At 42.7% G+C, this 288,358-nt stretch overlaps 3 protein-coding genes and 1 non-coding gene across 11 annotated transcripts; 1 reads left to right on the top strand and 3 right to left on the bottom strand.

Moving 5' to 3' along the window:
• Positions 1–7,907: 7,907 nt before the first annotated feature.
• Positions 7,908–7,979, bottom strand: trnac-gca (transfer RNA cysteine (anticodon GCA)). The gene has a single exon. It is a non-coding gene; the product is annotated as a tRNA-Cys (tRNA).
• A 60,510-nt stretch (positions 7,980–68,489) lies between these two features.
• Positions 68,490–106,902, top strand: tbx21 (T-box transcription factor 21). 2 transcript variants are annotated; one of them, XM_072249055.1, is made up of 6 exons: positions 68,490–69,177; positions 90,834–90,988; positions 99,608–99,729; positions 101,664–101,822; positions 103,171–103,232; positions 104,600–106,902. In XM_072249055.1, exons 1-6 carry the CDS (start codon positions 68,651–68,653, stop codon positions 105,291–105,293), a joined length of 1,719 nt encoding a protein of 572 aa, XP_072105156.1. In that variant the 5' UTR covers positions 68,490–68,650; the 3' UTR covers positions 105,294–106,902. The 2 variants fall into 2 exon arrangements, with proteins under 2 accessions (XP_072105156.1, XP_072105157.1); XM_072249056.1 differs by lacking the exon at positions 68,490–69,177 and adding an exon at positions 80,170–80,193.
• Positions 106,903–115,596: 8,694 nt separating this feature from the next.
• LOC140191360 (oxysterol-binding protein-related protein 6-like) lies at positions 115,597–241,303 on the bottom strand. Of its 7 annotated transcripts, none has more exons than XM_072248698.1 (24): positions 241,273–241,303; positions 194,366–194,574; positions 192,797–192,919; positions 191,124–191,177; positions 190,931–191,044; positions 189,724–189,861; positions 183,249–183,375; positions 182,129–182,232; positions 173,954–174,037; positions 169,380–169,530; positions 167,696–167,832; positions 166,047–166,154; positions 156,383–156,517; positions 154,706–154,802; positions 152,615–152,695; positions 143,224–143,477; positions 141,578–141,715; positions 138,701–138,764; positions 134,434–134,512; positions 132,512–132,656; positions 130,956–131,100; positions 129,635–129,761; positions 124,881–125,003; positions 115,597–122,080 (listed from the first exon to the last, which is right to left on the bottom strand). In XM_072248698.1, the coding sequence occupies exons 2-24, from the start codon at positions 194,462–194,464 to the stop codon at positions 121,972–121,974; spliced, it is 2,736 nt and encodes a 911-aa protein (XP_072104799.1). In that variant the 5' UTR covers positions 194,465–194,574; positions 241,273–241,303; the 3' UTR covers positions 115,597–121,971. The 7 variants fall into 7 exon arrangements, 6 of the variants coding, with proteins under 6 accessions (XP_072104799.1, XP_072104797.1, XP_072104800.1 ...); XM_072248696.1 differs by lacking the exon at positions 241,273–241,303 and adding an exon at positions 240,981–241,085; XM_072248699.1 differs by lacking the exon at positions 241,273–241,303 and adding an exon at positions 240,981–241,085 and having other exon boundaries at positions 156,383–156,508.
• A 13,731-nt stretch (positions 241,304–255,034) lies between these two features.
• Positions 255,035–269,380, bottom strand: mrpl10 (mitochondrial ribosomal protein L10). The gene is made up of 5 exons (XM_072249219.1): positions 269,277–269,380; positions 264,475–264,644; positions 262,542–262,706; positions 256,738–256,882; positions 255,035–255,606 (listed from the first exon to the last, which is right to left on the bottom strand). The coding sequence occupies exons 1-5, from the start codon at positions 269,311–269,313 to the stop codon at positions 255,344–255,346; spliced, it is 780 nt and encodes a 259-aa protein (XP_072105320.1). The 5' UTR covers positions 269,314–269,380; the 3' UTR covers positions 255,035–255,343.
• Positions 269,381–288,358: the final 18,978 nt, after the last annotated feature.

The raw sequence follows: 288,358 nt of genomic DNA, 5'->3' as shown, positions 1-288,358 counted from the left end.
ATGTAACAGGATGGATTCAGAAAATAACAGGAATGCATGGTACAGAAGGAGAATACTGTGTGCACGTTGGCCAGAAGAAGTCTTGAGGTTAACCCCACTCCTCTGCTTTTGGTCCACAACCCTGCAAGTTCAACCATTCAGACAATGCTCTCTTCTCACAGCTACCATTGGGAAGGAGGTACAGTAGCCTTAGGTCCCACACCACCAGGTTCGGGAACAGTTATTACCCTTCAACCATCAGACTCCAGAACCAGTGTGGATAACTTCACTCACCACAACACTGAACTGATCACTGAACTCAACGGATGGATTCACTCTCAAGGACTATACAACTCATGTTCTCAGATTGATTTATTTATTTACTTACTTACTTACTATAATCATTATTTTTTGATTTTTTTTTCCATTCACACAGCTTGCCTTTTCTCGCACGTTGGTTGTTTGTCAGTCTTTGTGTGTAATTTTTTATTGATTCTATTGCACTTCTCTGTACTACTGCGAATGCCTGCAAGAAAATGAATCTCTGGGTAGCATATGGTGATATATATATATATATACACTTTGATAATAAATTTACCTTGAACTTCGAACTTTGAAGTTTCAGATCTTCATCCAGCCACTTTCCGGTATAATGAGGGATTCAACCTTCACCTCCTTTCAGACAGCTGTTAAAAGGGGGTTAGAGAACAAGTGGGTCTGTGAAGTAAGGGCAGGGTAGTGGAATTAATCGGAGAGCCCGCTCACTGAGAAAGGATTATGTGCATACCCTCTGCAATACACGTTGATGGTGCATGCCCTGTATGATTGGCATGTTGAATCAGCAATTGAATTATTTGCAATGCAGGTCAGTGATTACAAGGGCCAGTGCTGAAAGTCGATGTCAGTGCTCAGACTTGCCTGCAACACACACTAGAAAGCCTATAGCTGGGAGTGTTAACTGCTCAGCGTGAAGTGTGCTGGCCTGACTTATTTTTAACATTTGATCTCTCCACAGGCTTTAGTTCCTGAGGGGGCTGCACTGTCTCCCGTCACGTGTCTGTTGCTGGAAAAAGGGTCAATTGCTTTAACCCTCCTTGTACCAAAGCTCCTGCAGCTCTTGGTTTATACAGGGAAATATTTTCCATTTTCTCTTAGCAGTTTTTCTGATCTCCTCTACCCACCTGCAAACCACATGTTCACCAGTGACACAGACCATAAAATGGAGGCTGCGTGGGAGTTATGTTCAGTAGGACTTAGGGATAGGAAATCATTCTGTGCTGCTCGTACTAAACATGTGACGTGCTGGCTGCAGATTGTACTCAGCTTCTGAAACTGCATTCCACTGCAGTTTAGGAGCAGATTACAAGATGTAGTTAAGCTATTTCTAAGGACAGAATTTTTTTCAGCTTTTATTAATGTATTTTCAGTTGTTGATTAAAGCTTTATTTGAGAGGTGTATTAGCTACAAGATGGCACAGTGGTTCAAAATTCAAGATTCAAGATTGTTTATTGTCATTTTTCAGTACACGAGTGTAAAGGAGAACAAAATAATTGCTAATTAGGATCCAAGGCAGCATAAAAAAAAACACAATAAACATAAAGAACACAATAAAAAACAAAAAAAACTATAAATACCAATATAAATATATTTGTGTGTGTGTAACGTAATATAAATATAAAATATAAGTAATAAAATTTTTGACCTTTGACCTTGGGCACTCTCCCTGTGATCATATGGGTTTTCTTTGCAAGCTCTGGTTTCCTGCCACATGCCAACGATGTGTTGCTGTTAACTGTTTACTGCAATTGTTCCTAGGGTAGGTAGGTAGGAGAATCATGCTGGACTTGTTGAATTGGTTTTATTATTGCCATGTGTACCAAGATACGGTGAAGAGCTTGTCTTGCATATTGTTCATACAGATTCGTTCATTACCTGGTGCATTGAGGTGATACAAGGTAAAATAATACCAAGGTGAGAGAGAATGGGTTGCAGGAAGTGAGAGAATAGACTGATAGGATTGTTCTTGGAGTTAGCATAGATTCATTGGGCTGAATAGGCTTTGTCTATATCTTTCAGGAAAAAAAAGAATTTGAAATAATTACAAGTACAGACTAGTTCATTTATTTTGGCAAAGCCTTCATTTTCATTAATAGTGAGTGCTTCAGTCTTTCTATAAATAGTCCTTAAGTTTATAAGTTAAAAAAAAACCTCTCATTCATGGACTCTGCCTACGCTTTCTGCTGCCTCAGGAAAGCAACCGACAATCAAAGACCCTCCCTTCTTAAAGAGTGGAGTGATATTTCCAATTTTCCATTCCTCCAGACCATTCCAGAATCTAGTGATTCTTCAAAGATTATTACTAATCCCTCCACAATCACTTCAGCCACCTTTTTCAGAACCCTGGTGTGTAGTCCATCGGGTCCAGCTGACTTACCTATCTTCAGAACCTTCAGCTTCCCAACCACTTTCTCCTTAGTAATAGCAACTACACTTACTGCACCCCCCCCCAACTCGACTTTCGAGCATACGGCTAGTGTCGTCCACAGTAAAGACTAATACAAAATACTTATTAAGTTTGTCCGCCATTTCTTTACCCCAATTGCTACCTCTCCAGTGTCAATTTCCAGTGGTCCAATATCCATTCTCACCTCTTTTTTATTCTTTATACTGGAAAAACTTTTGGTATCCTCTTTTATATTATTGGCTAGCTTATCTTTGTATATCATCTTTTCTCTCCTTATGACTTATTTAGTTGTCTTTTGGTGGTTTTGAAAAGCTTCCCAATTCCCTAACTTCCCCCTTAATTTTTGCTATATTACAATGCCCTCACTTTTCCTTTTATGCTATCTTTGACTTCCCTTGTCAGACATAGTTGCTTCATCCTCCCTTTAGAATGCTTCTTCACCTTTGGGATTTATCTTTACTGTGCTTTCCGAATTGCCCCCAGAAGCTCCAGCCATCGCTGTTCTGCCATCATCCCTACTAGTGTCCCCTTCCAATCAACTTTGGCCAGCTCTGTCCTCATGCCTCTGTTACGCCAGTTACTCCACTGTCATACTGATACATCAGATTTTAACTCCTCCCCCCCCAAACTGCAAGGTGAATTCTATCATATTTTGAACACTGTCTCCCAAGAATTCCTTTACCTTAAGCTCCCCAAATCAAACGGGGCTCATTACACAAGACCCAATCCAGAATTGCCTTTCCCCTAGTGGGCTCAACCACAAGCTGTCCTAAGTAGCCATCTCATAGGCATTCTACAAATTCCCTCTGTTGGGATAAAGCATTAACCTGATTTTCCCAATCTACCTGCATATTGAAATCCCCCAATATTATCATAATATTACCCTTTTACATGAGTTTTCTATCTCCTGTTGTAACTTGTAACCCACATCCTGGCTACTGTTCAGAGGCCTGTGTATAACTCCCATCAGGGTCTTTCCACCCTTGCAGTTTCTTAACCCTACCTTCAAGGATTCTATATCTTCCCATCCTATGTCACCTCATACTAAGGATTTGATTTCATTTTTTCCCAACAGAACCACCCCCCCACACACACACACACACCCCTACCTGCCTGTCCTTTCAATACAATTTGTATTTTTGGATGTTAAGCTCCCAACTATGATTTTCTTTCAGCCACGACTCAGTGATGCCCACAATGTCATATCTGCCAATCTCTAACTGTGCTACAAGATTATATACCTTATTCCATATGCTGCATACATTCAAATATGACACCTTCAGTCCAGTATTCAGCAGCCTTTTTGATTTTAGCCCCCAGTTACACTTTAACTCATCTCACTGACTGCAATTTTGCCCTATCATCTGCCTGTTCTTCCTCACAGTCTCACTACACACTGCCTCTGCTTGTATACCAACTGCCCCATCCTCAGCCCTATCACACTGGCTCCCATCCCCTTGGCAAATTAGTTTAAACCCTCCCCAACAGCTCTCACAAACCTGCCTGCAAGGATATTGGTTCCCCTCAGGTTTGGATGTAACCCATTCTTTTTGCAAAGGTCACACCTTCCTGTAATGACAGAGTCATCGAACTTCACAAAGTCCTGTTGCTGCTTGGACCTTTGTGCTGGCACTTGTTTGTCCATCAGCTGCTTGGTCTGGTATCCAAAAACGCTGTCCTGTTTCCACTGAAGCATCTTCATTTTGAACTTTCAGACTTCCTCGTAAACATCTGTGATGCAGAGTTTTGTTTCCTCCAACTTTTTTATGAGTTGGTCAAAAACACACCCCACGTTGTGGAAAAAGCACAGATAAATTTCAGTAGCTCAAATTTTTTCTTCATCCTCAAAAACCCTCTTCAGTGCCACAGGGCAGTCTCAAGAGACCTGAAGTATGACGTAAGAGCTGGCCAGCTTTGCAGGAGACGATCGACAGCTGGATGAAGAGAGAGCCATCGTGTGCAAACATGACGCAGAATTTCACGCCGCTCAATGGCAACAAAGGCAAAAAATGAACACAGTTCCTCTCTTTGGGAAGCAGATATTGAGAAGTGGCTGTAGACCTTTAGAACAATTGTCTCAATATCCACTGACAGCTGATCACAGACGTGCTTGCAGGCGTTATGAGCTGTGTGAGCTGGGCAGTTAGCTTTCAGAATGCCATTGTTGGCACTGCTCAACTGAGTGGTGTTTTCCAAAGTTTACATTGGCATTATCTGCTGCATAGGCTGCGACGTGTCTAATATCCCGTTCATACTTTTCCAGACAGCTCATCAGAGCTTGATGTGTGCCATTTGCAGTTTCATCACTGTCTTCATAAAAGTCAAGTAACTTACACTGCACTCCATCAGACACAGAGAACTATCTCACACACACTGGAAACATTTTTCTATCTCTCTTGTTTGAGGCATCGGTGACAACTGAGAAATACACGGGCTCTGCGGGCTCACCTTCTTCGGTTGGGGCAGATCATCGACAATATCCTGCACAGTCTTTGGACCTAAAACATTCATTGTAATCATCTCAGCTTTCGTTCTACCCAAGTGCATCTTCTTCACAACATTTGAGTCCTTAAACAAAGCACCGTTGAGCTTAGCAAGACAGTCAGTGCTGTTGTAGCTGAGTCCGTGTTTAACTGTATGGTACACATACGAGGCTTCACTTGCCGCGATTTTGTCATTTTCCACAGTAGATTTGTTGGAGAATGCACCAATATTGCTTGTACCTTTAGCTAGTGTGGCCTCCTTGTGCACTTCTGTGGAAGCATACTGAGTTAGGTCATTCTCACCTCCATGGCCAATTGAGTATTCCCAGCAGCATAAAGTACAGAAGGCCTTCGTCGACGTCCAGTCACCACTGACGGGCTTAACCCACGTCTCTTTTGCTTCCCATTGCTTGTTACAGCTGCACATTCTTTTCTTTTTTGGAGGTTTATCTATATTGGCACATGCCAAATCGACCGAACAACAGCAGACGTTACTGAAACTTTTTGTTTTGGCAGGAATTGGCAAAATATAGCACACAACTGATGCGCGTAAGGGGGCCTGTGATTGGATGACAGGTGAATCACTCGTGCATGGCGTCAACCGCACATGCAACACGCACACACGCTGTTGTATCAAATGTAGGATCTGTCTGTAAGCGTGCCCTCTGGTGATTACAGAGTAGTAGCAGTCAAACACGAGACAAGGGAGGTCCCGTATGGGACAAACCGATTTAGCCCAATATATGGGATGTCCCGGCTCATACGGGACAGTTGGCAACCCTATTCTTGACCCCAGCACCTGGGAGGCAACACACCATCTTCGTGACTTTCTTGTGGCCACAGAATCCCCAGCCTGTCCCCCTAACACCTATCACTATCGCTTTGCCTAACTCTACCCTTCTCTGCTGAGCCTCAGAGCTGGTCACACTGTCCTGGCTGCTGCCGTTGTGCCCTGGTAGGTCATTTCCCCCCCCACCGCCCCCAGCAGTACCCAAAGGGGTATACTCGTTGCTGAGAGGAATAGCCACAGGGGAATCCTGCACTGACTGCTTACTCCCCTTTCTTTTCCTGGTGGCCACCTATCTACTATCTGAAGCCTTTGCTGCACGTAAAGGTCTCATCTATGAGGTTCCAGCCTCCCAGATGGTCCTGAGTACATCCAGCTCCAGCTTCAATTCCTTGACCTTGTCAGTCAGGAGCTGAAGTTGCATGCATTTCCTGAAGCTGTAGTCATCAGGGAGACTATTAGGTGCTTTGCATTTCCACATCCTACAGGAGGAGCATTCCAGTGCCTACTCTTGTTATACCTTTGGCTCGAACTTCTTAATCTTAAATTCTTCAATCAACTAAATGATTCCAAACAACCCAGCACCTTAGACTCCACCTGTTCTCACCCAAGTCTATTGAGCTAAAGCCTGACCACTCTAACACTGACCCACTTGCACCTTGTTTCTTTTTATTGGCCCTTGCTAATTTACTAATATCCCAAGCGATCTCCCACTCAGCTGACAAGTCCTGACGGGCCCCAGTCACTTTTTAAACCTAGCGCATAAAGTCCACAAGGAACTGCTTCCAATTGACTCTGCAATCTCCCACTCGGCAGATTTAAAGCAGAGGTTGATTGGTTCTTAATTAGTAAGGGTGCCAAGAGGTTACAAGGAGAAGGCAAGATAATGGGGTTGAAAAAAAATCAGCTGTGATTGAATGGTGGAGCAGATTTGATAGACTGAATGACCTAATTTTGCTCCTATGACTTACAGTCTTATGGAAGTTGACCTCAGTGTTTTACATCAGTCAGGTCTCTAGGCATGATTGACAAATAAGATATTCAAACATCTCCACTCTCCAGGAACAGAATTGTAACATTATATGGACACAATAGAGACTGCTGAAAATCTGGAACAGAACACAAAAAATGCTGGAGGAACTCAGGAAGTCAGACAGCATCTATAGAAGGAAATGAAGTCAATGTTTTTGGCTGAGACCGTTCATTTCTGAAATTGTGACCCTCTATTCTAAAATATTGTTGCTAGATTCAAAGTCAGAGTTGAGTTCACTGTCAGATGCACAAGTACATGTCTGCACAGGTGCAATGAAAACCCTACAGCAGCAGCATCATCACAGGCACACAGAATCATATAAACAACATTCATAAGAAAAACTGAAAATGATTGTAAATACAAAAATAAAAAACATATTTAGAACACCAAAAGACAAGGAGTGGAGCCAGAAGGAGGTGAGGGGCAGATCATGAGGCCAGGTCAGAAGGGAAGGACTGGAAGGTTATCCAAAATAGGGAATGGTAGAAGAAAGAAGGGGGAGGTGTTAAAAAGGGTGGAAGGGGGAATAATTACTGGAAGATAGAGAAATCGAAGTTCATACTATCAGGTTGGTGGCTACCCAGATGGATTATGAGGTGTTGCTCCTCCAACTAAACTGGTTGCTGAGCCACTCCGGAAGTTTGCTGAGTTATGAGTCTTTTTTGGTCCGACTGAGGAAGGATACCAAATTTTCTTCCATGTGGGATATTAGTGAAGTAGGTGCCTTTTTACTGATTATGATCATTATTATACTATGATAGATTTTAAATTTAGAACATAGAACAGTAAAAGGCCTTTCAGTCCATAATGTTGTGCCAAACTTATTAAGCTAATGAACCTAGTCCCTTCTGTCTAAACAAGGTCTAAATCCCTGCATTCTCTGCTTACTCACGTGTCTACCTAACAGCCTCAGAAATGCCCCCACTACCACCCTTTTATTTGATTAACAAAATTGAAATTCTCCCTCTGTCATATAGGGATTTGAAAGTGTCAGTCCTCCACTTCAATGTAGTGGTTAAAAAAATGGCTAAGCCCTGACTGATAGCCATTCTTAAGTCATAAGACGTATAAGTAGAACTATACCACTCAGCCAATCAAGTCTACTCCACCATTCCTTCACGGCTGATTTATTATCCCTCTCAACCTCATAACAAGTTGATAGGGGGCACCCGGATTTGAACCAGGGACCTCTTGATCTGCAGTCAAATGCTCTACCACTGAGCTATACCCCCATATCTCAACCCAGCAAACTGTAATCACAATTAGGGAAAAAACACAGAAAACACTTAAATACAAGGGATTTGTGGGGGATGCTAGCAATCCAGAGTACGTTCCATCACCAGCCTTTCTCTGCCCACATCACAACACCAGCACAGGGTTTGACAGAGGTATGGTTGCACCACAATCTTACACCACTCAGTGCTCCTATAACAAATCAGAAAACCTTCCCCGGCAATTGAATAACTCTTGAGACAATGCTTGTTCAGGTAAATCAAATTAAAAGAAGCGAGTGACATGGTTATTTAATTTGTGTTTTTTTTCAATTTAAACAATACACAGTGGTAACAAGAGGCAAATCTTTGATACCAACAGCTTGTTGAGATGAATAAGAAACATTAACTCTTTCAGTCTCAGCTGCTGAGTACTTCAAGCAGTTTTGGAGAATGTGCAAAGAAGTAGCAGATGGAATACAGAGTAGGGAAGTGTATGGTCATACACTTTGGTAGCAGGAATAAAGGCATAGACCATTTTCTAAGTGGGTAGCAAATTCAGAAATACAAACTGACTCGTGCAGGATTTTTTTCACGTAAAGAGTATCTGGAATGAGGTGGTGGAGGCAAAAATAGTAACAATATTTAAGAAGTATTGAGAAGGCACAGAGGAATATGGAATTAATGCAGGCAAGTGGGATTAGTATAGACAGCCATGATAGTCAGCAAAGAAGATCCTGTTTTTATTTTATGCTGCACAACTCTATGACTTTAAAACCACCAAATAGACATTGTATGATCAACATGTTATTCATATTTTTGTGTGGGGTGCCTTCTCTGTAATTATACAATCATCCTTTGTCCAGTCTTTTTTCAGTTTGACTATAAGTTGTACAATTTCTTTCCTCTTATTATGAGTCATCAATGGACCAATAGCTTTTTGGTAGAATTTCAAGGTTTTACTGATATTCCAAGTGGATATGAATAGTGCTCTTGTAGGACAACATAGAATCTGTTTAAATACACCAGCTAATTTAGTAAATGATATATGTAGCAAGCATTTTATTCTGAAAAATGCAAAGCTTACTTTTTTATCATGAACCTTTAATAATGCTAGCCCTTCGAAAATAGGAACAACTGCAAGTCCAAAATATCCACAATAAACAAATTCCTTCCAATTACTTTAATAGATTTCAAAGAAACTAGTCGAGACTGTTACAATGGAATAATCACCTTCTATTAGCTTCTGATAAAAGGCTTGCAACCGGAACCGATCTGCTAGATGTCTCCAGCATTTTCTATTTGTACCTTACATTTGATTAAACTATTTTTTGTTGTACAAAAACATATAATTTTAAGAGTAGAAAAAGATGCACATTGATTTACTGCAATGAAAATCCAATGACTTGCCATTAATGTTCTGGCAAAAGAATAAAGGATCATTGCTTCTCTTTCCATTTTATTTGGGTATTTCGAAAGAGCACGGCTTGAAATAGTCTGATAGTCAATAAAATGAAATTAAGCATTCTTCAGGAAAGCACCATGTATTTGCAATAGTGTCATAATATTTTATATTTCAGTTATCCATTCATAGTATTTATCAATGAGAGAAAGGAATTCTGAGAGGAGGCAGAACAGTTTCTAAAAAAGGAAGGGTCAAGAATTGGAAAGTAGTCAGCAGAATATAAAAAGGATTCAGATCAGATTTACTATTTTTGTTAATTTATTTATCTGAAGTAACTGCTAAGAAGACTTAAAAACATCTTCCAAACTCTATTGCCCAGACACTACCCTATTTACAGGATCAAAGTTCCAAGTAAATTTATTATCAAAGTACATATATGTCACCATATACAACCCTAAGATTCATTTTCTGGTGGGCATACTCAATAAATCCAAGAAACACAATAAAATCAATGAAAGATCATACCCAACAGAACAGGCAAAAGACATCAAACTGTACAAATATACACCACTAAACTGAAATGAGAGCACAACCAAGAAAAATGAAGATATTATCACTACAGAAGGAAAAAGGTAAACAATGGAAGAGCATACCCTCCATAGAAGACATCCCCATGATCTGAGCAGACTAGGTGTTGCCAAGGAAGCATCGACCGCCTGGCTCAGAGTTGGAGACCTCTTCCCAGAAACAGAGGAACATGAACAGGGTAGACATTGTCCCAATAGTAATATCAATGACTGGTATCATCCCAAAGTCACTACACATAGCATTAAACAATTAGGCCTACACAGCAATATCTATGTAAATCTATTCCCGTACCTCAGGTTTTACTAGCTTGAGCTGAGAATAAGTAATAATAATAATAAATCAGCAATAGATATCGAGAATATGAAATGAAGAGTCCTTGAAAGTGAGCCCATAGGTTATGGGAACAGTTCAGTGATGGGGCAAATGAGGTTGAGTGAAGTTATCCCCTCTGGTTCAAGAGCCAGGTGTTTGAAGGGTAATAACTGTTCCTGAACCCGGTGGTGTGAGTCCTGAGGCTCCTGTCCCTTCTTCTCAGTGGCAGCATGATGATGAACTGATCTGTACCCATTACAATTTGTAGGCTTTTCCGTTCAAGGACACCAGTGTTTCCATACCAGGCTGTGATGCATCCAGCTAATATACTCTCCCCAACACATCTATAGAAGTTTGGTAAAGTTTTAGATGATATGCCAATTCTTCGCAAACTTCTAAGAAAGTGGAAGCACTGCTGTGTTTTCTTCATAATTGCACTTATGTTCTGGACCCAGGACAGATCCTCTAAAATGACAACACTGAGGAGTTTAAAGTTGCTGACCCTCTCCACCTCTGATCCCCTGTTGAGGACTGGCTCATGGACCTTCAGTTTCCTCCTTTTGAAGTCAATAATCAGCTCCTTGGTCTTGCTGACATTGAATGAGAAGTTGTTGTTGTGGCATTACTCAACCAGATTTTCAATCTCCCTCCTATATCCTGATTTATCATCACCTTTGATTCAGCCAATGACAGTGGTATCATCAGCAAACTTGTATATGGCATTGGAGCTGTGCTTACCCACAGTCATAACTGTAAAGCAAGTAGAGCAGGGGGCTAAGCACACATCCTTGCGGTGCACCTGTGCTGATGGAGATTGTGGCAGAGATGCTTTTGCCAGTTTGAACTGACTGGGGTCTGCAAGTGAGGAAATCAAGGATCCAGTTGCACAAGGAGGTATTGAGGCCAAGGTCTTGAAGCTTATTGATTATTTTGAGAGGATGATAGTATTGAATGCTGAGCTGTAGTGAATGAAGAGCACCCTGATGTATGCACCTTCACTGCTCAGATGTTCTAGGTTTGAGTGAAGAGCCAATGAAATGGCATCTGCTGTTGACCCATTGTGATGGTAGGCAAATTGGAGCAGATCAAAGTTGCTTCTCGGGCAGGAGTTGATATGTTTCATCACTGATTTCTCAAAGCAGTTTATCATAGTGGACGTAAGTGCCACTGGATGACAGTCATTGTAGCAGGTTATCACGTTCTTCCTAGGCCCTGGTATAATTGAAGCAAATAGGTACCTCAGACTACCGAAGCAAGAGGTTAAAGATATTGGTGAACACTCCAGCCAGTTGATCAGCACAGGTCGTTCATGTACCCCATCTGGACCAGATGTTTTCCATGTGTTGACCCTCCTGAAGGATGTTCTCACGTTGGCTTCAGTCACTGAAATCACAGGTTCATCAGGGGCCGTGGGAGTTTGTGAAGGTGCCTCCATTTTCTGATGGCCAAAGCAAGCATAAAAGACATTGAGTTCATCTGGGAACAAAACTTTGTTGTCAGCTATATCGCTTAGTTTCACTTTGAAGAAGCTGAAAGCATTCAAGCCCTGCCACAGGCCAAGCATCCTTCAATGATTCAAGATTAGTCAGGAATTGCCACTTTGCATGCGAGATGTCTTTCTGGAGATCATACCCGGATCTTTTGTATTTTACTTGGTCGCCACACCTGAATGCCACTTATTTGCCCTCAGCAGGCTGTGGATCTCATGGTGCATCCAGGGCTTCTGCTTAGGAAGACCTTGCATGATTTTGTGGGTACGCATCCGTCTACAATTGTTTTTATAAAGTCCATGACAACCATGCTGCATTTGATAATGTCAACTGATGAGCCCTTGGACACGGCCCAGTCCACCAACTCGAAGCAATCCCTTATCCACTCCTTTGCCTCCCACGACCACCTCTTTGTTGTCCTTATCTCTGGAGCCTTGCTCCTTAGCCTCTGCCTGTATGCAGGTAGGAGAAGGGCAGCCTCTCGAAATGCGGTCTAGGCATAGAACGGTAGGTATTCCTGATCATAGTCTAGCAGTAGTTAAGTGTGTTGGGACCCCTGGTGTTGTAGGTGATATGTTGAGGGCAGAGATCTCTTCAAGCAAGCCTGATTGAAGTCCCCAACAATGATTTGGAAGGTGCTGTGGCGTGGGACCTAAGAATCCTGTACCTCCTTCCCAATGAGAAGAGAGCATGGCCTGGATGGTGGGTTTCCTTGATGATGGATGCTGCTTTCCTATGACAGAGCTCCATGTTGATGTGCTCAATGGTGGGAAGGGCATTCCTGTGATGGACTGGGCTGTATCCATAATTTTTTGTAGGTTTTTCCACTGTGCACCAATAGCAGTTTGTCAAAATTTTAAATGAAATGCCAAATCTATGTAAAATTCTAAGAATGTGGAGGTGCTGCCGTGCTTTCTTTGCTAAGGCCATTGTTTATTGGTCCTTGGGGGGGGGGGGGGTTCCTGTATACACTGTCTCTGCTGACACCTCTACTTTGACTGTTCTACTGGTTTGGAAAATTTTTAGACATAAGAAAGTGTTGGTGCCTATTTTCAGGCACCTGCCCAGAGCAAGGACTTTTAAATAGCCTCCACTGAAGCAGCCTTAACCACTTGTAGAAGCAGCCACAACCACTAGTGAAACAACAACAGCAGATAAAAATACATAGAGGCAATGTGGTTAATCGGCTGCCTTTTGAGAAATAAGGATTGCAGTGACACTTCAACAGTATCATTTCAACAATGTCCACCAACTAAATTTGCTGGGTATGGGGTACCTGTGAGCTTCAGCTTTTTTTTGGTTCAAGTGAAAGTCTGAGTTATCGTGACAGATGCAGGAGTGGAACCCAGTATGGTCTTCTGCTGCCTTAGCCCATCCACCTCAAGGCTCGACATGCTGTGCATTCAGAGATGCTCTTTTGCACATCACTGTTGCAACACGTGGTTATTTGAGTTATTGTTGCCTTCCTGTCGGCTTGAACCAGTCTGGCCATTCTCCTCTGACCTTTTTGCCTACAGAACTGGGTGTACTTGTTTTCACATCATTTTCTGTAAATGCCAGAGACTGTTGTGCGCGAAAATCCCAGGAGATCAGCAGTTTCTAAGAAACTCAAACCATACCATCTGGTACAAACAATCATTCCACAGTCAAAGTCGTTCAAATCACATTTCTTCCCCATTCTGATGTTTGGTCTGAACAACAACTGAATCTTTTGGCCATGTCTGCATGCTTTTACGCATTGAGTTGCTTCCATATGATTGGCTGGTTAGAAATCTGCATTAATGAGCAGTTGTACAGGTGTACTCAATAAAGTGACCACTGAGTGTGTATCAGAGTAATCTCTGCGGACTGTGAAGGCTGGAGCAGTGGTGAATTCCAACTGGCAGCCCCTGCAGAAGGGTTAAGGGAGATAAAACTCTCCATCCCGTTCCTCAGAAGTATGCCCATAAATTTTCAACTATCAGTTGTACAGGAATTTCCTGCACCAGGACATTAACATAGCCTCAACTACAAACCAACAAAGCAAAAGAGGAAGTAAAACAGAGAATGCAGCACTCTGTCTGCATGGTGTTTATTTTTAATCAGACTATATATTGATGACACTGTGTTAGCCAATGGGGAGGAGAGGGGGCAGTGTATGTCTCATTGGAAAGAGTCCACTATATGACAAATACAGATTTAGATTTAGATTCAGATTCAGATTTATTTATCACACGTACATCAAAACGCAGTGGAATGTGTCACTGGATTTGCATTACACAACCAACACACCCAAGGATGTGTTGAGGGCAGCCCACAAGTGTCACCACACATTCTGGCCACACATTTCAGCAGAAACATTGTCCTTGGAAAGATAGTGAAGAGTTGCCTTCTTTAAAAGCTGAAGTTCTTCAGTGCTATTGAGTAGGGAGTTGCAAGACTTACGTTCAACCTGAATGAAGAAACAGCAACATATTTCCAAATCAGCAAGCCTTGACCTTCATGATGGTGAAGTTTGTGGGTTTAGAAAGTCTTGTTAATTTGTAGGTGCCAGTCACAGCTTATCAGTGATGGAACTTAGATCATAGAACACTGCAGCACAGTACAGGCCCCTCAGCCTGCAATATTGTGCCGACTTTTTAACCTGTTTGAAGATCGATCTAACCCTTTCCTCCGACATAGCCCTCCACTTTTCTATCATGCATACGCCGTGAATGTTTAGGATGTAGAGATGGGTGTCAATCAAGTGAACTGTTTTGTGCTTGATATCGTTGAGCTTTGAGATATATCCTCTCAAATATTCTAAACATTACAATCCTAACTTGTCCTTGTTTTTGATTGGTAGCCTTTACAGGATATGGGCAGCCATGAGATGAATGATGCGATCAAATGTCCTTCATGGTTTGATAATCCACTGGCACTTGCTGCCTGTGCTCATGTTCTAAGGATGGGCACCTGGTGAGGGAACAGAGAGATAAAGACTGAAGGAAGTTGACTTCAGTGAAGATAAATAGGTGTTTCCCTGGTTGGCAGTCAGTGGTGAGCAAAGTATTGCAGGGGGTCAGTGCTGGACCCACAACTTTTCATGATGTACATTAACGATTTGGAAGAGGGAACTGAACGTACCATATCTAAGTTTGCTGATGACACCAAATTGAGTGGTAAAGCAAATTGTGCAGTGGATGCAGAGAGTCTGTAGAGAGATATAGATAGGTTAAGTGAGTGGGCAATGGCTGGAAGATGGAGTACAATGTTGGTAAATGTGAGGTCATCCACTTTGGAGGGAAAAATAGAAAATCAGATTATTATTTAAAAGGTGAAAGATTGCAGAATGCTGTTACGCAGAGGAGCCTGGGAGTGTTTGTGCATGAATCACAAAAGGTTGGTTTACAGGTGCAACAGTTTATCAAGAGAAAAATGGAATGTTGGCCTTTAATTCTTGAGGGACTGAATTTAAGAGCAGGGAGGTTATGTTGCAACTGGACAGGGTACTGGTGAATCCTCAGCTGGAGTACTAAGTGCAGTTCTGGTCTCCTTACTTGAGGAAAGATTGGTTTTGTAGGCAATGCAGAGGAGGTTCACTAGATTGATACTGGAGATGAAGGGATTAGCCCACGAGTAGAAATTGAGTTGCCTGGGACTATTCTTGCCGGAGTGTATAAGAATGAGAGGGGGTCTTCCGGAAACATTTAAAATTATGAAAGGGATAGATAAGATAGAGGCAGGAAAGTTGTTTCCATTGGTAATTGAAGGGACATAGCTTCAAGTTTTAGATAAATAGATTTAGGCTGGAGATGAGGATAAACTGCTTTTTCTAGAGAGCAATGGATCTGTGGAAGTCTCTGCCCAGGGGAGCAATAGAGGCTATTTCATTAAATATATTTAAGGCACAGTTAAGTAGATCTTTGCAGAGCAATGTAATTAAGGGCTGTGGGGAAAAAATGATAGATGGAGCTGAGTCCATGGCCAGATCAGCCATCTTGTTATTGAATGGCAGCACAGGCTCTATGGGCCTGATGACCTACTCCAGCTCCTATTTCTTATGTTCTTATAAGAACACGAGGTGAGGCGAGCTGAATTGATAAACTGGTAAACTAGTAAATTAGTTTATCATTATCACATGTACCAAGGTACAGTGAAAAACTTTGCATGCCATTGATACAGAACCACTTCATCACATCAGTGCACTGATGTCGTACAAGGACAAACAATAACCGAATGCAAAATAAAGTGCTACAATTACAGAGAAAGTGCAATGCAGGCTGACAATAGAATGTGAGGCCTTGCCAAGTAGAATATGAGTCTGGGATATGGTAGTATTGTGATTACTTTACTGGGCTATATTCCTGATGTCTACAATAATGACCCAGAACCACAAATACAAATTCTGCTACAGGACCTGCTCTTTAGATAACATAACTGGTCATTCAGTTCAAGGGCACTAAGCATGGCGATAAACACTGGGCAAGACAGTGGTGCCGACATTCATAAAATTGATAGTTAAAGATTGCTTCGTTCAAGAGGACCAACGTTGACAATGATGCCAATTGGCTGATGGTAGTAGCAGCTAGATTTATAGAACTGAACCACCAGTCTACTCCTTTAGGTTAAATTGTAGGAGTACATTAAGGCTTTTGGGTTCAAACTAGTAACTGATAAACTTAAGACTGATACATTTTGACTTCTGGCCAAGACGGCACCAAGCTGTGATGTTTGTCGAGGTCATGGCTTAGTCATTATTTAGGTTTGTAGGGATGAATTTGGGAACAGTGAGAGCTATTAAGGGGTCAGGTTAGTGTTTAGGGTCAGACGTGTGGGGGAGTCTAGGTCTCCACTCCATGCTCCGCAGTCGAAGGCCAGCGATTGCCATGGACAGATGTTGGGCCAGCAAGTGTTGTGGACGAAGACCTGTGAGGACAAGGGCTGGTAACCCCCCACCCCACCCCCAGGTTGGCAAGTTTCTCCCAGGTTGGTGGGTCCCGGGGCAGGAGGCATGATGGACCGGTGACCCCCTACGTTGGCAAGTCTGGAGTTCAAAGTCTCATCATCGGCAAGTCCTGGGGTCAATACCAAAGATTGAAAGTCAAAGACCAAAGTCAATATCCAGAAGTTGAGGTCCGATGGCTGGATCCCTGGGTCTGCAAGTCTACTGGGAGGTCCGATGTCTGCGAGTCCACAAGTCCGCTGGAGGTCCAGAGGCGGACCTGTCTTGGCACTGGAAGCCTGTCTGTCTTTGTGAGTGGGAGGGAGAAAAGTGGCTTGTTTTATTGTGTTGTTTGGTTTTGTTTCTGTTGTGTTGCTGCTTATGTTGTTCTGCTGAAAATTGTGGGCATGCTGTGTTGGCACCAGAATGTGTGGGGACACTCGCAGACTGCCCCCATCACATCCTTTGTTTGTGCTGGTTATTAACACGTACAATGTATTTCACTCTGTATAGTAAATAGACAAACCAGAATCTGATATTCTTTATTCACTCTAATTCAGCACTGAGAATAAACTTTTAGATAAAGGTCTAAGAAGTGTAAAGGTTAGCTTCATTTGTCACATTTTGTCATAATAAAGCTATTAAGAAACAATCTAGCAAAATTGGATTTCTCTGTGCAATGCTTACAGCAGTCACTTCTGAGTGAGCAGGGTATGGTTCCTCAAACCAGTTCAGGATTTGAGCAAAAGAACGTGTACACTTCTGCCCAGTACTGAGGAACAGCCAAGCTGCCTGCAAGATAATATGTTAAACCAAGGCTCCATCTACAGGTCCTCCTCAGGTTACAGACACCCATTTTATGGACACACGAGGATTTGGGAGACGGGCGGGATGGATTTGCTGGCTGCTGTGGGCATCTTCTGCTAGCCGGGAACAGGACATTTCCATACACCTTTCTCTCCCCTCCCCTCCCTGTCCTGAGACAGAACAACTGGGAGCCTGGGTCGAGCCAAGGAAAGCTGGGAGCGCTGAACAGGCTCATTGACAAACTCAGTCACTGAGTCAGTGAAGCTAGCTGGCGGTTGCACTTTCCACGCCTGCTCGCGGTGTTGTCACAGCTGCTTCTGTTCACTTCTGACTTATGAACGGTTCAGGTTACAAACGGCTGTCAAGAACATGAACCCTGTCGTAACCTGGGGACTTGCTATGCTTCCTCAGCTGCATTAACAGCACTATTTTGAAGTTGTCAGCATAAACTTAATGGGCCCAATGGCTCCCATGTTATAGGAAATCAAGTATGGAAATTCACCCTAGTGTCTAAGCCAATATCTATCCTTCAGCTAACACCAACATAGGCTATGTTATTTGTGAGAGCATGTTATCTCCAGTATTTTTGGTGTTTCAAGACCATTACAGCTTCAGTAGTACTTAATTGGTGATAAAGCCTGAAGAAATAGTAAAGAATAGCCCTCTCAGTAAGACAGAATGTTGAAATGCTATCTATCAGGAGTCCCACAGAGTGAAGGCAGCTCCTGGGTTCCTGATTACTAACCAGTGCAGCCTCTGTTAACATGCTAAAGTTGAGGAAGTATGGGATCCTGCTGGCATTTATATCCCCTTGAGGTTTATTTTGCCTTTGACTGTATGCATGTTCGTTGTGACCTTATCAAAAACTGGACCAACAATATGGGGATGAATAATATGGATCCTCAATCTGGAGGCACGCCTTAGGAAGCGGGGAAGAGATGATCACATGTACATGGGAAGCATACAGTGAACTGCGCCATTTGCGTTAGCAACCAACACATCTAAGGGTGTGCTGGGGGCAGCCCGCAAGAATCGCCACACCTTCCAGCGTCAACATAGTATGCCCACAGTGCTCAGCAGAGCAACACAGAGCACGACAAGCAGCAAAGCAACACATCAGAACAAGCGCCTTCCCTCCCTCCCACCTACCCACCCAGATGGATGGTCCTCCAACTCCAGGACAGACCTCCAGCCTCCTGTCTCCAGGCTTCAGTCATTGGGCTTCATCTTCCAGCCTTCCAATCGACATCCAGGCTTCGACCTTTGGTGTCGAGCCATGGACTAGCCACTGATGGGACCCAGAACTCTGGGCTCGCCGATGGACAGGCCCCGTGCCTCCTATTGCAAGTTGCTGACGGATTTTGTAAGTACCTATTACCACAACAATATCTGATAGACTGATTGAATTGAATTGAATGACCTTTATCGTCATTATACATAGGTACAATGAAACTGTGTTTGGCTTCCTCTCAGGCAATTAAATAAAGTGGTAGATAAAAACAAGACAGTAATAGAAAAACAGTATTAAATAGACAAGTAGCAGAAATTAAGCTGCAGCAACACCAGGATATCACAGTAATGCACAAAGTGCCGTTAGTGCAAGTATTTGAGTCCATGTGTGTGCTCACAGTTTCAGTCATTGTTCTGTGGGAGTGGTGTGATGGAGGCCACAGCTCTGGGATAGAAGCTGTTCCTCAGTCTATTTGTTCTGGCTTTTAGTGTCCTGAACCTTTTGCTGCATGGCAGTGGGTCAAACAGGGAGTGGCCGGGGTGTGTGGTGTCTCTGGTTATGCTGATTGCTTTCCTCCTGAGTCTGCTAGAATAGATGGTGTCCAGTCCTGGGAGCTCCATCCTGACAATTCGCTGGAACTCATTATTCCTGATAGAAATGAGTTTCAGTGGAAACTAAAAAGATTATTGCAAGATAGACCTACACAGTGGCAGTGGAGAGGATGTGATAGAGGAATGATGGGCACAGCCTTAGAATACAAGAATGCCCCTTCAGACTCAGACAAGGAGGAATTTCTTTAGCCAGAAGATGGTGAATCTGTGGAATTCATTGCCACAGATGATGTGGAGGCTAAGTCACTGGGTGTATTTAAAACAGAAATGTATAGGTTGTTAATTAGTAATGGCATCAAAGGTTATAGGGAGAGGGCAGGAGAACAGAGTTGAGAGAGATAATAAATCAGCCACGGTCAAATGGTAGAGACAACTCAATGGGCTGAATGGCCTAAATCTGCTCATGTGTTTTATGGTCTTATGGTCTTGATAACGTATATCCAATAGGGTGATGAGAATAAATTGCAGTGGAAATTAAAGAGTCACATCTTTTTGTCTCATAAACACAAGACTGAAGGGTAGGTATACATCACCTGTACTAGCGAGTCAAGATGAGCACATGGACAAAGAGTAGGAGAGCAGTAGAAATGACGGGTGAAGAGAGGAAGAAAACGTTTTCAAAGTAGGAGTCGGACTCCATCATTCCAGATGAAGGATCCCAACCAAAACATCGACTATCCATTTCCCTCCACAAATGCCACCTGACCCACTGAGTTTTTCAGATTTACTGTATTATGTTGCTCCAGATTCCAGCATCTGCAGTCGCTTTGTAGAATAGAGATGCTCTGGCACCCACTGGGCCCAAGGGTCCGCCTCTGTCAAGAAATATGGAAATATACAAGTTCTGACTAAAACAAGCCCAACATCACAGCTTGGTCTGGCAACTGCTCTGCATGTGACCACAAGAAAGTGCAGAGTTGTGGATACATCTCAGCACATCACGGAAACCAGCCTCCCCCCTCTGGACTCTGTACATACCGCTGCCTCAATAAAGTAGCCAGCATAATCAAAGACCTTACCCACCCCAGACATTCCCTCTTCTCCCTCTCCCATTGGGCAGAAGATACAAAAGCCTGAAAGCACACAGCACCAGGCTCAAGGACAGCTACCGTCCCTCCGTTATCAGACCCCTTAATGAACCTCTTGTATAATAAACTGGACCTTTGGCCTCACAATCTACCTTGTTGTGATCTTGCACTCCATTGCTTACCTTGCTTGCACTCTTTCGGTAGGTTTTACAATTTATTCAGCATTGATATGCAGAGCAAAGAATTAGCAAGGCTTTTCTCTTTGGAGCGAAGGAGGATGAGAAGTGACTTGATAGAGGTGTGTGTATAAGATGAAAAGAGTCATAACTAGAATGGACAGCCAGCACCTTTCTCCCCAGGGGAATATATGACTATTACAAAAGGGCATAATTTTAAGGTGATTGGAGGAAAGTACAGGGGGTATGTCAGAGATAGCTTTTCTATACAGAGACAAGTGGATAGAACACCCCGCCGGGGGTTGGTAAGGGCAGATACATTAGGGACAATTAAGAGTCTCTTAGATCGGCACATGGATGCGGGAGGAAGGGTTAGATTGATCTTGGAGCAGGCTAAAAGGTCGGCACAACATATTGGACCAAAAGGCCTGTCCTGTGTTATACTGTACAATGTTCTATGAACTCAGCAGGTCCGCAGCATCTGTGGAGGGAATTTAAACACTGACCGTTCGGGCCAAGACCCTTCATCAAGACCATCTAAATGAGCTGTGGGCGTTCAAGGTTGTAGATTCAGCCAGCCCCATCACAGGCACAAGCCTTCCCACCATCGAGGGCATCTTCAAGAAGGCGGTGTCCGTGATTAGCAAACCTTACCATCTGGGACATGCCCTCTTCTCGCTGCTATCTTCAGAGAGGAGGTAGAGCAGCCCGAACACCTACACTCAGCACTCAGGAACAGCTTCTTCCCCCTCCACCATCAGATTTCTAAATGGTCCATGAACCCACAAACACTATCTCAGTATTCCTCCTGAAACACTGGAACATCAAAATATACAGTGAAGTGTGTCTGTTGTCAACAGTCCGAGGATGTGCTGGGGGGGCAGCCCGCAAGGTGTCGCCATGCTTCTGGCGCCAATGTAGCATGACCACAACTTACTGAACCTAGCCCATATGACTTTGGAATGTAGGAGGAAACCGGAGCACCCAGAGGAAACCCACGCAGTTATTCGGAGAATGTGCAAACTCCTTACAGACAGCAGTGGGAATCAAACCCCGATCGCCAATCGCTGGCGCTGTATCTCACACACCAAAGATCAAGTGCACCTTCCAAACAGTCAGTTAAAACTGGAATTACTGGTAACCAGACTAGGCAGGAGATCTCGGTTGAGGAGCCTGGGGGCCTGTGGGGGTTGATGGAGTTAACATCGCTAGGATCTGGGGAGGGTCGGGTTTACTTTAAGAAAATCAAACAGAACCAAGCCAAGTTAATGTCTTGCCAGACAGGCCTTGTTTACAGCTTGTTAACACCTCTCTAAGATGGTAATTAACTAATTTCACAGTTCAAACTACACTGTCTGACTGCATGGAGCTGAACATTAGTTTGTGTGTGTGTGTGTGGAGTGGGGAAGGAAGAAAGGAGGAGTGGGTTGTGGTGGGGGGCACGATTGCAGGAATGTGGGAAGGGACAAATACAAACTGATTTAATTATGCAAAGGGTTTCAAAAGCAAACACTTGTTTCTGAGGGTAAAGGAACAAGAAGAGGCCTCAACTTTTTAAAAATTTTCAGCCTTTTCAGCTGAACAACTTTAGACCATAAAACCACAAGACACAGGAGAAGAATTAGGCAATTCGTCCCATCAAATCTGCTCCACTATTCCACCACGGCTGATTTATTATCCCTCTTCACCCCATTATTCTGCCTTCTCCTCATAACCTCTGACACCATTACTAATCAAGAACCTATCAACCTCTGCTTTAAATATACCCAATGACTTGGCCTCCACAGCCATCTGTGGCAATGAATTCCACAGATTCACCACACTCTGGCTAAAGAAATTCCTCCTCATCTCTGATCGAAAGGGATGTCCCTGTATTCTGAGGCTGTGCCCTTTGGTCCAAGACTCAACTACTATAGGAAACATCCTCTCCACATCCACTCTTCCTAGGCCTATCGATATTCCATAGGTTTCAATGAGATCCCCCCGCCTCATTCTTCTAAACTCCAGTGAGTACAGGTCAAGACCCATCAGGCACTTTCATTCCCGGCTGTGGCAGGCCGAACAGAGAGGGACAAACCTTCGTCTTCTGCTCAGTGTCAGGTTAGCTGACTGTTGCTGGTGGTTTGGTAGTAGGGACAGTTCCAAATGCCATGAACATTCAACTACGAAGAGAGCGGGGAAGTGGGCTCCTCTCCGAACTTCTGTCCGCTGGGGGATCATCTGAAGGGCTTTTAGGTTGTAATACCACACCACTTTGTTCACTGCCACTTATTATCAAGAATTATAAGTGATACTGATGCTTGGTATCTGGTTAGATACTGATGTTAGACGATGACATTACAAGACCCTGACTGATACTTGGATGACATTCTGGCACCCATTGACCTGACCATATGATATCGGAGCAGATCTAGGCTATTCAGTCCATCAGATCTGTTCTGCCTTTCAATTATGGTTGACTTTTTTACAAGCCCATTTTCCAGCCATAACCCTTAGCCCCTTTACCAATCAATTTGAGCCTTAAATACACCCAATTACTTGGCCTCCACAGCCTGCTGTGGCAATAAGCTTCCACCCTCCTCATCTCAGCTCTAAAGGGATATCCCTTTACTTGGACATTGTGCCCTCAGATCTTAGACTCTCCTGTTAATGGAAACACCCTTCTCTGTCCACTGTGTCCCAGGTTTAAGACAGAGAGGTCTTGAGGTGGAGGAATCGAGGGGCAGGGGTTGTTGGTAGAAAAAGCTTTTAAAATCAATGAAATTCAGTAACTGGCAGATGGATTTTCTTTCTGCCAATCTGTGAAGTGCCTTGGGAGATGTCTTGCATTACAAATGCTATGTTAGTGCAATGTGCTGTTGGGATTCACGAAGAAAAGACTGGAGGGGAAACAGCTTTTAAATGTTAGACGATGACATTACAAGACCCTGAGAAGCCTCTGACCTTTCCCAGTTCCTGCACACCTAGAGTGGAAGCTGTAGAAATCTGCTTCAAGACTGAATTTGCTATTCTTTTGTTTCATGATGGCACCCCTGTGGAATGGAATGCATCAAGTCTTTTAATGATGCAAACTCGCTAACATCCTACCTAGTTCCCAGAGCCAGCTGATTGAGTGTTAATTGGGGACAGGATGAGACTGCTGTCACAGAGAACGGGCATTAGGCCTGTTGCAAACACAAATTAAAGCAAAACTTGTTCTATCTGGGCTCTTCCAGGCATTCTCCTGAAGGGAATGTTTCAAGTATCACCACTAATTGCATACAATTCTTTTCTAAATGCACCATTCATGCCCTTTCCAGCGACTTCGTCTGCGAGCTAATTTGATACCTGCTCCCCACACTCATCTAGCTAAGGTTCTAGACCTAAATTGGTGAACAGACTAACACATAAAATGGAGGAACGCAGTAGGTCAGGCAGCATCTATGGAGAGGAATAAAACCTCACCATCAAACCTGTAGACAAAAGGGGTTTAGTTACAGTCTGACGGACTGACCTCGACCTTGCTGAGGCCAGGCGGTAACTCTCAGACACCTCCTCTAACTTGCCCTCGGAAAGGATCCTACTCTGGACCATCAGGCCTCTATCTCCCTCACCATCAGCAACTTCAGCAACTCTGGAGATCTCTCATCCACTGACACCAGCCTCATAGTTCCCTTACCCCACACTGCTTCTTTCTACCTTCTACCGAATATCCACAAACCTGACTGCCCGAAATAAGTTCAAGTTTATTGTTATCTAACAGCACATATATACAACCAAATGAAACAACATTCTCCTGGACCACGGTGCACCCACAACACACTTACCACATAAGACAAAATATTACCACAAATAAGTTAATAAAATCTTATTCAAAATGCATGATTAGCATACAGCACAGGTAAACAGCAAACAGTGACAGCTCCCTGTCCTAGTGACGAGACCGTGGTGGTGGCAGGGTATTCATTAGTCTCACAGCCTGGGGGAAGAAGCTGTCACCCAGTCCGGCAGTCCTCGGCCTGATGCTCCTGTACCTCCTTCCTGAGAGTTTTATTCCTTTCCAGAGATGCTACCTGACCTGCTGAGTTCCTCCTGCATTTTGTATGTGTTAGTCTGGATTTCCAGTATCTGCAGAATCTCTTGTGTTGATAAACAGGCTGCAGCTATGTTCACATATCTGCTCCAAGTCACCATTCTACCTATTGTCCTCTTTGGCCAGTATACTGTCTATCACCCCTCCCTCAGTCCTGGTGCAGGGTTTTGACCAAAAGTATTAACAATTCCTCCCCCCCCCCCACACACACCATAGATGCTGCTCAACCCACTGAATTTCCCCAGCAGTTTGTGCATTGCTCCCAGTTCCACATCTGCAGTCTCTGGTGCCTCATCCATGGAAGGCACTCGGCTGCAAACACGGGGAGAGAGACCTTTGATACCATGCGGACCCACGACCCCACCAAGCGAGTAACTGACCTACCATAAACTGGCAAAGCGCAATGTCCTTATACCCAGCTGATGGAAGAGATGGGTTTTCTGCTAATCTGCACATGATAAGAGTTGGGACACCTGGGAAATATAATCTGACTGAGAGGTTCAAACTGCACTAAGGCTTTCACTAAGGCTCAACTTGAAAGTGAGCTCACAAGAGAGGATAAAGTCCTGGTGAAGGGTCTCATCCCCCTCCATAGACTTGCTGAGCTCCTCCAGCATTTTCTGTGTGTTGCTCATGAATGAGTTATAAGGGCCTGGGTCATCAGGGTCAGGCATCCATGTGAGTCTGGAAGTCAAGGCCCGAAGGTCAAACCCATAATCGTAGTCTGAAGTTGCAAGCCCGATGTCTGTGAGCTTGAGAATCTGGGGACAAGGACTGGATGCCTGGGGGTGACCTGTCCTTGGGTTAGAGCCCTGTCTGGGTGTGTGAGTGAGTGGGTGTGTGTGGGAGTGATGAGAAAGGGTCTTGTTTTACTTCTGGTGGCTTGTTGTGTTTTCGCTGTTTTTGTTGTTCTGTGGAAAATTGTGGGCCTGCTGTGTTGGCACCAGAATGTGTGGCAACACTTATGGGCTGCCCCCAGCACATCGTTGGGTGTGCTGATTGTTAATGCACAGGACGTGTTTCACTGTACAGGTGGTAAATATGAATCTGAATCTGACTGAACCTACAGCCTTAGCGTATGTGTTCAAAGTTTTACATTCAAAGTAAATTTTATTATCAAAGTACATAAATGTCATAGAACATAGACTAGTACAGCACAGCACAGTACAGGCCCTTCGGCCCACAATGTTGTGCTGACCCTCAAACCCTGCCTCCCATATAACCCCCCACCTTAAATTCCTCCATATACCTGTCTAGTAGTCTCTTAAATTTCACTAGTGTATCTGCCTCCACCACTGACTCAGGCAGTGCATTCCACGCACCAACCACTCTCTGAGTAAAAAACCTTCCTCTAATATCCCCCTTGAACTTCCCACCCCTTACCTTAAAGCCATGTCCCCTTGTATTGAGCAGTGGTGCCCTGGGGAAGAGGCGCTGGCTGTCCACTCTATCTATTCCTCTTAATATCTTGTATACCTCTATCATGTCTCCTCTCATCCTCCTTCTCTCCAGAGGGTAAAGCCCTAGCTCCTTTAATCTCTGATCATAATGCATACTCTCTAAACCAGGCAGCATCCTGGCAAATCTCCTCTGTACCTTTTCCAATGCTTCCACATCCTTCCTATAGTGAGGCGACCAGAACTGGACGCAGTACTCCGTGTGGCCTAAACAGAGTTTTATAGAGCTGCATCATTACCTCTCAACTCTTAAACTCTATCCCTCGACTTATGAAAGCGAGCTCTCCATAAGCTTTCTTAACTACCTTATCTACCTGTGAGGCAACTTTCAGGGATCTGTGGACATGTACCCCGAGATCCCTCTGCTCCTCCACACCAAGTATCCTGCCATTTACTTTGTACTCTGCCTTGGAGTTTGTCCTTCCAAAGTGTATCACCTCACACTTCTCCGGGGTGAACTCCATCTACCACTTCTCAGCCCACTTCTGCATCCTATCAATGTCTCTCTGCAATCTTCGACAATCCTCTACACTATCTACAACGCTGACTCTGTGAGTGAACTCAGCAAATCTTTAGAATAGTAACTATAACAGGATCAATGAAAGACGACAACAAATTGTGCAAATGCAAATATAAATAAATAGCAATAAATAGCAAGAACATGAGATAATATGATAAAGAGTCCTTAAAGTGAGATCATTGGTTGTAGGAACTTTTCAATGATGGGGGTAAGTGAGTGTAGTTATCCCCTTTGTTCAAGAACCTGATGGTTGTGGGTTAGTAGCTATTCCTGAACCTAGTGGTGTGAGTCCTGAGGCTCTTGTATCTGCTACCTGATGGCAGCAGTGAGAAGAGAGCATGGTCTGGGTGGTAGAGGTCTCTGATGATGGATGCTGCTTTCCAATGACAGCATTTCATGTAGATGTGCTCAATGGTTGGGAGGGTTTTACCCATGATGGACTGGGCTGAATCTACTACCTTTTGTAGGGTTTTCCAATCAAGGGCATTGGTGTTTCCATACCAGGTCATGATGCAGCCAGTCAATATACTCTCCACTACACATCTATAGAAGTTTGTCAAAGTGTGTATATATGTGTGCATGTGCATCCACATATGCAGGTGCATGCGTGTGTGCATGTGTGTGTGTGTGAGAGGGAGAAACTCAGTTCTTGACTTGAACAACTTTGGCTCCAGCCCACAGTAGCCTACATCTTTGTTACCACTCCCACTCCTGACGAACAAGAAGTCAAAGTGGCTATATTTCAACTAAAGTACAGAAATGCCTCAGGAGCAGAGAGCTTCCATGCTGAAATCCAAAAGCTCGTGGATAAATGTCATCATGGATTGGTTCATTGTCCATTTAGAAATCTGGTGGCAGAGGGTTTGAAGTTGTTACTAAAACGTTGGTTGTGAGGTTCCGATCCTTCTCCCCTGAGGGTAGTAATGAGGAGAGGGCATATCCTGGATGGTAAAAGTCCTTAATGATGGGTGCCGCCATCTTGAAGGTGTCCTTGATGGTGGGAGGGAGGGGGAGAGGCTAGTGCCCATGACGGAGCTGCCTGAGTTTACAACTCTCTGCAGCTTTTTCTGACCCCCTCCATTGGTGCTTCCTTACCAGACGGTGATGCAACTAATTAGAATGCTCTTCACGGTACATCTGTAGAAATTTGCTAGTGTGTATGTATATGCGTGTTTGTGAGACTGCCTATATTTGTTTCTGTGTGTGTACGTGTTTGTGCGACTGTATGTTTGTTTCTGTGTGTTTGTTTGTGATTGTGTGTGAGAGGGCGTGCAACTGCATGCACTTTCCTTCATTGTTCGTTATTTAAAAATAGTGTCAGGACATGCAGCCACTGGGTATGACTGAAAATTAATAACTTGAGGTATTCTCACACTGAATCATGTGAGATACCCCTGGGGAGCAGAGTGAAAATATGTCCCAGCGCAAGAGTCACGTGATCTGCGTCTTCCTGGTTTATATTTAGACAGTAATAAACTCCATTCTGTTCCTTGGCAGAGAGGCTGAGAGGAGCAGCTGCCGCGGATAGGGTTATCATGCCACATCTGAAATGCCTTGACAGTGCAGACTGTCGACTGCAGGGGGACGAGGCAGGATCGCACATTTAACACATGATAGTGGAGGCCAGATGGGATGGGAGGCAGATTCCTTTACACATCCTCTAGTGGCTTATTTTCAGAAAGAACAGTGAACCAGCCATAGAGCGTCTCATTCCCCTTACCGCTAACTTCCCCTCTTTCCCAAAATGAAAAACAACATCTCAATTACTTGTAAGAAATGTGAAAAGCAGAGCTAAGATTTTTATTTGACTTGGGGGTTGATAGCGCAGAATAAGGATGGTCACTTTAAAGTTTTGTTTACTTATTCAATGATTGAGATACAGCACAGAACAGGGCCTTCCGGCCCTTCAAGTCACTCCGCGCAACACTCCCCGAATGTAACGCTAACCTAATTTACTATGACCAATTAACCTGCCAACCGGTACATTTTTGGACTGTGTGAGGAAACCAGAGCACCCGGAGGAAACCCACGCGGTCACGGGGAGAACGTACAAACTGCTCACAGACAGCGGCAGGAATCGAACCCCAGGTCACTGGTACCGTAAAGCGTTGTGCTAACCATTACGCTACTGTGCCACCCAGCGTTTGCAGTCATGGGCCAGACATTGGGTGCTCCCTAGCCACAGTGAGTCTGTATTGGCTTCCGATGGGTCTGAGTTAGGATTAGTAATTTGTGGATATGTTATGTTGGTGCGGAAGCATGGCGACACTTATGGGCTGGCCCCGACCCAAGTGATGCAGTTCACAGTATGGTATGTTTCAATGCCCGTACAACATATAAAGCTGATCATTAAACTTAGAGTTTCCTGTGTGCATTGACTTCTATTTTCTTGATATTAATATCATTTTTCTGAGACCTGAAATCAGACTATTTCAATTTTTTCTAATAAGCTGTTTTTCCTATAGAAAAGTTACCAAATTCAACCAGTGTCATGGAAAGTTATTGGAGCAAGAGGCTACTTAACCCTCATTCACGTGCTGTTTTTTTAAGAACTAGACAAGTGCCCCTCCAGTTCTTCCCCTCTGTCCTGCAAATTTATGCTTTCCAAGTACAAGTCCAAAAGAGGGTTAATTCTGCAAATCTCTTACCATAGCAGCAGATTATTCTCTTAACACATAAAGCCACATTTCCTTCAAGTTTCTCTCTTCTTGCGGCTGAGTAAAACGGAGATGGCAGTCCACAAATGCCAGCCATTCTCTGGTGCCAACCTCAGTTTGTGAAATCCAAACCTTTTTTTCTTGGCATTGTAATGTTGTAGGCACAGGCAATTGGACACATACTGCCTACTTGCTTGTCTCCCGGGTCCATATTTTGCGGGTTTGGAAAGGACTGTACTCATTTGCAGATGCATCCTTCATCAAACTGCTAGGGTACCATGGGATTGTAATTTGAAGATAGAGAAACATTTTTAAAATTTTTAATTTAATTCAATTTAGAGATACAGCTCTAAATTTAACTTAGAGATAACAGGCTCTTCCAGCCCAACAAGCCCATGCCACCCCATTGTACCCATATGTGCCCTACTAACCCGTACGCCTTTGGAATATAGGAGGGAACCAGAGCATCCAGCGGAAATGCACACAGTTACAGGAAGACTGTACAACTTCCTGTAAAATTACAGACAGTAGTGGGAATTGAATTCGGGTCACAGATGCTGTAATAGCATAATCCTAACCACTGCGCTACGGAGCCACCCCATAACTGAATGCGAACATGGATTTAAGCCTTAAACCTAACATTGCATGTAACCTCCAGGAAGTCAAATAGAACTTAAAAGGTACTCAGACAGGTGCCTTTAGATAGGAAAGCTTTAGAGGGATATGGGCCAACAGGAACAGCTTATATGGGAATGTTGGTTAGCATGGACCATTTGGGCCGAAGGGTGCTGTGCCACTCAATGCCTATGAATAAGCAATGACAGAACTTCTTGAAAAACTGCCCACTTGTGCTTCGGAGAGAGAGACAAGGCTTGGGCCATTTAAGAAAGAAAGATGTATACACTTATGCAGTGCTTTCCACATCCCTCGCAAGACATCCCAGAATGCTTTATTGCCCGTGAAGTGCTTTCAAAGTGTCGTCGCTGTTGTGACGCAGTAAATGTTGCACACAGCAAGCTCCCAAAATCTCTGGCAGATAAAGGTGACTCTCTGGAATTCTCCACACCAGAGTCTGGAGGCTTCATCAGTGGAGCTATTTAAAGAGGAGGTAGATAAAGTTTATGAAAGACTGTGGGCTATGACGAAGTGGTTAAGAAAAGGAGATAAAAGCCTAGGAAAGATCTGCATGAATAGTGGGGCAGATTAGAGGAGCCAGGCAGCCCACTCAAGGATCTTGGCCCAAAGCATCTACTGTTTATTCCCCTCCATAGATACTGCCTGACTTGATGAGTTCTTCCAGTATTTTGTGTGTGTTGCTCTGGTCTTCCAACATCTATAGAATCTCTTGTGTTTATGGCCTGCTGTTATGTTCTTCTGTTCAGGTAAAAGGTTCAAAGTAACATTATCAAAGTTACCATATACTACTTTGAGACCCACTTCAGTCAAATAAATCACTTGGTTTGCTGATTGATTGATAAATAATGGCCTGGACCCCGGGGATAAATATTTATTAGAATAATATTGTGGGATTTTTGCTCACACCCAACAGAACAAGAGAGAGCTGCATTTGTATCTCACAGTGCAGTGCTGTCTCCGTACTGCAACGGACCATCAGCCTCGATTGTGCACTCGTGCCTAAGGACCAGCTTTCTGATATAGATGCAGGAATTCACCAACCAACTATGGCTGCTAATTAAAGTGAGTGCCCGGTGATCAAGAAATGGCATTCATTTCAGAGAGGAACAAACATTTAGGAATATTGCAGGGCTGGGGCAGATTGTAAAGAATGGAGATGTGAGAGGCTGCTGAGGAGTCTAACACAAGTAGGAACTCGGGGCAACGTGCACAAAGTGCTGGAGGCAAACTCAGCAGGTCAGGCAACATCAATGGAGAGGAATAAACAGTCGACGTTTTAGGCCGAGACCCTTCATTCAGGAAAGGAAGGGGGAAGAAGCCAGAATAAGAAGGTGGGTGGGGGGGGGGGGTAAAGGAGTGCAAGCTGGCAGGTGAGGGGGCTGTGGATGGGCGGGGAGGAAGTGAGAAGCTGGGAGGGGATAGGTGGAAGAGGTAAAGGGCTGAAGAAGAAGGAAGCTGATAGGAGAGGAGAGTGGACTATTGGATAAAAGGTAGGAGCAGGGGCACCAGAGGGAAGTGACGGGCGGTGAGGAGGAAAGAAGGGGGTAGGACAACAGCCAAAATGAGGAATGGATGGACTCATTTGGGTGAACCTAACCTCCAGAATGTATATACCTCAGCTTAAAAATGGACTGACTTATCACCGAAGCGGTAATTTTATTCTTGTTCCCTTGTTTTTCAGGCCTCTCATCTATGAACACTGGACAAAGAAATGGCACGTTGTTTCATTGGATTGCCTGTTTGGGAGTATCCAAGCCAGGAGAACCACTATGACAGCAGCGCAAGGACAAAGGGCTTGCCAATGGTCAGAGAGGTGGGAAAGCATTATAGCACTTACAAATAATGTAAAGGAGCACAATGATATTTTCTAGGACAGTACCAATGGTGAGGGACAATTTATGTAGTGATTGTGGAGATGCTGGTACTCATCTCATTTATACTTTATACTTTATACTTTATTATCGCCAAACAATTGATACTAGAACGTACAATCATCACAGCGATATTTGATTCTGTGCTTCCTGCCCCCTGGATTACAAATATTAAATATTAAAAATATTAAAAACAGTACAAATTAGTAAATATTAAAACTTTAAATTATAAATCATAAATAGAAAACAGAAAAATGGAAAGTAAGGTAGTGCAAAAAAAACCGAGAGGCAGGTCCGGATATTTGGAGGGTACGGCCCAGATCTGGGTCAGGATCTGCTCAGCAGTCTTATCACAGTTGGAAAGAAGCTGTTCCCAAATCTGGCTGTACGTGTCTTCAAGCTCCTGAGCCTTCTCCCGGAGGGAAGAGGGATGAAAAGTGTGTTGGCTGGGTGGGTCGTGTCCTTGATTATCCTGGCAGCACTGCTCCGATATAATAGAAGATTCAAAATCATGAAGAGTATTCTTCAAATTCCGTATAGTTCATACAAGTGATCCATCCTGCAGTGGCTTTAATGGCCATTTGAATTACCACCTAATTTGATCCCCAATGTTGCAGACGCTTGAATGGGCCTCGTGTACAATAAAGAACTCCCAATCTCTCAATCCCTCAGTCTAGCAGGGCGGCGCGGTAGTACAGCAGCTAACATGGCGTTACTGCGCCAGCGATCACCGCTCGAGTCCCGTCACTGTCTGTAAGGGGTTTTTCCCCGTGATGGTGCAGGTTTCCTCTGGGCGCTTCAGCTTCCTCCCACATTCCGAAAGATGTACGGGTTAGGGTGAGTGAGTTGTGGCCATGCTATGTTGGTGCCAGAACCATAGCAACGCCTGCGAGCTGCTCCCAGCACATCACAAATGATGACGCATATTGCACTGTATGTTCTAATGTTTCGACATAAATGCTAGGAATAAAGCTAATCTTTATCTTCAACTCTATCTACCTCATCACCGGCACTGCATTTCTCTGAAATTAACACTAATTTCTGCATTCTGTTATTGTTCTTCCTTTTGTACATCTTCAATGTATTTATGTAGGGAACAATCAGTCTAGATAGCACACAAGCAAAGTCGTTCACTATATCTCGGTACTTGTAAAAATAGTTAACCAACTAACAATTCTCCACATTTAACAGCCAGGAGGAACTGTTGTCCAACTTAGAAAGGGGACAAATTAAGAAAGGACTGGAGAGACCGTGAGCAAATATTAACATCAGTAGCAATTATGTTTCCTTTTGTTCAATCATTAGTCCCCTGTCTCTGGAAAGACCAGCATTATTGCTCTTGAGAAGTGAAAGCCTCCCATATTCCAAAGATGTACAGTTAGGGGTAGTGAGTTTCAGGCATACTATGTGGGCGCCGGAAGTGCTGTGCTACTTGCGGGCTGCCCAGCACAATCCTAGCTGCTTTGATTGATGCACACGACACAGTTCACTGTATGTTTCAACGTACGTGTGACAAATAAAGCTCATCTTTATCCTGAACCATCCTGGTCCTTTTGGTGAAACTTTTCCCACAGGCCGTTGGTTAGGGACTCCAGAACTCTGACCCAGTGGCCACAAACACATTCAGAATGGCAGCTTGGGCTAGTCTCAATACTTGTAAGGAAACTTAGAGATGTTACCTGACCTGTCTGTGGGTAAGTTCACTAAAAAATATCAGAAGAGAAATGGATTGAGTTAGTAAAGAGAAATAATATTGTGAGGAGAGGGGAAACGATGTAACTGGCTAGATCGACCCATGCATGATAAGTGAAATGAGTTCAAGTTGTGTGTGAGTGAAAATGAAAACAAAGGCCATGTTAAATAAAATTATAGAGCATTTTACATGGAAGAAATTCATAAAGAACATCACCAGCAATATTCTGCAGATCAGGCAGCATCTGTGGAGGGAGATGAACATTTCAGCTTTAGAATCTTCATCTGCACTAATGTAGTAGGAGGCCAGTCGGCCTATCTAGTCATGCTTGCTTCCAGTGGAGTAATACCATCTGTCCAATCTTCCCTCTTAAGGTGTGTGGGTGTGCATGCACACACACCTTTCACTACAAGTGCACAAAGGAATTTAAACTGCACACAAAAGGTTGTCACTCTCTACCTCGTTGGCATGTGAAGTATATTTCACGATCGTCCGCAATCATATTTCTTTTTCTGGTTTCTGATGCAGACAACATGGAGCTTGCGATGACTTGTCTGCAGATTTTAGAACTGGCTTATTTATACTGTTTTTATTGAAGAAATTATTCAGTGTGTACGTTATTGTCACTGGGCAAAAAATTGCACAGCGTAAGATTTTTGAGCACGCTGGTCATTACAAATTAGAGGGACCACTGCATCTGTCCCATTCCCCGTCTCCTTATTTCCCTCTGTCTCTGCCACTTACTGTCTCACACATGCGCCCACCAAGTTCCCCATGATGGAAACTCAAGAGACCGCAGGTGCTTGTAAGTGGAGCAACAGATAGGAGTGATTCAGCGTGGTATGGTACTCAACTGGCATGGTACTGTAGTGATTAGCGTAACGCTTTACAGAACTAGCTCTGAGATCGGGGTCCAATTTCCACTGTCGGTATGTTCTCCCTGTGACCACGTGGGCTTCCTCCGGAGGCTCCGGTTTCCTCCTACAGTCCAAGGTTAGGGATAGTAATTTGTAGGCATGCTATGTTGACGCCAGAAGCATGGTGACACTCACAGGCTGCCCCCAGCACATCCTTGGACTACTTTGGTCATTGATGCATATAATGTATGTATCGATATACATGTGACAAATAAAGCTAATCTGGACTCAGCAGCTCAGGCAACATCTATGGAGGGAAATGGACAGTCAACATTTCAGGAAGGGCTAAGTGACTTCCTACTACTTCAGTCCAGGTAAAGCATTGGCTGTCCTTTCCCCTCCACACATGCTACCTAACCCATTGTGTTCCTCCAGCATCTCTGAAAATCCACTTTGGCTCCTTTCGCAATTAACTACCCTAAAAGGTAATGTTCAACGGCCTGTTATCTTGGGATGTGAGAGGAAACCAGAATACCTAAGGGAAAACCATGGGTTCGTGGTTCTGTCCATGCTGAGATCAGGACTGAAGCCCGCCCTCCGAAGCTGAGGCAGCAGCACTAACTACTGCGCCACTGCACCACCATAAAAACAAGTAGTTATTGTTGACCTGAGTAAGCTGGGTGCATCATCCAGTTGTCAGTAAAGCTGCTTAATAAGGAACATTAGGACATAGAACAGTACAGCACTATTCGGGTCCTTCAGCTCATGATATTGTACCGACCTTTTAACTTACTGCATGGTCAAACTAACCCTTCACATAGGCCTCCTTTTTCCCTTCATCCTTGTGCACATCTGAGAGTCTCTTAAATGTCCCTAATGTATCTGCCTCTACAACCAGACCCCGGCAATGCACACCACTCTCTGTGTAAAAACACCTTCCTCTGACATCCCCCCCTATACTCTCCTCCAATCTCTTAAAATTAAGTCCTCTCATATTAGCCGTTGTCGTCATGAGAAAAGGGTGCTGGTATCTACTCTATCTCTGCCTCCTATTATACAGTACATCTCTAATTTGGCCAAAATTTTTATATTTCAAAAATAAATTTTATTCAGAATAAAAATATATACAAAAGAATATATTGTGCAAAACTTTCTACAATCATGACCAATAGTTTCAGTAGTGCTAACTTACTTTTTAAACCATACCAGAATTGCCACGCATGTAGCCCCCTGGTGCATGCAAGAGGGGCTTCCCCTCCATGTGTGTTACCGGAAGGAGCTTAGACTGTGGTCCTACCCCACAGAGCCTTTCCACTGGCTGCAATACATCCCTCAGCACGTACTCCGGCAGCCGAGACTGCGCCAGTCGGCAGCATCCCCTTGCAGATGTCTCACTGCTGGAAAGCCAACAAGTTTCAGGCAGACCTACAGGCATCCTTTACCAAGCTAATATCTTCCAGCGGCACTTGATGTCTGTCTGTGTGTGTGCCCCCGGGAACAGCCCATAGCTCAGAGAGTCCTTTGTTACACAGCTGTTGGGGATGAACAGGGACTCTTGCGTGGGTCTTCTCACCCTCTGAGCAAGTACACAGTCCGCAAAGAGGTGGGTGTCTATCTCTTCCCCACTGCAGCCATCCCAAGGTCAGCATGCATCTGTACAGGAAGGATCTGACAGTGAGGGGCCCCTCTCACCGCCAGCCAGGCAAAGTCTTGGTGCTTGTTGGTGGGTTCTGGCAGGAAGGCGTTCTGCCAGATGGTTTGATCTGATAGAGTCCTTGTCCCACGGTGTCTGCAGGACATCCTGGACGGAGCAGTGCCTTGTGGACTTCTGCTCAAAGGTGCTTGCTTGGAAGAACTCTTCACAAAGGACAGGTAGCTGCAGTGAAGTCCAGCTGACTGGGGCGTTGTGCAGGGTTCGTATGGTGATGGCCTGGTTGCATGAGTGCTACTTCTTAAGATCTGGTATCACAGACAGCACACAAACAACTTAAATGTATCAGCTTCACAAAACGAATCACCCTCAAATCAAGTCAAAGTGAACTTGAGACAAAATGACAAGCTCTGAGAAGCTCTCCTTATTGAGTGCATTTGTGTATTTGATTTGCTGTGGCTAGACACTGCATTCAAATGGAAGTGAGTTTCCTGGCTGGTTGAGAGAAGAATAAAGTGGGCACTTTCCCCTTTGAACAGTCTAGATATTTAATTCAAGTCTTTTAAAATGTTAAAGATTTACATTACACATTTTCCCATTTACTCCCCTCCTGAGGATACTTTCAGACAAAATTAGTTGTTGAATACTTTCCAAAAATTTACACAGGAATGGAAAAGGGAAGAAGAAAACAGAATCTTTCTGAGCAATATTTAATATTTCTCAGTTAGTCTTTCATGTCCCCTTTTTCCCAGGAATTTTTGGGAATCCACTCGTTCGCGGGCCAGTCTTGGCTCAGTGAAGTCCACCTGACACTGAAGTTTATGGGAATAAACCACACTCAAAGAACTTGTGTGGGTATTTCTTGCAGAGAGTAGTGAGCCTCTGGAATTCTGCATAGGGTTGTGGAGCTCACTGGGTGAATTTAGGGAGGATGTAGATGCTGGGGAATTAATGGTTCCATGGAGCTAGTACAAAAGGGGAGCTGAGTCCTGGGCAGATTAGCCATAAACGTATTAAACAATGGAGAAGATCGAAGAGTCCAGATACCAAAAACTCATCCTCAGTCAGTGGTACTAAATGGACTGTACTGTTGTCAAAGTCAAAGTCAAAAATCAAAATAAATTTATTATCAAGATATGTATATGCTACCATATACTGTCCTGAGATTCATTTTCTTGTGGGCATTTACAAGAAAATAAAGAAATACAATAGAGTTTATGAAAAAAAATCCATAAACAGAGACTGACAAACAACCAATGTGCAAATGAAGACAAACAGTACAAATAAAAAATAAATCATACTGAGAACCTAAGAGGTAGAGCCCTTGAAAATCAGTCTGTAAGTTGTGACTCTATGTTCTATCCCGTTCCTGAAACTCTGCTTCAGGCCGTAGGTGAATTTTGTTATTTTTTTTTAACACTGTTCACTATGACTAACTTTGGCTGTGAAATGTCCTACATTACTTTAGTGCATTGCTTGCAACAGTGAGCACAATTCAAAAAGTTCTTCCGAGAATGAAAAGTGCATGGGACATCCCGAATCGGACACAAAAGGCACCAGCTAAATGTAAATGAAAGAGAGGCAAAAAAGCTGCAGGTTGTGAAAAACTGACACTGAGAGAGAAAATGCTGAAAACACTCAATAGGTCATGTGGACTTGATATGTTAACCCTCCGCATAGGCTGCCTGATTTGTTGAACAAAACAAAAGTATTTTCTTTCAAAAAATCAATTTAGGCAAAGCCAGCATGTTAGCACCTGATGTTAGAATGGACCAAAATCAAATTTATCAAGTGAAGTTTATTGTCATTTACTATATACATGTACAAATGAGTATATAACATACATGACCATAAAATATACATAGAAACAAGACAATGTTTCTCTGAACCAGGGTGTAAAGCACTGTAGTACACATAACACAGGATAATTTATGAAGGTAAGGATAAAATCTACAGATGAATCACACATAAATAACAAACTAAGGTACATTAATATTAAATATTATACTGGAACAGATTAAGCAGTGACACTTCAAATACGATGCGACAGGGAGTTCAGAAGCCTAATGGCCTGGGGGAAGAAACTGTTTGTCATCCTGACCGTTCTTGTTTTAATGCATTGTAGTCTCCTGCCTGATGGTAGAAAGTCAAAGAGGATGCTGGATGGATGGGTGGGATCCTTAATAATACTAAGGACCCTGCGTATGCAGCGTTCCTAATAAATGACCCCGACGGATGGTAGGGAGACCCCTATGATCCTCTCAGCTGTTCTCACTGTCCTTTGTAGGGAGTTCCGGACTGATGCTCGACTGCTCCCATACCAGATGCAGATGCAAATTGTCAGGATGCTCTCAATGGTGCTCCTGTAAAACACAGTTAAGGTGGGGGATGGGGGCCTCCATCTTTGGTATGATTCTTTGGTAATCCTTGTTAGCAATCAAATTCTAATCTTCTATGAGAATATGTACTTAACCTTTACCTGTTTGTGTTTCTTTTCTCCTTCCCCCTTGAACTTTAATCTTCTTTACGCTTTCCTCGCTTTATAAACTCCTATGGTCCTAAGCCTTTCGAAACCTCTGCTCTTTTCCAGTCCTGTACCTTCCTTATTTCAATTGCTCTGCTATTTGCATCTGGTCCACTCCATAAATTCTGGAACTTACCAGACAATGCTGTCTGCCTTTCTCTAATTTTTAATGTGTTCCTTAATACCAAACTCCTTGACCAATTTTATACAGTAATTCCTTGTCCGTACATCATGAAGCTTAGTATCAAAATTTCTGTGATAATTTCATTAGAATACTTAAAATAGGTCAAAGCAATATGCACTCAAGAGCCACTTTAATAGGTACTTCCTGTACTAGTAAAGTGGCCACTGAGTATATTTTCATGGTTTTTTGCTGCAGTAGCCCATCCACTTCAAGGTTTGATGTGTTGTGCATTCAGAGATGCTCTTCTGCATACCACTGTTGTAATGTGTGGTTATTTGAGTTACTGTCACCTTCCTGTCAGCTTGAACCAGTCTGGCCATTCTCCTCTGACCTCTCTCATTAACAAGGCATTTTCTCCCACAGGACTGCCTCTCACTGGATTCTTTTTGCTTTTCACCCCACTCTCTATAAACTCTAGAGACTGTTGTGCATGAAAATCCCAGGAGATCAGCAGATTTTGAGATACTCAAACCACCCTGTCTGGCACCACAATCATTCCGTGGTCAAAGTCACTTAGAACACATTTCTTCCCCATTCTGAAGTTTGGTCTGAACAACAACTGAACCTCTTGACCATGTCTGCATGCTTTTATGCACTGAGTTGCTGTCACACGATTGTCTGATTCATGAGCAGATGTATAGGTGTTCCTAACAAAGTGGCCACTGACTATATAATGTAAGTTGTTGTATTAACAAAGAATGCAAGTACACCAAAGAAGTTCATGTGTCTCATGACACAGAAAGATGGCATTCAGTTCATTAAGTGTATGCTGGCCCACAGAGTTCTCCCATGAATCTCATTCTGCCACTTACCTCTTTACAACCTATTCCCTCTCACATTGAGTTCAATTCCCCCTGATTCTCCTGCCTCCCATCTGCACCAAGAGGCAATTTAACCAATTGGGATGTCCTTGGCAATTGGGAGGAAACCAATGTAGGTGAGGTAAGCCCACAAAGTCACAGGGGGAAATGTCAAATTCTACCCAGACAGTAGCTGAAGTTGGGATTGAACTGGAGCTGTGGAGTAGCAGCTCTATTCATTGCACCACTGTGCTACCAGAGACATTCTCTCTTCTCTCCTCTTCCATCAGACAGAAGATAGAAAAGCCTGAAAGCACACACCACCAAACTTAAGGACAGCTTCTTAAGACTATTGAATGGTTCCCTAGTACAATAAGGTGGACTCTTCACCTCACAATCTCCCTCGTTATAATCTTGCACCTTATTGTTTACCTGAACTACACTTTCTCTGTAGTTCATTTATTATCAAGGTATACAACTCTGAAATTCGTCTTCTCCAGCTAACCACAAAACAAAGAAAGAAAAGAATGGCAGCAACCCCAAGATCTCCCCTCACTGCACACCAACCCCCGCACACTAAAAAAACGAGAAAGATTGGGTGAAAATAATATAAGAAACTGTAAGACTGAAAAAAGTCTATAGTCCAAGTCCATATCCAAAACACAGAAAACCTGGGTAACATTCTCCAAGCACAGTGGCAGGACTTTTCCTCTCTGGCAGCTAGTGATCCCACCAGTGATCAAAAGGCAATCTCCCCTCTCCAATAGCAGAGCAATCCCACCAGCGATCAAAAGGCAGTCTTCCCTCTCTGTATAATACACTTTATTCTACATTCCATTATTAGCTTACCTTGTGCTGCCTCAATATTGTGCAATGAACTGATTTGTCTGTACAGAATGCACAACAAGCTTTTCACTGTATCTTGGTGCATGTGACAATATATATAAAAAAAATCCTTGGCATAAACCAATTTAGCCTTATGTCTACTATGAAAGGGCTCAATTTTAATATGATCATAGGAAATTTTAGGGGAATGTCAGAGGTAGGTTTTTTACACAGAAAGTGATGGGTGTGTGGAATGTACTGCCAGGGGTAGGAGTAGAGGCAGATACATTAGAGACATTTAAGACTCATAGATAGGCACATGGATGAAAGAATAATGGAGGACTATGTGGGAGGGAAGGATTAGAGTAGGTTAAAAGGTTACACAACATCATGGGCTGAAGGGCCAGTACTGTGCTATACGGTTCTATGTTCTGTGTTGTAATTTCATTTCTAATTCACAGTGAAAACTGAACTCTCTCAACTTTGGTCTTGTCAGAAACACAGAATGTCATCTTGTGAAACTTACACACTATCGCATACACTTTAGGAAAGACATAAACACGGCGAAATTGGAAGCACTTTAAATTGGTTTCTTTCTAAGTCCCAGTTTGCAGTACAAGTCAGGAGCTGTTAGCCACAACTTCGACACCTCTGATGTGAAGAACTGAGCCCTATCTCTCTGCATGTGCAATGTTAACAAGGCTGCTTCTGACTGGGTGGCTATCGATATGTTTACAGTTATCATTAAAACATGATGCTCATCATTTGCATCAATGCATTAGTGAGTTGTGATGATTCACGGAGCCTGCAGATTGACTCAGCACTTACTGTGCACCATCACACCATGGTAGCCTAGGCCAGAACAGGAAATCAGGCAACCTGTCAGTCCTCGCTGTGAAACCCAGTGTTGCTGAAATGTGAGATTCCGCTATGAAGCTTTCTAGCAAAGCAGACCTGCAAAACATTAGCGAAGTGTGCAACCTCCAACACTGTTACGTAGAAAGACAACTAGGAAGGTTTCACTTTGGTGTGTCAACTAAGCCAGCGTAAACATCACTCTGCGTCCTGGCCTAAACTCACTTCAACTGTTGCTACTAGCACCCAGGTTCAAAGGTTACTTCCTGTTGCATCATTTCTCAACCTGATACAAGTTGAAATGGAAGACGTGAAAACTATTTAGATTGGTTAAGTAATATACTGTACCTCTTGTAGACAGGTAATCCCAGCCAGGTGGTTCTCCCATTCTGTGCTCTGATATTCAACTATGTTTCTGAGGATTCTAATCCAACATTATATTTTCTGTCACAGCAAAAGTTCATCCTGTTTATTTGTGGGTCGCTATTCTGTTCTTTATATTATAAACAGTATTAGTATCTGCCTGACCACCACAAGATGATAAAAGGCATAGATAGAGTAGGTAGTCAGAATCTTTTTTCCAGGGTGGAAATAGCTAATACAAGGGGGCATAGTTTTAAGGAGATTGGAGGAAGTATAGGGGGTATGTCAGAGGTAAGTTCTTTACACAGAGTGTGCGGGTGTGTGGAACGTCCTGCCAGAAGTGGTGGTAGAAACAGATACATTAGAGGCATTTAAGAAGTTCTTAGATTGGCACGGGGATGATAGAAAAGTGGAGGGCTATGCAGGAGGGAAGGGTTAGATTCAAGTCAAAGTAGGTTAAAAGGTCGGTATAAGATTTTGGGCTGAACGGCCTGTTCTGTGCTCTAATGTTCCATGTTCTACGTTCAGGATGTCTGCAAGCACTTTATATCTAAGGAAGCATTGTCACTATGGTAAGCACAATTTCCATATTTCCTTAAGACCTTTTGGCCCATTAATTCTATCCCAGGTCACAAAGCAATTGTATTTCCCCATTAATTGCTCCTGTACCCTGTTTTCCCCTGATTCCCATCAATTTTCCCAAGATATAACCCCTTACTTACACTTTGGGTGCAATTATTCTACTGGCATGCCTGTCTTTGAGATGTGGGAGGAAATTGGAGCACCTGGGGGAAGCCTACATAATCACAGTGAGAACATACAGACTCCACACAGATAGTACCTGAAGGCATGATTGAACCCAAAACTGGAGCTGTGGGACAGTCTCTCTAGACAGTAAGGCATAGGAGCTAATTTAGGCCATTCGGCCCATCATGTCTGCTCTGTCATTCCATCATGGATTATTTACTTTCTCTCTCAACTCCGTTCTCTTGCCTTCACACTGTAATCATTGATGCCCTTAATAATCAAAAAGCTATCGACCTCCACTTTAAATATACCAAATGACTTGGCCTTCATAACCATCTGTGACAATGAATCCACAGAATCCCTCTGGCTAAAGAAATTCCTCCTCATCTCTGATCTAAAGGGGCGTCCTTCTATTCTGAGGCTGGTCTTAGACTCTCTTGCTATTGGAAGCATCCTCTCCACGTCTATTCTATCTCACCTTTTCAATATTCTGTAGTTTCCAGAAAGTACAGGCTCAAAGCCATCAAACACTACTTATATGTTACCCCTTTCACTCTCTGGAGGATTCTTGTAAACCTCCTCTGGACCCTCTCCAATGCCACCACATCCTTTCTTAGATATTGTGTCTAAAACTGCTCACAATCCTCCAAATGCATTCTGCCCCATGCCTTATAAAGCCTCAGCATTACATTCACGCTTTTATATTATAGTCCTCTGGAAATGAATGCCAACATTGCATTTGCCTTCATTACCACTGACTCAACCTGCAAGCTAACCATTAAAAAATCCTGCACTAAAACTCCCAGGACCCTTTGCACCTCTGATTTCTGGATTTGCTCCCCATTTTAAAAATAGTTTACTCCTTTATTCCTTCAACAAAAATGCATGACTATCCATTTCCCTACACTGTATTCCATCTGTCACTTCTTTTCTCATTCTCCTAATCTGTCTAAGTACTTCTGCAAACTTCCTGCACTGCCTATCCCTTCACCTATTTTTGTAGGTACTTGCTACTGTATATTGCAATACCATAAGCAATGCAACATGATGAGTAATTTTGTGATAATGACTAGGTTTTGTGCTTTGTGGAAGTTTGTTGAGGGATAACATTAGTGCAGGACATTGGAGTGAACTTCCCAGCTCTTCAAATGAGTCATTTTTTGTCCCCTGTGTCTCTGTGAGTGGGTGATAGTGACTCTGCTTCAGTCAGTCAGAAATCAATGACCTGAAACGTTAATTCTGTTTGTTTCTCCACATTTGCAGCTTGACCTGCCCCTTTGTGTTTTCATTTTAGATCAGCCGCCTCAAAAGTTGTGTCTCACGCTTCAGAACTGAGAGGTTGAAAACACAAGAGCTTCTGCAGATGCTGGAAATCCAGCCCAACAAGCACAAAATGCTGGAGGAACTTAACAGGTCCTGATGAAGAGTCTCGGCCCAAAACGTTGAATGCTTCTTCCTCTTCATAGATGCTGCCTGACCTGTTGAGTTCCTCCAGTATTTTTTGTGTTACTCTGGATTTCAAACACCTGCAGAATCCCTTGAGTTTAAGGTCTAATCTTTCCCTTTGATATAGCCCTGAGAGGTCGAAAATCATGGATTTACCAGGCCATCTTGATTTCTGAGGTGACCATTTCAGTGGGAGACAGGAAAGAAGCACAGCTCCCTAAATCGCTGAACTTAAAAAAAAGTTAAATGTAATTACTTACTTCCTTGTATGATCTCAGGGTGTCCAAAAACTGCTTACAGCAGGTAAAATATTTCTACGTGCAGCCAATATTGTAACGTGTGAAACCTGTTAACCAATATGTACACGTCAGTCTCCCAGTGAATGTGGTCAGACAATAGCCCAGAAATTCATTGTCGGTTATACAATGTGTTAAAGGGCCACTGTGCACTGTGGGAATGATTGTTTGAGAATGGACAGACCATGGCTCCTGAGGTTAAAGGTACCGGGTGATACTCTGCACAGATCACACTCTTCCCTCTACGGTGTAGAACATGGCAATGGAATTATGTCAAGTTCATTTGGGAATTGGGAGGGAAAGAGGATGGAGTGCTTGCTCAGGATCTGAGGAATGATATCAGGTTCCAAGATAGAGACCGCAAGGTTTGTTAGGAGATAGTCGGGATAATGGGATCGGCACAGTGGGGACTTGTATAGAGCAGGCTGGAGAATTAAGCAGTGGGGTAGGCTTTCTAGCAGTGGGTGCTGACATCCTCTGGGAGAACGCCCCTCCCTTACGTCCCCACAAACTACCCTCTTGCCTGCCTTGCCAGGCCATCGAGTCCATTATGTGGGGTATAGATGGGGTAAACGCAAGCAGGCTTTTTCCACTGAGTTTGGGTGAGACTACAACTAGAGATCATCGGTTTAGGGTGAAAAATGAAATTTTTCAGGGAAATCTGAAGGGGTGCTTCTTCACTCAGAGGATGGTATGAGTGTGAAACAAGCTGCCAGAGGAAGAGGCGGATGCAGGTTCGCTTGTAACTTTTTAGAGAAGTTCGGATAGATACATGGTTGGGAGGGGATGCTGCATAACTGAGACAGGAGATTGTTGCCTAACAGTTCCTAACTAACGTCAGTCACATGCACTTGTTTGGTCGTTAGACAATACACCATACTTAGAGCAAACAGTATTTAAATAGCAACAATTGTGTTTGTATTCAAAAAGCAGTGATTTTTGTCACTGATAGTTGTTGATAAATAAACAATAAGACAATTTGGAACCGTTTTGCTCACTGTGGTTTCAAGCATTCAGACTTGGAGATGCCAGAAACAGCTGGAAGTGAAAATGAAACGATTTCACAACTTCAACAATTTAGGGACTAAAAAGAAATTGAAGGTATCAACCATCATCTTGAATGTTACAATGAAAGTTAAGATTTGGAGGATGCAATTGTCAAAAGCATTGTATGAAGGCAGTCCATTTTCAACACTAGTTGTCTACACAGTTTTATAGTACAGGTGTAGTATGGGTAGTGTTCTAATTTGTTCTGTATTTCATTTAAATACATAAATCGTAACTCATTTAAACAGTAGCTTGTCTTCTTTATACTGTCAATTTCCATCAAATTTCAGTTAATTGAGGCAACCACTTAGATGGCCAATACATAATGGTCCTAATATGTCCCATTTAACTGGAATCCAGTGTACATATATTTCTTAAGTAATTCATAGTTTTTTTAATGTATTGAACCGTACTGCTGTCGCAAAACAACAAATTTCATGACATCTGCCAGCGATATTAAACCTGATTGAGATCCGGAAGTTTTGATTAAGAGAATCACAGTTCAGGTGAAACACTTACTCCTGGCCGTTATCCTTCTTCTCACTACCATCGTCAGGCAGGAGGTACAGGAGTCTCAGGCCCACACCACCAGATAGGTTCAGGATCAGTTCTTACTCTCAGCCGTCTGGCTTCTGAACCAGTGGATAACTTCAAACACCATAACTCTGAAATGATTCTACGACCTACGGACCCACTTTGAAGGACACTTTGAAACTCATATTCTCAGTATTAATTTTGATTTACACAGTCTGTCTTCTTTTGCGCAATGGTTGTTCATCATCTTTGTCTATTTATATATTGTTTTTCAATATACTCTACTGTATTTTTTCCTGTAAATGCCTGCAAGAAAATAAATCTCAAGGTAGTATACAGTAGCCAGCTCACATGCATCTTAGACCATAAAACTATATGAATTAGGCCATTGAGTCTACTCTGCCATTCCATCATGGCTAACTTATTATCCATCTCAACCCCATTCTTTTGCCTTCTCTCCCTAACCTTTGACACCCTTACTAATCAAGAACCTCCACTTTAAATAATACCCTCCACAGCAGACTGTGGCAATGGATTCCACAGATTCACCATCCTCTGGCTAAACAAGTTCTTCCCTCATCTCTGTTCTAAAGGGATGCTCCTCTATTCTGAAGCTGTGCCCTCTTATGCCTGATGAACAACTAAAGTTCAAAGTTCAAAGTAAATTTATTATCAAAGTACACAAGTATCACCACATACTACCCGAAGATTCATTTTCTTGCCAACATTCACAGTAAATACAAAGAAACACAATAGAATCAGTGAAAAACCATACACAACCAAAACAAACAACCATGCCAGCTCAAAAGTCTGATGGTTGAGGGGCAATAACCATTCCTGAACCTGGTGGTGTGAGTCCTGAGGCTCCTGTACCTTCTTCCTGACGGCAGCAGCGAGAAGAGAGTGTGGTCTGGGTGGTGGAGGTCCTTGATGATGGATGCTGCTTTCCTGTGACACCACTCTGTGTAGATGTGCTCAGTGGTTGGGAGGGCTTCACCCTGTGATGGACTGGGCTGTATCCACTACTTTTTGTAGGCTTTTCCATTCAGGGGCATTGGTATTTCCATACCAGGCTGTGATGCAACCACTCAGTATACTCTCCACCATGCATCTATAGAAGTTTGCCAAAGTTTTAAATGCCATATGCCGAATCTTTGCAAACTCCTATGGAAGTAAAAGTGCCCTTGTGCTTTCTTTGTAATTGCACTTAACAGGCAGGGCCCAGGACAGATCCTCAGAAATAGTAACACCGAGGAATTTAAAGTTGCTGACTCTCTCCACCTCTGAGCCCCTGCTGAGGAGTGGCTCACGGACATGCAGTTTCCTCCTCCTGTCATCAATAGTCAGCTCTTTGTTTTTGCTGACATTGAGTGAGAGGTTGTCGTTATGTCACCACTCAGCCAGAGTTTCAATCTCCCTCCTATATGCTGATTCGTCACCACCTTTGATATGGCCAACAACCGTGATGTCGTTAGCAAACTTAAATCTGGTGTTTGTGCTGTACTTAGCTTCACAGTCATAAGTATAAAGTCAGTAGAGTGGGGGGGGGAGGAGGCTAAGCCCACAGCCTTGTGTAACTAGGATACGAGGTGATTCCTCCTCCTTAGAGAGACTGCAAGCCCATTGAGGTAGTGGAAGGGTGCCAGTGGAAATTCTTCCCAGTAAATGTTGGATTCTTGGGAGGAAATAAAATTTAAGATTGTGAAAGATAAATCTCATGCCAGTGTGAGGTGACAGGAAGACACCACATCATGAGAGGCACAAGGAAGTTTGCAGCTCAGGGTTAACCACTAACTGTATTAAACCAGCATGTCAGATGGGAATACTTGTGTGTGAATTTTAAAAAAATAACAGAGCACGTGTGAGGGGGAATGTGTACGAGCAAGTGACAGTTTATCTGAAATATCACATTTCAGTTCTGTAATTAAAGTTAGCTGTTAGAATCAAATTTACAGGGATGCATCTTGGTGCTTTTATATCAAAGTGCAGTTGGTGGGACACATGCGTAATCTATTCCAATTCTGATCTTCCTCACCACCGTTCAATAACCCAATGTTCACATGAGCATCTGAAGTTCTCCTCCAGCAGATTGTTTCTTGCTCTTTGCTCCTTGGTCAATGAGGCACTATGGAAAATTTAAAATCTAAATTCATAGAATTGGAAACAGGCCTAAGACATGCACTTTGGTGAAGTTGTTGCTAGTTCAAAACCAGTTGCAGGAGTCAAGTCACCTTCAGATTACCCGATGAAATGTGTTCTGCAGCCAATCACATCACAGCTAGCAGGAACCGTGGAGGGGAAGGAAAGTGACGCACAGATGCAGGAACCGAACGACTGAGCAGAGCGAAAGTACACTGCCCCTCAAGTGAAACTCTGCAGCAGCTCAGAAGCAAGACTGACATGCAAGTAGTCTTAGTTACCATGAAGGATGGCACCTCACTCAGTAACTTCCGGGCTATTTGACATTGTAGCTTCTGAAATGGGTTCAGGCAGGAAGTGAATGTTCTTTTAAACAGAAGCTCATCTTTTTAAGTGTGGTTAACGCAATAATTACAACTCTGCTTGCAACTGTGTCAAACTCACATATACTCCTCAGAGAGTGAAACACTTCTCATGAACAATTCCATTTGGGTAGCCTCCAACCCGATGGCATAAACATTGATTTCTCTAACTTTGAGTAATTTCTAACCCTCTCCCTTCTCTCTTTTACCATTACTTATTCTGGCTCCCTTCCTACCCCTTCCCTTCTCCTCATCTGCCTATCATCTCCCTCTAGTGCCCCTTCTTCTTCCCTTTCTCCCGTGGTCCACTCTCCTCTTCTATCAGATTCATTCTCCTTCAGCTCTTTACCGGATCCACCTATCGTCTCACAGCTTCTCACTTTGTCCCACCTTTTCCACTCACCTGCCCTCCTCCTCACCCAGATCCACCTATCACCTTCCAGCTTGTACTTCTTCCCCTCCTCCCACCTTCTTGTTATTCTGGCTTCTTTCCCTCTTCCATTCCAGTCCTGTTGAAGGGTCTCAGTCCAAAATGGCAACTTTTTCTTCCTCTCCATAGACGCTTTCTGACCTGCTAAGTTCCTCCTGTATTTTGTGTGTGTTTCTGTGGATTTCCAGCATCTTCAGAGTCTCTTCTGTTCATGAATAATATAATGATTGCTGTAAGTGCTACCTGTAACAGTGTTGTGCTCTGCAGATAAGATGGTGGTGGATGCTGATGCAGGTCAATCAAACCCTATTAAACTCTTGATTATTTGGTACAAGTCAAGATTATTGTCACAAGTACGTGTACGCACTGGTACAATGAAAACAGGGAAGAGTCTATGCAACATCCACACCAGGAGCACTAGACTCAATAAACAGGTACTTCCCCCAAGCCATCAGGCTGATCAACAGCTCCACCTATTAACCCACTGCACCACCATTAAATGAACATCACCTATCACTTCATGTACATACAATCCGTCTGTGTATATAACAGTTACTTGTACATTGTGTTTCATAGAACTGCCTTTACGTTTATATTTATTGTGTTTTTTTTCTTTTTTTATTATTGTGTTCTTTATGCTTATTGTGCTTTTTAAGCTGCATTGGATCATGAGTAACAATCTTTTTGTTCTCTTTACATTTGCGTACTGAAGAATGACAATAAACAATCTTGGATCTTAAACCTTGAACCTTATCTGGTATGGCAATATAAATGTGCAGGAATGATAAAAAGTTGTGAGAGCAGTGACTCCATCTAACAGGGGCACATCCATCCCCATCATTGGTATATCTACATCAGGCGTTGCCTCAAGAAGGCAGCGATATCATCAAAGGTCCCCACCATGCCTGACAGGGATGTATGGTTACGTACCGTGCAGAGGGAAAGACAGTGAAGCTGACTTTAAATAGGAAGCATGCAGAACTAAAGGAAAAACAATAAACCAGCCATTAACTAGGTCATTCAAACTGAAAGCTAACACCAACACTGCAGCTCAGAAACAGTAACTTAACATTAAATAAGTACCTCTCCTTTACAGTGTCAATCTAAACGGGAGCCTTCTTTCCCGGAACAAGGACAAAGGTAAGCAGGGAGCGTTGACGTTGCTGTGCTTTTGGTCAATAACCAGCAAGACTGAAATGAGAGGAAGGGAATTAAATACAGTCACAATTAAACACTAATTGGCTGGAACATGCATACTCACGAGGCTAATTGCTGACCCCATTTAGTAGCTTGCCTGCAAGGGCACCCAGACCCTGTGGCAGAGTCCATGGTTTTGACAATTTCATTTTCTCGTAGCTCCAATTGGGCAAGAAATAGATGTCTCATACTGCCAGGTTCAAGAGCAGCTTCAGCATTTAGTTCTTGAACCAAGTGGTAAACCCTAATCACTACAGCCTGGCAACACTGTGACACTTTGACCACTTGCATTCAAATGGACTTTGTATTTTTTAAAATCTAATTCTGATCTTTCTGGTAAAAAAATGTTCATTTATGCTTAACTATGCTTTTCTTGTGAATGTTGAGCATCTGATATATATGTCTGTGTGATGCTGTAAGTACATTTTAGCTGCACTGTGCATCCATGTACCTGTGCATACAACAATAAGCCCGCCTTTGATATTTGACATGTGGCTCTGCCATTCTGTGCTTTCAAATGCAATTCACACAGCCAACCCCAATTTGAGATCTCACCAAGTACATTCCAAAAAAGAACTCCAAATGAGCAGAATAATCCAGCGGAGCAGGCGCGATGGACCGAATGGCCTAATTCTGTTCCTAAGATTTATGGGATAATTAAGTCCCCTTCCTTTCCGGTCCTGATGAAGGGTCTTAGCCCAAAGGATCGACTGTCTAACTTGCTGAGTTCCTCCAGCACTTTGTGTGAGTTGTTCAAATCCAGTATTACATCTCTTGTCACAGGTTATTTGGGCTCACAGCCTAGAAAAGCCTCCAATGTGGCTTTTTTCTTGCATTCCTGAACTTTGACAGGATTTTCCCCATCCTTGACGCCCACCAGCGTCTCATCCTCCACTATCCACCCCTCCCAGCTCTGAAGCAGCACTTGGAAACATCTGCAGAATCACTGTTGGCATCATCACTTTCAATTGCAAATTGAGGAATTGTGCTCTGAGAAAATATGCAGACAGTGCAACTTCCAGAATAAACATTTAAGTCTCTTTCGCTTAGGTTCAAAGTCATTTGGAGACGCATGCGACATCCTGATGGGAAAGTTACATTTTCCTCACCAAAAGAACACAGCATGCAGCCACAAGCTAGGGAGAAAATTTCCTTCAAAACTCTTGAAAGAAACAGAAAATGGGTGATGTGTTTCACATGTCGCAAAACCCACAGACTAGTAGGAGAGTACTGTAGTGCCAATGGTTTATCTTAGAGGGTGTGGATTCTCGGTCAAACCAGGGATTGATGGACTTCTGGGTGCAAGAAGATATGAGAGGACTGGGCAGGAAATTGGATGAGGCACAGAATTATCGATGACATTGAAGGGCAGAAAAGACTTGAGAGGCCAAAGAACACTGAGGCTGTCTACAAGAAGGGTCAGAGCCATCTCTATTTCCTGTGGAGAGTGAGGTCCTTTAACATCTGCCGGACGATGCTGAGGATGTTCTACAAGTCTGTGGTGGCCAGTGCTATCATGTTTGCTGTTGTGTGCTGGGTCAGCAGGCTGAGGGTGGCAGACACCAACAGAATCAACAATCTCATTCGTAAGGCCAGTGATGTTGTGGGGATGGAACTGGACTCTCTGACAGTGGTGTCTGAAAAGAGGATGCTGTCCAAGTTGCATGCCATCTTGGTCAATGTCTCCCATCCACTACATAATGTACTGGTTGGGCACAGGAGTACGTTCAGCCAGAGGCTCATTCCACCGGGATGCAACACAGAGCGTCATAGGAAGTCATTCCTGCCTGTGGCCATCAAACCTTACAACTCCTCCCTTGGAGAGTCAGACACCCTGAGCCAATAGACTGGTCCTGGTCTAATTTCTGGCATAATTTACACATTACTATTTAACTACTTATGGTTTTATATTGCTATATTTATACTCTATTCTGTAACGAAAACCAATTTCCCTCAGGATCAATAAAGTATAACTATGACTATGACTATGATAGCATATCCCACATTTCTTTTTTACATAGCACACAAGATGCTGGAGGAATTCTGTGGGATAGCCAGTATCCATGGACTGTAGATATTTCAGGTCAAGACCCTTCATCAGGTTTGTCATCTTCATCAGAGTTCTGAACCAGTGGGGCGGGGGGGGGGGGGGGGTGGAATAACTTCCCTCACCTCAACTCTGAACTGATTCCACAACCTATGAACTTACTTTCAAGGACTCTACAAATCATGTTCTCGGTATTATTTTACCCAAATTCCACCAACACATCACCAAGGCCACTATGGACCAAGAAGACTCGACCTTGTACTTGTAGATACAAACAGACACCGTACTTAACCAGCCCACACCTCATCTTGACCTCTCTGACCTTATCTCCACAATGTTAATCCCAGCATACCAGCCGCTGCTGAAAATGGAGAAGCCAGTCAAGAGGACCATCACTATATGGCCTAATGAGGCAATCTCTATGCTCCAGAACCGTTTTGAATGGAGAGGCTGCCACAAATGGAGAAGGCACAGACCTTGAGGAATATGCCTCATCTGTCATCAGCTACATCTGTAATTGTGTAGACGATATTGATACCTCAAGAACAGTCATCCTACAGCCCAACTAGAAGCCCTGGCTGAGTGCTGAGATGCGTTCACTACTAAAAGCTCAGGACGCTGCCTTAAAGTTTGGTGAAAGGACAGCTCTCAGAGCAGACAGGAGAAAGCTCATCTTGATCGCCTATACTCAAAAAATTCAGGCACACCTGTCCAATGATGCCGACGTATGTGAGCATGACTGTGCAAGAGAAAACAGCGTTGACAGTACCAGAAACATTTCCCTCCTTGGTATCCAAACAACCTTTATGCATGCTTCAACACTCTCTGTAACATCAACAGACATGAGAAGGACTCTGCAGAGAGCCAGCCCCCATAAGGCGGCTGTGCCTGACAATGTCCCAGACTAAGTACTCAGGGAACGTGCACACCAGCTTACTGACATCTTCATGGACATCTTCAACACATCACTCTTCCAGGCTGTTGTCCCCAAATGCTTTAAATCAGTCACCATCACCTCTGTACCGAAGAACTCTGCACCTTCAGAACTAAACGATTACCGCCCGGTGGCATTGATGCCAATCACCATGAAGTGCTTTGAATGGCAGGTAATAGCACACATCAAAACTCCATTCCTGCCATGTTGAACACTCACCAATGTGCTTACTGACAGAACCGCTCTACAACAGATGCCATAGCATCTGTCATGCACCTAGCCTTGACACACGGAGAAAGTAAGGACACTTACATCAGAATGTGGTTTCTGGATTTCAGTTTAGAATTCAACATGATTGTCTGACAGACCTTGGTGAACAAACTTCTCCTCCTTGGTCTGACTACACCCCTGTGCAACTGGGTGTTGGGCTTCCTAACCAACAGACCTCAGACAGTCAGGATGCATAACTGCTCCTCCCTTCCCATCACCCTCAACATGGGTGTTCCCTCGGGCTGTGTGCTGAGCCTGTTGCTGCATACCCTGCTCACACATGACTGCATGGTCAAACACCCAAGTGATCACATTGACAAGTTCGCTGGTATCACCAACAATGACGAGATGGCCTGCAGAGAGGATTTGGAAAATCTCAAGTCCTGGTGCCAGGAAAAGAACCTCTTTCTCAATGTCAACAAGACTAAGAAGATGATGATCAACTTCAGGAGAACTCACACCCCTCTTTACATCGGCAGCACAGCAGTGCAAACTGCAAGTAGATTCAGATTCCTGGATCTACAGTATATCTCACACAACCTCTCACCAATGACTCTACTTTCTGAGGAGGCTGAAGAGAGCCGGACTATGTAGTCAAAACTACCCAACACATTTCCAGCACAAGCCTACCCACCATCAAGGACATATATACCTCTGACATGCCCCTATACTTTCCTCTGAACACCCGAAAGTTATGCCCCCTCATAATAGTCATTTGCACTCTGGGAAAAAGTCTCCAACTGTCCACGTGATCTATGCCTCTTATCATCGTACACCTCTATCAAGTCACCTCCCTTCCTCCTTCTCTCCCAAAAGCGAAGTCTTAGCTCACTCAACCTATCCTCATAAGACATGCTGTCCAATCTAGGCATCATCCTGGGAAATGTCCTCTGCACCTTCTCTAAGGTTTCTACGTCCTTCCTATAATGAGACTGATTTCTTCCAGCATTCTGTGTTGAGTTCTGGTTGCCTCATCAGTCTTCGTGGTCACTCAAAATCCTCAGCGTGATCACTCAAAAGCCCCAGCATTGTCACACATTCAAGTATGCAACAGTTTCAACATTGCTTAATGCCTCATCGACAGCACGGCTCTCCCAACACAAAGTGTTGGTTAAAACGGATGAGCAAGGTAGAAATACTGAGGTGGTTGATGTCATGCCTGTAATTCACATTGAAATGATCCAGGGTTAATGAGTGATAGAAAGAGGGGTTAGGGTAGAATGGGAATTCTGAATGCTAAAAGGTCTGGAGAAAGAGTTCTAGCCAAAGAAGTGTCGAGAATGGAAGAAGAACGTTGTTTTGAATGGGGCTTGAAATTCATTCAGGTTTAGACCTAGTGGAGGTGAACATAGAACATAGAAATTTACAGCACATTACTGGCCCTTCAGCCCACAATGTTGTGCCGACCATGTAACCTACTCTAGAGACTGCTTAGAATTTCCCTAGCACATAGCCCTCTATTTTTCTAAGCTCCACGTACCTATCTAAGAGTCTGTTAAAAGACCCTATTGTATCCGTCTCTACCACCTTCGCCGGCAGTGCATTCCACGCACCCACCACTCTCTGTGTGAAAAACTTACCCCTGATATCCCCTCGCTACCTATTTCCAAGCACCTTAAAACTATGCCCCCTCATGTTAGCCATTTCAGCCCTGGGAAAAAGCCTCTGGCTATGCACACAATCAATGCCTCTCAGCATCTTATACACCTCTATCAGGTCAGCTCTCATTCTCCGTCGTTCCAAAGAGAAAAGGCAAATTTATATTATATTCTGTCTTCAAATTGGACCTACCAAAATGAACCACTTCACACTTAACTGAGTTGAAGTCCATCTGTCACTTCTCAGCCCAGTTCTGCATCCTATCGATGTCCCGCTGTAACCTCTGACAGTCATTCAGACTATCCACAACACCCCCAACCTTTGTGTCATCAGCAAACTTACTAACCCATCCCTCCACTTCCTAATCCAGGTCATTTATAAAAATTACAAAGAGGAGGGGTCCCAGAACAGATCCCTGCGGAACACCACTGGTCACTGACCTCCATGCAGAATATGAACCATCTCCAACCACCCTTTGCCTTCTGTGGGCAAGCTAATTCTGGATCCACAAAGCAAGGTCTCCTTGGATCCCATGCCTCTTTACTTTCTGAAGGAGCCTTGCATGGTGTACCTTATCAAATTATTTACTGAAATCCATATACACTACATCCACTGCACTACCTTCATCAATGTGTTTTGCTACATCCTCAAAGAATTCAATCAGGCTCATAAGGCATGACCTGCCCTTGACAAAGCCATGCTGGCTATCCCTAATCAGAAGCTTAATACTTTACAGAGGTTAATAGATCAACAAGCAACCTGCTGGTGGAACTTAGGGGGTGAAACACAAGGAATTGTCACCATTTCTGGCTGAAACCCTGCATCAGGACCCAATGTGGGGAATGGTTTGAGTCAAGCACAGAATCCAATACAGTCCAGTTAAATTAAATGCCCTGTTTCCTGCTATATTCACTACGTAAATCTCTAAGCAGATGCTCTGCTGAAGGAGTTCAACAAAATCATTAATGAGGGTATTTTAACCTTGTGGTTGGTGTGAAATAGGTTTTAGCTATATCACATAAAGGCATATAGGATGAAGAACAGAGCCCTAAACTACTTGTTTATGTACTAACAGTCCCATCGGCATTTTCCTTCACACTGAATTCAATTCCAAACAACATTTTTCTGTCGTTAATTAATCACTTTTCAGCCAACAGATGTGGTGCTTGATGCTCATTAAGTCACAACAGTTAGGTTGAATAGTGATACTTGCATAAAATATCGGGTCAAATGCATTTAGGTTGAAATATCTCAAAATTCTTCACACAATGAATTAATCTGAAGAACATTGCTCTCTATTCCCTCAAGTAAGTCAACATCCTGTACTATGTTTATGTTTCCTCAGTTTCAAGGATCAACTTTATTTGCCAGAGGCATTTACGTGTATTGTATTAGGAATTTGTACGTTGGTGCAACATGCAACCAAAAAAACATTCAAAAATTATAAAAAATAAAGACTTATAAATAAAAGTTAAAATAGAGTTAGAGATTAACATAGTTACTTAAACTCATCACCCCTACTGGTAACTGACAGCCTGCTAGAATCCTTTGTCCTGGGCCAGTCTTTCAAGTTGGCCCCAGATATAACCCATCTTCGAAGATCCTTCCTCTCCCAGGGAACTTTGGAACTTCTGTTAGTGTTTCTGTAGCTCTGGGCTTTTACGTGATGGGGCTACTAGCCCCATACCCAACCCTCCTTCTTTCACATTCGGGCTTGGGACCATCCATAGCAGAGTTAGGTTGAAGTATGATAGGGAGTAAAATGCGCAAAAACTACATAAATTTCAGGTGGGAAAAGATTAAGAGCTTAAATCAATCAGGAAGTTGCAGGCAATTGATGTAGAAATTAAATTTCACCTATCAGTTGTCCAACAGTACTTTATACTCCATATCTTATTTAAATTACATAATGTATCTGAGAAAAACGATAAAAGGGAATGCATTCATGAAGTTGGAATGCCTGGATTATCAAGAATCAACTTCATTTGCCGTATACATTTACAGGTATTAGGAATTTGCTGTGGTGTGTTGGTCAGGGCATAACAAGCAACAAAAAACTATGTACAACAATTATAAAGAATAAAGAATTATATGTATAGTAAAATAATAAGAGGTCAAAGTACAGATATGGAATAAAATGTGTATAAATACATAAATACTGAAAGTAAAAGTTCAAAGTAAATTTATTTTCGAAGTATATATACGTCACTATATACTACATTGAGATTCATTTTCTTGCAGGCATTTATAGGAAAATAAAGAAACACAATAGAATTTATGAAAATCTATGCAAAGCAATGAATGGGAAACAACCAATGTGCAAAAGGCAACAAATTGTGCAAATAAAAGAATCAAATAAATAATTTGAGAATATGAATTGTCAAGTCTTTGAAAGTCAGTCTATGGGTTGTGGAACCAGTTCAATGTTGGGCTGAGTGAAGTTACCCATGTTGGTTTAAGAGCATAATGTTTGAAGTGTAATAACTGTTCCTGAACCTGGTGGTGTGGAACCTGAGGCTCCTGTACTTCCTGCCCGATGGTGGTAGCACGAAGAGAGCAAGGTCTGGATGGTGGGGGTCTTTGATGATGGATGCTGCTTTCTTGTGACACCGCTCCTTGTAAATATGCTCAATGGTGGACAGAGCTTTGGCTGTGAGGGACTTGGCTGTATCCACCACTTTCTGTAGACTTTTGTGTTCCTGGGCATTGGTGTTTCCATAAAAGCAGATATTTACAATGTAAACTGTATTACAAAAATCTTCTGTTCACTTTCCTTTGCTGTTTCAATCTTACCCTTTTCAATAGTTATGTTCTTCCAGATGAATATGTATGGTACTCCCAAAACTACATGTATTGCCTATCCCTCAATAGTGAAAGGGTGGAAATGTCTGCACCTGAATCCTAAATTCCATATTACACCACACCCACTCATGATAATGAAGGATTGTCCACTTCTGTAGTGCTTGTACCCAAACTCACAGCGTCCCAGCGTGATTCATAGGTAATGAACTATAGCCTTGAAGTATGATCTCCCCTGTAATATAGGAAAGGTAGCAGAAAATCTGTGTATAATGAATAATCTGTGTATAACATTGTTCACATTGAACCCACATTCTCATCCTGCTCCCACAAACAGCAGATTTAACATTGACTTGATGATCTCTATCAGGGCTATAGGTTGAGGGATAAACATCGGCCAGTGCTCCAGAATCCAAATCAGGTCTATTATCACTGACAAATGTCATGAAATTTGTTGTTTTTGGCAGCAGTACAGCGCAATACATTAAAAATGATTATATGTTACAAGAGCAAAGTTATAAAGTTGGAAGTATTGTAAAAACAGAGCAAAATAATGAGGTAACGTACATGGGTTCATGGACCGTTCATAAATCTGATGGTGGAGAGGGAATAGCTTAACCTGAAATGTTTAAGTGTGTGTCTTTAACCTCCTGTACCTTCTCCCTGATGGTAGCAATAAGAAGAGGGCATGTTCTGGGTGCTGGGGGACCTCTGTCATGGATGCTGCTTTATTCAGACATTGCCTTTTGAAGATTTCCACAAAAACTCTACTCTAGGGATAATTCCCCTCTCATTTTGCAATTAATGACAGTGACATTTTTAAGTGCATGTATAAGATCAAAAGTGGCTATGGCTTAGTTACTCATGAATAGATAGTACCTTGACAGAACAGAACTTCTTCAGTACAATTCTGGGATGTTGGCTTCAATTACTATATCTCAGTGCTGGGATGTTGCATTCATTTTTGTGTTCAGGACTCAGGGAAGGATTTAGCCTACAACCTTCCAACTCAAAAGCAAGTATACTGCCACAGTGCCAAGCTTAACATCAAGGCAAAGCCTTATTGTTGTCATAAAGAGATAGAGCAGAGAAATGGACACGTTAGGCCACTGCTTCTGCACCAATCATTAACAGTACATCGTTTACATTAATGTACACATATTCTCCCACATTCCCATCAACTTTCCTAGGTAGAACTTACATGTTGAATAGCAGAGTGCTGAGGAGTAAGAAAGATCAAAAGAATCTTGGAAAACAGATCCATAATTTCTTGAAAGTGACATCACAGGTCATAAAGGGAGCTTTTGACACATTGGTCTTCATAAATTAGAATACTGAGTACAGGACTTGGGATGTTATATAAGACATTGGTGAGTACTTCAAAATGTCAATAAGTTTGAACTTGCAAGGAGGTTTTGAGAACTTGAGGACCTGAGTTATAGTTAGGACTTTATCGAGGTGAATAACAGGTGATTTGGTGGAGATATACAAAATTATGAGGGGATATACATTGGATAAATGCAAACAGGCTTTTCCCACCCAGGTCAGGTGAACTAGAGATCATAGGTTAAGGCTGAAAGGGCAAATATTCAAGGCGGATCTGAGGGGGGACTTCTTCACTCAGAGGGTGGTGAGGGTGTGGAACGAGCTGCCAGCAGAAGTGGTGAACGTGGGTTTGATTGCAAAATTTAAGAAAAGTTTAGATAAGTACATAGATGAGAGGGGCATGGAGGGCTGTGGTCCAGGTGCAGGTCAATGAGACCAGGCAATATAGCAATTTGGCATGCACTAGATGGTTTGGGAATGGAAGTGGTATTGTATGAGGAATGTTTGATGGCTCTGGGCCTGTACTCACTGGAATTTAGAAGAATTAAGAGAGATCTCATTGAAACCTATCGAACATTGAAAGGCCTAGATAGAGTGGATATGGAGAGGATGTTTCTGATAAGGGGGAAGTCTAGGACCAAAGGGCACAGCCTCAGGATACAGGGACATCCATTTAGAACAGAGATGAGGAGGAATTTCTTCAGTGAGAGGGTAGTGAATCTGTGGAATTCATGTACTTAAGGCAGAGGTTAATAGGTTCTTGATTAATCAGGGCGTGAAAGGTTATGGGGAGAAGGCAGGAGAATGGGGCTGAGAGGAAAAATGGATCAGCCATGATGAAATGATGGAGCAGACTCGATGGGCCAAATGGCCCTAATTCTGCTCCTATATCTTATGGTCTAATGGTTTATTACAGTCACATGTACTGAGATATAGTGAAAAACTTTGTTTTTCTTCTCAACAAAGTAATAGAAATACTACAATCTACTAAAAGCAGCAGTAGTGCATAGCTGTTAACCTTAGCTAATAAGAGTTTTGTGTGGTGGAATAAAATACTAGTCATCAAGTGTTAACAATATGAAAATGGTATCTTTGCCTTCAATACTTTTAACATACAGCAAAAATTACTCAGCCTGTGGGTTCGATAGGGGTGTGGAGCGAGGTGTGGGGTGAGGATTCAGCATTTGATAAGTATAAATGCAAATGTCATGGTTGAACAGAATTATCTGCCATCGAGTCTCTGAATGCCAAACCGCTTCAAAGTCAAGTGAAGATTGAAATCAAACCGAGCCATTGACTTTCTGTTTCAGTATCTTACACATAACCAGTCCTTAGCATCTTCCAGCTCTGCTCAAAATTTCTGTACCAGGACCTTTGGACCTTCTCTCATCTTCAACTTTTGTTTCTCTTTCCCCCTTTCTTTCCAATTCAGGAATGCAATTCTAAAATCTTACCACCAATCCTTTTGAAAATTCTTAGTGAAATTATGTTAAGATAGATAGGGAGATTCTCCTCAAACCTTTCCCGTGAATTTTTCAGCAATAGGGTCTGAGGTGGAGTCGTTCACTTAGCCTCTTGAATTGTAGGAGTGGAGGAGTGCAGCAAGATGCAGAGATATGGAGGGAGGGAGAGAGAGAGAGAAAGAAAGAATGAAAGAGAGAGATTTCACAGCAGATTTCAAATGAGAAAATTATGAAATAGTTATTAAAGGTAGTAATTTGATGTAAGAGATATTTATATATGTGTAAGGAAATGAATAACAGTCCTGCCCCTTCTGTACTAGCTACTGTGTCACCTATCATTTTAAAAAGCACTTCAAATCGACTCTGTCAGTCTGGCGATAACAGCATCGCGTTAAGCAGGAACAGAACGGATTAATTTGTTCTGTATGGGAAGCAGCATAGACAGAAAAGCACACTTCACAGTTTTATGCAGCTTAATAAACACCTCAAATGTTTTAGGAACCCACTGTTTCCAATAACTAACACAATTACATATTTTAAATTGACTGCAATAAGATACACCTGAAAATTTTATACAACTGCAGATTCTGGAAATGCTAAAATAAAATGGAAAATGCTTGAAATACTCAGTAGGTCTAAAAGCAGCAAATTGTGATTAAGGAACAATGACCCTGATATGTAAACTCTTTCCACAGATGCTGCCTGACCTGCTGAGTATTTGGGATAGGATTCAGTATCTTTGCAGCAGACTACTCACAGAAAAAAGACACAGTAAATTGATCAGCAACTGAAAGAGGAAGATACATATTTCATTCAGGTCCCTTCAGTTAGGAAGCAGCGTCCTATGAGAGGTAAGCAGTCCCTTTAAGAGATATAACAAAAGTCCATCTATGCGTGAAAAAATTCAACCTGTACAACTTATCTAAAAAGGGTACTTTCAGAATGATGTTTTGATAGTTTTAAATGCATGGTCCAACACAGTGCAAGAAATGTCTTGAAATAAATGGCTGTTTGGGAACATAAAGGCCATACCACTTTTTAGAAAAGTTACAAACACGAGAGATTCTGCAGATGCTAGAAATCCAGCACAACACATACAAAATGCTGGAGGAACTCAGCAGGTCAGGCAGCACCTATGGAGAGCATAGATGAGTTCCTCCAGTATTTTGTGTTTGTTTTTTTAGAAAGATCATGTCTGATCTGTGAAGGAACTCCACTTACAGTACCTACATGTTCCTTTTATCATTTAGTAGTTTTGGTTCAAAAGTACTATTTAGTTGAGGTATAAAAGTATGAATTGACTGAGTAGCAATTCATATTGTGAAACAGATTTCCAAATTCCTGCCACCCTTGCAATTTCACTCCTGAATGATGTGGCTCTAATTTTTAGACCGTTTGCCTTGGATCTAGTTCCCCAACCAGTGGAAATATTTTTTTCACTCTATCCAACTGCTGAGTCCTGTTCAAAGAGTGAAAATAACAATAATTTCAGTTCTTAATCTTTAAATTCCATTCAATGCAGTTCTGTAATTTCTTCATTGTCTAACACTCCAATTGACAAGACTACACTGCACTAACTCTAAGGCCGATATCCCCTTCTTAAAGTCAAAATTGTTTATTGCCATGTGCACAAGGTGAAATGAAAAACTTGCAGCAACATCACAGGGGCATGCATCAGATACACAACATTCACAAGGTAAACATGCTATGCAAAATTATACAAGAAAGAACACAAATAGAATGAAAAAATAAAGTGATCAAAGTTTTCAGAATGTTGCTACACTGAGGTAGTGATGAAGGTTGTGTAGGTCGGTTCATATAACAGTTTGAATTGTTCAAACTGTTCTTGGACCTGGTGTTGTGAGTTCAGGCTTCTGCATCTTCTGCCCAGTGGTAGCTGCAGGCAACTGGCATGGCCTGGTTGGTAGGGATCTTTAATGGTAGATGTTAACTCCTTAATGCAGCCCCTCACATAAATATTTCCAATGATGGAGAAGGATGTGCCATGATGTTTCTATTTCTGTAGCCTCCTGTATCTTTTTATGACATCTACAGAGGGCTTTTTGAATGTATGTGTGTGTGTGTGTGTGAGACAGAGAGAGAGAGAGAGAGAGAGAAAGAAAGAGAGAATGTTAGTGTATGATATTACATTGATAATCATATAATTTTCTTAGAAATAATTAGGTGTATAAAGGAATTCACTAACATCTGGCATTATCGTCATATATCATAGAAAAAATAAGATTAATCAACAAAATGCAGTGTGTATGTGAAATTAACATGAGCCTGGGATACTGAATGGAAAATTCTGCTCATAGATTTACTGCAGATTTAACAGGGTTAATTGATAATAGTAATTGCCTTTAAAATGCAAATTAAATTGCCTTTAATATATGTTTGTCATTGGGGTTACACACACAGGCTACCTTAACCTGTATTTTCAATTTATCCCTTCACAGATACCGCTAGATTTATTGCATATTTTGAGAGTTAGCCCACTTTTTAAAGAAACTGCTATTCATATTATATACCTGTACATGCATTACATAGGACTTTAAAACATCTCCATCAATTCATCCTAAATAGCAAGGAAGATACTGGAGATCTCAAATAAAAACATGAAAGTTGGGAAATTACTCAACAAGTCAGGCAGGATCACGAAAGGAAAAAAAGTAATTTAACTCTCATAAACGTTATTGAACTAAAATTTTGAGTCTGTTTCTTGCTCCAGAAACACTGTCTGCCCTGCTGAGTAGATCCAGCAATTACACAAGAAAATCTGCAGCTGCTGGAAATCCAAAGCAACACACACGAAATGCTGGAGGAACTCAGCAGGTCGGGCAGCATCTATGGGAAAGAGTAAACAGTTGACGTTTGAGTAAACAGTCCCCGAGACCCTTGGGAATGAAGAGTCTCGGTCCAAAACATCGACTGTTTACTCCTTTCCATAGATCTCCAGCAATTATATTGCTTTTTTTATTTCATTGCATCAATCTTCCTCTCAACAACCCAATTAATGTCCACGTCATGTCTACTTTTACAGCACTGTGCTGCATGCTGTTAATTTTTATTCCAGTTAAGCAATGACTGCCGATAACTGTGCCCCATTTTATGCCCATGAGGCAGTTGATTGTGGGTTCAATTACCACTTTAGCAAGTTGAGAGTCAAAATCTTGGCTGACATTAATAATGTACTTAAGGAACGTTGCATTGTCAGAAGCTGTTTCGTGAGTGGGGTATTTAACTGACTGCTCTCTCTACTGAACATTGAAAATCCAGTGGTAATTATTTGAAGAAGGGTAGGATTTTTCCCAGTAGTTTGTCCAGCAATTGACCGTGAATCAATCTTATTACCAGTTTTTATAATGCTGTTGACATTGTAAATATATGCTGGTATTTATGTATTCGTGCACATTTTATTCCATATCTGTTACTTAAGCTCATCACCCCTACTAGAGCATAGGCCGCCAAGAGCAGCTGGCCAGAGTCTTCTGTCCTGGGCCAGTCTTTTAAGTTGTCTCCAGGTGTAGCCCATCTTTGAAGGTCCTTCCTCCCCCAGGGATAATGTTTTTGGAGCTTCTGCTGCCATTTCTGCAGCTCTGGGCTTTTATGTGATGCGGTTGCTAGCCGCATACCCAACCCTCCTCTTCACAGCTGGGCTTGGGACCATCCAGGGTGGAGTTAGGTTAAGGTACGACATGTGCAAAAAATATATCTGCAAAATTAAATGTGCAAAAAATACACATATTTTAGACAGGTAAAGATTAAATCAACCAGGAAATTGCAGGCAATTGATGTAGAAATTAAATTTCTTCCTTTTGGAGCCGGGCTTGTGACTGTCTATGATGGAATTATTCGATAACTGTATTCGTAACTTTATTTTTACAGAATCCTTTATTCTTTATAATTGTTGAACCTTGTTTTTTATTGCATGTTGTGCAAACACACCACAGCAATTTCCAACACCTGTAAAAGTATCTGGCGAATAAAGTTGATCCTTGATCCTTATTCCACTACAGATTATGACAGATCGAGAGTCACTATTCTACATGTTGGCTCCTGCACCTCTGATAATGTATCCATACAGTTCACAACACAACTGCACTGGTTGTAAAATGCTTCAGAATAACCAATAGGTGTCAGAAAGGCAATATAGGCTATATAATGCAAGTGTGCAAGTGAATGCGTGCGTTTGTTGAGAGAATGTTAGTATTGTAAATGTAATTAGTTTCCCGAGTAACAATATTAAGATGCGTAAAGGAATTCGATTAAAACATGCTCTCTGACCAACTGAGCTTCTCTAGAATTTTGTGTGCGTTACTTTGGATTTCCAGCAACCGCAGAATCTCTTGTGTTTTTGATTAATACAGTTTGGTTTACTCATGAGATCCCAATCAATTCCTGTATTTACCAATCTGCTGAAACAATCAGTTCTGATGAAAGGCTATCATCCTCAAACGTTAATCCTGTTTCTCTCTCCAGAGAGATACTGTCCAGCCTGCTGAGTACTTCCAGAACTTTCTCTTTCTTTTCTGATTTCCAGTATTTCTAGTGTCTTACTTTCGAACTGCTGTCACGGTTGTAAAATCTGGTAATGCCAAGGCGCGCCTGGCAGAGTCCTATAGAAAGCAAGGTGAATGAAATCACAAATTGCGGTTGGATGATAAGAATTGTTTAGAATTTCGGAGAGATTCCTTGAAATAACTTGGGATCTACTTTTATCCACCTGCAGTCTCATGGTCCAAACTCCCAACACCGTCCCGATACAATCCTATTAAGTCACTCGAGATATATACTTTTACTTCTCCGGTGTACAACTACCGAGTACCACGGTAATTACTCCAGAATGAATCGCCACAGGGGACATGCCTGCTGGCTCTTCTGTTGGTGAACCTGAGCTGCTTTCAACAACTGCACCAACTTACATCACTTACAGTCCCTGGCGAGGAAATGTCTATATTTATGGGATAGTGTTCAACGAGTAAACTTCTGTTTAAGGTGGAAAACAGGACAATATAATACGTAATATTTCTTTATTAAGATCAAGTGGCAAGTTTATTTGTAACTGGTGTTCACAGTTAGAAACAGTGTGAGAGAGAGAGAGAGAGGTCAGTGTTAATAACACATTGACCAAATCCAAAACAATGATTGCCCGCCAAATATGAGAATTTCGTTTAGGCGCGTTTTGCGAAGATCGATTTACTTCATAAGGTAGCTACTCTGGAATTATACATTTATTTCCAGTAAATTGCAAGTCAATGCCCAGCGAGAAGCGGAAGGTGGTGTGCAGTCATTGAAATCAGGTGTAACAGTCAACAAATTGCATTTTCTGTACTGACTGGTGTCAGACATTTCGGCGCGGCGTTAAAAGATCGATGCTTTTAAGAAGGTAGCGACATTTTAACCCTTGGTAGTTAATAATTCTACGTACTTGTTTACCTACTGCACAACATCAGGTAATAATCTGGATTTAGTGAGATAAAATAAAAATTGCGAGGTAATTTCTCTCCACGCCTTATAACCAGAATCACAGGAATATCGTATTTTACTCTAGTGTCAATTGTCCGTCTTTCCTTACTTTGGAGTTTGAAAAACAACAAAAACCATTGTTACTGTATCGGCCAACTAAATGTAAGAATGGAAATGCAGCCGTTCGTTTGCCTTAAATTTATCGCTCAGCGGTATTAAATTGAGGGGGCGCAGGATGCAGGGTGGGGGTTCACTTTCTAGATGGTGTGGAAGTGGAGTTCGGTTACTTTGTGTGTGTGAGTGCGACAGAATCCAAACAGTTGAACCATAAATCGTTGAATGAGTGGTCTATGTTAAAAAAGTAAGGGGCGTTACGTCTTATCAATAAAAATAATGATTTGATTTTATTAAAAGTATTGGACTGCAAAACCTGGAAAGTTAGCAGGGAGTACGGAAGGTCACTTTCCTCGTTAAAGTTGCTTCTTTGAGCATCCATTCTATTTGCACTACTTGTTTAATATATACTTTATATATATAATTGTAATTTATATATTTGTATATATTACATATGTAGGGCTACCACAGAGAGCAGATTTCACGACATATGTCAGTGATATTCAACCTGATTCTGAATCATCCCAAAGATACTCAAATCAACAGATCCCCAACACGAGAAAATCCTGTAGATGCTGGAAATCCAAGCAACACACACAGAATGCTGGAGGGACTAGATTAGATCCCCTACAAACTAAAAAGAAATGCTATCGAGGGGCTAGAACGGTGTTTTTAATCATAAAATTATGGATTCAATATTCTATTTCCCAGTCATATGTAATTTAAACCCTAATCCCCACCCTCGCTAGTAGACCAGTTCATATATAAACCATAGAATATATATTTATATAATTTTCAGCATAAAGTTGACACTTTTAAAAGCCAACTCAAGACCTATTTAACTTTGCTTTTAACTAACACCTTTTTGCCTTTTATTTTCACGTTTATTTTTATTTTTATTTTTTAATTTTATTTGCACTCTATCCCATTGTAAACCACTTTGAGCTACATTATATGCATGAAAAGTGTTCTATAAATAAGTTATTAATATTATTGGTTTACTATAAGTATTCATCCTCAGTATATTTCTTAGCATCTTAAGGTAATTTTTAAAAATAACCAGTCTGTTTTATAAATATGTTACCGTTTTCGTCCACTGTTTATTAAGTCATCTACCTTTATGTATGCTTGCTCTGATCAGTGTGAGTCTATTAAATCGTTGTTGTTTTAAATGGAAGTATTGTTAAATGTTGTAACTGCTATGACGTTCAAGATGGTCTCTGCGATAAGCTAATGTCTTTTTAGTTGCCTGCTTTGTGAAGTGCAACTTGGGAAGGTCTGTCACAATGGAGCAAGTTTCAGGTTGATTCTTGAATGTTCACACTTAATCAAGGGGTTAATGATATAAAGCGTGCAGGAGGACATCTGTCCGAGTCCCAGTACACAATCTCAGAAACCGTCTGCAATTCACGGCTGGCTGCGGAACCCAGATATGGCAATGCTTAGTAAGAGACATCGGGAAAGATCTGCATCCACCTTTATTCCAGTTCCACATTCACACAAAATACAACGAAAAAAATGTTTCCTCGTAGTCTTCACTTAAATCATTTTTTCTAATGGTTGAGACATAATTTGTTTAGGAAGTCGTATTATATAACTTATATAACCTTATTACTCGTTTTCTCCCCCTATTGATTAATGCGTTTTGAATAATCTACAACTATGATGTTGACGATACCGATTTAAAACCGTAATTTGTAAAGGTGATTCTTGTATGAGTTAACGGGGAAGTGGGTTTAGAAGGGATTTCATTTACCCAGATCTGCAAGCAGACAATCTCAAAATTTGTAAGTAAAATGATAAATTATTTTTTGTCCATTCTGAATCAGCTTTTCAATCTTCAATGCCAACTCTGTTTTTCTTTCCGTAGATGCTGCCTGATTTACTGAATGATTCCAGCATTTCCTGTTTTTATTTCAGATTTCCAGCAACTGCATGGTGTTTTTAAAAAATATTTTCGGGCACTTTTTGGTTGTCGATTTGTTTCCCCGCTCCCCTCCCCTGATTTAGATACCGTTTCTTCTCCAGGAAAGGATGATTCCCCGCTTTTGTATGCGAACACTGCCTTGATTTATTTTCACTGATAATGTTATCTCACTCAAAGTGTAAGATGGCATTTTCAACATTCACTCCCGTATTTTTTTTCTGAATTAAAATCCAGAAATTAAGAAATTTATTAGGGTAATTCAATTATTCGCCAGTACCCGGTGTACAAAATGGATTTAAATATTTCAGTATATAAAATCAAAAAGGATGCTCTAACGACTGCGGAATATTAGACGGAATAAGCGAAATGACTCATGCCTGTTAAAGTAAAAATTAAATCTCAAAAATTCTGGGCTGGGATTACGTTCAGAAGTTTATCTGACATGCAATCTTTTTAGTAAGAACCAATTTTTAAAGGGTAGTTGACCATTCGGCCCAAGATGTTTGCGCCGACTATTTAAAAGACTTGCCCAATTTTGTCCCGCGATACATAATCCCCATATTTTTACAACTCGGTCCTCTTCAATCACTTGTCCAATTACATACAGTGAGCTAAACCTCACTTCGCTTTTCAATGTGACACTGAGGCATTTGCGGGGTAATGCTTTATATAAAAATATTCTTAAATTCTTGCCACACATTTTTACAACTCCTGCCTTCGATACAACCGAGATTTCCTTTCGCCCATTCGTCGTGGGCGGGGTTTGGGCAAATCAGCGTCCTCTCTGCGAGTGACGCTAAACCAATGAGACGCATGCTGCTATGACTACCAAGAGCGCAGAACGAATCGTTGTAGAAAGAGCCCGGGGCAGCAGAGTGTAATCTTTAATAGGAGCTGGTACCTGATAGACTTAGACAAGAGTTTAGACACCGTGATGGACATTATCCAACGTTACAGTAGCACCAAGAAACTTTGATCAGTTATTTTTTTTAAAGTTTACATTTTTTCCTTCCCTTTCTCTGTTCAGTCCATGGGAGGATCGACTCCAGACTCCGGCTCCAACTTTCCCATCACCATGTTGAACCAGCCAGAGTCCAGCGAGAACTTCAACAAAGAAGCCGAGAGGAATAAACCGATGCAAGACTACCAAGAGCTGAGATATGGAATGCAGGACAGGTTCTATTTAATGGGAGACCAGTGTCAGAGCACCCCGGACTCTGTCCCTCTCCCATACCCGAGCCAGCACATTTCGACCACCGGAATCGCTGTAGGTAACTCCAGCAGGTATTTGACACCGGCACTGCCTAACTGTCCTTATACTGCCAATAGATCGCAGGTCCCCGGAGCGCCGAGCTACCCGACACCGGGAACAGAGGTTTACGCGACGAGCACCGATTCCTTCTCTGCTCCCTATGCTCACTCCTTCCAGCGGACTTCCCTCTGCTCTGTGCCGGGGTTGCAGGTATCTGGCAAGGTGCAGATTATGCTGTGCAACTACCAGCTCTGGACTAAATTTCACAAGCATCAGACGGAGATGATCATCACCAAACAAGGCAGGTGGGTAAACTGACGTCGGGCGCCCTCTCACCCTCAGAGCCAGACCGTTGTGGTGTCTGGGGGAAATAATAGATTAAATATCGAATTGACTAGAGAGCGTTTGAATAAAAACTGCAGATGAAATTGATTAATTAGAAATATAAGCTACTTCCAGTGAGGGAAATGCCATTTGGAGATGGCTGTTTCAAACAGACTAGATTTCAGGAAAAACTTGGAAACTGTTCACGCTGATTCCTGTAGCTTCATTGCCCCCGTACTTATTAGAAACGCTCCATCCAATTACTTTTAAGAATCACCTGAGGTTAAACGAGAACTGATCTAAACCAAAGCTCCAGTTTCAGAATTACACCGTGTGTGTGCGGTTTCCAAACATGAAAATCTCTTTCCGCTTTTACATTATAAGAGTTTTTTCTCTCTCTCTCTCTCTCTAAATTACATGTGGATAAGAAAAATCGGGTTTTAAAAGAAATATATTTTGGTTTAAAGTGTGTTCTGGCACCGCACCCGTCAGAACTTGCTAGTTTCCGGGTTGTATTTTTGGCGAGCGTTATGCACACCCTTCCTTTCAAAACTAATTTCCCTCCCCCTGCACAAGAGATTTTACACTGAGGTTTCTATTAACGCGGGACTGTATTACTTGCAGGCCACTGCGTTGCAAAGCGGGTTAACCGATGTCAAGATAACCAATAGTCTTCAACCCGTTTTCCAACGCTAGGAAATTTTTGAACCCCGCATGTTGCCCCTTAGGTTAAAGTGTGAATTTCAGGAACAGGGAACGCCATCAGAACAGCTTCACTTTAGTTAGCTGGTAAGAAAATTCAGATCAGATCAAAGTGTCAGGGGTGTGATGCAGTATGTTTGGTGAAAGAGATTGCTTTAGAATCATTCGCTCTTCCGCTTATCCTTAATAGAAAGGTTAGCTGTGAATGAAACAGATCCCTCAATAAAAAACGTTTCAGTGCTGCTTGGGATAACGTTGACCAGGACTCGGGGGTAATCGTACCGCTCTTCAAAATAGTGCCAAGGTAGTTCCATCCACCGGTGTTGGAAACGGCCCGTTTAGAGAAAACCTGGATTGAAAACTATACCTTTTCAATTTACTGCGCAAATTTAGAATGCTCAGACAGGCAGGGTTAATAACTGCACGGAGACAGTCCGCGATACGACCACCCTGCTGAAGTGACAAGTATTTTTTTTAAAAAGATTGGTGGTTTGAGTGCTTACAGCGACTCTTCCCGGCAACGTAGATCCCCCAACCTCCAGTCTGCCCTGCCTCCTCCGAGTCTGAAACATATTCAAACTTTTACAAAACCGTTTCTACGGCAGGGTGCAGGTGGCCGTTCATTCTGTTCTGATCGCTGTTTTCTCATGCGATCTGCTCGATATAAGGAGGGGAAAGTGGCCTCAGAATTCACACCTGTTACTTGGGATTACAGCGCCAGCGAATTTCTTGTGATCGAGGATAATTTTAAAGCTTAAGGGAAGTTAGTTCCAAAACTATATTTTTTTTTGCCATGATACATACGCAGTATGCACGAATCTGAAGATTTAAACAGCAAAAAAAAACTTGCTGGAAGTATGAAATACAAGTAAGAACATACTGAAAATATTCAACGGGTCAGGCAGTATCTGTGGAGAGAGAGAACGTTTCAGGTCGGTGACTTCTTATCTGCAGTAAGAGAACAGTACAAATGTCAGCCAGGGGTTTAAGGCAAATCCGTACTAGCAGTTTTAAATTCCACCGGGTTCCGCCATTGTCAGGTCGAGTGGACGTCTGAATGAACTTGAAGGTTGCAAACTGTTATTAGCCTGAGTGTGTGTTCGTACGTGTTCAGCGGTCAATCTGCACATTATGTGGTCTAGCCATGGGTTTAAGATTGACTGCCAAGAAACTATTAGATCAGTACAAGATTCAGGGGGAGCTGTGTACTGAGGAAGAGGTGGTGGAGGATACAGCAGACGCGTTTCAACAAGAGTTAGGAACATCGGCCTTAACTTGAAGGAAATAACGAGAAAATCCTACCAGCTGCATGCTTTGTCGCGTTGTATCCGGTTCGCCTGCTCCAACGTTGGTGATTGTGTTTGTCAATGGAATTGATGATAGCTAATCATAGCAGTCAGACCTGACAACCCCCAGCGGTGAAGAGTTGGGGACTGGTTCACCAATACTTGTTCAATCATGCTGTAACTGTTTATAGAGTATTGTTCAGCAGAACTATACAATTGTAAATTCACAGTACACTTTTCAAGTCTGCCAGTCTATTCTCCCAGGTATATTCAGCGAACCACGGCAAAATGATACTGTGGAAAAAAAAAAACTAGACGCTACAACTCTACAATTAAAACAGTAAGTGCTGGAAACATCCAACAGGTCAGGCAGCATCTCTGGAGAGAGAGAGAGAGATATTAACGTTCACAGGTTTGAGTCCAATCTGAAATGTCAACTCTCTTTCCACAGATGCTCTCCACTTGTTAAGTAACCGTGTCTCGCGTGCAGCAGGAATAAGAAGCATCCAGGTCTTCCAAAGCAAAAAGGGAGATGGCCACCTCAACCCAGTTCGGTTCTCTCCTCGTCAAACATCAAATGTATAGCTGGGCAGGTTAATCGGGGCTGGGAGAGAGTCCTGGTGCATTCCCCTCTCTGATAAGAAAGGAAGGAGAGTCCAATTCTTTTTGTAATTGTGTCGGTAGAATGGGTTAACTCAACGAACAAAATTGGCAGGTCATCTTCTTTATAACTAAGCTCCTAAACTGTGGCACTCAATACCTAAAACTAGAAGGGATGCAGACTCAGTCAATTTTAAACTACAGCTCAAAGCCCATTTATTTAACCTGGCATTTAACTACATCATTTTGCCTTTTATTTTCATGTTTGCGCGTTATATATTATAAGGCACTTTGAACTTCATTGTTTTTATGAAAAGTGCTCCATAAGATATTGCTATTAAATTATTAGGAAACACAGAAGATAAACTCATAGATGGTATTTGAAATCCTAGTTAGTTGTGATTTAGGAAAGGGATTCAATTGCAAGAAAGAACCCCCCCTCCCCCCCACCCCCCCGTAATACGAAAACTATCCTTTTGGGAGATGTACCTGTTAACGTGCAGAATGCATAAAATAAAAAATATACTTTTCTCCCTAAACTGATAAGGTACAGATTTTCAGGTTCCATTTCAGTGAAATAGTTACTGCTTGGCTACATTCTGAGGGATTTTTAGAGTATTTAATTACAATATTGCGTTGTTACATTCAATCAACCCAAGCAACTCAGTTTAGAGGAAAGTGCAGATGAAGTGCAGCAGAAGAATACGCTGTCTTTGTCTTTATGACAATTTCCATTTTTAAGTAAGGTTTGATTTTTTGTAAATTTCTCCATGGCAATATTTGCAGTGGAATCAACCCATTGAACAAAAACATACAAGGGCGAAGACGAGGCTGTCAAAAGTGACCACCTCCTCATTTAGAAAATGTGTGAAGTTACCCTTTCAAACACCTTTGGGAGAGAAATTAAACTGCTTGCGATTGCTATTGTCTGCCGCTTACTTTCTCCCTCTCCTTTAATCCATTTCCTCTAAGAATATATTTTCTCTTCATGCCTATTTTTGCCTTTGTGTGTCGATATTTATATATTCTCCGCACCCATGCTCCCTGACTCAGTTTCCCTCTCCACCTTTGTCTCCTTCCTCTGTTCTCTCACTTGTGTCGGTATCGCCTACATTTCCTTTCTTCCATAAGGGTGGGCTGTTTTTTTCTCTATTTTTACACCTCTCTGTCCGAAATGCGCTTTTCTTTATTTACGATCTCTCTCTCACTCCATCTCCCTCTGCATATTTCCTGTTTATTGTTTCCTCAGCTTTTCTCTAGCTGATTTTTAATGTATGAGAAATAGGGAGAGAGAGATTTATTTTTATTCTCATTCTGTGAGTTTTCCTCTCCGTACCTCTCTAGGTGCATGTGTGTTAACATACTCTGTAGGAATTCCTTGTGCTGTTTTCATTTTGCAGAGGTCTCAGCAAGTTGCATTCGCCATATGTGTGTTTAACCTAACTGTGTTCTTTCATCTTCGTTTTTACGGAAATAAATATCAGAAACCACAAGTCGGCAAAGAGACTCCACGTACAGCAGTGTAGTCAAATTGTTTCTGCAGAAAACTGCAATAACCGCCAACTACTGCGCCTCCCACTGAGTAAAAGGGGCGGGGGTAAGTGGGTTGGCGGGGGAGAACTACTTCAATTTCCAAGGGGCATTGAGCATTTGAAATAAAGCAAGGAACAGGATTAAATGGTGTGGAATTGTTTCTAAAAAGCAAATCTCCCTTCTCTCTACCACAACCAGCATCAGATCAGACCCAGTTGAAATGAGTAACCAGGAGATGATTCATTGAACTGAGATCATATTTTCTTAAAAGTGTGGGTGTTTATTTTAATTCTCCACTCTTAAAAGAAATCGCCCAATTTATTCATAGCCGCCCAAAAGTAAAAAAAAACTGTCCACAACATACTCTTTCAAAAGATAGCGCCCTTTGGTTGTTCAAATATCTCCCTGTTTGAACTGGCATTTTTGTGCATCCCAAGCAAAAATGTTTTAGTTATGTAACTTTTTAGTTCCCAATATTCTAATGTACATTTTGCTCATTTAATAAGCAAACCTGACATTTTTCCCAGAGTATTACATGCAATATTGGTGCCTTCTGGTTTAGTTTTAAACCAATTTTGCATTCGATCAGCCTAAATGATTTACCATTTCATGCTGTAGTGCACTTTTCCTGCATTTGCTCCCATTTCACACTCTGTTTTCCATTATTGGAGTGTTGTGGATGGTGTCTACTGTGTGCCCATCCTTTGCAAGTCCTGTCTGCTTCATCTGCTAAGAACCTTACACTTAAAAGGCAAAGTGGGCTGTTTGAAATCAATCCGGCTTTCTAAGAAAAGATGTGTTGGCATTGGAGAGGGTCTAGAGAATGATTCTGGGAACGAAAGGGTTAATGAATGAGGAGCATGTGACGGCTCCGGGCTTGAACTCACAGGAGTTTAGAAGAATGAGAGGGGTTCTCATTGAATATTGAAAGGCCTACATAGAGTGGATGTAGAGAGATGGTTTCCTATAGTGGGTGAGTCTAGGACCAGAAGGCACAGCATCAGAATAGAGGGACGTCCATTTAGATCGGAGGTGAGGAGGAATTTCTTTAGCTAGAGCGTGGTGTATCTGTGGAATTCATTGGCTCAGGTGGCTGTGGACACCAAGGCAATAGGTATATTTAAAGCGGAAGTTGATAGATTCTTGATTAGTCAGCACATCAAAGGTTATGGGGAGTAGGCAGGAGAATGGGGTTGAGGGTTAATAAATCAGCCATGATGGATTGATGGGCTGATTGGCCCAGTTGTGCTCCTACGTCTTATTGTTTTGTAACCAGAATAACGAAACATCTTTTATGGTTAGAGAAAACGCAGGCAGAAAATATTTCTCTCTGTGTGCTTACATGATGATGATTGAAGCCTAAACGCTTGAGATGCACATGGAGATTCCGACGGCCCAGTCTACAGTTCATTCTCAAGCCAATTTTTTACCTGTAGCTAACAAGTAGCTATCGCTATGAATAAACTTCATTCCTCCTTGAGGAGAAGAGGCTTCCCTTGTGTATTGCTTGCAGAGTTCATGTCAATTCAATGTATGATAGGAGTATTTTAAGCATTGCAAACTCTATCTTATACAGCAAGTTTGCTTCAAACATTTAATTTACTCTAAAAAGGCGTACCATGAACTATCTGATCTGCATGGTTTGGTCACGGTTCCTGTGGGTGCTTGGATCCCATGGAAAGTCTAGGAGAGGCAGTTTAGCGTGCCTGATGTTCTGGCCAATAGATAAAAGCAGGTTGTCATTGCAGTGAGTTGCATCTTGCTATGCACAAAATGGTGGCTTAAGGTATCCACAAAAGCAGTGAGTTGATGTGAAATTTCTGCTTGCCATTGAAGAGCATTATTTAATTTGATGTACTTTCCAATTACATTATGATTAACTGCCTCTTTTTCATTGAATTACATAGAATTTATGGCGTTGTAACAAGCTATTTGGGCCAGGAGGTCCTGTCCTCAATAAATTATTTGGACTGAGCAGTCCCAGCTCTGGGAAGGAGGTCACAAAGGTGTTTGAATTTTTTTACACAGTGAAAGCATAACTGGCAGCATAAAAGCATGTCTATTCAACATGTGTTTTTAAATCACATCAATTTATTTAGAGTTTAAAGGGGCGCTGCATGATCTATGATGTCTGCACCATTTAGGATCAGGAAAATCCAATATCTAAGTCATTATGAAATCATTATCATTATTAAATTTATTATCAAAGTTTAGTATATGTCACCATGTCCTCATGTTGTACACTGGGAATCAGTTCAGCATTGAGGTGAGTGAAGTTATTCACACTGGTTCAGCAGCCTGATATTTGTAGGGCATTGACTGTTCCTGAACCTGGTGGTGTGGGACCTAAGGCTCCTGTACCTTCTGCCTGATGGTAATAGTGAGAGAAGAGAGCATGGCCTGGATGGTGCAGGTCCTCGTTGATGGATGCTGCTTTTTTGTGGCAGCGCTCCTTGTAAATGTGCTCACTGGTGGGGTGGTCTTGACCTGTAATGGAATGTGCTGTGTCCACTTAAGCAATATGTTGTGAAGTATTGCTGTAGGATTTGGCTGGCTAGCAGGCCTTAACAAATGAGCCAACGTTTACACGTAGCCAATTTTTGGCCAGATTCACTGGGTGGGATATTACAGGAAGGAACTGCCCAGTAGCAGCAAAATAAAGGGTGCTGAGCGCAAATTCGCCAACTGTTGCTCTGGCTGCAATACTGTAGTTGAGCACTGGTCAGGGATGCAGTCTGTGGCTTCTTCAGGACCGCTTTCAATTATGTAATATTATGACTGATTATTAATAATGGCATTTCAGAAAATTTATTCCCTCCCGTTTTTACCAGACAGAATGATGGTGCATCTTTTACATAATGTCTGAAGTGATTATTGCAACTTATAAATTTTCAGTGATTTTTAATGAAATTTTCAATGACTTTTGCATCATACTCATGTACAGTGAAATTATATATTGTAAAGTTTTCCCATATACACTCAGTGACCACTTTGGTAGGTACCTCTTGTTCCGAATAAAGTGGCCAGCGAGTGTATGTTCATGGTCTTCTGAGGTTGTAGCCCATCCACTGCAAGGTTCAATGTGTTGTATGTTCAGAGATGCTCATCTGCACCCCACTGTTGTGACACGTGGCTATATGAGATACTGTCACCTTCCTATCAGCTTGAACAAGGCATTTTCACCCTCGGAAATGCTGCGTACTAAATGTTTTTTTTTGATTTTCACACTATTCTCTGTAAACTCTAGAGACTGTTGTGTGTGAAAATCCCAGGAGATCAGCAGTTTCAGAGACAGTCAAACCAACCCGTCTGGCACCAACAACCATTTCACAGTCAAACGTCACTTAGATTATATTTCTTCCCCATTCTTATGTTTGGTCTGAACATCAGCTGAACCTCTTGACCATGTCTGCATGCTTTTATGCATTGAGTTGCTGCCACATGATATTGACTGTTTAGATATTTGCATTAATGAGCAAGTGTACAGGTGCACCTAATAAATTGGTCACTAAGTGTATATTTGGACCTTTATTTAAAGTAAGCCTTCTTTTGTTTGCTATTGAAAATAGAGTAAATTAGATACCCAACACCGGTAAGGAGAACAAATTGTTTGCAATTGTAAATACTATCTTTAAACTATTTTCTGACTACACCTGCAAATAGAATAGGTCTACTGTGAATTTCTGCAAGAAAATGAATCTCAGGGTGATATATGGTGACCCATACATAATTTGATAATAAATTTACTTTGGGTTTTTACTTCCATCACTTTCATATCAACACTCATACAAGCAACAAATTGAAATACGCATGCATGTTCAAGAAGCTGGCCCATTGGATTTTTCGTTAACTCAGCACCTGTTAGGCCAGCCTACCCAAATATTAATTAAATGCCATTGAAGGTCTTCATGTACAGGAAGCCTGCAGCCATTTTCTCATTACAACCTATTAGTCTGTGCAGTATTGGTGTGTGTGTGGTAGGCAAGGAGCCATTTTAATTATGTGAAAATGGTTATTGTAGTATCAGACTCCGAACCACTCCTCCATGTTATATTTATAGCATCTAATGTACAGCAACCATGCTTAACATGTGTCATGTCTTGCTTATTGTATACCATTAGCTCCAGATAAATGCACACCTTAATTTGTTGGGACAACTTACACCCAGAATATACTTCTTAAAGGGGAGTAGATTTGCAATGGAAGATTTTATGCTGAAACGTGATAATTTTCACGTGTCATACCTTAGCAGGAAGTACATAGTTAACATTTTGGATAAGTCCTTTGATTTTTAAATGTTCAAGCTGCCTTTTGAGAAGCTGTCTATTTGCAGCGGTTTCTGCTTATTTCAGGATGTCTCTTCTGCACTGCCAGTTTTGTTCCACTTCTCTTTTTATCTCTTGCTACTCAAACTCTTTTGTGTGTTGTTTATGAATGAAAGTGTGAGTGAGATCATGTCTTGCTGTGTTTTTCTGGAGAAAACTTTATGATTGTTTTTCAGTTTTGAGTGTTAAAGGACATGCCTTCCCTTGGCCTCACTGAGATGTTCGCCAGCTCAGTAGTAGCGCATCTTGGTGTTCTGGGAGTAGCTGAACTCTGTGTTACCCCTGTGCTGTCAGAGGACATGTTTATAAACCTGTTCAATGAGCCACGGTACTCTTGGCCCTGGAGCATGATGAGACCCAGCTTCTTAGCAACATTTCCTCAAGCTGCAATAAATATGAAATAAATTCCACTTTAGAAAGGCAAAATTTCAAATGACAACGTATTACTATGGTGTCTTTCAGTATTTGATAACGTTTGGTTTTAGAAGCCACACATTACACAACAGTTTAGAGGGGAAGCTGGAATAGATAAAATAAACTGAGGTGTGCTCTGTGTGCTATTTCTCAAGCAAGAAAATTCCTAAATCTTGGTGAGTTTGTGCAAATTTTTTTCTTGTAATTTTAATTGTCTTTCAATCCTAATTTTATATCCATGTCCTTTAATTGTAATCGATGCTTGATATTTGTTTTCAGTGACCTACTAATGGGTGACAGGGATTATCAGCAGTCTTGTATCAGATCACTTCAATAAATGGTTCAAAATTTTAAAAAAAATACAGCATTTCATACAGGATGTAAAATTATATGTCATCTTAGGGATAGATCACTGGGCTCTGGAAATTCCCCAAGAGGGAATAGCTACCCTGCATAGTAATTTCTAAATTCAGGTTCAAATTTATTGTCATTCAATTCATGCATACCACCAAACATTCCTCCAGACCAAGGTGCATCGTACATATAACGCAAATAGTAAGATGCATTTACGACTCAAGTTAAAAGTAAACTGTATGATGCCACAGCTGCTAAATATGTGCAGGTGCCTAAAGCTAAACCTTGGATTTGTTAACACACACAAAATGCTGGAGGAACTCAGCAGGTCAGGCAGCATCTGTGGAGAGGAACAAACAGCCAAAGTTCAGACCGAGACCCTTGTGACGAGCAAATCGAAGTGCCCACCTGCAACCCTGGGGATAGTTATTACCTCACCAGCCGGAGAAGGAAAATGAGGGATCGCAGCACCCAGTTTCAACATCAGAAAATCACGGCTTAGCACAGAAGTGCTTGATCACTTTTACTTCACCTGTTCAAGCCCTGGTTTTTAGAGTGAAAAAGTCCCTTGGTCATGAAAAGTTTGAAGATATCTATTTCTTTGACAAAACTGCTGAGTACAGCTGCCACAGTGGTCAGACGATGAAACAAAAATCACCAAGCGCGCGCGCGCGCACATACACACACACACACTGTTTTATGGATGTGCATATTTATGAAACTTATTGTTTTGGATAATCATGGTTGAGGTGGTGGGTGGGTTGTCCTGAGGCCCTGATTACTATAGCTTCCTCCCTTCCCCTACCTCCCCTTCGTATTCCATGTATGCTGTGAAACAATCTTGGACAATAATGTCAAGGGAGGCCAAAGGTTCTGTGCATTCATTCCAAGTGAATGGCTTCATGATCCTTGACCTGCTGTGAAAATTACTGATAGTTTCATAGACACCTGATTTGTCAAGACCATGATGAGCTTTGGTTCATACACATAGAATGACTTCTTTGACAGACACAAGGATTGGAGAGATGCTTATAAATGTCGGCTGTGTTTCTGATAGGAGGCAGTTGGAGGGGTGGTAGGAGAGGGTGGGATGGGAAGTGAAGGGTCAGATCCAGGGAGAAAGTGCTGTACTACATATTATTCAGGTCGCTCAACCTCAACACCTCATATCCACTAACACTGGTACTTACACACTGCAATCTTCAAAACTGCAGCTATCGGCAACGTTACCACATCAGAGAAAGTCCTTCGTGTTGATAAAAGACTAAGCAACAATCTGTTAACTGTGCAAAAATAAGTTAAAAAGAGGAATGAGTTACAAAGCAATAACTTATCATGAAAAGCTGTATTTTATTTGAGAAGATAAAATGTGTGTGTGTGTGTGTGTGTGTGTGTGTGTGTGTGTGTGTATACAGTACATTTATGGTAGTTACTTGTTCACTGTGCTTTATAGGATCACTTTTATATTTATAATGTTTTTTGACTGTGTTCTTTACCTTTGTTGTGTTTTTACGCTGCCTTGGATCCTAATTAACAATCACTTTGTTCCCCTTTACACTTGGGTACTGACGAACGACAATAAACAATCTTGAATCTTTTGTAATATATAACATATTTTATGTACTGCACTGTACCACTGCCACTAAGCAACAAATTTCATGGCATGTCAGTGATAATGAACTTGATTCTGATTCTGAGCAGAAGGACCTGCTTCCATGCTGAATGACTCTGGCAGACCGACTCCTGTGGGAGGAAGGCAGAGACATCCTCATAGAGAGGCAAGGTGCTTAATTCATTTAGTTACCTGTGTTGTTAAAATAGGATTGTGAAGAATGTCACACGTTGGACAGGTGCTAATGCTTTGGGTGCTGTCTGTAGGTTTTCCATGTGACCACGTGGGTTTCCTCTGGGTGCTCCGGTTTCCTCCCAAAGACATGCAGGTTGGTAGGGCAGCACACGCAAAATGCAAATCAGGCAACAGTTGACATTTCAGACCGAGACCCTTCATCAGCAACTGTTTACTTCCCTCCATAGGTGCTGCCTTACCTGCTGATTTCCTCTCGCATTTTGTGTGTGTTGTTCAAGATTTCCAGCGTCTGCACAATCCCTTGTGTTTATAGTTTAGTGGTTTCATTAGCTTCTATATATTGCTTCAAGTGCTACAATCTAGGGTTGTGGTATTGAGAACGTGGGGGTATTAAATGGGATTAATGTAGAATTAACACAAATTGATGGACGGCACAGAGAACAAATACTTTGCGGTTCCAATGGGGTGGTGGTCAGCTGCCCGTGGAGGCACCCACTGGTTTTGGTGGCATCAGAATGAAGGGCCCAAGGCTCCACAGGTGATGGAAGTGTGAAATAAAAAGTAGAGAATGCGGGAAATACACAGCAAGTCAGGCGGTATCGGTGGAGAAAGAAACAGTCGCTTGATTCAGTTCAATAACATTTCATTTCTGATGTTATTTAGCAATGCTAGGCCTGGCCATTTGAGAGGGCTATCAGCATTTAGCCTGTGGGTCTGGAGGCCAGAGTGTGTTAGTGCACCAACCATCTGCTCCTAACGCCCCAAAATCAGAATCAGATTTATTATCGCTGTTTTATGTGATGTGACACTTGTTCTTCGGTAGCAACAATTACATTATTGAAGCTGATAGTTTTTTTTTATGACAATCCAGTAGCTTCATGGTTACCACTGTTAAGGTTAGACTTTAAATTCCAGATCAAATTACCTAGGTATTAGGTACAGGAAGTACCGAATAAAGTGGCTGCTGAGTGTACATTCATAGTCTTCTGCTGCTGTAGATTCAACGTGTTGTGCATGCAGAGGTGCTCCTGCACACCATTGTTGCAACATTTCAACATGATTATTTGAGTTACTGTCACCTCCCTGTCAGCTTGAACCCATCTGGCCATCCTCCTGACCTCTCTCGTTAACAAGGTGTTTTCACCCAGAGAACTGCCGCTCACTGGATTTTTTTTTGTCTGTTTTTTGCAGCATTCTCTGTAAACTCTAGAGACTGTTATGCATGAAAATCCCAGGAGATTAGCAATTTCTGAGATATTCAAACCATTCCATCTGGCACCAACAATCATTCCACGGTCAAAGTCACCTAGATCACATTTCTTCCCCATTCTGACATTTGGTCTGAACAACGACTGAATGTTATGCAGTGAGTTGCCGCCATATGATTGGCTGATTAGATATTTGCAACAAGTAGCTATAGAAGTGTACCTAATAAAGTGGCCATTGTGTAATTTTGTTTCCTTCTGAACCACATGGTTTTTTTCCGCATTGAGTTGCATCCTGCCTCATGTTTATTCAAATCCACCTGTTCCTATCTTGGACTTTTTATACTCTGCCAACTACTTTTCATTTAAATTTGTATCATCTGTAAGTTAAGTCCTTGCACTTGTGCCATCTTACTCCCTGTTAATTTACGAAGATAATAAGCAAAATATTTCTCAGGATTCCTCTCCACAGATCAGGAAAATCATTCATAAACACGAGATTCTGCCGATGCAGAAAATCCAGAGCAACACACAAAATGTCACAGAAACTCATCAGGTCAGGCGGCATTTATACAATTGATGATTTGGGCTGAGATCCTTCATCAGGAAAACCCTGTAAGTGGCCTACCAACTTAGAGCTGCCAGCACCGCCCATGGTTTCTGCTCTTCGAGTCCTTGAGTACTTTAATCCCTGTGGAATTAGCAGCTGTGCCTTCTACTGCCAAGGTCCCATGCCCTAGAATTCCCCCCCCCACCACCACCACGGTTTTGTCTCCTTTAAGCACCTTCTTTTAAGCAATCACTTTAGACACACTCCTGTCATTTGCATTAATATCTCAGGTTTGGTTTGCCGACTGCCAGTGTGGTGTCATGTCATTTGAGAACATTCAAGGTATATGTTAATGGTGATTATTACATTTTCTTGAAAAATACTACCTACCATCTCATACAACAGCTTCAGCTGTGACATTACAATTGATAGATAGTCTGAAAACTCCGTGGTCACAATTCTCTGATGTAATTTAGTGAATGGACTTATGTATGGAATGATCTGTGTGGATGGTAATGCAAACTAAAGCTTTTCATAGTATCCTGATACACATGATATGAATAAACCAACTACCAATTGCCATTAATCCATGCCTTCATGAAGTCACATAAGGCGATAAGACCTATTAGCAGAATTAAGCTATCTGGGCCGTTGACATTTGATCATAGCTGATTTATTTTCCTTCTCAAACCCATTCTCCTGCCTTCTCCCCATGGCATTTAACAACTTTACTCACTTACTGTTTTGGAGAGCAAGTACATGGAAATACATAGGGAGTAACACCACCGCTGATTGTTGCTTGTCTCAGACCACAGGGTTTACAGTTTTGGGATCTCCTGTGCTTCATGACTGGCCTGGAGCTATAATCCTAAACACCAGGGCTAATTGGTTGGCCTAAACCTAGTCCAGAATAAGATGTAGGAATCTGAATAAAGGTGGGCATCGTGATGAGAGCAGGCAAACGCAGAACTATGTAGGCATATGTGATGTGTTTGAGAGGCAGCTAAACAAAATGACAGAAATGCACTTAAGTGAAGAGACGCGTGCAGGGGAGAATCAGCAGGAACACAAACGTGCCCAGTTTTCATTGAAACAAGATGCATGCATTTGTCACAGATCATTATAGACAAGTCACCTATCCATCAAAAGATACCAAATTTGGTTTTACCTACAATTTGTATGGAATTCCTTATCTAAACAGAAGTAAAAATAATACATGGAAAATGGACAATTGGGGTTCATGATTGATGATAGATTGAAGCCATTGCTATAATGCTTTCAAGTAGTAAATAGATTCACGTTTTGGAACGTGTCAGAATATCAATATTCATCAATGTAGTGAAGTTATTACAAATTACTCATTGGTGCAACTGAAATTTGTATGTCCTTGTGGGGAACCTCCCTTTGCTGAAGCTGAGACTTGTAAACTCGTTGCTAGAGATAGATCTATTAGTTCAATACTCAAAGAGTGTATCTTCTGCTCTGAGGTAGGTGAAAATTAATAGTATGGATTGTGCTATTTTTCCCTCTCTGGAAGTTTGTAGCCTTTGTTTTCTATGGCTAAGATTACGCTACAAGTTATGGAGTGTGGTAACAAGACAGAGGAATGACCCAGCAAGAAATGTTTCATAAAAGATTCAGGCATCACGAAAGAAACTTTGAGGAAACCAAATGTAGAACCACAATCTGGAATTCAAATCAAATGCTATTGCTTTCTCATCTGTGGTATCAGCCTAACTTGAACACTAAGCTTTGAAATATTTTCATATTATCTTCAGTTAATTTTTAAAAATTGCTTCTCAACATTCATAATAGGTGCTATATTTGGGGGTTTGCGGAGTTGTACTGTTCCAATTTCCAGTTTTCCTTGTACAGCTTGTAAAAAGTTTATTTCTTAGATTTGTAGGCTTTTAGGTTGTTACATAACTTTGATTGGCAAGATTTCAGTGTAAAGAACAGTTAATGCCCACATATAATTTCTAATGAGACAGATATGGCAAATTAGCATCTTCAACAGCTGTAGTTGGCCTATTGACTTCCACAATATTGTTAACAAGAAGTTCCATGAATTAGATGCAGTGATGGTAAAGAAAGTGATATTTGTACATCAGAATGGTACGTGATTAAAAACGGTTACACTTCTACGTGGCCTTGTCCTTCTAGATGGTGGGAACACTGAATTAGGAAGTAATATTACAGAAGTTTTGACAATTTACTGCAATTAATCTTGTAGACTGCAGGCACCGTTTGCCACAACTTGTCAGCATCGAAGGGGAGGGGTTGCGATTTTTTCAGGTTAATGGATCTGTATGACGTTGAATGTTATTGATGTTGGTATTAGTATTGGTTTATTACTGTCTCATGTACCAAGATACAATGAAAACTTGTCCTGCATACTGTTCATACAGATTAAATTACACAGTGCATTGAACAAAATACAACAATAACAATTGCAGAGTAAAGTGTAAAAGCTACCAGATGTGCTTATAGATGGAATTTTCACTCATCTAGAAAGGTGGAGGGGATTTCTTCAGACTTGTATGCTGTAATGTGTAGAGGGCAGAAATGCCTAGCATGTCAAGAGGAGAGTCACTGGCCTGCCCTTGTAGCTAAATTGGACTGATTTAGTTAAATTTTTGGTCAATGATAACTTCAAGAATGTTGTTGTTAGGGGAGTCACTAACCATGGTGCCGGTCAATGCCAAAGAGACACAGCGATGGAATAATAATTTAAATTTCTTATTCATCAGTCCTAATATTTCCTTATTTGTCTTGCATCACTTTTTGCCCAGCTGAGCATTGAAATTCATGCTGGACTTCATACATTTTCTTTTAATTTTGATATATTCTAACATTCTAAGATGCTGCTTGGCAAAATCCGCTGAAATTGTGATCGGGGTAAGATAAAGAGCAGATGTTAATATGCAGTTGGCTTAAGTCAATGATAATTCATTCACACCAGTGTCAGGCAGCCAATTCTAAAACTTAACTTATTGACAGACTTTGTGTTCCTTGTGAGCACTATACATGATTAAAGAATTTGCAACCTGACCATTTCAGAGACTCCCTTTTCTTAACTTTCAAAGTTAATTTTCATAAAAACAGGTATATGTTTCAAAATACTCCCCATCTGCACTTCCATTTTATGGGCTGAAACATTTTCTTAGGAGCAGCATAATCGCACTAGTAAAGCTCCTCACAGCTCTAGAGACCTGGGTCCAGAGATGGGCCCCATGGCAGTGTAACAGTTAGCACGACACTATTACAGCTTGGGGCGTCGGAATTTGGATTTCAATTCTGACGCCGCCTGTAAGAAGTTTGTACATTCTCCCCAAGTGTGATTCCTCTGGGAGATCTGGTTTCCTCCCACATTCCAAAGACATACCAGTTAATAGGTTAATTGGTCAATGTAAATTGTTCTGTGCTTAGGCCAGCGGTAAATAGGTGGGTTGCTGGTTGGTACAGCTCGTTGGGTCGGTAGGGCCTGTTCTGCACTGTTTCTCAAAATAAAATAAATCATGACTTCTGATGATCTCTGTGGAAATTGCAGAGAGCTGTGGACAAAGAGCTCAGCACATGGAAACCAGCCACCCCTCCATGGATCTTCTCCATAAATCTCACTGTCTCGGCAAAACAGCCAACACAATCAACGACCCTACCCATTCCAGACTCGTTCATTCTTCAGGCAGAAGATACAAGTGTTTAAAAAGTGCATGCCACCAGGTTGAAAGACAACTTCTTAATTCGTTCTCTATTATAATAAAATGGACTCTGTTGAATTCACACTCTATCTTGTTACGATCTGGCAACTTATTTACCTGCACTGCACTTTCTCTGCAGCTGTTATTTTATTCTGCATTGTTATTGTTTTAAGTGTACTGCCTCAATGCGCTGTGTAATTAATTGATCTGTAGGAACAGTATGCAAGGTAAGATTTTCACTATATCTCAGGATATGCGGCAATAAACCCAATTCCAATTCCCAGTGACTCGCATGTCTCTGGTTTCACTCCCCCCCACCCCAATCCTTAAGACATGCAAGTTGATGGGTTAATTGGCCACTCAAAATTAACCCTACTGTGTAAGAGAGTGGAGAAATATTGGAGAAGATGACGAAAGTGTGAGAAGAATAAAGAAAGGCATTAATGTAAGAGCAAGGTAAATGGGTGTTTGGTTGCATGGATTTGAAGGGCCAAAGGACCTGCCTTTGTGCTGTATGACTGTTGTTCTATAATCATTCATATATATTTAACCATCCTAACAGAGGGTGAGAAACACCTTCCAAACTTATTTTTATTTTTAATTTTAATTTTAATTTTAATTTTTGTGGACTGCTCAAATATTTGAATGGAATTAATAACTCAGCCATAGCATCGGAATTATTAGCTCATCTAGAGTTGCTTCAGTATTTCACAGCATTGCTGCCCAAAAATGGCAAAAGATCAGATGATCTAATCCTTTAGCGCCCATTATACCGTACAATGGAAACAAGATCATCCTTGTAAGGTTCACAATAAGTAGTTCTGCTACGTATATAGTAAAGATAAAGGTGTTTTGGTTTTACTGAATTTCAGGTCCAAAACCAATGCAAAGTATTTTCTGTTGATATCATCCTCTGTAATGGTTTCATGTGCTTTTTATATAGAGAAGTACTTTTGTAGGTGCTAAGTGAACACGTTATCCAAATTTTCATCATCCTTATTTATCATTGTGGTTTGATCTGTGATTTTCAAAAATTGACTTAGAAGTGTTGACAAACTCAAAACAAATTCGGCCTGTTGGAGGTTTTACTTACTGCATTGTTGTGCACACTAATGAGTGTTATTTTGTACGTTCCATTGCTTGAATTGTGTATTCACTGCTGTTATTCCAATCAAGCTGTGAAGACTCTCCAAAGTACCTCAGAACTAAACATTCTCTTTTCACAAAACCAGGATGAACCAAGTCTTGCCTGGCTGATAGAGTATAATAGTATATATCCTTTGTAAAAGGAGAAGTGAGTCCTAAGGTATCAGAGCAGAAGAAACCTTAATTTAGCATTGCATTGTCGTTTATTAAATAAGCAGACACATTGCTTGAGCCTGTTCACTTTTCAACATTTTCTCAGGTGTCTTAACAGTCAGTTTAGTGCTTGTGATGTGTAGTCAATGCTTCAGTGAAAGAAACATGGCAAGCGATTTGATCACCATGGATCACAATGTTGTAATCAGTTAGCACAGTACAGCACAGTAATAGGCCCAAATGACATCTGTGTCAACCATGATGCCAAATCTGCCCACCTATGACCAATATCTCTCCATTCTCTCATCTTCCCTTCAGAATATTTTTTCATCTTTGGGATGTATCTATCCTGTGCATTCTGAATTTCCCCCAGAAACTCTAGCCATTGTTGTTCTGCCATCATCCCTGATAGTGTCCCCTTCCAATCAACTTTGACCAGCTTCTCTCTCATTCCTCTGTAATTCCCTTTACTGCTCTGTAATACTGATATGTCCGATTTTAACTTCTTCTCAAACTGCAGGGTGAATTCTATCATATTATGATCACTGCCTCCTCAGGTCCCTTTACTTTAAGCTCCCTAATTAAATTGTTCCATTACACAACGCCCAATCCAGAATTGCTGTCCCCTTACCCATTAGCATTCTACAAATTCCCCCTCTTGGGATCCAGCACCATCCTGATTTTTCCCAATCTACCCACAAATTGAAATCCCCCATGATTATCACATTACCCTTTTTACATTACTTTTCTATGCCCTGTTGTAATTTGTAGCCCACATCCTGGCTACTGGATGCTTGTGTATAACTCCCATCAGAGTCTTTTTACCCTTGGAGTTTGACTCTACCCACAAGGATTCTATATCTTCTGATCCTATGTCACCTCTTTCTAAGGATTTGATTTTATTTTTTAATAACAGAACCTCCTCAACCCCTCTGCGTACCTGCTTGTCCTTTCGATACAATGGATGTTAAGCTCCCAATTATGATCTTCTTTCAGCCACGACTCAGGGATGGTCCCTTTCGGGTTCAGGTCTAACCCGTCCCTTGTTTTACAGGTCAAACCTTCCCCAGAAGAGAGCCCAAAGGTTCAGAAACCTGAAACACTGTCCCCTGCACCAATTCTTCAGCCGTGCATTCACCTGCCAATTAATCCTAATCATTCCCTCAGTGGCGCGTGGCACAGGCAGCAATCCAGAGATTAATACCCTGAAGGTCCTGCTTTTCAGCTTTCTAACTAACTCCCTATATTCTTTCTTAAGGACCTTCTTGCTTTTCCTACCAAGACCTCTGACTGTTCACTCTCTCCCTTTAGAATGCCGTGGACTCGATCTGAGACGCCACTGACCCTGGCACCTGGGAAGCAACGTACCATCTGGTGTCTCTGCTTTCTGCTCCTCTAATTATGGAATCCCTTATCACTACTGCTCTCCTCTTCTCTCCCCCCCACTTCCCTTCTGAGCCACAGAGCTAGAATCAATGGGTCTTCCCTCTGGTAGGTCATCTTCCCCCTGCCCCTTACCCCAACAGTATGTAAAGTGGTTTGTTTATTATTGAGGGAAATGGCCACAGGGGTACTCTACAATAGCTGTCTATTCTCTTTCCCTCTCCTGACAGTCATCCAGGTATCTGCCACCTGCATCTTCGGTGTGACTACCTCCCTGTCGCTCTTATCTATCACCTCCTCATTTTCTCGTATGAGCTAAAGGTCATCGAGCTGCAGCTCCCGTTCCTTAACATGGTCTCTATGGAGCTGCTGCTCGATGCACTTCATGCAGGTGTAGTTATCAAAGAGACAGGAGATCTCCTAGAGTTCTCACATCTCACCCAAGGACCATACCACAAAATCAATACCCATTCTCAGTGCACTACCTACGTACTGACAAAAAAAACTTACTTGAAGCTTACTTATAAGCTCCGCCAGTCCTCACCTAAGCCTGTTGAGCCCAAGTCTGGCTGCTGTAACACCGTCCACTCACACAACATGCGCTCCGCTTACACCTCCCTTCTTATTATTGGCCCCATGCTGATTGCAGCCTGCCGAAAAGAGCCAAAAGCACCAAAGCTCCTGAATTCTCGTGCTGCGTCACCAACGAATGATCTCTCATGCTGATCCCAGCCCGCTGATTGTATTTGCTTCTACAACTCCCAAGTCCCCTCCAACCAGCAGCCCATTCCAGGCACCTAAAACTCTGTAGAAAAACTTACTTTGCACATCACCCTTAAACTTTATCCCTCTTGTGCTTCATACTATTTGACATTTCCAGACTGGCTAAAAGACGATCTATGCTTCTCATAATATTATACTCCATCACTTTTTCCCTCAGCCCCTGAGACTCCAGAGAAAACTATCCAAGCTTGTTAAACTCCTACTTATAGCTAATATTCTCTAGTCCAGTCAATATTCCAATGGATGTCCTCTGCACGTTCTCCAAAGCCTCCATGTTCTTCCTGTAATGTGACTAGAAATACACACCATACTTCAAATATGGCTTAAACAATGTTTTATGCAATTGCAACATGACTTCCTGACTTGTCTTGATTAAAGGCAAGCACATCATATTCCTTCTTTACTGATATTCTTCAATGTAGTTTAAGGCCAAGAGATCATTGTCAACCCTCGTGCTCATCTTCCCATAACACAGTGGGTTCATTACATCCACCAGAGAGCCGGCTGGGTCTTCCCTTTCCCTCTGGACAGTGCACCACTTTCTCAGTAATGCACTCCAGAGTTGGTCCAGAGTTTGTGATCAGATCATGGGAACTGGACTCAAACTCAACCTTCTCATGTGGACACTTGTTGAGCCACAGGAGTCATTGAACCATTGGGGACCATGGCGATTGAGTTAGGTGTTGTTAAGGAGACACCTGTTGCACTATATCGTTTTCAAACTGAGTTCCCTAAACAAACACTGGCACACATGATCTGACATGAGCACAGAAATGAAAGGGTTATGAAGAGTACTTGACGACTCAGTAGAGAATTGGGGTGGGGGGGGGGTCTCATTGAAACCAATCAAATGTTGAATGGCCGAGGCAGAGTGAATGTGGAGAGGATATTTCCGATAGTGGAGGAATCTAGGACCAGAGGGCACAGCCTCAGAACAGAAGGACATCACTTTAAAACAAATGAGGAGGGATTTATTTGTGGAATTCAGAGGGCTGGGGTTGCCAAGTCATTGGGTGCGTTTAAGGCAGAGGTTGATAGGTTCTTGCTTAGTAAGGGCATCAAAGATTACAAGGAGAAGGCAGGAGAATGGGGTTGAGTGGGATAATAAATCAGCCATGATGGAATGGTAGAGAAGACTGGATGAGCTGAATGGTCGAAACCCGCAGGCGTTTTCCGGTAGCTTTTCTTTAAATTATGTTTCTTTTTGTTTCTGTATTAAAACACCTACCGCTGAATGAGTAATTACTGGGTTATCAAACTGACTAAGCATTCTTTTCCATTGTTCAGTTTTCCTCTCTCGGAAGAAATGATTTGCTAGAGTGACATTTTAATAAAAGTGTGTTAAAGCTGATAAAACACTTTCGAAGCAGGTACTGTCAATATTGTGATTATCATGGGCAGCCAATTTGCATTCAACAAGGTCCCTCAAACAACAAAGATAACAGACCTGGCAACTTAGGTGTTAAGACAACAAATACTCGTCAGACAGGCATCAGCTGTAGAGAAAGAATCAGAGAGCGAGCATTTCAAATCAATAACTTTTCATCAAAGCCAATGTAGCAGAACTTGAAACGTTAACCCCAGAGATGTTGCCTGATCTCGGAATGTAAACTGTGCAGTGGGAAATCAAATGTCAAATGGTTCATTTTTCCAGTAATACTGAATACTTATATTTTTCTTTCCCTCTTCTTCCAGGCGGATGTTTCCTTTCCTGAGCTTTAACATCACGGGGCTGGATCCTTCTGCTCATTATAATATTTATGTGGATGTTGTCCTGGCAGATCAGCATCATTGGAGGTACCAGGGAGGAAAGTGGGTGCAGTGTGGCAAAGCGGAAGGCAATATGCAAGGTTAGTGTGCTACAGACAGAAGGAATGTCTATTCACGGTGATATTTACTGGAAGTACTGCATAATTCGGCTACGTGGAAGGCAAAGTACACACTGATCTTCAGTCCAGGCGTACCATATGCTGCCTTGTTATGAGTTTCTAGAAGGCAGTAGACTTTAATGCACGGAGCTCGATACATTCATAATAACGTAATATGTCTTGGTGATTTCAGTCAGTATATTTTATGCATTGATGTACATATACAATAGGAAAATTTGGATGTATACTATTTTATATTTATATCTGTGGGTAATGGTTAACTTTCAGTGTTAGTGCATGATGGCATTTGGAAGGTCATAAAAAATTCTCTGCTGTGCATTTCAAAAGCATTTCTGCTCCAACCATTGTCTCAAAAATCCAAACTAAATCCCATTCGTTGCAGTCTGCCACAGAGATCCAAAGCACCTTTCCTCAGTGGTCTGTTTTTAGGCCTTGAAGCAAAAATCTGGCTTGTGAAGGTCCTGAGGATCGGAAGGTGATACACATTTTAAGGATTTAAGCTCTACTTCAGTACAGTAACCTGTATTTAAATATAGGGTAATATTTGATGGAGGATAAAATTCTAACAAGGTTGAGGTGTTGGTAAAAGCTTAATTTAAGAGTGCAAACCATTCAGAATGAGAGTGAATTGGAGGAGCCAAAGGACTGATGCTGGTTGGATGAAGACCGTACCATTAGTATTGGAGGGATGAGGGACAGGGCCCGAGATCTGTACTGAGTTTCTACTCCAGATCACTCTGAAGCACAGGTTGAATTAGGCCATCAGCACTTCTGGGCTCAAATACCTGGCTGGTAGTCGCCTTCAGGGGAATGAATTTTGTTCATGAGAGGAAGGCAACCTCAGATTTTCTGGCATTCAGTATTTTACCGTGTGAGGTTCTCAAGGACTAGCCACACAGCGTGAATAACCCCACCTTTTAGGTTTTACACAATTTACTATATGCTTGTGATATTGGCTCCACAATTATGCACTGAGGTAATGAATATCTTGATTTTACTTTGGCTCATGTAGTTAATAAACTTTAATCATATCTGGCACATTGATAATTGGTGTAGTTTTATTTAGTGTTGCCAGTTATAAATTGTGTTTATTGTGGGTGCATCAAATAAATTTCTCCTCAGTTGTGCAGACCTGCTTCTGTTTGATATCTGACTCTCGGAATCTTGACATCAGATTGCCTGTCATTAGCTCTTCAACCACAATGTCAGATGCTGCTGATGTTCACACATCAGACGTGACAGGCAAGCTCTTTTCAGTGACCAGAAATCCTGATCCTGGTCGGCGTTTTATTCTGATTGAGATTAGGTCTAACCCATCACAGACCCAAGACTAAACCTGAGCCCCACAACACCACCACCCCGTCTCCAATCTGTATGAAGATAAAATTTTGTTTTGCAACCTTTCGCAACCCCAAAACTTCTCCGTGCAAAGCTCTTCAGAACCAGTGGAATATTTTTGGAGTCTCGGCAAATATAATGTAGGAAATACAGCAGCTAATTTAATCCAGCATACTCCCATAGACAACAATGTTCATATTATTCATAAGAACATAATATACAGGAATAGGAATCGGCCACCTGGCCCATTGAGCCTGCTCCACCATTCAATGAGATCATGGCTGATCTGTCTGTGGGCTCAGCTCCCCCGACCTGTCTTTTCCCCATAATCCTGAATTCCCCAGCTATGCAAAAATCTATATGTGTCTTAAAATTATTTAGCTAGGTAGCCTCTACAGCTTCCATGAGTATACACTTCCATAGATCACTCCTCTCTGGGAAGGTAGTTTCCCTTTATTGCTGAACTAAATCTTATTTCCATGAATCTATATTCAGCACATTAGTAATAAGTACTCTATTTGAGTGAACTCAGTTTAACATCACATTTGAAAAGTGCCTCTGACAATCCCTCGGAGGACTGAGGTATTGAGATATTTTTATGCTTACATCTCTTGCATCGGACATGAAACCACACCCTCCTGAGGTGAGAGCAGAGCACAATGAGCTATGGTTAACACATCTTACTGAGCAAATGTGTACCAAAGAAAACCAAAACTTTGCTGAACAATCAGCAAAAACGTGATCTGAACCAGTGTTTAATGCAGTCATTTGTGGTGAACATACTTGAAATTACTGAGAATGAATGGTTCACATAAAAATGATTTTTGCCAGATGACCTTGTTCTGAAGAACCACTAGTAATTTATCATTGTTGCAGCACAGAACGTGGCTGTCCAGCCCATCAAATCTATGTTAGCACCTGCTGAAGCAATCCTGCTAGTGCCATTCTCCTGCTCCGAACTCATAAAGCTTTTATTTTTCCTTACATGCCAGTCCAGTTCTCTCCTGAAAGACTTGATTGCTGTTTCTGCCTCCCTTTCCTCTTTGTACACTTTGAATCTGTTCCCTAATCACTAATAGGAACAACTTCTCTCTTTACACCCTCTTTGACCAGCCATGCTCTTTCACACTGATATCAGTTATTGATGTAACCTCATGGCTAAAATTGCTTGATGCTGGACTACACCAGACTATACCAGAAAACCAAGAAACATGAAACACCTTGCACCTTCTTGCACCTCCTCCTAAGCCTCTCTAAAGTCACCCTCATTTCTGTTAGATTATGGTTTCTCTCTTTCGCACTACCCACCTTGGCTGAACAATCATCACAATGACTTAACACAATCAGAATTAGCTTTTAAATTTCCAAATCGCCACCCTTCTTATTTTTGGGGGGAAGAGAGGCAGAGAAAAATATCTTTCCCCACGATTGCCACCAAACAACTTGGTACCAATTTGTTTTGAATGTTTATTCACTATGATTCTATTTAGTGTTTAATACTTTGCATGATATAACATTCAACTGAAGTCGGGACTGATTTGTACATCTTTTGCTTCCTGTGACTTTCCTCTCCACTTCTAGCCCTTCATAGTTTGTGCATTCCATGCCTGAAAATTAAAAAGTTCCACTATGGCCATGTTTGTACCTAAGGCAAGCACTGTAAAATCATTTGTAGAAGGGATTACAGGGATATGAAGGGACTCATTGGAAAGGTATACTGGTGTAATTGTAACATGTAATAAGAAAGGATACTGAATATGTCTTGGGATCAGTCACCTGACAGGCAATAGACTAGATTGGAATCCCCAGAATAGAAAATAGCAAATCATCCAAAAATGGACATGGATTTCAAAAGGTAACTGCCAACTTTATTTGGCCATCCTCAGTGAATTTGAGGTAGCGATGTACGTAAATGAAAGTAGATACTATTTTAGATGGATTACCAAAAGTCCTTACATAAGAAGCACATTTTAGTTTGATTCATAAAAGTTTCTGGTGTAGGAGATAGAAAACTGGTTGTCTAACAGGAAACAGCAGAGATATAACAGTTTTTTTTTCTGGTTGGCAAGATATACCAAGTGGTATTCCACAGGGATTGATGCTAGGCTCTCAATTTTAAAAAAAAATATTTATTTCAATAACTTGGGTGAATGCACCAAAGATATGGTTTTAAACACACTGATGATGCAAAGGTAGATAGGAACGTACAATCAGTACCCTGAAGTTCCAAATTCAAGTTTACTTGTCATTCAACTCTACATGAATACCCATGAGCACAGCAAAATGAAGCAGTGTTACGTCAGGGCCAAAGTGCAAAACACAGTACCAATAGTCATACACAGCACAAGGCACATATAAGATAGCAATAAACATACAGTCACACAAAAAATATAATATAGCCCAAATGGACACGGGAGGGCATCACCAATGCCACCATGGCTATTGTCTGGTGTCACCTCTCTTGAGTGGGTGCAACAGGTGACACCGTGGCACGAGGCCCAGTCCACACTACAACCGAGACCATGCAGCTCCCCCGTCATTGGTCCTCCCAATAATGCCGTGCAGCATTCCACATTACCAAGCCCCAACAGGGTCTTGTGATCACAAGTAAAACAACTAAGACAATTATTTGCTGTTAGACTGCACACTGCCTTCACGTACCAACTCCTCCGACTCTCTAGCGGGCAATAGCACGGTTTACATTAAGTCCAACTCCTCCAGCTTCTCTACCAGAGAGCATCTTGCTAACGGGGTAGACTTGCAGTATTTGAAGTTCTTCATGTCTAGCAGTGTCTTGCAAATGTAAAAAAATTTTTAAAATGAACGCTTTTGGTTAGCCCTATAGAGGCCGCTGGGCCCAAGTACGCCACCATCTTACTGGAAGTCTAGTACTGGTGAGGTTCAAGGTTAACTTTACTTCGCGGTTCGATGTGTTGTGCATTCAGAGGTGCTCTTCTGCACACCACTGTTGTAACACGTGGTTATTTGAGTTACTGTCGCCTTCCTGTCAGCTTGAACCCGTCTGTCCATTCTCCTCTGACCTCTATCATCAACAAGGTATTTTCACCCTTTCGCCTACAGAACTGCTGCTCACTGGATATTTTTTGATTTTCATACCACTCTCTGTAAACTCTAGAGGCTGCTATGCATGAAAATCCCAGGAGACCAGCAGTTCTATGATACGCATATCACCCCATCTGGCACCAACAATTATTCCATGGTCAAAGATATTTAGATCACATTTCTTCCCCATTCTGATGTTTGGTCTGAAAAACAACTGAACCTCTTGACCATGTCTGCATGCTTTTCTATATTGAGTTGCTGCCACATGATTGGCTGATGAACAAGCAGATGTACACTGAGTAAAGTGGTACACAGATACAGGGTGCTGGAGGAACTCGGCAGGTCAGGCAGCATCTATGGAGGGGAATTGTAATTCCTCAACAGATACCGCCTGATCCACTGAGTTCCTCCAGCAGTTTATTTATTACTGAAGTATAACTTCCTAACTTTTGTATTTTAGTTCCCTAATTAATGAACAGTAACTAGCTTTCCTAATTACCTGTTGTACCTACGTGGACAGAGCAGAGTGCAAAGCTTTGATCAGATGTAGCCTGTGGCATTGTTGGTTTATACTAATTTCTCAGAGCTAAGCACTTAGATTGTCCTGGATTGAGCCCTGAGGCGATCAGTAAGTGGCAAAGTGGGTAGGGTTGAGAGGTCTGAAAGCCTCTCAGAATATGGCAGACAGTGGAAAAGAAAGTAGCAGAGGGCTTGACGAAGTCCTGACGAAGGGTTCCGGCCCGAAACGTCGACCGATCTTTTCCACGGATGCTGCCCGACCTGCTGAGTTCCTCCAGCGTGTTGTGAGTGTTGCTCTCAGAATTTGTTGATGCCAGATCAGCTTCTACAGCTACCTGAAGAAGCACCAAAAGGCGTCTCCTAGGAGAGCATCATAATCGACTCTTGACATGCACTACTACTAATACTAGTCGGAGGTAGTTCAGAGCAGCAGTGAAAGGGTCAAAAATTGGTTTGATTCCTCTCTGCAAGTTGGAGGGCAATCACACCAGGTCAGGGTATGATTACGATTCCACTGTGGAAATTCTGGAGCTGCATCTTGCTATAGAGTTGGCAGCATGAGTGTAGGGGAACAGTGCCCTCATCTGAAAGCTATTTTATACACGAGGCAGAATAACCCACCTATTAAATGGTTTAGTATTAAATTCACTCCCACAACACTTACCCCACATACCCACACAACACCAGTGTGCTTTTGGTTTTCAATGTCCCTCAGACACTTAAACAGTTTCAATGACTCATGACTTTTCCAGCCATGGTTAGGTCTCTCAGTGGCTATTGCACTGTAATATTTTCCAGCCAGTTCTTTGTAGTTTTAACAGCTACTCTGATTGTTCCTCTGTACAGTAGCCACTGGATCCCTCAGCACCCTTGTCAGTAAACATCCTTGTGATTTAACCCCTTCAGGAAGGTATATGTCACAAGGCCAATGGCACCAAATTATCCTTTCCAGAGCTGCCATTTCCCAGCCATTTTAATTCCGCTCTCCATTCCCACACTGACGTATCACCTCAGCCTGCTGCAGGCTAACTGGAAAATACATCTCATATTCTGCCTGGGTAATCCACAACCCGACAGCCTGAACATTGACTTCTCCAATTCCTCTCCTGATCTACCCAGTTCCTTATATGCCCACCCCAGACCCAATTAGTCTGTTGCTTTCCGTTCCTCCACCCACTCAATCTGCCCATCACCCGCAAATTCCTTCCACTGGGTCCTCTCCCCCCATTGTTCCCACCTCCCTTATTATTTTGCATGCCTCGCCTTCCTTTCCTATAAGATTCCACCCTCAGCAGCCCTGTTTTTGCCTCTACCTAGCACTTTCCACCCTCTATTGCTATTCCCACTCTTCCCTCCTCCATCTGCCTCACATCCCTCCTCACTTGGACCCACCTATCCTTTTCTCCACGCCTGTCCTTCACATCTTTATATTGGCTAATCCCCTCTATCTTTTTGGACCATAACATAAACTGTCCATTCTCCTCGACAGGCGCTGCCTGACCTGCTGATATATCCAACAGACTGCCCTGTCTGCGAGAACACTAGAATCAACCCTGTGGAAGATTCTGCTATCCTATTTCTGAATTACGGATCCTTAGATTTTTCTTTACGCACAATCAGCATTCCGGGAACCAGGCAGGTTGTTAGGTTCAGGCATCTGACAAAGTTGTACATAGTGTATAAATAAAAATGGCTCTATTTGAAGAGGCTTTAGGGATTCTCTGTTCTTCAGACCATTGTTTTTTCTTCCAATAACAGAGTAGTTAATAATAATAGCCCATTGTTGTGGAAACTGAATGTGTGTAATGTGGTTGCTGTGTTTCTAACATTACACACACACTTCATTGGCTGAATCTCACTGAATATTGGTAGTCTTTGATGCCTGGAGAAAGCAGTGTTGCTCCCTTGACTCAAACCTTCACCCCACTGCCAGTGATCCCAAGGGGAATCTGTTGGTGTTGCCCCAGGGTTCAAAGTAGGAAGGCCATCTAGTTTCACTTTAGCTTGCTGGCAACCGCATAGGGCTCCGGTTAGTGTGACCATAGAGTGACTTGGCCTAAAGATCACTCAGCAAAGAACCATATCCTATCTTATGTTAACCAGCAGTTCATTACAAAGTGACACTGCAGCTCTATAAAACCTCTGGTTAGACCACATTTGGAGAATTGTGTTTAGTTCTGGTCGCCTCATTATAGAAAGGATGTGGAAACCTTTGAGAGGTGCAGAGAAGGTTTAACAGGATACGGCCTGGATTAGAGCAAGCTAGGGCTTTTCTCTTTGGAGCGAAGGAGGATGAGAGGTGACTCAGTAGAGGTGTACAAGATGATAAGAGGCACAGATAGAGTGGACAAGCCGGCACCTTTTTCTCAGAGCAGAAATGGCTAATATGAGACGGCATACTTTTAAGGTGATAAGAAGAAAATATGGGGGGGGGGGGGAGTGTCAGAGATACATTTTTTAACTGAGTGGTGGGTGTGTGGAAGACACTGTCAGGGGTGGTAGAAGTAGGTACATTAGAGACATTAAAGAGACTCTTGGGTACATGGATGAAAGAAAAATGGAGGCCTATGTGGGAGAGAATGGTTCAATTGATCTTGGAGTAGGTTAAAAGGTCAGCACAACATCGTGCTGTGTTTGCTGTACTGTTCTGCATTTTAAAAACATTTCTACACTAGGATATGGAGATACAATATGGCAACGAGAAAATAGCAGAAAAACTGAAATAACTTTCCAAGAGGAAAGTCACTGCTGCGATAGACTTCATTAGGTGTAGGTGCTTGTTAATTTTCAAACTAGCTAGTAGCTTTCTTGGAAGTACCATTGACTCATTTAAAACTTGGCTAATTCGAGCGTTCAGCTCCTTTCTGAGTCACTCACTTGAGAGAAGGGCGTAGTTGCATTTATATAGAATAATGTTTTAAGGATATCCCAAAATACTTTTTGTAGGCAATGTTGTAGTAAAACATGAATTAATTTGTCACCAGCAAGTTCTTACAAACAGCAATAGGGGAAACACCAGTGCCCAAGAAATGGAAAGCATATCAAAAGTAGTGGATACGGCCCAGTCCATCACAGGAAAAGCCCTCCCCACCATTCAGCACATCTACAAGGAGCTCTGCCACAAGAAAGCAGCATCTGTCAACAAGGACCCCACCATCCAGACCATGCTCTCTTTTTTTGTTGCGTCCATCAGGAAGGAAGTACAGAAGCCTTAGGTCCCACACCACCAGGTTCAGACACAGTTATTATGCTTCAACCATCAGACTCCTGAAGAAAGATGAATAACTTTACTCACCCTAACACTGAACTGAATCCACAGCCTATGGACTCTCCAAGTTTCAAGGACTCTACAACTTAAGTCCTCAGTATTATTTATTTACTCATTTTTTATTTGCAGTTTGCCTCCTTTTGCACATTGGTTGTTTGTCAGTCTTAATATGCAGTATTTTATTGATTCTATTGTATTTCTTTGCTCTACTGTGAATGCCCGCATGAAAATGAATCTCAGAGTAGTATATGGTGACATACAGTATGTACTTTGATAATAAATTTCCTTTACACTTTGGGAGCTCAAGTAATTCTTCATGGTCAGGATGGAAGTGCACTATATCTGCCTGATGAATGACCTTGTGTTCTGGGCACATATTCCTCCCAACGCAGGTAATCGGACGTACATGCACCCAGACTCTCCGAACACAGGGGCCCACTGGATGCGCCAGGAAATCTCCTTTGGTAAACTAAAGCTGACCAATAACAAAGGAGCATCCAACAACGTCACTCAGGTGAGCCTGTGATTGCAACAAATTTCTAAGTAATGCAGCTTATTTAAAAACAACAGGACTTGTCGCCCTTCCTCAAACAATTGCTGCCCCTCACGGTGAGTGGTGATATCTTTACTAATTAAAAACCTATCAACCTCTGTTTTAAAGCATACATAAGGTTACAGCATACAGTTCTGGTTGCCTCATTATAGGAAGGATGTCAAGGCTTTGGCCAGGGTGCAGAAGGGGTTCTTCAGGATGCTGCCTGGGTTAGAGGGCACGTGTGGAATAATGAAAGGTTGCAGAAACTTGGGTTGTTTTCTCTGGTGTGCTGGAGACTGAGGGGAGATCTGAGAGGTTTATAAGATTATGAGAGTCATGGATAGAGTAGTCAGACAGCATTTTTTCCCAGGGTAAATATCGGAAGGCATGCATTTAAGGTGAGAGGGGTAAGTTCAAAGGAGATGATATGGACACGTTGTGGGTGCCTGGAATACCACTGCCTGGGGTGGTGGTGGAGGGAGAAACATTAGGGACTTTTAAGAGGCGTTTAGATAATCCTGTGAACGTGAGGGCAATGGAAAGATATGGACAGAAGAGATTAACTTAGTTGGCTATTTGATTACAAATTTAATTGGTTTGGCACAACATTTTGGGCCGATGGGCCTGTTCTTGTGCTGTACTGTTCTCCGTTCTAAATACACCCGATGACTTGGCCTCCACAGCCGTCTGTGGCAATGAAATCCACAGATTAATCGCCCTCTGGCTAAAGAAATTCCTCCTCATCTCTGTTCTAAAGGGACATCCCTGTATTCTGTGCCTGAGCCCACTGGTCCCTAGACTCCCCACTATGGGAAACATCCTCTCCACATCCAGTCTATCTAGGCCTTTCAATAATCCATAGGTTCCGATGAAATTCCCCTCATTTTTCTAAACTGCAGCGAGTACAGGCCCAGAACCATCAAATGCTCCACATGTATTAGCACTTTCATTTCCGGAATCATTCTCATAAACCTCCTTTGGATCCTCTCCACTGTCAGCACATCCTTTCTTAGATAAGGGGCCCAAAACTGCTCGCAATACTCCCAAATGAAGTTTGACCAATGCCTTATAAAGACTCAGCATTTACACCCTTCTATTTATATTCTAGTTCTCTCGAAATGAATGGACGTTGAATTTCCTTCCTTACCACTGACATATTCATCCCCTGCATCACATAAAGTCACAGAGAATAGCACAAGAACAGACTCTTCAGCCTACAATGGCTGTGCCAACCACGATGCCAAATGAATCTAATCCCATCTGCCTGCACACGATCCATATCCCTCCATTCTTTGCATTCCCATTATCATGAGAGGCATTGATCGTGTGGATAGTCAGAGGCTTTTTCCCAGGGCTGAAATGGCTAATACGACAGCTCACAGTTTTAAGGTGCTTGGAAGTAGGAACAGAGGAGGTGTCAGCGGTAAGTTCTTTACGCAGAGAGTGGTGAGTGCGTGGAATGGGCTGCCAGCGGTGGTGGTGGAGGCGGATACGATAGTCTTTTAAGAGTTTCCTGGACAGGTAAATGGAGCTCAGAAAAATAGAGAGCTGTGGGTAAACCTAGGTAATTTCTAAGGTAAGGACATGTTCAGCCCAGCTTTGTGGGCCGAAGGGCCTGTATTATGCTGTAGGCTTTCTATGTTCTAGCATGTCTGCTTCCACAACCAACCCTGGCAACATGTTCCAGGCACCTACCCCTCGCAGTGTTAAAAAAGAACTTGTCCTGCACATCTCTTTTAAGCTCTCTCCTCTTCTCACCTTACAGCTGAAAGCCATGTCATCTAGTAAATGACATTTGAAGCCTGAGAAAAAGTTGGCCCTTTCGATCAACCTACCCTACCTATGCCATCTAACGGGATGGAGTTGCAAATGATGGTTTCCTCTCTTGACTGATGTACGGGATTGTTTTGCAGATGATTGTGCTGCAGTCTCTACACAAGTACCAGCCCCGGCTGCACATTGTCCAAGTGAAAGAGGATGGTGCCGAAGATCCATACCTCACGTCCAAAATGCAGGCATTCACGTTCCCTGAAACACAATTCATCGCAGTGACCGCCTACCAGAACGCAGATGTGAGTTGGCATCGATCAGTATTTCGGCCAATGAGACTTCTCTATCAGTCAGGGTACTTGGAAGGCAATGAATGGAGTGTGGTGTATGTACCTATTGGAAATGGGGGATGTATTGGGTGCTAGTATATGTTTGATAGGGCTACCTACCTCAGAGCCAATGGGAAATTTCCTGGAGCATTTGGAGTTATCAAGCACACTTCATTAGATAGCACTTTGGTTCAGAAATAGTTCAATCTTTATCCAGAGATTGGAGTAAAAATCAAGGTTGACACATCAGTATATTACAAAGGGGTGAAAATTGCTCCAGGAAGTCAGCCAGTCAGCCAGCATCTGTGGAGGGAAAGGAGTGGCCAATGTTGTGGATTGAAACCCTGCACTAGAAGTGAGCATGTAGAGGGGAGATTGCAAGTACAAAGAGATTAGAGGTAGGGGTGAGAGCAAGAGCTGGTGGAACCAGATGAGGTGGGGGGGTGGTATTGGGTAGATGGAGCCAGGTGGAGGAGAGGGAAGGGCCATTCCTGAGACAAGAGGCTGATGGGTGACAGGTGGAAATGGGTCAGGAAGAAAATAGGAGAAGGAGGAGGAGTGGGTGGATAGAGACATAGGGTGGAAAATGATACGAAGGTGGTGGGCACAGATGGGAGATGGGACCAGGAAGGTAGGCCAAGGGAGCGGAAAACCAGGTTGTTAGATGTGTGTGGGTGACAGGCAATCCCTACAGCCCTGTGGATGAGCCTAAAGTGAAGGAGAGTAGAAGAATGAGGGGAGATTTGATAGAGGTGTACAAATTTAGGGCGGCTATAGATAAGGGTAAATGCAACTGAGGTTGGGTGAGACTAGAACTAGAAGTCATGGGTTAAGGGCGAAAGGTGAAGCATTTATGGGGAATGGGCGGGGAACTTCTTTGCTCAGAGGGTGGTGAGAGTGTGGAAGCATCCGCCAGTGGAAGTGATTCAATTTCAACGTGTAAGAGAAGTCTGGATAAGAACATGGATGGGGAGGGGGGTACGGAGGGCCATGACACTATGGCAGGTTGCTGGGACTATGCAGCCTAATAGGGTTGGCATGAATTAGACAGGCTGAAAGGCCTGTTTCTGTGCTGCATTTCTCTATGAAACCTGAAGCAAGATATTAACTTTTAATTTACTTACATTTTAATAAACGTCTTAACTCATTGAGTGAAAATCCCCACAAACTCCGTAAATGAATTAAAGCTAAACAGCCTTCATTGTAGTGGGTTAGAGTTCTGAAATGTTTTCAGTCTAATGTAATTGCTGCAAGCAGACACTATAGTTGTTTCAGGGGACTTCTACCTCTGCTTAATCATTGTGGAACATTTCCCTTGCAGATCACCCAACTTAAAATAGACCACAACCCTTTTGCAAAAGGCTTCCGAGACAATTTTGACTCGTAAGTATATTTAATCAAACGACATCTACACAGGCTGTAAATTATCCTAACTGAAAGGAATGATCTTTTTTAACCACATCAACCTACTTCCAATGAGCAAGGTGCGAGGTGAATCTGTGGAATTCATTGCCACAGATTGCTGGGTGTACTTAAAGCAGAGGTTGATAGATTCTTGATTAATTAGGGCTTCAAAGGTTACATGGAGAAGGCAGGAGAAAGGGGTTGAGTGGGATAATAAATTAGCCATATTGGCAATGGCAAATTAAACTTGATGGGCCAAATGGCCCAATTCTGCTCCTATGTTTTATGGTCTAAAAGCATGGCTTGGGATTCTAATCATTGGCCTGATTCCTGGGATGGCTAGGCTGTTGTCTGAGAATTTGGGATGGCCTGGTGAGTTTTCCTTAAAGATCAAAAGAATAGGAAGAGTCCATGCAGTTTTTGAGCAGAAAGCCGACTGTGATTCCTGCCAGACTAAGTCGAAGATTGCGATCAGGTCACCCCAGAGTAGAAGAGGTAGAGGTGCCCTCACGTTCCTGAGCCCCATCTTTGCATCTCCCTTTTCACCCAATTTAAGTTGGGCTCCATTCATGTACGTTAACTGCAAGCACTGCACTATGTGACGAAATCCAGGAACTGAGATGGTTTGAGTCTGACTCAGCTCTCCTCTTCCCAGTCTTATCTGTCCTGAATACCTGCTGTGTTAAATTCATGACTGGTCTTTCCATTTGGTTATACAGAATGTGAAACCTTTTCAAATCTTAAGGGATGCAGCAACTCATTTTGATTGGTATAAGCCTAGGGAGAAGGGCTGCCAAGTGTGTATGTCTACTGATGCAGCAGGCTCATGGTCATATCCACCCAAATTACCACTAAAGAACTTGTTGCTGTATGTAGTGCAAGGATCAGTTTGTTCACTAGGATGGTACAGCTGTTAGTGCAACAACTATAGCGCCAGCAATCATCGATCGGAGTTCAATTCCTGATGCTCTCTTTGTTCCCCCTGCGACCCATGTGAGTTCCTGGAAAGGTGATTGAGGTTGAAACACAAGTTCAATTCAAATGGAGTTCCCCACTTTGGTACATGCCACTGTGATGCTGTTGATGTCAATAAGGCCTATAACCTCCCCAAGCACAACATCTAACTATCTGGGAATACTTTAGGCTTGACACAGGAATTTGGGTAATTTATGGGAATTACTGGTTTGGCCATGGGGATGGGCAAGCTCCTGGTTATTGTGGTGTCCTGGATGCACGTGGCAGCTGAACTTTCTACATATTCGTGTCAAGCAATGTTAACTCTAAAAGCTTCTTGGGCATCATTTATGTGTCAGAGTCTGATCCACCCCTCTAACTCTATTTTTCAGAATGTACACCAGCTCGGAAGGAGACCGACTAACTCCTTCTCCGCCAGACCAGCAGAATTGCCAGCAGTTGGTTCCCGCCCCACGCTACCAGCCTTTCCTACACGACCAGTACATGAATGCTCTGCCACAGGGTAGATACTACAATGGGGAACGGACTGTGTCCCACACGTCCAAACACCGGGAAGATATTACAAACCCTCATCGCTGGTTCATGTCACCAGTACAGCAGTCTAACACCAACCGGCTGGATTTCAGTACGTATGATCCTGAATACACAGGAAACGCATTTATGACTTACAGCATGAAAAGTTTCCCACTTCAAGCAAGCCCCCATGCCCTTGGTTACTACCAAGATCATCCATTCAGTTCAGGGAATACCTGGGGCACCAGGGGACCTTCTCAGTATCATCACAGCAAGCCTAGTTCTGCACTGACCTGGTACAGGCCTGTAGGTGATACCAGGCCAACGCTGTCCAATGTAGAGGACAAAAGCAAGGAAACAGAGGACTCTTCCTGGCTCGAGCCTCCCTCTGTAAAGTCAGCGGACTCCTCTGATTCAGGACTGTATGAGGTTGATTGTAAACGGAGGAAGGTGTCCCCCTATACCTCAAGCACCGAGAACTCGCCCCCCAATCAGAGCAGCGAGAAGGAAAATGGAAGTGATACCGGTTACTACAGCTTTTATGCCAACTGAATCGCTGCAGACGAGATCAATCCCATTGGTACAACTGTGCTGCAAACCAATTCTGCATCAAACCCTCTCACCTCACCACTCACCACCGGGGTTGGAGTACCCTTTGAAATCTAAAAAGTTTTCTTACAGCAGTCCTGAGAGAGAGAGAGAGAAAGAGAGAGAGGGAGGGAGAAAGCTTCATGGAACTGCAGAGTTTAAAACTGCCCTCTGGTATAAAGGGTGCTCTCTGCAGAATTTTGAGGCCATGCTGTATGAAGTGTTTGTATTGATGGACTGTTACTCCAGTTAAAGTGATATAAATGGGTGTTACAGGGAAATAAAAACATTTCATTCAAGCACAATTTTATCATTCATTGGTGGGTTCTCATGTCTGGGTATGTCGTTTTCTTATGTACAATAGGATACCAGGTAGATATCTTATAATTGCAATATACAGAGTGGAAAAAAGACAATAAAAATTACCAGTTATAGATCGTTTCAAGCATCTGGTTGCAAAACACAGAGGCAAAAGGTACATTTAATATATGCATATATCTATTTACTGTGTTTAAAGAGTTATTGTTTCACTTTAAGAATGTGCTTTTTCTAATTCAGTATTTTTCATCACACTGCCAAGGAACGGCAAGATGATGACAGCTGGCAGCTTCAACACAGCAACATTAAAGAAATTTGACCTTGCCCCTCTTTACAGAACGTATAATATTGGGACTGTGAATGTGTTGTAATTGACCTGGAAGTTGACCAAGCCTTTATTTTTGTTTTAAAAAAAAGTTTGTTTTATAATCAAATGAATTAAACGCTGAGTAAAAAAAAAAGCTGTGGTGATTATATTTGTCATTATTGGCAGTTTGCATCCCTATCATAAACTGATCTGGCAACACCACCGTAATTTTATTCATCTTGCTCCTACAGTTTCTCGTTCCCAATCACTAGTCCTCAGTCCACATTCTCCCCCTCCCTATTTGGAATGCACTGAATTCCTGGGGCAGGATTACACAGCATTCTTTTTCCAGGGGTAGTTCATTAAAATTGTGATGGACATTATTGGCAGTCTCAGTCCTTGAGCCAATGCCCGTTATGGTGGACTGCATTCCCAATGTCACTCAAGGGTGATGACCTCCTGCCTGATATGTTGTCCTCCACCGCCACTTACGGGCTAGTATCCAATTCTAAGGCTCTAACCTCTGACCTTCAGTGACTTTGACTACCAGGTTTCAAATGAAGATTATCTGCCACTCAGTTGGCAATTGAGACATGGAGAAGGAGATAGCTGTTCTATAACTGCACAAATATTATGTGGGGGCTGTATGTAAATATTTTGATGTAATTATTTTGGGACCATTTGTAAATGGCTTCAATTCTGGAAAATGTAAAGGCTTTGGAATCAACCAACATCAGTACTGACCACGTGACTTAAAATGTGAAGATGCACAATAAGTTATATTAAAAAAAAATGCTCCTCCTGTGTCAGTGTTAAGTGTGAAATCTTTCTTGAGCATGGAGTTTTATTCCTGATTACTTAATTTATTCAAAAATCCTTGGTGTACATTACTGGTTTTGTACAGGTTAATGTAGTATATATTGAATAAATGTACCTCAAATGCCCAATGGCTGTAGCTATTTCATTTTTTAATAAAAATGAAAAAAATAAATATTTTGTTATAAGTTAATTTTGCATGAAAAAGTCTTGCATTTACATATGCACAGATACTGGAGGCAGGTCTGGCAGCATCTATGGATGGGAATAAACAGTAATTTTGGGCCGAGACTCCTCAATCAGTCCTGAAATGTCAACTGTTTATTCCTTTCTTGCCTGACCTGTTGTGTTCCTCCAGCATTTTGTATGTGATGCTCTAGATTTTCAGCATCTGCAAAATCTCTTGTTTATGCATTTATATACCACTTTTAATATTAGGACATCTCAGAGCCGTTATGAAGGTTGTATAATATGTAACCACCATTAGAATTGGAGGTTCTGCACCCAATGTGGTTTCCTAGATTACATTTACAACTTCAAAATGTTGCAAAGCACTTTGCAATTGCTGAAGGATTCTTTGACTTATTATTGTTGGAGTAGGAAATGTATGCCTACATAGCCAGGTTTCACAGACACAAAGAGTGTGACCGAATTTTTGGAATTATTGTAATAATCAGTTGGGACACCAGACAGAATTCCTGAAATAGTCTTTGAGCTTTCTACCTTTAGTGAAGAGAACAGATTGCGCCTGGGTTTAATATCTCATCCTGCATATGGCGTGGCATATTCTCATACAGTCTGAGAATTTGCTACACAGAGGGACATTGCACATGAAACACAGAAAGTTAAGCTTGCAGGTACAAGTAATTGGGAAGGTAAATAGCTTTTAATGGAAAGATGATGAGATACAAAAGTTGGGAAGTCTTGCTACAACCGTTATAGGGCATTGGCAAAAGTCCAGCTGGATTACTGTGTACGGTTTGGATTATTTTATCTATTATTCAAGTTCACTTGGTTGATTCCTGAGTGAAAGGGTAGTTTCATGAGGAAACATTGAGCAGGTTAGGTCTAGAGAAGATACATGACATTGAAGGTAGTTGACAGCGTAAATGCTGTGTTGATGTTTCTCTGGAGCCTTAGAGATAGAGGAGAGGCCAAATTTTCTCTCACGCTTTGGAGACTGAGGGGAAGCCTGATTTCCTTAGAGTGTCAGAGGCTGAGGGAAAACCTGTTAAAAATTTATAAGATTATGAGAGACATTGATAGGTTGTTCAGTCAATATCTTTTTCCCAGGGTAGAAATGCCAAATGCTGTATTGTTCTCTGTTATAAATTTGCAATATAGAATTCCAAAGATTCACAACCCTCTGAGAAAAGGAACATCCATCCATCTGAAGTAGGTGACTCTTTATCTAAAACCAGAATGTCAAGTACTAGATTTCCCCCCTGGGGCAAACGTAGAACAGTGCAGGATAGCAAATATTGTAGTCCAAATCTCATTCCCTCAGTTTTGTGTTCGATTTGCTTTTCCGTAGGTTGCACTGCCACCTAGTGTTCGTGTAAGTAAACTGGAAGTTGGACTAATTGTAGGCCATTATCTCATCTGATATTTAATCTCAACGGCATTAACAATCGAAGAGATTGCCAACAGATTACACTACAGAGGATAGCAGGAGCATTCCTGCATTGACTAATCATAGACTCAGAGTGATACAGCACAGAAACAAACCCTTCAGCCCACCAAGTCCATATCAACCATCCATTTACACAAATTATAACAGTACAGGCCCCTAGGCACACAGTACCGACATACAACACTGTGCGAAAGTCTTAGGCACCCTAGCTACTATATATATATATCCGCACACAGTATGTGTCTAAGACTTTTGCACAGTACTGTAACCTAATCTAAGATGATCAATCTAACACTTCCCTCCTACATAGGCCTCCATTTTTCTATCATTCGTATTTAAGAGTTTTCTGACTTCTGGTAAGATACCGGTGCGCACTAATGCAGTGGCCACTCTGGGTCCATTCAAAATGTGTATTTCTTTGTCAGTTATGTCTTTTATGATCACAAATTGCTGCTGGATAATAAGGACATCAAGTTCTACAGGTCTACCCCCATCAGCAAGTTGCTCAATGGCGATGGAGCGGCATACTATGCTGTCATCTGGACTCGTTGCGTACCCTTATCGTGCTGAGATGGTGCACAGACCCTGTTGGACTTTGATAATGGAGAATACTGCAAGTCCAGTTCACTGGCTCATTGGTGAGGGAGCTCTGTTGTCTCAGTTGTGCAGGGTCGCCTGTTGCAACCACCCAGGGGAGGAGACAATGGAGGTGGCATGCGAGAGAGCAGAGGCCTCTGCGGGGTGCGCTGGAATTCGTCCTGTGTTGGGGACTGTCCCTCTGGTTACTGCTGCCCTCTAGTGTTTGCTCAGTGGAAGAACAAGCTGGACAAGGACAATTTAATTTGGCCTAATGTTTGGCACAGATCTTGTGGGCCACAGGGCCTGTACCAGCGCTGTTTTGAGTTGTGTTGAATTAACCCGCCACCCAGTGCATCCAGAGGAAAACGATGCAGTCACAGAGAGAATACCCAAATTTCACATGGACAGCACCCACCGTTAGGATCGAACCAGTGCTTCTGATACTATAACATAGCTGCCCTATTAACTGCGTTATTGTGCTGGCCTAAAGGACACAGAATAGAAAGAAGTTACACACACACAAAATGCTGGAGGAACTCAACAAGTCAGACAAGCATCTACGGTGAGGACTTTGATGAAGTGCCTTGGCTCGAAACATCAACTGTTTATACCTCTCCACATATGCTACCTGACTTGCTGAGTTCCTCCAGTGTTTTGTGTGCGTTGCTCAAGATTTCTAGTATCTGCAGAATCCCTTGTGTTTACAGTGGGAGGTTATTGTGCACCACCTCCCCCCAACCCACGCGTGGAAAAAGCACACAAATGCACAATGGCACCAGATGGAATGTCCCGGCTTCCTTTCATAGGTTTTGCCTGCTCGGCTGAGCTCCCCCAGATGATAGGGGACCCGACTGGAATAAAGGTAGAACAAAGAGTGAACAACATTTTCCTTTGGTGGCCGTTGTCTCTAACTGGAGGGCACATGTTTAAGGTAAGGGGTAGGAGGCATAGAGTGGATCTGAGGCAATTTCTTTTTCATGCGGGGGCTAGCTGGAATCCCTCATTGGCTTGAGGGATGGCGGAGGCAGAGACTCTCACAACACTTATGAAGTATTTCAAAGAGGAAATGAAGCCCGCCCGCCGCACCCCCCCAATGAAGAGAAACTGCAGGCCAAATGCTGGGAAATGGAATCAGTAAAGAGTAAAGACAGGTACTTGATGGCTCCCAAGAACATAGTGGCTGAAAGGCCCATTTATGTATTGTATGATTATAACAGGGGTTCCTAACCTGGGTTCATGGACCCCTTCGTTAACAGTAGGGGTCCACAGCACAACAAAGGTTGGGAATGCCTGCTGTAAGGTGAGAACAGATTCAGGCAAGCATTGGAAGGGTAGCCTCTAATCTGATAGCATAAACATTGATTTCCCCAACTTCCAGCAATTTCTGTCCCCTCTCTCCACTTTTCCATTCCCCATTCTGGTTAGGCTCTCAGCTGCCCCTCCTCCTTCTCTTCCTTCCATTGACCACAGTCCTCTTCTGTCAGATTCCTCTTCCTGCAGCTCTTTACCTCTTCTGCCTATCCCCTCCCTGCTTTTCACTTTACTCCCCCTCCCCCTTCACCTGGCCTCACATCCCCTGCCAGTTGTACTCCACACTCCCCAAACCACCTTATTCTGGTTTGCCTCCTTTCTTTCCAGTCCTGACGAAGGGTCTTGGCTCAAAATGTCAACAGCTGATTCCCCTCCATACAAGCTGACAGAGCCGCTGTACATCTCCAGCATTTCGTGTGCTGATCAAGTATTGGAAAGTGGTGGTGGTGGAGGAGGCTGGTTCAGAAAAGAAGCAGAAGGTTCTCAGACCAGGATGGTGGAGGTGAGAGATTGGATGCCCATGTGAACATGATCTGTTTGACATCAGAAAACTGAGAAGCACCAAAGCTGCAGAGCACATTAGAAACATCATGGATGTAAGTGGGAGGGGCCCGAAGTGGAGGGGTAAATCCTTCCGAATTAAAATTGGCCCATTGTTTACCAATTTGTGGATCTTGGAAAGGTGATAGAAGAGGACTGGTAGCTATGAAAGAAAGATCTGCAGCCGGCCTTATAAACGGTAATGTGGATATAGTCCGGAGGGAGATTTGATATGTCAGTGAGCTGGTAGATTTCCCAAACAACAATAATCAGATTCTATTAAATCTGATTATTGTTGTTCAGGAAATCTATATTAAATAGGTAGTGCAAAAGAGGGGGAAAATAGTGAAACATAGAAACATAGAAAATAGGTGGAGTAGGCCATTCGGCCCTTTGAGCCTGCACTGCCATTCGGTATGATCATGGCTGATCATCCAACTCAGAACCCTGTACCAGCCTTCCCTCCATACCCTCTGATCCCCGTAGCCACAAGGGCCATATCTAACTCCCTCTTAAATATAGCCAATGAACTGGCCTCAACTGTTTCCTGTGGCAGAGAATTCCACAGATTCACCACTCTCTGTGTGAAGAAGTTTTCCCTCATCTCAGTCCTAAAAGACTTCCCCTTTATCCTTAAACTGTGACCCCTTGTTCTGGACTTCCCCAACATCGGGAACAACCTTCCTGCATCTAGCCTGTCCAATCCCTTCAGAATTTTATACATTTCAATAAGATCCCCCTCACTCTTCTAAATTCCTGCGAGCTCATGAAGTAGTGCTCATGAGCTCATTGTCCATTCAGAAATCTAATGGCACAGGGGAAGAACACTGAGTGTCTCTCTGCAGGCTCCTGTACCACCTCCTTGATAGCAGCAATGAGAAGAATTGATCTGATTGACTTTGTTTAACCATATAACAATTACAGTACGGAAACAGGCCATCTCAGTCCTTCTAGTCCGTGCCGAACTCTTACTCACCTAGTCCCACCGACCTGCACTCAGTCCATAACCCTCCATTCCTTTCCTGTCCATATATCTATCCAATTTAACTTTAAATGACAACATCAAACCTGCCTCTACCACTTCTTACATACATGAGTAAAAATCTTTATGCTATGCCTCCATCTAAGGTACAATCATAGTAATATATAATAAATAGAACAGTCAATGTAACATAGAAATACACTCAGATCTGCGTGAGTTAATCAGTCTGACAGCCTGGTGGAAGAAACTGTCCCGGCACCTGTTGGTTCTGGCTTTTATGTTGCGGTACCGTTTCCCAGATGGTAGCAGCTGGAATAGATTGTGGTTAGGGTGACTCGAGTCCCCAATGATCCTTCAGGCCCTTTTTACACACCTGTCTTTGTAAATGTCCCGAAGTGGGAAGTTCACAACTACAGATGTGCCAGGCTGTCCACACCACTCTCTGCAGAGTCCTGCAATTAAGGGAGGTACAGTTCTCATACCAGGCAGTGATGCAGCCAGTCAGGATGCTCTCAATTATGCCCCTGTAGAGAGTTCTCAGGATTTGTGGGCTCATACCAAACTTCCTCAACTGTCTGAGGTGAAAGAGACACTGTTGTGCCTTTGTGTGCACGACCATGAGGTCTTCAGTGATGTGGATGCAGAGGAACTTGAAGCTGTTAACCCTCTCATTCCCACATCCATTGATGTCAATAGGGGTCAGTCCATCTCCATTCCTCCTGTAATCCGCAACCAGCTTTGTTTTTGCGACATCGAGGGAGAGATTGTTTTCTTAACACCAGAAAGATGACTTCTTCCCTGTAGGCCACCTCGTTATTGAGATTAGGCCAATCCATGTAGTGTTGTCAGCAAATTTGATTAGCAGATTAGAGCTGTGGGTGGCAATACAGTCATGGGTATACAGGGAGTAAAGGAGGAGACCTAGTACACAGCCCTGAGGGGCTCCTGTATCACCCTGCTCTTCTTGGGTACTAGTATGATTGTCACCCTTTTGAAGCAGATGGGAGTCTCTGACTGCAGCAGTGAGAGATCGAAGATGTCCCTGAACACTCCCGCCAGTTGGTTGGCACAGGTATTCAGAGCCCTAACAGGTACACCATCAGGGCCTGTCGCCTTACGCGAGTTCACCCTCTTGAAAGATGTTTTGACATTGGCCTCCGAGACAGAGATCTCAGAGTTACCAGATGCTGCAGGGATATTTTATTCCTTTCAAAGTATCACTGCTATTCATGATGTTAGGCTTTGCTTTGTAGGAAGAACTAACCTTGTTGACTGGATTGATGTTCAGGTTAGTCATTGTCACTGAAATACCATGATTTTGGAGGGTGTGGGAGGGATGGGTTAGAGCACATGATGGCAGTGCTGCAAGTGAGAGTCAATGGCACAACTACAGGTAGCAATGAATGAACCTGGAGAAGAGGTCAGAGGGCAGGATTCAGGTGGTCTTCAGACTAAGTAATAGACATCTGACCAAAGGACAAAGAAGAAGTGGCTAAGGTTCATCTCAGTCATGGAATTTATTGAGATCAGGACACCTTGGGAAGAGGCAGAGTGCTGAGAACTAATTATTCAGGATTAGAGAAGGAAAACCAGAAGCCGCCTTCTTCACCACCACCCCTACCCCTCCCCCCCCCACCCCAAGTACACTGATGACAGAATTGTCACTATTCCTACTGATACCAAACATTTCATGGCCTTTGTTGCAGGTCTTTTCCCTGCTTTCACTTGGCCCAGTCCTGACATTTCCCCTTCCTGACTTCTCCATCTCCACTTTAGGAGACAGGATATTGAACAATATTTAAAGCCACACCTTAACACAGCTATGTTAACTAGGTCTCTTTGAATCCCATTTCACGAGAACTTCCGATTTTCTCTACTTTCTGCAACTCCATTTCTGTTCTGATAACATTTTCCTCTTGTACCTGAGCTCCTATAATGTCTTATTTGAACTTAATCACGGTTTTGACCCTTTATCAGCGTTGACAGGGCTCTCAGTTGCTTCCCGTATTCAAGGTTTGGAGTCCAAGGTCCTAGCATTGGCAAGTCCTAGGGATGACACTGAAGATCAAAGCTCAAAGACCAGAGTTCGTGCTGGAATGTGTGGCACCCCAACTTAAACAAACATGTTCCACTATGTTTTGATGTACATGTGATATACAAATCTGAATTTGAATCTAATCTACTTCTGGACTCAGGCCCACATGGAGGGGATATCTCTTGCCCTTACCTGCCCCACCCCCAATCATTTACATTCAACACGTCATCTACAGAGCCCAGCTCCTTCAACATGGTGGTATCATCAAGACACCTTTCCCCCTTCTGGTTCTCATTGAGTATTCTAAAGATCCTCCACCTTTTGTGACTCCCCAATTCACTCTTCCATCTTCAATCTCTACACCTCACAGTCCCTTCCCATGCAGCTGCAAAAGATGCCAAACTTATTCTTTTATCTCTTCCCTTATCATCCAGAAACAATTATTTTCCATGTGAAGCAATATCCACATACTTCTTCAATTTGGTGTTCAGTGTATTCTCTTCTGCACTGGAAACCAAACATAAATTTGCTGACCACTTCCCCTTGTTCTACAAAGGTTACCTTGGGTTTCCAGTTGCCTGTCATTTGATTCTTCATCCAAATGTCTTTGGCTCCTTATGCTGTTCCAATAAAGTCCACCAAAGAGTCAGGTAATAGCTTCTTTCATTTAGGTATGTTATAGTCCAGACAAGTTTGAATTCAATGGTTTCAGATTACCTGATGTTGCAATTTGTTTCCAAACTGGTCAGTTCTGATAACATTCATTATATTGTTTATCACCACAGATGCTTTCTGACCTGCTGACTACTGAATACTCCTTTACTTCAGACTTCCATTAACTTTCACCGTAGTGTAGCAACTAGTGCAATTGCTTCACTGGTGAGGGCTTGAATCCCACATTCCAAAAGATATAGTTAGGGTTAGTGAGTTGCGGGCATGCTATATTTGTGTCGGAAGTGTGGCGACGCTTGCAGACTGCGCCCCAGTACAATCCTTACTGCATTGATCATTGATGCAAAACAACATTTCATTGTATGTTTCGAGGTTCATCTGACAAAGTTAATCTAACTTTTTTTCCTTTTCAAACTGCTGTCTGAGTTGGATGATCAGCCATGATCATAATAAATGGCGGTGCAGGCTCAAAGGGCCGAATGGCCTACTCCTGCACCTATTTTCTATGTTTTCTATGTATTCAATCAGCATAGGCTTTTCTACTCAACCTCTTCCCACAAGACAAAGCCAGCATTCCATGAACTAGCAATAGTCCACTGCATTTCCTCAAAAAGCGAGCAGAAGCTTCTTAGACAGAGTAACATAACAGTTAAAGGTGCTGTCTCACTGCCTCCGCAACCTGGGTTCAACATTGACCTCAGATGCTATGTGGTGTGGGCACATTCTTTCTGTGGTCATCTGGGCTTCCACTACATGTTCTGATTTCTTTCCACATCCTGAAGTAGAATGGCAAGTTAATCGTCCAAAGTAAGTTGCTCCTAATGTTAGCAGGAGGGAGTTGAACAGTTTGTGAGAAAGGGTATGAGGGAATGGGATCAAGGGCTGGCATAGACTCAATGGGTCAAATGGCCTCATGCTATATTATAATAAAGTATAAATATAGAGACACTAAAACTGCAACAAAATAATTTATGAACATACTCATGTAGAGATATTGAAGGGAGCTGCCAATCCTTGCACACTGAGGGTGAAGAGAACAAAAACAAGTACACCAATGCTTCAGACACAATTATATTTTAATAAACATTTAAACATGCCAAGTACAAGGCATTGAACACCTTATCACTGTGCTCGAATGGAGATTTCATTGTGTCACTAATACAGAAGTCCTGATGACATGATCTATTTGAATATTGCTTTAATTATGTTTCCTAATCAATAGAAAAAGATTTCTAAAATGTTTAACTTAGACAAGATGACATTTTTTTCCATCATTTTCAGACTCTGTAACTTTTAAAATGACTCCTATAAGTTACCTCCACACCTTGCTCAGTCTAGTTTTGCTCAATCTCGGTGGCCAGAACCAATCCTGTGGCTAATGGACTCGCCACACAAGTCTAAAGTGGGTACTGGATTTTCACTTTGATGCCAGTGCAGACTACTTGTGTTGCTGTATGAAAAAGAGTGCCTGAATAGCTAATCACAATGACACAGTGGTAGGATAAACACATTGCCATGGAGTGGATGGAGAAATAAATGTACTGACGTTTGGCTGAAATACTCAAATTTCAGCTGAGCTCTAACCAACAAGTGTAGGAACCAGAGGTGCCTCTCATTAACTATTGACAGAAAATGTGCTGTCATCAAGTGCAAAGGAGGCTGGGCATTTTAAGGTGGGAAAAATATTAGGGGTGTTCTACTTGTTCTTCATAGGTCACTGATGAATATTTCATGAATCTGGTTTCACTAGGGGGAAAGTGGTGGTAAAATTGGGAGAAATTGGCATTCAGTCCACAGTAAAATGAGGCTTGGTGGGACCAATAGGATTTTCTCATTTCTTCACTATTTAAATAAAACAACAAACATCTGGGAAAAAATGGAGAGGTGGTCATAGAGCAAAACTAATCAACAGAAAATGAGAACACGAGGAATTCTGCAGATGCCGGAAATTCAAGCAACACACAAAGTTGCTGGTGAACAAAGGGTCTCGGCCTGAAACGTCGACTGTACCTCTTCCTAGAGATGCTTCCTGGTCTGCTGCATTCACCAGCAACTTTGATGTGTGTTAACAGAAAACGAGGAATGCTATAATCAGGGGTATTGCCAGTCTAGTTCCACTTCCCAATTCCATAACCCTACTGGGGAAATTCTGCTGAAATTTACTCTTTGTAACTATGTTGGCAGAATCTAGCAGCGAAGTAACATTGGTTGTTCTCAGTGATATTGGAGGATACAAACAAAATTTCCAGCAATTCTCACTCACAATCAAAAGGTACAATAGCTGGTCTATTACAAGTACTGTATAAAGATTGCACTATATTGGTTCCATCCCTGCCTTACAAAATGCCCTTTTAACAGTGCAACATCACTGAAGGGTATAAACTCCAAGGGACATTCTGGAATTTGACCTCACATTCCTACAGGGATGAGATAGTATGTGGAAATGAGGGTCAGGAAGGTACTTCAGAGGTTTGTATTCAGGCATTTGCTTTTCCAAAGTAACAGCAATTTTGGCATAGAGCAAAAACTATTCCGAAGTTAGTGGTGGGACACCAGCAAATTGGCTTTTACATTCTGCAAAGAACCAACATTTTGCAACAACTTGAGTGAGCAAGGCATGGAAACAATGGTCAATGACCAATTGCCCTTCACAGACATGACCTCTCCACTTCTCTCACAGCATGGAAAAGTGTCCAAAAGTTAAATCTGCTTAATGTGCAACTTTATATTCCCATATGAAAGACAGCTCAATGTCCACCTCCCCATTGACCAATGCACAAGATTTGCTTGGAGATGATTACAGGCACCAATACATTACTAATTGGGTCATCAGATAATATCAACAATGTATAAAAGTGAAATCTCCAATCACAACTGTTGTAGTTGAAAATAAATATTTAATTTTGACTAAGATATTAAGAGAAGCTCAAAGTGCATTTTTTCTCTTATGGTATCATGTCATGCTTCATTTTGAGTTATGTCCTAGTCATGATTTAAAGATGTGAATTGGTCTAAGCTCTAACTGAGCCAATGTTGAGTGGAACTTTCAAAAAGGTCATTGTTTTGCCAGCATCATGGAATAGTGCAGAGTGCAGTAAATGTAACATTTCTCCCCCAGAGGTACACAAGGCCAATTGACAGCATTACACAACTGCAGATGTTGTGAAGTGAAATGGTGGGAGAAGGGTTGGGGGAAAAATTAGGCAACTTGGGGATAAAAACATTCTGCCAACTTGACAAGGGCTTTGCATTATTTCCAAACAATCTTCATCCCATGCTATCTTTCTTTCTTTTTTTTTTAAAAAAGTGAAAGCAAACCCAAGTCAGCACTTTAAAATTTCCCACGGCAGCATTTGAACAAGGGATAGAAATACCTCCATGACTGGACAGAGACTGTTGGATGGGGAGAGTCCAGGCCCAACTGTGCCATGAAGATGATTAACTTGGTACTCCGAGCAGGATGAAGCCAAGTGGATTTTCTTCATTCAAAGCCATCTGAACAATTTCGATTGGTTCAATCTTGGTAGGTTGCATTAAAAGGTGAATATTTTGCACTTTACTGCTTTTTCTCAACCTACCTCAACATTGCGGTCCACGGCATTCATTTTGGATATCATGTGTCTTAGGATCCACATTGTACAGATTTGATTTTGACCATTTTAAAACAAATCTTGCTCCAACTCGAATGACCAGAGTCTCAAAATGTTACAGAAGCAAATGAACAGAGATACTATGCTGAGAATGAGTGATCAACTGACACCTTGTTAAAGTACATTGAAGTGAGAGGTCATGAGGTCTGACCCTGTTTGTTGTCTGCCTGCAGACAACTCTTCAGGGAGGTACAAATACCAGCTTTATACAAACTCTGGGTTTGGGTAGGGGTGGAGGAGATCAGGCAGCAATAAAGCCATCAAATGATAATGGTGACCGACATCCACACTTTAATTAAAACAGTTCCAAATGCATATCCAAGGTTTTCAGGCTGCACACTAACAGTGTACACGAGGAGCCTTCACCAGAACGAGAAGGAAGTTCCAAGCCCTCGAAATGGTTATTACTTTAAAACAATTTTCCTTCTGTACCTTCATACGTCTTCATTCCAAGGCTCTCAATCAGTGCCTCAGTATCTCATCCGAGGAGGAGTCTTAATTCAGCTCCTGATTAAAAGTGCTGCAAACGTGCAGTAAATTAATTTCCTTTATTCATCTTTACAACCCACTGGTTTGATGGTGAGCACTAACTAACCATATAACAGGTCTCCTTTTAAGTTTAGAGACATTTTGACTTATTCACAGCAATTTAAAACAGTGATTTGCAGATATCTCTCCCTGCCAAACTACTCATAGTTGTGCTTATTCACTAAGGGGCAAGAATCTCAAAGCAATGAAAGGATTTATAATCTATATTCTTCACACAGAAGGCCAAGTCAGTGAATATCAGGAGAATACTTTCACCAAGAAGAGCCACAGTGGAATCTACAGCCAGTCCTTGCATAACGTTGACCATTATGAAATGCTGAACAAAATTAGTGTGATCCCGCCACCAACTATCCCCACGCCAAGAAATATTTAAAGCAATTGTAGTACCTTGCAATTCCCCCTAGTTGCTCCCATTATAAAACTGTACATCTCAAACCTCCTGCAGCTCTGCGTGATGGTAAACATGAGGAATGGCTTCCAAGAAAAATGATCCATTAGGTTTTAGTATCTGACTGTAAATGGTAACATGAGATGTATAATCAATGGTTCAGTGCAGAGAATTTCAAAGGTATTGCTAATATCTAGCCTCTTGCTAAAACTACCTTGCACCTTGGCCAACATGGACGAGGAAAACTTGTGATGAAGTGGAGCCCTCTTACATCTGATGTGTAAGTAGGCAAGAAAAGGCCAATGGATTGGTTATCCATTCTCTCCATTTACAACTTGTGGAACCAATTCCAAGGTCCACCAACCAACCCTTATCTCACCTCTTCCACAGCAGACGTCAGCTAAGACAGCAAAGACTGGTGATCAAACCCAAGCCCGAACCATTCTGGTTACTGCCTCACTGGATCAAACAGAGCTAAAACCTACAGCTACTCAGCAATGTAGATGGGAATTGTAATCTTGTGGTCAACACTCCATAAGCACGATGAAAAGCATATGCTTCTCCCAGTGTGATTCCAATGCATTACGAGCACTGTTAAATCAGAAAGAGTTGCAATGCACAGCAGCTTTTTCACAAGCCCAATGTCGTTCAACCAAGAGCAGATGAGTGCTGCCAATGTTACGGTTCTGGGAGCTGAGGACACTCCAGTACTTCTTCAGGCTGATTTATACTTGTGTGTCAACTCGACGCCGTGGCCTACGCGCGTTGTGAGCATTTATACTTGTGCGTTGGTGTGTCTGCGTCGCTCTGCAATTCGGGCACGTCGCGCATGTGCACACACCTGCCCGCGCAAGGCTTCATGGTCATAGTAGTCTTTCTCGGGGTAAACAAGTTTAACACGAGCATCTTTTTTCGTAAAAGCGAAATGTGTCCTCCATAATTTCAGAGGTCTGTAAAGCTTTATGGAAAGCATTGCAGCCAGAGTTCCTTCCCTGCCCTTCAGTCCCCCAATGGGAAGCTATTGCAGCGTAGGAGGAAATGAGATGCTACCAAGCGGACCAATCACAGTTGTTGCGGTCTGCGTTGCTGTGACACGTAGCTACATTTTGGGAGAGGTGTGCGTCAGGCTATGGCATAGTGATCCGCGTAGGGTTTGCGGCGACGCCGTACCTACGGCGTCGAGTTGACACCCAAGTATAAATCAACCTTAACAGACTACGGGTCAGCTCTCCCATGGAGTTCAGCACGACCGCTTTTCACAAGTGCAGTCTGCACACCAGGACTAACAACAGCAGAGTTCCAGCTGAGTAATGCCAGAACTCACACTGGAACAAGAAAAAGTGGCATCACTGGGTTCACTTTAATCACAGTTCCACTTCCCTCAGCTGCTGTGGTGCAGCGCCCACAGAGGCATGTATACTATTGCAAAATGCACACCGTGCTGCATCTCAGGCTCTGTGATAAACTTGCCAGTTCATCCTACAAACTTTAGCAATGAAAAGTTACAAATGTAAATAACTGTCATTCCACGCTCAGTCAGGGCATCCTGACAGTACTTGACACCTCAAGCTAACACCCAATGGCTCTTGACCATTTATACCCACTGAACACCTGGCTCTGTAAACTCCTCTAATGGGCCCCTGTGACTGCTGCTCGATTGCCAATACATGCTGTGTCTTGTTAGCCACAACTTAATAATGAGCTCCAAGACGTCTCACTAGTCAAGGAAAAGAAAATACAACTTGCTAGTGAGGTGGCATTTAAGAGACTCCTGTATCTTCCTAGAGCTTTTAAAAAAAATCTTTCTTGAAGAATTTTCCAGTTGTTTTCTTGAGACTGAAAACAATCTTTGCAAATGGCAAGTGCCATTTTAATCACAGGAATACAAGGGCTCCCCCTCAAAACATGCTGAGAACCTGCAAATACATAGAACCTGGAGGATGAAATGCCACCACTGTTGAAACATCTCTAGTGAGGCATTATCTCAGTCTATACAAACACATAATCTTTGATTGAAAAGTGATTGCATACAGTGCTGTAACATAAAAGATTGAATGCATCTTTTTTAACATTTGCTAGACATTGTTTCAATCCTGCATTGCATCATTGGTCCACTGCAGGGGGCATGTCCAAAATGGAGATTTCCAAACCATTCCAAACGTACAGCTGGTTTATCAGTTCCAAGAAATTAGCAGAGAGGGAGGAAATTGCTCGAGGAATTCCTTCTCACTGCAGACCACCATTGCTCATGAGATCTATATCTCAGAGTACCTCTGTATCAAAGGGAATCTTTACCCTGTGTGGATGCCAATTACAAATTATAATCACAAAATCCCACTGCGTTAGCAGTCAGACCATCAGCAGCAGTGAAGTGACTCAAAAGATGAGGAAAAAAATCACCTCCCAATAAATATACACTATTTTCTTTTAAAATAAAGCTTAGACTTTCTTTGAAAACTAAAATTCTTCATAAAACAAACTGATAAAATATTCTTATAATCTATGAAACTTTCAAACAAAGATGTCCATGAACAACAGATGTGGAGACATTACATTTATGTCAGGTGATATGGAAGGTGTAACAACCTTAGTGTATTTCCAAATAATGCACTTTTGAGTTAGCCAGAAACCTACACCCTTACTCCCTTGCGCTAGAGTAGGGAGGAACAATCAGCAGCACATACACTGTGCTTTGGACACAAGCATGCTCTTCTCGTATAAAATTTAAGGCACCTGCTAGGAGGTAAACCTGAGAAGTAGGGTTGGTGTGGCGAGGGGGAAGGGAACCGGAGGTGGTGGGACCTTAAGTGGGATAAGGGAGGTGTAAAGACTTTCCACATGGCCCAACGCACAACTGGGCCCTCACCACAGCACTGGGTTGTCCACCTTTGAGAATCCAGGGTCTTTCCTCAACTCCCAGTAAGTACCGTTGCTTATCCATGACTCTTTTCCACTGGCATCAATGTTTTTTCTGAAAAAAAAGACAAAGGTGTGGCTCATTAAATACAGAGGGGCAGATGGGCAACAGACTGGAAGCCATTCGTGCTCTTGGCACCGAAGCAGGAGTGACTTCACGTCTCAATGCAGTTTTGGAAGTGCTGCCTTTCAGATCATCCACTATTTGGAACCAGAATTCATATAGAGTGAGGGGCCCATCAAGGAAGCAACTCAGTTATCAGTTCTTTGATTATTTGCAGGTTTGTGCATTCATCATGAGGTCAGCATTTAGTGCCCTTTGGAAGTGACAGTCCTTTTGAACTGTGATAACCCTTCCGGCAAAGTTGCTCTGGGATTTAGAACCAGTGATAAAGGAATGGTGAAATTTCACCAAGTCAGGATTTTGTACATTTTGGAGTGGAACCTGAATAAGAGATTGGAGCAGAATCGGGCCATTCAGCCCATCAAGCCTGCTCTGCCATCTAACCATGGCCAATTTTTCTTAACCCCATTCTCCCCCTAACCCATAACCCTCGTACCAATCAAAAATCCATCAATCTCTGTCTTAAATACACCCAATGAGTTGGCCTCCATAGCCCTCTGTGGTAATAAATTCCAGATTCACCACCCTCTGGCTTAAGAAACTCCTCCTCATCTCAGGTTTTAAAGCAATGTCCCTTATTCTAAGGCTGTGCCCTCAGTTCCTTGACACACATTCTACTAGAAACACCCTCTTATTTCAGTAGCTGGTAGGTTTCTTCTTGGCGGTCTCAACATGGTAACAGTGGTTTGATTTCGCAAGGTCAGTCACTTGCTCTCGTGTGATGAATCATGGAAACAAAAGGCCATCAACCAAGATCAAAGTGAACCAAGCAGTCAACCCTTGAGCATGGCTGCGAGACTTTACAGGAAACGCATCAAACAGAAAGTGTTTCCATAAGATTTCTGCCGTCACTCATTGGCATCAAGGTAAAACCTGGAAATGCTGGACAGAACCTATCTGGTCACGATCCTGAGGGCACAGTTACACTGGACAGGTGACATTCCCACACGGAATGCCAGCTCCCTTATAAAGAGCTAGCACAGGATGACCGGAGAGTTGCGTTTTTTTGCTTTAATTGTGCACTTGTCTGGCTAACTTATTTTTTTTCTTGTGAATGCTTTGTATCGATGCCATGTGCCTGTGATGCTGCTGCAAGTTTAAAAAAAAATTGCACCCATGCGTGTGCTCTTGTGCATTCAATAAACTTGACTTTAAACAGGGATATCCAAGAAAACGATATGAGGATTTTATCAAAGGCAGCCTCACACAGTGGCCTTCCTGCAAGAGAAATGGAGTCTTGTGCCCAGGACAAAACAGGCTGGTGTGTTTTGATCAAACGGGTCTGCGTCAACTTTAACGAGTCCCAGAGCTGGAGGCGGCAAGATAACCTCAGCATCTGTGCCTGCCATAGCACCTCACCTGTTTCCTTCCCCCCACAAACCAGTCTCTGAGCATGCACCCCCAGAGCTGGTCTTGCCAACCACACCTGCACAAAAGACATCATTGAACTCAATGGGCAACCCATGTCAAAGATGTGAACTTATAGAAATGACAACTCACTGAAAACCTGATGGGATGGACACTGGAAAAGCAAATAAAGAGTTCTGCACTTTGAGAAGGCTGTGAAAACATTGTGAAGAATGAGAAGTGACCTCCTTGAAATGTACAATTTTGTTTTGTGTGGCTTAACAGGGTAGGTGCAGATGCTGCCCCCTGGCTGAGGTATCCAGAACCAGAGTTCAAAGTTTCCAATTAGGGGGCTGAGATAATAAGTATTTTAGCATTATTGATTTACTTATTTTTTATGTGCATAGTTTGTCTTCTTTTGCACAGTGATTGTCAGCCTTTGTGTATTGTTTTAAATTAATTCTATTTCTGTTCTACTGTGAATGCCTGCAAGAAAATGAATCTCAAGGTGGTACATGGTGACACATGTACTTTGAAAATAAATTTACTTTCAACTTTCCTTGCTCGGCAGGCAACAAGCCTTTGATATTCTCCATCCAACTGGCTGCAGTAATTCAGTCACTGGCAGATTGGAGAGGGGGATTGGGCAAATTATTAACTGAATCAGGGAATATGCACGGTATTCCTGCTGGAAATTAGTCCTGAGATAGTGAATGGGGAAAGCAGGTATAAGGGACAGAGATGGCACACTCTTGCTTCCGCTTGTTCTGCCTCATGCCTTGAATAAGGTGGGGTGGCAGGGCCCCCAGAGATCGGGGTTCAATTCCTGCTGCTGTCTGTAAGAGGTTGACCGCGTGGGTCTCTTCTAGGGACTCCAGTTTCCTCCCACATTCCAAAAGATATACGAGTTAGGGTTAGTAAGTTGTGGGCATGCTGTGTTGGTACCGGAAGTATAGCGACACTTGCAGACCGTGCTGGCCAGTGACACAAATGACACGTTTCACTGTATGTTTCAATGTGCATGTGAGAAATGAAGCTCATCTTTAGAGTCCAAAGTCATATGCTGGTGGCACAAGAGACTCCAGATGCTTGAATCTGCAGCAACAAAATTGCCCTGATGTAGGGACACAAACCAAAACATCGACAATTTTTCCTCTCTCTCCCCCCGCCCCCCCCCATATAATCCCCAGACAGATACTCGAACCACTGAGTTCCTCCAGCAGACCGCTTGCCATAGCAGGCAGGTGGTGATGCTGAAGATCTCACCCTCTCCTTCACTCCCACTTTTGGCATCTGCCTAGCACCAGCGTCACAGCACCGCAGTGCACAGCCTCTGCCATAATGGGAACAGTAGCCCTGACCGCTGTACCTAAATGCTACTTACGTAAAAAAACGAGACTGGTACACCATGTTGTTTTCTTCCATGATCCTCCTCCTCTCCCTCTGCAACTGTTCAATTCTTTGCTTATGAACCTCTGCTGCGTCCACATTACCCTCCTCGAGATATCTGAAGTTAAAGAAAATACATATAAAAAAAAAACAAGGGGCTACTGGCAAAGACTTGCACTACGAGGAGTGATTGATAAGTTCGTGGCCTAAGGTAGAAGGAGATGAGTTATTAACTTCAAACTTTCTGCATAATCACCCAAAGAGTTGAACTGCATGTGCATGTAACGAGAGCTGTATAACTCATCTCCTTCTACCTTAGGCCACGAACTTACCAATCACCCCATCTGTGGCCCACTTTCTGGAGGTCCAAGACGCCGACTTCTACAAAGAAGGGATCCGTATGCTCCACGACCACTGGACTAAGTGTGTAAATGTAGGAAAAATAAATGTGCTTGGTTTTCTAAAATTGACTCCTTCTACCTTAGGCCACGAACTTATCAACCACCCCTTGTATAATGGAGAGGCTTCCATGTTTGACACTGGGAAACTCGGCCCTGAAAGGGGAAGTAAAAAGTTATGGAATCATAATCATTATGTTGCTTGGGTGGCTCAGTAACATAGCAGTCAGCACAATCGCTTTACAGGGCGACCGATCACAAATCTGGCTTTGACTCCCACTGCAGTGAGTAAGGAGTATGTACATTTTTCCCCGTGACCACATGGATTTCCTCCCACATTCCAAAGACACACGGTTATAAAGCAAATTAGTGAATTGTGAGCATGCTATGCTGGTGCCGGAAGCATGGGAACACTTGCAGGCTGCCCCCAGCACAACCCTCGCTGATTTGATTTGGCCCACATGACACATTTGTCAAAGTACATTAGAGAATTAACATTAATATTTAACATTTTTGCTAGAGTTCTGGATCATTGACCAAGGGACAATCCCACCGTGGCAGATACCCGAATTTAAATTCCCTGATTAAATAAAACTGCAATCACAAGTTAAAAGCTAATTTCAATAATGGGAATCATAAACTTGATGGATTATTGAAAACATCCATCCAATTCACTAACGTATTTTAGGGAAGGGAATCTGTTGACCTTGCATTGTCTGGTCTCTCTTCAACCCCTGGCCCACCAACACAGTTGATTCTTAACTCAGTCAATTTGGAGATAGACAAGTGTTGTCTCCCCTGTCGCTCTGGAAAGAGCAATACCTGTGTCTGTCTGTCTCTCTCTCTCTCTCTCTCTCTCTCTCTCTCTCTCTCTCTCTCTCGAGAGAGAGAGAGAGAGAGAGAGAGAGAGAGAGAGAGAGAGAGAACGCACCTGTGGGATGTAGAAAATGTTGGCGCAAACAGTTAAGTTTTTGATGGACTGTAGACCATGGACACTCTCTGGGGGCATGGTGGGTGGTGAGATTGCTGATGCCTTATGCTAGAATAAGTGGGGGCAGGGGAGGGGAGAGCGTTGATGCTTCTTGTGTGCGAAGAAGGGAGGGGGCTTTGGCGTTCTTATGTTTTTTTTCCTGTCATTCATTTTATGGGTTTTTTCTTCTGTTGTTTTGAGGATATCTGCGGAGAGCAAGAATTTCAGGTTGTATATTGAATACATTCTGATATTAAATGAAACTAATGAACTATTGAAATGAAATATCTCCATCCTCTGAATCAATTTGATAAGGATTCATACTCCCTTTCAGAAAGATTCTGATGTCTATTTGAAAGGGTTAATTTCCCTGGGCTAGGAGGAGGAGGCGTAGAATCAGATGCAATGGGCTCAAGCAGTGCTTTATGTTGGGATGGCCCTGGATCTTTGGTCAACCAGCCAGATGTTCTGCTAGCTGCAATTAAGGCCTGTTCCCTAGATGCCAGGAGCTGGTGTCTGATTAGCTCAAATCAGAATATTGGGGAAAAAAAACCTGTCCCACTGCTAGCTTTGTACCAACATTTTATTAACTAAGAAATATTCCAAATATATTTTGGTGAGATTCAATAGACCTAGAACTCACAGCCTAACAGATTGCTGAAAGCCAACACCATCATCATATTTCCAAGTGCCTGACTGTGGCCTAATGAATACCCTGCCACCACCAAGATCTTGTCACTAGAACAAGGCTGTTTACTTGTGCTGCACACCAAATGCGCTTTGAATTATAGTTTACTAACCTATTTGTGGTAATATTTTGTTTTATGTGCTGTGTGAGATAGGTTTTGTGGGTGCACTGTGGTCTGGAGGAATGTTGTTTCATTTGGCTGTAAATATGTACAATCAGATGAAAAACTTGAACTTGAGAAAAAAAACTGATTGCAGGAACAAGTGCCAGAAACAGATTAATTTCACGTTCACTTTTCGTCTTCACTAAAGGGTCTCCCTCTGTATTGTAATTTCCAAGTCTATGGTTACATGAGGTCTGGTGAAGACATGCAGTGAAACCTCCTTTGGCCTACGCCCCCACCTCCCAAGCAAGCCCTGAACCAATATGGGGTTACATACTAAATTAAATATTTAGATAGGCAAGGGATGCTTATGAGTCATGCAGTGTTGACACAAAGGCCTTGGAGAGTGTGCAAGGGCAGGCGGTAACATCTTGGTCAGCAGGAATGAGTTGAGTGGAATGGCCTGGTTCCATGCATGAGTCCTCCTTTATGACTGTATCTCCAAGACTAGTTGTTCCTCCTTTTAGAATTGTAGCATGGGAACACTTACTTGATTTTTTTCCCTCCCCGGTTTAAGATGGTGCTACTGAAGTGGTGTGATAGCTTTCTGGTAGATCGAAATGTAGGAGATTTGACTAAAAACACTACTTATAATATCTTTTCTGAAGGAAATTGTGGTGAACTACCGCCACAAACAGTGAGGAGGTAGGCGGAGGCAAGGCTGGTCGGGGTGGGGGAATGAGCCATGCTGGGGCATTGCGAGGCACAACTTGTTTGAGCCGGAGTCGGCCACGGAGTTCATATCGCCGCTGGAGATGGAGTGAGCGATTTGGAGAGGAGTCAATGTGGAAGCGTTTCAATGCCCGTCCACCTAATCCGGGTCACTAAGCGCCATGCCGATTTGGTGAGATCGAGAACGGCATTGGGCTGGGCAGCCCACGTGTATTGTGGTGCCAGGGTCCAGGTCCTAGAGCAAGGCACTACCCAGCGCTTGGACAATTTAAACACTTCCACAGGTAGTCTGGAAGGCTGAGCGTCGGGAACGAAGGCGAGGGTCAGGGTGATTTTGCTCGCTCTCCCACGAATGTTCATTCCTTTCTCGGCGGTGCCAAGGCTGTGAACTGATCCAGCCGCTCTGTGCCTTTGACCCGCTGGTGTGATGAACTGGGACCGAGGCTTTGGCCTATCCCAGCTGCTCCAGGAGCATATCTGGGACTTAGTCTGGTTCAGAAGGCTGTTGGCTGGTGTCTATCATTTGCATGGTGTGTGTGTTTTTCTCCCCTCCTCTCTTTCTCTGCACAGTGGTTCCTGGTCTTTTTTGTTTAAATTAGGTTATTCGGGTTTCTGGCTTCGTGGCTGCCTGTAAGCAGACAAATCTCAAGTTGTGTAAATTCTTTGATAATAAGTGTGCTTTGAATCCTTAATGTTTCAGCGTTTCAGGGATGGTGTGCTGCTGTAGTGAAAACCACTACAAGTGCAAAGTCCTTCTATAAATAAATCAACTTTGTTAGTTTAAGTACCCCACTCTCCACTGACAACACAGAATGACCAAGAGAAAGATGGATTTCCTAAAGACTGGATAAACAAGGGATGTTTTCCTTGAAACAGAGAAGGTCAAGAGAACAGAAAACGGTGGGTATGCCCAGCAGGTCAAGCAGCATCCACAGAGAGACAGTAGTTAATACTTCATCAGAACTGAAGGTGGTCATTGACCTGAAACATTCATGTAGCTTCTCTCTACAGATACTGACTGATCTGTTGAGCACTTTTTTTTAAAAAAAGAAACACTGTTCTTATTTCCAATCTTCACCTTCTACTACACATTTTTGCTTTTCTCAAGTTGAGAAGGAATTTGATTTGAGGTGTTCAGGATGGAATAAGGTCCAACACAAGTGAAAAAGGAGAAACAGTTTGGACTGGCAGGAGGAGCAAGGACCAGAGGACTCAGACTGAAGATCAACAGAACCAGGTGGTGACCCCCGAAAAGACTTTCATGCAGTAAACAGTCACAGTTAGATGTTCACTGTCTGGCTGGCGGGAGCAGAGCCGACTTGGCTTCAAAAGGAGAACTGGATAGATAATGGAGGTTGATATGACACTGTAGGGTAATGAGGAAGGAGCCGCCATCTGGGACTGACTGGGCTGACACAGATAAAAATGGCAAACACTGGAACACAGCAAACCAGGCAGCAAACCAGGCAGCATCTATGGAGAGATAAACGTCTGACTGACGATCTCAGACTGGAACATCAACTATTAACCCTTCCACAGATGCTGCCTGATCCGCCGACCTTTTCCTTCATTTTCTGTTTTTATTGAACATTTGCAGGGTCTACATTTTTGCTAGAGTTTTGTGTGGACATAATGGGACGAACGGCTTCTTTTTTTTTTGCTGTAATTCTGTGATTAGTTTATTCCACAATTCAGGCTTGTAAGAAATGCCCCCAGAGAATCAGCTTAAATCTGCACAAGTATTTTATGAGCATTTGAGAGTGGAGCTGAAGTGTGATAAACGATGCCTTGGGAGGAACCACGGCAGTCTCAATGTTAATAGCATGTTGATTAAAGAGCCGGTCTCACTTCGGCCTACCTTTGGTCTGGCCTCAGTCGTGTGTCAGTCAAGGGCAGGACATGTTTAAGGTCAAGGGTCAGCTCATTGAGTTCCCGAGCGAATGCGGTGAAGCCGTAATAACTTTCATGGTCACTAGGAATGGTTTCTGAAAAGAGAATCGAGAATATTACATTACTGAACCAACATTACCACAACAAACATCTGCATGCTTGTTGAAATAAAATGTTTCAGCAAAAACAAGTCTATTGCATTCTAAATATGAAAACACCAACACAAACTGAAGTTTATACAAACTAATGAAGAGATTAGTGAAGCTTAATTGAACTTTTAAAATCACACGGGTGAGCAATATCCAATTCACACACATCAAGGATTCATCAGCAAAATGAAAGGATTCAGAATGCTTAACCAAAGCTGTTTCGTATTGCAAATGGTGCTATTACTATATTGCCAGCCAGAGTGGAGATGACTGCAGAATACTTGGTGAATCAAGATTAGACCTCACCCTCTAATTTATATACATAATTCAGGTACGTCTAGCCTCCAGCGACTATATTTTGTTTTCTTAGAAAAATTAGCTTATTGCAGTTTATTTGACATCTTATAATGTACTGCTGGCATAAAACAAACTTCACAACAAATGTCAGTGATAATAAGCCTGATTCTGCTTCATACAGGGAAATGCATCGTTTGCGTTATCAAATAACACAGTCTGAGCATTACGCTGGCCAGCCTGCAAGTGTTGAAATGCTTTCGGCGTCAACGTACCAGGCCTACAACTTCATACCACTAACCCGCAAGTTTTGGACTGTGGGGGAAAGTAGACCACCCAGAGGAAACCCACGTGGTCACGGTGAAAACTTACAGACAGCAGCGGGAATTGAACTCTGATCGCTGGTGCTGTCAAGGATTACGCAAACCACTACGAGTTGAAATGCCACAAAACTGGGAGGTGCATTACGTTCAGTGTAGGTGCTCTGCAAAACGGTCGCCTAGCCTACACTTGATCTCGTACTGATGTAAAGGAGGCCACATCTGGAGATGAAATAAGGAGGTGGGAGGACATGCACTTAGTTTGACTGACCTGGTAAGGCAATTTGGGTCCCTGAATGCTGGCGAGGAAAGAGATGTCGGGACAGGTGTTGCACCCGATATGATGGCAGGGGAAAGGCTTGGATAATCACACTCTGATTGGACTGATTTAGTGCTTACGATGCAGGAAGTGCAAATAATTGCCTTGGAACGCTGACCACGGCAAGTGAACACAAGCTTCAGCAGGTGGACTCGAAGCTGGCTAACCTCACCGCTAAAGTGTCAACGGCAACACAGCAGCTCTTACTTGGTTTCCAAATGCATTTAGCAGTTTGTGGACCACCACAGTAAACTCCCTCGTGCCATTTGCCAAACAGCTGATGGACAATCCTCCCATTCTGATCCAGCACCGAGCCTTGCACCTCATTTACATTTGAACTCCAGTACTTGGTCTGGAGATAAAAGAGAGAACACAGCCAGTGAGAGTCAGAGTCATGCAGCGTTGACAGGCCCTTCAGCCCGACTGTTCCATGCTGACCAACCTCATCTAAGCTAGTCTCAATCCTTCTCAACTTCTATCCATGTACCCATCTTTAAATGTTGTTGATCTCCTGGCCTTAACTACCTCCTGTCGCTTTGTTCCACTGACAGTGATCACCAAATGTGGGCAATATACACAGGAAAAAAAAATTAATCAGGAACTATTTCCTCTCTGGTTCAAAATGGTTTCCTCATCCAATGGGAACCTGAAAGAATTGGGGGTGGGGGGTGTGCAGGAATCTCATTGAATCTTACTGGATACTGAAAGGCCTGACTAGACTGAACATAGAGAGGATGTTTTCTTTATAATGCTAAGGCTTGTTAAGGATTTTGGCAGGCTACATTTGGAGTAGTGAGAGACGTTTTGGGCCCTTTCTCAAAGAAAGGATGTGCTGGTATTGGGGAGGGTGCAGAGGTGGTTTATGAAAGTTATCCAGGGAATGAAAGTTAACATACAGGGAGCATTTAGTGGCTCTGGCCTGTACTTGCTGGAGTTTAGAAGGGTGTCTCCGCACATCTGTGTCGAGAAATCTCACTGAAACCTATTACATATTGAAAGGCCTACAGAGAGTGGATGTGGAGACTATGCTTCCTATAGTGGGGAGCTCTAGCACCAGAGGGCACAGCCTTAATCGAGGGACTTCCATTTAGAACAGAGATGAGGAGGAATTTTTTTAGCCAGAGTGGTGCATCTGTGGAATTCATTGCTACAGCCAGCTGTGGAGGCCAAGTCACTGGGTATATTTAAAGCTGAGGTTGATAGGTTCTTCATTAAGGGTGCCAAAGATTACAGGGAGAAGGCAGGAGTATGGAATTGAGAGGAATAATGAATCAGCCATGATGTAATGGTGGGCCAGACTCAATGGGCCGAATGGTCTAATTGTCCTCCCATGTCTTATGGTCATGGATAGAATAGGGTTGAAGAAAATGTCAGCCATGATAGAATGGCGGAGCAGACAATGGGCTGAATAGTCCAATTATGCTCCTATATCTTATGGTCCCCTAAACCTCCCCCTTCGCGACACAGTCCTTATACTGTTGAGATCTTGACTCCCCCAACCCTGCAAAAAAGACTGCATATTCACCTTATCTAACCCCCCTCATGATTTTATACATCGCCATAAGATCAATCCTCAACCTCCTACGCTCTAAGGAATAAATTCCCAGTCCGTGCAGCTTTCAGCTCGAGAATTGTCGGTGGCTGGTAGGATATTCGCCCGAGTAAGAGCAGTAGAGGACCCAACCCCTTGACCACCCGCCCTCACCCTGCTAAACAGACATAGCTGAAAAGCAGGCAGACAAGACACTGGCAGGGGAACACACCTTCAAGAAGGTTAGCCTGCACTGGCAGACACTGCTCTCGGTGTTGGTGATCACCACCTCACCGTAGTGTTCGATCCATCGCTGGCCGCTCAGGATGTTGTGAATACAGGAAGTCACTTTGTTCCACTGGTAGTGATCGCCAAACCTGGACAACACACACAAAAAACAATCAGCAAAAATAATAAACGCAGAAAAGGATTTGGGTCATAGGACCACAAGACACAGTAGTAATAGGCCATTCAGTCCATTGAGTCTGCTCAACCATTCTATCACGGCTGATTTATTATTTCTCTCAACCTTCTCTCTGTAACCTCTAAGAAAGTACACCCAAGCACTTTTGAAGACAGATGAGACTGCAGCTTCTGGAATGAAAAACAAAACTCAGCAGGTCAGGCAGCGTCTGTGGAGAAGTTTCAGGTCAAGTCCCTTTATGAGTCTAGATGAAGAGTCTCGACCAACAACAGTGACCACCCCTTTCCCTCCACCGATGCTGCCTGACCCACTGAGTTCCTCCAGCATCTTGCTGGTGGCAGGTGAGTCCACAGATGTCCTGACCTGCCAGAAGGAACTACTGGCACACATGTGCCTGGGGCAGCTCTCTGCTGGATAGAAAACAACAATGTGGGTCTGCTCGGGAATAACCCCTGAACAGACCAATCACGTGGCAGGTCTGGGCACAAGTCTGGCCCTAAATGGTGCTGGCTGAAGGAGGAATGACTGCCAGCACACAGCGGAGGAAGATATAGTGACAACGTTTCAGACGTTTGTATGGGAAAGGCATGGAGGAATATAGGCCCAATGCAGGCAAATGGGTCCAGGGTCAGGATGGACAGAAAGGGGCAAAACTGACCTCAGGGCAGTTAAAGAGCTGTCCTGTAACCGGTTGTATGTAGGTCAGTGCTGTGGGACCATCAACTAATCTGCTAGAGAAATAGTGCAGGTGGGGGCTGAAAGGAACTGTCAATGTCTCAGGTCCAGATCTGAATCAGGACAGGTCGTGGGAGCTTACTGTGTCTATACAAAGTGTGATGGACACAAGGTGTTAGATTGCACAGGTGTGGCACCTGTAAACTGAGTACTTTCTGTATCATATGTACATCGAAACAGTGAAATGCGTTGTTTGCTTCAATGATCACAGTCCGAGGAGCTTCTGGCATTAACATACCATGTCCACAACTTACTTTGGAACGTGTGTGGAAACCGGAGCACCCAGAGGGAACCCACATGGTCGCAGGTAAGATGTACAAATTCCTCACAGACAGTAGCAGGTAACGGTGCGTTAACCACTACGCTACCGTCAATGTCTGAGCATCTGGGAGGATGCTCACTCAGTCACAGGGAGAACATGCACACTCCACGCGGACAGCGCCATAGGTCGGCATTAAACTTGGGCCACTGGAGCTGCGCAGTCAGTTGGGACGTGGAATGCGGAGACTGAAACGGGCGGAAGAAGATGAGAGCGTGGTGTCGGAAAAGGATGGCGTGCGGTAGCCGGGAGAAGAGGTGGGCCAATAGAGGGTGGGTGACACCATTGAGTAGGGAGGCAAAAGGCGCTGTGTTTGGGCTCAGTGGGCCTGTTGACGGGGAAAGAGGGCTGGGGGAGTCCACGGGAGCCTGGAGTTGGCTGGATTGTGGAGAGCATGAGATGGAGGAGGGGATGGGAAGATTGCAGCTCCTCGGGGAGGAGTTGGAGTTGGCAGAGCCTTGGACAGGGCACAGCAGAGCAAGATTATTGAAAGTGCAAGCATGTGGGTGAGCTGTTGAACCTTGACCCTCTGTGTTCCTGCTCTGTGCATTGAAGGTAGGGGCGTGTTCACTGGTGGGTAACTGACCAGACTGAACCTGTGACCTCTGGTCCCACCTCTCTGAATAGTTCCCTTTCATTTGTTCCACAGGAGGGATTTCAAAACTTAGCTACTCACATTGGTAAACTCACGTTTACCATCCCGACGGGGACTATCTCAAGGGACTTGCCCCAGAACTTGTTCTTCCACCTCACATCTGAAAACAGAAGGGAAAGAGTAACAAGATCAGATTTATTGTCACTGACATTGGTCATGAAATTTGTTGTTTTATGATAGCAGTACAGTGCAGGCATAACAAATTACAAGTTATAATAAAAATAAATAAATAGTGCAAAACGAGACAATAAGAGATGGGAGCAGAATTAGGCCATTCAGCCCATTGGGTTTGCTCTGCTATTCCATCATGACTGAGTTATTATCCCTCTCAGACTCATGAGAGTTCGAGGAATAACGAGATAGTTTTCATGAATATTCAGGGTCTCACGGCACAGGTTTGGAAATTTGTTGATTTGATGGTGTTGTAATTAATGAACAGCAGCCTGACGTAGAAATTGCTATTGTCCAAGTGGTGCAAGGCCGAGTGGAAAGCCAGCGAGATTGGATCTGCTGTAGAGCTGTTGTGGTGGCAGGTCCAAGTCCCAATTCTTCACATGTTGGTAACGGCACGGGAGAAGCTTGTCATTGCTTACAAGCTAGCCCTAGTGGAATCGTCCTGTCAGCACCCAATCCAAGGTTGGAGTGGTTAGATGGTGGTTGGAACTGGTAGACATGCTCATCTGGTGGATGTCAGTCTACTCTTTCCCCAACTACTACTCTACTCATGTGTAAGGAGCAGTGGGTCACTCATTCACAAGACCAGAAGACATAGGAGCAGAATTAGTCCATTCAGCCCATGGAGTCTTCTCTGCCATTCCATCATGGCCGATTTATTATCCCCCTCAACCCCATTCTCCTGCCTTCACCTCATAACCTTTGATATACTAATCAAGAACCCATCAACCTCTGCTTTAAATACCCAATCACTTAACCCCCACAGCCATCTGTGGCACTTAATTCCACAGATTCATCACCCCCGGCTAAAGAAATTCCTCCTCACCTGTTTTAAGGAGATGTCCTTCTATTCTGAAGCTGTGCCCTCTGGTCCTAGACTGTCCCACTTACGGAAACATCCTCTCCATATCCACTATTATTAGGTCTTTCAAAAGTTGGTAGGTTTCAATGAGATCCCCCACTCATTTTACTAAACTCCAGCAAGTACAGGCCAGGAGCCAAATGCTCCTCATACATTAATCCTTTCATTCTCAGAATAATTCTCATGAACCTCCTCTGGACCTTCTCTCATGCCAGCACCTCCTTTCTTAAAGGGCCACAAGCTGCTTACTATATTCCAAGTGCAGTCTGACCAATGCCTTATAAAGCCTCAGCATCAGATCCTTGTTGTTATATTCTAGCCATCTCTAAATGAATGCTAACATTGCATGTCTTCCTCACGACCACTCAACCTGCAAGTTAACCTTTCAGGAATCCTGCACGAGGACAAGTCCCCTTGCACCTATGATTTCTGAATTTGTTCCCCATTTAGAAAATAATCTGCACCTTTATTTTTTTCTACTAAAAATGCATGACTAATGCTTGCTTCCACCTCTTCACTAGCAGTGTACTCCTAGCATCTATCAATGTGCAAAACAAATAACAACTTACCTCATTAATCTTCTTGAAGACCACCCACCATCTTAAAACCCTCTAACATCTGATATTTCCAGATTGCATCCTCATTGTCACATGCCCACCTGCATCCCGCATGATTTTGCCTCTTGAACTACTGGGTGTCCTCTGGAGATGTTTGTAGGTACTTGCCTGTGATAGGTCAGCAAACACTTCCCTGGCAAGTTCAGTGAAGGGGTCAAATTCTTCTGAGATGACGACCAGCAATGCCCAGGAGCTGAAAACGGTAGCCTGTGCACTGCCCAGTTAAGCCACAGGAAAAACAAAAGGCTCACTCTTGTGAATTATCGCATCCCCTTGCAAAGGTGCGAATTAAAGATTAGTGGATGATGGAATCATTCAGAGCAGTCTTTAGTCCTGCAGAGCGGGGCAGCAAGGTAGCACAGCTGCTAGTGTAACACTATCACAGAGCCAGGATCCCTGATTCAGTTCCATCGTGGTCTTTAAGGTGGTTGTATATTTGACCCAAGATCGCAAGGGTTTTCTCCCACATTTCAAAGATGTACATGTTGAGTAGATTAATTGGTTGCATGGGTGTAATTGGGAGGCAAACACTCACTGGGCCAGAGCTGAATCTCCAGCACTAGCCTCATCCACATATGGAGTGCCACCACCATCTAGTGGTTATCCAGGAAAATATCAGCAGGAGAAGGAACTGCAGGAACTGGAACTGCAGATGTCAAGCGTCCCGAAGACGTCCCTCAAACTTTCTCACCGCAACCATCTCATCACGGGAGTGGAGCTGACCTTCAGAAGTAAACAGGAAACTATTCAACCTACAGTGACTACATCTTGGAGCCAAGTTCATTCAAACCTCAGCAACGCTCACTGATGGTCGCACTCAAGAAACTGATTCATTGTGGGTCCTCTCACTAACTCTTAAGAGAATGGGCTGTACGCTCAGCATCTGCAGGACAAAGGTTCCCTCTGACCTCCCCTCTGACAACGAAGGTTCACAACACAATCCAGAAAACCCTAACCAACCTCTTGGCAAAGACATTTTAGATTCAGACTTATTTATCACGTGGACATCGAAATGCATTTTTCTTTTGAGCTAACAACCAACACACCCAAGGATTTGCTGGGGGCAGCCTGCAAGTGTACACCGCACGTTTCGGTGCCAACACAGCATGCCCAGTGTTCAGTAGAACACCACAAGCAGCAACAGCAAAACAAACCCACCCAGAGGAGGGAGGAGAAGATGGCGACGCAGCCTCTCCGGTGAACAATATCGGTATTTCTAAGTAGGGGCCATGCACAATTCTGATTTGATGGAGACAGACGTGAGAAACACGGAGGAACATCTGGAGAAATTTCTAAAATGCTCGGTTCGCTGCCACTGCTACTGTGCGATTGAGAATTTCCGGAGGGAAGGCCCCAAATCCTCAACTTTGCCTGCTGCTGGCAGCCGGGGCTGGGGTCGAAGCGCTCGGCAGAGATGGTGCTCGGTGTCGGAGGGCTGGTCGGAGGCTCAAAGCTTTCGGACAGACTCAAGGTCGGACTGTGGTCGGGTGCTTCTAGTATGCTGCATCGGCAAGTTTGCGGCGCTGGAGGTTCATGGCAGGGGGAGTTTCTCCCTTCTACTGTCTGCGTGAGATAATGGGACTTTTGAGAGACTTTGAGACTTGTTTTTTACCGTGCCCATGGTCTGTTCTTTATCAAATTACGGTATTGCTTGCACTGTTGTAGCTATATGTTATAATTATGTGGTTTTTGTCAGTTTTTCAGTCCTGGTCTGTCTTGTGTTTCTGTGATATCACACTGGAGGAACATTGTATCATTTCTGAATGCATGCATTACTAAATGACAATAAAAGAGGACTGCGTGTCCTCATAATCTAATCTAAAACCCCCTTTCCCACCTACTCACATACCAACCCCATGGGCAGGCCGCCTCCAGTTCTTAGTCCCGGACTCTCAGACATTAGTGGAATTCATGTCTGCCTTCAATAATCAAGTACAACCTTTGCTCGATTAAGACCTAAGACTTGGCACAAGCTCATGGTTTACAGTGATCCCTACTCTCCCACCAGCTTGAGACTTAACCACCAACACCATCTCCACAGCATTCTCCAAATTTACTGGGGGTGGGGGGTGGGGGGGGAAGAGAATCAAACCAATGCCAGTGCCCTCCCCCAGACCAACATCCTCAGCACTGAGGCCCTAGTTCCACTGAACTGGCTACCTAGTGTAGGCTGTTTCACTGGCATTTCCCTCCACAGACACTGCCTGCCCCACAGAGCTCCATCATCTTTACTGCATGCTTGGTATCAGCCTCCTGAAGCAGACACGCAATTCTGAACCGAAGGACCCACTCGGCGAGATCCCATGAAAAAAAATACAACATCCTCAGTGAAGGAGCAGCATGGGAACTCAAAGGCCATGTACTAGGAGTGCAGGAGCCCTGTGCCAACGGTGGAAGGGTTCTCCACCCCACAAACCACCCACCCAGACCGTCAGCATTTCTGCCCCCTCGGTGGAAGAGTTTGCAGATCCCACAATGGCCTCGTCGGTTACCTGAGAACCCAGAGAGCCAGGGACAGAGCAAGTCATCCTCAATCATGAAGAAGAGAGAAATAACTGGGAACTCAGCATGAGGCTGTTAATCCCTTCCCTCTCCAAACCCGATGTTGCTGTTCCCACTCCCCGACGCTGCTAACCTTGCCAGAAGACGAAGTTTTCCGATTCAGCATGGCAGACCGAGACTGGTGGATGATGACTAACCTGCAGAAAGACAAAGCATGTTGGGAGGTGTTACATTGGGAGTGATCCACCTCCACTCCCCCCCCCCCCCGAAGGGTCCTCTTCTTCAGACTCAGATGCATTTATCACATGCACATCAAAACATACAGTGAAATGTGTCATTTGTGTTAACAGCTTACACAACCTAGGAACGTGCTACAGGCAACTTGCAAGTGCTACAGACAGAGACCATCCAACAGGCTTGTCTCTACCTTGGGCAGGGGACAGAGCAGCCCAGAGCAACTTCTTCAGCACTCAACTTTGTTCTCATCCAAAATCCATGAAATGTTTACACTTCCCAAATATCATATACCAAACAAGTCACTCACTTAAAACCCCGACTTCCTTGGCTGCGCAAGTCTAGGGAAGGCACACTCCGATCCCGCCAAACTCACGAGTGTGAGACGGCTCTCCCACCCCCAAACCCGGGCTCGTGTGGATGCTGTGTCATTTGCTACCCTGTTACAAATTAGTGCCACTAAATGACAGACAGTACACTGCATACGATTGAAGGAATACTTCTGAATCTTAACTTAAGGGTTAGTAAAGGAAAACAGAAAGGGCCTATTTTAATCAAACAGTCAAACGTGCACAATTTGGAGCTCATCTGAACTTCTCTGTCACTCACGCACCGGGTGCTCAGTCAGTGTCAGAGCACACACCACCTTCCGAACGTCGCTTGCAATTCATCTTGAACAAACGGGTCTCCCGCTGGGTTGTATCCTACAACTGGTTCTCCCCAGCGTCTTCTCTCTTCATCTCCCGCTGAATCAAAAACCCAAGCCCAACCTTAGTGTCCCTCATCAGAAACGCTTCCTCTCAGTTCTACCATCCTAATTGGATAGCACACGTCCCTCATCAACAATAACCCAAACAGGCTGAAAGCAGAACAGACCGCTCTTACATAGCTGCTAAATGAATTACAGAGCATAACAGTAAAAATATGAACCAGGGCATTACACTGGGGTGCGTAGAAATTTATTCTTCTAGAGGGGAGCAAATCTCTGAAATTTTCTACCCCTACAGGTGCTGAAGGCCAGATCACTAGATATTTAAGGTGGAAATAAGTATTTAAGAAATTGAGGATTATGGGGAATTTCCCCAAAGAGGAACTGAGGACAGTGTCGATCAGCCTCGATCATATTAAACAATGGGGCAGACTTGAGGGGCTTAATCCTATTTTCTTGTGTTGCAAGTCACAGTAGAGTCGAGTGTACCCCTGTCCACTTTGTAACATGAACTAAGGTGGCAGACTGTGTAGAGCAGAGAGAAAGTAGGCTTGGGTGAAAGGTCTTCACACTGCCACATTAACCAGGTTTCTCTCCCCCAGACACTGCTGCGCACATGGGGTCTTTTCAACAGTTTTACTGGGTCTTAGGATGATCGGTAGTATAGCCCCAACTTGTTTCAAATTAACGGACAATACGAAATCCCCGCTGAGAACAGGGTTTACTTTGCAAAAAAATTGAACATAACTAAACTTTGGAGTTAACCACAAAGACTCATTTCTCTTAACTGGAGGTGACTTGGCCTATACATACACAACGCCCAACAACAACATGGAGGGGAACGTTTCTGATGGTGGGGGAATCTAGGACCAGAAGGCACAACCTCATAGTACAAAGGTGGCCCTTTGGAACAGACGAAGAATTTCTTTAACTAGAGGGGGTTGAATCTGTGGAACTTACTACCACAGACGGCTGTGGAAGTAAAGTCGTTGGGTATACTTAAAGCAAAGGTTGATGGCTTCTTGATTAGTAAGGCCGTCAAAGGTTACGGGGAGAAGGCAGAAGAATGGGATTGAGGGGGATAATAAATCAGCCATGATGGAATGGCAGAGCAGACTGTATGGGTCGATTGGCCTAATTCTGCTCCTATGTCATATGGTCTTGATGACTGACAAGAATAAGTTACAGTATAGCACAGGCTGGATATTTGTTGCCCAGACTGCCAGTAGTCTTGAGTTGACTTCAGGCGAGGCAGCTCTTGGAAGGGTAGGGTAGAGGTATACATGATTCCACCGCAACATAGATTAGAAGCATAGTACTGGGGAAGATCAGTTATAATGCACTTTGCTCCAATGCCCTTGCCAAAAAAATTGGACTGGATCAGATGCTGCCACAGTCTCCAATAGTCAGACCATTTAACTTAATACAGCTCACAGCCCTGACTTACATCCTAAGGGCCTGTGGTCAGGGTACCTTTAGTCACCCATTCAACTGGAACAACCTGTGCCACTAACTACTTAATTAAGACATAGGAACAGAACTAAGCCATTCAGTCCATCAAGCTTGCTCTACCATTCCACCATGGCTGATTTATTATCCCTCACCCCTATTCTCCTGCTTTCTCCCCATAATCTTTGACACTCTTATAAAAGCCCATCAACCTCTGCTTTAAATACACCCAACGACTTGGCCTCCACAGCTATCTGTGGCAATGAATTCCACAGAGTCACGACCCTCTGGCTAAATAAATTCCTCATCTGTTCTAAGGGGACAACTTTGTATTCTGAGGCTGTGCCCTCTGGTCCTAGATTCCCCCACTATTAAAAGTATACTCTCCACATCCACTCTATCTAGGCCTTTCAATATTCCAAAATTTTCAATGAGATCCCCCCGCCCCCATTCTTCTAAACTCCAGCGAGTACAAATCCCAGAGCCATCAAATGCTCCTCATGGTAACCCTTCTATCGCCGGGACCATTCTCGTGAACCTCCTCTGTTGACCTGACTCAAACCCCAAGATCTGAAGTGGGGGAAAAAAATAAGGCAAATGATCTACATATAGGAATACCTGCTCTCCAATAAACCGAAAGCCCTTGTCTTCCCGCATACATTCATATGTCTCGCCAAGAATGGGGTTAAATGGCTTGCACCGTGCTCTGTAATAAGTGGAGGCATAGCCCGACACAGCAAAGGCAGCAATGTAAACCTGTAGGGAGAAAGGATCGAACTGTAAGAGATGCGAGGCTGAGGGAGGGGTTGTAGAATGCCATTACTGTCATCACAAACCTCTTGCCGTCTGAATTATACAAACTTACGGCAATATCCAAAAGTTCCATTTCTAAAGTCCTGTTCCTTCTGCAGAACTTGATTCCCCATTTTCTCCACTCTATAAACTCCCAGTTGATGCACAATTTGTCCAAGCAGACCTGTCAACTTTTATTAATAGTTTTTGTCCAGTTTCTTGGTCATCTCTAAATTTTGAAGTGTTAATTTTTGTATTCATTTGAAGATTTCACAGAATTTCAATTTATAAAAAAAATTGCAACAATGTCTCATTTAATATAATCCTTATATCTGCATACTGTCTTCAGTACCCTTCCCCTACCACCAATAAAAATTCTGGCTCATTTGAAACCCCTTTTCTGGGACGTGTTCTGAATTGGAGCCCCTCCATTTTCCCTGCAGAATCACCTTCCCATTGAATATTGTTCAGGGTCTTCACCAATCCAGGAAGCAACCTCTTTCATTCATATCCAAAACACAAGGACTGCTAGCAAGATCACCCACTTACTGCCCTTATAGTTTAGGGTCAACCATATTGCTGTGTGTCTGAACCACCAAGTCCAGACAGCACAAAGACGACAGATTTCCTACCCTAAAGAGCTTTAGTGAACGTGATGGTTAAGGAAATATGGTCGTCGTTTTAGGATTGACAGTGTTTTAGAGTAATTTTTCCAAGCTTATAAGTTCCCAGCTGTCTTAGTGAGATCTCAAGTCCCAGTGCTGAGAAACTAGCCTTAGAAGATGTGAATTTCTATAGCACCTTTCAGAACATTTCAATTGGCAGTGCAGCCACTGAGGTCTTTTCTAAAACATGATTACTGTTCTAATGCACACAGTGGCCACTTTATAAGATACAGGAGTGGAACGCGGTGTGGTCTCCTGCTGCTGTAGTCCCTCCACTTCAAGGTTCAATGTGTTGTATGTTCAGAGATGCTCTTCTACACACCAATGTTATCAAGTGTGGATGTTTGAATTACTGTCACCTTAAACCAATTTTGACTATTCTCCTCTGACCTGTCTCATTAGCAAAGTGTTTCCACCCACAGAACTGCCGCTCACTGGATTTTTTTTTTTGGTACCATTCTCTGTAAATTCTAGAGACAGTGTGTGGAAATCCCAGATCAGCAGGTGCTGAGATACTCAAACCACTCCATCTGGCACCAACAATCATTCCGCGGTCAGTCACTCAGATCACATTTCTTCCCCATTCTGATGTTTGCTCTGAACAATTGAACCTCTTGACCATGCCTGGATGCTTTTAAGCATCGAGTTGTTGCCACATGATTGGCTGATTAGTGGTGTACATTATTGTAACTTCTATGCTCATTAAGATAAATACATACAGAGGAAGACATTGGAGCTCTTAGCACCTGAAGGGCAGATAGCACCCACCCAGTTAACTCATCCCACAGAACAGATGGGTGAACTCACCATGCGTTCAAATGGATTGGCAGTCCTGCTCGCCGTGTCTAGCAACTCTGTGAACTCCAGCTCCTCGCAGAGTCGCTGCAGCGTGTTTAGTGGCTCATTCAGCTGGACCGGCATGGAGACTTTCGACAGGTCTTTTCCAATATTGTTCTTCAGGATGTTCCAAAGGCTGACATTGCCCAGATTTGGGCCAGGAGCAGGGAGGGATGTCCTCCTTTGAACAGTGTTAACAGAAGCGCAACTTGGAACCTCCTCAACTTTGGAAAAGAAAAATTATATTTCTTTTAAACATGTATGCTTGCATCTTATTTCTCCCATCCCCCAACACCCCAACTCAAATGACTAAAACAGTAAACTCAATATTGAGGAATCAGATGTTAGAACATAGGCTCAACATCATGGGCTGAAGGGCCTGTACTGTGCCAACTTTTAGACTATAAGACACAAGGACAGAAGTAGGCCATTTGCCCATTCCATCTTGGGTGATTTATTATCCCCCTCAAACCCATTCTCCTGCCTTCTCCCTGTCACCTTTAATGCCCTTACCAATCAAGAACCTATCAACCTCCACTTTAAATACACCCAGTGACTTGGCCTCCACAGCCATCTGTGGCAATAAATTTTAACCTGCTCTAGGATCAAGGTAACCCTTCCTTCGCACATAACCCTCCGTAAATGAACCAACCCATGAACACCAGCTCACTTTTTTTGCACTCAAGTTTTTTTTAAATATATATTTCTTCCCTGTAAGTTGTGGTATTTTTATGTATTGCACTGTACTGCAGTCGCAAAACAAATTTCATACGTCAGTGATAAACGTCCAGATTTCAACTTCACTCCTCTAACAGAAAAAAACCTCTAGTTTTGATATTCTCCACCTTTAGTTCCTCAGGAAGGAAGTTATGTGGCCTCCACTTCCTGATCTCTCTACATCCTCAAGCTGTGTCTTCAGCTGTCTGGGCCCCAAGGCCAGGAAATTCTCTGCCAATACTTCCTCTCTCTCCTTACAAGCACTCCCCTGACCCAATCTCTCCTTGTGACCTGGTATTAAGCAGAGTTCACTAACCACTCCTAAAAAGCACCTTAGATCTGAATGCAATATTGAATCTTCAACATCCTATTTATCACCTGTGCATCAAACCATACAACGAAATGTACCGCTTGCCTAGGGATGTGCTAGGAGAAAGTGTCACCACATACTTTGTGATGGATATTCACTACTTAGCCTATGGGCCCCTTCGTTGTTTACTAATCTCTGCTTTCTAAATACAGCAGCTGCCACACGTAAAATCAAACAGTGGTAAGTAAGTACTTAACTAATACTGCTTTATTTAGTTTCTGGTCATAAACAAGAGTCAGTGTCCAGTTCTTAAAATGTAAATTGTCAGCAGTAATCAGTATTGTCTACACAGCGACTTAACAGAGTCCGTAAAAGCAGATGCTAGCTCACTACACCAGCTTTATTACCGCTTAAGACCATGAGACAAGGGGTTGTTTAATTTGGCTTGTTTCAAATAGAAAAGCTGACTTTTAAGTTGCTTAGTTCAAGGAAACGTGAAGAACAGATGGATAGTATCATTTAGCATATCAATAAAAGAAGTGTTGTCAGGATTAGGGTAGGAAGATCTATAACCATGAAAGAGACATGAAAGAAACATGGAGTGAACTAGAATCCATTTCTCTGGCTTTGGATTCTGTGACAGCCAATTTGTGCAGCTGCATTGTTGGTTTGTCTTTTTAGTTCATAGGAATTGTACCTGTGTTTTTGAAATCTTTTAAACTTACTTTTATAAATGCTTAGATAGAAACACTGCTTTAAACATGTTTTAAGAATGCTGTTTGGATTTAAATGTGTGTCACTGAAAGTAAATGAATTGTGTTTTAAACCACTTTAACAGCTGGTAGTGAGAAGGAACCCACAACTTGAATAGTGGGTATTGGCAGCTAAACACCCCATGGAGAATAAACAGGGAAGTGAACTAGTCTTTGAAAATTGAGTAGTTACAGTATAATCTCCCTTTAGTGAGAGTATTTGTAGCCATTTATATCTGATAGGGCTTAAAGTCTTCATCTGAGTTTAGAACTTCATGGTCAGTAAACCCAATACCATCACAATTCCAGTGACAACATATCATGCTCACAATGCTCGGCAAAACACGGAACACAACAAGCAACAAAACAACAGCTCCTTTCCTCCCTCCCACACGGACAGCTTTCCAACTCCAGGGCAGGACTCTGCCCTCCAGTCTCTAGGCTTCGACCATCAGCCTTCAGTATAATCACTTGTCAGAAGCTCTCCATGACGAGCCGACATCTGTCATTTGCCTGGGCATACAGAGCAACTATAATGAATAGTTGTCCTGTGTGCCACAAGTGCAGTTTTTTCATCTGTCTAACATCCTGTTTTGGTTAACTACTGCTGAATGTCTAAGCATCCAAAGCACTGGCAAAACTAAAGATCATTACACAAGAAACAAGAGTAGTTTGCTCAGTCCCTTGGGCCTGTTCCTCCATCCAATATTGCACAAGCCCCATATAATCATCTACCAGAAGGCTGCCTGGATTACAGGGCACACGATGCAAGGTTGGACACCTATTTTCTCTGGAGCAGCAGAGGCTGGGTGGGGGGGGGGCTGATAGACATTGATAAGGTTATGAGAGGCATAGATTGGAAAAGATTGTGACTCTCTACCCAGAGGACAGAAATGTCTAATGGTAGAGAGCATGCATTTAGGATGACAGGGTGAGGAGTTCAAAGGAGATGTACAGAACAAGTTTCTCCCCCCCCCCCCAGACACGCACACACACACACACACACAAATGCAGAGTGGCAGGTGCCTGAAATGTGGGGTGGTGGTGGTGGAGGTAAGAGATGGAGCCATTTAAGAGGCTCTTAGATAGGCACATGAATGGAGGGACATGGAATGTCTACACAGAGAAGCCTTTAGGTGGTATTAGCTTAATTGGTTGGCACATTGTGAGTCAAAGGGCCTCTCTTCCTGTGCTGCACTATCCCTTCATCTATGACTTATTCCCCTTAGTCTGCAAAGGTCTACCCATTTCTGTCCAGAACGCTGAGAGTGCACTTCTCCAGCCCTTTGCACTGAGCGTTCTAAGGATTCTTCACCTTTCTCCTCACTGGTCCCAGATGGGCAACTTCATGACCCCTTACTGGTGTGGACGAGATGGGCCAAAGGTTCCACTGATCCTACTGTCCTCAACAAATTAGTCAGGGGATGGAAACGTCAACCCCCTCAAGCCCTGTAAGGCCTCATCTCTGAACTCATGTACAAGACTACTTAATATTTCCAAAAATTTGGGACAAAAATGTGCATTTCTGAGAACCAAATTTGGCAGGTGTTAGAAATTAATGACCTAAGCATAAAGCATCAGATGATGGTTTTGCAGATCAGTTAATTAGCATTTCAAACATAAAACTTATTGACAAAGTACAGGTTTAGAGAACATACACCCATTGGTGGCAAAAGTAAATTATTTTACATAATACCTTTAATCTTGTTACAGAAGGTATTTTGGTCAAAAATTTATATTGTGCTAAAAAGGTGACTAAACACTCTACCAATGGAAGCTTTAAAGAACTTTATGATGGTGGGGGTAGGATTAGAGCATGATGATTAAGTCACAGCTGTCAGCTATAGGACAGGGGTGATGAGGGGAAGTGGACTGTGCCCAGCATGCCAGAATTGAAGAATACAGAGTTCTGGAAGGGTCAAAGAGAGCATGAACTGTTTTTGCAAAGGAATGGAGATTACAGCAGCACAAGGCAGTGACGTTGGATGGCTGGGATTATCTCAATAAAGGATTATAATTTTATTTTTGCTTTGAAAAGAAATTAAATTTTCTTTGCAACCGCAAACCAAACTTAAGTTCTATGCAAATATAGCAGCGACTTGCATACGATATGATCAACTCCACCAATCTCTTTCCTTGTGCAAGGTTGTTCAACAGATCAAGAAATCACAACTCCACCACCAGGGGGAGCATTTGAGCCTATCTGGTGAATTTTTCAAGCACTTGCATGTTTGCCAGATCTTGCATATGGATTTTCAAATATCAGCACCTACAATCACCCCTGTACTCCCCACTAGAACAAGAGAAAAGAGGGGAAGCTAAAGTAAAAGGCAAAAAGGGCACTCTCATACAACACTTCAGGCAGCATTGGTGAAAGAAATAATTAGGTCAATGATTAGAACCCTCACTTGACACTAGGTCATCAAGCAGATACGTCAACTCCATTTTCCTCTCAGCAGATACCGCCTGACCTTCTGAGTAGTTCAAGCATTTTGCTTTTATTTCGCATTTCCAGCACCTCCAGTTTAGTGCTCCGTGACCAAGATCTGCTCATACAATACTGCACCAAAGTCTTAGGGACATGTAAAAAAAAATTCTGTAAGAGCAGATGCTTTCAAAAATAATGTAATGAAAGGCTTCTAAATATCAGAAAATTACTATAAAGAGCAGTAAACAAAAATTAAATCAAATCAATATTTGATGTGATCACCCTTTGCTTTTAAAACTGCATCAATTCTCTTAGGTACAGTGTCATGCAGTTTTAAAAGAAAATCAGCTGGTAAGTTATTCAGAGCATCTTGGAGAACTTGCCACAGTTCTCCTACAGACTTTGGCTGCCTCACTTGCTTCTGTCTCTGCAGGTTATCTCAGACAGCCTTGATGATGTTGACGTCAGGGCTCGGTGGAGGCCACACCATCTGATGCAGAACTCCTTGTTTGTCTTTTCACTGAAGATAGTTCTTTATGAACTTGGCCATGTGTTTGGGGTCATTGCAGTGCTGCAGAATGAAGTTGGGACTGATTAGATGCTTCCCTAATGGTATTGCATGGCAGATGAGAATCTGCCTGTACTTTGTATCGCATTGATGATTCCATTAATTCTGACCAGACCACCACCTCCGTTTGCAGAAATGCAGCCCCAAACCTGCAGGGAATTTCCACCGTGCTTCATTGTTGGCTGCAGACATTCATTCACGTAGCACTCTCCAGCTCTTTTACGGACAAACTGCCTCCTGTTTGAGCCAAAAGTTTCAAATTTTGACTTGTCAGTCCAGTCCTTGTATTTTTGTACATAAGTACCTTTGTTTAGTGTGGGCATGTGGCCAAGTAGTTAAGGCATTGGACTAATGACCTGAAGGTCGTGAGTTCAAGCCCCGGCCGAGGGAACGTGTTGTGTCCTTGAGCAAGGCACTTAATCACACATTGCTCTGCGACGACACTGGTGCCAAGCTGTATGGATCCTAATGCCCTTCCCTTGGACAACATCGGTGTCGTGGAGAGGGGAGACTTGCAGCATGGGCAACTGCTGGTCTTCCATACAACCTTGCCCAGGCCTGCGCCCTGGAGAGTGAAGACTTTCCAGGCGCAGTATCATGGTCTCGCAACACTAACGGATGCCTTTACTTTACCTTTGTTTACCATTTGGAGGAATGGCTTTTTGGCAGCAACTCTTCCATGAAGCCTACTTTTAGTAAGACTGCAGAGGGGTCTACTTGGATTCCAGTAGTTTCTGAGAGTTCAGAGCTGATAGCAGTGTGTGAGTTTGATGTATCTCTTGTCTGCTGCATTCAGTTTCCATGGCTGACCACTTCGACTCTGGTCTTCAACCTTCCCTGTTTCTTTGTGTTTCTTCAGAAAAGCCTGGATAGCACATCATGAAATTCCTGTCTGCTGCAAAATTTCTGCTTGGGAGAGATCTTGCTGATTCAGGATGACCACCTTGTGTCTTGTTGTTGTGCTCACTCTTGAATTGATGATTTGAAGGTTAAACTGTCGTGTCTGCCACACCCTCACCTTTTAGTCTGGTTGTCCTTCGCCCAGTTTCATTCCTTTTAGACCCGTTTCTGTTTCAGTCAATCTGTTCAGTTCTTTCAATTCATTATGTCATTGAACTGTTGTTATCTTTGTTTAATCATGCACTGGGCTATATAACTACAACAATCAAATTTTTATCTGATAAGTGGTCTATTACTTAATATGTTACTTTCTTTAACAAAATACAAAACTTTCTCTAACATTTAACTTTTTGTAAAATGAATGTTTGGAAATCTAAAATTTGCTGTTTTCTATTGACACACTAATGCAGAAGACAAAAAATGTTAAACAAAATTTCTATAAAAACTCTAGGGTGCCCAAGACTTTCACACAGTACTGTACACTCAATGGCCAATTTATTAGGTACCTAATAAAGTGGCCAGTGAGTGCATGTTTGTGGCAGTATGGGCTATCTTTAGCCCATCCAGTTCAAGATTCAAGGTGTGGTGCATTCAGAGATGGTCTTCTGCACATCTCTATTGTAACACATGGTTATTTGAGTTACTGCCACGTTCCTATCAGCTTGAACCAGTCTGGCCATTCTCCTCTGACCTCTCTCATTAACAAGGTGTTTCCACCCACAGAACTGCTGCTCACTGGATATGCTGGTGAACGCAGCAGGCCAGGCAGTATCTATAGGAAGAAGCAGTCAACGTCTCCAGCCGAGACCCTTCATCAGGACTAACTGAAAGAAGAGATAGTAAGAGATTTGAAAGTGGGAGGGGGAGGGGGAGATCCGAAATGATAGGAGAAGACAGGAGGGGGAGGGATGAAGCCAAGAGCTGGACAGTTGATTGGCAAAAGGGATACGAGGCTGGAGAAGGGAGAGGATCATAGGACGGGAGGCCTCAGGAGAAAGAAAGAGGGAGGGGAGCGCCAGAGGAAGATGGAGAGCAGGCAAGGAGTTATTGTGAGAGGGACAGAGAGAGAGAAAAAAGAGAGATTAAAAAAGGGGGGAAAATGGGAATGAGACATGGAATTAAAATGTGTGGTCACTGGGAGATCCTGCTTTCTCTGGCGGACAGAGCGTAGATGTTCAGCGAAACAGTCTCCCAGTCTGTGTCGGGTCTCGCCAATATATAGAAGGCCACATCGGGAGCACCGGACGCAGTATATCACCCCAGCCGACTCACAGGTGAAGTGTTGCCTCACCTGGAAGGACTGTCTGGGGCCTTGAATGGTGGTAAGGGAGGAAGTGTAAGGGCATGTGTAGCACTTGTTCCGCTTACAAGGATAAGTGCCGGGAGGGAGATCGGTGGGAAGGGATGGGGGGGGGGGGGGAACGAATGGACAAGGGAGCCGCATAGGGAGCGATCCCTGCGGAAAGCAGAAGGGGGGGGGGGTGGAGGGAAAGATGTGCTTAGTGGTGGGATCCCGTTGGAGGTGGTGGAAGTTACAGAGAATTATATGTTGGACCCAGAGGCTGGTGAGGTGGTAGGTGAGGACAAGGGAATGAGGGATTCTCAGATCCCTGTAAACAGGGGAACCCTATCCCTAGTAGGGTGGCAGGAGGATGGGGTGAGAGCAGATGTGTGTGAAATGGGAGAGATGCGTTTGAGAGCAGAGTTGATTATGGAGGAAGGGAAGCCCCTTTCTTTAAAAAAGAAAGACATCTCCTTCATCCTGGAATGAAAGGCCTCATCCTGAGAGCAGATGCGGCGGAGACGGAAGAGTTGTGAGAAAGGAATGGCATTTTTGCAAGAGCCACATTTTAATTCCACGTCCTATTCCCATTCTGATATGTCTATCCATGGCTTGCTCTACTGTAAAGATGAAGCCACACTCAGGTTGGAAGAACAACACCTCATATTCCGTCTGGGTAGCCTCCAACCTGATGGCATGAACATTGACTTCTCTAACTTCCGTTAATGCCCCTCCTCCCATTCTTACCCCATCCCTTATTTTTTATTTTTTTCCTTTTTTCTCCCCCCTCTTTTTTCTCTCTCTGTCCCTCTCACAATAACTCCTTGCCCATCCTCTGATGCTCCCCTCCCCCTTTCTTTCTCCCTAAGCCTCCCGTCCCATGATCCTCTCCCTTCTCCAGCCTCGTATCCCTTTTGCCAATCAACTTTCCAGCTCTTGGCTCCATCCCTTCCCCTCCTGTCTTCTCCTATCATTTCGGATCTCCCCCTCCCCCTCTCAAATCTCTTACTATCTCTTCTTTCAGTTAGTCCTGACAAAGGGTTTCGGCCCGAAACTTCGACTGTGCTTCTTCCTATGGATGTTGTCTGGCCTGCTGCGTTCCACCAGCATTTTGTGTGAGTTGCTTGAATTTCCAGCATCTGCAGATTTCCTCATGCTCACTGGGTATTTTGTGTTTTTTTGTACCATTCTCTGTAAACTCCAGAGACTTGTGCACTAGCAATCATTCCGCTGTCAAAGTCACTCAGCTCACATTTCTTCCCCATTCTGATGTTTGGTCTGAACAACAACTGAACCTCTTGACCATGTCTGCATGTTTTTATGCACTGAGTTGCTGCCACATCATTGGCTGTTTAGATATTTGCGTTAACAAAGTGTACCCAATAAAGTGGCCTGAGTATACAATAAAGGGATTCTTTTGTCACAACACTAAGCTCAAATCAATCACTGTCTTTTTCCTCCTTGTCAGGGGAAAAACACAGGGCTGCTAAAGGCTGTGATACAGAAGTAAAGTGCTGCAGATGCTGAAAATCAAAAATAAAACCAGAAAACACTGAGCAACACCCAAAATGCTGGAGGAACTCAGCAAGTCAGGCAGCATCTACGGAGGGGAAGAAACAGTCGACGTTCCTGGTCCAGACCCTTCGTCAGGACTGGAAATGTAGGGGCAGAAGCCAGAATAAGGTGGTGGGTGAGAGGGGGAGGGGGAATGGGTAAGTAATTCAAAGGTTTCAAAGGTACATTTAATGTCAGAGAAATGTATACAATATACATCCTGAAATGCTTGTTCTTCACAACCATCCATGAAAACAGAGGAGTGTCCCCAAAGAATGAATGACAGTTAAATTTTAGAACCCCAAAGTGTACCCCCCCCCACACGTAAGCAGCAGCAGCAACGATCCCCCCCCCGCCCCCACCAGCAAAAAAAAAGTATCGGCACCCACCACCGAGCACTCAAGCATGAGCAAAACAACAGCTACCAGTGAGGGTGGAAGAGGAAAACAGCTGAAGGAAGGAAACTAATAGGAGAGGACAGCAGACAATGGAAGAAAGGGCAGGCGAAGAGGTGCTAAGCACTTCCAGCACTTGCTAGTTTTGTCATTAAAGACAGTACTTCTGAAAGGTGAGGGATGTTCATTTTATAAGTTTATAGAGTAACCTCAGAGTTACTTCAGGATCCCTCCAGCAGATGTGCCCAGGCAACTTTGAACACACTTTCCCAGGGCGGAAATAAATGAAGTACAGATGTGTAAGTGCTACAGACAGCAGGCTGTTAAACCTTCCTTTCTGCTTTCCACACGTTCACAGAAATCTCATTCTGTGAATGAAACCACTTCACCTTACTCAAGCTCCACCTTTCCGAGAACCATAAAACAGTGTGGCCTCCAGTTCCCCACACACTCACTTTTCAAATCCCAAAGCATCCTGGAGCACCAACTTTCTTTCCTCTTTCTTGATGTTCTTTGTTCTTTCTCAGTTTCAAAGCCTTGTGAGAGAGCAAGGATTGCATATTAACACACTGCTTCACTCAGCCCCAAGCTTGTGGCTTACACCAGCCAAGCTCCTGTGGCAAAGCCTGCAAGCCCTTTGTTCTCCCTTCAGCTGAGGTCACAAAGGAGAAACAGCAGGGGTAACTTACACTGACAGGAAGGCTCATAACCAGACAGACACAGGCTAAGGGTGGCTGGCAAAGATTGTACAAAGCTGAAAAATGAAGTTTATTCAGCAAGTTTATATTGTCTGCATTACATTATCTAAATCTCCACATTCCGAGGTCTGTCACAAGGAGAGATCCTGTGGTGAAAAGCACCTCCTAGCTCCCCAAAGCCTACCCACTCTCTTCGGTTTTGGTCGATCAAGTACATCCTTCCCATGAGCGCATGGGTCTCCTCCCATATTCCAAAATGTACTGGTTAGGAGGTTCATTGTAAATTGTCCTGTAACCTGTGAGTAGGCTAGGCGGGTGCAGTATTTGGTTGGTTGGTAGGTACACAAGTCAGGAATGTAGCACTCCCAAGGTGAAGCATTAGACAGCCCACTTTATTGTGTCTACACTGGACACTTCCAAATCAAGAGCTTACTGAAACAGAAGTCACTGGGATGAGAGGACAAGTTGTCTGAATGACCATGAGGATGGAGGGAATGAATGCCTAGCAGACTAGTGCGGACTGCAATGCTGGGCTGGAGGGGGCTGCACGCACAGCAGCTGAAACTGGATGAGGGAGATTCCAAATTGGTGGGGGGGGGGGGGGGAGCATCTGAAGTGTTGCACACTGTCCACAGCAGAAAGGAATAGATGAATACAGGCCAACAAGATGTTGGGAGCAGAAGAGGAGGGAGAGATTACAGGACAACAAATGTGGAAATCTCTACCACAGACATTCAATGTGTCAAAGATTGGGACCAAAAGATGTTTTGTCCCCCTTCTCTCTATACATATCTTCCTCTCTATACACCCCCCCCCCCCCAACCACGCATCACTCTCCCCACCCTGCGCCTCAAGGGATACAAGGAATGCGAATTTTGTTCTGAAAGAGGATCAGTTACGATGGAGGTCCGGCTCCTGCCCTTTTCTCTACACTTATGTTTCTATGTTTATTCAATCAGCTATGATCTTATTGAATGAGAGAACAGATTTGAGCTGCAGCGTCACTGAGACCTGCTTCACTAATAACTATATTAGCAGGGAAAGAAAGAAGAGGAATGGAATGGGGACGGCAGGTGACAAGGGCAAGAGTGTCAATGAGATACAATGGTAAGATATTTTTTGGTGGGGAGCAGTTGGGTGTGTTGGGTGGGGCCTAGTGAAATAAGCAAAATGGCCAAGACAGAGAAGTGTTCTGAGGAGCTGCAATGGAGCCAGTAACCACTCCAGCAGTGGTCAACTGTAATGAACTGCACTCAAAGATGTCAGGGGATTATTGTTGCACTGAGTGACACAAAAGGAAAGACAGGTTGAAGATGACTATTCGTATTACTGATGTTAACACAAAGGTGGCAGTTGGTTGTACATGAACAAACATTTGAATCACTAAGGCATAGAAGACTACAGACCAAGTGCTGGTAAATAGGATTACTATAAATGTGTACTTGGTCAATATGGATTTATTGTCAAGATAAACATTAGCTATATTTGTCAGATGTAGAAAGAAACATACAATAAATACACAGTTTTGCACCAATGACCACAGTCTAAGGACTGTGCTTGGGGGGGGGGGGGGGTGGGAGGGAGAGGAGAAAAGCCCAAAATTGTTGTCAACATAGGTCCCAGCACCAACATAGCATGCCCACAATTTAATAACCCTTATGAACCTGTACACCATTGGAATGCAGGAGGAAACCAGAGCAAGAGCACCCGGAGAAAACAGTCACAAAGAACATACAAACTCATTATACACAGTAGCGGGAATTGAACCCTGACCGGTGATTGCTGGCGCTGTAGAGTGCTGTTGGACTGAAGTACCCGTTTCTGTGACACTTAGCTCTCTGAATATACCTGTCAGCTCCTGCATTGCTGTATCCACATGGTCCAGATTCTCCTCAGAGTTGCTGTTGGTGATTTCACTGGTTGTGGAGTCATCGTCGTCTGACATCTACAACAGAGAAAGCTGCCTTAATATCTAATTGGAAAATATTCTGGTCCTGCTGAGATGTGTGTGTTTTATTGGTGCCCGAGCTTTAACTGTGACAAAACACAAACCTTCATACAACAATCAGGACAGGCAGTATCTGTGGGGAGAGAGAAAAAGTCAAGGTTCAAGGTCAAGGGCCCTTCATCACCTTCCTCCAACATCAGGATGATGGACTGAGTGATCCCCATCTGTGATGGGATTCTGTGACACAGTGAATGAACTTGCATGCTGCCTGAACCCAAGGTACCAAGCAGGACAATATTGCTTGCTTTATTTTGATATTAACTTTTGCAACTAGATTCCTTCTTAACTGTGGGGTCAGGTACAGATCTGTATGTTATACCACAAAACCCACAGTCAAACTCCAATTCAGTGTTGGCCAGTCATAGCCAGGCTTTACTTGGAGTTTCAATAGACTATGGATAACTGTGAGGCAAGACAGACCAGAATCAACCATGCCTACACATCACAGCCACTGCCCAGTAGCATTTGACACGTAGGTGCTCTGAACAGACAGAATTACGCTGAGCAACAATAGTCCTGCAGTAAAAGAAAAATGGCTGCCATCCACCCTGTCTGAGGGAGAAAGTGGGGTCAGAACCATACATATCCTAGCCAGGGTCAAGTACTGGGAGAGGAAATTCATCCAGAGCTATTTAGTCACTTCTCAAAGGACTTTTATGTTGCACCAGTCAGGGATGTGAACAATGATAAATACCACGGTAGAACAAAACATACAGCTGGATAAAGCTTTAGTTACTGGTCCAGCACTGGAGGGACAAGTTCAAACATTAGCAGATCTCAAGTAGCTAAATAATTCTGAAATCTTACTGCTGGCAATGAAACTCAAAATTGTTCTAAAACACATTGGGTCCAATAATTGCCTTTCAGAAGGAAATCTTCAATCTTTCACCAGTGTTTCTTACATGTAACTGCAAACCTACTGATGAATTTTAAATGCCTCTTCAGTTAGGAATGGGCAACTAATTCCAGCATTACTGGCAACTTCCAAAGCCCACTTGTGAACAAATATTGCAAATGAACTTCTCAATATGCCTGCTTAATTCCCCTTCCCACTTTCACTTCACGCTCCAAATTTCAACATACTCAAAAGCAACGTTTCATTAAAAAAAAAATCAGGTAACAACAGCTACTCAGAACCAACCTTCTCACCAAGTGCACATAACGACAGTTCCCATCTTCTCAAACAGTAGATACTGGTTATGAGACACCCCTCATCAGTACATTAAGAACCCTTGTTTTTTTGCTTTACTGCCACACTACCTCCATTCCTTGGTTGTAACCTCAAAAACAGATTAATTCATTGACTTGGGAAGTTAGTCCTGCTTCTTTCTTGGAAATATTGCCTGGTTGGCTAAAGGCATCATGGACAGGGATCAAACCCAAGTCATTCTTGGCTCAGTACACAACCACAACTGTGGGGGGAAAATGATCACTCAGAGAGAAAGAACGAACCAGAAAGAAGTCTTTTTTATTCTTCAGGCTCCTGACCAATACCCAAACAAGATTCTAGTATTTACCTCATTGTAGGAAGAGCAGGCAGACAACAACACATCTTCAGCATCGAAGTACTCGACGTGTGACTCTGACAGTGAGATGTTGCTCTCCAAGGATAATTGGTTGGTCAGTGATACATTGTGTGTTGTCTGAAGATGCTTGATAAAGAAAAGAAACATTAGCTAAACACGCTGTGAGCAGCTTCCCCACCTACCAGCTCCTCTTAGCCAACCATGACGAGGTTGCATTTCGAGCGCCACTGAGTTGGAGAAAGCCAGTGTCAACCATACATCCACATCTCATACTGACACCGTGGCTGAAAAGTCCCCATCACTCAGATTCTCATCTACTTTATCAAGCAGACCACCCAAAACCAAGCCTCAGACATGTCCTTTCCATAAACTAGCATCTCAATTTTTTTTTGCAACACAAAATGCTGGAGGAACTCAGCAAGTCAAGCAGTGTGCTACCTGACACAGAGTTCCTCCAGCAAGTGTTGCTCTAGATTCCCAGCAACTGTTATTTATTTTATTATTTATTTAGCGATAAAGCTCTTCTGGCCCAATAAGCCCATGCTGCCAAGTTACACCCATGTGACGAATTAACTGGCCAACCCATACACCTTTAGAACATGGGAGGAAACTGCAACGCCTAGAGGAAACACCGAGTCACAGGGAGAAAGTACAAATTCCTTACAGACAACACGTCTTTTGTTTTGCTTGTATAAAAATACACCAGTTAAACTTTCTGTACTTGTGGACTCACACAATGTACCAGGAGCTCCACACGCCTGCAGCAACCTAATGGAGTTACTCATCCTGGTCTTTCCTAGCAGGAGTTTCAGCTCCATTTTGAAAGTTACGGAGAGAGGGGCAGGGTCATTGGTGTATGATGCGGTGGATGAAGAGAATCGTTATTTTGCTGCAATTGTAAAGAATCTGCAATTCACTAATTGAATTTGGTTTCAGAAGGGAACTCTGCATGCTCGTAAAATGAGAATTTTGCAGTAACGAGAGGTAGCCATTTTGGACAGCTGCTATCACACCACTGTACAATGGCCTCCTCGTACTCTGAACACCTAATTCCACCTCAGCAACAGTGGCTCATCCGCTTTTATCATACCTACCGCTAGAACACTCACCTCTTAACTACTAGCACGCCTAATGCAATGACAGCCTGCCACCCTTCTACCTACCACCAGCCCAAGGTCATCAAATCTCTGCCCTACCTTTCAGCAAGTCCCACTCAACCAACATCCTAGAATTCCATAAATCCTGCTGGTTTATGGTCACAGATCATAGAAGAATAATGTGCAGGAACAGGCCCTTTGGTCCAAAACATTATCCCAAACCAAGTGCTTAACTAAACTATATCCCCCCATTCTCTGCATATTCAGGCATCTAATCTCAACCATATCTGCATCCAATATTATTCCACTGACTGGTTAAAAAAAGTTTGCCGCACACATCACCTCTCAACTTGCCTTCTCTCATTTTAAATGCAAGTCCTCTAGAATTAGATACTTCTACTCTGAGTAAAGATATCTACACCTCTCCATCTTAAAGTTTCACAAAGATAATTCCAGGAATGAAGGGGTTAACATACGAGGAGCATTTGGCAGCTTTGGGCCTATTATCACTGGGATTTAGAAGAATGTGTGGGGATCTCATTGAAACCTACGGGATGTTGAAAGGACTAGATAGGGTGGATGTGGAGAGGATGTTTCCTATGGTGGACGTATCCAGAACCAGAGGGCATTGTCTCAGAACTGAGGGGCGACCTTTTAGAACAGAGACAAGGAGGAATTTTTTAAATCAGAGAGTAGAGAATCTGTGGAATGCCCTGCCACAGACTGTGGTGGAGGCCAAGTCTGTGGGTATATTTAAGGCAGAAGTTGATAGTTTTCTGATTGATCAGGGCATCAAAGGATATGGCAAGAAGACAGGTGTTTGGGGTTGAGTGGGATCCAGAATCAGCCATGATGGAATGGTAGAGCAGATTTGATGGGCTGGATGGCCTAATTCTGCTCTGACGTCTATGGTCTTAAAGCTTCTATCAGGTCTACCCTCTGTCTCAGCTGCTACAGGGAGAATTGGAGGTCTGATTTTAAAATGTGGCTAACTTTAAAATTCTCATCTTGCTTTAACTCCTTTAGGGTGGCACAATAGCAGTGTGCCAGCAATCATCCATCAGGGCTCAATTCCCACCGCTCTCTGCAAGGCGATTGTACGTTCTTCCTGCAACCACACGAGTTCCCTCCGGGTGCTCCGGTTTCTTCCCACTTTCCAAAGACGTACAGTTAGGCAAGTTGTGGGGATGCCATATTGGCACCGGCAGTGGGGCAACACTTGCCGGTTGCCCAGAACAAATTTCACAACATATGCCGGTGATAGTAGACCTGATTTTGAACAAACCTCAGTGATTTGATACAAATGACGCAATTCTTCGTACATGTGACAGGTAAAGCTAATCTCTTAATTCCTGTCCACAGCTTTGTTCCTCTCGATCTGCACTACCCTTCCATCATGGCTATCTAAATTCCTCCAACTGTAGTCACAATTAGTTACACACACAAAATGCTGGAGGAACTCAGCAGGCTAGGCAGCATCTGTGGAAAAGAGTATAATCGATGTTTTGGGCCGAGACCCTTCAGCAGGACTAGAGAGAAAAAAAAGTTGAGGGTTAGAGTTAAAAAGTGGGGGGAGGGGAGTGAGAAACACAAGGTGATAGGTGAAACTGGAAGGGGGAGGGGGAGGTAAAGATTTGGGAAGTTGATTGGTGAAAGAGATACAGGGCTGGAGAAGGGGGCGTTTGATAGGAGGGTTCAGAAGGCCATGGAAGAAAGGAGGGGTGAGCACCAGAGGAAGGTGATGGGTGGGCAAGGAGATAAGGTGAGAGGGGGGAATGGGGAATGGTGAAGGGGGGCATTACTGAAAGTTTGAGAAGTCGATGTTCATGCCATTAGGTTGGAGGCTACCCAGATGGAATACAAGATGTTGTTCCTCCAACCAGAGTGTGGCTTCATCGCAACAGTAGAGGAGGCCATGGATACACATATCAAAAGTTGTTGCACCAGTGACAGCCATAATTACAGCTGCCAAACTGCTCATTGGCCTGGTCCGCCTCACTTCAAGAACTTTCTCTGAGCATTTATAGGATCTGTACTGACATATTATTCTGGCAACATGCTGACAACAATTAATTCAAACACACCGAGGCAGAAAGGATTTTTATTTCTGCTTAGAGATACAGCTTGGTAACAGGCCCATCTGACCCAAGGAGTCTGCACCGCCCAATTACACCCAACGGACCAAGCTGTACACCTCTGGAACGTGGGAAGAAACTGGAGCACCCGAGGGAAACCCAGGCAGTCATGGGGAGAACGTACAACCTTACAACCGGAAATGAACCTGGGTCACTGGCGCTGTAAAGCATTAGGCTAACCACTATGCTACCATGCCGCCTGCTTGATTGAGCAAGCTTTTCAAAACAACGGAGAACCCGACCAAAAAATGTCTTTGACTTTTGAATGTATCAGTGCTCAAACCTTCTATTTAACTGATTTGAGGTCAGAGCAGGTAATAACATTCATTGAAAGGTCTATATACTGCCACGTAGTATCCCGAGTTTCATTTTCTTGCAGTCATTCACCGTAGAACAAAGAAATACAATAGAATCAATGACAATCTGAGTGCTCTGAGTGTTGGCCTGGATTTGATGGACCAAATGGACTCTATATTAAAAGGAAATACAGGCAAGTAGATGACAGAAATTTATGATATAGAGAGCAATTCAGCCCATTGTGCTTGTACCTTCCAACTATAAGCACTCCAACCTAATACGACTTCCTAGCTCTCAGTCTGCAGCCTGGCACGTCACAGCTCTTCACTGCTCACTTATGTACCACTTAACCATGATGGGAGTACCTCTCCACCATCTTTTCTGACTGTGACTTCAGAAGCCTGGTGGAGACTCAGGGATACCGTCACACACAGATGTAGAAGGATTCTTCCTTGCGGTTTCTGTAGGTTTTGTTTGACCAGCCAGGGTTGTTAGCCCGGAGCTGAACTCCCGAAACTGGAGGACCACTTTTAGTCTGGCCTCTACTCTTTGACCTGTCTGACATGGGTGACCCTACCAAGAGCCAAAGTACAAGGCCCTGACTCCAGCCAGCATAGCTCCCCAAGTAATTGAGGCACGCAAGCCTCCAAACTCTACGACAAGGTGGTGGTCTTCTTAGAGGACTATGACAAGAGGGGACAGAATTAAAAAGTCAGAAATTGTTATTAAATGAAAACAGAGGGAAAGGAATCCATAGAACCTAGTGTCCTTGTACACAAATGACTAAAAGCTAACAGGAAAGCAAACAGGAAGACAAATAATATGGTGGATTTTATTACAAAATGAGATTACAGGAGTGGTGACATCCTACTCCAATTGTGGAGAACCCTCGTCAAATCTGGAATATTGGGTAAAGTGTCAAAGAATGATTTTATATACAAAATATCTACAAACTTCTATGTAATACTCTACCTGTAATTTTATGCTCTACTGAATCAAGAGCTTTCACAAAATCAAAAAAGACAGTCATAAATTCCACAACATTTATTTGGCACCACTCAATATTTAAAACTACAAAGTTTTGATTACATCCTGGGTAGCTATAATCAAACCCTCCAGTCAATCATCAATGCAAATAGCTTCCACTAATCTCTTCGCCATAATCCTTCTGAGTATCCTTAAAACAGAAAATAGTGACTGGCCACCAATTACCAATTCTAAATACAATTTATCATCTGATAAGGGATTAGGACTGTGCAACTACCAAAAGACCCTGAGGTATCCTCCAATGTTTGACCCAGAGTGAAAAGATTTTTACTGTCAACTCCTGATCCATTCCTTTAAGGTTGCTAAGAGACAGACCATCTGCTGTATCCTTTTTAAAGCTCTTACAAGCCTCGCTTGCTTAATTATTACCCAAGGAAGTACAAGTGCTGCAATAAACTGAATGCAAAGGTTCACCCAATCAATTCCTAGCATATGGCCGAAGAGAAACGCGATGGAGAATTTTTTTTAAAACATGAGACTACGCTCTTTAGATTTCAGAAGAATAGGCCATCATGTCATTGAAATATGTACTCCCGATGGCTACTTAATTAGGTACCTCCTGTACATTCGCAGTCTACTGCTACTGTAGCCCATCTGCTTCAAGGTTCGAAGTGTTGTGTGTTCACAGATGCTCTTCTGCACATCACTGTCGTAACATGTGGTTATTTAGTTACTGTTGCCTGTCAGCTTGAAGCATTCTGGCCATTCTCCTATGTCTTCTCTCAGTAACAAGGTGTTTTCACCCACAGAACTGCCACTCACTGGATATTTTTGTTTTACACACCATTCTCTGTAAACTCTAGAGACTGTTGTGCGTGAAAATCCCAGGAGGTCAGCAATTTCTGAAATACTCAAACCACCCTCTCTGGCACCAACCATCGTTCCACGGTCAAGGTCACTTAGATCACATTTCTTCACCATTTCGATGCTTGGTCTGAACAAATGAACCTCGACTATGTCCGCATGCTTTTTATGCATTGAGTTGCTGCCACACAACTGGCTGATTAGATATTTGCATTAACAAGCACTTCTATAGGTATACCTAATACAGTGGCCACTGAGTGTACTGTACTTCTTATAGGACACAAGAGACGTACACACTTCACCCATCTGCCTTCTATAATCGAGGGTCACAACCTCAAAATAAGCATTGGCTAATCTGGACAGAGATGCAGTTACATTTCTTCACCTAAAGGGTAGAAAAATCTTTGAAATTCTGTATCAAGCAAATTTAAAATAGATCAGTGCAAGTTTAGATATTAAGGGAATCAAGAGCCTTGTGGAAGAAAGTAGCACTGTGGCAAAAATAGTTCATCTATGATATCGCCAAATAGCACAACAGACATGAAGTGACGAATGGTCCATTTCTGCTTCTATTTCTTCCCCATCCACTAAAGGGACAAAGGGTACCTCAGCCAAAAAAAAACCCACAGTGTAGCATTCAATCTCCCCTGCTTGGGAGGTCAGCCTGGCTTTGGATGCTCAGAGCTCCAGATCCTGACTCAGAGGCCATCCACTGAGTCAGAGCTGATCCCAAACTCTCAATGAAGGGCAGATTCTCATGTCACTGGTCAATACTCATGGCTCATATTCTCCATCAGCCATTCCTGTCCAGCCCATCCAATCCAACCCATCTTTTCTCCCCCCAACCCCCCTTTCCGATTTCTCTAATGCCTCCTCAAGTCATCCATACAGTTGCCAGGGAGGGGGGGGGGAAAAGGTGGTAGAGGATAGTAACGTTACCAGAAGCAACCCCCCCTTCACCAATTTGAAGAAGTTTTCAATTGCACATCCCACGGTACACCCCTCCATTGGATTTCTGAATGGTTCGCAAAATCTATGTAATTCGTCTTTTGCATGATTTATTAGAGTCAGAGTACTACAGCACTGATATCAAGTCAAATAGAGTTTGTCATTTAACTACAGACGTATATAGAATGTATATAGAAACGAGACAACATTTCTCTGAATCAGGGTGTAAAGTACATAACACAATAACTTATGAAGGCAAGGATAAAATCTACAGATGAATCACATAAATAAACTAAAGTGCATTAATATTAATTATTTAAAGGAACAGAACAGATTAACCAGTGACACTTTGAATACGATGCAACAGGAAGATCAGAAGCCTAATGGCCTGGGGCAAGAAACTGTTTCTCATCCTGACCGTTCTTGTTTTTGTGCATCGTAATCTCCTGCCTGATGGTAGAAAGTCAAAGAGGATGCTGGATGGATGGGTGGGATCCTTAATAATACTAAGGACAATGCATATGCAGCACTCCTGATAAATGTCCCAGATGGATGGGAGGGAGACCCCAATGATCCTCTCAGCTGTTCTCACTGTCCTCTGTAGGGACTTCTGGTCCAATGCTCAGCTGCTCCCATACCAGATGAAGATGCAACTTGTCAGGATGATCTCAATGGTGCTCCTGTAAAACACAGTTAAGATGGGGGTGGGGGGTGGGAGCCTTGCTTGCTTCAGTCTTCTTACGATGTGGAGACGCTGCCGTGCCTTCTTGCTCAGGGAGGTGATATTAAGGGACCAGGTGATATGAACTTGCAGGAACTTAATGCACTTTTCTCCATGGACGAGCCAAGTATTCCAGAGGGAAATGGTTTGTCTGCACCACCCTGAAGTCCACAATGATTTCCTTTCGCTTCTCTACATTCAGACTTTTGTTCTTCTCACATCAATCAACCAGTCCCTCCACTTCCTCTCCATACTCTGTCTTGTCATCGTTTTTGATGAGGCCAACCACTGTTGTGTCATCCGCAAACTTGATGGCACGGTTTGAGCTGGATCCTGCAACACAGCCATGCGTCAGCAATGTGAACAGCAGTAGGCTGAGTACACGGCCTTGGGGAATGCCAGTGCTTAGTGTAATGGGACTGGAGATGTTGTTGCCTACACAGACTGACTGTAGCCTTACTGCTAAGAACTTCAGTATTCAATTGCAGAGGGAGGTGTTGAGGTCCAGTGAGGACAGTTGCCCCACCAGTTTCTGAGGTATGATGGTGTCAAACGCTGAAATGAAGTTTATAAACAGCAGTCTGGCATATGAACCGGAGAGAGTGGAGGGCAGAGGATATTGCACCACCAGTGGATCAATTTGAGTGATAAGCGAATAGGAAAGGGTCCCATGTAGCAGGGAGAAAAGCTTTAATGTGCTCCATGACCAGCTGCTCAAAGCATTTCATAATGGATGATATTAATGCCACCGGACAATAGCTATTTAAGCAGATTACTGTTGCCTTCTTTGATATTGGAATGAATGTTGCCACCTTGAAAACTGAGAGGACAGTGGATTGTTCCAGAGAGATGTTGAACATATCCGTCAGCACCTCTGTCAGCTGGGCTGCGCAGTCTTTCAGAACCCAACCTGGTATATTATCGGGCCCCACATCTTTGTGTGAGTTAACTCTGGCCAGGGTCTTGCTCACCTCAGCTTCAGCCAGATGGAGTGTCTGCTCCCCTGGGGAGCGGGGGTGCCTTCCTTACTAGGTCTTTCAGCCCATACCGAACCATTATTCTGCTTAGTCCCAACCTGTACTTAGACCATAGCTCTCCATACCCTTCCATGTACTTATCCAAACTTCTCAAAAGTTGCAATCCATCACTTCCACTGGCAGCTTGCTCCACACTTGCACCATTTTCTTAGTGAAGTAGATTCCCCCCCCCACCCCCCTCAGGTTTTCCTTAAATATTTCACCTTTCACCCTTAACCCATGACTCTATTTCTAGTCTCACCCAACTTTAGTGGAAAAAGACTGTTTGCATTTACCCTATCTACATCCCTCAATTTTGTAAACCTCTATCAAATCTCCCCTCATTCTCCTATGCCAGCGGTCCCCAACCACCGGGCCGCGGACCGGTACCAGGCCGTGAGGAAACGATACGAGTCAGCTGCACTTTTCCTCATTCCGTCACGCACTGTTGAACTTGAACATAGGGTTGCCAGCTGTCCCGTATTTGTCGGGACATCCCGTATATTGAGCTAAATTGGTTTGTCTCAGACGGGACCACCCTTGTCCCGTATTTCCCCTGCTGAGGCAGAGTGTTCCTATGAAACCTGTCATGCTGAAGTGTCGTAAAGCGAAGCAATTACCATTAATTTATATGGGAAAAATTTTTGAGCATTCCTAGACCCAAAAAATAACCTACCAAATAACACATAAAACTGAAATAACACTAACATATAGTAAAAGCAGGAATGATATGATAAATACACAGCCTATATAAAGTAGAAATAATGTATGTGCAGTATAGTCGGGAAGATGAAGGCAAAACCGATTTGTGGGGGGGGGGGGGGGGAGGAAAAAAAAAAAAATCGGCACGTACTCACATGCGTACACAGGTGCCTGCGTAAGACTTCATGGTCATGGTAGTCTTTCCTGGGGTAAAGTGTCCCGGGATTTGACTATTACTTTTGTCCTTTATTTGGGAGTGAGAAAGTTGGCAACCCTAACTGTAAAAGACATGTTGAGGTGAGTTTATCCCTATTTGAACACCACCCGCCCCCCCCACCCCCCCAGCTGGTCCGCAAGAATATTGTTAATATTAAACCGGTCCGCGGTGCAAAAAAGATTGGGGACACCTGTCCTATGCTCTAAGCAATAAAGTGCTAACCTATTCAATCTTTCCCTATAACTCAGGTCCTAGCAACATCCTTGTTTTTAGTAACTCAATGATTTTGTGTATTGCACTGCTCTGCTCTGACAAAGCAACAAATTTCACAATGATCACTGATAATAAACCACATTCAGCCAACGAGGAATCTGCTGAAGCATAAACACAAGAGATACTGCTTAACTGGAAATCCAGAGCAACACACATACACACAAAAATGTTGGAGGAACTCAACAGGTCAGGCTACATCTATAGAAGTGAATAAACAATGTTTTGGGCAGGGACCTTCATGAAGGGTCTCAGCCCGAAACGTTGACTGTTTACTCACTTCCATAGATGCTGCCTGACCTGTTGAGTTCCTCCAACATTTTGTGTGCTGAAGCAAATTACAAAAGGGAAACAAAAGCAATTTCAAATTCTTTATGGTCAGTACAAGAATTCCAACTCACCTCCTCGACTTTGACAGGAGTCGATGGATTAGTCACAATATCGGCAAAGCTGGCGAGACACTGGATTCGGTGCAGACGGTTCCGGAGATCAGCATTCTGGGACATTACCTGGGGAGAGCCATTAGGTTCATTGCTTAAGTTTAGCCGGAAGGCAGAGTTTGATGCAGGATTAGCATTCTCAACTCTAGAATGGGGCTGGGGCTAACTCAGGGATTCCAATCTGATCTGTCTCACAGTACAAATGCATGAAGATATCAGAACACAAAAATGAGCAACTTGCATACAATTTCTAAACTCTCCTCTTCAGGGAAAGTAGTAATCCCTTTCACAAGGACCCACTGCCCTTTTACCACAGAACAAAGGGTCAGTGACTAGTGGTGTTTAACACACATCTGTTCTGGGACCCTTTTTTTCGTGATTTTCATGACTTGGATGAGGAACTGGAAGGGTGGGCTCGCAAGTTTGTCAATGACATGAAGGTTGGTGCCATGGAGAGTGTAGAAGTAGCTTAAAATGGGGTCATTGATAGGATGTGGAGCTGGGCTGAGAGGTGGCAGCTGCAGTTCAATCTGGAGAAGACTGAAGTGACCCTCCTTGGAAGGTCCAAGTTAAAAGCAGATTATTAGTAAGATTCTTAACAGTGTGGAAGTACAGAGCAATCTTGATGTCCACAACCATAGATCCCTCACAGTTGCCGTGCAGGTTGATAGGGTGGTTGAGGTGGCAAATAGTGTGTTGGCCTTGTTTAGTCAGAGACTTGAGTTCAAGAGCTGCAATATTGCAGCTCTATAAAACCTTAGTTAGACCTCTCTTGGACTATTGTATTCAGTTTTGGTTGTCTCATTAAAGGATGGATGTGGAAGCTTTAGAGAGGGTGCAGAGAAGATTTACCAGGATGTTGACTCGTTTAGAGAGCAGATAATATGCTGTACTATTCTATTTGACCACAGCTTGGGCAGGAGAGGAATGCCACCATTCAGCACAGCAGATTTCTACATGTGTGGTTTTCAAGACATCTTATTGGAGAACAGGAAACATTTCCCCCTCGTTCACTGAAGGTGCTAATGAAATGCCAGTGAGCCTGACATCACCCTGACTGCTATCAGTTATCTCAGCACACAAGTTGGGATATTCATCACAAGTAAATGTCAACCGTCCCTTCAATGCCTATACCCAAGTCTGTTGTGTGAGATGTTAGTGGCAAATGGAGCATCTTCACTGATGGGAAGGACTGATAAATGTCACCTTAAAACAGGCAACATTACTCTCAATGCCAACACTCTCACAGAACAGGAACTTTCTCTCTACCCTAGAAAGGCTGCTGAGGTTTTGTGTCAATTGTAAATTTCAATTTTAAAGAAAATTGAAGCACATCAGTCAGCAGTTAGAGAAAAACAAGTCACTGAAAAGCAACTTTTGTCACAAGTTAGAAAATAGATGTGACTATTGCTGAAACATGGCGGAGGACCAGAGAGAAAAAAGGCAGACTGCGTGACTAGTGACAGAGAAACTGAATAATACAGTTTTGGCACAGGCTGAGTGAGGTGGTGAAAACTCTTTAATCAGCAGATTTGCCTGCAAAACAAATTTCACAGTGTATATCAGTAATGGAAAAAAAAACATGATTCTGATTCCAGAGGCTTCCTCACCTCAGACAAGGCATTCTTCAGATTTGCAATCTGGACCGTTGGTGCACTGGAATCCTGTTCTTTCTCAACCCACATCTGTTTGAGCCTTTCCTTCTCTATTGCCAGCGTGTTGAAGAGAGACTTCAAATTCAAGAAGACTATAACAAGAGGAAGGAAGGAAATTAATGAAGGAGGAGGGGGTCACCTTTATAAACTAAAATTCCACATTAATTTCATATTTTTTCCTTTACATGAGGCTCCTGAACCCATGTGGATAACTTCACTCACCTCAACATCGAAATAATCACTTCACCGAACACAACTCACTTTCAAGAACTCCACACTCTCGTTCTTAGTATTATTTGCTTGCTTCTTATTTATTTATTGATTTATTTATATTTGCACAGTTTGTCTTCTTTTGTACATTGGTTGCTTGTCAGTTTTGGTTTGTGTGTAGTTTTTCACTGATTCTATTGTACTTCTTTGTGAATGCTTGCAAGAAAATAAATCTCAGGGTAGTATATATGCCCATTGATAATAAATTCCAGTTTGCTACCAGGTTGACTGGACAGTTGATAAACTGTAGAAGGATTGCAAGGAAAGCAAAAGGAGTCCAAAAATCAGCTGAACAGAACACAGCCGGCACAGGATGACAATATGAGTGAATGGGAAATGTTGACAAAGAAGCATTGATACAAAGTCTCGGTTAATATTATGACATAAAAATGAGACTAGGGTGCTCTCTGAGATTGGTCTCTCAATTAGTGATCGAAATCAGTCACTGTTCAATTAGACAATTAGCCTCACACTGGCATGGAGAAAACTAGACTTGTATCATTCCATTCCCAATTCATGAGTGCTTGTATCTAGGATCAGTTAAGGAATCTCCTTCTAAACAAAGGGGATTGACCCAATCAGACCCTCATTCCTACTGCAGAGTCTAAGCTTGAATCATCAACTCTTTTTTTTTCCCTGACCTGCTGAGCTCCTCCAGCATTTTGTGTGTGTTAACTGCTTCCCATTTCATCTGATCACATGCCCTCTTTTCACCCCACCTCCGTTGTCTCACATCCTTATCCAAAGGTACAGTATATTAATGTCCAGCTGAAACAATAGAGATGGAGGAATTATTGACTTTCATTACAATTGTGTAGTAGTATTTCTTCACATCTTGCTTAAAAAAATCCAGGCATACGTTTGAGTGCACCATCCTCTTGGTCTGTGCGTGTCCAATAGGTTTTCTGTATCTACCTTACTGAAACCCTTGAAAGTGGCTCCTCCATCAGCTTGAAGCCTTTCAACTCAAGTTAAAGCAAGGCAAGTTTATCAAAAGTAACACACACAAAACCCAGGAGGAACTCAGCAGGTTAGACAGCATCAATGTAGAGGAATAAAGAGTTGAGGTCTTGGACCGAGACCCTTCATCAGGACTGGAAAGGGGAAGAAGCCAGAACAAGGTGGGGGAAGGGGGAAGGGGGAATGGTGGAGGAAAATGAAGCGAGAAGCTGGGAAGTGATAGGTGGAAAAGGGAAAGGGCTGAAGGAACCTGGCAGGAGTGGAGAGTAAACTACAGGAGAAAGAGGTATCAGAGGGAGGTGATTGGTAGGGAAGGTAATGAGCAGGGGCAAGTTTATCCAACCTGCGCTTAACCCTTTAAGTTTTTCCAATCACTGAGGAACCAGTGCTGTGCCCCTCCCGTCATTACCTTTCTGTGATATGGAACAGAAATCCTGCTGTAGCTGCAAATACTCCTCCTTTATAGTGAGGGGCGCAGAAACGCTCTTCATGTCCAGGCAGTCCGGCAGGCTGGGAGTGGAAACGTGTAGCTTTGCAGAACGCATGCCATCACAGGAGGCCTGGAGCAAGGAGATTAAAATGGCTCCCAGTCAAGAGTTTGGGTGACAGTCGAACATGCATTCACAACCTGCTCAGACTATCATCTGTAAAACATGGGTCATCGATGGTGGACCTTCTGATTACACAGTGCGAAACTCTTGAAAACAGATCCTGTGTTTGTGGCTTTTATCTTTCCTTTCACCGTGCTAATGGATTAAGTCTACAGCTACTCTCATCGGGTAAAAGTTCTCCGTATGACTTTGAGACTTGTTAATAGAGCTTTACAGCTCTCCCATTTGCTCAGTCACAAACTTTCATCGCATCGTGAAAATTATTGGAAAGTGATACAAAAGCAGCCAACAACAGCATGCAAGTTAAAACCTCGGAATTCATGGGAGGTTTTAAAAACGTAATGCGATCTTCACACAAAAAGCACTGGGGAGGAAACATGCTCTGTCCCATCTAAACTCAGAGCAGCCACACCACATTACACACTGCTTCTGAAGCTCCCACTAAAAGAGGTTGCTGAATTTCAGAAACAAGAGTGCAACAGATGAATCAAAGGTTCCGCAGATGCCAGAAATCCAGAAGAACACAAAAACACTGGAGGAACTCAGGTCAGACAGCTCCTACACGAAACCCAATGAAAGGTCTTGGCCTAAAACATTAACTGTTAATTCCCATCCATAGAAGCTGCTGAGCTCCCCCAGCATTTTCTGTGCATTGCTCTGTAACAGACAACAGCTGTTGTATTCCATATCTAGCACATGCAACTGAGGATGACCCTACAGCCCAGGTTCCTTGGTTTAGCATCCATCAAAAACCTGTTTTGCTTCATACAAACTGCAGTAATTATACGTTTGCGCACAGGAAACTCCTCGCACCTTGCTGTTTCCAGTCTATTTCCTCTTCAAAAGGTATTAGCATACTTTCCCATTTGCAGTGTTTTCCTCTCCCTGCACCCTGCTAACAAGAGTGCCTGTTTCTCACATCTTCCAGCGCAATGCAGACTTTCCTTCTCGTAGCAGCTAGTTGATGTGACTGGGCAACAAGTATCAGTCAGTGAAAAAAAAGCTCTCTGCTTCTTTTCAGAACATGCTTAGCTTTTTACAAACTGAATTGACAGAGCTTCTTTGTTACTGAACACAGCACTTGCTCAGTAACGCAAGCTAACATTAGCCTACATTACACACACCTCTAGAACGAGGTAAACTATTGAATCTTGCCTCCAAGGCAAGAGCACTCCCCTTAACAGGCAGCACAATAGCATAGCGACTAATGTAATGCTTTACAGCGCCAGCGACCTGGGTTCGATTCCCAGGAATTTGTACATTCTCCATGTGACCAAGTGGGTTTCCTCCAGGTGCTCCTGTTTCCTCCCACAATCCAAATGAGTTAGTAAGTTGCGGGCATACTATGTTGGCGCTGGAAGCATGGCAAAATTTGCGGGCTGCCCTCAGCACAATGCTCTGCTGCATTCATCATCAACACAATAGCCCATGACTACAATTTAATTTTTTGTGGGGTGGCACAGCAGCATAGCAGTTTGTGCATTTGCTTTACAGCGCTGGCAATCACCATTTGGGGGTTTGATTCCCGCTGCTGTCTGCAAGAAGCCTGTCTGTTCTCTGTGTGACCGCAAGGGTTTCCTCCCACATTCCAAAGGCGTAGGGTTAGGGTTAAGTTGTGGTCAGGCTACGTTAGTGCCAGAGGCACCGCAACACTTGCGGGCTGCTCAGCACAATCTTCTGACTTAATTTGACATGAACACATTTTGCTGTATGTTTTGATGTACATGTGACAAATAAAGCTAATATTAGCTTATCCAACTCCCACCTATTTATTGTTATGATTAACATTACTATTGAATTCCTCAATTAAAAATAAACAATAGTGATAAGGGGAAACCCTCTGGGGTATTGAGATTGGAGAGATCAGGTAGGTTAGGGTATAGTTATGATGTATCTATATCACTCATCATGTCATAAAGCTCCCAAGTATCCTTTCCCTGGAGCCAAGGATGCTGATTTGTGACCGGAGGGTTATGAAATGATGAGAGGCCCTCCTTTATGCTGTATAACCATAAATCTGATCTATAAATGCTCAAGGGCAGATGCAGACTCAATGGGCTGAATGGCCTAATTCTGCTCCCATGTCTTATGGTCTAATAAAACACTGATAGTCAGATCAGTTCCTTGGGCCAAAACAGTGAAACATACCAAGCACAGAGTTTGCCGGAACATTATTTGCAATTTTAAAAGAATGTGAAAAATGCACAGATGTGAATCTCCATAAAAATACCCAAGCATGCCTGAACAGTGAGTTTGAATTCAATTCTGCAATACCTTGAATGCAAAGCAACACTGAAACTTACTTACCTAAAAATGCAGTGGAACATGGTTCAAAATATCCTGGACAAGGAATCAAACCAAACTTACAACGCAAGCTCAAAACACAACCAGCTCAGTTTGGTAGGGGCAATAGTGAGAGCTGCTGGCCGATAACTAGGGCACCGCCACCTCAGTGTTCGGGCAACAGTGGTGCAGCAGGTAATATGACAGTCTCACAGCTCTAGTAGCGCAGGTTCAGTTCTCAGCTCGGTGTGGGGCTTGCACATTCTCTGACTGCGTGGGCTTCCAGTGGATGCTCTCGGCTCCTTGCACAAATTTGGCATAAAGGATATCATGACACTATCTATTCAAGGATAGAGTTATCCCTACTCAATGTTTAATCTTCAGCCAATATCATTAAAAAGGCAGCTCATCTGGTGACACAACACAACGGAGACAGCAGATACTGGCAATCTGGAGCAGCACAAAATGCTGGAGGAACTTAGTGGATCAGGCAGCGTCCGTGGAGTGAAATACAGTCAACATCTTGGGTCAAGACCGGGTTCCATTTGTGACATTGAGAGTTGAAACTTGGTCAAGGCCCAAAATATTAACTATCCATTTCCCTCCATAGACACTGCCTGAGTCAGTGTTCCTCCAGCATTTTGGGAATTACTCTGGGTTATGTAGCTATTTTCACATTGCTATTTTATTTATTTATTATTTAGAGATTCAGTGTGAACCAGGCCCTTCCAGCCCAACGAGCTGTATCACCCAGCAACGCACCCATTTAATACCAGCCTAGTTACAGGACAATTTACAATGATCAATTAATCTACTAATCAGTACATCTGACCTGTGGGAGGAAATCTGAGCACTCGGAGGAAACCCACACGGTCCACAAGGAGAATGCACAAATGCCTTACAGGTGGTGCTAGAATTGAACTCTGAACTCCAGAATACTTCAAGCTGTAAAAACATTGCAGTTTTTTTTCAGGAGCTCCTGTACACAATGTTACATTTCTTACTTTGCAATAGTCTTCAAAAAAAATACCAGTTTGGCTAGAAAGACCCTCGAAATATCCTAAGCATCATGAAAGGAAATTTAGAATTACAAATCTTTGTTTCACTTTCTATACTGACCTGGAATAACAACCATTCTCCAGCTTGCATTTTTGCTATTCAGTATCATTACAGTCTCTGCTTCAATGGCCATTTTTGGTGAAGAATTCCACATTTACCAACTTCTTGTAAAAATAACTTTTCCAAACATTGCACACACAACATTGGAGGATCTCAGCTCAGGCAGCATCTATGGAAACATCACCCAGTATCCTGATGAAGGGTCTCAGCCCAGAACATCAATTGTTTATTTCCTTCCATGGATGCTGCCTGACCTGCTGAGCTCCTCCAGCATGTTGTGTGTTGCTCAACATTTCCAGCATCTGCAGAATCCCTTGGGGCCCTGTGTTCTTCTTTTGTTTGTGTCAGCATCCTGTTGGCATTATGGTTAATACCATCAGGCTATTCAACTGTCTTATCCTCAACTCTTAATGACTGAACTTGAATGGGAGATCAGCAGTGAATAAACACAAATTACTGGAGGAACTCAGCAGTTCAGGCTGCATCTATGGAGAGGAACAAGCAATCAACGTTTCAGGCCAAGACCCTTCATCACAACCACATTCTCACTCTCCCCTCCACCCTTTGCCTCCCCCCTTCATTAAGCCCCCAACTCTCTTCCATTCCACTTTCCCACTTCAATTAGTAGTGAACAATCTTTCCTTTTCAATCCAAGTGGCCCAAACCAAAATTAGATTGTTTTTAAAAAAATCAGCTTAGCACAAAACTGAGACGCTCCTAAATTTCATGGTAGGCAGGGCGTTAACACCTAAAACAGCCAAGTAGAAGACTCCAGGAAACACTGATACCCCAGTTTATTGTCAACACAACACAAGATGGTGAAACATTGACTGTTTATTCATTTTGATGAATTTTGTCTTCATCTTCCCAGTGTGGGAGAAGACTGGAGTCATGAGACATGATGGACAGCTTTCAAGGTTCTTTCAATCAGGACAGATTTCACGTGATCATGCAGACATCCACCATTTACCTTAGTCTCATCCTTGGCCAAGCTTTGGGTACACCATATTTTGGAGGAACGTTTTTCCTTCTTTGATTTGTCTGCAAGGAAACCCTGGAATAATCGAAAATTTAAACACATGGTAAATGCAGAAACACTTGTGAAAGTGTCCACCATTAAGTTGGAAATGTTTTCACACCTGCAGAAGCTCTCTACATTAGAAGTGTCACAAATTACAAGATGTCATTGAGCCACTTAAAAGGATTATAGAGCAACATCAGGGTTGCTTTTATGAAACACATGACTGCTTAAATGCTACTCATCTCAAATAGTATTCGGAACGTATACTCCACTTATTTTTAAGATTACGGTGACTTGCTTTTATTCCCCACCCACTCATTTCCATAAGTCTTGTTACACACGCACAATCCTGGAGGCACTCAGCAGGTCAGGTAGCATCTAAGAATAAACAATTCACATTTCAGGCCGAGGCCCTCCATCATGACAAATGAAAGATCTTGGCCCGAAAAGTTTCGAGAATCTGCAAAATCCCGTGTGTTCATTATCTTGTTCCAGAGTCTGGCATCTTGTGGTTATTAAATGCACAAGAACACAGTTGCTCCGCAGAATATCAGTAGCCACAAGATGGACCAATTGCCCTTCTCCGCAATTCAGGAACTCTGCAACCAACAGTATCTGTCACCTCAACACACTGATAGATTCAGCTAGGGACCACCCATGTCTGTACAGCTTAGACCTTACTACACACCACTGAACTTAAACAAGAGTTGTAAAGAAATGTGGAAAGGGTGGTCTAAAGTGGAGTGGACCCTGAGATTAGCAGGCAAGACCACAGCCAGTGGTGGTGGATGTTTAAAGGTATAATTTGTGCCATCCCCACAACAAAGTACAACAATGAGAATGAAAGATCGGAGGAGGGGGCGGGAGAAGGAGGCCTTGCTGCTGCTGCCGTTCTGCTGAACGTGGTGGGCATTTTATGTTGGTGGTGGAATGTGTTGGTTAACACGAGCTGCCCCACTACATCCTTCAATTGTGTTGATGGTTAATGAAAAGTGTCACTTGCAATGTTGCACGATGATAAGCAAATCTGAATACAAATCTGTTTAGAAAGCTGTCAATGCAATACCTTATTCAGAAAGGGTGGGAGGTTTAAAAAAAAAGGGCCTGCAACCCTATGCTGATCTGTACAACATTATTGAAAAATATTACAATAAGTTACCAAGATGATAATAACAAAATATATAGAATCTATACCTTTATTGCACATAGTCAGCGTGGCTTCATGAAAGGGACATCTGTCAAATAGATGTTTTTTTAAATTTCCAATGAAGTGATAAAAGGAATTTGCTAGTTGTAATATTTAGATTTCCCAAAGTCATTCAATAAAAATGCCATACAAAGGGTTACTTCAAAGAGTTCACAAGAGGCTGTTGATGCTGGAATCTGGAGCAACAAACAATCTGCTGGAGGAACTCAGCAGGTCAAGCAGCTTCAGAGGGGTGGGGTGTGAAAAGAAACTTTGAGTGTTTTAGATCAGCACCCTGCATCAGGATTGAGAATGGTCTCAGTTCATTTTCAGTCCTGATGCAGGGCTTTGAGCTGAGATGATGACAATTCTTTTCCCTCCCAGCAGAATGGTTCATGGATAAAGGATTAGCCAACTATGGGAAACAGCGAGCAGGAATAAGGGCAAGTCCTGATGCAAGGTCTCGGCCTGAAACGTTGACTGGTTACTCTTTTCCGTAGATGCTGTCTGGTCTGCTGAGTTCCTCCAGCACTTTGTGTGTTGCAGGAATAAGGGCTCATTTTCAGGTTGACAACCATCAACCAGATCTGTGCCAGAGACCAGTGCCGGAACCACAGCAGTTTGCAATTAATGTTGTTACAGGAAAGAACTGAATGTACAGAAGTTACATTCAAGGATGGTATTGCTGTGGAATGAAGGCAAACTATGAGGATATAAACAGTTCTGAGGGATATGATAAGTTAATTGAATGACCAAAAACTTGCAAATGGAGGGTACTGTGAGAAACACTGGAAGACAGAGTGATAACATTATGATTGTACTCACTGGAGTTCAGATTATTGAAACATACCAAACATGGAGAGGCCTGGAAAAAGCAGCTGTGGAGAGGATGTCTCCATTAGTAGCAGCAGAGAGCACAGCCTCAGAATAGGACGTTCATTTAGAACAGATGAGGAGGAATTTCTATAGCCAGAGGGTGGTGAATCTGTGGAATTCATTGCCACAAATAGCTGTGGAGGCCAAGTCATTGGGGGTATATTTAAAGTGGAGGTTGATAGGTTCTTGATTAGTAAGGGTGTCAAAGGTTACATTGAGAAAGCAAGAGAATGGGGTTGAGAGGGACAATAAAGCAACCATGATGGAATAAGCAGAGCAGACTCAATGGGTCTAACGGCCCAATTCTGCTCATACGTATTTAAACAGTTAAAGACTGCACCCCAGGGAAGCTGGGGCACTTGTACATGAAACAAACATACAGGTGCAGCAGGTAACCAGGAAGATCAACCAAATGCCGGTTTACACAAGTAGGGAAGTCTTTCTCCAACTGAACAAGACACCTGCGAGACCATACTCTGAGTATTGTGCATAGCTTCCACTCAATTATTTAAAAGGAAATACATAAAGTTAGAGGAAGTGCAAAAAAAATTCTCACTAGGATAATCCCCAGAATGGAGAGATTGTCTTGTGAGAAAAGTGTCCACAGCCTCATATGTGAACATTGGATATTCAAATTTTCTTTCTCTCTCTTCCCCCCCCCCCCAATCTATTTTCAGACCCCCTTTCCCTCCCAGTCCATCCACCCACACACTTCACCCACAGGATCCTACAGGTATGGCTTTCAGAACATCCTTGAATTACCTTCTCTATCCCTTTGGAAACCTTTTCTTGTGATGGAGCTTGGAATTGAATTTGTTACAGGAGTCTGAATACTGAGCATGCAAATGATGTAGCTTGCCCAAGCCGAGCTGAATGCATGCAATTAGGGGCTCAATGCCAAGGATATTGGCTGAGAGAGGATGTGGACATTGGCTTGCTCATCTTGACACTGGGTTTGCAAGAGTGGTATCAAGTGACAACATTTTACAGCATTGCACCAGTACTGCGGGTAGTTCATGCCCCAAAAGTGCAAGAACCACTTGCCCTTAAGACAATAGGTTAATGGTTGGTTCTTCAAACTCTTCTTCCAATGGCCAACATCTTCACCGGTGAGCAGCGCTGCAGAGAAGGCAGGTTGTAAGTGGACCATTTACTCGTTCTTTATTAAGCAAATCACCAATGGATTGTAACTTGATTTCCAAACACGAGCATACACAAACATCAACTGTGTCATACGCATTTGCCTGAATTTGGACCATCTTCTTTCGGAAGCGGAGGTAACACAAGGTGAAAAGTTTCCCCTCTTTGCCCCACTCCAGTGGGAAGCTTGTTTGAGATGACATGCAATGAAGTGGCACTTCTCCCGTCTTCCTTCTTCCATTGGGCAGAAGATACAATAGCCTGAAAGCACATACCACCAGGCTCAAGGACAGCTTCTAGTCTACAGTTATAAGATTGCTCAATGGTTCCTTATTATGGTCAGATGACTGTCGACCTTAATCTACTTTATTATAACCTTGCACTCTTTACTTGCCATGTACTTTCTCTGTAACTATTACACATTATTCTGCATTCTGTTATTGTTTTACCTTTTTCGACCGCAATACACTGTTCAAAGTAAATTTATTATCAAAGTATATACGTCACCATATACAACCCAGAGATTCATTTTCTTGCAGGCACTCAGTAAATCCATAGAATAACCACAGAAACAAAAACTGCACAAACTTGGGACAACTGTGCAAATACGAAAAGAAATAAGCAATAAATCAAGAACACGAGATTAAAAAAAAAATCCTTAAAATTGAGTCCATAGACTGGGAACATTTCAGTGATGGGGCAAGTGAAGTTGAGTGTAGTTATCCCCTTTGGTTCAAGAGCCTGATGGCTGAGGGGTAATAACTTTCTGAACCTGGTGGTGAGAGTCCTGAGGCTCATGTACCTTCTTGCTGGCAGCAGTGAGAAGAGAGCATGTCTTAGGTGGTGGGGGTCTCTGATGATGGATGCTGATTTCCTGGGACAATGCTCCTTGTAGACATGTTCAATGGTGGGGAGGGCTTTACCCGTAATGGACTGGGCTGGATCCACTACTTTTTGTAGAATTTTCCATTCAAGGACATTGGTGCTTCTGTAACCAGGCTGTGATGCAGCCAGTCAATATACTCTCCACCACACATCTACATAAGTTTGTTAAAGTTTTAGATTCTGCATAACAACTTCGCAAACTCCTAAGGGAGTAGAGACATTGTGCTTTCTTCATAATTGCATTTACATGCTGGGCCCAGGACAGGTCCTGTGAAATGATAACAGAAATTTAAAGTTGCTGACCCTCTCCACCTCTGATCCCTCAATGAGGACTGGCTTATAGGTCCTCCAGCTTCCTTCTGAAGTCAATCAGCTCCTTGGTCTTACTGACATTGAATAAGAGGACGTTGTTGTGGCACCACTCAGCCAGATTTTCAGTCTCCCTCCTATATGCTGATTCATCACCACCTTTGATTTGGCCTACGACAGAAAACTTGAATATAACATTGGAGCTGTCCTTAGCCACACAGTGATAAGTGGAAAGCGCATACAGCAGGAAGCTAAACACACTGCATTATGGTGCACCTGTGCTGATGAAGATCGTGAAGATGTTACTGATCCAAACTGACTGGTGCCTTCAAGTGAGGAAACAGAGGATCCAATTGCACAAGAAGGTATTGAGGCCAAGGTCTTGAAGTTCATTAATTAGCTTTGAGGGAAATGATGGTATTGAATACCGAGCTGTTGTTGATAAAGAGCACCCGGATATATCTTTGCTGAAGATGTTCCAGGTGAGTGAAGAGCCAATAAGCTTGCATCTGCTGTGAACCTGTTGGGCCGGTAGGCAAATTGGAGTGAATCCAAGCCGCTTCTCAGACATCAGTTGGTATGTTTCATCAAGCTCTCAAAACACTTCAGCACTGTGGATACAAGTGCTACCAGATGACAGCCGTTGAGGCAGGTCACCTGGTTCTTAGGCACTGGTATACTGAAAACTGCTTGAAGCATGTGGGTATCTCAGACTGCCAAAGCGAGAGGTTAAAGATCTGTGAACACACCAGCCAGTGGGTCAGCACAGGTCTTTAGTACTTGGCCAGGTACCCTGTCCAAGCCGCATGCTTTTTTGTGGCTTCACCCTCCTGAACACTGCTTGCACATCGGCCTCAGAGACTGAAGTCACTGGGTCATCGGGGGAGGGGGACTGTGGGAGTTTGTGATGGTTCCTCCATGTCTTGAGGGTCAAAGCGAGCATAGAAGGCAGTCAGCTCATCTAGAAGCAACGTCCCATTGTCACCCATGTCACTTGAATTTACTTCGTAATGATTTGATCCGTATAAATAGCACATAAGACAAGCTTTTCCACTGTATCTCAGCACACGTGGCAATAATTAACCAATGCCAACTTTGGCAAACAGCTACACTTGTGAAATTCAGAAGTCCCTGTCCTTCAACATTCTCAGGCTTTCAAGGCTAATCAAGGCTATGTTGGTCCTGTCCCTGCATTCCTCATGGAGTTGATGTTTGGTGAAGATCATTTCCATTATGTCTCCAGACAGAATTCGTATTGACATTTGGGGAGCAGCTATTCAGCCAATGGGAGGAGGACTTCCCCTGTGGCATACAAGGCATATTTCTCTATAGTTACTCCAATTATATCTTGCTGTTTTGGGTCCTTTCTTGAAACAGTCGTGATTATGGTGTCCAAGGTCTCTTGATAGATCTTCCTCCCTCTGGCTGTCACAGACGAGACTGTGAAATTCCTTTCCATCAAGCTTTAGAGCCTCAGCAGGGATACCTGCTGATTCCAAGACCATTAATGATTAACATACAACTTCTTGTTGGCCTCTGGTGTCATTAGTTTGGACCAGAATATTTATTGTACAGTGCTAACGGCAAGGACAGAATCACAATTAAGGAGGTCCTTAAGGAGCTGCTTCCAATGGGGAATGATTTCCCCTCTTTCCTTGAACTCCCTGTCGCATCGCATTCGAAGTGTCACCAGTTAGTTTGTTCTGTACCATACAATATTTAGTTTATACACTATGTGCAATTCATTCACAGATTTAATCCTTACTTTCCTAAGTTATTGTGTGTTGTATGTACTAGTGTGCTTTACACCTCAATCCAGAGGAATACAGTCTCATTTATTGGTATACTTGTATATAGTTAAATGACAGTAAACTTGACAATAGTTACTTTCAGGGCAATTACTTTCAAATTCAAAGAAAGATCTATTTAACAACTTGTGCTTCTGGCTGAAATGACTTCTAGCCACAACCTACACTGAACAAACCGATTTTGCGCACCCACTTCAGCACCTTGGCTTTTGTTACAACATTTCAAGTGAAACCAATTTCCTTATACTTATGTTTCCACAAATTTCCCTTCTGAATACCATTTCCCACTGACGCACTTTTTTGACCCCTCCACACCGCCCCCGCCATTACTTTATCATTTCCTGCCAGTCACCCCATGTACAGACACTTCTGTGCCTAGCATCACTTTATGGACATACAGATCCATTATACAAGCTACCTTATGAATTTATATTTATTGTGTTTTTTTTTAAAAAAGGATAAAGAACACAATAGTTTTAGTGTTTCTTTTAAAACTGCATCAGATCTGGAGTAACAATAATTTCATTCTCCTTTACACTTGTGCACTGGAAACGACACTAAACAATCTTGAGTGTTTTAAAATCAACTATTCTCACTGGTTCTTCTCTCAGAACTGTGGCCTGTTGCCAAAATGCAAATGAAAGGTCACCAGCAGCTCAGATACAGACCATTGTTTCACAGTAGGGAACTTTGATACAGTTGAGGCTGTCAACTGTCATAATTTTGATAAACCTGCTCAGCCAAAATCATGGGTAACACCTGCCAAAAACATTGGAAAATGACTGCGATGTAACGTCTCTTAGTTGACAAGCACTGGGCTGGGGGGAGCAGTATAGAGAAAAAACTCAAACTGTTAATATTAGCAAACTTGATACAACATTGTTTTCCTTTTGTACTACCTCAGTATACTTTTGTATGGAATGATCTGTCCGCAAACAAAAGCTTTTCACTGTACCTCAGTACATGTGACAATAACTCAACTACTTTCAGGCTTAGATCTTTGACTTTATGTAATACAAAACCGGGGTAAGAGTGCTCAAATTTAAAAGATAAACAAGAGATTATGCAGATGCTGGCAACCTTAAGCTGTGTGAAGTTATTGCCACTCAGGTTCCTTTTAACTCTTTCCCCACTCACCTTAAATGTATCCCCTCTAGTTCTCGATTCACCAGGGAGAGGGAAAAGACTGTGCATTCATTGCCTCACTCAATTTTATACACCTCTAAGATTACTTTAGTTTTCCCACACTCGAAGGAGTAAAAACCCTAATGTGCACAAACTCCCCATATAATTCAGGCTACTACTGTTCAACCTATTTAGGGCTTTTATAACTTTAAACATCTTAATCAAATCTTCCCTTAGCCCAGAAGAGAATTCAGGGACAAGGACTGGAGGAGGCCTGACCTGGGGTTCGAGGCCTGCATATGAGTGAGAGGATAGGTGAAAGGAAAGGGGTTTGTTTTGCCCTTGCTGTTGCTTGCGTTGTTCCGTTGTATATCATGCTGGCACTGGAATGTGTAATAACACTTGTGGGCTGCCCCCAGCACATCCCTGGGTGTGCTGACTGTTGACACAAACACATTTCACTGCATGTTTCGATGTACAGGTGAAAAATGAATCTGAATGTGCACACAGACACACAAATGCGTTTCACTCCACCGCATCATCAGGTTAGACCCATTTACATAAAACATCTCAAGTTTTAAATACTGTTACAAACTTCAAATCAATTCTAAATGGCCGTTTTTGGTTCTATTTAAACCCTAACTGGAACGCTTTATATTTAACAGAATTAAAACCTTCTCCCCCCCCCCCCCCTTGATTTACAAACAATGACGAGGAAGTAGTGAGCACACAGACTAGGCAACATTCCTCCACTTTACCACCAGGTAAGGCCCATTTAAAACATTCACTCCATACCTGAGCATCACAAATGACCGGTGCTGAGTGAACCCTGTCCACCACCTCCAACTTCTGCAGGAGTTTGTTCAGTTCCAACAGGTTCAACTGACACTGGCTGAGACCTTAAAAAAAATAAACAAGAATTAGAAACTAATAAGATGCACGTGAGCCTTTTCCTCCTGAACTTCCAAAGCCCAGAGACTGTGTTGTTCCTCATTTCTGGTACAACACCAGCCGATTCAGCACAATTTTAAAATTTATATTTAGAGACAAGTGCAGAACAGGTCCTTCCACCCCACTGAGCCATGCCATCCATAAACCCACCGATTTAACCCTAGCCTAATCAGAGGACAATGACCAATTAACCTACTAACCAGTAGGTCTTTGGAGTGTGGGAGGAAACCAGAGCAGCCCCAGATGCACATGGGAAGAATGTACAAACTTTCTTAGAGGACACTGGAATTGAATTCTGAACTCTGACCCAAGTAGTAATAGCATCGCGCTAAGCGCTGTGCTACCGTGCTGCCCGGGTTTTTGCACCACTTTCATTTCCTCTTTAGGATCCAAACCTGCACGGAACATGACAAAGTTCTCCTCCCACCTCATTCTCAAGGCAGCAAGTGACAGGCAGGACCATCCCTTTACCGTCAATTACAGCAAAAGAAAAATATTGCCAATATTGAAAACATAAAAGACAGAAAATGCTGGAAATACTCAGATGGCATTTGCAGAGGGAGAAACAGAGTTAGTGCTCTAAGTCACATGACCCTTGTAACTCCAGCATCGCACTGCTATATAATTATCCATCCGAAACATCCCAGCTTTCTTGAACTGAAATACTTCAGTGTGGTTAATGGCTTTTGTCTTTTCACTACCCACATGCACGTTTCCAGAAAGTCTCCTCTCATTTTCCCAACTTTTGAGTATCTGTCAATTTACTTTTATCCAAACTCTCACAAATTTTACAACAGAGGTGAAATTCCAGACCTCATTTAAGCAGCGGCTCGATGGTTTATAGAGAATGCTTGCGATAGGTTAGCTGTATCTACTCACCTGCCTGGCATCTGTCAAAAAGGCCAAATGTTAGGCACCAAAAAATACATCTACAGATTAAATGTGTACAGTCTCCAGGAGGTACCTTCACCACAGTGATCCCATTCGTCAGAGTGCTGCAACCACTCTGCCGTCACAGTCGGTCCACTCGCTGATGCGGAAGGAAGGTGACCATTGCCTTCAAACTCTCTGAGGGAGTCGCTCTTCTGTGCCTAAACAACATGACAATCAAGTGCTTATTTTGTCCACAGAAACAGAGCACATTGAGATTGTATTTAATGGAGAACTTTCTAAACAAACTGGAAAATTTTCAAAGAAGCTTATCCTATTCGGATCACATAACTAAGTCATCACTCAGGTGGTCTTGAGGGTATAGTTCAAAGTCAATTATGAAAGTACATACATGTCACCATATACTACCCTGAGATTCACTTGATATTCACAGATTTATTTTATAGATTTATTTATAGATTCAGAGATTTTAGCGGCAAATCGGAAACCTGACAGACTGAGTTCATCGATCGAGTAGAAAAGGCAGCGATTCACAACAGTTTGGAGCTTTGAGCAGCGGCAAATCAGAGATCAGAAGCCTGAGAGAACGCAGCTCACTCAGGTTCCTCGACTGAGTGGAAAGGCAGCGTCTCGTGGCAGTTTGGAGCTTTGAGCAGTGGAAACTTGGAAATTGGAAGCCCAAGATGTAGCTCACTCAGGTTCACTGGTTGAATAGAAAAGGCAGCAACTTGCGACAGTTTGGAGCTTTCAGTAGCGGCAAATCAGAGAGATCAGAAGCCTGAGAAGATGTAGCTCACTCAGGTTCACCAACTAGGTAGAAAAGGCAGCAACTTGCGACAGTTTGGAGCTTTCAGCAGCGCACAATTGAAGGTTGGAAGCCTGAGAGAAGGTAGCTCATTCAGGTTTGCCTATTGTGCCGTAAAGGCAGTGTCTCACGGCAATTTGTAACTTTGAGCAGCGGCAAATCAGAGATCATAAGCCTGAGAAAATGTAGGTCAGTCAGGTTTGGCAATTGAGTAGAAAAGGCAGCGACTCGCAGCAGTTTGGAGCTTTGACCAGCGGCAAATTGAAGGTCAGAAGCCTGAGAAGACATAGCTCAGGTTCGCTGAGTAGAAAAGGCAGTGACTTGCGGCAGGTTGTAGCTTTGAGCAGCGGCAAATCGGAGATCATAAGCCTAAGATACAGCTCACTCCGGTTCACCAGTTAGGTAGAAAAGGCAGCGATTCACGGCAGTTTGGAGCTTTGAGCAGCAGCCAATCAGCGTTCAGGATTGATTGGCAAGAACAAATTAGAACAAGGCAGTGGCAAGCAGAGTGGCCATTGTCAGAGTGCAGAGTTAGAGTGGAGATTTTTAGGCTGCAGTGAGAAGAGGATTTAGTGAGAAAAGGCAAAAAAGCTGTAGGTAGATTTCCCCCTCCCTCCCCTACAGTTTATTGTTATTCCTTCTTTATATTTGCTCAGGTAGAACCGTAGTGAAGCCAGGCAGGAGAATGGAATACTCCTCTTCCGGGAGGTGGTAAGGCAGGGTCCCTGACAACTACACCTGCAAAAAGTGCATCCAGCTACGAACAACCCACGTTAAGGAGTTGGAATTGGAACTGGATGAACTCCAGATCAATTCAGGAGGGTGAGGGGGTGATAGACAGGACATAAAAAGAGGTAGTTACACCGAAGGTGCAGTACGCAGCAAACTGGGTGACAGTCAGGAAGGGGAAAGGTGTTAAGGAGCCAGTGCAGAGTATCCCTGTGGCCATCCCATTCAACAATAGGTAAACCAATTTGAATACCGTCTGGGGGGTGGGGGAAGAGACAATCTTGCAGAGGAAAGTCACAGCGGTCAGGTCTCTGGCACTGAGTCTGATTCTGCGACTCTGAAGGGAAGGGGGAAGAAGAGGTGAGCTGTGGTGACAGGGAATTCATTAGGGGAACAGGCAGGAGGTTCTGTGGACGAGATTCCTAGATGGTATGTTATCTCCCGGGTGCCATGGTCTGGGACATCTTGAATAGAGTCCTCAGTATTCTTAAATGGGAGGGTTAGCAGCCATAGTCTATGGAGGTACCAATGACGTGGGTAGGAAGAGGGACAAGGTTCTGCAAAGGGAGCTCAGGGAGTTAGGTGCTGAGTTAAAGAGCAGGAACTCCAGGGTTGTGATCTCAGGATTGCTACCTGTGCCATGTGCCAGTGAGGCCAGAAATGGAAAGACCATACAGTGTAATACGTGGTGAAGGAGTTGGTGTAGGAGGGAGAGCATCAGATTTTTTTGATTATTGATTGGGCTCTCTTCCAGCAAAGGTGGGACCTGTACAGAAGGGACGGTTTGCACCTGAACTGGAAGGGGACTAATATCCTCGTGGAAAGGTTTGTTAAAGCTGCACGGATGGGTTTAAACTAGAGTTGCAGGGAGATGGGAACCAGAACTGATAGAGGAGAGGTTGTGGAGACAGATGTTAAGACCTCAAACAAAGTCAAGAACCAAAAGGTTGAGTAATGCTGCAAATAATGTCCTGAGCTGTATATATTTCAATGCAAGTAGTATTGTAGGAAAGGCAGATGAGCTCAGGGCATGGATCAACATATGGAATTATGATATTGTAAATATTAGTGAGACTTGGTTGCAGGAGGGGCAGGACTGGCAGTTCAGTATTCTGGGGTTCAGTTGTTTCGGATGCAACAGAGAGATAGGGATTAAAGGAGGGAGGGGTGGTGTTACTAGGCAGGGAAAATGTCACAGCAGTGCTCAGTCAGGACAGACTGGAGATCCCATCCAGTGAGGCACTATGGGTGGAAATGCGAAATAAGAGAGTTATGACAATATTAATGGGGCCACCCAACAGTCCGAGGGATTTAGAGGAATAAATTTGCAGAGAGATCACTGACTGCTGCAAGAAACAAGGTTGTTATAGTAGGTGACTTTAGCTTTCCACATATTGACTGGGACTCCAATATTGTAAAAGGGTTGGATGGGATAGAGTTTGTCAAATGTGTTCAAAAAAGTCTCCTTAATCAGAACGTGAAATCTCAACGAGAGAATGCACAGTACTTGATCTGATATTAGGGAAAGAGACAGGGCAGGTGACAGAAGGTTGTGTAGGGGAACAATTTGCATGTAGTGATCACAATGCCTTTTGTTTCAAAGTAAATATACAAAAAGATGGGTCTGGTCCACAGATTGAGATTCTAAACTGGAGAAGGGCTGATTTTGACAGTATCAGAAATGATCTGGGAAGTGTGGATTGGGACAGGCTGTTTTCTGGCAAAGGTGTACTTGGTAAGTGGGGGGCCTTCAAGAGTGAAGTTGAGAGTACAAAGCTTGGAGGTACCTGTCAGAATAAATGGTGAAGATAACAGGTGTAGGGAACCTTGATCTTGAGGCCCTGGTTAAGGGTGGGGGGGGGGGGAAGAGGGTGTATAGTAGATATAGGCAGGTAGGAACAAATGAGGTGCTTATGGAGTACAAGAAATGCAAGGGAACACAAAAATATTCAGGAGTGTTAAAATGGGGCACAAGGTTGCCCAAGCAGACAAGGTGAAGGAGAATCCTAAGGGATTCTACAGATATGTTGAGAGCAAAAGGATTGCAAGGGACAAAATTGGTCCTCTGGAAGATCGGAATGGTAATCCATGCATGGAGGTAAAAGAGATGGGGCAGATGTTAAATGAAATTTTTGCACCTGTGTTTACTCAGGACACAGCCACAGAGTCTATAGAAGTGAGGCAAAGCAGCATTAGCTTCATGGACCCCATACAGATTGCAGAGGAGATGGCGTCTGTTGTCCGAAGGTAAATCAGGGTAGATAAATTCCCAGGGCCTGACAAGGTGTTCCCTCGGAACCAGCAGGAGGCATGTGTAAAAATTGCCATGGCCCTAGAAGTGATTTAAACCCATCCTTAGCAACAGGTGAGATACCAGAAGATTAGAGGATAACCAATATTGTTTTGCTGTTTAAAAAAGGCTCCAAGCATAAACCAGGAAATTATAGGCTGGTGAGTCTGACATCAGTTGTGAGAAAGTTATTGGAAGGTATTCTAAGGGAGGAGATATACAAGTATTTGGATAGACAGACATGGACTAATTAAGGATAGTCAGCATGGCTTTGTGTGTGGTAGGTCATGTCTGAGGAAGTCACCAGGAAAGCGGATGAAGGCAAGACAGTGGATGTTGTCTACATGGACTTTAGTAAGGCATTTGACAAGGTCCTGCAAGGGAGGTTGGTCAAGAAGGTTCAGTCACTCGGCAGTCAAGATGAGATGGTAAATTGGACTGGACAATGGCTTTGTGGGAGAAGCCAGAGTGGTAGCAGATGGTTGCCTCTCTGGCTGAAGCCTGTGACTAGTGGAGTGGTGCAGGGATTATTACTGGGTCCATTGTTGTTTGTCATCTATATCAACAATCTGATGATGCAGTTAACTGGATCATCACATTTGTGAATGACACCAAGATTGGTGCAGTGAACAATGAGGAAGGCTATCATGGCTTGCAGCAGGACCTGGACCAGCTGGAAAAATGGTAGATGGAATTTAACATAGACAAGCGCGAGGTGTTGCATTTCTGTAGGACCAGCTAGGATAGGTGCTATATAGTGAGGAGTGTGGTAGAATAGAGGGACGTGGGAAATTAAGTCCACAATTAATTGAAAGTGGCGCCAGAGGTAGATAGGGTTGTAAAGAAAGCTTTTGGCACATTGGCCTTCATAAGTAAAAGTGTTGTGTACAGGAGATGGGATGTTGTGTTGAAATTGTACAAGACATCGGTGAGGCCTAATTTGAAGTAGTGTGCGCATTTTTGGTCACCAACCTACAGGAAAGATGCAAATAAGATTGAAGGAGTACGGAGAAAATTTACAAGTATATTGCTGGGTCTGGGGGACTTGAGTTATAAGGAAAGATTGAATAAGTTAGGACTTTATTCCTAGGAACGTAGAAGACAGAGGAGATTTGATAGAGGTATACAAAATTATGAGGGGTATAGATAGGGCAAATAAAAGCAGGCTTTTTCTACTGAATTGGGTGAGGCTAGAAATAGAGGTCATGGGTGAAGGGTGAAAGATGAAATATTTAAGAAAAACCTGAGGGGGAACTACTTCACTCAGAAGATGGTGCGAGTGTGATACAAGTTGCCAGTGGAAGTAGTAGATGTGGGTTTGATTGCAATGTTTAAGGGAAATTTGATTAAGTAGGTGGATGGCAGGGTATGGGGGGGGGGGGGGGGACCTATGGTCCCAATGCATGTCGATGGGTGTAGGCAGTTTAAATGGTTCGGTACAGACTAAATGGGCCGTTTCTGTGTTGTACTTTTCTATGACTCCATTATTTTGATTTATCTCATTTTATAAAAGGAGTATAAAAATAAATCTCACATGAGATTCATAGTCAGTGACATCATCATTCTATCAGGGTCTGAGGAAGAGAAGCTGAATGTGATGAGGGACAGATTGCCCTATCAGGATGCCCCAAAACCCTTTTAGATGGTTTAGGCTTCCCCGCAAAATTAAATAATTTTAGCATAATAATCTGTTGGAGGTGAGGTTATGGCACCCTGCTGGAAAAGTGAACCACCTCAGCACACTCTGGCCAATGGAAAATAAACCTTACTGGAAAGTAAACAGTAGAGACACCAAGACCAGCTATCTTGTTGTTTAACTGTGACCAGATGCTCTGCAAAAGTACCCAAACAACACTCAGTAATGCTGCATGGGAATAGGCCCTTTGGCCCACATGGTCCATGCCAACAACTGCATCCTCCCTGCTGGTCACAGTTGCCCACAACTCTCCAAGCCCTCCTCTTCCATGTACCTATCCAAATACTACTTAAACATGTTGCAACTGTACTCACATCAACCACCTCTTCTGGCAGTTCATTCCTGGCACTCACCACCCCCTGTGTAAAGAAATTACCTTAGACCTCTTAAATCTCTTCCTTTTCTAGTATCAGTGCCCCTAGTTGTGGGCTTCTCAACTGTAAGGAAAAGACTACCATCCACCTTGTGACTTTATAAACCTCAATGAGGTCATGTCTCATTCTCTTACACTCTTAAGGAATAAAGACATAGCAGAGCCAACCTATCCTTACAACTCGGGCTCTAAGTCTAGGCGACATGCTCAAATCTCTTCCGCAGCCTCTCCAGCTTACACAATGTCTGTCCTATAAAAGGGTAACCAAAGCAATACACAATACACCATTAAGCCACTTGTTTACTCCAGCTTCATAACATTAAACATCTGGGACATGCCCTCTTCTCATTACTACCAGGTACAGTATTGGGGAGTCCTAAACCAGAGGGAACAGCTCCTTCTCCTCTGCCATCAGATTTCGGATCGGTCCATGAACACCACCTCCCTATTCCTCTTCTGCACGACTTTTTAAAAAAATTGTAATTTATAGTAACTTTTTTTAATGTCTGAACTGAACTGCTACGACAAAAGCAACACATTTCACGACATATCAGTGATAATAAACCTGATTTTGACTAGACATCGGTTATGGAACACCACAAGGATAAAGGGGGAAAATACATTTGAGGCCATTATTACACAACAGAGCCCATACCACGTTGGCTGTAGTTGGAGAGATGGGAAGACTGTACCCATTTGCTCCATACGAGACTTTCACGTGGTCTCCTTTCTGGAACAATCGATGATAGCAGAGCTTAGATACCCAAGTGGTGAAGACTTCCTGAGATTTCACCTGCAATAATACAACATAGGATTCAGTGTCATTGGGTGAATCAGTAAAACAAATCTAAAAAGCGCTATGATCTGTAATGAATATTCCCTTTTGAGCAGTTTGATTCTTCTCCATAATTGGATAAGTACACTCAGTGGGCACTTTATTAGGTACACCTGCTCCTTAATGCTAATACATAATTAGCCAATCATGTCACAGCAACTCAATGCATAAAAGCATGCAGACAGGGTCAAGAGATTCAGTTGTTGTTCAGACCAAACATCAGAATGGGGAAGAAATGTGATCCAAGTGATATTTGACCGTGGGATGATTGTTGGTGCCAGACGGGTTGGTTTGAGTATCTCTGAAGCTGCTGATCTCCTGGGATTTTTCACGCACAGTCACTCGAGTTTACAGAGAATGGTGCAAAAAAACAAACAAAAAAAAAATTTCAGTGAGTGGCTGCCCTGTTGGCGAAAATGCCTTGTTAATGAGAGAGTTCAGAGGAGGATGGCCAGACCAGTTCAAGCTGACAGGAAGGTGACAGTAATTCAAATAACCACACGTTACAACAGTGGTGTGCAGAACAGCATCTCTGAATGCACAACATGTTCAATCTTAAAGTGGATGGTCTACAAGCAGCAGAAGACCATAAGCAAACACTCAGTGGCCACTTTATTAAGTACAGGAGGTACCTAATAAAAGGGGCCAGAGTGTATATACTTGTCTTTTTTTAAAAGTTAATCATCCAGCACTGTATGGATACCACCCCAGTGAATCATACTTAAAGTTTACATTGAGTCTTAAATGCATTTAGTAATCAAACTATCCTTAGAGTTGATTCCTGATGACCATTCTGCAGTAAGTACCCAAACTGAAGTATAATTTGTTTGGAACACTCAAGTTTTAATGGCAAAATTGCCCTGTTTTTGTCATTTCTTTCCACAAATTCTGTCTCCAATATTCGATATAAAAAAGAAAGCTAATTCACTAAGTTTGTTCTCTAATATCTCAAATTGCAGAATATAATTACCAAGTTGCCAGCAATTTTATGTACATGTTTACATATTTAAAAGCCAGCACACATTACCTTCAGGTGATAAAGGTTCTCTTCTGCATCCAAGTCAATGCGCTTGGATTTCTTGTTAATGGACATTACAGAGAGGCCAATGTTGATGGAACCGTGAAGTTTTCCTCTCAGGATCTGTAAATTTAGAAGAGATCTAGTTACTTGTGAAATAAATTGTTGAGCAAGACAGACAAATGAAGAGGAAAATGCTTACATCTTGTTGAGTTTTGGCATACTTGAGAATTCCCTTTTCCAAGATAAAGTATCGCTGAAGGACAAAAAAAAAAAATGAAAAATTGAGCTTTTTTAAAATCACTTTGAAAATATCATTTTTCCTTAGTATTTTAACTATTGAATTTATACATTGACCACGTGATCTTAAACTTAATCAAGAGGAACTATGTAAAGTTCACACACATCTTTGAATTTCAATATCATCTTTTTTGGTCATTTATTTTCACTTACAAGATCAAGACAGCGTTAGCAAGGACTGCATTTATTGGCCATGGGAAGATGGTTATGAGCTACCTTCCTAATAGTGGCTTGTGAGGTCATTTCACAAGTCAGTTGAAAGTCATCACATTGCTGTGCATCTGAAATCACATATTGGTCAAATTTGGAATAGTAATGTTCTTCATTGAATATATTTAAGCAACAGTTTAATCATCACCATTAGTGATAATAGTTTTCCCCTCACTCTCACTTCCAAATTGAATGAAATTAATCAGTTTACTTATTTAATGTTGGGATTGGATCTCATACCTGTGCATACTAGCCCTGATGTCAAGATTGGGACGGCACAGTAGTGCAGCAGTAGGCATTAACACTTTATAGTGCCAGTGATTGAGGTTCAATTCCCGCTGCTGTCTGTAAGGAGTTTATATGCTCTCCCCGTGACCGCATGGGCTTCCTCGCTTTTCCAAAGGCATACGGGTTAGAGTCGGTAAGCTGTGGGCACGCCGTGTTGGCGCTGGAAGCATGGTGACACTTGCAGGCTGCCCCCAGCACATCCTTTGTCCGTGTTGGTGAAATGTGTCATTTGCATCAATTACCGTGCTTCAACTCCCTATTGACGGTGTTTGTTTCTGGAAAAGATGTTTTTATTTAAATCACTAACATCTAGAAGTCAAGTGAATTACATACGGAGGAAACAACTTAAGTAAATCAAAGCCAGCAAGACTGGGAAGACAGATCTTTTGGGCTCGCCTCCCTTTCAGGTCTCATTTCAAATCCATTACAGGCAGTCACCATTTTATGGGCATTGTATCACTGAAATTTGCACATAATTAATTCAACAAACCTAAGAATTTGAGATACCGAATAAAATTTACTCATGGAACTTATGAGGGGAAAGGAAATAAATTAACAATTTTTTTTCAACTTGTGTGTACAGATGATGTGGTGCTGCATTGTGGTAAATTGCAATCTAGACCACCCTCAACACCAGCTCCCCTTTTACCTCTCCTCATCTTGCCTATTACCCCCTCTGGTGCCGTTCCTCCTTCCCTTTCTCCCATGATCCACTCTCCTATCAGATTCCTCTTTCTTCAGCCCTTTACCTTTTCCACCAACCACCTTCATCACCCCTCCCACCTACCTTCCCTCTCACCTGGCTTCACTCATCACCTTGTAGCTTGTACTCCTTCCATTCCTCACCACCTCATCCTAGCTTCTTCCCCCTTCCTTTCCCATCCTGAAGGGTCTTGGCCCAAAACGATGACTGACCTTCTTGAGTTCCTCTGGCATAATGTTGCCTCACCTTCCAGCTCCTCCAGCATTTTGTATGTGATACTCTGGATTTCCAGCATCTGCAGAATCTCTTTTGTTCAAATATGCAGAGGGCTCTTAAAATATATTGGTGCAGTCATCCCTTGTTAAGACACTAACCTTATGCCAGCCTTTCAAAGGCCATTTCCTCTTCTTCAGCAAGTATCCTTCCTGCCTCTCGAGATCCAGAGAAGCATGGCTATCTCCCAGTGGTTCCTCCATTACTTCCCAGTTCTCAGAGTTCTGGAGTAAAGACAGTACTGTGGTTCACTTACACTTTTAAAGAAAAACACACTTATTGAACTTGATAAGCAACAATAGTTTATTGCCACTTTCAGATAATTTTAACTAGGTAAAATCAGATTGAGAGATGGTAGCTACTACTGGACTACAATTCAAACCAACCACCCTCAAAAGAAATGTACACTACCATGTTCTTTTCATTGACTGTAGATAATGGACTGCATCCTCCAAATCTTCATTTTCATTATAATATTCAAGATCATTGTTGATACCTTCAAATACTTTGTAGTTCCTAACTTTAGTATGTCTTCAGGTGTTGCTCATCATCTATACCATTGACCTAGATGATAATGTGGTAAACTGGATCAGCAAATTTGAGGACAACACCAAGATTGAGGGCAGCATAGACAGCAAGGAAGACTAACAAAGCTTGCATTGGGATCTGGACCAGCTGGAAAAGTGGCAGATGGAGTTTCATGTGGATCAATGCGAGGTGTTGCACTTTGGGAGGACAAACCAAGGTAGGTCTTACAGAGTGAACGGTATGGCACCAAGGAATGCGGTAAGACAGACGGATGTGGGAATACAGATCCATAATTCTGTCACAGATAGATAAGGCCGTAAAGAGTGCTTTAGCATATTAGTATTCATAAATCAGAGTATTGAGTACAGGAGTTGGGATGTTACATTGAAGATGTACTTGGCCTTTTCTCCTTGGAGCAACAGAGGATGAGAGGTGATCTGACAGAGGTGTATACGATGATGAGAGGCATTGATCATGTGGATAGTCAGAGGCTTTTCCCCAGGGCTGAAATGGCTAGCACAAGAGGGCACAGTTTTAAGGTGCTTGGAAGTAGATGCAGAGGAGACGTCAGGGGTAAGTTTTTCCATGCAGAGTGGTGAGTGCGTGGTATGGGCTGCCGGCGACGGTGGTGGAGACAGATTTGATAGGGTCTTTTAAGAAACTCCTGGACAGGTACATGGAGCTCAGAAAATAGAGGGCTATGGGTAACCTTAGGCAATTTCTAAGGCAAGGACATGTTCAGCACAGCTTTATGGGCTGAAGGGCCTATATTGTGCTGTAGGTTTTCTAGGTTTCTAAATTAGCCCTCACAAATGTCTTAGAGTATTGTGTACAGTTCTGGTCACCTACCTACAGGAACAATATCGAAAGAGTGCAGAAAAATTTATAAGGATGTTCAGGACTTGAGGACCTGAGTCATATGGCAAATAGCACTATTTACATCACTGATGCATGGAATCAAACCATTAATCCCATCACAACCACGCTCATTATCAGATTACTACCCCTGGAAGCATGTTGTGGACAAACTGACAGATGCATCTCCTATAATACTACAATGGCCACAAAGTGCAAAGAGTTCACTACTTAACTACTGCAAAGCCACACAGGGACACAAAAAAATCCATGACTCTCCATCTTACCTGGTGCACACTAGTAGGTTTGGAAGATGCATTGCTGCTGCTTCTTGTCAGAGGTGACGTTCTTTGGGAGGCAGGAGGAACCTTCTCATCAGCGTTCATGGCTGTCAGGTACCCAGACACCACCAGACTGAGGCAATCAAACAGCTCCTAGAGGCTGATCAGGCACTCTCTCCTCAGCGATTCACACATTTGGACATAATCAAACATTCCTAAAAGGACCCAAAAATATTCAGTTACTTTATCCAGCATTAAACAAGGTCTTTTTTTAAACAAAGGGAAATTGGCAGAATCAATAAAAACAGTAGACGTTACTTGGTCATGATCCCATGGCATATGTGGGAGATTACTGGCCTCAAATATGTTATGCTCAAAAATTGGGTGGCACGTTAGCATAGTGGTTAGCGCAATCGCTTCACAGCACCAGTGACCATGTGGGTTTCCTCCCATGTTCCAAAGATGAATGGGTTAGGGTTAGTGAGTTATGCCCGTGCGATGTTGGCACCAGAAGTGTGACAGCCCTTGCAGGCTGCCCAGCACAATCCTCTCGCTGATTTGATGCAAAACAACGCATTTCACTATGTTTTAATGTACAAGTGACAAATAAAGCAAATTTTCAAAAATCTTTTTAATCTCTAAATTGCATGCTTGTGTGAAGTGCTTTTGCACTAGTGATCTATATTATTCAGTTGAAGCAAGCCGAATCCCACCACTTCCCTTGCGCCATCCCCAATCACTCCACACGTTCATGGCTCTAAACATTCACTTTCTATACCACTCGCTTGCTGTGCACCATCTACATAATGCATACTCACAAGAGTTCTCCACCGTGACGTTGGAAGATCACAAAAAGCCCAATACAAGTACCTCTGAGGCAGGAAATCCTGACTTCACGGAAGTGCCAGAGAAGATGGAATTACCGTGGGCCTGTCCTGAACGAGGGATGTGGAAGGGGACAAATTTTCACCTGGTTCTGCACCGAGACGCAGCAAGTTACAAGCCTCCCCTATGTGCTGCTCTCCTCAATCTGAACAATGCTCTGAATTTACAAATGACTGTTTACATAGAATGCTGTACTTTTAAAAATCACAGTTGCTTCAGAGTTGGGAAAATCACCACGTGGTTAAATCCTGGTGAGTGCAAAAGTGTTACACATTGAGAAGTGAAGTCTAAGGGGAACACAGAGTTAATGGCAGGACAGGGATTTTGGGGTCCAAGCTGATACCTCCTTGAAAGTGTCAGTACAAGTAGATAGTGGTAAAGGTGTAAGGCATGTTTGCCTTCATCTCTAGGGGCATAAAAATCTGGGAGTCATGTCACAGTTGTACAAAACAAAACTTTGGTTAGGCAGCACCTGTAGCTTCCACTGAAGGAAGGATTTGGAAAGGGTTGAGAAGTCTACCAGGAATCCGCCTGGATAAGTGTATATGACCTATAACGGAGAGGTTGGCCAGATTGTTTTCTCTGAAATATTGAAGACCTGATCAAAATTTTATAAAATTGAGACACAGATAGGGTAGACAGCCAGAATTCAGTGGTAGATGCCTGCAACATGCTACTGGGGGTGGTAATGGAAGTAGAAATGGTGGTGTTCAAGAGCCTTTTCAACAAGCTCATGAATGTGCAGGGAACTGAGAGAGATGGATTACGTGCAGGCAGTAGGGATTATGTTCATCATGCAGGCATCACAGATAGAAGGATTTGTTCCTGAGCTGTACTATTTCATGTTCTAAGTATGCCAAGATCATTCTTCAGTTAAAGACAGTTAAAAATAATGTCCCCGTTTTAGTATCTTTCCAGAGAGAGGGTGTGGGGAGAGAGGAACAGAGAACTTAGTGATGAATAGTTAGAGATTCACACATGATGTACACAGCTCCCTAGAGAAGGAAGGCACATTCCGCCTCACCCCACACAGCAGCTCACATTACAAATAACTGTACTTTTCTCAGTTACAATTCATCGCTGGGACAGAAATCCTGAGTCAGCATTAACTGTTAATTGATTGGACAGCACTGGAAGTGGCATCACATTGCAAGCTCCAACCCTTGACCGTGGAGGGGGTGGGGGGGGTGGTGGTGGAGGGAGTGCTCTTTTTTTCCCAGAATCAGATTTAATATCACCAGCATGTGTCGTGAAATTTGTCTTTGCGGCAGCAGTACAAAGAAATACATGATACAGTAACAAAAATTGTGAATTACAGCAAGAATATACAGTGCCTATACAATATCCCCCAGGAAGTTTTCATGTTTTGTTTTACAACATTGAATCACAGTGGATTTAATTTGGCTTTTTTTTGGGACACTGATCAACCAAAAAAGATTCTTTCATGTCAAAGTGAAAACAGATCTCTACAAAGATCTAAATTAATTACAAAATATAAAACACAAAATAATCAATTGCACAAGTATTCACCCCCTTTAATATGACACACCAAATCATCACTGGTGCAGTCAATTGGTTTTAGAAGTCACATAATTAGTTAAATAGAGATCTGTTTTGGGAGACCTGTGTGCAAAGTGTTTCAATTGATTGTAGTAAAAATACACCTGTACCCGGAAGATCCAACTTTTGGGGTTACGGAAAGTGAAGCGGACAGGAAGTGCAACTACAGGACGTAGCTGACTGAGGGAATTTGGAAAGAGCATTCTCTACCGGACGAGCGGAGGGAGTTGGCTCGACTGGAAGCTGGCTGTGTTTTGCTTGATGCATGAATGTGGTTTGGAACCTGTTGAGGGAAAGAGAGTGGGAAAGGAACGGAAATTGCTGGGAGGGGATTGTGTGGGTCCGGTAATGGCGGACAAGATAAGAGGCGGGGTTGAGGGAAAGAAAGTGGAGAAGGAGAGGGATAGAGACTTGGGACCAGAGGTAGGCAGCTGGGGAGAGGTGGCTTATTGTGAAGGGAGAAACAAAGGGAATGAGGAGGTAGTGAGGGGTCGGATGAATAAAAACCAAGACAAAGGGAATAAAAGAATAAGAAATGATAGTGGAAAAAGCTCTGAAAGTGAGGAAGATGAACAAGCTCAGAGAGGAAGTGTTGTCATAATTAGGTTTAATGAGAAGGCTCAGGGACATATGAAGAAAATTAACCCATTTGTGCTAACAACAACTCTGGCAAATAAGATAGGGGAAATAGTATTTGCAAAAGTCCTTAATGATGGCAACTTACTGGTAAGATGTGCGAATGAGGAACAACTTGAGAAAGCACTCAAGCTAAAAGAGACAGGAAAATGCAAGGTGGAATACACTGGGAGGGTGGGAGCACAAAATAGTGGTTGTAAAGGAGTGATCACAGGGGGGTACCAATGAGTACAGATATGGAGGAGTTAAAGAGGAATATCAAAGGAGGGAAAGTAATGAATGTTCAAAGACTGAAAACAACAAAGGAGGGAGTGAAAAAAGAAAGTGAATCAGTATTGATTGAATTTGAAGAAGAAAGAGTGCCAAGGAAGGTGTTCCTGGGTTTCATGAGTTACCCAGTAAGGGTGTATGTGCCAAAGCCACTGAGGTGCTATAATTGTCAAAGGTTTGGACACGTGGCTAAAAACTGTAAAAGGCAGAGGAGATGTGCTAGATGTGGGGGTGATCATGAATATGGAAAGTACAGAACAGGAGTGCAACCAAAATGCTGCAATTGTGGAGGAGCTCATAATATGGCATATAGTGGGTGTGAGGTTATGAAACGGGAGAATAAAATTCAAGAAATAAGAGTGAAAAGAAAGATCACTTATGCGGAAGCTGTAAAAATGTCAAGAGAACAGAATAATGTTCCTAATGAACAGGGAGCAATAGGGATACGAGAGATGCAACAAAGAACAAATGACAGGATTTATGTAGACAAAAAGGCTCTAGTAACATTCATTGCAGGAGTGATTAATAGTACGGCTGAGGTAAAGTCAAAAAGTGACAAAATTCAGCTGGTGGTAAAAGCAGCAGTAAACCATTTAGGGTTAGTAGGACTGACATGGGAGGAAGTGAGGGAGAACCTCAGTAATCAGTCAAGCCAGGAAGTGTCATGAGTTGGTTAATACTAATTATGGTGATTCTTTTACAATGGGATGCAAGGAGCTTACTGGCCAATAGCCAGGAATTCAAGCACTTTATTAAAGAAATGGTTGTAAAACCGGATGTAGTGTGTATTCAGGAAACTTGGTTGAGACCAACTTTAGACTTTGTGGTATATGGGTATACAATGATAAGGAAAGATAGAAATCTAGGGGGAGGAGGGGGTTATGCTATGTTAATCAAGCAAGGTATACCATTATAGGGTACTGGAAAAAGGAGATGATCAGGAATACATAGTGGTGGAAGTGTGGGAGAGAGGGGGGGGAGTGGTTATAATTAACTACTACAATCCATGTAAAAGGTTGGATTTGGACAGCCTATTAAAGATACAAGGACAAAACAGACAAAGTAGTGTGGTGTGCAGATTTCAATGCTCATAGCACAATATGGGGGGGATCAGATTACAGATCCAAATGGAAAGGTAATTGAAGATTTGATGGAAGAAAGGGATTTGGTGTGTATGAATGATGGTAGAGGCACAAGGATAGATATAACAACAGGAACTGAGTCAGTGTTAGATATTACGTTAGTGTCTAATACCTTGGCTGGCATTAGTAACTGGGGGGTTTGGACTGCTTCAACAGTAGGCAGTGATCACTACCCAGTTTTGTGTTCAGTGGGTGAAAGAGTTGAAGTAAGACCAGGTGGCGGAACCCCAAAGTGGGTGCTTGAAAAAGCTGATTGGGGTAAGTTCCAGAAGTTGAGTGAAGAAGGGTTGACAAAGATTGATATTTCTGGAAATGTAGATGAATTAAACAGTCAGGTGACTTCAGCAATTATCATGGCAGCAGAAGGATCTATACCTAGGAGTAAAAATAGGATGAATAGAAAACTGGTACCATGGTGGACGGAGGAATGTTGTCAGGCTGTAAAAAACAGAAATAGAGCATTCAGGCTAGTTAAAAGAACCCATAATATGCAGCATTTGGTTCAATATAAGAAAGCACAGGCAGTGGTGAGAAGAACTATACGTCAAGCTAAAAGGGCAAGTTGGAGGAGTTTTTGCGACAAGGTAGGAAGAACAACACCTGTGGGAGAGATATGGGGAATGATTAAGAGGATGGGAGGAGATAGAAGGAAATGGGAATATCCAGTAATGATATCTGAGGAGGAAACTGCAGTCTCCAGTAGGGATAAGGCTGAGGTCATGGCCAAGTCATTTGTACTGATACACAGTTCAGAAAATTTGTCTGAAGAAGGGAAAGAATAATGAGCCAACACCCAGGTGTGTTAAACAGGAGGGAAGGAACAGATGATATAACTGATAATCCATTTACGTTAGCAGAAATGGTGAGAGCAATAAAGAGATGGAGACCAACCTCCCCAGGGAAAGATCTGATATGCTCTGTGATGCTAAAAAATCTAGGAGAAGGAGCGCTCTTGAAGTTGCTGCATTTTTATAACAGAGTGTGGGAGGAGGGAAGATTACCAAGTGCATGGAAAGAAGCAGTAGTAATTCCAATAAGGAAGCCTGGCAAGGATCCATCAAAACCCACTAGCTACAGACCAATAGCATTAACATCAAATATATGTAAGATAATGGAAAGGATGATAACAGAAAGGTTATCGTATGAGCTTGAGAAGAGGGGAATGCTGGCAAGTTATCAGAGTGGTTTTAGAAAGGGAAGGAATTCCATGGACTCAGTGATAATGTTAGAGACTGAAATAAGGAAAGCCCAGGCAAATAGAGAGTCAGTAGTGGCAGTGTTCTGTGACATTGAAAAAGCCTATGATATGATGTGGAAGGAAGGATTATTAATTAAACTGCACAAGATGGGGGGTTGGTGGGAGAGTTTTTAATTGGATTAAAGATTTCTTTTGTTTGGTAGAAAAATTCAAGTTCGGATTGGATCAGAATTATCAAAACAGTACATAGTGGAAAATGGCACACCTCAAGGTAGTGTGATTAGCCTGTTACTTTTCGTCATTATGATCAATGATGTCTTCACAAAGGTACCAGTGGATATAGGTAGGTCACTGTTTGCAGATGATGGGGCCATGTGGAAAAGAGGCAGGCACATGGACCATATAATCAGGAAACTACAAGAAGCAATTGATGAAGTGGTGGAGTGGGGTTATGATTGGGGATGTAGATTTTCAGTGGATAAAACTCAAACTGTATTTTTTTTTTTTTTTTTTAAACCAGGAAAAGGGTTGAGGTAGGGAAGAAGTTAAGGATGTATGGGGTTGAATTAGAAAGGGTTGCATCATTTAAATTTCTGGGAGTTATATCTGATTCACGATTAACATGGGCAGACCATATCAGGAAAGTTGAGGAGAAATGTGAAAAAGTAATAAATGTGATGAGATGTTTGACTGGTAGGGAATGGGGAGCAAGTTGTTCCGCGTTGAAGAGAATGTATGTGGCTTTAGTGAGATCTGTATTGGATTATGGAAATATACTATATGGATCAGCAGCTAGGTCTCTTATAAGGAAACTGGATGTGATTCAGGCTCAGGCCTTGAGAGTGTGCAGTGGGGCTTTTAAAACGTCACCAGTGTCAGCCCTACAGGTAGAAATGGGAATAATGCCTTTGGAACTAAGAAGGATGCAACTGATGGCAAACTACTGGGCTAACTTGCAGGGGCACAATGATTCTCACCCTACTAAAGGAGTGTTGCAGGAGTGCTGGGAAGAGGGGAGGTTTCAGAGGGATACCTTTAGTCGGGTAGGGAATGATACTGCGAAGGAATGTGGAGTGTTTGATCTGAGGATAAGTCCTTCAGTAGTTTATCCGGTTGTAGCTCCATGGAAGCTTGTATGGCCTGACATAGACTGGCATTTGTTACAGGTAAAAAGGAAAGGAAGATATAAAACTGATTTGGTAAATGCATTTAACTGTCATGTGATGGAAAAGTATAGTGATTATACTCACATTTATACAGATGGTGCGAAGGAACCTGAAACAGGAGTGACAGGGTTTGGGGTGGTAATACCAGCAAATGAAATTGGAATCAGCAGAAGAACATCTAATAAGTTAGGGGTGTTTACAGTGGAGATGCTGGCAGTGTTGGTTGCGTTGCAATGGGTGCAGAAAGCCAGACAAGTCAAAGCATTGATATGCTCAGATTCATCCTCAGTTCTAGCAAATTTAAGGTCTTTTCATACAAACAGTCGGCAAGATGTACTTTATGAAGTCCTTCAGTTAGTTACAAGAATTGCAAATCAGGGAGGTCAGGTAAAATTTCTAAGGGTTCCAGCACATGTAGGGGTGAAGGGGAATGAGAGGGTGGATGAGTTGGCAAAGAGGGCGTTAAAGAAAGAAAATGTGGAAATGCACATTAGTATCAGTAAAGCAGAGGTTAAGTGTGTAATCTGGGAAAAAGTCAACCGAATGTGCCAAGAAAGATGGGACAGGGAGGGGAAAGGGAGGCATTTATATCAAATACAAAAGAGTGTTGCAGTTACTAGGGTAGATAATGGAAACAGAAGAGAGGAAATTGTGTGGACTAGGTTAAGGCTGGGGCATTGTGCATTAAAAAACATTGAAAATAATAGGGAAACACCAGACAGGATTGTGTGAGGAATGTCAGGAAGAGGAGTCAGTAGAACATGTAGTTCTGAGTTGCAGGAAGTATGGGATACAGAGAGAGATGATGAGAATTAAACTAAGGGAATTGGGGGTGCAGGAATTCACATTAAAAGGGTTGCTGGCCATGGGTGAGAGAGCACAAGTCTGGGTATTTTTAGCGTTTTTAAGGGGTACAGGGGTTTTTTTTTAATAGGATATGACGAATAAACAGGAATAGGATACTAGGATGGTCAAAGATGGGAGGGTGAAGTGTAGGTTTGTGTGTGTGTATATTATATATATACACACACACACGCGCGTGCGATTGGGTGAAGGGATTTAGAATGTATGTCTAGTGCACATTCCGGAACAGAGGGTGGCGTAATGCACCATTAAGCTGGATGCCAACCGCCGTAAAACAAGATACAGACAGACAGAGATCCAACTGCTGATGAGTCAGTATCCTGGCAAAAACTACACCACGACGACAAAAGAACACTCTGTGAAAAGGTTACTGAAAAGCACAAGTCAGGAGATGGATACAAGAAAATTTCTAAGTATCCAATATCTCTTGGAATACATTTAATTCAATCATCAAGAAATGGAAAGAATATGGCACAGCTGTAAATCTGCAAGGAGCAGGCCATTCTCAGAAACCGAGTGACTGTGCAAGAAGGGGACTAGTGAAGGAGGCCACCAAGAGACCTATGACAGCTCTGGAGGAGTTACAAGCTTTATTGGGTGATATGGGAGAGACAGCACATACAACAACTGTTGCCCGGGTGCTTCACCAGTCACAGTTTTAAGGGAGAGTGGCAAAGAGAAAGCTACTGTTGGGGGAGAAAAAACCTCACATGAAATCTTGGCTAGAGTTTGCCAGAAACTGAGCTTTATGGTCATCAGACTAAATGCTATGTTTGTCGTAAGCCAAACACCGCACATCAAAAACACATCATCCCTACCGTGAAGTATGGTGGTGGCTACCTCATGCTGTGGGGATGCTTTACTGCAACAGGCGCTGGAAGGCTTGTGAAGGTAGAGGGCAACATAAATGCAGCAAAATACAGGGAAATCCTGGAGGAAAACTTGATGCAGTCTGCAAGAGAAATGAGATTCGGGAGATTTGTTTTCCAGCAAGACAATGACTCCCAAGCACAAAGCTACATAGGAATGGCTTAAAAACAAAAAGATTAATGTCCTGGAGTGGCCAAGTCAGAGTCCAGACTTTAACCCAATTGAGAATGCGTGGCTGGACTTGAAAAGGGCTGTTCACTCACGATCCTCATGCAATCTAACAGAGCTTGAGCAGTTTTGTAAAGAATGGGGAAAAATTGCAGTGTCCAGATGTACAAAGCTGATAGAGACCTACGCACACAGACTCAAGGCTGTAATTGCTGCCAAAGGTACATCTACTAACTTGAAGGGAGTGAATACTTTTGCAATCAATTATTGTTTTATAGTTTTAATTAATTGAGATCACTTTGTAGAGATCCATTTTCACTTTGACACAAAAGAGTCTTTCTGTTGATCGATGTCAAAAAAGCCAAATTAAACCCACATTAGCAAATTTACCGATGACACAAAGCTGGGTGGCAGTGTGAAATGTGAGGAGGATGTTATGAGAATGCAGGGTGAATTGGACAGGCTGGGTGAATGGGCAGATGCATGGCAGATGCAGTTTAATGTGGATAAATGTGAGGTTATCCACTTTGGTGGTAAGAACAGGAAGGCAGATTATTATCTAAATGGAGTCAAGTTAGGAAAAGGGGAAGCACAACGAGATCTAGGTGTTCTTGTACATAAGTCACTGAAAGCAAGCATGCAAGTACAGCAGGCAATGAAGAAAGCTAATGGCATGCTGGCCTTCATAACAAGGGGAATTGAGTACAAGAGCAAAGAGGTCTTTTTGCAGCTGTACAGGGCCCTGGTGAGATGACACCTGGAGTACTGTGTGCAGTTTTGGTCTCCAAATTTGAGGAAGGACATTCTTGCTATTGAGGGAGTGTAGCTCACAAGGTTAATTCTCGGGATGGCGGGACTGTCATATGACGAAAGATTGGAGCGACTGGGTTTGTATACTCTGGAATTTAGAAGGCTGAGAGGGGATCTTATTGAAACATATAAGATTACTAAGGGATTGGACACGCTGGAGGCAGGAAGCACGTTCTTGCTGATGGGTGAGTCCAGAACCATAGGCCACAGTTTAAGAATAAGGGATAGGCCATTTAGAAAGGAGTTGAGGAAAAACTTTTTCACCCAGAGAGTGGTGGATATATGGAATGCTCTGCCCCAGAAGGCAGCGGAGGCCAAGTCTCTGGATGCTTTCAAGAAAGAGATGGATAGAGCTCTTAAAGATAGCGGAATCAAAGGATATGGGGATAAGGCAGGAACTGGATACTGATTGTGGATGATCAGCCATGATCACAGTGAATGGCGGTGCTGGCTCGAAGGGCCAAATGGCCTATTCCTGCACCTATTGTCTATTGTCACTGTGATTCAATGTTGCAAAACAATAAAACATGGAAACTTCCAAAGGGGGCTGAACTTTTTTTTTATATAGGGGATATATTTTTATGTTTTTTTTTAAATAGATGGACTTTACAAAAGACCCTGACATCATATCAGTAAGGGTAAAATTATGCAAGTAACTAGAAATCTGACAGGTTTTAACTAAAAGCAGGAATGTGATGCATTAGGGGTAGGGCTTGCATCAATGCTTCCCATGGGAGCATTAAACTCCTCAGTCTGAGGTGCAATCACCAAATTGGGAAACCTGGCCGCTGATTTGTCCTCTAAAAACAAAATAACCAGATCACAGAATTAGACCTACAGTAAGTTCATCTTCTTAGAAGAAAGACATCATTAAAGTGGAAAGAATACACAGAATATTTACATAGAAGAACGTTGACAGCACTGGAGGGCCAGAGTTACACGGAAATGCTTGAGTTGTATTTGTTGAAGTATAGGAGTCTGAGGGGTGACCTTATAAAATCATGAGGGACACAGAATGCAAGCCATCTTTTCCCAGAGAGAGGGAATCAAAAACTGTGGATATAGGTTTAAGGTGAGATAAGAAAGATTTAAAAATGACTCCAGAGGCAATTTCTTCATGCAGACAGTCGTGCATATACAGAACGAGGCGTCAGAGAAAGTGCCTGAGGTAGGTACAATGGCTTTTAAAAGACACTTGGACACATGCATGGATAGGAAATGTCTAAAGTGATAGGAGCCAAATATGGGCAAATAAAACCAGCTTAGTGGCCTGCACAGTTGGCATGGACCAGATGGCTGAAGGATGTTTCCATGATGTACGACTAATAATTGTTTAGTTTTTGTAATATTGGTTGAGGTATTGGTCAGGACTGGTGGATAACTCTGCATCTTTCTTCAAAGCAGTGTCATAGGAGCTTTTATATCCAACATAGCATCAAGGCTCTGTTGAATATCAGATCAATAAAGAGCGGGGCACCTCCAGTGGTGAGTCAGTCTCTCAGTACTTCATTCGAGTGCCAACCTGAATTTCTGTGCTGAGAACACCAGGGTGCCCTATAAAACCACAAATTTCTGACTGCCAACAGACAAAAATGCAGTGTTGATGTTTCAAGGTCAATCACTTTTCACTAGAACTGGAAAAAGACATTGCAGGCTTTGAACAGAGAAATAGGGAAACAGGAGGGGAGCAATGGCAAGAGGCAAGGTCTGTGACGCAACTGGACGAGTTATTAAATGGCAACATGGATGCAAATCTCCATCACAGAATGGTCGTGCAGTGGTTAGCACAATAGTGTTACAACTCAGCGCGTTGGAATTCAGAGTCCGATATCCTCCCCATGACCTTGTGGATTTCCTCTGACAGTCCAAAGTCATACCGTCAGTAGGTTAATTGTCAATTGTCCTGTATTTAGACCAGGGTTAAATAGGGGGGGGGGGGGGGTTTGCTGGGCAGTGGAGCTCGTTGGGCCGGAAGGGCCTGTTCTGCACTGCATCTCTAAATCAAAATAAAACTTGCTTTGTTCACTCCTTCCTTTCTGTGTCACTGCATCTCACAAACTTTTTCAGCTCCTACACAGCTCATCAATTTGCCATATTACCCACCTTCCTCTCACAGCATTTACTGCCAGACTCTTAGTTCAATAACAGAAAATGCTGGAGGAAGTCAGCAGATCAGGCAGCATCTATGGAAAGTTAGGGTTGTAACCCTTCATTTGGATTGAAAGATAGAGGGGATGGATCCAGGATAAAAATGTGGGGAAGGGGTGAAGCAAAAGCTGGCATGTGATAGACTGATCCTGGTTTTTTTTTTGGGGGGGGGGCGGAGGATGATGGGGAGAATGAGAATGGCATTTGAAACTGGGAGGTGATAGGTGGAAGTAACAAAGAAATCACAGAACCAGGCCTCTCGACCCATCCAGCCCATGCCTAACTATTAATCTGCCTACTCCCATCATCCTGCACCCAGACCATAGCCCTCCATTCCCCTCCCATCCAAGTATCTATCCAAAGTTCTCCTCAATGCTGAAATCAAGCACATATGCACCACTTCCACTGGCAGCTCACTCCAGACTCTCACCACGCTCCGAGTGAAGTTTCCCCTCAAATTTCCCTTAAACATTTCACCTTTCATCCTTAACCATGACCTCTAGTTGTGGTCTCGCCCAATGTCAATGAAAAAAGTTGCTTGCATTTTGTCTCTCTATACCCCTCAAATTTATATATTTCTATCAAAACTCCCTTCATTCTCCTACATGCTAGGCTTCTTAACATAAAACTACACCAGCTTTATATTTAGGTGTAGTACAACAACAATGTGCACAACATGTTTAAGATATCAATTTGAAAGCAGTAGAGACTGGGATTACCAGAAATTTAAAAGGTTGCATGCCAGTCAGAAATTACTGTTCAAAGTCTACAGATTGACTATAGTCCAACCAGGCAACACAACAGTGACTCAACACAGAAGTGTAAAATTTAGCACTGAGGTTCAGGGATGCAAGAACAAAAGATATGTATCAAATGCAAATCCTGCTGCCTCACCACGCTTCCCACCCCCACCCCTGCTTCTCCACCACTTCCCTACCTGTGAGGTCTCTAGCTTTTTCAATATCTGGTGATAAGTCATCAATTTTTAGTTTTCAGAATACAGGGTAGAAACTGAAGGAAAAATACCTCACCCAGGAATCTGTGCAGTGAAGAGTAGTAGTAAACTTCTACAACTGCACTTGCCCCATGACGCCCATCGTATTGAACCACACCCCCCTCCAATACCCCCAAAATGAGCCCAGGACAAAAAAAAACCACTTTGGGGTCCATTTCTGCTGCAGACAGTTCAGCAACAACCAAGAATCAAAGCAGAGAATTTCTCAACAAGTTTGGCTCATTGCATACCAAACAGAGCTTCATTTAACATTGATAATATCAATGGGCCAGTAATTCTCCAAACAGCAGCCCTGTGACCAGGCTGGAAATACTATGCACAATGCTATTACAACTCTACAATTCCTCCCGGTTTGAATCGTGCATCTGACCTCAGGTGGATATTTGAGTCCATTAAAGAATTTTCTCCACTCAGAACTCGAGCCACCACCCATCCATATTACTCGCATTCTATAAATACAAAAGCTTGTGAATAAAGAGGATGTGACACAAGCCAGGCTTGAGATCATAGACCAGAACAAGAGTGCCTGAACTCTAATCACAGTGATACTGCACAAGCTCTACTCCCACTGTCTAGGCCAGGCTCTCTTCTCGCTGCTGCCATCGGGATATACAGGAGCTGCAGATCCCACACCACCCTTCAACCATCAGGCTCCTGAAACAGTGTGGGTAACTTCACTTACCCCTACTCTGAACTGATTCCACAACCCATGGACTCCTTTTCAAGGATTAACTCACGATCTCAATATTATTTATTATTTGCAGCTTGCCTTCTTTTGCACTTTTTTTTGTCCAGCACTGCGTAGTTTTTCCCCATCGTATTTCTTTGTATCCACTGCGATGAAAATGAATCTCATAATATAATGGTGACACACATGTACACACAGTACTTTGGCAATAAATTTATTTTGAACTTTGTCCTTTAAATTCTTGCTTTAGTGACTATTACTCATTTTGAACCTCAAGTAGTGGAAAATTACTTAACCACAAGCAGCAAGAAAGTCGATCTTGTTGATGTCATATCAGACATCTATATGTGGGCTGCTTTTTCAAGTTCAAATTTTTAGCCAATAAACAATGACAAAGAACTAATGTGGAAAAGATGACATTGTGCCAATACACAAAAACAAATAGTAAATAACACCGAGAACATTTATGCCGCCAAATGAAACAACATTCCTCTAGAGCAAAATACACAGTACATACAACTCACACACAAAGAAATATGACCACAAATAAATTAATAAATAAAATCTATTCCAGAAGATTGACATTTAGAACAAGGTGCATTTACAACACAAGTTAAAAAATAAACAGTATAATGCTACTGGCACTTCTTAAGTGATGAGACCTGGGTGGTGGCAGGGAGTTCAGTACTCCACAGCCTGGGGGAAGAAGCTGTTTCCCATCTGAATAGTTCTTGCCCTAATGCTACGGTACCTCCTGCCTGATACTATGAGGCTAGATTGTGGAACAGATGGGACACAGTGCTCCTGATAAATATCTCGGATGGGTGGCAGAGAGTCCCTGATAATAATCTCAGCAGTCTTCACAATCCTTTGTAGGGTCTTGCGGTCAGATGGGAGTATTCTCTGATGTTTAGAGGGTAAGGGAGCAATATAACTTTACACAATATAAAGAAGAAAATATACTATTGACAGTCTACAAGTTCTGCTGCTTAGCCGGTCTAGCACCAACTTGAAAGCAGAATTTTTATACATTACAACTAGGCCTTTCAGGAGTGAAATGAACAAACATTTCAATTCAAAGTTGCAGAAACTGGGAACTCTCCAGGTCAATTGTAAGTTTAAATCTATTGTTAAAGTACTGGCATCAAAAATATCAAGATGTCTCAGTTACAAAGTGCTATGCAGGCACTTTCAAGATGCAAGATCATTACAGGGTAGACCATCAAGTCAAGGGTCCATCTCATTGTCCATCCAACAGTAGGGGAGGAGTCCTTGAGTCTAGTGGTACATGCTTTCAGGCTTTAATATTTCCTGCCAAATGGAAGGCAGTGAATGAAGAGAATTTAAGGGAGGTTCATCAGAAAATTACAAGACCATATTAAAACAAAAGTGAGTTAAAAGTGGGTTATAGGAATGACATACAATAGTCTGGAACATCTGCCAGTCCAGCATCAAAGTCCCAAGTGAGATTATGAGTCTGCCTGAAAATAGACAGGAGTTCTATCATCACACCAATAACTTCATATGACTAGGAACTGAATTTTAAGTCTATATAGATACACTCATTAGAATAGTCTCCAGTTCGTTAATATATTCTGTCATCTTCCTGCACAAGGGATCTTACTTTAAATGTACATAAAACTATGAAGGAGTTTGATAAGATAAATGGAAAATGATCCCAGAGGGAGAGGGCAGGGAGTGGGAGAATGCAGAATCCCAAAACAAAGACTGAATTCAAGAGAAACTCAAAGAAAACTTCAGCTGGAAATATAGAGCACAAGAAATAGGAGGAGTAAGACAAATCTGCTCTACCATTCCATCTCTGGTGATTTATTATCCCTCTCAAACCCATTCTCCTGCCTTCTCCCTGTCACCTTTAACACCCTTACTAATCAAGACTGTGTTATATACACACACAATTAAACTGTATGTGTCATAAAATGGATTATCGCATTGTAAAATCATTCAAGCACAAACTTGCATCCTAGCAACACTTAACATTTGAATTGTGAAGTTTCCTGAAATGTTAACACCAAAGCATTAAAGAAATATTGGGGCAGATGATCAAAAGCTTGCTCAAAGAGCTAGAATGCTCACATTTGTTGAGCAAGCAGTGAGTTGGATAAACATTTAGTTTGTAGAACAAGGTAGGCCACCTAGCAACTCTGGTCAGACCACAACTGACACCTGCCTTATCACTCATCCTAATCACTAGAGCTTAGCAACATACTGACCATTCCGCACTATAAACAACATTTTTGTTCTAATTGTGTTCATTCTTGTGAAAATTGTGTTTATTTTTATGAATTCCACTTATCTGATGCGATGTTCCTGTGATGTTACTGCAAGTTTTTAAATTGAACTTTGACATACATGTACTTGTGCATATGACAATAAACTCAACTAACTGCATTCACTACTTCCAGAAAGATGGAGGGCCTGATAGACATTTCAGAATCAGAGTTAACATCACCAGCATATGTCATGAAATTTGTTAGTTTAGCAATGCATGATAAATATAGAAAATAAGTATATGTATACTAAATAGTTACATTAAGAGTGCAAAAACAGAAATAAGAAACAGGTAGTGAGGTGGTATTCATGGGTTCAATGTCCATTTAGAAATCAGATGGCAGAAGGGATGCATCACAGAATGTGTGCCTTCAAGTTTCTATACCTCCTTCCGAATTTTAACAGTGAGAAGAGGGTAATGGGGGTCCTTAATAATGGACGCTGTCTTTCTGAGACACCACTCCTTGAAGATGTCCTGGGTAGTACCCAAGATGGAGCAGATTAATTTTACAACTTTCTGTAGCTTCTTTTGATTCTGTGCAGTAGCCCACTCCCCCATACCAGATGTGATACAGCCTGTCAGAATGCTCTCCACAGTATATTTGTAGAAGGCTGAGTGTTATGGGTGACAAACCAAATCTCAACTCCTGATGAAATATAGCCATCTTGTCTTCTTTATGGCTACATCAAAATGTTGGGACCAGGTTAGATCCTCAGTGACATTGACACCCAGGAACTTGAGATTGCTCACTCTCCACTTCTGATCCCTCTATGATGATTGACTCATCTTCCTTTATCTTATCCTTCCTGAAGTCCACAATCAACCCTTTGGACTTACTGATGTTGAGTGCAAGGTTGTTGCTGTGACATCACTCAACTAACTGGTACATTTCGCTGCTGTACACCCTCCCGTCTCCATCTGAGATTCTGCCAACAATCATCAGCAGATTTATCAGAATTTATCGATATTTATCAGAATGGATGCAGGAATTAGGGATTTTACCTACAAGATTCAGATGAATACTTGGTGATAGATCACTATGATGCAAAGGAGACTGAAAAGAGATTCGATGGAGTAGAACACAATTATAACGTTCAGATGTTTAGATTAGGCAGAGGAGGAAGCATTATTCCCAGTACCCAATGATGCAGAGACCAAATGCACACAGGGGATATGGTGTGGGGTGGCAGGCTATGAAGATAAGTGGCTTAAAGTAATGACCTAGAACTCACTGCATGCAGGAGAGGTGGATATTGAGATGAGCAAAGATTTCAGAAGGAAATTGTATAGGTACTCAAGAGAAGTAAACTTGCAGGGCAAAAGGGGGACAAAAGCCTGATAGAACATAGAACAGTACAGGCCCTTCAGCTAGTGATGTTGCCCTGACCTTATAACCTACTCTGGTATCAATCTAACTCTTTCCTCCTACATAGCTCTCCCTTTTTCTGGATTCTCCACTGACTGGATAGCTTTATGGAGAGCCAATAAGGACTTGATGGGCTGAGCAGTCCATCTTCTATACTATAAAGACTGTGCAAGTAGCATGTCACATCTGGAGGCAACAGACGCAGGGACAAGCAGCAGCCAGGCTGAGATGAAGGCCACATCACACATTAGAGTTGGAAATCTATACCAATAGCACAGATCAGGAACAAGGAATCCGGCATCTCTTCCATTTCCTGAGCATCTGTGCTCACCCTATTTCCCGCCACTTTAACAGCAAGAGTTTTTCTTGTCCTTACCTACCACCCCATGAAGCGTCCACATCATCCTCCGCAACATCTCGAAAGGGATCCTACCACCAAACACATCTTTACCTCCCCCCACTCTCCGCTTTCCACAGGGTTCACTCCCTCTGTGATTCCCTTGCCCATTCGTCCCTCCCCACTGATCTCCTTCCCGGCACTTATCCCTGCAAGCGGCCACAATGCTACATCTGCCCATTCACCTCCTCCCTCACCTCCATTCAGGGCCCCAAACAATCCTTCCAGTTGAGACAACACTTCACCTGCAAACCTGTTGGGGTAGTCTATTGTGTCTGGTGCTCCTTATGCAGCCTCCTCTACATTGGCGAGACCTGTCGTAAATTGCGGGACCATTTCACTGAGCACCTCAGCTCCATCCACCAAAAGCTGAACTCCCCAGTGGCCAAGCATTTTAGTTCCCATTCTGACATGCCAGTCCATAGGCTCCTCTTATGCCAAAATGAGGCCACCCTCAGGGTGGAGGAGTAACACCTTATATTCCATCTGGGAAGCCTCCAACCTGATATCAGGAGAAATTTATGCTCATGCTTAAAAGAAAAATTCCCACTCCCCTCACCTCTTCTTCTATTCCACACTCTGGCCTCTTACCTCTCCTCACCTGCCTATCACCGCTCCCTGGATCACGTCCTCCTCCTCCTCCCCTTTCTCCTATGGCCCATTCTCCTCTCCATTATATTCCTTCCTCACCAGCCCTTTACCTTTCCCACCTACCTGGCTTCACCCATCACCTTTTAGCTATACTCCTTCCCCTCTCCAATCTCTAATTGTCTTCCCTCTTCCTTTCCAATCCTGAAGGAGGGCCTCAACCCGAAATGTCAACTGTTTATTCACGTCCATGGATGCTGCCTGACCTGCCAAGTTCCTCCAGCATTTTGTGTATGTTGTTTAAGATGATAAAAGTCTGGGTTATCTCAAATGGGAAGCATTGGAAAGAGCTGGCAAATGCAGTTTGTAGCGGGGCCCAGATCTCAGTCACATTTGTAACTGTTGACATTAAGCAGCAGATCAGAGGTAGAGGTCCCAAATTTGCAGTCAGCCACTCATGGAAGTTTCACCAGTGTATTCCACCATGAAGAATCCATCAAAGCAGCAGCACTGACCTGCCTAATCAATTTCAATGCAGGGCAGCGTGTGCAAGAATTAATCTTTTTACTTTTATTTTAATACTCAAGTTCACTTCGGAGCACTTTCAAAATCAGTTATTAAAATATTCTTTATCTGATGAGCTTTTAAGAGTTTTAGAAAGTCAATACACTTGACTCGGAGTTGTGTACTGCTTAGCTGGCTGTCAAAACATTTCTTATTGCACTAGTTCTGGACTCTCCTGTTGACACAAAATAATCTGCAGATGCTGGGATCAAAGCAACACTCAACACGCTGGAGGAACTCAGCAGGTCAGGCAGCATCAGTGGAAACGATGAGTCGACGTTTCGGGCCGGAACCTTTCATCAGGACTGAAGAATGAAAGATGGGGAAGGATTTGAAGAATGCTTGTAGCTTCAGTTGAAAGACTAGTAATTTGAAAATCAAAGGGGTGGGGGAGGGGAAGCATTGACATCATAGCCCTGAAAACAATGGGTAGTAGAAGGAGGAGGTGGAACCATGAGGGAGCTGGGGGAGGGGGAAGAGTGAAATAGGGATAGAGGAAGGGATGGGGAGGGAATTACCAGAAGTTGGAGAATTCTATGTTCATACCAAGAGGCTGGAGACTACCTAGACGGTATATGAGGTGTTACTCCTCCAACCTGAGTTTAGCCTCATCATGGCAGTAGAGGAGGCCATGTATGGACATATCTGAACAGGAATGGGAAGCAGAGTTGAAGTGGGTGGCTACCGGGAGACCCTGTCTGTTGTGGCAGACAGAGTGGAGGTGCTCGACGAAGCGGTCCCCCAATCTGCGTCGGGTTTCACCGATGTAGAGGAGGCTGCACCGGGAGCACCAGATGCAATAGATGACCCCAACAGACTCACAAGTGAAGTGTTGTCTCACCTAGAAGGACTGTTTAGGGCCCTGAATGGTGGCAAGAGAGGTGGTGTAGGGACAGGTGTAGCACTTACGCTTACAGGGATAAGTGCCAGGTGGGAGATCCGTGAGGATGGATGTGCGGATAAGGGAGTCGCGGAGGGACCGATCCCTGCGGAAAGCGGAGAGGAGTGGAGAGGGAAAGATGTGCTTAGTGGTGGGGTTCTGTTGAAAGTGGCTGAAGTTGCGGAGGATAACTTGCTGGATCCGGAGGCTGGTGGGGTGGTAGGTGAGGACAAGGAGAACTCTGTCCCTGTTGTGGTTGCAGAAGGATGGGGTGAGGGCCGAAGTGCGGGAAATGGAGGAGATGTGGGTGAGGGCATCATTGATGACGGTAGAAGGGAAACCACGATCCTTAAAGAAAGAAGACATTTGAGATGTCCTGGAACGGAAGGCCTCATCTAGGAAGCAGATGCAGCGGAGATGGAGGAACTGGGAATAGGGAATGGCATGTTTGCATCCGACAGGGTGGGAAGAGGTATAGTCGAGGTAGTTATGAGAGTCAGTGGGCTTGTAGAAGATGTCAGTGGACAGTCTGTCTCCAGAGATGGAGACCGAGACATCAAGGGGAGAGAAGTGTCTGAGATAGACCAAGTGAATTTGAGGGCTGGGTGGAAGTTAGAAGTAAAGTCGATGAAATTGATGAGCTCAGCATGGGTGCAGGAAGCAGCACCAATGTAGTCGTCAATGTACCGAAGGAAAAGTTGGGGAGCAGTACCAGAATAGGTTTGGAGCACAGACTGTTCCACATAACCAAAGAGGCAGGCGTAGCTGGGTCCCATGTGAGTTCCCATAGCTACACCCTTAGTCTGAAGAAAGTGGGAAGAGCCAAAAGAGAAGTTATTAAGTGTGAGAAGCAGTTCCGCCAACCGGAGGAGGGTAGTGGTGGTGGGGAACTGGTGAGGTCTATTATCCAGGAAGTAGCGGAGTGCTTTTGAGGCCTTCTTGATGGGGAATGGAGGTGTATAAGATGTATACAAGATGTATAAGGTGTATACAAAACCCACCAAGAATGTCATCTCTCTGTAGTCACAGACAGAAAAAGCACAGAAGCCTGGACTGAAGCATGGACTCACTGTTTGCGGACTGACAGCCAACAGCTTCGGCCCTCCAAGTTTTTAATTGGAAGAAGCTTCAGTTGAACGGACAACGAACCAACCCATAAACACGGCCTCATTATTTTTGCTCTCTATTTGTCTGTGTATTGCGCTGTACTGCTGCTACAAAACAACAAATTTCATGACATGCTGCACGTCAGAGATATCAAACCCGATTTTGATTCTCTTGCCAATACAGTCCTGGATGTCAGATAGGTAAATGACAGCATGATTTACAGACTTGCAGAGGTTGAGAAACTCAATGCCTGATGGGAATCTCATCAGTTAATAGCTGAGGTGTAAAATTACAGATCAGAAATTGGAATCTGTGGAATAAAATGCTCATCACAGGGGAGTGATAATGACCCCATGTTGAATGACATTTGGAACCCAATCCTGTGCGGGGTTTAAAAATAAGCTTGATGCACATCAAGGACACCGAAACCTTTGTAGAAAGCTCTGGGCAGTGGGTGGGCTCAGTAAAGAGGTGGGTATTGGGTTCAAGGACAGCTAATTCTCATAAATATATTAAATAGTTCTTAAATATCTAAGAGACAATTTGAGATGTCGTTATGATGACCTATGCAGAAATCAATGTCCAAACCATTAGCAGAATGGTATTTCCCCTACAATACGTGAAGCAGCAAGTGCATAGGTGGAGGTTATGGTAAAGAAAAGTGACATCCTCCAAGACCACTTTGGTTCCAATACACCATTTGCTCCCACTCATTTTGTTTACTGGAATGCCTTTCTTGTAAATGGCTTTGCTGCAAACCATTTGTCTGAAGTGATCAGCTCTCACAGAGCAGAGCTTGGCTGTCAGCTACTCCACAAGATGTCTTCTCTGTGGCACACAGCATCTGCCCCTAGTCATATTCCAGAACACATTGATGTTGGATTAATAAAGAACAACTGGTTCTGCCAACTTACCGAACATTGAAAGGCCCTGATAGAGTGGACATGGAGAGGATGTTTCCTGAAGTGGGGGAGTCTCAGACCACAGGGCACAAGCTCAGAATAGAAGAACACCCCTTTAGAACAGAGATTGGGGTGGGGGGGGGGAGAAGAACTTCTTTACCCAGATGGCGAGTGAATCTGTGGAATTCACCACATGGGCTCTCCCACAAAAAGCCAAACGAAAATGATGAACCAGTGGACTGAGAGATACAATAAGGGTGGGGCACACACAATGAGAAAATAAGACAGCAACAAGGCATTACTGACACCAAGGTCTCTGCCAAGCAAAACCACACTTTGAATTTAATCGTCCTTAAAGGAATTTGAAGCATTCCATTAAAAGAAACACAATCCAAGAAACAAAATTTGCTAAGTAGAAAATGCTGGCAAAGGCCAACTTGGTTTCAGCAGCTCCGTCCTTTATCCCAGGGTTCTACTTGAAGTAAGGTTTGCCACAGTGGTTCCATAAGGTACAGGAGCAGAACTAGGCTATTAGGCCCATCAAGTCTGCTCTGCCATTTAACATTGTCATCTGTGGCAATGAATTCCACGGATTAACCACTTTTTGACCTATCTCTGTTCTAAAGGGGCGCCTTAATATGTTGGGGCTGTGCCCTCTGGCCCTAGGCTCCCCACTATCTTTTCAAAGCTCACTATTGCTAATACTTGTTTAAGATTCAATGAGATACCCCTCATTCTTCTAAACTCCAGCCATCAAACACTCCTCATACATTAACTATTTCATTCCCCAGATCGTTTTCTTGAACCTCCTCTAGACCCTCAGGGACTCAAATTATGGCAGCATAGTATGATGGTTGCACAACAGGAAATAGCAGCGATGGGTGATTGGGACAGCGGCCAAGCTACAAACATGAGGGAAAATTCACTATTGATACATCCACCACACTACCCAAACAGGTTACCAACAAATGGAAATGACTGCAGGTCAATTCACTCCAATAAACCAGGAACTACTAATCAACTCTTATCCAACTGCTCTTCCTCCCACCTCTGAATTTTAAATATATTCACATTTCAAAATGATGCAAATCAATTTCCACCCTGATATTTATGACCCCAATTCCCTCCCATTACGGTGACTTCCTGTGATATTATAACGCCTCCTGCATTCCTGTCTCATGACCCAGTATCTGGAGTTCAGTCCACAAAATGAGTCACCTCAAAGCCTCCCTAAAATGTCCTCTTTAACCTGGATTTCTAAAGTCATCTTTTCTAGCCTCTTTCCTCAACATACGTCTGTGAAGTTATCCGCATTGGAGACATAATGGTTACATGTGGGACCCCTACCACTCCCACTGTCACACACACAATCAAGGTTTGACACCATAGATCGTAAGATACTACAGGAGTCATTCAGCCCAATTTGCTCTACCATGCAATCATAGCTTATTTTTATTTCCAACCTTACTCTCACCTTTCCCCCCCATAACCCTTAACCAATCAAGAACCACAATTTCTTCCTTAAATACACTTTGCCTCCACAACCCTCAGTGGGTATGAATTCCACAGATTCACCACCATGTGGTTGAAGAAAGCCTTCATCTCAGTTAGCCTGAGGCCGTGTCCTCAGATCCTAGACTCTCCTACTAATGGAAACATCCTCACCACATCCACTCTAACTAGGTCTTTTTAGTACTCAACAGGTTTCAGTGAGATTTCTCCCCACCCCAACCCCCATCCTCCTGAACTCCAGTGAGTACAGGCCTAGAGCCATCAAATGCTCCTCATACATTAATCCTTCCATTCTTAGGAACTCTTTATGAACTCCTCTGCACACTCTCCAGGGCCAGCACCTTTTCTTAAACAGGACCTAAAATTGCTCACAATATTCCAAATGTGGCCTGACCAAGCCTTCTAAAACCTCAACATTAAATCCTTGCTTTTATGTTCTGATCTTTTCAAAGTGACTTAACATTGCAGTTGCCTGCAAGTTAACTTTACAGAAATCCTACAACTGGAACTCCCAAGTCTCTTTGCAGCCCCAATTTCTCACTTAGTCTTGTCTCACTTAGAAAATGGCCTTCACCTTTATTCTTCCTACCAAAGTGCATAACTTTACACTTCCCTGCACTGTACTCTATCTGCTACCTCTTTGCTCATCCTCCCAACTCATACAAGTCCTGCTACAGACCCCCTGCCTCTGCAATACTACAATACTCTGCAATACTTTTACCTATCTTGGTATGTGTGGTAAACCTGGCCTCCATCTCATCAGTTCCTTAATCCAAATTATGTACAAAATGAAAAGTTTTGTTCCCACACACACACACCCAGGGAATTTCACCAGTCACCAGCAATTATTCAGAAAATATCCTTTATCACCACTCTCTGCCTTCTGCTAGTCAGTGAATTTCCTGCCCATGTTCAGACCCTGCCTCTAACACCTGGGCTCCTGTTTCGCAGCCTCATGTGCAGCACCTTGTTAAAGTGCTGTCCAAGCAGTCCTGTCCAAGTCTATCTCTGCCCCCAGCTGGTACACACACAAGCTTATTGAGACCTCAGCTGCTGATCATACTGAGATTAACCACATTTCTCCCCACCCCAGCGCCTCACACTCCAGAGAATGAGCACCAGCTCATGAATGGTCAGTTTAGATTACCTACTCAAATTCCCAGTAGTGATGGCAACATCCATAAGGATACATCTTGCTTGGGGAAAACAAGACTCCTGCTCATCCAAGTTTCAAAAACAGTGAACTAAGAATTCTCATAGGTAATAACATCTCCCCCTCATTGACAACCAACATAGGTGCACCTCAAGGATGTGTGCTCTATTCTCCCTACTCTTGTGACTGTGACTAGGCACAGCTCAAATGCCACCTATAAATCCGCTGATGATACCACTGTTGCTGGCAGAATCTCAGATGGTGATGAGGCTTACAGGAATGAGACAGATTGGCTGGTTGAGTGATACTACTACAAATTTGCACTCAATATCAGCAAGACCAAGAAATTAATTGTGGACTTCAGGAAGGGGAAGATGAGAAAACACGCACCAGTCCTCATTAATTATTATTTGCTGATGTTACAACTATATTTTGTAGAGGGGAACATCTAAAACAACTTTTGGATACAGTGGAGAAAGAACTAAAAATTATAAAGAAATGGTTTGATACTAACAAATTATCATTGAATCTAAGTAAAACTAAATTCATGATATTTGGAAACCGTGTACGAAACCCATATAGTAAACTTAGAATAAATTATGTTGAAATTGATAAAGTATCTGAAACAATTTTTTTTTTTGGAGTGGTAATAGATAATAAATTAAGCTGGAAACCACATAAATTATGTCAAAGCAAAAATGTCAAAATCTATTGCAATACTGTACAAAGTGCAAAATTTCTTAAATCAGGAATCTTTGTATACATTATACTGTTCACTTATAGTCCCACACACGACTTACGGTGTAGAGGTATGAGGAAATACATACAAAACAAATACAAGCTCAATTTTTCTACTCCAAAAGAAAGTCAATAGAATTGTAAATAAGACAAGTTATTATGAGCCAACCAATCCACTATTTATTCAACTAAACACTTTAAAATTCAGAGATTTCATAGATTTAAAAATAATACAAATTATGTATAAAGTAAAAAATGGACAGCTACCACAAAGTATCCAAAGTTTGTTTAAAATGAGAGAAAGTCAACATGATTTGAGAGGAACATGTACATTTCAAAAACAAAGGATAAGAACAGATGTAAAAAATCATTGTATTTCAGTCAGAGGGGTGAATCTATGGAACAGTTGTAGTGAGAATTTAAAAACATGCACCACACTTAACAAGTTTAAAAAATTATTTTAAAATAATTTAACAAATATTAAAATACACGATTTAAAATGAATGGGAGTAATGTAAATAAATGATACTTAGAATTGGATTTTGTGTTAAAAGATTATGAAATTTTTTTGTTTTGATGTGATGATTGATGCCAAATATGTGTTGTATAAGAGGGGTAGGCATAACAAGCTGTGGCTTCAGCCTACACCCTTTCAGTCTGTTTTAAAGAATATCTATTTTTTTTTGTTGCAATTATGTCCTACGAAATAGTCATTATGAAATAATTGAAAATGATGCTTTTTGTTATGTTTGTACAGACCGAAATAAATTTCATTCATTCATTAAGGGGTCAGTGGTGGGAAGGGTGGGCAGCTTCCAAGTTTCCTGGTGTCAGCTTCCCAGAGAATCCATCCTGGGCCCAATATATTGACGTAATCACGAAGAGGGCATGCCAGCCGCTATACTTCATTAGGCATTTGAGGAAACTTGGTATGTCACCAAAACCTAACAAATTTCTACAGATGTCATTCTGACTGGATGCATCACCACGTGGTGTGGAGTCTCCAACGCACAGGATCGGGAAAACTGCAGAGGATTGTAAACTCGGCCAGTTCCATCACAATCACAAGCCTTCCCACCGTCAAGGACATCTTCAGAAGGAAGAGCATCAAGGTGTTGGCATCCATTATTAAGGACCCTCACCATCTGAGGCATGCCTGTTTCTCATTACTACCATCAGGGATGAGGTACAAGAGCTAAACACCACAATCAGCATTTCAGGAACAGTTTCTCTGCCCTCAGATTTTTGAACAGTCTATGAACACTACATCACTATTCCTCTTTTGCACCATTTATTTATTGCAATTTTATAGTTACAATATTTTACTCTTTTCTTTTAAAAAAGGTCTTGCTGCTACCCGCAAAACAAATTTCACAAAATGTCAGTGATAATAAATCTGATTCTATCAGGAACAGAGACAGGATGCCCAGAGCTTGTGCAGACTACCTATCAGCCAAGCTAAAGGACTCAAAAGGCTGCAAAATGCAAGTCTAGTAGCAACTTTAAGATTAAAATAGTCAAATTGGGAATCAGAATTATCACTGACATACATCAAATTGGTTGTTTTACAGTGAAGGAGGAAGCCTTCTTCATGATTGCATCAATACATTGGGCCCAGGATGGATTGCGAGGGGTTGATGCTCAGAAACTTGGAAGGCGCTCACACTTTCTACTGCTGACCCCTCACTGAGGACTGGTGTGTGTTCTCCCAACTTCTCCTTCCTGAAGTCCACAATCAATTCCGTGGTCTTGCTGACATTGAGAGTAAGGCTGGTACTACAACACCACTCAAGCTCATTCCCATATGCCCCCTTGTCACCATCTGGGAACATGGTATCATTAGCTTATCTGCTATCACCTGCTCCAGCTGCCTAAGATTCTGCGGTGGGACTCTGCCTGGTACGAAAAGTTCAGAGCCAACCACACGCCAGCCAGACAATGGTTTTTGAAACAGCTCAAGTTGCACTTCTAGTGACAAATCAAATTTCATAAAGGGATGGATCTTGCTCAATGGGTACCAAGTCAAGTGTGCCTTACATCTCTCACTTATACACAGATCTTTCAATAAAAAGGTTAAAAATATCATGAAGGATCTCACCCACCCTGCTTATGGAGTGTTTGTTCCACTCCCGTCGTGGAAGAGGCTACATAACATCAACGCCAGGACCAACAGACTCAAAAACAGTTACTTCTCCCAAGCCACCAGGGTGATCAACACCTCTCCCTATTGACCTACATCACCACTACACACACATTGCACATAAAGTGATAAGTAATCAGTCTATGTATACAAGTTATTTGTCATTGCATTTGTAGGTCTTTCATATTTGTGTTTTTTTTTCTTTATTGCGCTCTTTACGTTTAGTTGTTTTTTTTTGAAATCCTGAATCAGATCCAGAGTAACAATCTTTTTATTTTCCTTTACACTCACGTACTAAAGAATGGCAATAAGCAATCTTGACTTCCTAGCTCTGAAGCTGCTGAGTAGTGGACTCATCCCAATACATCCCAGGCACATCCCTCACCACCATCCACAGTGCTACATGTGACAGAGTTTATGTTGAAGCATTATCAAAGATCCCCACCAACCAGGCCATGCAGTCTTCTTACAGCCACCGTCAAGCAGGAGGTGCAGAAGTCTGAACTCCACACCATCAGGTTCAGGATCATTACTGCCAAGTGCCTGAAGAAGGCGACATCCATCATTACAGACCCTCACTGTCTGGAATATGCCTCCTTCTCATTACTACCATCTGGGCTACTTCCCTTCAACCATTCAATACTGCAACCAATTAGCACAATCCTAGTCACCACCCCAGTATGACCACTTGAATCACTTTGTACTACAGCTTTTCCAGTTCTAATTATGTTATTTTGTGTAAAACTTACTGTTAATTTTTCTTTAATTGCTGCTTATCTGATAGCATGTGTCTGTGATGCTTTTTCAAGTTTTTCATACATGTACTTGTGCATACAAACTCTACTGAGTGTCATGCAAAAGTGTAGACAAAGGAAAATGTTCAAGTTTAATTTTCATTCAACCATACATGATAACCATGAATATGAACAGAATAGCATTACTCCAGGGTCAAGGTCCAAAACAGTATCAACAGTCATACACAGTACAAGGCACACGTAGCACATAGCATAGCAGTAAACATACAGTCACACAAAAAGTATATAGTTCAAGACCCAGAGTCGCTGAATGTTGCAGCAGTCTACAGTTGAACACAATACAGCTCGTCGTCTGCCGAGCGAACACTAGAGGCGCCACGCCACCTCCAGCACTCTAGTAGAGTGCACTGATTCCGATGCCTCTCTCCTGGATGGACGCAAGCAGGCTACAGTGCAGCTTGCGACCTCGTCCTTGTGACAACCAGCTCCCCTACCGTCCACCAATAAACCAGTGAATTGGACTTGCAGCATTCCACATTAACAATGACCAACAGGGTCTTGCGATCACAAGAAAAGTGATGAAGATGATCACTTGCTGTTAGACTGCACACCTGCTTCGTGCACCCACTCAAACGCCTCTCTGACACAGGCAGCATCATGGCCTGCACCAAGTCCAGCTCCTTCAGTCTATCCGCCAACGGGCAACTCGCTGATGGGGTAGACCTGCAGTACTTTAAGTTCTTATGCCTAGCAAGATCTTGCAATCGTAAACAAAAAAAGGCAACAACACCTTTGGTTGTTGACCCTGTAGGATCCACTGCTTGAAGGATGTGCTCAAAGCTTCTTTGAAGCTTATATCCCCATAGAAACCTCTGGCCCATCAATGCTCAATGTGGAGCAGCTGTATTCAGCCTGAGCACACACCCCTCAGCATCAGCGGCTCCACAGTGGAGAGAGTGGAAAACATCAAGTTCCTTGGGTTGCAGATCTCGGACAATCTCACCTGGTCCAGGAACACCACTGGGATTGTGAAACGGGCCCAGCAGAGATTGCACTTTCTGAGGAAGCTTAAACAAGCATCACTCCCCACGATCATCTTAACTACATTATTCTACAGAGGTGTGGTTGAGAGTGTGCTGACCTTTTGCATCACAACCTGGTACTCCAGCTGCAGTGCTGTCAACAAAAAAGCCTTGCAGAGGGTGGTTAGGGGATCAGAGAAGGTTATTGGGGTCTCCCTACCTTCTGTCCAAGACCTCTTTCAGAGTCGATGCCTCCAGAAGACACGGTACATCATTAAAGACCCCTCACACCCTCTCCATGAACTGTTTGTTCTTCTGCCATCAGGCAAATGTTACAAGAGCATCAAAACTAAAACCACAAGACTACTAAACAGCCTTCTCCCACAGGCAGTCAGACTGCTAAATAGCTGCTCTACCTGACTCTGCTTTGGGCACTTTTAATTTGCACTGAACACTTATAACTTGATTTTAACTGACATGTGGCTGTTGTGTTTTACTATTTATTGTTATGTTTATTATTTAGTGTTGCGTTTGTTATGTTATAATTGCACTGCCCCTGAGAAACGCTGTCTCATTCTGCCCTGCAGAGCTGATGTATGATTAGAATGACAAAGTTTTTTTGAATCTTTGAAAACTATCGAAAAGTTCAAAGCTTCACATTGGGAGCCCTACACAAGGAGGGAATAATGTTTTAAACAAGCAACTGACCCACCCCACCTGTCACCTCCTGCCACACCAGTGATAGAATTTGTAAGAGAGTCATAGAACTCTATAGCACAGAAACAGGCTCTTTTGTCCATTTTGCTCATGCAGTGAACTATTATTCTGTCTAGTCCCATTGACTTACACCCAGACCATAGCCCTCCATACCCCTCTCAACCATGTACCTATCCAAATTACTCTTGAACGTTGAAATCGGACCCACATCCACCATTTCTGCTGGCAGCTCACTCCACACTCTTATCACCCTCTGAGTGAAGAAGCTCCCCCTCATGCTCCTCTTAAACATTTCACCTTTAACCCATGACCTCTACTTCTATTCTCACCCAACCTCAGTGGAAAAAGCCCACTTGCATTTACCCTATCTATACCCCTCAATTTTGTATACCTCTATCAAATCTCCCCTCATTCTCCTACACTCTAGGGAATAAAGTCCTAACTGATTCAATCTTTCCCTATGACTAAGTTCCTTAAATCCTGGCAACATCCTTGTACGTTTTTCTCTGCACCCTTTCAATCTTATCGACATCAGTTATTAATCTGCACACTGACCTTATTAGCCACATCAGCACCCAAAGGACCAGAACAAAATTAACTTATCCACACCAAGGGACTTGCCAAGATGAAGATATTTCAAACTACCTCAAGCATCCCGCTCAATAGCTCAGATTGTCATTTTGAAGGCATGGTTACCAAAATCCACTATTCCCAAAGCCTACAGCACAATTTCAGACTTTTTATTGTGAATCAAATTCACAAGAGGCTTTTCTACCTTCCCAAGCTCACAGAACCAAGTCTGGGGAAAGTGAATCCGAATGATTGAAAGGACAGGCTAAGCTGGCATTAGAGGACTGATTTACATTTCCTGTTTGCCCAGACACCTGTGTTCATTGACCTACATGAGCTTCCTTCCTGTCTGCTAGAACCTCGATCATAAAATAGATATCCTGTTTTTTGAATCCCTCTGTGGCAATCTGCCTCCCCATCCCTGCAACACTCATAGTCTCCGCAATTGAAACCATCTCCAAATTTAATAACTCAGTCACAGGCAGTTTGTGTTTTCACCCACCAACTCCCCAAGATCTGGACACTCCTCTCCCAACTTCACCGCCTCCCCTTTCCTCTTTTAGAACATCATTTGAAAACATTAACACTTTAAACAATTTGGCAGCCAACCTGCCAACTCAAAGAGACTCACTAAAAGTAGTGGATACAGCCCAGACCATCACACATAAAGCAGCATCCATCATCAAGGACCCCCACCAACCAGCCCACGCTCTCCTCTCGCTGCTGCCATCAGGAAGGTGATACAGGGGCCTCAGGACCCACACCACCAGGTTCAGGAACAGTTCTTACCCTGCAACCATCAGGCTGCTGAACCAGCATAGATAACTTCACTCACCTCAACACTGAACTGATTCCACAACCTATGAACTTACTTTCAATGCCTCTACAACTCATGCTCTCAGTATTTATGATATATTTTCATATTATTTTGAATTTCCTTTTCTATTTCCAAAATTTATTGTCTTTTGTACACTGATGCATCTGTGTACACCTGCAAGAAAATGAATGGCGGGGTTGTATGGTGACATATATGCACTTTATAACAAATTTATTCTGAGCTTTGAAGTATGCTGATTTAAGTTGATGGTGACATTGTGAAGCGTCTCTGGGCACTTTGGAGCACTGTGTGTGCGACTGCAGGGTACGCTGCTGAGCTTGTGGTTTAGTGCCAAAGACAACTTTCACGGCAAGGAAGTATCTGCATTTATAACGCTGTCCCCATTTCAGCTTATATCTGCATAGCAGATGGTGCAGGAGATGTTACAGCTTCTCCGGGTCTGGGTGTTTAAGAGGGAGCTACCACAACAGATGTGGGCTGTTTGCCAATGCAAAAAAAAAATCTATCAACAAACAGGACACAAGGGAGCCTGTTCTTCTCTATTGTTAAATCAGCCTTTGATTAGCACTAACAATAGCCCCTCAACACACACACACAGAAACAGCAGCAAATATGATCCTGCCCAATTCTTATGGCTGGTGTGACAGAGACACAGAGACACGCAGGTGCATTAAATCAAATGCAAAATGTGGCAAACCTGCAGGGAAAAGTGTGGGAATGGGAACGATTTGCATTTATATCATCCCGGAGAGAAGAGGACAGTTGACGATTCAGATCAAAACCTTTCATCTGGACTGAAAGACACAGGGAAGACAGAGAGTGTAAAGGGGAGTGGGGGGGGGGGTAAGGAAGAGTTTCATTCCCTTCCCCCACCAACTTCATTGGCCCATCACCCCAGATGGGTCCCCTCCTCCTACTGTTTCCATCTGCCCACACCACTTCACTTTGAGTCCATGCTCCACTTAAATTTCCTATCAATTCCCATCACCTCTAGCCCTTTGATGCCGCCAGCTAAGACTTCCCCACTCCTTCTCTGTTCTCCTCCACTCTCCTCCATCACCCCCTTTCACCTGGATGCACTTATTACTTGCTAGCTCTTGCTCCATTGCCCCCTCCCACATCTCTTTAAGCCTTGAGCAGAAATGGCAACCGTCTATTTTCTCCCACCTACCCCCACAAACCGATGCTGCCTGTTCTAATAGTTCCTTCAACAGTTTGCTTTTTTGCTTCAGACTCCAACATCTGCAGTCTCACGTCTCTTACATACATATCACGCCTTTCACAACTTCAATATCAATCATGAAATGTTTCTGTTACAGTGAGAAAATTGGTGACCAGTGTATGCAAAGGACCATCCCATACAATAATTTCCAAACTCTCAGTGGTATTGCTCAAGAGACAAATATACCAGGATTGAGTACTGAGTATTGAGTACTCCCCAAACTAGATTCCAGATAATGTTTTGCTTTTCAGCACTTGCCTCCAGAGATGGCTCCCACTGTGCTGCCCTCTATGACCAGAGGAATGAAAGGGTTAATGCTTGAGTGATTGATGGCTCTGGGCTTGTACTTGCCAGTGTTTAGAAGAATGAAGGTGGATTTCATTGAAACCTATCAAATATTGAAAGGCCTACATCGAGTGGATGTGGAGAGGACGTTTTCTGTAGTGAGGGAAGTCTAGGACCAAGGGAACAACTTCAGGATAAAGGACGTCCCTTTAGAACAGAGAGGCCGAGAAATTTCTTTGGTCAGAGGATGGTGAATCCGTGGAATTCATTGCTAAGGATGGCCACGAAGGCCAAGTCATTGGGTATATTTAAAGCAGAGGTTGATAGGTTCTTGATTTGTAAAAACGTCAAAGGTTATGGGGAATGGATTTAAGAGGGATAATAAATCAACCATGACAGAATGGTGCAACCGACTTGATGGGCAGAATGGCCTAATTCCGCTCCTATACCTTATGGTCAGCTAAGCGTGTAACATTGTCCGCTTACAAAACTGCAGAAGCACTGGCTCATTGGATCTAATCACCTCCTTCTATTCCCATGAACTAAGAGCCATTCACTTTGAACTCCACGACAGAACATAGGCTGCAGAGCAAATCCCAGCAGTATAGCCAACCTACATGAACAAGCCTTTTACTGGGATTTAAATATATGCTATCTAGGACTTTCAGACAGGAAAGTCAAAAATGGCTTTTTAGAAATAGAAAAAAAAATTCTGAGAGCAGAAGTCATGAAGGGAAGTTAATATCTGGAATCTCTCCAAGAAATGCCTTTAAACAAATGAGTCCATTGTCCAGTTCAACCAAAGCAAACAAAATACTGCACAGCTGCTGAACTCCATTTTGAGAGCAAGCGCAAGCACATTACTGATTCCCATGGACAGTCCAAGATGGTGACCAGAGGAGCAATCGCTTTTTAAAAAATATTTTATTTATGATTTTCTACAAACTACAGCGCAGAAAAAAAATCAATAGTATAAATAAAAGAATCATTGTAATACAGACAAAAATAGTAATAATACATATCTTAACAAATGAGCAAGTCAGCCATATTAAACATGAAAAATTAGAAAGGAAAACACCTAACCCACCCACTATCCAACTCCAAGCCAACCATATAAGTATAGATATTTGAAAGGACATTTGAGGTAAACTTTTATCACCCCAGAACTATATATTGTGCAATCGCTTTTAAAACCAAGTCTTAAAGCAACAGACCTACTAACAGTAGCTGAGATACTGCTGCAGAAATGCCACCGGACACAGCAGAATCTGCCCACCCTCATCCAATCACCACACATTATGGAGGTCAAATCTTTGGGTATATTTAACTGGAGATTGATAGGTTCTTGATTTGTAAGGGTATCAAAGGTTACAGGGAGAAGGCAGGAGAAGTGGGTTGAGGGGGATAATAAATCAGCCATGATGGAATGGCAGAACAGACTTGAGGTTGTTTCAAAGATCAAGTAAATTGATTATCAAAGTACATATAGTAGTAGGCAGCCATCAATCCCAGGGGCTCATGGGTTTGCGCCTCTGGTGGACTGTGTCCTCTCCAGGACGCACACCTGGGTGGGAAGATTTGAAGAACTGGTTGTTGCCCATGCAGTGGGTTCCCCCTCTCCACGTCACTGATGTAGTCCAAAGGAAGGGCAAGCACTGATACAGCTTGGCACCAGTGTCGTCACAAAGGATGCCAAAATGAAGTTGTAAACAACATCAAACTGCCTTAGGGACCTTGGCTCCGGATTTCTTCCTCAGGGTTTACTCCCGAAGCCTTCCCCATGGGTTTAAAAATCAAAATTCTCTTTCTCCTAGGCAGACTGCCATCCAAGACTGCTGAGCCCCACCTGCCCGACAAGGACCTGGGATGGAAACCCAGGTTGTCAAACGGAATTCCGAGCCGACACTGCGGTCATGTACTGAGGAATTAATCCAGAGAGACGAAACAATGACCCATCTTCAAAAGGATCAGCAGAAACTCAAGACATCGATCCAGAAAAGACTGGAAGACTTACAAGTTGGGGAAAACCAAGGAAGCTGTCTGACTAAGGCCAACAGAAAACCAAGAGCCCAGAGAGGGGAGTTTGACTACACTTCCAAGGAGGTGAAGCAATTGAGGACAGATCTCGGAAAAGGGAAGCGGACACTTGAAAGGAACCTGAAGATGACTATCGACAGTTTAAATGAAGTGGAGGAGTCCAAGAAGAAGCTGACATCTCAACTGCAGGAGGCTGAAGAGGCTGCAGAGGCAGCCCCGGCTAAATGCTACAGATTGGAAAAGCTCAAACAGCAGCTACTGATCGAGGGAATGAAGAAGAATATGGATTCGAAGGATGATGTGCTGGACATGTGGTACATGCTGCCTTTTGCTAACTTTCCTGTGATTGAGGAAGAGACCTTTGGCCCTTCTCCCACTGAGTCAGGTGTCGTGGGGAGGGCTAGCTGTGGGTAGCCTGGGTTACAGCAGGACCAGGAAGGAAAAGAAGCGGGGCCCCAGACACGAGACAGGGGGCTCAGAGTTGCAGTGGAGGTATGAGTGACAGATTGAGAGAGGAGTTGCCAAGCAGACCCGATGTATCCCCTGTAGTGTCCGAGCCTTAAGGGTTTAGGTGAGGGGGTACGGAGGTCTCAGAGGATTAGGAAACCCCCAGATAGGTTGGCCTATGTAGCGCCCGTGGGACGGGCATAAGGTCCACTGTTTGAGGAGCAATGTCACTGTGTGTACCTGGATTGGGTTTTTGTGTCTGCAGGATTGGTTGGTGAGTTATTTAGAAGTCATGAGGACATGACTTTATTTGGTGGGGGGGGGGGGAAAGAGTGTAAGGGGTTTCTTCTTTTATGTCACTGCATAGGCCAATGAAAATGGCTTCTTTGTTATGTTAAATGCTGAGAAAGTTCTCTTGCTAGCAGCTTGTTTAGGTTACATTATTGATAACAGAGTGAATGAACCAATTGGGATAGATGTTATTCTTTCTAGTGTGTCTGCAAGTTATTGTGATGCACGGGTTTGGAGACAGAGAGAGACAGAGAGAAGGTGCTGTGAGCCAGCTAACAGGGTCGGACCCCGAGCAGGAGTCCGAGGTCCAGGGTTTTCGGCGAGGAGAGGAGACGGAGACCCTCATGTGGAGGGTCTGGTTGACCACTGTGGTTGGTCCCAGGCGGCAGGTCGAGGTGGTCAGCGGGGATCGAATGGTGAAGGGAGGATCGTTACTAGAGCTCCAACTGTTTTGTGCACGAAGAGATTGAACTTTGATAAGTGTGGCGCCTTTTATTTTCCTTTTATATTTTATCTCTATTAATTATATAGTTCCAGTAATATCTATAAACTGTAATTCATTTAATCGTATCTGGTGTATTGTCTGTTATTTGGGCGGGGTGGGGTACATCACACAGCATCCACGCAAACTTAATTACCCAGATTGGCGGGGCCGAGGGCTGTTTCCCTCGACAACAGCGAGTTGTGCGACCCTGAGGCTTGCCAGGGGGCTACATACATATATGTCACCATATTCTACACTGAGATTCATTTTCTTGAGGGCATTCACAGTAAATCTAAAGAAACAATTGAATCAATGAAAAAAACTAAGATGAACAACCAATGTGCAAAAGGTAACAAATTGTGCAAACACAAATAAAGAAAAAAAAAATAAATATTCAAGTAATAAATATTGAGAAGGAGTTGTAGAGTCCTTGAAGTGAATCCATAGGTTATAGAATCAGTTCAGTGTTGGGGCGAGTGAAGTTATCCACACTGTTCAAGAGCCTAATGGTTGAGGGTTATTACTGTTCCTGAACCTGGTGGTGTGAGATCCAAGGCTCCTGAACCTCCTTCCTGATGGCAACACTGAGAAGACAGCATGGCCAGGATGGTGGGGGCAATAGTGAGGGAGTATAGTTAGGTTGAAGGTTCATTTAACACAAGTAATTTGGTCTAGATAACAAGAGTCAGAATAATCAGAACCTTGCACACTGACAATATTGAACAAATGTAATCTATCGTGCTTTTTCAGCAGACTAATCTGGATAGGTATTGTTTTAATGATGCTGGCGAGGATTAAATATCAGACAGGTCTCCTATTCCTGTATAATAAAGGTAACAGGATCTCATATTACCAAAGTGAACTGACAGAATCTTGATTCAAGCTCTCATCCCGAAGGCAGGCTTCCAACTATGCAGCATTCCCACAATATTACACTTGATATATTATGTGTACATGAAGCTGTTTCATAAGCACAACCTTCTAACTCAAAAGGAGTGCTACCACTGAGGCAGGAACTTATTGGGTTTCATTCCAAAATTATCTCTAGTTGCTTTCCAATTGGAATTACTACAATCCGATGGTTCAGCGCAAGAATGTTCTATACCCCAATTCTGTGGGGCTCAGTGAACAATGAAGACAGGGAAATACTTTTTGATACTAAGAAACCAAGGTATAGGGTTTGTATGGGAAAGACACCACAAAAAGGTCAAGGATCCTTCTTCAGAGCAGGAAAGGAATTAAAGAGCCAGTCCAATTTTAACTTGGAGAGAGGCAGAAGGGAAAAATGTGAACTTTACTGGTTGGGTGCAGACTAAAGATATTAGGGTAAAAATAGTTTTAAAACTGACAGTTAAAGACAGAAGAGAAAAATCAGAGAGAAATTGAAACTGAAAAGATACAGCCACAACTGCTGAAATACAGAGCAATGAGAAAATGACATCTTACCCAAAATAATTTAATTTGCATTTTATTCAAACGGAGGGCTGAAATGAGCCGAGACAGAAGATATACTATCCTTGAACAGCACAGATGGCTGGAAGACAAAGATCTGGGTGGGAGGGAGAGAATTTAAGAGTCAAAGACAACAAGTATGCCTTGTTTGTTATCTGAGATTCTGCAAACAACAGTGGAGTCATCTGCAAAATTATAGATGGTGGTTGAGCTGTGCCTAGCCACAGAGTCAGGAGTCAAGGACTGAAAACTCATTTGTCTGCAAAGCTGTTGCACCACCCACATTTCAATGCAGCACAGACTATAAAGTAAGCACCGAATACAGCATCCTCGATTGAGGAAAAAAGTGCAAATGAAACACTGCTTCACTTGAGTGTTTGGGTTCCTGGATGGTGAGGTGAAAATAGGTTTGAAGAAGTGTTTAGTTGCATAGGAAGGTGCTGTGAGAAGGCGAGTGGATGGAGGACATGGAAGAGTGGCCCAAAGAGTTTAAGAGACAACAGTCCCTTCAAAATTCTGAAAAGAGGAAGGGAAGATGGATCAGGTGGTGGAATCCAGTACAGGCAGCACGGTAGTATGGCAGTTAGTGCAACACGTTTACAGTGCCAATGACCACCGATCAGGGTTCAATTCCCACCGCTGTCTGTAAGGAGTTAGTATGTAGTCCCCAGGACCGCGTGGGTTTCCTCTGGGTGCTCTGGCTTCCCTCCACTTTCCAAAGACAGGATTAGTGAGCTGTGGGTATGCTATGTATGGAAGCATGGGATATTTGTGGGCTGCCCCCCAGCACAAGCCTCAGACCGTGTTGGCTGTTGACGTGAAACAGTGCATTTCACTGTACATGTGACAAATGAAGCTAAATTTTCTTTCCTTAATTCCAGCACCTTCAATGAATGCTAGAGGCCACCAATGAATGAGAGTGGGATGCAAGGACAAGGGAAACCCTACCTTGCTCTGCTGGGAGGACAGAGTGAGTGAGTGAGAGAGAAGTGTGAGAAATAAAGGAGCACAGTTGGCTGCCTTTCATCTTCTCTATTCCCATGCAACAATTCACTTGCACTTCCTCCAACCTATCTCAGTGTTCTTGACATCACCGATACATTGCACAAAGCAAATGCCAATTGGGTAGCTGCTTCATTGCACTGCTCTGTTCAGCCTGCAAAGGCAACCCTAAACATCTAATCGACTGTTACTTTAATCTTCCATCCCTTTGAACCTGACCTCTATCTTTAGTGGTACAGGAGCCTGAAGGCCCACACTCAACAATTTAGGAACAGCGTATTCCTGTCATCAGATTTCTGAATGGTCCACAACAACCACCTCACCCTTCTTTTTTTGTACTTTTGCAATTTGTAGATTTGCTTTGAACTGTCCTGCTGCCACAAAATAACAGACATCACATCTAATTAGTGATTCCTACAATGTTTCAATGATTGCCTGATGGAAAAAAAATAATCAAAGAATAGACCACAGCCTGTGTCCGGGCTTGTCTGACCTTTAGGACTAATATTGAATTTCAGGTAACTTCCCTCTCCACAGATGTGGCTAAACTTTCCTGCTTCAATACATTTCACTTCCATCTCCAAAAGCTTGGCTTCTCACTTCCACAGTTCTCACGAAGGGTCTCTGACCTGATGTATTAGTTTTATTTTTCTGGTTGACCTGCTCAGTGCTTTCAGCTTTTTGTTCAGGTTCTCCAGCTCCTTGCCACAAACTAGTGACTGCCCATTCACAAAAAGGCAGAGAAATGTATCGCAGCCGATTGCTACCCAATCAATCCACTCTCAGATCACCTGCAGAGTGATGGAGGGAATCACTGACAGCGATACCAAGCAGCACTTAGGCCTGGCAAACCCAAGTTGTGCATCAGAGACTACGAGGTTCCAGACACCTCAACCTTGGGTCAAAGACCTGAATTCCAACTACCCACCCCATTTTTAGCAGCATTTAACCATGTATGCCATCAGAGAGCCCTGGTAAAGCTAAAGTTAGTAGGCAAAGAGAAATCATTCCAATTGCAAGGAAGATGGTTGAGGCTGTTAAGATATTAACTTTCCCAATCCCAGGACACTGCTGTAGTTCTGCAGAGCAGTGTCAGCTTCACCCACCACATCAATGATCTTTCTTCCATCATAAGGGGAAGATCACCGATTCCATTCGAAGCATGACTATCTGAATGGGCACACAAGATTTAACGCCTCAGAACAAAATGCCAGATTCAGTTTTCAGCAGGCTCAGACACCTCCTCCAATTACTTATGTTATTTAAGTGCCTGGGAACATTGTGCAGCTGAGCATTTAGTGTCACAATCAGCAAATGATCAACCCCTTTAGCTGCCTTCCGTGCAGCCTCATGCATAACACTCTGAAAACAGCACCCCCACCAGAGGCTAAATTGCAGCACTTGGGATAACAGTGGGCAAATAAATTTCAGACTCCCCAGGATTGCCCGTGTCCACCGACAACATTTAAATAAAACTGTGGCATTGGTACAATATTACAGTTTATAAAGCTGACTGACAGCACTGTAGCATTGTGGTTCGTGTCACACTTGACAGTGCAAGAGATCCAGGTTCAATTTCACTGCTAACTGTAAGGAGTTTGTACATTTTCCTGTGAAAAGGTTTCCTCCTGGTGCTCCAGATTCCTCCCATATTCCAACGATGTACAGGTTAAGGTTAGCACATTGTGGGCAAGCTATACTGGCACTAGAAACACTGCAACACTAATGGGCTTCCCCCAGCACATCCTCAGACCGTATGTTTTGATGTACATGTGGCAAATAAAGCTAATCTTTCTCTTTACCCAACTGAGGGCTTACAATCAGAACCATAGAGATCAGCACACACACAGGCCCTTGGGCCCAATAGGTCCATGTCAACCATCAATTCTACACGAATCCCTTTATATTCCTCACATTCCCATCAACTCTCCCCAGATGACACAGTGGGGGCAATGCTGTTGTTCCTTTGCGCGCCTTGTGGCACATCGGGTGGCATTTTTCCCGTTTCATACCATTTGACTTTTAAAAAAAAAAAACCAAGGCCGAGTTGCTAGCTCAACACACAACTCAGCATGGATGGAAAGCGTGCAAGGAACCAGCCAGACTCAAACTCAGGGCCATTACCTTGAATTCCAGTGCTGATGCCACTACATCACCGGCCAGTGGGTGGGGGGGGGGGGGGGAAGAGAAAGAAAGAGGTCATTGTAACATCCCTTTGAACTCATCTCCAGTTGTGGGTAGAAATAGACCAACTGAGAACTTGCAAACTTGACACAGACAGCGCAAAGTTCATGTTGAATCAGGTAACATAAGGCAGTGCTTCTATTAGTTGAACCGCTGTACCACCAGTTTCTTCTTGACAGAAGGTTAGTATTGCTTTAAAAATAAAAATCTATCTGTACTAAAAAACTTAAGCTATGAATGTAGACACAGCACTGACTGTAATAGTTATCCAGCTATGGTAATTTGCACTTGATTAAACAATCTTATGCATTAATACAGTACCTTGAAAGAGTAGTCATCCCCCAGTCCTTTGTTCACATAACTGAGCATTACAACCAGGGATTTTGATCAAGTTATCTGAGAATTTTTATTTGTGAATCCCATGCTCCTATTTTCACAGTAGACCCAAAGAAAGGGAAAATTGTAAATATGCAAAACTAAAAATTCAAAAACTGAAATGTCAACAGTTCAAAAGTATTCACCCCACCTTGCTCAGTACTTAGTTGAACCACTTCTCACAGCTTATTACAGCCAGTAATCTGTTTGGATAAGCCTCTATTAGCTTTGCACAATGTGATGGAGCAAAATTTGCCCATTCCTCCTTGCAACATTGCTCAAGCTGTGCCAGGTTAGTTGGGGAGCAGCAGTGGACAGTAATCTTGAGGTCTAGCCAGAGCTGTTCAATCAAGTTAAGGTCAGGACTCTGACTGGACCACTCAAGGACATCAATTTTCTTCATCTGAAGACACTCCATGGTTGCTCTGGCAGTGTGCTTTGGGTCATTGTCCTACTGAAAGAAACTTCCTCCCCAGCTTAAGCTTTCTGGCAGAAGCTAGCAGGTTTTTATCCAGGATCTCTCTGTATTTAGTGGCATTCATCTTCCCAACAATCTTGACTAGATTTCCAGTCCCTGTTGCTGAAAAGCATCCCCACAGCGTGACGCTACCTCCACCATACTTTACAGAAGGGATGGTGTTACCTGGCCGATGCGTAGTATTAGATTTATGCCACATGTACAGCACTGTGCAAAAGGAGGTATAGATAGATATCTAGATATAGATAATACTTTTGCACAGTACTGTATTTGTCAACGTAGACTGGACAGCGAGTTTGTAAATCTGGTGGGAGCAAAGTTTGCTGGGAATGGCGAGAGTGGAACACCATGGGAGGGGTATGGGACAGATGGCAGAAAAGGCGTGTCAGGTGTGGGGGGGGGGGAGGGGAGGGAAGAGAAGAGAAGATGGCTAATGCAGGTGCAGATGCCAAACTTGCCTCCAAACAATTGGTTTATTGATCATTACAAAATGTCTCTCCGCTGCTTCTCACTCTCTCCCCTCTCCCTTTTCCCAACCATGATTCCCCTCTCTCTGTTCCTTCCTACTCCCAGTCCACAATAGAGACCCATATCAGAATCAGGTTTTTCATCACTCACATACAAGGCCAGATTATCAGAACAGAATTAGGCCATCTGGCCCATCAAGTCTGCTCTGACATTTCATCATGGCTGATCCATTTTCCCTCTCAGCCCAATCTCCTGCCTTCTCCCCATAACCCCTCATGCCCAGACTAATCAGAATCTATCAACCTCTGCCTTAAATACACCCAATGACTTGGCCTCCATAGCCACTTGTGGCAATGAATTTCACAAACTTGCCACTCTCTGGCTAAAGAACACAGCTGAACAGGCCTATCATTTTACTTCTTCTCCCTCTCTCCCTTCTTGAAAATGAAGTGACATTTGCAATTTTCCAGTCCTCCAGAACCATGCCAGAGTTTTTGACTCTTGAAAGATCATTACCAATGCTTCCACATTCTCTTCAGCTACCTCTTTCAGAATCCTGGGGTGTACACCATCTGGTCGAGATGACTTATCTATCTTCAGGCTTTTCCATTTCCCAAGCACCTCCCCAGTAATGGCAACTTCACTCACTTCTCCCCGCTGACACTCACATTTCCGGCATACTGCTCATGTCTTCTACAATGAAGATTGATGCAAAATACTTACTCAATTTGCCTGCCATTTCCTTATCCCCCATTACTACCTTTCCAGTATCTTTTTCCACTGGTCTAGTATCTATCTGAAGAAAAGTTTGGGATCCTCTGTAATATTACTGGCTAACTTACGTTCATATTCCATCTTTTCCCTCTGACTTTTTTTTTAAAAAATAGCCTTCTGTTGGCTTTTAAAAGCTCCCCAATGCTCTAACTGCCCACCAATTTTTGCTGTATTACATGACCTCTCTTTGGTTTTTATGTTGGCTTTGATTTCCCTTGTCAGCCACGGTTGTGTCATCCTATCCTGCCTCTAGACATCTATCCTGCATCTTCCAAATTTCTCCCAGAAATTCTAGCCATTGCTACTCTGCCATCATCCCTGCTAATGTCTCCCTCCAATCAACTTTGGCCAGCTCCTCTCTCACATCTCTAATTTTCTTTACCTCACTGAAAAACTGATACATCGGACTTTGACATCTCTCTTAAATTGCAAGGTGAATTCTATCATATTATGATCACACCTCCTAAGGGCTCCTTTACCTTAAGCTCTCTAATCAATTCTGGTTCATTGCACAACACCCAATCCAGAATAGCTGATCCCCTAGTGGGCTCAACCATGAACCGCACGAAGAAGCCATCTCTAGGCACTCTGCAAATTCCCCCTCTTGGGATCCAGCACCAACCTGACTTCCCCCAATCTACCTGCATATTGAAATCCCCCATTATTGTAACACTGCCCTTTTGACATGCCTTTTCTATCTCCTATCATAATTTGTAGCCCTCTTCTTTGCTACTATTGGAAGGCCTGTATACAACTCCCATCAGGGTCTTTATACTCATAGTTTCTTAGCTCTACTCACAAGCATTCAATACTTTCTGATCATTTGTCACCTAAGGATTTGGTCATTTTTTTAAACCAAAAGAGCCACCCCAACCCCTCTGCCTACCCACCTGAGCTTTCAATACAATGTGTATCCTTGGATGTTAAGCTCCCAGCTATAATCTTGTCAAAGCCATGGCTCAGTGATGCCCACAACATCATACCCACCAGTCTCTAACTGCGCTACAAGTTAATTTACCTTATTCTATATACTGCGTAAATTCAGATATAACACTTTCAGTCCTGTATTCATCACCCTTTTCGATTTTGCTCCCCCCCCACACTGAAATTCACTCCGCTGACTGCAATTTTGCTTTATCATGAAATATGTCACGATCTTTAAAATTTGTTTTTTGTGGCAGTACAATGGAATACATAAAAATACTACAATACTGTGCAAAGGTCATTGGCACCCTAGCCTAATACTTTTCCAGAGTACTGTACCACTCAAAATAAAATGCCTATCCTTGCCTGTAAAGACTCTGCTAAGTGTTACTTAGAAGATACTGTGTAAATGTGGAAGAAACTCTTGTGGATGGATGAGCCTAAAGTGGAACTTTTTGACCTCAATATTAAGTGGTATGTGTGTCATAAATCTAATACTGCGCACCAGCCAGCTAACCTCATCCTTACCGGAAAATATGGTGGATCATACCATGGGGATACTTTTCAGCTGAAGGGGCTGGAAATCTGCTCAGGAGTGATGGGAAAAAGAATGCTGCTAAATGCAGAGAGATCCTGGATAAAAACCTCCTAGCCTCTGCCAGAAAGCTTAAACTGGAGAGGAAGTTTGTCTTTCAGAAGGATAATGACCCAAAGCACACTTCCAGAACAACCATGGAGAGGCTTCAAATGAAGAAAATTGATGTCCTTGAATGGCCCAGTCAGAGTCCTGACCTTAACCCCATCAAACATCTCTGGCAAGATCTCAAGATTGCTGTCCACCACTGCTCCCAACTAACCTGGCACAGCCTGAGCAACTTTGCAAAAAAGAATTGGCAAATCCTTCTCCATCACATTGTGCAAAACCAAGAGAGACTTATCCAAAATAGCTACTGGCTGTAATAGCTATGATAGGTGGTTCAATTGAGGACTGAGCAAAGGGGGATGAATACTTTTGAACTGCTAACGTTTCAATTTTTGAATTTTGAATTTTTCACTCTTTACAATTCTCTGGTTAAATGGATGATGGGGTGGAGACGCGTCTCTACCAAAGGAGGTGTAAGGCGCTCCTTCCCTCCACTAGCCTGCAGGTCACCCTTGGGCAAGGCGTAGTACCTGCTTAGCCCCCCAATTAGGGTCACATGAAGCCATGAGAGCAAGTGGTGGTGGTCATATGAGCAATTGTTGCATATCACAAGTCCTGATTATGCAATTACTGACCACAGACAGAAAATCTCTGAAGAGCATTGATAACGGCCGGGGTCACCCATCTAGTAAAGACAATGCCCAGAAAGCAGCAATGGTAAATCACTTCTGTAGAAAATTTGCCAAGTATAATTATGGTCATGAGAACATGATCGCCTACGTCATATAATGTGACACAATGATGAATACTGTGAAATAAGGAGCACGTGATTCACAAATAAAAATTCTCAGTTAAGTTGATCAAAATCCCTGGTTGTAATACTCACTTATGTGAGCAAAGGGCTGGGGGCTGAATAGTGTTTCAAGGCACTGTATGCAACTGCTCCAGGACAATCTGCTTGTTATAACATTGGTGCCTGCAGAACAGTGTGCATACATTTCCTATGGGAAAAGGGTAGCTGCACATCATAGAATATTACAACACAGTACAAGGCCTTTCACCCATGATGTTGTGTTGACCTCAAGATTAATTTCACACTTTCCACCTTCATACCCTCCATGTTTCGATCTCCCATTTGCCCAAGAGTTTATTAAATGTCTAAAGGATCTGCCTCTACCACCATCATTAGCCAGTGTTCCACACACCCACTATTCTGTGTAAAGAAGTTACCTCTGACAACCCCCCTCCATACATTAAAATTATGCCCTTTTTATTTAGCCATTTCCACCCTGGGAAGTACTTCACTGATTGCAAAGTATTTTGGAACATCTTGAGTCTGTGAAATGTCCTACAGAAATGCAAGTCTACATCTCTAACACAGATGCATTCCAGCTTGAGGGGAAACTTCAAACAGATCAGTGTTACAAAAACCCATGTTGCCGATCCCATCCAAAGCAGCTCAGTCTAACGGTTGCCCGTGAAGAGTCTGAAAACCTTTCTCCAAATGATACCAATTCTTCCACAGGGGAACCATCAAGTCCCTCATTTCATGAGCCAACCCTATTGGAGGCCAGCTTTAGCAACGCTCTGCAAAGCTGCTAACCTCCATATCACACATCTATGAATAGCACATTTTCTGGTGAGTTTGACAGCCATGATAAGCAGGACCAGAGCTGGCAGGCTGGTGAAACTAGTAACAACTGAACCAAACCATCCAAATGCAATAAACCAAGTTTTATCCAGCCCTCTCTTGATATTTACAAAACATATCCAGTCAGGGTCACTCAGCCGATCGGGAGTGGGGAACCTGGTCAGGATTTGCTTCCCAATCACAGGATGCTTCAATGTAATGCAGAACCATTATAACTGGGACATTTGAGGAAAAGCACTTGCTGGTTAACTCTGGGCTCAAGTGAGCAGCCCTACCTCCAAGCTACTGACAGAAAACCAAAACAGGTCTAATCAGCAGCGCATGAAAACATACTGTATCTTGGGTGCTCGTCACTTTCTGATACTCTTCCCCTTCGGGGGAAATGGGGGGGGGGGGGGAGAGAAAGAAGATAGAGATAGAGATAGAATCAAACAGAAACTGTGAACACGAACCAAGACAGTAAACCGATTGCACACGAGGAAATTCCGAATACAAACGCACGCCGCAAGCCCTTGACCCATTTTCCCCGCTTCAAAGCATTGCCAAGAACCTGCCCCAACTCCTGGGCACAGCACTCATCTTTCATTAGAGTTGTTGTAAAGGGACAGAGGCCGTTTGTGAAAAGAACTCCTCCCTACGTTCCCGTAACCAGTGCACCATCTCCCTCCTTGCAGGCAGCCCCCAATCGCCAGCCCTCTAACCTTACTCAGAAGCCAAAACCCGGACCCAGACGTGCGGGAGCCCTCTCGAAAGTCATAGCTTCAGACAAATGCAAGCAATTCTTCCCGGTGAAAAATGGGGCAAACAAAAAGAATAAAAATATATCCCAGGAAAGCGTTTTCAGGTGCAACTGGGTCAAATCTCCAACTCCAGCAGGTCACCGGCGGGTGTCCTACAAAGTCCGCCCAAGCCCCTCTCTTATTTCCAAAACTGAGCGCTTACTCAGGAATTTTCGCCGCTCCAGGCACTGAAATACTTTCCTCTCTCCCGCAGCAACAGCTTCAGCGCTCGCTAGCCGGCAAGCTCTTCCGTGTGCGCTCGCCAGGGTCCATTCCACCACCCTTCCCCGTCAATCATCGTCCTAACCACGCCCACGTATCAATCCCGCGCCGTGCCTGTCAATCAGAGAACCAAAGCCACACCCTCTGCCTCTGCCAAAACAAGCTTATACAAAAGGTCATGAACCCGAACCGTTAACTTTCTAGCTTTCATTTACAGATGCCGTCTGACCTACCGAGTATTTACGGTTGTGATCTCAAATAAACTTCAATCAGGGTTCAAACGACTCCATGCCCTTGGTGTCAATCATGATTAATCGCGCCATCTGTCAGTCAGTGTCAACGCCGCGCCCACTGTCAATCAGGCCCCTCCTTCCAAGATCAATCAACTAACGGTAAAGTGAAATGCCTGTCACAGCCAATGGGGAAATGGGTTACTTGCAACAGCCAATAGGAAAGAAAACGTTGCAAGAAATGGTAAACATTGTGGCTTACAAAAGTTAACGATAGGAGCCAATGGGAACAGAGGGATACGTTAGCTAACATCAAAGGATGTATGGTGTAACCAATGATAATGTAGAAACGTCTGAATTTAACCAATGGCCATGGCCTAAGAGGTTGGAGCCAATAGGAAAATAGATTAGACTGCTTTATTAAAGCAACGGCGGAGGGATTGAATAATCATATTAAGGGAGTTGGGGATGCAGGAATTCACATTAAAAGGGTTGCTGGGCATGGGTGAGAGAGCACGTCCGGGTATTTTTAGCGTTTTTAAGGGGTACAGGGGTTTTTTATAGAATATGACGAATAAACAGGAATAGGATACTAGGATGGTCAAAGATGGGAAGGTGAAGTGTAGGTTTGTATATATGTGTGTGTGTGTGTGCGCGTGCGTGCACGCGATTGGGTGAAGGGATTTAGAATGTATGTCTAGTGCACATTCTGGAGCAGAGGGTGGCGGTAATGCACCATTAAGCTGGATGCCAACCGCCGTAAAACAAGATACAGACTGACAGATAGATTGAATAATCATTCAATTATGCATGTGCACAAAGTGAAATAATTACAGAATTGGAAATCTGCAGGTAAAACAAGGGATTACTCTCTTAGATCAGTGTCATCCAGATAAAGGTCATCAGAGGTTAATCCCATGAAGTTGAAAACTTTTAAACTGCTTATTGGCAGCGCATTTGGGACATCATAATGTAATCAGACAGTTTTCGTGTTTGAGGAAACATGTTTGAAGATGCCTTCACCAGAGTGGCTAGAACTGAACTAGTATTTGTATTTGGACTTCGAGAAAGGTTTAACAAAGTTCCTCAAAAAGAGTTAATTCAAAAGTGTCCATGGCACACTTTTGAATTAACTCCTTCTGAGGAACTTTGTTAAACCTTGGACTTATTATTCGCACAAGTAGAAGATTAGTCAACAGGCAAGCAGCAGTGAGTGGCATACACGGGTCATTTTCAAGTTAAGAGTCAGTACTGGGACCACAACTGTGTACAATATATACAGTCAGTGACCACTTCATTTGGTATCTTCTGTAACTAATAAAGTGACCACTGAGTATATGTTCATGGTTTTCTGCTACTGTAGCCCATCCACTTCAAGGTTTGCTGTGTTGTGCTTTCAGAGATGCTCTACTGCCCACCACTGTTGTAATGCTTGGTTATTTGAATTTCTGTCAATTTAACCCAGTGCAGCAAATTCTTTTCTGCTACTCACTGGAGGTTTATTTTTGTTTTTCACATGTGTCACGTACCCTGTGACGGGTTAAAGAACCAGCAGAAATGGAAAGCACCTTGGAGTCCAGTATTACTATTAACTAATGGTATTTATTAGTAACTATGCAATACAGTAATATAAATGTAGATAAATCAAACAGATTAGCAATGATTATATATAAGTATATCAGAAGTGTAGAAATATATGAAAACCAAGCTTCTTCAAGTCTGGGGGTAAATAAATACAGTTTTACGATGATGAGTTGAGTAGTGATGGAGAGAGAGAGGTGTTTGGTTCTTCAGGTGAGCTGACGCCGCCGATCTTTCCGTTGTCCTCCGAATTCCTTTAGGAGTCACCGACCGTGACCACAACAAAGGGGACCGCTCTTCTGTGGTGGAATTATCAACCCAGGCGAAGGTTGGACACACTAATAACTCCCCACCGGTCACGCCCTGTTCACACTGCGAGAGCCACTGATCAATCCGCCAAATCGATCCTCCAAAACCCACTTTTTCTGTGGGCACAACAAAGCTCATTCAGTGTCCAAAACCATGTGTCCCAGGTCTATCACCTGACCTTCTATTTATCTCCCCATGCTGAGTACCAACTGTCTCTCGAATAACTCCTCCCTTCTCTTTCTGTAAGAACGTACAAGCAGGCAATGTCCTTGGGAAAGTATAAACAAACTGTGAGCTGTCTTTGTCCCTCTCTCTCCTCTTTCTCTCTCTCCTTTTAACAAGGTGTCTGTTGTTGAGCATCTGTCTCTCTCTTTTCAAAAGCACAATTCATAGGGGTAATTAAGGACCCAATCACATATGATTCTCTGTAACCTCTCGAGACCGCTGAGCATGAAAATTCCAGGAAATCAGCAGTTTCTGAGATACTCAAATCACCCTGTCTGGCACCAATAATCATTCCATGGTCAAAGTCATGTAGATCACATTTCTTCCTCATATTGATATTTGGTCTGAACCTCTTGACCATGTCTGCATGCTTCAGAAAAGTCCAATGCATGCTTCTATGCATTGAGTTGTTGCCACATGATTGGCTGATTAGATATTTCCATTAACTAGCAGGTCACTGAGTGCAAATGATGGGGGGGGGGGAGAAGAAGTGTACCACAACCAAATTTAAAAATAATGGGAAATAGTTAATAGAGAGAGATGCCCTTATGTAAGGTCTTGACCCAATAGGTTGACAATTCATGTCTCCACAGCTGCTGCTTCATCTGCTGATTCTACCAGCAATTTCTTTCTACTGCAGATTCCAGCATCTGCAGTTTATTTTGTCTACAGGGAGATATTGATAGGCTAGGCAAGCGGGCAGAAAGTTGGCCTTTACTTTAAGAGGGTTACGGTGAGGAAAAAGTGAAGTTGTTTATTTAGGGAACAAAGAACAAAAGCAGAGTGGTATTTAAATTTCCATAAAGTTAAAACAGAAAGGAATTTGCAGATTCTCACACACCAAATACAAATCTGACGCACAAGTGCATCAGGTAATAAGGGAGGCTAATGAAATGTGGTAAACAGGAAAAAGTCTGCAGATGCTGGAATTCCAAAGCAATGCACACTAAATGTTGGAGGAACTCAGCAGGTCAGGCAGCATCAATGGGAATGAATAGATAGTCGACATTTCAGGCCAAGACCCTCCTTCAGGGTTCAATGGAACGTTGGCCCTTCGAGAGGATTGAAACATAAAAGTGAAGATGTTTTACTGCAACTCCATGAGTCACCAGTAAGACTCAGTCAACACACACCCCCCAATCCTTCCAAGGAAAAACCTGATTCTTTGGAGGCTGTTCAGCAGTGGAATATGTAGGTCCGTTAAAGGTTGTTGCATAAACTCATTTGCAGTTAGTTGTTACTGCTCTGGGGCAATCGAACATCTTACAATGAAATGCCGGCCACATTACCTGCTCAGGGAGTTCACTGTTGTGTTCATCATTACTGTCTACATCCCCGTGAGTGCGAGCACCAGAGATTCACTGGGAGAGCTTTACAGTACCACCAGCTCTCTACAAAGCAAGCATCCAGACAGTCTCTTCATAACTGCAGGGGACTTCAATCATATTAACCTGCAGGATAGTTTACCCGAATTTCACCAACGTGTCACCATGGCCACCAGGGGAACAAAGAAATTGGACTGTGTTTATATAAACAGAAGCTGTATTTACAAAAACACGAGGAAATCTGCAGATGCTGGAAATTCAAGCAACGCACACAGATGCCTGGCCTGCTGCGTTCACCAGCACTTTTTGTGTGTGTTGCCTGTATTTACAAATCTGCCCTATGTCCTCATTTTGGCCTTTCTGACCCTATCTCCATAATGTTAATCCAAGCATACTGACCACTGCTGAAAATGAAGAAACCAGTCAAGAGGACCATCACTACATGGCCTAATAAGGCAATCTCCATTTTTCAGGACTTCCTTGTACAGGCTAACTGGCAGACGTTCAAGGAGACCGCCACAAACAGTGAAGACACAAAATCTGATGAATATGTCTCATCTGTCACTGGCTACATCTGTAAGTGTGTAGACGACATTGGTACCTCAAGAACAGTCGTCTCACAGCCCTACCAGAAGCCCTGGCTGAATGCTGAGAGACGCTCCTTTCTAAAAGTCCAAGACGCTGCCTTCAAGTCTGGAGACAGAATAGCTCTCAAAGCAGCCAGGAGAAAGCTCATCTTGGGCATCAAGAGATCAAAGACCGCCTGTGTACATAAGATTCAGGAATACCTGTCTGATAACGATCTGCGGCATATGTGGCTGGGCTTCAAGGGCATTACTGACTATGCAAGGAAAACAGCTTCGACTGTACCAGTGACACCTCCCTCCCTGACACTCTAAACAACTTCTATGCTGGTAACACAATGCCAGCCACAAAAGCTACCTCCCTCCCAGTTGAGCAGCCATTGTCTGTAACGGCAGCAGATGCAAGAAGGACTCTGCAGAGAGTCAACCCCCATAAGGCGGCTGAGCCAGACAACATCCCAGGCCGAGTATTCAGGGAAGGTGCACACCAGCCTATTTTCACGGATATCTTTGACACCTCACTCATCCAGGCTGCTGTCCCCACATGTTTCAAATCAGCCACCGTCAACTCTGTACCAAAGAACTCCACACCTTCAGAACTAAATGATTACCGCCCAGTGGCATTGATGCCAACCATCATGAAGTGCTTTAAGCAGCTGGTAATGGCACACATTCCCGCCACGTTGGACACTCACCAAAGTGCTTACTGACAGAACCACAGATGTCACTGCTGCAACTGGGTGTTGGACTTGCTATTGAACAGACCTCAGATAGTCAGGATACACAAACACTCCTTCCTCCCCGTGATCTTCAACATGGGTGCCTCCCACCCCAGGGCTGTGTGCTGAGCCCATTGCTGTACACTCAGCTCACACATGACAACACGGCCAAACAGCAAAGCAATCACATTGTCAAGTTCGCCGATGACACAACAGTGGTGGGGTTCATCACCAATAACAGAGATGGCCTACAGAGAGGAGGTGGAAGGGCTCAAGGTCTGATGCCAGGCAAATAACCTCAATGTCATCAAGACGAAGGAGATGGTTATCGACTTCAGGAGAACTCACACCACTCACACCCCTCTTTACATTGGCGGCATAGTGCTGGAAACTGCGAGTAGTTTCAAATTCCTGGGAGTGCACACCTCATACAAACTCTCATGGCACCAGAAGTCATCCAACACAATCAGAAAAACTCATGAACGCCTCTACTTTCTGAGGAGGCTGAAGGGAACTGGACTATGCACATCTGTACTCACATCCTGCTACAGATGTGCAGTAGAGAGCATCCAAATATATTGTATCACTGCACGGTATGGAAACTGCACTGCAGCGGACAAGAAGGCTCCACAACAGGTAGTCAAAACTGCCCAACACATCACCAGCAACAGCCTACCCACCATCAAGAACATATATACAGAAAGGTACCAGTAAAAGTCCAACAACATCATGAAGGATCCCACCCACCCTGCTCTTGGACTATTTGTCCTTCTCCCATCAGGAAGGAGGCTACGTAGCATCCACACCAGGACCACCAGACTCAAAAACAGTTACTTTCCCCAAGCAGTGAGGCTGATCAATACTTCCACCCTCCACACCCCCCACCACCACTACTTTATCATTTCCTGTCAGAATCATCTTATATAGCCTCTCCTTACCAAGCGTCACTTCATGGACATACATACAATCAATTGATGTATATAAGATATGCATTTGTATTTATTGTGTTTTTTATATTGTGTTCTTTATCTTGCTGTGTTTTTTGTGCTGCATCAGATCCAGGGTAACAATTATTTCATTCTCCTTTACACTTGTGTACTGGAAATGACATCAAACAATCTTGAATCTTGAGATGATCCTGGTTATCGGTCCCCTTGATTCAACTGATGCAATACTAATTTATGGAGAAATAATTTGATTTGCCATTTGCAAAATAAAATTGCTGTGACTCGCTGCTATTCCATGAAGCACCTTGTCCATAAATTATGATTTCAGGGGTCTATATGGTGTCATAATTTAGACATTAATACTAAGTATGGAGTAGCGGACCGCATGACCCAATTTACATCTGTGGTGCGCAAGTGGAACAGGTCAAATGCTTTAAGTTCCTCGGGGTCAATATCACAAATGACCTGACTTGGTCCAACCAAGCAGAGTCCACTGCCAAGAAGGCCCACCAGTGCCTTTACTTCCTGAGAAAACTAAAGGAATTTAGCCTGTCCCCTAAAACCCTCACTAATTTTTATAGGTGCACCGTAGAAAGCATTCTTCTAGGGTGCATCACAACCTGGTATGGAAGTTGTCCTGTCCAAGACCGGAAGAAGCTGCAGAAGATCGTGAACACGGTGCAGCACATCACACAAACCAATCTTCCGTCCGTGGACTCACTTTACATCGCATGCTGTCGGAGCAGTGCTGCCAGGATAATCAAGGACACGACCCACCCAGCCAACAGACTTTACAACCCTCTTCCCTCCGGGAGAAGGCTCAGGAGCTTGAAGACTCGTACGGCCAGATTTGGGAACAGCTTCTTTCCAATTGTGATAAGACTGCTGAATGGATCCTGACCCGGATCTGGGCCGTACCCTCCAAATATTGGGACCTGCCTCTCGGTTTTTTTGCACTACCTTACTTTCCATTTTTCTATTTTCTATTTATGATTTATAATTTAAATTTTTAATATTTACTATCGATTTACTATTTATTTACTAATTCAGGGAGCGGGAAGTGCAGAATCAAATATCACTGTGATGATTGTACATTCTAGTATAAATTGTTTGGCGACATTAAAGTATAAAGTATCTTAGACCCTGGTCAGACCCCACTTGGGGTACTGTGCTCAGTTCTGGTCACCTCACTACAGGAAGGACGTGGAAACCATAGAAAGGGTGCAGAGGAGATTTACAAGGATGTTACCTGGATTGGGGAGCAGGCCTAATGAGAATAGGTTGAGTGAACTCGGCCTTTTCTCCTTGGAGCGACGGAGGATGAGAGGTGACCTGATAGAGTTGTACAAGATGATGAGAGGCATTGATTGTGTGGATAGTCAGAGGCTTTTTCCCAGGACTGAAATGGCTAGCACGAGAGAGCATAGTTTGAAGGTGCTTGGAAGTAGGTACAGAGGAGATGTCAGGGGTAAGTTTTTTACGCAGAGAGTGGTCAATGCGTGGAATGGGCTGCCAGCGGCGGTGATGGAGGCAGAAACAATAGGGTCTTTTAAGAGGCTCCTGGATGGATACATGGAGCTCAGAAAAATAGAGGGCTATGGGCAAGCCTAGGTAGTTCTAAGGTAAGGACATGCTCGGCACAGCTTTGTGGGCCAAAGGGCCTGTATATTTATCGCCAGATGTTTAAGCCACAATGATTTGATTTTGGCAGGTTACATGTTGGAAAAGGCATGTTTGAGTGATCACACCATGTCTGTGCAGAGCTTCTACTTGGATCGAGAAGCACCTGGAGATGCAGTTCATAAGTTTACCCAAGTGCATACATTAAGGTTTGTTCAATTGGATTAATATTTCCTTTGGCTTTACAAGTGATGAATATAATGTTCTACAGTTTTTTTAAAGGCATACTTTCATTACAGAGCAGAGACCATAAATAACAGAACATAAAACATTTCAACACAGCAGAGGCCCTTCGGCCCACAATGTTGTGCTGACCTTTTAACCTACTCTAAGATGAATCTGTTACACTTCTGGGAGTGCACATCACACACAACTTCTCATGATCCCAGAACACATCCTACATAGTCAAGAAAGCTCACCAACGCCCCTACTTTTTGAGGAGAGCTGGACTTTGTACATCCATACTCACCTCATTCTACAGATGCACAAGTAGAGAGCATCTTAACAGGCTGCATCACTGTTAGGTACAGAAGTTGCACTTCGATGGAGAGGAAAGCTATACAGTGTGTAGTAAGAACTCCCCAATGCATCACGGGCACCTGCCTACCCTCCATTAAAGACATATTCAAATTTTCAAAGTACATTTAATATCAAAGTACATATATGTCACTGTATTTGTTTTCTTGCAAGTATACTCAATAAATCCATAATAGAACAATAACCATCAATGAAAAATTGAAAAAAGAAAGAAATAATAATAATAAATAAGCAATATTGAGAACATGAAGAGTTCTTGAAAGTGAGTCCATTGGTAGTGAGAACATTTCAATGATGAGTCAAGTGAAGTTGAATGAAGTTATCCCCTTTGGTTCAAGAGCCTGATGGTTGAGGTGGTAATAACTGTTCCCAAACCTGGTGGCAGCAGCGAGAAGACAGTATGTCCTCGGTGGTGGGAGTCCCTGATGATGGGTGCTGCTTTCCCGTGACAATGTTTTGCGTAGATGTGCTCAGTGGTGGGGAGGGCTTTACCCATGACGGACTGGGCCAATATCCACTCCTTTTTGTAGGATGTTCCATTCAAGGGCATTGATGTTTCCATACCAGCCTGTGATGCAGCCAGTCAATTAACTCTCCAAACATCTATAGATGTTTGTCAAAGTTTTAGATGTCATGCAGAATCTTTGCAAGCTCCTAAGGAAGTAGAGGCGCTGCTGTGCTTTCTTCGCAATTGCACTTGCATGCTGGGCCCAGGACTGATCCTCCGAAATAATAACACCGAGGAATTTAAACTTGCTGACCCTCTCCACCTCTGATCCTCTGATGAGGACTGGCTCATGGACCTCTGGTTTCCTCCTCCTGAAGGCTATAATTAGCTCCTTGGTCTTGCTGACATTGAGTGAGAGGTTGTTGTTATGACACCACTCAGCCAGATTTTCAATCTCCTTCCTATATGCTGAATCGTCACTACCTTTGATTCAGCCAGTGGCAGTGGTGGCGTCAGCAAACTTAAATATGGTATTGGAGCCATGGTTAGTCACACAGTCAAAAGCATAAAGCAAGTAGAGCAAAATGTAATTGATGATACAATTGCACGAGGAGGTATTGAGACCAAGGTCTTGAAACTTATCAATTACTTTTGAGGGGATGATGGTATTGAACGCTGAGCTGTAGGAGAGGATCCAGGTCACTTCTCAGGCAGGAGTTGATATGTTTCATCAGCAACCTCTTAAAGTACTTCACCACTGTACTACCGGATGATAGTCATTGAGGCAGGTCACCACCTCCTTCTTAGGCACCGGTATTATTGAAGCCTGCTTGAAGCAGGTGGATAACTGCCGAAAGGAGAGGTTAAAGGTCTCAGTAAACACTCCAGCCAGTTGAGTAGCACAGGTTTTCAGTACTTGGCCAGGTACCCTGTCTGATTTACGTTTAGTCCGGAATTGGCATTTTGCCCATGATTGGCACTTCGACTTTCTGGAGATTGTACCTGGACCCCTTGTATCTTCTTAGTCACTAGACCTGAATGCCTCTGATCTGGCCATCAGCAGGTTGTGGATATCTTGGTTTTATGGGGATACACTTGTCTACATCTGTTTTAATAAAGTCCGTGACAGCCATGATGTATTCATTCAGATCTACAGACAAGTCTTTGAACACGACTTAATCTACCGGTTCAATGCTCCTCTCCTCCTGTGATCACCTAATCTCTGGAGTTTTGCCCGTTACCCTCTGCCTGTATGCAGGTAGGAGAAGGATAGCCAAGTGTTCTGATTTACTGACATCCAGTCTGGGCATGGAATGCTAGGCATTCCTTATCTTAGTATAACAGTAGTCTAGTGTGTTGGGACCACTGGTGCTAGTAAGCTGATGGTAATTGGGCAGAGGTTTCTTCAAACAAGTCTGGTTGAAGTCTTGACTACGAATTGAAATGCATCAGGGTGGACTGCTTATTGTTTGGTGTCGTATCTCAAGCACCATCAGCATCGGCTGCTGGTAATATGTAAACATACTGTTTTTTCAGAAAGATGCTGGAAAAGGGCCAGAATCGTCACAAGGGATCCAACACTGCCTGCTCATGGACTGTTTATCCCACTCCCATTAGGGAGGAGGCTACTTAGCATCCACACCAGGACCACCAGACTCAAGCAGTAAGGCTGATCAACATCTCCACCCCACCCACTTTATTTTTCCCATCATTCACCTTATGTCACTTTATGGACATACAATCAATTTATGTATACAAGACATCTTATGTATTTATGTTTATTATATTTTATTATTATATTCTTTATCTTTTGTGTTTTTTTTTGTGTTGCATCAGATCTGGAGTAGCAATTATTTCATTCTCCTTACACTTGTGTACAGAAAATAACATTAAACAAACTTGAATCTGTTGAGAATTTACATTCACTTCCTCCCCGACTGCACTTTTAGTCTGTAATAACAGATCTCCAGGAAAATAGTAATCGGAATTTACAAAGCCAAAACGGGTTTTCAAAAAAAGTTTTACATGGAATGCAAGACTTCCCTGCTGTAGCCTTCCTCCACCTTCACTGTCATTGTAATGTGTCATCATCTTCTACTAGCTCCACCGTTGAGGTCTTTGTCTGGAACCTCCCCCTTGACCTCACCACCATGGGTGATCCTACCAGGAGCTAAGCACCAGATGGCTAATTAAATTAAAGGCATCCGTTAGTCTTGCGAGACCATGGATCTACGCCTGGAAAGTCTTCACTCTCCAGGGCGCTGGCCTGGGCAAGGTTGTATGGAAGACCAGCAGTTGCCCATGCTGCAAGTCTCCCCTCTCCACGACACCAATATTGTCCAAGGGAAGGGCATTAGGACCCATACAGTGTGGCACCAGTGTCATCGCAGAGCAATGTGTGATTAAGTGCCTTGCTCAAGGACACAACACGTTGCCTCGGCTGGGGCTCGAACTCACGACCTTCAGGTCGCTAGTCCAAAGCCTTAACCACTTGGCCACGTGCCCACACTCCAGATGGAATCACTCTTGGGATCCCAGGGACTCACTAGCCTCTCCTCTGAAGTAGAATAGATAATGAGGGAAACAAAGGACGTGGTGTATTTTGAATTTTAGATAGCTCTGAATAACATCCCACACAAGGGGATGATCAACATGGTTACAAAGAGGTGGAACTGGGATAGTTATACAGATACAGACTGAGAATTGGTATCTGACAGAAAGCATGGAACTAAAATAAATGGATGATTGTCAGGTGTGCAGGCTGTGATGAGTTTGCAGGAATTTGGAACTTGAACCTCAGTTTTTCAGAATCAATGATTTGGCTAGATCACAAGACAAGACAAAGGAGCAGAAGTAGGCCATTCGACCCATCGAGTCTGCTCCGCAGCTCCCCCATGAGCTAAACTATTCACCCATCTAGTTCCAATTTCCGGCTTTTCCCCCATATCCCTTGATACCCTGACTAATTAGATACCTGTCAATCTCCTCCTCAAACACCCTCAATGATTGGGCCTCCACAGCTGTATGTGGCAACTAATTCCACAAATCCACGACCCTCTGGCTAAAAAAATTTCTCCTCATCTCTGTTTTAACTGGGTACCCTCTAATTCTAAGACTATGGCCTCTTGTCCTGGACTCACCCCCCAAGGGAAACAACCTTTCCACATCTACTCTGTCCAACCCTTTCAACATTAAGGCTAAGAGTGAATTATTTCCAAGTTAACCAACGGTACTAAATTAGTGGGAATCCAAATACAGAGAACAATGTCGAGATTTCAAAGGGCTAGTAACAAGATGAGTAAATGGATGAGAACATAATACAGTATATATTGTGGGAAAATATGGATCCATCCACCTTGCTGCACAGAGCAGAAAGGTGGTGGAAGACTGGGTAGTGTTAATGTTCAAAGGGTCCTAGGTGTATATAATCACATCCTTGTCGCTCTAAACACCCAGCCAACAGCCAGCTGCAGCAGAGTTTAGAAAAACTGAGGAGATCTCATCAAAACATTTATACTGTTTGGATTGGCAAGTCAGAAACAGGGAAGATGCTTCCCTGGCTAAAGAGTTTCGTACCAGGGAATGCAGTTGCACAGGAAGGGGAAAGAGGACTATTGTGAGGAGAAATTTCTTCAGAGGATGGTGAACATTTGGAACACTCAACTCCAGAGGGCCTTGGCAGCTCAGTGACTGTGTTCATTCAAAACAGCTCATTGGATATTAACTGAATCAAGAGATGAGAGATAGTACCAGAACTGGGTGTGAGGTAGAAGATCAAGTAGGAATCTAATGAATGGCAGAGCTGACTTGTTCCAATGGTCCTCTCCTGCTTCTATTTCTAATCATCTTATGTTCTAACCACATGAGATACAAATCTTTAGCATAATAAGTAAGGCAATCGGTATCACCACAATACTTCAAGTTATCACAGGAAACATTATTTTTCCCACCTTAGTCCATGTAAATGCTATGACTTCTGGTGCGGTGCCCTTAAGGAGTGGTAGAGACTTGTCTATTTATTTCCTTCATCTTCCCACTACATTGTCCCCGAGGTCTCAAGGGGAACCTTGTCAAGTGTCTTACTAAAATCCATACACACCACATCCACCAAGACATTGAATAAAAACAAGTGCAAGCCAAGCAAAATGTGGATCATTGTTTTTATTCAATATCCACTTATACTGTCTACTCTTCTATGGGTAATAATAACTAGCAGGAACTGCATACATCACTAACACAGCTCAAGGAAAAAAAATCTAACATCCATCCACATTTTGATTGGCAAAAGCAATGACCAAAGGAGCCCATTGACCTATTGTACACAAAAATCTTGTTTTCTTAAGTGCATTTGTAGTCTTTTTGCATAGTGCTTAAACTGCCTGTATATTACTGCACAGTTTTTCAAAAAAATTTGAAGTCCATCAATTTACACCAATTCAATGGTAACAGATAATTTACTAGATTCCACACTTTTTATGGCAGGCTGTACACGAATACCCATTGATCATACAAAAAAAACCAACAGAAAATGCTAGATGTGCACACAAATATAAACTCCAAAAATAAAGAATATTCTTTTAAGAATGCTGAAATGATAATATTCTTCCTAGTTCAAATGTTGAATGTGCACCTCTGACTCTTTCACATATCCACCATTGTCTTTTTTTCATTTTTATCCAACATTCTGAAACTGGAGTCATTAATCAATCACAAATATGGAACCATATTGCACAATAGCTCTTCAGTTAACTGGAATACACAACCAAACTATTCCTGCAAAGATGAACATTGTGAGCAGTTTTCGGCCCCTTATCGAAGAAAGGATGTGCTGCCATTGGAGAGGATCCAGAGGAGGCTCACGAGAATGATCCCGGGAATTAAAGGATTAATAAATAAGGAGAGTTTGGTGACTCTCATTTCAATGAGATTGCCGTTCATTCATCTAAACTAGGGATCCCAACCTTTTGTATGCCGTTAAGCAAGAGGTCCGTGGACCCCAGGTTGGGAAACCCTGTTCTAAACTCCGCCTGCGCTCACTGGAGTTCAGAAGAATAAGGGGGTGGAATCTCATTGAAACCTATCAAATATTGAAAGGCCTAAAGTGGACGTGGAGAAGATGTTTCCAATAGTGGGAGAGTCTAGGATCAGAGGGCACAGCCTCAGAACACAAGGACATCCTTTTAGAGCAGATATGAGGAGGAATTTCTTTAGCTAACAGGTTGATAGGTTCTTGATTAATAGGGCATCAAAGGTTACGGGGGTGAGGGGGAGAAAGGAGGCAGGAAAATGAGATTGAGAAGGTTAATAAATCAGCCATGATGGAATAGGGGAGAAGACTCAATCGGTCAAATAGCCTAATTCTACTCCCGTATCTTATGGTCTTATATACAGATGGAAGATAAAACTCACACTTAGTTTTAAATAGTTTTAAATACGTTTTATTTGTAATTTTGCTTAAAATCATGCCGTTTACAGTGAAATAGAAAGTAAAAACTGTATTTTAGGAGAAGAAGGTGGGAGCCACAAGACAGTTGCACCTGCCAGTAGTCCTTTACACCTCTGGGCAGAAACAAACATGTATTTATTTCTGCTTCAGTCTATGTTTTAACCATACAAAATGAAATGCAGATCAAAGTTAGTAACTAATAGTTAGTATTCATTTTCAGTATGACAACTTGCAGATCCAAACTTTGATTTTAGTCCATATGTTCAGGGGGAACTAAGATCCTTGGATTCTCTCGGTTTCCTTGGGCTCCTCCTTTACTGAATCTTTCTGTCCAGTAGCAGCTTCATTCTGTTGTTTCAAGTATTGCCCCAGCAAAGTCGTGAGGAGCACGGGACCATTGTTCAGGAGCTGATATGTCTGCGATGTCATCTGAGTCAGCCCACTTACAACCTCCCCACGGATGACCTGCAGTCCTGGGAGCGTGGAATATTTAACAACTCCCTGCTTGCTAAAGAGGGCATCTTCAATACAGGCACCTATGTAGGAAACAAAGAGTACAATCAACAGATATTCCTTTTAATATCTTCTATATCCTGACAAACAAATTTCTGATAAAAGAAGAAATGCCAACAACTTCCTCAGTCTACAACAACCTCAGGAAACAAGGAAAAACAAGAACTTTGATGTGATGAAACATCAAGCGCTGAAAAGGGAAGTTATCCTCAAAATGTGACTCCAGGCCACAGAGGGAGAGAGTAAAGTCTGTCCAAAAACTACATAAAAACCTCACAAAACGTCCTGGGGGTGGGAGAAGGGGAAAGGGCTCAGCACGATCATTAATGATTTATGGTTGTGGAAGGACAAGAGACTAGACTTGAAGAGATTATGGAGATTTCAAAGGATTGTAAGGGGTTACAGAGATGGGAAGGGGCAAGAACATGAAGGGATTCAAAGATTGGGAGAATTTTAAAACCAAGATATTCTAAGATGAGTTCAGAAATCATAAAGCACAGATGTGATGCACAGTTCAGCCTTACAAGGTCACCAATGCTTCATCTTTCAACAATGTTTCATTTATTGTTTGTCTTGTCACAAATTACTTGCACACAGTATTCCAATTTTTGTTTTGTGAGAAGTTTAATTTGCATTTCAATGGAATTACTAATTGCTTCACTTTCTGGGGAGTACTTCTCAAAGAAAAAGACAGACTTCATTCCAGTCACTAAAATTTAGATTCCACAGACTAAATGCAACAGAGATTGATGATCAGGAAACCAAATACAAAACCAAGGTAAATCTTCAAACAGTTTATTCCTTGACACCACTTATTTCTTTATGCAGCAGCCAATGATAAACAAGGGCAGTCAGTGAGAAAGCACAAACAAAATTGGCTGAAATTCTCTACAATTACGTATGACTTCGATCAAAAACAATAGTCCACAAGGTAATTTAGTTTCTGCAACCATCTGCATTTTAACAAGCATGAAAGTTATATGGGGCTGTTTGAATACAACATTTTCTGTAGTGAAAAATAAAGCCTTGAAATAAAAAATATGCAAAGTAATGAAACGTGTGAAATTAACTTTATTGATCATTCACAATTTACAAATTGCAAACATTAAAAGCAATTTTCTCTTGCTCTACTATTGTTCTAAAGGAACACTTACCTAGTAAGGTGATCTGAGGTGTGCTGCGCACAATACGGAGTAACTCTTTTGTTTTGGGCTCCTTACTCACAGCAATGATATTGCGTCCAATAAACAAAGGCAGCAGGTTCCCATACTTGGTCTCTGTTAAATATGATTGCAGGACCTGAAATGGAAATAGCTGGAGGTAAAATGTCAGCTTGATCCACATTGTAAAGAAACAATGCACTTGTATTGCAGCTTTTAACATTAAACTAACCAACATTTTGCTCTGATTTTAATAGCTCATTGCACGGGTTCAATCCTGACGGTGTATGGAGTTTGCATGTTCTCTCTATGAATGTGCACGTTTCTCCTCATGCTCTGGTTTCCTTACACATTCTTGCATGGGTTGGCTAATTACTCTGAATGTGTGGATTATTGAATTTGTGAATAGCGATGACGGGTATGTGGAGAGAAAAGGTTGCAGAGAAAATTAATAAGGGAGTGCAATTGCTGTGAGCCAGCATATGCCCAGAATCAGATTTATGACATAACTGTATGCCATGAAATCTGTTGTTTTGCAGCAACGGTACAATGCAATGCATAAAAAATTACTATAAGTTACAATAAAAAATATCTTAAAAAGTAGTGGGAAAAAAGAGGAAAACAGTGAGGTAATGTTCATGGACCTTTAAGAAATATGATGGCAGAGGAGAAGAAGCTGTTCCTAACAGCCCAAACAGCAATCTCCTGCAAGGAAGAATGGAATATTGACTATGGAATCTCTATATAAGGTAAAGTGATGCTGCTTTTACCAACAGCCTTTGCTAAGTGCCTCGAAATCAGGAGGTTTATCTGTTCAACTCCCACTCTCCACAAGCACATAATCTTGGCCAACCTTTCAGTGCGGGACCACAATACAAGGCAGGTCTTAAACATACCTTCCTTTAAGCTTTATATCCATTACAAACAGAAAGTGAAATTACCTAAACATATAATCAATGTCTCAAAAAAATCTCACCTGCACGAATGTCTCAGAGCAGGGGACCCCAATCTTTTGTGCACTGCAGACCGGTTTAATATTGACAATATTCTTGCGGACCTTGCGTGCGTTCAAGTTCAACAGTGGCGTGACAGGGAATAAGGAAAGGTGCAGCTGACTCATACCGGTTCATATTGCCAAATCATATCGTTTCCTTGCGGCCCCGTAGCACATGCTTGCAGCCCAGTGGTTGGGGACCACTGTCTTAGAGAATTTGTATTGATAAATGTCTATCCTGATCTTTAAAGCAAATCTTTGAAAAAAAAAGAGCAGCATGGTAGCCCAGTGTTTAGGGTAAAGTTTACAGCACCAGGGACCTGGGTTCAACTCCTGCTGCTGTTTGTAAGGCGTTTTCTCCAGGTACTCTGGTTTTCTCCCACATTCCAAAGATGAACAGGTTTAGCGTTAGTAAGTTGTGGGCATGCTATGTAAGCGTAGGAACAATTGTGGGCTGCCCCCACCCCACAAACTGATGCTAAACGACACATTTCACTGTGTTTCAATGTACACTTAACAAATAAATGCAATCTTTGATTTATAAAATGAATGAAAATCAAACTATTGCGACACCTGTTTAGTGAAAGTACTGCAGTGTCACAGCTGGTAAACTAGTGAGTACGGTCAGGGACAACAAATACAGACAGAGAAGAGCAGAAAGTCAGAGAAAAGAGAGGGAGAGGACTGACCAATGCAGGGAAAGAAGAGTTAAATGGCAAGATGACTGTTATGGGGGTATGAGAGGAGGACTTGAAGGAGGAATTAAATATTCCATCCTGCATTCATGCTCAACCATTTAATATGCTCTCTACTGACAACTCACTTTGAGTCCTTTCTTGTTATCCCTTCTTAAGCCCATCTCTTTATCCCTCAATTCCCTTAACCTCTAAAAACCTATCAATCTTATCTCATATATTCAGTGAGTGAGCTTCCAAATCCTCCTTGGCTGACCCCTTATTTTGAGATGGTGACTCCTGGTTCTTGATACCAAAACTAATGGAAACTTTAAATCTACAGTTATCATATCAAGCCAAAAAATGTTTCTTCTCACACATTTCTGTGAGAATTTCATTCTTCCTAATTCCAGAGTGTATGAGCCTTCTGTGCTAAGTATCTCCAGAAACACAAAACCGCTTTCTCAAGAAATATTCTGGTGAACCTCTGTTACATTCCTTGTAATGCAAGCAAAATCTTCCTTAGATCAGAAAATCAGACCTGTACGATGTTCCAGATTTGGTACCCCTCGGGCTAATATAATTAGAGCCAAACGTTTCTCTCTGTGTACTCAAATGATCTTGCAGAAAGGCCAATATACCATTTATCCTTCTAACTGTTTGCTCCATTTATGTTAACTTTCAGCACTGTATCTACTTTAGATGTTTTTACAGGGTGGATGTATAGAGAATGTTTGCCCTTGTGGGAGTGTCTAGGACCAGAGGGTATAATTTGAGAATGAAGGTCACTCATTTAAGATTGAAATAAGGAGGACTTCTTCCTGCAGAGGTTTTAACTTTTGAATTCTCTACCCTTGACAGCAGTGGAGGTGGAGTGTCACTGAATGTACTCAAGGACAAGATGGACAGACTGTTGAACTATAAGGGGGTTAGGCAGGTAAAGGAGAGAGTGGGAAAGTCAATCAGTCATGATTTTACTAATAGCAGAGCAGGTTTGAGAGGCCAAATGGCCTTCTGCTCTTATGCTTCCATGCAAGTTTTGATCTCAATTAACAGGTCCAAATCAGACAACTCAGTGCAGACTGGCATTAAGCAAGGATTTCTCACCGTCCCAACAATTTCCTCAATCTTTATGGCTGCAACACTGCACCTCATCTCTGTGAAGTTTCCTGCTGGAATTGAGATAATTTAAAGGTCAAATGGGGAACCATTCATTTACATTGCTTCTACTCCATGACAAGTTCACCTTGCTACAGAATGCAACTTATACTGCTACAGTATGTGTGGAGGCCAGGAGTTGGAAGTCCAAGTCATTAATGAATAATTCATTGCAGCACAAGAGTGAATGTGCCTTACACTCAATACACATAAAACAAATGTCCCCCACCAAACTGTCCCTATTGCTCAAAACTGCAGCCCACCAATAAAAACCCATGGTGACACCCTAGAAAATATGAACTACTCCCCACATCTTACAATCAACTTTTCAATGATGGCAGATGCTGTTGCTAAAATTCAAAGTTTAAAGATTCATCTGTCACCGGTATATCGAAACATACAGTGAAATGCATAGTTTGCGTCAATGACCAACACAGTCCGAGGATTGTGCTGGGGCAGCCCGCAACTGTCACCACGCTTCCAGCGCCGGAACAGTATGCCCACAATTTACTAACGCTAATCCAAACACCTTTCAGAACCAAAGTACCTGAAGGAAGCCCACGCAGTCATGGGGAGAACACACAAGCTCCTTACAGACAGTGTGAGAATGGAATGCTGATCGTGATCACTGGTGCTGGAAAGTGTTACACTACTTGGTACGCTACCGTGCTGCCCACAGCAGTGCTACAGCAGTCCTTGGTCATCTTAGGAAAAGAATCTTTGAAGATCCAGACTTAAACATGTCACCAATCTCACAGTCCATTGGGCAGGAGTGATCCCTATCCTCGTAAGCTTACCTAAATTAGACATCCCGAGGCATTGGAGAGTGACCAACAATACTGTCCCTACAGAATCCTCCACTCCACTGGCAGAATAAAAAACCATCTTCTCCCAGGCTAACAAAATTACATCTGAAGCTGATTCTGTTGGGCAGGCCACGCTGTACACAAGTTGAACAAGCATATTTCCAAAACAGACAGCTTTGACTGAGAAGACAGGGGAACAATTCAAAGATATTCTTGCAGCTTCCTTGAAAAAGTAGGAAGGCATTGTTGGCTAGAAAGAACTACAATCTACAAATCAGTGAACAGAAATGAGGCAAGGGCGGTGGAAACAGACAAAGCAAAAGTGTTCTTGTCATGCAGTTGCAGGAACGCAGGCGGCCATTTTCTGAGACTGTTCTTGTAACCACCATTTTGTGAACTGTTTGGTGAACTGGTTCTTGCTTTAGGATAGCTTAATCAGAGCAAATGAACATGGACAGAGTTTCTGCTGATGATCTGCTAAACCTGAAACCATTCTCAGATAAGAAAATCTGCAGATGCTGGAAATCAAAGCCACACACACAAAGTACTGATGGAACTCAACAGGCCAGGCACCATTTATGGAAAAGAGTAAACAGCTGACATTTCGGTATGAGATATTGACTGTTTACTCTTCCATAGATGCTGCCTGGCCTGCTGAGTTCCTCCAGCATTTTATGTGCTTTGCTCAGATAAGAAGCTGTTTATTATGTAAAGTGGAAGGCATGCAGAAGGAACAGCCTGCGATCTGGTCTTCTGGGTCCAGTGTTTGGCTGACCTGGTTAGACTGGTTTGAACCAATCTAAGTTGGACAGAACAAAAAACACAAGGCTGAAGGAAGCAGCCATAAAGCTTGGGCCACTTCCAATGAGAAGCTGACACAGGTCAGTCAGATGATCTTGAGTCAACAAAATGGAAAGATAATAGATTGACCCGATAAGGAAAAGAATAAGAATGGAGGATTTTGGGAGCACAGACAGCGACAACTCTGCGGAGACCAACCATTGCAGAAGTGGATGACCCCACATCAGAGATGTGGGGACTACAGTACATTAGGATCAAGAAAAATGCCTGGACAGTGATAATCTCCTTTTCCCAGGTATTAATTTTTCTCTTCTTTGACTGTTCGTGGAGGGCCAGGGAAACCTAGAGAGTGTGCACACAGGTATTCAGTTGGGTAAATTCATGTGGTTGTGAACTGAGCCAATAAAGGCACTTGTCAGTAAATACTGATTCTCTCCGTGCCTAACTGATCATCATTACTATTGGGGGTTAATATTCTTGTAACAGCACTTGTCATTATTTTCTCAATGGATACAGTGCTAGAGGCAAGGTCCCATTGCCTCAGTCAAATACTTTTCTTCAGAAGTTGGGGCAGCAACTGTTTCTGGGATTAGAACCAAGCCTTCATACTTCTACCTTCATACCTCTGAAAAGGTTTGCATATGGAGAGTTATGGATCTTCCGAGAGCTGATACTTTCTAGAGGAGTGAGAAAATAAACTCAGAGGCCACTTTATTAGGTACACCTGCTTGTTAATGCAAATCAGCTAATCATGTGACAACAACTCAATGCATAAAAGCATACAGGCATGGTCAAGTGGTTCAGACCGAACATCAGAATGGAAAAGAAATGTGATCTAAGTGACTTTGACCATGGAATGATTGTTGGTGCCAGATCTTGGGTGGTGGGGGGGGGTTGGAAATGAGCATCTCAGGAACTGCTGACCTGGGATTTTCATGCACAACAGTCTCTAGAGTTTATAGAGAATGGTGCAAAAAAACATCCAGTGAACAACAGTTCTGTAGGTGAAAATGCCTTGTTAATGAGAAAGGTCTCAGGAGAATGGCCAGACTGGTTCAAGCTGACAGGAAGGCAATAGCAACTCAAATAACCACATGTTACAACAGTGGTGTGCAGAAGAGCATCTCTGAATGCACAACACGTTAAACCTTGAAGTGGATGGAGTACAGCAGAAGACCACAAACTTACACTCAGTGGCCACTTTATTAGCTACAAGAAGTACCTAATAAAGTGATCACTGAGTGTACATTTAGGAGGAATTCTAACGAATAATCAAAAAGGGTCTGGTGAAACAAGTATTACTACCTAGTCCAAAGCAATTCAATGAATGTGTTCGATAATAGAATGACACAAATAAATACAAACCCTATTAGGGAAAAACTTCATGCGAATATCATGTTTTAGCATTCGATGTCGAAGTAGCTTTAGTTCCTCAGAATTAATGGAGTTGTTCTGAAAAACTGCAATCATTTTATTCTCGCTGAATGCTTTTTCAACATCACGCCGTATCAGTTTCTCTAAGGCAGATGGCTAGAAGAGAAATTGATGAACATTATCCTTTGTGTCTTATTGATTAAAAGCAACCAACAAAATGCTGTTACATGCAGGAAAGAGACACATCCTATTGTAAGTGTTCAGTCGTTGTTTAACCATTAGACTTCGTCATCATTACTTTATGAAACTGACAGCACTTTCTGTAACTGCACAGTAAAATGCAGCAATCTGGATGCTATTGTCAGTGTTATGCTTCTCCTCCATTATATCTGCAACATTTTCTAGATAAACTGAATACAATTTCAGTAGTTTGAAAGGGATTTCACATTCATGTAAATTCCTATAAAGTTCACTGAAAATGAGTGAGGTGTAATTGATAAGAGATAATTACTCAATAACATCACTGGCCTTGAAATTTTACTTTCTTTGTGCACCATCCAGTATCTCCAAAGTCACACAACATTTAAACAAAATCTCTTATATTCCAACTTTCTCCTAATCTGCAAGAATGCCTCAACCTTCACTGAGGAAATGTTTGCTTCTTGGTTTGCTGTCTTATAAAATTTTGATTAGCTTGAGCATGATTGCTCTTCCTGGATACCACAGATCTCTCATAGAAAAGATCTGTGAGAGATGATGTCTATATTTTATTGACTATAAATGGATATCAGTGAAGGTGGATGGGGGTGAACATGGGAAGCACACATCACTGGCTCCATTCAAACACTGAATAGATTCAGGGGTAGAGATTATCACTTCACTTCATGACCTGGATAAAACCAGGATGGATCTGTTTAAACAGTTCTGTAATGTAGCTATGGAATATTATCATAAATGTCTGTGAATAACACACTATTTCATCAGTGCGGTTGTCATGAACACTGATTTATTTTCCCCTCTTTGTTTCACGAGCATGAAGAACAATCAATGTATTTTTACATGTATGCTAGCCAGGCACAGTTAATTCACATCCTTACCCCACTAATAAAGTTCCATTTAAGATTTTAATCAGATTTCTGTAAATCTGCTGTTGTTCCACAGTACTGTTAGACAATGCAGTCTTTGTTATTTTTATTTCCTACATCAACTATGCTCATAAATGGTCTCCGGTGGCATAAATCCAATGAGAGAACTGCACATACATGCACAGGTTTCAATGGATTAATGTCTTCTCTCTCCACTCTATTCGAAAGGAATATTTTCCCCAAGAATTTTCTTTAGAAGGAAATATTGCATCTTCAATGTAAAAGATTTATGACAGAGAAATTCACATTGTTCAGGTGTAACATTTAAACAATTCCTTGATTGTACCTGAGACAGCAGATAAAGCCAAGTTTGTATTGCTTTCAAATTTATAAAAGTGACATAATCAAAAGGACATTAAGTGAACAGCTCTCAATTATATATTAAATTCTATTTTCTCATCAATATGACAATATTCCATATAAAGCACACAAATGGACAAGGCCTCATCTCCACAAAAGCCTCCCCAATATCAATTATGTTTTGCCAGTGATGAAATGCCAAGCGCCTATACTTCTACCTCCTCTGGGCAACAGTTTAAGGCATTGAGCAGTATCAGCAACATATCCACAAACTGCAAAGACTGCTGTTCGTCAAGAATTGAGTGGAATGGGAAGCAGACCTGCACAGCTTTTGTTAAAAAGGACTACATGAAATAAAAAATTCTTTGGTCCATGAAAAATATACTTCATTTCAAGATTAAGCGTGACAAAGCTTGGCACACCATGGAGGAAAAGAAAGGTTAATTAAAACAAAATGCATGCCCACTAAATGTCTTCACCTCTTGAACCTCCAGCCGCTTGGGTTTAATGCACCTTTCTGGGATAGCAGGCTTTGGTGGGATATATTCTGTGACAGCCAACAGCTTCTGGCGCAGTATGTGCATGGGCTTGCGGTGTCGTGTAACTGCTTTAGACCCATGGCGCACAATAAGTTGGAAAGGAAGCCACCCTTTAAAACAAAAAGAATTTCAGCTTATTAAACTGCTCAAAAAGATAAATATTTGCACATCGAGTTTTGTTTAAACCTTCAAGTAGTCAGCACAAAGTTAGTGGGGCATTAAATTCAGGCATCTCCAGAAGTAAAGGGATGGCAGGACCAGGAAAAGGAAGAACTATCTTTAAACACTATCAGACTGGATCACCACCAAAAGAGCAGAGACCTAAGGGTGCAGATGCTGAAATCTGGAGCAAACAATATACTCCTGGGAGAATTCAGCGAATCAAACAACATTTGTGAAGGCAAAGCGATCATTAACTTTACCGGTGAGACATGATGCAGCACTCAACCCAGCCACTACAGATGTTGCTCGTCTTACTGAGTTCTTCTTCCTACTGGGGCATAGGCTGCCAACAGCAGCTCACCAGAGTCTTCTGTTCTGGGCCGATAAGATTGCTAATCGGCCCTGTGGATTCCACTTTCACCACACAACTTCATACATCTGCTACGTGAAGATCCTTCATCTCCCAGGCTCTGGGTTTTAACTAGACGGTGCTGCTAGCCCCATGCCCAACCCTCCTCCTTTCACAGCCGGGCTTGCGACCATCCATGGCGGAGTTTTGTTGAGTTCCGCAAGCAGTTTATATCTTTCATCTCCAGAAAAGTTGTGTCATAAGGGGTTGAGGTGGCCAAGTACTTTCTTTTTTAAAATGTCCAAATTAAGAAAATTTTCAGGATCCTACAATCAGAGAAACCTTTTCTCAAAGTCTCTCCAAATCATGCAGGTGCCAAGAACAATTAAATTCAGCTGGCAATTTGAACACACACATGCCAGGTAAACATAAGCAAATTTTCACACAAGGAAGGCAGTGAACATTGGCTAGATGTGGAAAAAAAAATCTTTTACATCTTTCTCCAAATTCTTACCACTAGCAGAGTTCTGCCTGAGAGTAGCTAATTCAGCAAAGACTCGAGATCAACCTCGTTGTATCATTTGAACTTCTTGTGTAATGTTCATTTTTGTCAATCAATGATAACCCATTCTTGATCTAAAGTGGTATTTATGTGGAACGCATCATCAAAATTTTAGGAGAATTTAGATGGATTAAAAGGAGTGCAAGATGCACAAAGGAGAATGATCAGGAGTAGGAACATGCTCTGCAGCCTCTTGAACCTTACTTACCATTAAATATGATTATGATCTTTGCTTCACTCCATTCCACTGCCTGATTCCCATAAACCTCAATTTCCTTAAACTTTTTAAAAACTCATCCTGAATATATACAGGGAATTCCAAAGAGCTTCAACTCTCAGAGAAGAAACTGTTTCCTACCTCAGTCTTAAATCAGCAACTCTTTATCCTGAGACTATGTTCAAGGTTCATCCACCAAAGGAAGTATAAAAACAAAATCTGCCCTGACTGACCCTCAAGATCTTATAATTTTACAGGTTTCCCCCGCCATCTGAAGGTGGAGCACTCTTATGAAACGGTTCACAAACCGGAACGTCGTAAAGCGAAGAAGCAATTACCATTAATTTATATGGGAAAAATTTGTGAGCGTTCACAGACCCAAAGATAACCTACCAAATCATGCCAAATAACACATAAAACCTAAAATAACAGTAACATATAGTAAAAGCAGGAATGATATGATTAATACACAGTCTATATAAAGTAGAAATACTTTTCCACAGTCATTGCCGCACTGTTCTCCGTAGCGAAAATCTCACGCAAGCGCTCTCGGCAGAAACATGGCGCAAGCGCTCTCCAGTAACCTTTAAGCTATGAAGCTGCCAAATCATACCAAATAACATGTAAAGATACACAGCTGATATAAAGTAGAAATAATGTATGTACAGTGTAATATCACTTACTGGAATCAGGAAGACAGCGCCGAGCACACTGATGATGGTGTGTTAGGCTGAGTCGTCGGAGATTGGGGTGCTGCAGTGGCCCCCACCCTCCGGGCAGCCAACCGATACCAATCCGCAAAGCATGCAGGGGTAAAGCGGTGGCCGGAATGCACCCAGCACATCTTTAAGAAAAAAGCCGAAACAACCAAGCTAATTAATTAGGTGCCCCCCAGCACGTAAGAGTCGGCCCAGATCAGAGGTGACGCAATCGGCAATCGCCTCTGATCTGGGCCGACATTTACATGCCGGGTGGCACCTAATTAATTAGCTTGTTTATTTCGGCTTTTTTTCTTAAAGATGTGCTGGTGCGTCCCGGCTACCGCTGCATTCTTCGCGGGTCGGTATCTGTCCGCGGCCCGGGGGTTGGGGTAGTGGGACACTGGGGTGTCATTTCATCATCTGTTTCCATCAGGGCAGGCAGGTCATCTTCTGCTATGTCTGCCTGCCTCGATGTCAAAAGTCGAGGTTCGGCGTCTGCTGTGGCTGATGTGGAAGACTTGCTTGACTGCTTAGCCTTGCACATCTTTAGATCATACAGTTCTTTGTAAGCACTCAAACCATCCTGCAAATATGCCCTAAAGCGACATACCCTTTCAAAATTAAAATCGTACTTTATCATTGCAGGGAAAATCTCACGCAGTTGCTTCACGTTCAGTTCCTGGATGACTGCATTCGGTTTCGATTGTTATCCTTTCCTCTTCCAATTGCATCAGCTCTTCATCTATCAGTTCTTGGTCATGAGATGCCAAAACCTCTTCAACATCATCTTCATCAACTTCCACAAGCCAAACTCACTTTGTCCTTACTTTGTTCACCACAATCGAAATGCTTAATTATGTCTAGTTTTACACTAAGTGTAACACCCTTACAAGCTCTTTTAGGCTTTTCCGACACTTCAGAACTCATCTTGCTAACGGCTGCTCACAGGCACATGTCTAAGCAATGCCAGCTAGAATGCTGTTCCGAATCCGGGGGAAAGTGGCTGCTCGGGGCGCGCGCTGACTTTTATCGCGTGTTGCTTTTTTTGCGCACTGCCTTTTTTCATAACAGTGAAAACACCTTCTGTTAGCGAAAACAGGTAACTAATGTAGGTCTTTCATAACAGTGAGGTTTCATAAAGCGAACGTTCGAAAAGCGGGGGGCACCTGTATGCTGCTTACTTTTCATAATATCATTATAGGCACAAATAGGTGCTCATCATGTATGAAGTGCCAATAGCATTATATTGTTTACTTTTTAACTTGTGTCATAAATGCATCTTATTATGTTAATTTATTTATGATCACATTACTTTATGCATTGTGTGGGAGAGTTCTATCTACTGTGTTGTTCACCTTGGTCCAGAAGAACATCTTTTCTTTTGACAGTATACATGTGCGTGGTTGAATGACAATAAAGTGAACTTGAAGTTGTCTATCATAACATAACTTCTTGGGAAGGTCCTTTGGTCCACTATTTTGTGCAAAGCTAATTCAGCTAATTAAATCAAATTCCTTTCCGCCTGCACACAGTCCACATTCTTTCTTTGCATGTGTGTGTGCCTACCTAAGAGCCTCTTAAACACCTCTATCATATCTGCCTCCACTAGCAGTCCATTCAAGGCATGTTGTGTAAAAAGAATGCCTGCACATATTTATTGAACTTACCCCCCCCCACCATCTTAAATGTATGCCCTTTTAGTAGTAGATATATTTCAATCCTATGATACTGACAGTCTACTCAATCATTGCCCCTCAGAATACTATAAACTTGTATCTTGTTATCCTGCACATTAATAGAAAATGGATATTTGTAGATGCTCAGGAGTAGATTTTCTAAAGGAAAAACAAAAGATTAAAGCTTTTGATCTAGATAAGAAAAATAGAAATAATTATCAAATCAGTTCTGATACAGGATTTTGACCACTGTATCACACATATGCTCATCCAGCATATCAACTGTTACTACAGATTCCTGCTTCTGCAGTCATTAATTAATTTGTTTCGTTAGATGCTGCTTTACACAATCTTTTCCATATCAGTTCCTTCAAATTCCCTTTTTTAAAATTTATTTTTCTTATCCTTTTGAACTTCACATCACAGACTGAGGCTTAGTGTTACTATTTATATTCTAATTCCTCAGTGATGACACTTGATAACACCTTGGGAGAGCATCAGGCAAGTCTGGGCAGTGGCATCAGGTGGGCCCATGGGTGGGGTTTGCATCAAAGCTGGTGGGTAAAGGGCCTTATAAAGTGGGAGCAAAGGGTTGTGGAAGAATGGACATTATTAAGGGAATCTGGGGCAATGGCAAAAGAATAGGGGCGGGGGCAGTAACAAGGGGAGCCCCAGAGGGTGCGAGTGGAGAAAAGGGGGCATAATCAAGGCAAGCCCGGGCTTGGGAGAGCAGAGCATCGCGGTGGTGGCGTGGGGGGGGGGGGCATCATCAAGAGGAGCCGGGGGAACGGGGAGAGAATATGGGCATCAAGGAGAATGCGACGTGGGGATATCATCAAGGGGAAAGGAGGGCGTCATCAAAGGGAGCCCGGGGGAGGCGGAAGCAACATCAAGGGAAGCCCGGAAAAAGGGGATGTCAGGGCCAAAAGTCGGCAGGGACTGGTTGGGAAGACAAGATGTGAGACGATTATGGTGAACCTCTTGTTTAAAGATCCAGATCCTCCGCCCCGACGCACACTGCTACAACCGGCGCCAGTACTCAGACCTATACTCAAGGACAGACGACTCCACTCACCTCTACTATTCAGCAATCGTCCACCAACTGCTGCCATATTTGCCGGGACGCCGCAACAAACCCGCCCGCGATTCGTCAGATTGCAGTACCAGCGGCTAATTGGAGAGCTTCTCGGAACAGACCAATTAGTAGCAAAGGAGGAGAATAGCCAATCAAAACAACGGAGAAGCAGCCAATGCCGATCAAGATGCTTCGACCCGTCTTCGGCGCGACCTCAGCGGCTGCGCCCCCTCTGGACCGGTGAGCAAATTGCAGCCCTGAACGAAGAAGGATGGGGTAATCCGCGCAAAATGCTGGAGGAACTCAGCAGATCAGGTGGCATGGAGACGCATAAACAGTTGACAGTTCAGGGCCGAGACCCTTCATCGGGACTACCTGCAAATCTCCGGAAATGTGTCTGCAGGATCACCTCTGAGTCTCCAAGGAAGTCATGCAGACGCTGAAATCTGGAGCAACAAACAACCTGCCGAGGGCTCAGCAGATCGGGCAGCATCTGTGGGGGGAGAATGAACTGTCAACGTTTCAGGTCTAAACCACATGGGATCCATAACAACTTGGTAGTTTGAATCATGAATAGGCTTGCCAATAGAAGGTGGGGGGGGGGGTGGCTGGTGTAGAGAGGGTGAGAACGTTTTGAATTTATTAAAAAGTACATGTTGTTTCATTCATTTAATGTCTTATTTTATATTAAGACAATGGAACTGGAGGGGATGACTGGGCAATGGAGATGGGATGTGGCCGTTGGGTGGAGCGCAGTGAACTGACCTTCGAGCCTACTTCTTCGGCAAGGACTCTCTCACCCCCACCAATGACCCCTTCTCCCGTCTTCAACCCTCCTCCTCTTCATGGATACCCCGCTCTGGTCTTCTGCCTGCTCTGGATCTCTTTATTGTTAACTGCTGACGGGACATCAACTGTCTCGACTTCAGCACACCTTGTTCCAATTCCAACCTCACTCCTTCCGAACGCTCTGCTGTCCACTCCCTCCGCACTAATCCTAACCTTACTATTAAACCCGCCGATAAGGGGGGGTGCTGTTGTAGTCTGGTGTACTGACCTCTACCTTGCCGAGGCACAGTGACAACTAGCTGATACCTCCTCTTATTTACCCCTCGATCATGACCCCGCTAAGGAGCACCAGGCCATTGTCTCCCGCACCATCACCGACTTTATCAGCTCAGGAGATCTCCCATCCACTGCTACCAACCTTATAGTTCCCACGCCCCGCACTTCCCGTTTCTACCTCGTACCCAAGACCCATAAACCTGCCTGTCCACGTAGACCCATTGTCTCAGCTTGCTCCTGCCCCACTGAGCTCATTTCTGCATACCTCGACACTGTTTTATCCCCCCTTGTTCAATCCTTTCCTACCTATGTTCGTGACACTTCTCACGCTCTTAAACTTTTCGATGATTTTAAGTTCCCTGGCCCCCACCGCTTTATTTTCACCATGGATGTCCAGTCCCTGTATACTTCCATCCCCCATCAGGAAGGTCTCAAAGCTCTCTGCTTCTTTTTGGATTCCAGACCTAACCAGTTCCCCTCTACCACCACTCTGCTCTGTCTAGCGGAATTAGTCCTTACTCTTAATAATTTCTCCTTTGGCTCTTCCCACTTCCTCCAAACTAAAGGTGTAGCCATGGGCACCCGTATGGGTCCTAGCTATGCCTGCCTTTTTGTTGGCTTTGTGGAACAATCTATGTTCCAAACCTATTCTGGTATCGGTCCCCCACTTTTCCTTTGCTACATCGACGACTGCATTGGCGCTGCTTCCTGCACGCATGCAGAGCTCATTGACTTCATTAACTTTGCCTCCAACTTTCACCCTGCCCTCAAGATTACCTGGTCCATTTCTGACACCTCCCTCCCCTTTCTAGATCTTTCTGTCTCTATCTCTGGAGACAGCTTATCTACTGATGTCTACTATAAGCCTACTGACTCTCACAGCTATCTGGACTATTCCTCTTCTCACCCCGTCTCTTGCAAAAATGCCATCCCCTTCTCACAATTCCTCTGTCTCTGCCGCATCTGCTCTCAGGAGGAGGCTTTTCATTCCAGGACGAAGGAGATGTCCTCCTTTTTTAAAGAAAGGGGCTTCCCTTCCTCCACCATCAACTCTGCTCTCAAATGCATCTCCCCCACTTCACGCACATCTGCACTCACTCCATTCTCCTGCCACCCCACTAGGAATAGGGTTCCCCTTGTCCTCACCTACCACCCCACCAGCCTCCAGGTCCAACATATAATTCTCCGTAATTTCCGCCACCTCCAACGGGATCCCACCACTAAGCACATCTTTCCCTCCCCCCCTTCTGCTTTCCACAGGGATCGCTCCCTACGCGACTCCCTTGTCCATTCGTCCCCTCACCCCTCCCCACCGATCTCCCACCTGGCACTTAATCCTTGTAAGTGGAACAAGTGCTACACATGCCCTTCCTCCCTCACCACCATTCAGGGCCCCAGACAGTCCTTCCAGGTGAGGCGACACTTCACCTGTGAGTCGGCTGGGGTGATATACTGTGTCCGGTGCTCCCGATGTGGCCTTCTATATATTGGCAAGACCTGACGTAGACTGGGAGATCGTTTCGCTGAACACCTACGCTCTGTCTGCCAGAGAAAGCAGGATCTCCCAGTGGCCACATATTTTAATTCCATGTCCCATTCCCATTCCGATATGTCTATCCACGGCCTCCTCTACTGTCAAGATGAAGCCACACTCAGGTTGGAGGAACAACACCTTATATTCCGTCTGGGTAGCCTCCAACCTGATGGCATGAACATCGACTTCTCAAACTTCCACTAATGCCCCACCTCCCCCTCGTACCCCATTCGTTATTTATTTATTTATATGCACACTTTCTTTTTCTCTCTCTCCTTTTTCTCCCTCTGTCCCTCTCACTATACCCCTTGCCCATGCTCTGGGCTTCCCCCCTCCCCCTTTTCTTTCTCCCCAGGCCTCCTGTCCCATGATCCTCTCATATCCCTTTTGCCAATCACCTGTCCAGCTCTTGGCTCCATCCCTCCCCCTCCTGTCTTCTCCTATCATTTTGGATCTCTCCCTCCCCCTCCCACTTTCAAATCTCTTACTAGCTCTTCCTTCAGTTAGTCCTGACGAAGGGTCTCGACCCGAAACGTCGACTGTACCTCTTCCTAGAGATGCTGCGTTCACCAGCAAATTTTATATGTGTTGCTTGAAATTCCAGCATCTGCAGATTTCCTCGTGTTAACTGACCAGAGTTGTTAACTTTACAACTGGAGGAATGCTGGAGGAACTCAGCAGGTCAGGCAGCGTCTATGGAAAAGAGTACAGTCGATGTTTTGAGCTGAGATCCTCCATCAGGACTGGAAAGAAAGATGAGAAGTCGGAGTAAGAAGGGGAGGGGAGGAAGAAATACAAGGTGGCAGGTGATAGGTGAAACCAGGAGACGGGGAGGGTGTGAAGTAAGGAACTGGGAAACTTATAGGTGAAAGAGATAAAGGGCTGGAGAAGGAGGAATCTGATAGGAGAGGACAGAAGGCCATGGAGGAAAGGGAAGGGAGGGAGCACCAGAGGGAGGTGATGGACAGGTAAGGAGATAAGATAAGAGAGGGAAACAGGAATGGAGAATAGTGAGGGAGAGGAGAGGGGCAAAGTTAGAGAAGTCAATGTTCATGCTATCAGTTTGGAGGTTCCCCAGACGGAATATAAGGTGTTGCTCCTCCAACGTGAGTGTGGCTTCATCACGGCTGTAGAGGAGGCCATGGACTGACATGTTGGAATAAGAATGGGAAGTAGATTGTAACGGGTGGCTACCAGGAGATCCTGCTTTTTCTGGTGGGTGGAGGGTAGGTGCTCAGCAAAGTCGTCTCCTTATCTACGTTGGGTCTCACCGATACACAGGAGGCCACACCGGAGCACTGGATACAGTTAAGTTAAAGTTAAAGTCTGTCCCGAGCCTTATAGGCTCATCAGGCCGGTGCTTATGCCGGTTTCTGAGGTGTGAAGCAACTGAGAGTACGAGACTGGATAGGACGCCAGTCTATCGCGAGGTTAACCCCCAGCATTTGCCGGTACCCATTTTCAGCTGGGTGGACTGGAGCAGTGTGTGGTTAAGTGCCTTGCTCAAAGACATAACACGCTACCTTGGCCGAGACTCGAACCAACAACCTTCAGATCACTAGTCCAACGCCTTAACCACTTGGCCACGCGCCACACTGGATACATTAGATGATTGCAACAGACTCACAGGTGACGTGTCGCCTTGCCTGGGAAGGACTGTTTGGGGCCCTTAATGGTAGTTGGAGGTGGTGAAAATTACAGAGAATTATGTGCTGGACGCGTAGGTAACTGGGGTGTGGATGAGGACAAGAGGAACCCTATCCCTGGTGTGGCAGCGGGAGGATGAGGTGAGGACAGACATGCCCAAAATGGAAGAGATGTGGATGAGGGCAGCATTGATGGTGGAGGGCATCTCCTTTATTCTGGAATAAAAAGTCTCATCCTGAGAGCAGATGCGGTGGAGACTGAGGAATTGAGAGAAGGGGGTGGCATCTTTACAAGTGGCAGGGTAGGAACAGGTATAGTCCAGGTAGTTGTGAGAATCGGTGGATTTGCAAAAGATATCAGTAGATAGATTGTTTCCAGAGATGAAGACAGAGAGATCAAGAAAGTATAACAGGTATCAGATATATAGTCTCTAGAGATGGAGTCAGAGACCATCTGCACCAAGTTCGTAATTTCTGCCATCTCCAACAGGATCCCACCATGAAGCACATCTTTCCCTCTGCTCCCCACTTTCCACTTTCCACAGGGATGACTCCCTTGACCATGACCATTCATCCCTCTCCACTGATCTCTCTCCTGACACTTATCCTTGCAAGCAGAACAAACGCTACACCTGCCCCTACACCTCCTCCCTCACTACCATTCAGGACCCCAAACAGTCCTTCCAGGTGAGGCGACACTTCAGCTGTGAGTCTGTTGGGGTCATCTACTATGTCCGGTGCTCCCAGTGCAGCCTCCTGTATATCGGTGAGACCCGGTGCAGATTGGGAGACAGTTTCGCTGACCTCCGCCTGCCAGAAAAAGCAAAGGTTCACCTGGTACCCACCCATTTTAATTTTACTTCCTGTTCCCATTCCAACATGGCAGTACATGGCCTCCTCTACTGCCGCGATGAGGCCACAATCAGGTTGGAGGAGCAACACCTTATATTCCATCTGCGTAGCCTCCAACCTGATGGCATGGACATTGACTTCTCAAACTTCTAGAAATTGCCCCCCTTCACTATTCCCCATCCCCTTTCCCCTCTCTCACCTTATCTCATTGCCTGCTCATCACCCTCTGGTGCTCCTCCCCCTTCCCTTTCTTCCATGGTCTTCTGCCTTCTCCTACATGATTCCCACCTCTCCAGCCCTTTATCCTTTTTACCAATCAACTTCCCAGCTTTTTACTTTACACCCCGCCCCCCGGTTTCACCTATCACCTACCATGTTTTACTTCTTCCTCCCCTCCCCTCATCTTTCTTCTCAGTCCTGATGAATGGTCTCAGCCCGAAACATTGACTGTTTACTCTTTTCCATAGATGCTGCCTGGCCTGCTGAGTTCCTCCAGTACTTCGTATGTGTTGCTTTGGATTTCCAGCATCTTCAGATTTTCTAGTGTTTGTAGCTTTACAACTTGTGTGGGGTGGATGAAGGGAGATGGGGGAGTACAAAAGTCATGGCTTAAACTTTCGTGTTTCAAGGTTTCGGTGAGAACAAAATTGGCTGGAATATGCTGAATTACATTGCTGAGGTTAGATGGCCTTCAATAACACAACAACTAAGGTATAGACATCTTTGCAGTCTCTCATTTAGATAAAAAAGTGATCTAACAGGCTTGGTGCTTTGATCAGGGCCGCTATCTGTGATGGACTGGGCCGTATCCACTACTTTTGTAGGATTTTCCATTCAAGGGCATTCGTGTTTCCATACCAGTCCATGATGCAACCAGTTAATATACTCTCCACCACACATCTATAGAAGTTTGTCAAACTTTTAGATGTCACTGTCAAACCTTTGCAAACTCCCAAGGAAATATAGGCACTGCTGTGCTTTCTTCATAATGGCACTTACAGTTGAAGTCAGAAGTTTACGTACACCTTAGCCAAATACATTTAAACTCAGTTTTTCACAATTCCTGACATTTAATCCTAGAAAACATTCTCTGTCTTTGGTCAGTTAGGATCACTACTTTATTTTAAGAATGTGAAATGTTAGAATAATAGTAGAGAGAATGATTCATTTCAGCTTTTATTTCTTTCATCACTTTCCCATTGGGTTAGAAGTTTAAATACACTTTGTTAGTATTTGGTAGCATTGCCTTTAAATTGTTTTACTTGGGTCAAACATTTTGGGTAGCCTTCCACAAGCTTCTCACAATAAGTTGCTGGAATTTTGTTTCATTCCTCCAGACAGAACTGGTGTAACTGAGTCAGGTTTGTAGGCCTCCTTGCTAGCACACGCTTTTTCAGTTCTGCCCACATACTTTCTATCGGATTGAGGTCAGGGCTTTGTGATGGCCACTCCAATACCTTGACTTTGTTGTCCTTAAGCAATTTTGCCACAACTTTGGAGGTATTCTTGGGATCATTGTCCATTTGGAAGACCCATTTGCGACCGAGCTTTAACTTCCTGGCTGATGTCTTGAGATGTTGCTTCAATATATCCACATAATTTTCCTTCCTGATGATGCCATCTATTTTGTGAAGTGCACCAGTCCCTCCTGCAGCAAAGCACCCCCACAACATGACGCTGCCACCCCCATGCTTCACGGTTGGGATGGTGTTCTTCAGCTTGCAAGCCTCACCCTTTTTCCTCCAAACATAACGATGGTCATTATGGCCAAACAGTTCAATTTTAGTTTCATCAGACCAGAGGACATTTCTCTAAAAAAGTAAGATCTTTGTCCCCATGTGCACTTGCAAACTGTAGTCTGGCGTTTTTCTGGCAGTTTTGGAGCAGTGGCTTCTCCCTTGCTGAGCAGCCTTTCAGGTTATGTCGATATAGGACTCGTTTTACTGTGGATATAGATACTTGTCTACCTGTTTCCTCCAGCATCTTCACAAGGTCCTTTGCTGTTGTTCTGGGATTGATTTGCACTTTTTACGCCAAAGTACGTTCATCTCTAGGAGATAGAATGCATCTCCTTCCTGAGCGGTATGACGGCTGCGTGGTCCCGTGGTGTTTATACTTGTGTACTATTGTTTGTACAGATGAACGTGGTACCTTCAGGCATTTGGAAATTGCTCCCAAGGATGAACCAGCCCACAATTTTTTTTCTGAGTTCTTAGCTGATTTCTTTTGATTTTGTTCGTAAACTTCTGACCCACTGGAATTGTGATATAGTCAATTAAAAGTGAAATAACCTGTCTGTAAACAATTGTTGGAAAAATTGCTCGTGTCATGCACAAAATAGATGTCCTCAACGTCTTGCCAAAACTATAGTTTGCTAATATGAAATCTGTGGAGTGGTTAAACAATGAGTTTTAATGACTTCAACTTAAGTGTATGTAAATTTCCGACTCAACTGAACACGCTGGGCCCAGGACAGGTCCTCTGAAATGATAACACTGAGGAACGTAAAGTTGCTGACCCCCTCCACCTCTGATCCCCTGATGAGGACTGGCTCATAGATCTCTAGTTTCTTCCTCCTGAAGTCAATAACCAACTCCTTGGTCTTGCTGACATTGAGTAAGAGGTTGTTGTTGTGGCACCACTCAGTCAGATTTTCAATCCCCCTCCTATATGCTGATTTGTCACCCCTTTTGGTTCGGCCAATGTCAGTGGTGTTGTCAGCAAACTTGAATGTGGCATTGGAGCTGTGCTTAGCCTCATAGTGATAAGTGTAAAGTGAGTGGAGCAGAGGGCTAAGTATATATTCCTGTGCAGACGGAGATTGTGGAGGTGATGTTGTTGCCAATCTGAACTGACTGGGGTCTGCAAGTGAGGTGATCGAGGATTCAATTGCGCAGGGAGGCATTGAGGCCAAGGTCTTGAAGCTTATTGATTAGTTTTGAGGGGATGATGGTATTGAATGCTGAGCTGCAGTCGATAAAGAGCATCCTGATGTATCTTTGCTGTCCAGATGTTCCATGGTTGTGTGAAGATCCAATGAAATGGCATCTGCTGTGGACCTGTTGTGACGGTGGGAAAATTGGAGCAGATTCGAGTTGCTCTTAGGCAGGAGTTGATATGTTTCATCACCAATCTCTCAAAGCACTTCATCACTGTGGAGGCAAGTGCTGCTGGACTTACATCCAGAAGTAGAATTGAAAATGCACGTGGACTAAGATGTTAACTGTCCCGTGCTATCCCCAGTGGGATCATCAGTTGATCTGCCACCTGTCTTCAGGAATTTTGGCCCACTTATGATCGGATTTACGCACATTTAGAGAATCGTGGCCTGATCAGGGGCACTCAATGTGGTTTTGTGCAGGACAGGTCATGTCTTACAAACTTGAGTTTTTTGCAGAATGACAGAGGTTATTGATGAGAATAAGGCAGTGGATGTTGTTTCCATGGATTTTCTTTCTTTCTTTTCAAATCTTTTTATTGTTATACAGAAAAAATAACACAAGTACATTGAAGTAACAACACTTACAATGTCTCAAAAAAGACATTATCTTAAAGATTGAAAAAAAAATTTGTGATAACAAAAAAAACCTACTAAGCAGAAAAAGTGGGGGGGAAAACCCCATTAGGTGTACAACCCTGGAGTCATGCGTCATACAAAAAGCTTCTAAAAATAAACATCAAACCGCCAGCAAGAAAAGAAAATATACCAAAACATTTACAATTAGATCATGGAAAGAATCTATCAATTAGCTCAAATGATAACAATGAGCAAATGAGCCTCATCTTTTCTCAAAATCAAATAAAGGTTCAAAGGTTCGTCTTGTAACTTTCTCCAAACTAAGACATAGCATCACTTGAGAGAACCATTGTGGCAATGTGGGAGCTGATGTATACTTCCACTTCAACAAAATGCTCCTCCTAGCTATCAATGTAACAAGTGCAATAACATGTTGGTCAGACACAGAAATACCATGAATATTTTGAGGAATTATTCCAAAAAGCACAGTTAATTTATTAGGTTGTAGATTAATTTTAAGTGCTTTAGAAATTGTTGAAAAAACTGACTTCCAGAACTGTTCCAATATAGAACAAGACCGAAACATATGTGTCAGTGTAGCTATCCCAGTTTTACATCTATCACAATAACTATCAACATCAGAAAATATTTTAGAAAGTCTCTCCTTCGTCAAATGATAACAATGTGCCATTTTAAATTGAACCAGTGAATGGCTAGCACAAATTGAAGAAGAGTTAACCAACTTCAAAATCCGCGTCCAATCCTCCATCATAAAAGTCAAATTGAGTTCCTTTTCCCAATCCTGTTTAATCTTAGATAAAGGATGCTTATCTCATTGCAATAATAAATTATAAATTCTTCCAATAGAACCCTTGATCGAAGGGTTCATACTCATAATAGTATCTAACAGGTCAGCCTCCAATATGTAAGGAAAATTACTTAAATATTTTTGTAAAAAATGTCTAATTTGAAGGTATTGCAGAAAGTGTGAGTATGAAAGATAATATTTATCAATTAATTGTTCAAAAGATATCAATCTATCTTCTTTAAATAAATCCAAAAAAGAATTAATACCTTTACTTTTCCAAAGTAAAAAAATTGGATCACTCAAAGAAGGCTTAAAAAAGTAATTTCAATAAATTAAGCTACAAAGTTTAAATTTTTTAAGATTTAAAAAATTGCGGAACTGGAGCCAAATTTGTAAAGAATACTGAATCACAGGATATAGGTTTAAATTAGCAACTTTAGCTAATTGTATAGGTAAAGCAGCTCCCAATAACGAGGTTAAATAAAACTGTTTTACAACTTTCAGTTCCAGGTCTACCCAAATTGGCCGATCACTCTTATCAACCCAATATAACCAAAAGGACATGTATCTCACATTAACAGCCCAATAATACATTCTTAGATTAGGCAAAGCAAGACCTCCATCCTTTTTCAATTTTTGTAAGTGACATTTACTAATTCTTGGTCTTTTATTATTCCAAATAAAAGATAAAATAATAGAATCAATCCGATCAAAAAACTTCCTAGTCAAAAAAACAGGGATATTCTGAAATAAATATAAAAATTTTGGTAAAATCATCATTTTAACTATATGAATACGACCAACAAGTGAAAATGTAAGTGGACTCCATCCACTAAATAAATACTTTATAGAGTCTACTAAAGGAACAAAGTTGGCTTTATAAAGATCCTTATTTTTTTTAGTAATTATAATACCTAAATACCTAAAAGAATCCATGACTTTAAAAGGAGTATTATCATATATAGAGACAGAATCATTTAAAGGAAACAATTCACTTTTACTGAAATTTATTTTATATCCTGAAAAATCTCCAAATTCATTAAACAATTTTAGCAAGGCAGGAATAGATTCGTCAGAATTAGATATATAAACCAATAAATCATCAACGTAAAGAGAGATCTTATCTCATTTACAAAAATCCCATGGATATTTTTAGCCTCACGAAGAGCAATAGCAAGGGGTTCTAATATTAAATTAAACAACAAAGGACTTAATGGACAGCCTTGCCTTGTCCCCCGTGAAAGCTGAAAAAAAGGAGACCTACAATTGTTAGTGACAACAGTAGCAATAGGAGCTTTATACATCATCTTAATCCAATTATTAAAATTAGCACCAAAGCCAAATTACTCTAAAACATTAAATAAATATTTCCATTCGACTCGATCGAATGCTTTTTCAGGATCCAAAGATACAACACATTGTGGAGTTTTAAAAGAGGACGAATATATAATGTTAAATAGTCTCCAAACATTTGAAAAATAATAGCGACCCTTTATAAAGCTTGTTTGATCTTTAAAAATAATTTTACGCAAAATATTCTCCAGCCGATTGGCCATTATCTTTGACAGAATCTTAGCACTGACATTCAGTAATGAAACATGTCTATATGAAGCACAGTCAGTGGGATCTTTACCTTTTTTAAGAATTAAAGAAATAGAAGCCTCATAAAAAGTAGAGGGTCGTGGATTTTAGTTAGGCATTTGACAAGGTCCCTCTTGGTAGGTTGATCCAGAAGACACAGATGCATGTGACTTTTTTCTGAATTGGATTGTCTATAAGAATTAGGGTAGTGGTTGAAGGGCATTATTCTGACTGGAGGTCTGTGACGAGGGGTGTTCCATAGGGATTGGTGCTAAGGTCTCTGTTGTTTGTGATATGTATATGATACATACTTACTCATATGTTATATAGAAATGATTTGTATGAAAATGTAGATGGGTGGGTTAGTAAGTTTGCAACCTTTAACAAGCTTTATAAAGGGTCACTATTCTTTTTCAAATGTTCAGAGACTATTTAATATTATATATTCGTCCTCTTTTAAAACTCCACAATATGTTGTATCTTTGGATGCTGAAAAAGCGTTCGATTGAGTCGAGTGGAAATATTTATTTAATATTTTGGAGAAACTTGGCTTTGGTGCTAATTTTAATAATTGGATTAAGATGATATATAAAGCTCCTATTGCTACTGTTGTCACTAGTTGGAGCTGTGGACAGCGTAGAGGGCCATCAAAGGATATGACAGAATGTAGATCAGTTCTAGATATGGCTAGAGAAGTGATAGATGGAGTTAAATCTGAGCAAGTATGTATATACTTAATAGCAGATGATGGAGAGAACTTAAGTTCCAGGTTCATAGCTCATTGAAAGTGGATAACTTCACTCACTTCAACCATGAATTGATTGCACAACCTATGGACTCACTTTCAAGGACTCTACAACTCATGTTCTCAGTGCTATTTATTTACTATATTTATTATTTGTTTTAATATATTTACACAGTTCATCATCTTTTGCACATAAGTTGGTTGTCTGTATGTAGTTTTTCATTGGTTCTACTGTGAATGCCCGCAAGAAAATGAATATCAGTGTAGTATATGGTGACGTAAATGTACTTTTTAAAATTGATTTACATAAAAGAATACAGAGTATAGTAAGATATATAATATATATCGATTACAATAATTTGGAATCACAAATATAGTTTCATAACCCTATATCCATATAAATTTAAACATAATATTGAAAAGATATATTTTTGTTATACAAAAAACAATCTAAACCCACTACCAGAAAAAAAACCAGCTGTTTGGTTAAAAAAAAAGAAAAGGAAAAAATCTTTATCATATAATAAAACATATTGTTAGCCAACATCTGTGCTTAATAGCAAATCAAAGTTTTTGAAAATAACTCAAAAAAGGTCCCCAGAATGTTAAAAAATCTTGTCTAGGTTCAGAAATCGAACAGCGAATCTTCTCTAAATTTAAACATGCCATAACACCATGTAACCAATGAGTATGAGTAGGCGGAGTGGCATTCTTCCACTTAAGTAACAATGTCTCCTGGCTATAAGAGAAATAAAGGCCAACACATTCAAATCATGTGACTCCAAGATAAAAATAATATCATTTCTTCCAACAATACCAAATAAGGCAGTCAAAGGATTAGGTTTAAAATTTAGTTTAAAAAGCACCGAGAAAGTTTGGAATACTTCCTTCCAATATTTTTCAAGACTCGGACAAGTTCAAAACATATGAATTATTGAAGCTTCTCCATTGTTACATCTATCACAATAGGGAGATATATCTGAATAAAAACCAGAGAGCTTATCTTTAGTCATGTGGGCCCTATGAACCACTTTAAATTGTAGAAGGGAATGACGGGCACATAGCGATGAGGTATTAACCAACTTAAAAATTTCATTCCAAGTATCCTCAGAAATTGGAATCTGTAAATCTTGTTCCCAGAGATTTTTAATTTTGTCTAAAGGAATATTTCTCTTTCCCAACAACATACCATAAATATTAGATAGAGATCCATTATGAAAGGGTTTCAAATTAAAAATTATATCAAGTAAATTCTTATTTGTATTTTTAGGAAATGTATGTACTTGAGAACGCAAAAAGTCTCTAATTTGTAAATATCGAAAGAAGTGGGTTTTGGGTAGGTTATAATTAGTTGACAATTGTTCAGATGAAAAGAGACTATCTCCAACAAACAAATCCTGGAAATATTTAATACCCAATCTATTCCACTCTTTAAAAACTACTTCAGTCATAGAAAGTTTAAAAAAATAGAAAAAATGGGATTTGAAAGTGAAAAACTCAATTAACCAAAATATTTTCTAAATTGTACCCAAATCCTCAAGGAATGTTTAACTACAAAATTATCAGTTAAATTACTTAAAGATAAAGGAATTGAGGATCCAAGAAGAGAAATGATAGAAAATTTATTAACAGAATTAGCTTCTAAAGAAACCTACACCGGACAGTCCTTTCGATTAATATAATATAACCAAAACGTAAGATTCCGTATATTGACAGCCCAGTAATAAAACGTAAAATTGGTTAAGGCTAAACCTCCATTTTTTTTTAGCTTTCTGAGGATGAACTTTATTTAATTGCGAAATTTTATTTTTCCATATATACGAAGATATAATAGAATTCAGAGAATCAAAAAAGGATTTAGGAATAAAAACAGGTACAGCCTGAAATAAATATAAAAATTTAGGCAAAATATTCATTTTAGTAGAATTAATTCTGCCAATCAATGATAAAGAAAGAGGTGACCAATTTGATAGTGCCTTCTTAACATAATTCAGAAGTGTAAAAAAAACTTTAAAAAGGAATTTATAATTCCTAGTAATTGTTATGCCCAAATAAGTAAATGGATTTCTTACAATTTTAAAAGGAAGGTTAGTGTTAACTAATACCAAATTATTCAAAGGAAAAAGTTCACTCTTATGGAAGTTAAGTTTATATCCTGAAAACTGACTAAAGCAGGAAAGTAAAGAAAGTACGGAAGGTAAAGAAGACTCCACATTAGAAATGTAGAGCAAAAGGTCATCAGCATAAAGTGACACTTTGTGAGTAATATCCCTCCTTAAAATACCATTGATAACATTAGATTCCTGGAAAGCAATAGCTAAAGGTTCTAAGACCAAATCAAAAAGCAAAGGACACAAAGGACAATCTTGTCTAGTTCCACGTTGAAGTTTAAATGGTTTAGAATTCTGAGAGTTAGTAAGAACCTGAGCAGAGGGAGACAGATAAAGCAATTTAATCCATTGAATAAAATCGGGCCCAAAGTTAAATTTTTCTAAAGTTTTAAATAAGTAATTCCATTCAACCCGATCAAAGGCTTTCTCAGCATCTAAGGATATCACACATTCCGATATCTCTTCAGAGGGAGAATAAATAACATTCAGTAAACGATGAATATTAAAGCGGGAGTATCGACTTTTGATAAATGCAGTCTGATCATCAGAAATAATAAATGACAAAATATTTTCAATCCTACGAGCCAAAAGTTTAGATAAAATTTTAGTATCAACATTAAGTAAGGAAATTGGTCTATAAGAAGAACATTCAGTTGGACCCTTATTTTTTTTCAGGCTTCATAAAAAGATTGTGGCAACCTACCTAATTTAAAAGAGTCCGAAAGGACTGAGTGTAAGTGAGGTATAAGCAAAGAGGAAAAAGCCTTATAAAACTCTCCAGAAAATACATCAGGACCTGGAGTCTTCCCCGAGTGCAAAGAGTGAACAACCTCAGCAATTTCCTCATAAGAAATGGGTTGATCCAGCAATTTTCGATTATCATCAGAAAGTGTAGAAATGTTTAATCGATCTAAGAAATTATTCATTACAGTATTATCTTTAGGAGGATCAGAACTATGAAGTTTAGAATAGAATTCTCAAAGTATCATTTATTTCTAAATGATCAGATGTTTTATCACCATTAGCTTTACAAATTTCTTTAATTTGGCATTTAACTATAAAGGTCTTTAATTGGTTAGCCAATAGTTTACTTGTTTTATCTCCATGAACATAAAACTGACTTTTATCTTTTAAAAGTTGAGTTTCAATTGGATAAGTTAAAAGCAGATCGTATTTCATTTTAATTTCAACACGTTTTTTATATAAAGCAGGATCTGGAACCAAAGCATATTTTTAGTCTAATTGTTTCAACTGATTGGCTAATTCAATTCTCTCCTTATTAGCTTTTTTTCTTAACACTTGCGGTAAAAGAAATAATTTGTCCTCTAATATAAGCCTTCAAAGTATCGCATAAAATAAGACTAGAAGTCTCTTCTTGCGTATTCTCTTCAAAAAAAAGAGTAATTTGTCTCTCCAAAAATTTTTAAAAATCCTTGTCAGATAACAGAGTTGGATTAAAACGCCAGAATCTGTTTATTCGGGAGACACCCGGAAGATTTAAAGATAAAAACACAGGAGCATGATCTGAAACAGCAATTTCTTTATATTCACAGGATCGAACTAATGGTATCAATTGGCTATCAACAAAAAAGGAATTAATCCTGGAATAAGTATGATGAACATGAGAAAAAATTAGTGTACTCTTTATCTGTTGGATGCAAAAAGCGCGAAACATCAACAATATCACATTTCATTAGAAAAGATTGGATAAAGGATCTACTACATGTCAATCGTTTAGAAGAAGAATGATCTAAAACAGGATCTAAACAACAGTTGAAGTCTCCTCCTAAGATCAAAGAATATAAACTTAAATCTGGTAAAAGCGAAAAAAAGCGTTCCAAAAAGCCTGGATCATCTATATTCGGGGCATACAAATTAGCAAAAACCATTAATTTATTATCTAATTTCCCTGAGATTATAACAAAACACTCATTGGTATCAGATAACTACATTATGTTGAGCAAAAGAAACTGGATTGTGTATAAGAATCGAAACTCCTCTTGCCTTAGCCTGAAAGGAGGAATGGAAAGACAAACCCTTCCAATGGCTGAAAAGGTGTAAATTATCACGTTTACGAACATGTGTTTCTTGTAAAAAACAATTGGGACGTTCAATTTCTTAATATAATTAAATATCTTATTATGCTTCACAGGATGGTTTAATCCTTTCACATTAAAACTAAGTAAATTAAAAATATGGTCCATTTTAAATATTGCTTAAAGGAGATGTTTGAATAAAAACTGCTGGAATATATATTAAATCCAAACAATGAGCTTTAAGAAAAAGTAACCAAGCAACAAATGAAGCTCAGAGAACCAAGCAGTTGATAGAAAAAAAAACACCCCCCAACCCCCGCCCAAAGACAGAAAATTGACCAAAGGGCTGTCGACAGCTAAATCTACCATGCCTCCCAAAACAATCTACTGGCTGAGCTCCAAAAAAAATTTTCAAGGCAAAACTGCATTCCAACAAGACACAACAGAAAAACAGAGCAAAATTAAACATATTTTAAAAAACCTTGTAAAAAATTATGGTATAAAAATATTAGAAAGAAATATGAAAGTTCAAAACATATTAACTTAGAAAGTATTAACTCAAAGAAAACTTACTAATATTAAATCCTTAGTTTTCTAAACAAGGATATAAAAGTACAAAAAAATTAGATAGGAAGGTATACCAAAAGTAAAAAAAAATTGTTCATAAAAGAAATTAATGAACAGTTAGACTGCTGATTCTAAAAAAAGGATCCATCAAGCAGATGCAACATAAATTTGTCTAAAGAGTTATTGAAGAGTTAAACTTCTGAGATTGATTCGGCACTCAAGAAATCCTGCACCTCTTCAGTCGAGCAAAACCATCTCTGAGAACCATTTTTCAAAATGATTCTAAGGCGAGCAGGGTATCGAAGAGAGGGTTTAAAACCTTTATTATACAGATCAGACATAGCTTTTTAAAACTTGAAGCATTCATTCAACAGCTCAAGTGAAAAATCTTCCACAATTCTGAACTTCTGGTCTTCATAATCAATCATACCTTTCCGATGAGATTCACAAATTAAAAGTTCCTTTGTTTGAAAATCGTGAAGACAAATTATCACTGAGCGGGGTCGTTCTCCCAGAGGAGGTCTTGGTACAGGTGATCTGTGAGCTCGGTCTATTTTAGGTGGAGATTTTTAAATATTTGGAAATAAATTAGCCAAAAGGTTTGCAAAAAATCCTGAAGGCTGGTTGCCTTCCAATGACTCCTTAAAACCCAGAATATGTAGGTGATTTCTTCTGTTTCTATTTTCTAAGTCAATAATCTTCTGTTTTAATATTTCATTAACCTTTAACTGGTTATCACAGATCTGTTCCAGGTCGTCAATCTTCGTGTTGAATGTCGTCAAAATATCTTTGTTCTCTTTTATCCGTTTATCGTGTTCACTTAAAGTTTTTTGAATAGAATCCAGTTTTCCATCCATCCTTTTAAATTCAGCGCTGAGTTGTTGTAACTCCTCCAAAAATTCATTTTTATGTTGCTGAAGTGTCACCAAAATAGATTCCAAAGGTACCGGAGGGTCCTCTTTTTTAGTAGCTTTAGCACGACTCATTACAAAGCAGTATTACGTTTAAAAGTAAGTTTTCAAAACAAGTTGGAAGCAGTAAAATAAAAAGAGTAGGAGCACCTATAAAAGTGCTGCTACTCCATCAACAAACAGTAGGATCTCGTAAATGTACTTTGATAACATTTATTTTGACTTTGAATTTTAACGTGTAAGTGAGCGGTAGAATCAGGGGGAAGTTAATGAGAAGATGGGGAGAATTAAAATAAATGGAATTAATGTAAAGTTGAATCATTGCAAGCTGGCGTGGACTTAGTGGGCCGAAGACCCTATTTCCATTCTGTGTGGTCTCTGACTCCAAAATGCTGTGAGCAATGTTCTTGACACTCTTGAAAATTCACTTGCTTATTTTAGTCATTCTGTAGGTGGTGCTGTTAACTAGAAAATGCTGCAATTGCTCAAGATTTGCTGATGAATGTAGAAGAATCTGAGTAAGCAAGGAGGTTAAAAACACTCATCAGACCTTCTCCTTTTACAAACCACAGTGTTGAGTCATTGTTTAGCTGCCAGTTTGCATAGATACAGTACAATCAGCAAAATGACCTCCTCTGCTAGAAATGAAAAAATTTAAAAAAGCTGCAGATGCTAGAAATCTGAAACAAAACCAGAACATGATAGAAACACTTAGCAGGCCGTGCAGCATCTGTGGAGAGTGGAAAAGTGTCAAGGATTCACTTTTCTGAGATATTACCCTGCTGGCCCTACTCTGTTATCCACGGTGGCTAATACCTCAGTGTTAGCACGGGGAGCGACAACCCTCCATGTACATACCAACCAACGTTGCACGCATGGAGATCATATCAAGACCACAGGGAATGCCTGGTCAGCATAGACTTTTTTTTGTCTGTTCATGGAGGATCAGGGAAACGTAGTAGATGTGCACACAGGTATTCAGTTGTATAAATTCACATGCTTGTTAGTTGAGACAATAAAGGCACATGCCAGTAAATACAGATTCTTTCTGTTCCTATCAGATAATTATTATTGAAGGGTAATCCTTGTAACAGTATTGACGTCCCTGGGCAGGCTGGAGATTAAATCTCGCTGTTGAGTCAGTGGAAGACTCAAGTCAGACCACGTTAGTGAGGTACAGAGAGATCTGGGGCTGAGTTAGTCTTTACTAACCCCAGGATGAAAAGTCGGAAAAGTCTGCAAGCCTGGAGGACTTAGATTGTTGTGATTAGAGGGGATTCCTCCAGAAATACATATTGGGGAAATGGCCACAATATGGGCAGAATGCTGGTCACACCGGCGATGAAGGGAAAACCTCTATGGAAAGACTTTGAAAAATGGCTCAAGGGAAATTGTCAAACAAGGAATTTAAACGATTACGGAAGCCAGTAGCTGTTGACTGTTTAATTGAGGATTGAATAGAATGTCGACAGAAATCTAAAACAGAGCAAGAAAGATCAGAACAGGAAAACTTAGAATATTGGCAGAAAATTAAAATACATAGAGTGAAAAAGATCAGAAAAGAAAAACATAGAGTGTCAGCAGAAAACAGAAGCAAAATAGGAGAGATTAATAAAGGAAAATCTAGAGTGTCGGCAGAAAGCTGAAGCAGAATGGGATTGACGAGAAGAGGAAAACAAAAGGCTCCACGATGTGGTAAAAAACCTTAA

This window comes from Mobula birostris, chromosome X (genome assembly GCF_030028105.1).
Source record: "Mobula birostris isolate sMobBir1 chromosome X, sMobBir1.hap1, whole genome shotgun sequence".
Classification (NCBI taxonomy): Eukaryota; Metazoa; Chordata; class Chondrichthyes; order Myliobatiformes; family Myliobatidae; genus Mobula; species Mobula birostris.
Note: the sequence above shows the minus strand (reverse complement) of the source record. Positions and strands in the feature narration are given on the sequence as shown.

What these genes read in the sequence shown, in the direction of transcription:
- tbx21 (XM_072249055.1), top strand. Translation starts at nt 68,651, where the DNA reads ATGGGAGGATCGACTCCAGACTCCGGCTCCAACTTTCCCATCACCATG. An exon ending in CATCCAACAACGTCACTCAG is followed by an intron (nt 99,730 to 101,663) that starts GTGAGCCTGTGA and finishes ATTGTTTTGCAG; the next exon opens with ATGATTGTGCTGCAGTCTCT. An exon ending in TTCCGAGACAATTTTGACTC is followed by an intron (nt 103,233 to 104,599) that starts GTAAGTATATTT and finishes TCTATTTTTCAG; the next exon opens with AATGTACACCAGCTCGGAAG.
- LOC140191360 (XM_072248698.1), bottom strand. Translation starts at nt 194,464, where the DNA reads ATGAACGCTGATGAGAAGGTTCCTCCTGCCTCCCAAAGAACGTCACCT. An exon ending in TAAATGCATTTGGAAACCAA is followed by an intron (nt 129,762 to 130,955) that starts GTAAGAGCTGCT and finishes TTCTCTTTTCAG; the next exon opens with AAACCATTCCTAGTGACCAT. An exon ending in CGACTGAGGCCAGACCAAAG is followed by an intron (nt 125,004 to 129,634) that starts GTAGGCCGAAGT and finishes CTTTAACTTCAG; the next exon opens with ATATCTCGAGGAGGGTAATG.
- mrpl10 (XM_072249219.1), bottom strand. Translation starts at nt 269,313, where the DNA reads ATGGCAGCAGTTGGTGGACGATTGCTGAATAGTAGAG. An exon ending in AGCGGCTGGAGGTTCAAGAG is followed by an intron (nt 262,707 to 264,474) that starts GTGAAGACATTT and finishes TTTCTCTTCTAG; the next exon opens with CCATCTGCCTTAGAGAAACT. An exon ending in TGAAGTTTTTCCCTAATAGG is followed by an intron (nt 256,883 to 262,541) that starts GTTTGTATTTAT and finishes TTTCCATTTCAG; the next exon opens with GTCCTGCAATCATATTTAAC.